At 44.0% G+C, this 284918-nt stretch overlaps 10 protein-coding genes across 19 annotated transcripts in view; 5 read left to right on the forward strand and 5 right to left on the reverse strand.

The window, feature by feature from the left end:
- Nucleotides 1-13542: 13542 nt before the first annotated feature.
- On the reverse strand, nucleotides 13543-20176 carry paqr5b (progestin and adipoQ receptor family member Vb). The gene is made up of 8 exons (XM_028956340.1): nucleotides 19368-20176; nucleotides 19124-19251; nucleotides 17561-17766; nucleotides 17324-17450; nucleotides 16964-17008; nucleotides 16294-16390; nucleotides 15859-16003; nucleotides 13543-14266 (listed from the first exon to the last, which is right to left on the reverse strand). The coding sequence occupies exons 1-8, from the start codon at nucleotides 19470-19472 to the stop codon at nucleotides 14022-14024; spliced, it is 1098 nt and encodes a 365-aa protein (XP_028812173.1). The 5' UTR covers nucleotides 19473-20176; the 3' UTR covers nucleotides 13543-14021.
- Nucleotides 20177-27738: 7562 nt separating this feature from the next.
- On the reverse strand, nucleotides 27739-61981 carry glceb (glucuronic acid epimerase b). 4 transcript variants are annotated; one of them, XM_028957196.1, is made up of 5 exons: nucleotides 61801-61981; nucleotides 41355-41468; nucleotides 34824-35323; nucleotides 30584-30823; nucleotides 27739-29111 (listed from the first exon to the last, which is right to left on the reverse strand). In XM_028957196.1, the coding sequence occupies exons 3-5, from the start codon at nucleotides 35308-35310 to the stop codon at nucleotides 28087-28089; spliced, it is 1752 nt and encodes a 583-aa protein (XP_028813029.1). In that variant the 5' UTR covers nucleotides 35311-35323; nucleotides 41355-41468; nucleotides 61801-61981; the 3' UTR covers nucleotides 27739-28086. The 4 variants fall into 4 exon arrangements, with proteins under 4 accessions (XP_028813029.1, XP_028813031.1, XP_028813032.1 ...); XM_028957198.1 differs by lacking the exon at nucleotides 61801-61981 and adding an exon at nucleotides 47375-47527; XM_028957199.1 differs by lacking the exon at nucleotides 41355-41468.
- Nucleotides 61982-75921: 13940 nt separating this feature from the next.
- coro2ba (coronin, actin binding protein, 2Ba) lies at nucleotides 75922-102732 on the reverse strand. 2 transcript variants are annotated; one of them, XM_028956645.1, is made up of 12 exons: nucleotides 102400-102732; nucleotides 86783-86983; nucleotides 80978-81094; nucleotides 80556-80705; nucleotides 80306-80470; nucleotides 78993-79109; nucleotides 78811-78915; nucleotides 78626-78722; nucleotides 78377-78489; nucleotides 77893-77983; nucleotides 77456-77595; nucleotides 75922-77201 (listed from the first exon to the last, which is right to left on the reverse strand). In XM_028956645.1, exons 1-12 carry the CDS (start codon nucleotides 102412-102414, stop codon nucleotides 77070-77072), a joined length of 1443 nt encoding a protein of 480 aa, XP_028812478.1. In that variant the 5' UTR covers nucleotides 102415-102732; the 3' UTR covers nucleotides 75922-77069. The 2 variants fall into 2 exon arrangements, with proteins under 2 accessions (XP_028812478.1, XP_028812479.1); XM_028956646.1 differs by lacking the exon at nucleotides 102400-102732 and adding an exon at nucleotides 88970-89075.
- Nucleotides 102733-117319: 14587 nt separating this feature from the next.
- itga11a (integrin, alpha 11a) lies at nucleotides 117320-153490 on the forward strand. The gene is made up of 30 exons (XM_028956280.1): nucleotides 117320-117440; nucleotides 124854-124965; nucleotides 131130-131239; nucleotides 131517-131608; nucleotides 131804-131918; nucleotides 132003-132130; nucleotides 132204-132352; nucleotides 132552-132696; nucleotides 133343-133508; nucleotides 134025-134095; nucleotides 139138-139282; nucleotides 139931-140079; nucleotides 141094-141237; nucleotides 143052-143255; nucleotides 143786-143916; nucleotides 143996-144162; nucleotides 146094-146233; nucleotides 146632-146742; nucleotides 147349-147434; nucleotides 147578-147782; nucleotides 147974-148072; nucleotides 149129-149205; nucleotides 149783-149866; nucleotides 149994-150084; nucleotides 150163-150276; nucleotides 150827-150910; nucleotides 151165-151275; nucleotides 151360-151455; nucleotides 151775-151888; nucleotides 152413-153490. The coding sequence occupies exons 1-30, from the start codon at nucleotides 117392-117394 to the stop codon at nucleotides 152488-152490; spliced, it is 3567 nt and encodes a 1188-aa protein (XP_028812113.1). The 5' UTR covers nucleotides 117320-117391; the 3' UTR covers nucleotides 152491-153490.
- Nucleotides 153491-156919: 3429 nt separating this feature from the next.
- plekho2 (pleckstrin homology domain containing, family O member 2) lies at nucleotides 156920-165291 on the reverse strand. 3 transcript variants are annotated; one of them, XM_028956601.1, is made up of 7 exons: nucleotides 165194-165283; nucleotides 164589-164739; nucleotides 161352-161501; nucleotides 161105-161227; nucleotides 159794-159898; nucleotides 159625-159723; nucleotides 156920-159538 (listed from the first exon to the last, which is right to left on the reverse strand). In XM_028956601.1, exons 2-7 carry the CDS (start codon nucleotides 164595-164597, stop codon nucleotides 158063-158065), a joined length of 1962 nt encoding a protein of 653 aa, XP_028812434.1. In that variant the 5' UTR covers nucleotides 164598-164739; nucleotides 165194-165283; the 3' UTR covers nucleotides 156920-158062. The 3 variants fall into 3 exon arrangements, with proteins under 3 accessions (XP_028812434.1, XP_028812436.1, XP_028812435.1); XM_028956603.1 differs by lacking the exon at nucleotides 164589-164739 and having other exon boundaries at nucleotides 165194-165291; XM_028956602.1 differs by lacking the exon at nucleotides 165194-165283 and having other exon boundaries at nucleotides 164589-164742.
- Nucleotides 165292-171031: 5740 nt separating this feature from the next.
- On the forward strand, nucleotides 171032-203572 carry pcsk6 (proprotein convertase subtilisin/kexin type 6). Its single transcript, XM_028955912.1, has 21 exons — nucleotides 171032-171539; nucleotides 173598-173702; nucleotides 174371-174481; nucleotides 175386-175529; nucleotides 175892-175968; nucleotides 177931-178019; nucleotides 181105-181277; nucleotides 181957-182169; nucleotides 183153-183253; nucleotides 184123-184226; nucleotides 185105-185222; nucleotides 189780-189968; nucleotides 192986-193122; nucleotides 193576-193761; nucleotides 193850-193952; nucleotides 194395-194591; nucleotides 197550-197637; nucleotides 198250-198353; nucleotides 199248-199377; nucleotides 201788-201900; nucleotides 203008-203572. Exons 1-21 carry the CDS (start codon nucleotides 171354-171356, stop codon nucleotides 203106-203108), a joined length of 2769 nt encoding a protein of 922 aa, XP_028811745.1. The 5' UTR covers nucleotides 171032-171353; the 3' UTR covers nucleotides 203109-203572.
- Nucleotides 203573-206421: 2849 nt separating this feature from the next.
- Nucleotides 206422-208911, forward strand: snrpa1 (small nuclear ribonucleoprotein polypeptide A'). Its single transcript, XM_028956774.1, has 9 exons — nucleotides 206422-206618; nucleotides 206708-206855; nucleotides 207040-207118; nucleotides 207256-207302; nucleotides 207390-207492; nucleotides 207799-207878; nucleotides 208167-208242; nucleotides 208330-208423; nucleotides 208614-208911. The coding sequence occupies exons 1-9, from the start codon at nucleotides 206537-206539 to the stop codon at nucleotides 208781-208783; spliced, it is 879 nt and encodes a 292-aa protein (XP_028812607.1). The 5' UTR covers nucleotides 206422-206536; the 3' UTR covers nucleotides 208784-208911.
- Nucleotides 208912-209203: 292 nt separating this feature from the next.
- Nucleotides 209204-212088, forward strand: selenos (selenoprotein S). The gene is made up of 5 exons (XM_028956779.1): nucleotides 209204-209508; nucleotides 210311-210549; nucleotides 210823-210912; nucleotides 211132-211201; nucleotides 211494-212088. The coding sequence occupies exons 1-5, from the start codon at nucleotides 209427-209429 to the stop codon at nucleotides 211571-211573; spliced, it is 561 nt and encodes a 186-aa protein (XP_028812612.1). The 5' UTR covers nucleotides 209204-209426; the 3' UTR covers nucleotides 211574-212088.
- Nucleotides 212089-212487: 399 nt separating this feature from the next.
- Nucleotides 212488-243383, forward strand: chsy1 (chondroitin sulfate synthase 1). The gene is made up of 3 exons (XM_028957253.1): nucleotides 212488-213134; nucleotides 213655-214150; nucleotides 240551-243383. The coding sequence occupies exons 1-3, from the start codon at nucleotides 212827-212829 to the stop codon at nucleotides 242150-242152; spliced, it is 2406 nt and encodes an 801-aa protein (XP_028813086.1). The 5' UTR covers nucleotides 212488-212826; the 3' UTR covers nucleotides 242153-243383.
- Nucleotides 243384-251197: 7814 nt separating this feature from the next.
- The window catches only part of lrrk1 (leucine-rich repeat kinase 1), a 34966-nt gene continuing 1245 nt past the window's right edge, over nucleotides 251198-284918 (reverse strand). For 2 of the 4 annotated variants that reach the window (XM_028956595.1, XM_028956594.1), the window contains exons 2-34: nucleotides 282046-282226; nucleotides 278915-279081; nucleotides 277398-277569; nucleotides 277058-277237; nucleotides 275376-275521; nucleotides 274984-275210; nucleotides 274555-274682; nucleotides 274106-274269; nucleotides 273771-273908; nucleotides 273201-273313; nucleotides 272996-273066; nucleotides 272773-272902; nucleotides 272495-272607; nucleotides 271955-272169; nucleotides 270931-271095; nucleotides 270397-270569; nucleotides 270191-270311; nucleotides 269537-269696; nucleotides 269068-269344; nucleotides 268039-268210; nucleotides 267674-267843; nucleotides 267108-267244; nucleotides 265454-265709; nucleotides 263768-263937; nucleotides 260423-260620; nucleotides 260053-260330; nucleotides 258984-259178; nucleotides 258131-258282; nucleotides 256824-256941; nucleotides 256385-256501; nucleotides 254283-255139; nucleotides 253454-253555; nucleotides 251198-252110 (exon numbers count right to left, since the gene is read on the reverse strand). In XM_028956595.1, the coding sequence (XP_028812428.1) occupies nucleotides 251933-252110; nucleotides 253454-253555; nucleotides 254283-255139; nucleotides 256385-256501; nucleotides 256824-256941; nucleotides 258131-258282; nucleotides 258984-259178; nucleotides 260053-260330; nucleotides 260423-260620; nucleotides 263768-263937; nucleotides 265454-265709; nucleotides 267108-267244; nucleotides 267674-267843; nucleotides 268039-268210; nucleotides 269068-269344; nucleotides 269537-269696; nucleotides 270191-270311; nucleotides 270397-270569; nucleotides 270931-271095; nucleotides 271955-272169; nucleotides 272495-272607; nucleotides 272773-272902; nucleotides 272996-273066; nucleotides 273201-273313; nucleotides 273771-273908; nucleotides 274106-274269; nucleotides 274555-274682; nucleotides 274984-275210; nucleotides 275376-275521; nucleotides 277058-277237; nucleotides 277398-277569; nucleotides 278915-279081; nucleotides 282046-282115 (6030 nt within the window). In that variant the 5' untranslated portion in view covers nucleotides 282116-282226 and the 3' untranslated portion in view covers nucleotides 251198-251932. Of the gene's footprint in view, nucleotides 252111-253453; nucleotides 253556-254282; nucleotides 255140-256384; nucleotides 256502-256823; nucleotides 256942-258130; nucleotides 258283-258983; nucleotides 259179-260052; nucleotides 260331-260422; nucleotides 260621-263767; nucleotides 263938-265453; nucleotides 265710-267107; nucleotides 267245-267673; nucleotides 267844-268038; nucleotides 268211-269067; nucleotides 269345-269536; nucleotides 269697-270190; nucleotides 270312-270396; nucleotides 270570-270930; nucleotides 271096-271954; nucleotides 272170-272494; nucleotides 272608-272772; nucleotides 272903-272995; nucleotides 273067-273200; nucleotides 273314-273770; nucleotides 273909-274105; nucleotides 274270-274554; nucleotides 274683-274983; nucleotides 275211-275375; nucleotides 275522-277057; nucleotides 277238-277397; nucleotides 277570-278914; nucleotides 279082-280728; nucleotides 280945-282045; nucleotides 282227-284918 lie in introns of those variants that run through there. The other 2 variants (XM_028956596.1, XM_028956597.1) reach the window with 2 other exon arrangements.

A 284918-nucleotide genomic window follows, 5' to 3' on the forward strand; every position in this document is an offset into this window, starting at 1 on the left:
GCACGGCCTTTCATCTTAACTGACCAAAGTCTCATCATAAGCCACGGCTGAGAATGTCAGACCAATCCTGTTCAAAGAGGATCTGAAGGTCTCTGTGAATGACACGCAGTAAAACTATGCCAAAAACAACGATTACATTGTTTGCTTATTTACGCTGTCTGTTGTAATGATCCCGTTTGCTTTTACTTGGCAGAATGGCAGCTCTCATTGTAGCTTTATTGAGAAACAAGCCCCTTTTTACTGCTTCCAACATGCCCAAACCAATAAAAACGTTAGATAAATATTAGTTTTGGCAGGACATGCTGAACGTATCACATCAGCAAAGTCATAGGCTCCATTGATTGGTTTATGGATTCAACCTCTAACGGAGAAAAAAAGAAGATAAAAGATTCAGGGAAAGCAAAGTCTGTTCTCTATTAGAATCAGCTAGGTGTTTCGGCAAACACAGGTAATGCTGGGCAAACAAGGTTATTGGAGAGGGTTCCTAGCCGGTGTTAGCTCAGCAAACCCAATTCTGCGCAAACATCTTCAAAGAATGTGGCTACCTCCACATAACCTTTGATGTGGGTATTGATCCTGCCGAGCCGTGTGAGACAGAGGAGTGGCGGGTGTTCAGATGGGATTACCAGGGCATAGGCCAGGAGGAGATGGAAATGCAGCCAGAGAGCTTCACCGTCCCCAGGGCCACGGCAGCTGGCTCTGCCTGTGATCAAACACGCCATGCCCTCTGCCCAGCTATTATACAATTATACAGTGACTTCGAATGGTTCATTACCTACTTTCTGACAAAATGTACACATCTACGTACACTATCTTACAAGATATTAGCATTTTTTGTGTTCTGTTAATTACGGAAATGCTTACTGAGCAAGCGTGTTAGCATGTCGCTGCACGGTCCTACACTCTACCTAGTCATTGTAGCCAACTCTACTAACTGGGCTAGTATCAGTTGGGAAAATGACAGACCTGATGCATTTTGAAAAATATTGTCCTTAAGACAATATTTACAAGTTAAAAAACACCTTAACAATTCCCTTACTGCATTGTTTCAGAGTGTTAGCATGCTAGCATGCTAATATGCAAATTAGCTCAGCGAGACACTACTTAAAATTCAAGACCTGTTTTTTAATTTTCTCCCTGAAAGTCAAGTTTTTGCTTTCATTTTCTTCAGACTGTATGCAAGACAGGGAAACATAAATCTCTCCATCTCTCTGGCCTGGGAGCTGCCTGAATTAAAGAGATGCAATATCACAATAAAAGAAGGCTGTGATTTTTTTTTTACATTTTTGTAACACGCTCCCATTTTTAACAAGTGGAAATAAAAGGATCCTACGTTTTACAGAGATAAATTAGTCACCTTTTGAGCAGCATCAGTGTTTCGACAGTGGAGATTTGGTTAACCCCCCTTTATCTACAGCAACAAGGCTCGTGACGAGGGAACCCGGAACAGAAAAGCTCCGGTGCAGAAGCCCCGGTTCTCCTGGCTGGAACAATTAGCATGGAGGCAGCCGGAGGAGGTTCAAAGCGGGCGCAGCTTGAAAATCACATTAGGCATGATTTTTTTTCTCTCTCCCTACATCAGAAAGGGCCAGTGCAGTGCTGTAAGCTTGTTTGGTCGCTCAGCCACAGCAGACTTTTCTTTATTGTTCCAGACATGCTCCTCAATCTCATTTCAAATGGCGTTCTGGATGTAGGGAGCTGGGAAAAAAAAAATGTTCTTTCTGCAACCATTTCTTTTCCCCCCGAGCGGCAGAGCAGATTATTCTCGTTGACGAAAGGTACACGACAGTAGTGAGTAATTGTTGTGTAGGACTCTGAAAGCCCGTCCAGCTGGATGCCGGTTCAGGGATTTGCTCCTCGGAGGGAGGTGTTGCTGTTTTGATGGCGTGGAGGGAACGGAAATCGGCCCTAACAGTCTGTCATCGCAGGCAGATTACTGCCAATAAAAATGCGAGTGGCCTTTGCTGGGCCTTGCAAAACCGCACAGTTTACAGCTGCACAGAGCGAAAGCCATTGGCGGAGAGAGGGCTGTGGGAGAGGGGAGGGGGACTATCCAGGCTGCTTTGGCAGTAATGATTACACCACAACAATGACTTCCAATATTTTCAGTGAAAACAACCGTCAGCTTTCATTATTTTTGGCAAGCGGCGCATCAGAAAGGCCTGGAGATGTTGAGGGGTAACCAGCCTAATGACCATCGCTGCAAATGTATTTATCTTTTACGGCCCCTGATTGCAATGGTGGCAGAGCGCTTCGTCAGGCCCGATGGCATTAGGTTAACTAACCAGAAGAGTCTAGAAGCTTCTGGCCTTCTTTACCCCAACAATTCTGGATTCTTTAAAGCATGCAAGGCATTCCTCGATGAGGCAGAGGGATGACGACAAGCAATAGGCAGCTAATTGTACAGATCTGGTATCTGTATCATAATCTATTTTCATCTGTCGGTGTTCCGAGATCTCTTTTACTGAGTTCAGCCCGGACCGTTGAATTGGTGAAATTCATGCATGCGATTAGGGGTTATTGAGTCAGCTACGAGCAGACACCCTACCGGGCGGAGCATCGCTGGGCCAACTTCACAGAAGGTCTTTTCCAGGCTGGCACCAGGAACTTCCAGAGCTGTATGTTCTGCAAACTGTTGCCAAGGGGAAATGCATTCCTAATTGATGTTAAATAGATTTGGATTATGAGAGAATCATCAAAAAAATGTGCATACAAAAACTGAAACGAAAACCTGATTGTTATGCTTTGTTGGGTTTTTATTTCTCATGTGGCATCTTCTTGTAAAACTCAAACCACCCCCCCCGCCACCCCTCGCCCAGACCTGGGTCTCCAAAGGCTCCTGAATGAAGATGTAATGATTGGCTGGAAGGAACAGGTCCCCACCAGATGCTTCCCTCCATCCAAAAAACCCTCCCCTACCCAAGCCAACTTCACTCAGGAGGCAGTGGGGTCTGGATTCTTTTGTTGCAGAGGAAAAAAAAAGGGTTTCCCTCCGCCCTCCCGCATGCCCGCCCTCACACGTAGGCGCTCATTTGCATTTGGGAAGAAAGGCTGGAGGTTAAAGAGTAGAAGGCGGCGGTATGCTGAGTGCTGTGGTGCTGAAGAGACATCTCCACGCTGAATGGCAATTGCCTAATTGAGAGAGCTCATCTGCATTTCGGCACATCTCAGTTCCGACACATTAGCTCACAGGCAGTTGTAGGCCTGACATATTAAGATGTAGTGCAAGAACCCCGCTCTGGGCATTCGGTTGTCGGTAATGCACTTTCCTAATGTATTATTTAGAAAGTGGCCCGCTAATTGAGTTTTAATGTCAGCGAATGCTCTCCTGCGTGTGTTTGACCGAGCAGTGAAAGTTAAGATCCTGATAGATGATAGCTTGCTGCTTGTGGCTGCTCCAAAGGTCATCGCTGCCGGTGGGTGAACTGGCGTGAACCCTCGACTCTTAAAGGCGGCGCAGATGCGTTTTTGCACACCGCCGTCTCCAGGGGCTTTTAGAGGCGTGGACCACACTGTGGGCACTGAGTTGCCCAGGGTACCAGGCAGACCACGAAACAACGGTCAGATGATGTGACACTACTTCCGGTTAAAGTGTTCTCCATTGCGCCCCCTGCTGGACATACAATTCAGGCACCAACTCCCATATACAACCGAAGAAAAATCCCTTTAACAATTGTGATAGGAATACAAAATGCACAAAATAAATACAATTCAATTGGACAATTAGACATACAGGTTTAATTTATACATAAATGTTTTCCCATGAATCTAATATTAAGTCATAGTTGAAGTATTAATAATGCATAAAAAATCTTATAATTATATAATACTAAATACAAATAGAGCAGTTATGAAAAATAATAACAAATGTAACCCTACCATTGATTGGCCAATGCCATAGGTTTTTCTCGAATGTAGATTTTAATATTCCCAGATTAAAAATATGGTGATTTGCATTTTAAAGACTGAGATAATATGTTGCTCTTACTCTGCGGAGCTCATTAGCTGCGCGCTTATTGAGAATTTGCATTGCAAGCCGGCACCGCCTGTACCAGCCGATATATAGCACGAAAAAAAAATGAAAAACTCAGGTCTTTATACGAGTTGCTCACCCAAATCGCAGATAAAGCATGCCAATAATTTATTTCAAGAATCCAGACTGGCTAATTAACATTGTGAATTGAAGCTGAAAGTAAGTATTCCTCCGACAAGTTTAATTGCATTGTGCACACTGCAATTTAACGGCTCAAATAGAGAGCTGCTTTAATTCCAGTGACTCCAATAGCTGTCTGAAATTCTGTGTCCCTCAAAGACTCTGAACTGATCTTTTCTTTTATTTATTAATTTTTTTTATTTGACGGGTGGGGGGGGGGGTGCATAATCAAGTTTAGTTTTACCTGAGCCTATTTAATTATTTAATAGACTTAAATTAGTTTTTCTCCCAAGGTTAATTATGCTGCACAAAATTCAATTTTCTCATGTGCTGATTGCTTTTTTTCTGAAAAAGTTTTTTTTTTTGTATAATCGTGAATGATTATTTTCAGAAGTGCTCAGCCGTTGTCGCCTAGCTTAAACTGCACTGGGTTCAGTATGAAACACCAACACTTCTGAAATGAGAGCTGTGCGGCTTTGTGACTGGATTACTTATCCAGTGCATGACCTTGCTCACGTTCCGGACTGCCGCTGTGCTTCCAGACCTGGCCTGCTGCTCCAGCATGGCACAGCTAAAGTGTGTGATTCTCTGTGCTTTGTTGGTTTAACGTCAGTGTTTTAAATGCCAGGACTCGTCCAGCCAATATAAAACCCCCTTTTTAAGACTAAGCAACCATTAAAAGCCCCCACCCACATAAATGAACGCTGTACTGGCAAAAGACCATTTTAAGTGTTGGACTCATCTCCATAGGAGACTGAAATATGGATCCATTCACAGCTTTATATGACAGCCCCTTCCAATATTAGATTTTAATCTCTCACTCCATCCTTCACTCCTCTTCCCTGACTCCTGTCTCTCGTGCCCAAATGGCATCCCATCTTTTTGCTCTTGACGGCCGTTTTTAAAGTCTGGGGTTTTATAACACCTCTAATGTTCTCATAGCATTACTGGGTCCATGGCGCTGAGAGCAAGTGATTATATTGTAGTGTGGCCCATCAAACACTACATGGTCAAAAAGCAGGGCACTCGATATCCCAGACAAGTGAGTTTAATGGCTGCTCACTGCATCGAGTCCTTGACCTTCTCCGAGGGGCTCGATGTTAGTCACTCTCCAGCAATTTCGAATTGAAACAGAACCATCGCTGGGTGGGAGTTTTTTCCCCCCTCTCCCTTTCTCTCTCTATCCACCTGTCTCCTGCAGCAAAAAAAAAACTGGTGGATGCGATGCAAACCGCAGGAGAAGCGTGCTGCGAGCTGTCCCTCACGTGCCAGCGCTGCCGCCGCTCGGGAGACACGCTCCTCTGCGCCGAGACATGACCTTCCTGCCGAGAGGTGGCCGGAGGTTCCTTCATGCGTGCAGCAGGCGGCGGCCGCAAAGCTTTTCCACATCGAGGGCCGTGGGTGTCACTGGAGATGCTGCTCCGATGCTCGGGCGCTGACAGCACATCAGACCACAAACCACACAGTAGGTAAAAAAACAATCCGTCACCGCGCTCCAGTAAAAGCTGCAGCCCTGCCAGCTCTTCACATTAGAATGTACAACAGAATAAGTCCGTTCATTTTGTTCAGTTGGAAACTCTAGCCGGTTTTTCTTCGGTAACCCTGCCCTGTTCACCCCGTTTGACGTCTACCATCCCTCATTAATGACTACATCAACAGTTGTAATCGTGGGTATTGATCTGCCTCATCGCTCAAGTTTCACATCCTGCATCTGAAACATTTCCAGGTTCTGCAAAATGGAACAATTAAGATAATTGACTCTACAAGTGCCATCAACGCAACCTACTCAGCGACACGATTAGATTAATTCTCTTAATGGAAAAGCCCTTGTTCTCCCATTGTTCTTCGTGTCCCATTTAGATGCGTCTTTCCTGCCGACTCTGTCCTGCTCGGCCATTGTGTTGGGATTAGAGGATGAAGGGCAGTTTTGCACCGCAATACAAATATTCAGAAAGGGAGCTTCGTCTCATCACTCGTCCATTTGCTGATGCAGTAAGCTCTGATTGCTTGTATGCCATAATGACATTATAATGGCAAATGCATACAGTACACAAGTTCATGAATATTTTCTACATTATTATTCGAGTCCTCATTTGATACATAATTTATAATTCCTTTAAAAGCAATACTTATTTTTTTATGCTTGCGACATGTTTATTTTATTTCTGTTACTGAATATGTCTGCAGGGTGTTTAATTCAGGAAAATGACCAGATCACCTCCCAGTCACTTTCAACACTTGCGTCAGATATAAATCAAGCCCACATGCTAAACTGAGCGGAAATAAGTGATAAATAAAGACTGCGGTACAATGAGTTGTGTTTATTACTTCATTCTGCACGTGTGAGATGACTGGTCTTGCATGAAACCAGTCTGTGGTGCTGGAGATGGTGTGTGTAGCCTGAGTGGGTGAGTCTCCGCCCTGAGTCCCATGATGGGCTCTTGCAGCCACAACCCGATATGGAATAAGCAGTTAATAATATTAATAAACGTGTGAGTGTGCTTTAAAACAATGAGAATATTTGCTGCTGAATGCCTTTTGGTGTTAATATTTGTGGTGCAGCCCAACATTGGCCTCCATGTGAAAAGAGAGGGCAGATCTGATACGTTGTGATTGTGGGATGCAACGCCACCCTCATTCAGCTCTGACCAGGTCACCTTCCTGCAGCCTCAGATACCTCTGCCCCAAAATATCACCTCCATCTCTTATCCCCATTTTCCAGTGAGTATGGTGACAGGCCTGTTGTGTGTGTGTGTGTGTGTGTGTGTGTGTGTGTGTGTGTGTGTGCATGTATGTGTGTATGTTTGTGTGTAGGGGGGTTCTCGGCTCAGTGGACAGGATAAGTGGATTGTGAGATGGGCTTATGGGGGTCTGCATTAGTGGGCATCCATGTTTTCTGCTCCACTGAGAGGCCTGTGAACAGCTCATATTTCAAATCACAGTCTTTACCTGTACACCCACACACACACACACACACACACACACACAGACACACTCCTCCGCCATGTGTTTTTTCTGCTCAAATGTAAGCACAGTAGTGGAGTTGTTCACACATTTCTCTCTATTAATACAACATCCACTCCACAGTGCTGCCTTTTTAAGTCACTTTGCACTGCAGGGTGCTGTGGGGAGGCCAGTTTGGGCTGCGTGTAATGGATGTCATGCGCCCCTCACAACCACTGTCACCAAGGGCCACAAATCCTCTTGCCGGTGCGGGGCGCACACGTTGCAACGTCAGAGTTGCTGGCACCAGAGAAACATTTTCTAATAAAACACACACAGCAACAAATTATTCTACAGGCCTCTCAGCAGGGGAAAAGCAGCCAAATTTCCCTCTCGGGGTTTTTTATGGCTGCATCCCCCCCCTACACACATACACACACACACACACACACCTCACTCGGTCCCTGTTGGCCGCGTGTGGACTTTTTCATCAGGTCCACCACAGAACGTTCCAGATGCCTTCTGTGCAAGCAGCAGCCCGCTCCTTTCTGCAATTACTAAACAAATAAATAGCAGCTCACGCTAAGCAGCGCCCGGCGAAAACCCACTCAGGAATTACGCCTCTGTTTTCCACGGGGGTCTTACAAGTAATCTTTTCAATCTGGAGGTAAATTTTGCTTGGAGGAGTAAAAACTGGGCAAATATTTTCAAGGAAGTCAGCTCCTATTTGGGGAGAAAACCATGGGATGAGGTGGGGTTGGTGAGGGGGGAAGAATGGCAGCTCTCTTTCCTCGGCGTGGAGGGCCGCGGCCGTTTTCTTTTCGGGGAGGGGTTTGGCCTGACCGACACGCTTGTTTATTTTTCCCATGCCCGCCGCAAATTCCAACATTTCCCCTCTCTGAAAGGATCCATGTGTGCCGAGGTGGGCGGGGTTGGGGGGGGGGGGGTGTAGAAGGTAGGAAAAATATCAACAAGTTGTCATTTACATCAGAACGAAAACAAACACGCCCCAGAGAAAAGAGCTGCTAAGGAGTTTGGGGCTTTTACACCCGGAATCCATCTCATGTGGCTGCAGGCAGCCCGCCAGCCAAATCTAATATGGATTTATATACAAAGAAAGTGCCTAGTTGAACATAATGAATATTTAATCATGCATGGACCCTGTAAAGCAATTTCACACAAGTAATTGAAAGCAGACTTTGTTTATAACCAAAAAAAAGAAAGGATGGCGTGGTGGGGGGCTAAACTGTTGACCCAGAGGAGCCTCAAAATCTCACGCTGGATTAAGTGTTTACGGTGTTTGGCGTACACTTCCGTAAATGAGGCTAAATTTTAGTCGCGGATCAGCAGGCTGATCCCATCAGCGAGCGCTCATGTGCCACGCCGACGTCAGAGACGTGGCGAAACCTTCCACCCAGGAAGCACAGTGCGGGCTCCGCCCGCCCTCCGCTGACCACTGCAAATTGTTGGCATGGCGTCGGGGGTCGGAGTTCAACCTGCAAATTCCCACGGAACATCACACCTGGCCGCAGTCTGCCGGCTTTAATTCCACTGACCATTAGCCACCGTGAATAGAGCATTAACAGGTCATGTGTAATGAGATGGAAATTGACTTGGCCAACCCACCCCTTGTCTATATTGTTCCGTTTGAAACAAGAACTTGCAGACAAAAGCTGACAAAAAAGGGGAAATAGAATATAAGCCGCTTTTTTAAGGGCCAGTGGGTGTTCACTTGATTTTAGAAACAGAAAAACAGGTTATCGGGTTTATTTTGTTATTCCCTGCAAACCTTAATAAATCCGCTTAAGTGCAGCCTAACGGCTTCATTCTCTGCAAATCTGTTCCCTGTAATAACATGCACCAGTGAGCACAGATTAATTTAATAACTCTTTAATATTCCCCGTTAAAAAAAGGAGGGGTCCGTAGCATACAGGCCATCCCGTGGAATAAGAATAATGCAGCCGCCACAGATTGAATATTACATAATTACACGATTTATATTCCACTCGTTGGGCAGGAGAGCATGTCCCCGCACCGACTGAGCAGGCCACGATGATGAGGAGATTTTTCTCCCCCTCTTTTGGAAATGTCAATTTAAGATGTGCTTTAACTCGCCACCATTTCCTCTTTTCTTAGATAGATTAATAGGGCGGAACAACTTTATTTCATGCTGTTTCCCTAATCGGTGAGCCTAATGACAATTAACTCTGAATGAGTGAAGGTCAAGGATAATAGAATTCAGATATAATTATATATCACATCAATCAGTTGGCGTGGTGAAATAAACTCAACACACCTCATCCAAAGGGGTGTGACCTGCAGGCCGAGCGGCCTAAAGTTTAAACTCATTTCAGCCGTTAATCAGATTATTAAAATGGATCCCGGTGTTCTGGGTGTATTAGATTATTCAACCTTATTTCTCAATAAGAAGCGTCCAGTGGAAAATGACAGCGTGTGAGGAAAACCCACAACATTCATTTATTACTTTATTTTGTACAGGCAACAACTTCCAGATAGCAGGCTGGTGTGGGTTTGAGTTGGAATAGCTGATAGTTCGCATTGTTCCAGTGACCTTCTGGTTTATCTTACAGTGGTCTAACTCAGCAGCAGGTTCCAGTATCTGAAAAAATGACAAATGATGAGAAATTAAACTAGGGTGGACTTGAACTGAGCGATTGTCAATTTTGACCCATTTCGGTACAATAAACAAGGTCAGACTGTCTGCACACTTCCTTTCTGTTTCCTATTAGCATTAAACCAAACAACGCAGCCGACCACACTGACATCTGATGGCCGCTGAGTGATGCTGGGATTACTTACATCCCTGACACGGCTTTTTATCATGGGAGAAGGGCATGCAAACAAACCAGTCTAACCACTACAGACAAAACACTCACAGTAGATGCACCTCACTGCTAATCAGTCTTCTGTTACTGCTCTGCAAATAAATCTGCTTTTATATGATTTGTGGTTGCTGCAGGTGCATGTTTCCATTTACTACTTGTACTAATAAGTCGCAACGTTCACAGTGATCATTTACGGTACGTTACATTACATTACAGTCACTTTGTAGATGCCTTTATCCAAAGTGACTTAGGAACAACACTAAATCATTTATTTATTACAGTGTTAAAATGTATTATTCATAGAGTGTGCTTAATGATTTACATAGGCACATATGATTATGCTGTTCAGATACATTTTATAACAGATGTAGTTGTTGATGTAGGTATACTGAGAGGGAAAAGTAATAGATTATTATTATTGACACTTTTTTTTCTGCATATCTTTGGTTAACTAACAAGAATAAAAAAGGATCCTGTTTCTGGTAATCTGCAGTGACTTTGCTCCACCCCTGAAAGAGTTTTACCAGCTCATACTGCAGATGCTAGTGAACCAGGTAGTAGCGTGGTGGCAGTAGCCTAGTGGGTAACACACTCGCCTATGAACCCAGGTTCAAACCCCACTTGCTGCTAAGACACTTAACCCTAAACTGCTCCAGGGGGGACTGTCCCTGTAACTACTGATTGTAAGTCGCTCTGGTAAATGCTGTAAATGTAGGTAAAATCAACGGATGCATCACTTTCCCATGTCCACACGCTGGAGCGCCGCTGAGCCTGATTTACTGTAATATTTACCCACGCTGGTCGACGCTCGAGTAAATCTCCCTTTGCCTTTTGTTTCCGTGTGTAGGCCCCCGCCGCCACCCTCCTCTGTTTGCCAGTTTGTATCAGTAAGGAACACCCTGGTGGCGCTGACAGCCGCATAAAGGCAAAATCCCATCGCCTTGTCACACGAAGATGAGTCGAGTTTAGCAGGTGAGCGCCGGCACAAAATGAGGAAACAGGACACAAGTTAACTCAACAAAGCATCAAAAAGCCGCGCCTGTGTACTTCCAACGCGCCGTGACAGCTGAGCAAACACTCTTTGTTTAATTAGGGGCAAGATAGGGGTGGAAATAGGAAGAAAGGGGGACAGGAGGCCATCGTCGTATTTTCCATTACAGCGGTGTCACAGCTTGTCAGGCGGAGAGTGAGGGTTAGGTAAATACGGCCAAATTCATCACGCAGCACAAACACTGCCAGCACGCCGCGGCTCTCGCACCATACGCCAGCCCTCCTCCATTCACCCCGCTTACATCTGCTGCAAATTGGATTCTTGCAAATTTGGATTTTCTATGTGTTATTTATTCGGTTATTTAAATGCAGCCATCACCCAGTTTACATTCGAAGGCATTCGCCTGAGTTCCATCCACGGCCTCGTGATGAAAGAGAAGTGACTTGAACAAAGAGTTAATCTTTTACATTTATGACAATGCCCCAGTACATGAAAGGTGACCAATCGTATGTTCCAACGCAAACAGCGAGAACACAGAGATAAGAGGGTATTTAAGCAACAATTAGCGAGTGTTTGAGCAAAACGGCCATTTAGAGAACGGCGGGCCCATGTGATGTTTGCACAAACAGTGCTTAAAGGCTGCCTAGGCAAACAGGACTCAGGGAAAGGTCAATATTTTCACAGGCAGCGGTGGAAACGCAGGGCCGCCGGGGCTGCGGGCCCGACCGACAGCTGTTTCCTTGTCTACTTACTTTCTAAGGAGACCGAGACATGGCAGGATTTGGGCCCTTATGTACTCTATTTATGAACAAATAGGAAAATTGCAGTTCATAAAAGCGTAACGTGCACGTCGCCCTGGCCGGAGAGTGCGGCCCTTTTTTTATTCCTTTAAACACACAGCACGTCAGCCGTGGGTTCTGGGTGGTGTAGCGTGTCCGCGCGCCGAAAACTTGGCCCAGTTAGGGGAACATCACCGGTCATGTATTTGCATGGGCTTGCATGATGAGGGTACGAATAGGCGGCATGGTCACTTCCATTCCTAGAAAGGTTCTTCTGAATTATGCAAACACAATTGTTTATTGTATTATGTATGTTCATTGCTAAAAAATTCATAAAATTATTTGAAATATCAACATTTTCAGAAGGAGCGTTGTGATATGGAACTGTGTGATTAATAATCAGGATAAAACAGCGAGTAAGAGTATGAAGAGTATGACTGAGCAGATAGGCTCACAATCCAAAGCTGCACAAACCAACCAGAATGGAAGAGAATAGCAAAGGCAGGTGCTGCCCCCTGGTGTCTGAACTGGTTTTGGTTCTGAAACCCTCCGTTTGCCCCATTTTACCTTCTTTTTCACTGAACTACTTTGCCGTTTTTGAGTTATATCTAATGTCGTAAGCATCTTCAGTCACTTCCCCAGGCTGTAGAGTCTCTAAAGCCTATTAAGGTTTCATATAGCACAGCAGTCAGCAGAGTATACATTTTCTCAGGATTAGACAGTAATGTGTTTGTACATAAATAAGGCATGCATGACTATAAATACTGTGTTTGTGGAAATGTAGTGCTGCTACATGACTGTACTTTACAGTGGGTGGGTTACTGACTGCCACATACGGTTGTCATTAAGAATTGTAAAATGCAGGTATGAAAAGTAAATTATTATGGTGTAATGGTATTTGTTTGTCATAAACGCCCCTGGTGGAACATGGGTTTATAACTTTTATAGATGCACTAATAAAAGTTTATATGTTTGCGCCCTGAAAAACCATGAGGGTGATGAATTACACTCATGGCGGTGAACATTCTTAAAATGTCATATGTTTATGACAAAGTAGATAAGAATCTGTGGAACTTCCTAAGGGGGTGTGACATGCTATCTGCATGTGCCTGAGCTCCCCATATACATCACTGATTCACAGGTTTGTCAGTTTTGCTTCCCAGGGCCACTTTTGGGATTTTACAGTTGAAACGTTACAGGTCTATGCTTTATACAATACCTTTGTTTGTTTGTTAAAGTATTTTTGTTGTTGATTGACTGATAACTCATTGATCACGGCTGTACTAGCCTGGTGGGTAACAAGACCACAAAGTCACAGGTTCAAACCCCACTTACTAGCATTGTGTCCCTGAGCAAGACACTTGAGTTGCTGAGTTGCTCCAGGGGGACTGTCTCTGTAACTAAAGTCGGTCCTAGTTATTTTTTAAATTAAACATATTGCTCCTCAGAATCAGCTGCTTGTAATTCTGTATTTAAACCACTAGAGGACAGAAGAGGATAGCATGGCGCTTTTTTTTTCTTTAAAAAGTGTCATTTTGTAACACAGTGCACACAACGAAATGTGCCCTCTTCTTTTAACCAATCGCATTTAGTGAGCTGTGGGCAGCCATGAACACTATGGGTGTTGCAGTCATGGCACCGCAGCAGGAGTAGTGTTGTGCAGAGTAAGGTTCCATAAACTTTGAGAACACACGAGTTAAACAAATCTTTAAAATACTAAAAGCATAATTAATCTGTGGCCTTTCCTTTGAAATAGCATGATGCTGAACTTCATAATACCTGGCAGTAACTTAATGTAACTTAAAGTAACATTGTCTGTCAATAATGGCATTTTATTTTAAATAGATGTTTTATTTTGATATATATTATAACATATATGACCATTCAACATGTATATTTTCCCTGTTGTATGCTCTAATCAGCAGAGCATGCATCATGAAATACTTTACTTTCATACAAAAATGAGTAAATAAACAAATACATATCTCAGTGTATAAAAACATCAGTGCTGTTCAATTTAACAATAAATAAACTGTAACACAGATGGTGTGTAACATGTCGGAGTTCAGTAGGGTGTGTGTTCATAATACAGCTTAACTGGCTAGCTCAGCTAGCTTAGACCTTTCGCAAAAAATACTGCATATGAAACCTGCTGCAGATAGCTATTATAGTTTTTGAGCATGAACAAAAAAAAAACACATGTACATGAATTACAATCTGCGTGTCTTTTGCCCACGTTGGTGGAGCTGGCATCTTCAAGCCTGTTGCATATTCGTCATAGACCCACTGGATCAGAAGGCCTCCATCAGTTACTGCTTTGCACCTTTTTCGCTTTTCTGGGTGGGTGAGCGTAACAGGGCCAGGCTGAAAATGTAGATGACACCCAGGCTGAGCACAACGCAAAAAGCTGCCGCTCCCACGGTGCCAGAGAAGGTGATGGGCACCGAGTGGGTGGAAAGCCACTGGCGTCGCAGCTTCATGTCCATCTCTATGGCCTGCATCTGGAAGTGAGTGCCAATGATGCCACAGACATGGAACAACTGGTGGCTGTGACCTGCAGAAAGTCAAAAGAAATAACAAAAAAAGAAGATTAACAAAATGATTCTCAATCCATCAGAATGCCTCGCTACTGTTAACACCCATGACGTCTGCATAAAGCCTTGGAGTTTGGATTGACGACAAACTGAGTCTGAACCATCTCCAGATCCTGCAGGTTCACTCTCTACAACATTCACAAGAATAGGCCTTTTCTCTCACAACAGGCTACGCAGCTCCTCGTCCAGGCAATGGTCATCTCCAAACTCGACTACTGTAACTCTCTCCTGGCTGGAGCCTCTGCAGTCACCATAAAACCACTCCAGATGATCCAAAATATGGCAGCCCGTCTCATCTTCAATCAGCCGAAATACACCCATGTTACACCTCTTCTCACCTCTCTCCACTGGCTCCCGGTAGCTGCTCGCATTGAGTTCAAATCCTTGATGCTGCCTACAGGGCTGTAAATGGAACTGCACCCTCCTACATCAACACAATACTACCTAGCTACACTCCTGCATGCTCTCTCAGATCGGCAAATGAAATGAGACGGAAAATTCCCTCTTCACGGGGTCTCCGATTCCAGTCAACTCTGTTCTCCGTTGTTGTCCCTGGCTGGTGGAACAACTTGCCCTGCTCCATTCGACTAGCCGAGACTACCACCACCTTTAAGATGCAGTTGAAAACCCGCTTATTCAAAAGGTATTTCAGACAAATCTAAGACTTACACACGCACATGCAGACACACTGCACAAAACAATACAAAAATATATATATATAAAATAATATTTTTTTCTTCGTCTAGCACTTAACAATCTCCGAGCATGCTCTTTGCTGACAAGGTAGGTCTTATCAGGGATCTTAGTTTTTGTAAACTCAAAATCTATAGAAATTGAACGAGAATTGCTGGTGTCTTCCTCCTGTAAGTTGCTTTGGATAAAAGCGTCGGCAAAATAAAGTAAAGTAAAGAATGAGCTGTTTAAGATAACCCCCACCATCATTGGGCTATCAGGCTGTGAGCTAGTATGGCTGGCAAATGCAGTGACATATTTAAAACCTGACATTCTAGACATATTATATGCAATATATAATAAGGCCTGGTATAAAATGTATATTATGGTATTATAATGTATATTATGTATATTATGGTATTAACAGTGCCAGTGTTTCACTCTGAATTTGATTCTCATTTGGTGGTAATTTTGACATTGTTGAAAATTTTATGTGTGCATGGTTTCAGTAAAACAAAAGTATAAATTGTACACCACATACACAAAATAATCTCTTTGCTGTATGAAAGTTCTATTTCTTTCGCCATTTTCCCTAGCAGCATTATTTGATTCTGTGCATGCTGACAGAGGTGGGGCCGTCATAAACTGGTGTGGTTACTTTTTTCTGCGTGAGAGTGAATCCACAAGCTGTTGATATATTTTGTACATATTAGTAAAAGATCTGTTTGTCAATGTAAATCAGTGATCAGAAAACCACCACAGTGATCATAATAATCATAAAAAAAAAATAGTCACTCCAGGCCCAGTTCACACCCAGTTCATTCATACCTACCACACCTAGAACCAGAGTTATCAGGGAACTGAATCTGCTGAAACATACCAAAGTAGTCAAAGCGGCCCGGTGCCAGCCGCTCGGGCAGGTGTGTAGCGAAGAGAAATGCCGTGAGAAATGCGAGGGCAGTATGGTAGTAGTGCAAGACGTTTGCATCATTAACCGTGCAGCCGTCGCCGCTACACATAAAGATCTGCGGAGGAATCAGACATGAGAGTGTTACTGTCACATAGAGCTACACGTCACAGCTTTTATCCTCACCTCAGAGAGAGAGAGAGAAACTGTGTGCACTCCATTTGGGGAAACCCGCTTCAGAATTGTCTTTATTAATGTTATTACTTTACTTTACGCTTTTTAAATTGGGTTACATGTCTGGTCGTTTCATTCGAGCAGAACAGGTTTGCTGGATAAGCACGAGCTGTCAGTTCCAACAGGTGCATGGCTGTGCAACAGTGTGCAGTTTCTGGGGAGGGACAAACCTACCCTGTAAAAGAGGGGAATGTTGTCAAACAGGTAAGGGTAGGCGAATGCTCCAATCCGGATGGTTTTGCCCAGTTTTGGGCTCTGGTATTCAGAGAATCTGAAAAAAAAAAAACAGTAGAAGTTTTGAAAAACATAAAAAAATTTAAGATAAAGTTATCTGTGATATACGTTATAAATGTGTTATACATAATTGATACACAAATTCTTTATAGAGTGCTCTGGAAATGTGGCATGGGCATTTTACCATCTTTTTGTTACATCTCTAAATGAAGTGCAAATAAGTGCAACCTGCAAATGCTGATCACCCCTTGTTGGTGCCATTTGCATTTTTGTGGCCTTAGCATTGTTGCCCAGCGCTGGTGAGATTCCACTTGGTAAAGCAAAGCAGGACTTTGCAGACCACATACATATGGACAGACAAAAACCAGGGTGGTAGTAGCCTAGTGGATAACACACTCGCCTATGAACCAGAAGACCCAGGTTCGAATCCCACTTACTACCATTGTGTCCCTGAGCAAGACACTTAACCCTAAGTTGCTCCAGGGAGACTGTCCCCTGTAACTACTGATTGTAAGTCGCTCTGGATAAGGGCGTCTGATAAATGCTGTAAATGTAAATGTAAATGCAGACGACAAATAATGCATGGGAAAACATGGATTAGCACAGTTACCTTTTTATGGTGTCATGGTTATAGTGGACAAACGGCAGGCCAAGCCTTAGCAGACAGAGAAAAATGAAAAGATGGGAGACACATATTGAGGCAAGCCATGCTCATGCTCACACACAAGACAACAAGAGACAATCAACTTTTCACTGGGACAGCCAGCTAATTAGCATGCTAGGCCACTCCCCCCGTGCATGACTTAACGCTGCGTTTGCGCTCCCTTGCAGCTTGAGAACTGTTCTACAATCAGGCCACACGTCACTGCATGCCGACACCCACATCACACTAGGACGAGCGAGCGGCTGCGGTGCATTATCAGTTATCGTTTTATCGTTTATTCATTGTTGTTCACTGCGGACGCCACACCTTGAGTAACAGGCCAGGGCGGTGCAGACCACAGTGTTGAAAACAGCCAGAGACACGTAATATCTGTGGAAGGTGGTGTTCACCCATTCATCTGGCACTACGTATGCCGAGTAGATGATAGCAGAGCCTGCGAGAACAAAAGAGAGCAGCAACACCCCAGGCGGAGCATGAACATTAATCTCCAATCAATTCAACACTCTCAACAATAAGCTGCTGGAACGTGGCGTGGTGCTTTACCCAGACTGTAGAAGCTCAGCGCGCCATAGTCAAAGAAGAAGCAGATGTGCCTGGCCCGGGTGGACATGGTGCTGAAGGTGTGGGCGCAGCTGGACGCCAGCGGGTACACGCAGCACGACAGCAGGAACACCAGCAGCGGCCAGGTGAAGGCGTCGTGCCACACGTCCCCGATCAGCACCACTGTCAGCAGCTTGTATAAAAAGTACCTGGGGGAGAGCAAGGGAACGTGGTATCAGCACCTTTTCAGACGGTATACCTGGAGAGATCCCTGGACTGGTTGTTCGAGTTACGCAAACTGAATAAAAAAAAAACGCAACTGGTTTAGCGGGATTTGCAGTTTTGCAAAAAGATTCATTTCATTTAACCCAATTTTTTATTTCCAGAGGGACCTGAAGGGCTGCAGCTACAGTGGAAGCGAGGGTCATGTTGTGAACACGGTCCAGGAAAATCTGTATTTCATCTCCTGGCTGCTAACCAGGCCGCGCTTATCAGCGCTGTTTGTTCTACAGTCTCTCTGCCTACAAGCCGCCCTGGTTACCATGCAGACATGGAGAGTTGGGGAATGACACGGCATCCGGCTGTGCAAGAGGAGATCAGGTTTTGTGGTTTGCTGGATTTGTCGTGTCACTGTTGGTGTATTGTGTGGGCATCATTGTGAGTGCTTGGCAAGCGCTTGTTAGACGTGTCAGCATTGCCTTTCTGCTCCAGATATGCAAAGTATTTCTGTGTGTGTGTGTGTTGCATCTAAAAGCTAACTTCTAAAACTTGACCAGCAAATGGATATCATATATATATATACACACACACACACACACACACACACGTTTATTTCCTTTAAATTACTCTTGAAAAAAAATGCAATTCTTGTTAATTCAGTGCAGACTAAATGCGAAGATGCCGGTGATAAATGAAGACGTTTTGACGCACTGTGTATATAATTCCCACCCTAGTCAGCATCGCATTGAATGTCAAGTTCACAGTGTAGAATTTCCAGTGTTAACTCGGGCACAGTAAATATATATTCAAGTATGAAATTAAATGTATTAAAACAATAGAAACTTTAGACACTGAATAAACATACTGTATGTATGTATGATATTATCACTGCTTTATTATATTTTAAATACAACTTTAATAACTTTAGCCTGATAAAAGTGTTCTATGAGTAGGTTTTGTTCGTTAATTATATACTATTGTTATATACTAAGGGTAAGTAACTGATCTTTCTCTCTGCTGCCGTCACCACAGCAGAGCCCAGGGGTCCCGGCGGACAGCAGAGCCCACCCACCCGGACCCCCCTCAGCAAGCAAAACCCAGCACATGGGGGCACGTCTTCTCACGCAGACACACCCCCCGTGCCGCCCTGATAAACAAACACGCTTCTGTTGCCATGGGAAACAGATATGCGCCAGTCCGGTTTCCTCCTGTGCGTTACCTGCCTGCCTCCAGAGGCAGGGGGTCGAAAAGCTCCCCGTCCAACACAGACATATATTTACCTCAATTAGAGAGCAAAAGCGCGTAAATACGATGGAGGGTAAAGCCAGGAGGGTTCCCAGTCCTTACCAGGTGGGGAGGAAGTGAGTCCAGATATTGAGCGTCTCATTGGTCAGCTGGAAGAGGCTGAGTATGCAGTCTCGGGCTGAACTGCAGGGATGCCGATACCCAGCGACGATACTGTCCTCATGGAATACCTGCGGGAGGGAAGATGACGTATCTCTACCACGTATCTTTCAATAAAAACGGCACAGGAAAGTACAGAAAAGGGTCGAAGACTACACCAGACACCGATGTCTTAAAGGACACTTACTTTAGGCACTTGTTGGACGGTGAAGAGGCGAGGTAGTTTGAGGAGGCTCAGCATGGTCAGAGATGTTGCACGGCGAAATGCGGCGAGGGGCTGGCGTAGCAGCATTTATAAAGCTGAAGTTGTCCGACTGGCCCTGCCCTGCTCCTTACACCTCTGCCACGCCTTCACACACCTCCTAACTCCCAACTCAGGCACACTCGAGGAAGGAGGGCTAACAAGCACATGCCCGAGATGTAAACAAGAGCCTGGCATGAAAGTCTATGTCTTTCTGGAGAAACTTCCAGAACCACTTCTGTCGTTCACAATACACCAGAACTACTGAGCGGAGCAACAGGTTAAACTGGTTCTGCTGCCATTTACGAGGTTCACGGGAACATGTGTGAGTGACAGCACGAGAACAGCCCGGAGAGGATCCTGTATTATTCGCTCATAAACCGCAGCGTTACGTGGTGACCTTCATCATTCTAAGGCGTGTCCAGGCAGGGCGGGGGACCCCCCATTAAACTAAAGGTGCGAGTGGCATGAGTCAGTCATAGACAAACAAATCTCTTCCAGTCTAATCCTTTACAGTTTAACACGGTGGCTTCAGCCACCACTCGTCACACCCAGAGGTTCAAAGTCAACCTTGGACCACGATACCTACTTTAGTTCAAACAGTGATTTAAAAAAAATATATTTTTATGCAGATTTTTCTCTCAATTTTGTACTAAAATCACTACTAATGTGCACATGAAATATATTCTAAAAGTACACAATACTTAGTTTTCCCATTAAGTGGAAGTGAACCACTGCTCTTGAGGCATTTCAGATATACTACCATTATTAAATTATACAAATGAACTAAACTCATACCGAACCGGAGGGGTGTACATTGCATTTCACTTTCATCTAAAAAAAATAAAATAAATACATTTTAATCAATCGGCCGAGCATGCTTTGAAGTAAGTGTCTGCTCCAGGCCCCTGAATCAGGAGGCCCGATGCTCCACCAGCCGCCTTTCACGATGCTCGCTCGGCTATGCCTTAATAAGTTAATCATCAACCCAGCCAGCGTTCGTCCACGCCGCACAAAACACGACTTTGGTGGAAAAATCTTTACTTCTCGCCAAGGTTGAGATAATAATTAATGCCTACGCGGAGTTGGGCATGAATGTGGTAGAAGGCGTTAAGTGTTCACAGAATTCTGAAGTGGTGCCTTTTAATGATGAAGCTGAGATATGAGCTGCAATGTTACAACATTATTGTATATATTATTTTAGTAAAACCGCAAAGGGCAGTGCTTTAAAAATTAAGGGGAAAAAAATGTATCAGTGCTAAATTCTAGTGCTTATTATATTAATCTAATTATTTTATTCCAGTTCACACAATAGTAAAACACTTTATAATATTTCCATATATTCTCTTGTACAAGTTTGTGTCTGCGTGTGTTCTAGGAGCTCGGCTATGTGTGTGTGTGTGTGTGTGTTTACATCATGTTTAAACTCACACCGACCCCTCACACTGGGTCATAATTATCCACTGCGGCCATACGTCACCCTAACATTAACTCCAGCGCTCGGACCCGTCTGCCCGGCATGCATCACACACACCGGGGGAGGTTAAACATACATTTTCTGCGGCGCAGCGGACCATTTTATCGCCTTCTTTGCACCAATTTACTCAGAAAAGAAGCGTCCTTTAAATGTAACGCATGATGGATTTGGTGCAGCCAGAGAACTGAAAAGCCACTGAAAGTCACCCGATCATCCAAGAGACCGGGATTCGGAAATAAAGCAGCGCACCTCGTTCCAGTCCAGACGTTCATCCACCACTGACCGTGTCCGTGTGCATGTGGAGATCCACCCGATTCCAGATGTGATCCACCCGGCACACGAGGGCGTCAGTCAATCTAACTGCAAGTTGACTTTTAACTCCGGGTTATTGTTTACATACACGTTTTATTTCCTCCGTGTGCTGTTGTACACTTTAACATTGAGAACGTTCAGAAATCATTCAAACGAACGTACTTCATAATCATTCTTTTTTGTGTAATATGACACACAAGATTTTCCGAAAGAAAATTCTGAACGAAAAGCTTAGCATTCTATGAATGTTAGAAGTGTGGGTGTTGAAATGAATCGATATCGAATCGATGCAGTGCAGAACATTCACGATCATTTCAGAATTTACGGTGCTTCGCGGTTTCCTGGCGGCGGCTTAAAAAGTAGTTCCGGTAGTGGCCGTGGCGGCCTGATCTACAGAGTGAAGCGCCGCTCCGGGGCGGAGTTTCACGCTGCGCGGTGCGGCACCCGGCGGCCGTGACGTATTTTCCGAGTCTTCTTTCTACCACTTCGAAACGCACACGCGAAGCGGGAATGGAGGAAAAGCTGATGTTTCTCTGAGTGTCCAGAGATCTACAACACGACATTATCGTCTTTTTTATCGGGAGTTTAGAAAACTTTAGCTTTCTTTAGCTTTCTTTTTTCTTGCTGAGCCCCGCTGACCTCTACCGAAGTAAAAAGAAAGTGAATTGATAAAGTGATTGTCATTGTGAAACACTGCAGCACAGCACACGGTGACACAACAAAATGTGTCCATCACCCTTGGTGAGCAGTGGGCAGCCATGACAGGCGCCCGGCGGGCAGTGTGTGGGATTCGAACCGGCAACCTTCTGATTACGGGGCCGCTTCCTTAACCGCTAGGCCACGACTGTACTTTTTACAGTGAGCAGAAAAACAGCCTGTGTTCAGTCCGCCCTCCCCTGACGCTGCGGACATGTTAACCAGGCGTTCTTCTAGCGTTGGTGGAGTCAGGGGAGCGCGGACTGAACACAGACCATTTTTCTGCTCATTGTAGCAAATCCACAAGTAGCAAGTTTCCACACAGTGTACAGTTCTGTACACAGAATAGTCCCTTTCAGGGTCATGGGAAATGGAATGTTGAGTTTAATTCAGTTTAATTTAAAAATTGTAAAGAATAGCGTTTTGAACTAACATGCCACAATAACGTCAGGGTTGGATTTTTTTATCCCCAGTATTGCTGTTCACGGTTTAAATTTGAATAAAGGCTTGGACATGCACCTGGTTACCTTCTGTCACTGCGGTGAAATTAGACATTTTGAAAAGTTACTAGAGGTTACAGGCAACCATCTTGGAAGAGAAGAATAGAATCGGATCGAATTGTGAGACCAGGTTCACTCCTCTAGTTAGACGTATGCAGTTTATGTGTACTTGTGGGAAAAGGCTCATGATAATAACTGCTAAGCGAGTTAAAAATTAATGTAAACATTTTTATTGCACCAATTGGCCTCAGACCCGTGAAGAGCTCCTGATGCTGGAGTGCTGTGTTTTATTTGTGGTTATTGCAGCACTACATTCATATTGGGTCTCATGTGTCCAGATCCTTCCTTCTCATGCTAGACTCACACACCGACGTTACAGTATCTCGAGCAGGAGATGCCTACAGAACTTGATCGTTCTGTCAGTCATCTGAGCGCCTCGGAACACCCACTCTAAACGCAAGTCACATTTCAGCGTGATGAGGAATTCTTGAAATTCAAATGCCCAGTTAGGCTTCTGAAACAATGATTTACAGCACAGGCCAAAAGTTTGGACACACCTTCTCATTCAATGTGTTTTCTTTATTTTTATGACCATTTACATTGGTAGATTTTCACTGAAGGCATCAAAACTATGAATGAACACATGTGGAGTTATGTACTTAACAAAAAAAGGTGAAATAACTGAAAACATGTTTTATATTCTAGTTTCTTTGCTCTGATTTCTGCTTTGCACACTCTTGGCATTCTCTCGATGATCTTCAAGAGGTCGTCACCTGAAATGGTTTTCCAACAGTATTGAAGGAGTTCCCAGAGGTGTTTAGCACTTGTTGGCCCCTTTGCCTTCACTCTGCGGTCCAGTTCACCCCAAACCATCACGATCTGGTTCAGGTCCGGTGACTGTGGAGTCACTTGTGGAGTCCAGGTCTCCACTTTTTGTTAAGTACATAACTCCACATGTGTTCATTCATAGTTTTGATGCCTTCAGTGAGAATCTACCAACGTGAGAATCTACCAAATGGTCATGAAAATAAAGAAAACACATTGAATGAGAAAGTGCGTCCAAACCTTTGGCCTGAATTGTAAATTTGTTATAATAAGAGGCATTCTATGTATGTTTTCACGACAACTGTGTGAAGTCATATTTATTCAGTTTTGTATTTTTTGTTAAGAAGAACTCCTGCACCTTTTCGCTGTATCCTTGGCAACAGAGCATCAGTGACTGAACAGGAATGTACAGTTGGTGGAAAGATTGGAATCAATAGGGAGTAACAAAAAAAAAAAAAAAAAAACTACAGAAAATGTTAATTAGATCTTTATTTGGTGTGATTTCTTTTGTTAAATCTAAAACATGAGCGATTAATCAGAATGTCATTTCCACTACAATGCTCTCCCATTGTTAAATTGAAGTGCTAAATAAATGTACATTATTCGTTTAACGTTCAGGATGCGTTTCCGTCCAATCCAAAACCGGCGGTTTTTATGGACCAGTAAAGAAACTCGTGAACCTTTTAAAGTAGATGCAGTTCCTGCATTTGACACAGGATGGCAGTGTTTCACCACCCTCTTCGGTCAAGAGTGAAACCCCCATCACTGTCATTGTGACAAATGGACGTTGTCCTAACACGAGGCGCACCGAGCAGTCATTCTTACTTCAGCTGCGGCGACCAGCCGGTAACGGCACGGGAAGTAGGTCGCCCCGTCCTCCGCGAGAAGCGAGTGCGGTTCCTGCGCCAGGACTGGGTGGCAGCGTTTGCTCTGGGCTGCCTGGCAGAAGCTAGTTAATGAGCGAGGCCGGGGGGCCTCGGCCCTCCAGCCGATTAAAAATTAACCGGCAGTCAGCAGCACTAGACAGGCTACAGACGGGGCTCGGCCCACGATATGCCAGCCTCTGAGACCAGCGCCAGTGTCCCAGCTATTGTTAATGCTGCATCTCACCAAACTGGCATCTACAGCAGGAAAACATATCCAGGCCGGGCCCATGGGAAGGCCTGCCCACTTTTTCCTGAGGAGGTGAAGTGTGAAAAATCCGTTCTGCACGCTACATGGTTTGTGCCATCCCTCCTGGGGAAAAAACAAAAACTCCCAATCCCCTTTGAGGTCTTACCCAGTATCCGACACCCTCCCAGTGCCCCCCCCCAGACAAACAGCTTCACGTGGGAAAGGCAATTGAATGATGCCGGGTTCACCAAGGTGGCAATCGGATCAGGCAGCCGGCAAAACGAGCAGCACGGCGCCTGTAGACCCGGGAATTTTCCAAATGTGATCAGAATCACTGCGGCCCGCCTGAGCGCTGATGCCACCCGATCCCCCGGAGCCCCGAGAGCGCATTGTGGGAGAGGGCATCAGTGCATGAAGACAATGAAGACAATTTAAAAACTCTGCTCAGATTCTGTTTCATCACAGACACCACATAACGTAAGAAAAAAATGCTTTTATTATTTCTTTCTTTTTTTTTTTTTTTTTTACAACTTTAAAAATCAATTTAAAGCACAAAGGTTTGAACTCTCATATAAACATCTTTTCTTTTCTGCATAAAAATGGTCGCATGTGCACACTGTGCTTGAATTCTGCGAAGTCTGTACAACCTTTTCTGGATGCCTGCTGCTGCTACAGCAACCCAGTAAACATTTTTTTTTCCTCTTTATTGCATACGTCACATGTGACTGGAGCCTCACATGCCACTACACAGGACAGTGAAAACTGAAATGAAAAAACGCAGCCACATGATTACCTGTTACACAGTGAACAACGATAGCAGCTTTCAAAGAAAGACTTTGCACTTTGTCCAGAAAACAAGGAGAACGGGAATAAATTAACCACGAGATACTGGTGTTGTGCTTTAGCGCTGTTTCGCTTCGACAAACAGCTCAACCCCTCCGCGGATCACCGCCTGATTCCTTCCGACTGGAGAGGAGCCGGCGTGAAATGGATCCCCCTCAACAGTGATCACTTGCCTTCGCAGCGTGGTGGAGATCCATCACTGACTAGTTCCCCCCCTGAACATTCGGTGGGAACGTCCTTGGTTCCTCGCTCCACGACGCTCCGCATCAATTTAACATTTAAAAACTCAACGGTGTAAAAGGCATTTCCCCCTCTGGGGGAGGCAGACATTAGCGTTTCAGTCTTTGTCGTCGTAGGATCTCTCACTGCTGAGATTTATGCAAACGAATGCCCCATGGCAGTCAGCATAATAATAAAAAAAAAAAAATGAAAAGAAAAACAATTGCCAAATATAATAAACACAGGCTGTATAGACTTTGGTATAACAAAAAGTAAGCTTTCAGCACAGTCCCCTGTGGTAACTGCATCGTTTCCCTTTTACAAACACGCTCAAAGTTTAGTCTCATTAAATGGCAAGAATGAGATGTGCATAGTACTATTCATGAACAAATGCTACCCTCCTAACAGCAGGAAAAAGGACCTCTCTGTATCCCTCGCTGCCGCGCGTACGGATGTCGTGTTCCATAACCTGTAGCGAAATAATAAAAAAAAAAAAATTATAATTATAAATAAGAAAAAGCTCGCTGCGCGTGGAGGAGAGCAGAGAACGGTATGGGACCAGTGGGCAGTGTGGTGGTCCAGACGCACGTCTTTAAGATGACTGGAGTGTTCGAGGGCCACTTACCGAAGCTGTTTGAGGCCTTATGCTGCCCTCTGAGCGAGTGAGTGTTTTTATCCACAGTAGGCAGCAGATGTTGGAAAATATCCTGAATATCCCTGCAGAGATGCCGCAGATCAGGACAGCGTGGCTGAGCGCGGTAATTAACGAGGAGGAGGACACATCAGAGGAGCAGTCACCAGTTAGGATGACTGACGGTGTCTGGCGCTTTCGAGTCCCTCTGACGACGCGGTCCAGCCACAGCCCATGTGCTGCAACATACGGTCCACTTTGACACCTACTCTCTCACTGAACGAGGGGAAAGTAAAAGGCAAAAACAAGGCATGTGACCATGTTCATGTGATGAAGTGGCACCTCCTCACGAACTCACAAACCAGCCAGCTTCAAATCTGGAACCTGAGAGGAAACGCAGAGGTACAGAAACACTCGCCTGAAGAGTAAAAAAAAGAAATACAAATGAACAGGCTTGTTGGCGTTTTCTGCCCAATCTGGAACAATCATCTCGGTATTACGATTCAGGAAGCGTTCCTCAGACCCTAAAGTTCAGACTGTTAACCAGCAGGATTAGAGGTGGCCGTGGGGCCGTCCCCTCGCGGGTCGATACCAAAGCCCCGAGATTAAACAGGTTAAGCCGCCACAAAACAAGGGCTCAGGAATGGCCCAGCTGCCACGGGCTCGTGGTGAACACCGGTCCCTGACACCAACGTTCACCTCAACAGCCACCACGCCACGTATTTAGATACTGATGGGATATTACCAAAGCTTAACTGCTGCCTAGTTTAGGCCTTTTTGAGCACGTCTGCCATACAGTCCTACTGTGGGAATGAGGTAATTACAGTTAATTGGCCAGACCGGCGGTAAACACAAAGTGTGGGATGAGAACATAGCTGGCGCTCAGGTTCAAGCTGCAAAAGTAGAGAAAAAAATATTTATTTATCTTTTAGATCGTAATAAGCAGGGAACCAGCAGTGCGTTCATTACCCAGCCAATCAAACGTGTGCCAGACCGAAAATTTCTCATTTTTTCTCTCCAATTCAAAGCACATCAAAAGGCAGCGGGAACCGAAATGGGGAGGAAAAAAAAAAAAAAAAAACTTCTTTAGAAGACGGAACTGAGGAGGATAATAAAAGGCAGAACCGCCACATGAGTAAAGTGCAAGGTCTTCAACGTGAAGTAAAATTGACAAGATGTTTGATGCTTTAACCTTTCATGAAAGCAATCTGCCTAATTAGAGAATAAGTCTTATCTAAAAACCAAAGTCTCTCTGATCATTTTGAAACGCTTCCGTCTGGGAACGAGCTCGCAGCATTTGGCTGGTCTGAAGATCCAATCCTTGCTTGGCCGCTACTAATGCAGTTGTGGTCAAGCCTCAGGATGCCGCTCCCTCCATTTAACACACCCCCGCACTAACCTGAGAACAACGCACGGAAACCCTAAACAGATTATAGGCCTCTGCACCATTAACACACACACACACGCACGCACACACACGCACTTAAATGGGACAAAAGGAGAATGGTGAGGGAGAACTTCAGGGCTGTGGCTAGTGCACAAGAGCATCTTTTCCTTCTGCTTCCGAAAGAAATTACATTTTCTACCAACAGATGATTTACCAAAAAAACTGCTTTAGAATGAATCATCAGAGACTTCAGATGCTCTCTGGATCTAAAATGACACGAGCCAGCAGGAAGCGGCCCAGTCAAGACCGATTTCTTTTTTTTTTTTTTTTTTTTTTTTTTTTTAAGAGTAAGGTCAGTTTGGTTTAAGCTTATTCACAAATTGTACTCGTATGATACAACCCCCCCACCCCACATTTGTACTGTAATCCTCTAAATGTAATTCAAGCCTCAGGAACAGTTCAAATTAAAGAAGAAAAACAAAAAACTAAATAAACTGCCGGAAGTCACATTCCCTTTGCTTCATCTCTACATCACAGCAAAGGTAAACACTATGGTTACAGTTTCACGTGGTAAACTGAGAACTACAACAGAGTCCCGTGGCTTTGCCGAGCTCCACACCAGCCCGCTGCTCCTCTGCTTGCTGGGTTTCGAGGCGACGCCCCTAGTTGTGCTTGGCCCGTCCCCCCTTTAGGTAGCTCTTCCAGCGCTTGATGAAGTCCCTGAAGACGGGCGAGCTGTCCATGGAGGCCAGCAGCTGCAGCTGATTGATGTGCGTGGTGTGGTAGTCCCAGCGGGCCAGGTTGGGGGCGGAGCCCAGCATAAAGTGCCGAAGGTCGTAGATGGTCCCGGAGCCGGTGTCGTACAGGGGCAGCATGGCCTTGAGCGACTCCATGCCGCGGCTGTAGAGCTGCCCGGCGTCTCTGCCCAGCACGTCCCCGGCCGTTTCGGCCACGTCGTACAGGCCAATCAGAGAGTAAATGAACCCGTTTAGCACGAAGGAGCTGGGCGTGGTGGGGTACTCCTCGTACCAGTCGTACTTGTTCATGAACGTGGCTTTGACGCCATGCTGTTCTGAGGGTAGTTTGAAGGGCCCCGTGGCGCGCATGGCGGCCTTGAGGTACGTGTTGTCCTTGGTGAGCAGGTAGGCGCGCACCAGCGTTGACATGGCCTGCCCCTGGGCCATGGCGGAGTACCAGCCTGGCTCCAGCGCCCGGAAGCCCTCGCCCAGCTTCCGGGTCACCATGATGGGCCAGCCACCCCGTTCGTCCTGGTTCCTCACCAGCCAGTTGCTGGCTGCAAAGAAGGCAGCCATGTGGGCCGTGGTGGAGATGGTGACGTTGTCTATGAAACCGCGACCCCGGAGGACTAGCTTGACCACACGCCGGGGCATGGTCTTGGTGGCCTTCACGGCCTTCGTGTTAGACAGACCCACTCCTTTGCGCAGGTCCGTCAGCAGGTCGCGGGTCACCGTGGTCCAGGAGGTGCGTTGGCCGATCCCGTAGGTGATGTCCCGATCCTTGAAGGCGATGAGTTGTGTGGTGGTAACGTAGTGGATGACAAACGGTGGCCCCTTCTCAGTCGTCTCAAGCACCACGGACACGCTGCCGTTGGACACAAACTTCAAGTCGAAGGAGATGATGAAGTCCCTTGTGTTTCCCAGGGGAAGAGAGACGCCCTCAGAGTTCTCTGTATGGTGAGAAAAGAAAAAAATTAGTGGGTGACAGAGGGGGGCGGAGAGTTTTGAAACATTCCCGGTGACTAAAGCTGCGTGCCGCCTCTCCCTCTCTCTGCAAGTCTGCAGTGCTGAAAAAACCCTCGCCCATGGGAGCCGAGTTCACCCGTGTCACCGCTCGCAGGAGTTAATTAGAGAGAAATTCTTGTCTGTGGGAGACAGACACACAACTTGGGCTGAACTAAAACCCCGCAGTCTTATTTCACGCTGGCCCAACCTGCCACGCTGTCCGCCAAAACGATTACTGCCACAGTCTAGCACTGGAACGCTCACAAGCGTGGATTCAGGACAGCTCAGTCACTCCCACGGTCCCATCATGCAAAAGCAATGAGCAAAAGTGGAGAAAACTCCTGAATCACAGCTCTATTAATCGATCTGCATGTTTGGTTCGGTAAAGGACATGGTCCCAAGATGACTTCCACTGATGGCACTGTGAACAAGTGGTATTTACCACCAAAGAAAATAAAGGGGAATGCTGGAGGAAGGGAGGAGACAAGTGCTGAGTACTTTTTATAATCAGCGGGGCAGTGGTGGCCTAGCCCCGTAATCAGAAGGTTGCCGGTTCGAATCAGGATCCACCAAGGTGCCACTGAGCAAAGTACCGTCCCCACACACTGCTGCGCCTGTCATGGCTGCTCACCAAGGGCGATGGGTTAAAAGCAGAGGACACATTTCACTGTGTGCACAGTGTGCTGTGCATCACAATGACAATCACTTCACTTTCACTTTAATGAGGTTTTTAAAACGAAGTTGTCGAGATGTCAGAAATAATGACGCTCAAACAAAAAAGAAAGTAGGTCAAACCTCCCTCAAAGATATTTAATACTATTCTTTTTTTGCAAAACTCCCGAAGACGTTGTATAGAACCAAGTGTTGTGTAGAACTTTGAGCCTTCTGAGTCAACTCACATATCTGGGGGACAACATAGGAAGAAACATGAAGAAGACCATTCCAACTGCTGTTTAATACACTCATAAATTCATTACTTAAGGCAGTCCGGAGAGTAAGTGGATTTGTAGTGTGGTCCTGTGATTACGCCGCCATCAATAATGAGCGGGATCCCAGCTCCTCTGCTCTGCGGCACCGAGGCTGGAGCTCCTCAGCAGAGATCAATGCTTTAGGTGATGACACCAATTACCGTCTCCCTCCACAGCAGTCTGGCTAATTGTAATGGGTATTGATTAGCACGGCTCAAATGTATTACTGCATTATCAACAACAAAATACATAGCGGTGGCTCCTCATCGCTGGCGGGAACCTCCCAGCTGTCCACATCCAGGAGGCGCAAATGGTTTAGCGACGATAATGCAAAAGAGGATTAGCTGATGAGCAGCCCAAGAGGCAACTCAGATCTGCTGATGGACTAAATATGCATTATCTGCAGCCAAGAGTGGTGGAGGAGGAAGAGCGATAAGACAAAGTCGCACCTGGCGAGCTGAACTGCCGGACCGAGGAGAGACGGGCGGCGTCGTAGAACCTGCTCAGGGTGCAGCCCTTGGGGACGTTCCAGGCGGTGGGCCGGCTGTCCCGCTCCTCGGCAGTGTCGTACACCTCCACGTGGGCCGCCCGCTCGGTCAGGTTCTTGCTGTAGTGGCTCAGGCCATACTGGGCGATCTGGATGGCGTAGAAGTAGCCCTGCGGTCCCCACTGCGTGGACAGAGGCACTCCTGAAAATAATAAACAGATGTGATGAGCATACAGATTATATTTATATTTACACTTACAGCATTTATCAGACGCCCTTATACAGAGTGACTCACAATCAGTAGTTACAGGGACAGTCCCCCCTGGAGACACTCAGGGTTAAGTGTCTCGCTCAAGGACACAATGGTAGTAAGTGGGATTTGAACCTGGGTGTTCTGGTTCATAGGCAAGTGTGTTACCCACTAGGCTTCTTTGTGTATGTGTGTGTGTGTGTGTGTATACACACACACACACACACACACACACACACACACACACACACACTCATCTGACTATCAGAACTGTGCCCTGGTACCCATCGAGCAACAAAATCGCATTAACTGTTATGTTATTAGCTTCATAGTATAACGCAATATTCGACATCGCCACAGGGATGTCCGGGGCTGTTTAACTCCTCCCCGCTAAACAATGTAGCTGGATCAGAAATCAGTGCTGAGCATGGAAACTCTCTCAAAAGTTAAGTCCTCTCGTGAACGGCTTGAAATTACGGTTACACGCTTCCCGAAAACGACGACTCGCGAATCCGTGTAAGCCCCTTAAAATTCCGGAAAACGGCAAGGCGATTATGTATTCCAAACGCAATTGGAGACACTTCACAAGCCTCGTTCAGAATCTGATTATGCTTATGCAGAGAGTTAACAATCAGAAGGAGATGTTTGTTTGATTCGCCTCTCTGTCAGGGTGCAACCGCTAAATTCAACGCGGTTCGTGCAGCAGTCGAGTTGTTTACTGCAGTCGCACAAAGCCGGAGCAGAAGGTCACCTTTTATTTCAATTAAACCTAGACACATCCCAACAGTGAAAACCAAAACCACCCCGCCTCAACCTGGCCACGATTAAAACACTGCTGATTTCCACAGCCCTTCCTGTACAAGCGTCTTCGGCACGGAACCGGCAGTTTAATGAGAGCCCCGGCTTCCCTCCAGGGCCCGTGGCATCATTTGTGCTGCAGCAAGCTACGCAGCAGGGGACTGTAAGTGGGCCCTGCATCAGGAGTCAAATGAAGCCTTCGGAAACGGAGTGTCTGGCCTAGATTCTGTTCGGAGATTTTATTCCTCCTCCAGCCGGCGGAGGTACGTTATTCATCCCCAGCCTCAGTTTCCCCAGCCGGAGAACCCGAATGGCTCCTTGGCCTTTTTTTTTTGGCTAATAGCAGGGTCCCCATTAGAATTTGTGGCTCTGGGGTCTCAGCGTTATTGTCTCATTACTGTCAAATAAAGCTGAATCCTATAGTCTAGATGTTTGGAGTTTATGAATAAAAATAAATAAATGAATGAAATAAATAAATATTCCCAGCATACTGGAGTGGAGCCACACAGAGAGCTGAACATTTGAACCTGAACAGATTTTAATTGGCTGATGAACAGGCTTACACCAATACTTACATTATGCTCATTTCCAAATGAACGGAATAATTAGCACATTTCCATTTGTGCAAGTCGGGGAAGAAAAAAAAAAAAAAAAAAAAAAAAAGTGCATCGGCTGCAAACCTGACATATTGAAAGGTTCGTACTGTGAGGGTACGGCGCGGCTCCTTCAATCAATCCATGCATATTGGGGGGAGAACGGGGATAAATGCCCTTTGGTGAGGGGGCTGTATCTGCAGCTCCAGCAGGGTAATTAATACAGCGCCACTGCACTTTAAAAGGTACGGAGTGAGGAGAGGTGCGAGCGATTCCATGAAGCCGCAAGTACGCCGCGTGATTAATGGACGGAGGGGATTCGGGGCGGAGGGAAGGGAAATAATCTGCAAATCACTTCTGGAGGAAGTGGGAGCACAAAGGGGGAAGGGGGGGGATTCACAGCCCATCGGCTTCATAGTGCCAATGGATTTATCTCAATTTAGAGTCGACCCAATTTCCTCATAATATAACACATAAACCAGCCCCTCAAAACAGCACCGCTGAAGATACTGCCACTTATCAGTCACCCAAAAGGCTGCTTTGTGCCGCCAACGTGGCTAAGTACACAGACAGATGGAATATTTTCACCCCTCCAAAAACATTACCATACCAATTAAACAGAAATAATTCCTGCAAAGGGTACAATGTGGTTCAAATGTGAAGGTTACACCCCCCTCACAATACCCACTTAAAACAGGCAATCACTATAACTGGAGGGCTGTGATCCCCGGGGCTATAAACTCTCTTTTACAATAATAAGCCAGAGTCAAGTGTCACCAGCGCCACAGTTTACCGGCTGACATTATGTGAGGGACGGCTCAAGGTGAGCTGAGGGGACACTGTACTGTGAGTCTGCAACCGCAAAACCCGGGAACAAGTAGCACCAACATTAAATGAATGAAATGTCCTTCAGACAAATAGAATGTCATTTATAATTCATATCTATTATAATAATCTATAATATTTTCTATTATCTATTCATTTGTGTTTTACAGAACAACGCAGACACAGAGTGATATTGGTGACCCTATTCTTACCACAATACCACAACTTGATATAAAATCCCCTCCTCCACACACACATAATGTCAATTATCAAGACGTTCAGGGATGCCTGGGTGATTAGGGTTGAAAATAAAACTATAATTCATAGAAGAACAGGACAAATCCCACATGGGATAGATCACTTATATTCAGAAAGGGGGGCCAGATTGGATTTTGATTTGTTTGCACTAATGTACATGTGTGGGCCTAAGAGGACAGTCATAAACGTCCCTTTGCTGATGACTGATCAGGCTCACACCCTCCTGCATGACCTTGAGGCCAGCGCGGTGTTGCTCCCTGCTCTAATTAGGGTTACATTAGGATGCAGTTAGCAATGCACCTAACACTTGGTGGTGCGGCCTGATAAATATTCATTGGCTTGCATCATGAGCCAATTTAAAGCTTGTGCGTATGAGCCACTTGGAAAGGCACCAACAGGAAAGGCTGCCTGATGACGTGACCTGAAAAAGAAAAGACCTTTAAAAATAACCTGCTCATTTACATAGATTACAAGAAATGGGGTCGTTTTGGACTTTCCAGTGGGGCGGGAGAGCGAGCACCTTGCTAAACCCGTCGATACTGCTACCATTTTTGGTTATGAATGGTTTATCTATTCAGGCATGATAACATCAGCAGAGCTGTGGGATGATCTTTTTGATTTCAGCCATGAGTTGTCTGTGAAAGTCACCTCTGGAAATATAACTCTGCATAATGGAACCATTTAAGGCATTAAAAGCTATTTCTGCTCAAACAAAAAGATGAAGAATTCAGTGCAAATTACATCATAAAAAGATTCATAAAAAAAAAAAAAATGAAACAGAATGATGGAACAAAGTGTAGAGAGACAGAGATGTGGGAGGGTGGAGGGAAGAGACAGAAAAATGAACACAGATGACGAACAGGGGGCTGCATTGCCCTGTCCACACTTGGCAGCCTCTCAGAGCCTTCCAGTAAGAGCAGACTGAAGACATGCGCTGCCAGGACATAAAAGTCTCATCAATACGACCGAGTTCACAAGCTCTGCGGCGACTCCTGGCTACCCTTGGGGAGAAGATATTGTTCAAACACAAAACCCTGCGATAAAGACGAATGACAGTCGACTGTCAAAACAAGGACGGCGGCAGAGCACTGAGTACAGAAAATACAGGTTATGCACAGGACTGAAAACATGGCACTTGCAGGATTGGATCCTGGTGGGGGAAAAAAAAAAAAAAAAAGAGACAACACTCACTCTCTTGGTCCAGTCTCATGAAACCAAAGACAATGCTTCTCCATTAACTATGAGGTTTGTCACAATCGAGATGGGGGATCTGCAGAATCAATCCCATTTTCATTTGCTTAATGCAAGTCAATTGACGGCGCACTAATCACAGAGGGCAGGGTGGATAACTCCACAAAAATAAACTACAGAGAGACAAGCTTGCTTTACTACAGATGGACATTAACTGCTCATCAAGCAGGGACGGGCCGTGACAAACATATAGCATGATTTTCTGAAAAACTCTGACGCATACATACCTTCCACTCCACTGATGCACTTAACACGGTCCCGGACCTCCACATTGTACCCCTCAAAGGACATGAAGACCCCGTTGGGGTGGTATGGCTCCCGCTGGGCGTACACTTTGGAGTAGCTGTGGGAAAACTCAAAGCGATCGTAGCCGTCGTACTGCACCACCTTGCCGTAAACTTCGAAATACTTCTCAAGCCAGCTGAAGGGCAGGTAGATGTCGTTGCCCTCCCGTCTGCCTTTAATAGTGGTCTCGTCGTTGATCAGGCAGTCAATCTCCTCGTACTTAACTCCCCCCACCACCGGCGGGGGCTCTGGGGGCTGAGGCTGCTGCTGGGCATCGCCCTTGGGGCTGGGAGCCGGAGGGGCCCTGGGCAGGAAACGAAGCGTCCGGTTGCTGGAGCACTTGTTCCACAGCAGGACTGTGATGAGTGTCAGGAGGGCACAGATCACTATGAGGGTCTTGTAGTGGACCCGGGCCGCCAGGCAGCGCATCTTCACGGCTCACCTGCACAGGTACATGGAACAAGCAAGGAGCGGTCAGCCAGACGCAGCGAAAAATACAGTCAGGAGAAGAAATTCGCAACAAAAAAAACTATTTATTGCGGAGCCAGGAGGCACGTCAAATAAAAAAATGCATTAGGATTTTAATACACCAAAAACACACAGCTTCCAAATAAATACAGTCTGGGAACTTTTACGGTTTCTCCAACCGGGTTTTATGAGTAAATATATTGCAACACCACAACATTAAACGTGGCTTGTATTGAAACTTGTAGAGAAGAAGAATAATTAAAAAAAAAAAGAGAAATTAAATACAAAATAGAATCATAACATGAGTAAGATACCTCATTGCAGTTTAGCATAACTTCAACAAACTAGATCATCTCTAAAGTGTAGGATATTGGTAACATTGCCTGTGTTTGGGTCCAAATAACTACAAATACATTGAGGTGTTCCTATTCCACCCATACGATACCCTTACACAGAAGGAAAGGCACAAAACAGTAGCTTAAGAAATTGTGGGTAATCAAATCTCAGACCTTAAATCCTCTGAATGAATTAAAAAGACTGCTCACAAAGCTATATACCAACATGGATGTGAACTGAATCACATGTGTGCGTTTAAATATTTTGATTTTCATACTGAAAAAAAAGGTGCATCGCAGCCCTAAAATTCCTTCACCATCCATCTCCATCTTTATGTAGGGATTGTCTCTGGAAGAATTTTGCAAACCACAAACTGCTGGGTTAACGGGCAAATTATTTTGCAATTAATCTTTAAAATGAACCACATCAATGAATTGTGTGTTAATTTTGACATCCTTAACATGAAAATGATCTATATTTAAACCCACTAAACATGACTTAAGCACAATATGTCGATCACTCTATGAAACTGTTAATGGTGCAACAGCGGTTGGAACTCTGTGGAGGAACAGTGTGTCCAGGGCAGTCCAGGGAGGCCAGAAAAAAAAAAAAAAAAAGAGCCAAACAATTATTGTTAATTTAGTAGGTCTATAATCATCTTGGTAAACCGAAATCTGCTGCAAGCTCTCTGGAAACCGGCTTGAGAAACACTTGTCTAGATGGCCCAGGGGTCACCAAATTGCTGCAGATCATTTTGCCGGCTGGAGAAAAGAAAAATGTCGTTCACGAAGGAGCCAGCGTTTCTCATAATCACGTTTCTCTGACATTTAATCCGGCCGGGGGAAAAATGTAATCAATACACATACCCAGCTACCTCTTAGCCTTGCTAATTACAACTCGGAGCTTAGTGTACAGAAATGGCAATGACAAAGATGCGCTCTCGAATATCCCGTAGAAAAAAAAAAAATCATTACCCCCAGGTTCAGCTCAATATTTGCTGCTTAAACAAGCCAAGATGGAAGTCAGCACAATGAATGTGCATTCATTTCACAATGGGCGCAATCAGTCTCGCGCACCACCGGCTGCTGACTTCAGACTCGCTTTAAAGCCCTTTCAGAGCAAATTAAAGGGTGGATAATTCACGTAGCGGGGCAGGGAAACGCTGACGGCAGAGCCCTGCGGTTCGTGTAAAAATCCAGATGAAGGCGTAAACTCGACGCTTTTTACAAATAAGTCTGCACCAGCCGTATCAGTAACTACGGTGATTCCGCAGACGGTGTTTTTTCGCCCTATCGAGCAATGCTTTATAAAATAGTGCTTTATAAAAAGGCAACTGGTGACATTTGGAGAAATGACAAAGCCAAGCAGAGCGATGAGAAATGTCGAAGGTGGGTCTCTCGACAACGCTGAAAACAGTGCGGAAGCGGGGCCAACTGCTCGGCGGAAGATAAGCAGCCCGGCTTGTTCGGACGAGCTATAAATAATTCCATCTTTTTATGGCTCCTGCAGCTGGCGGGACTGAGTCGGCGACACAATGGCGGCCCTGCGCCGCAGCCCGATCGCTGTTAAGAGCACACGAGAGCCAACAAGGCCGTGTCGCCTGGACCATTTCCATTCAAATCCACTAACATGCCGCCGATATTCATGAGCCGAGTGTAATCCACAGATCAGAAGTTCTGCACTGGTGTAATCCACCAAACAAGTTTCATCATGCACCAAAAACTAAATAAAAAGCATCTCGGTACAATCGCTTCTGCTCCCAGAGTGGCAAGCCGCGGTGCGGTGGTTGGTAAAGACGGAGATACGTTAACAGGATGGAATGAGAGTAACAGGCCACTGTAAAATTAGACCATCGATCTTGCCCGGGCGGAAGACGGAGAGCCTTGTCCGCATGTATTTACCACTCTCTCTGCGACCGGGCTCCGGCCACGCCCGCTGCATCCTCATCACCGTGATGCACGGCTTGCCCGGCACCTCGGCACTGACCAATCGAGATGCAGCCAGGGATCAATAGTAACGTGACACACTGAGCACATAGAGAGCAGTTTAAATCCGGTGACCCTGGACCAAGCTTCTGTTTACCCAGACAGTCAATGGAGCGATTGCCTGCTGCTGATTGGCCAACGTGTCTCCATGCTTTATGAGGTAAAGGAAGAATGGAAAACCGCCCTCCGAATTCAGAGTCTCTCACAGTAGAGCACGTTATTCAGTGCCACAGTCAACCTCAACCCCCCCTCTGGCACCCTGGACTATGGCAACACACTAACGTCTTGTGTTGGAACAGCAGACCTGATAATAAGCAATAGCTAGGAATAGCGGGGCTGCCACCGAGTCCTAACGCTGCTGTGAATGGGCTGTTTTCAAGCCTTAATGGTCTGTGGGACCTCACAGCTTCATTCTGGAGGCCGTACGGCTGTCCAAACCGATCAGGACTCTAATGTCTTCAATGCAAGGATGTAACAAATTGAATTAGGGTAGGTGCCGCAACAAAGCCCATGAATGTAAATGCTGCTGCTCGAGCCCATTAATCAACCGCGTGATATCAATCCGGCCGGGAGAGGTGCGCGCACTTGGATCCGGAAAGGCTTGGCATTTCTAGGGCAGGACCAGGGATGGAACGGCGCTAGTAAACACCACACATCTATTTCTGTTTTAGTAACAAAAAGAAAAACCAGACCAAGGCTAAAGAAAAACAGAAATTGTGAAAGCAAAATCCAACACCCTACCAGCAGCGGCCGGAGAGAAAGGAAAAGCATGGCATCCCTGAGAGAGAGCGGCGTCTCGGAGGCTCAATTACTCGCCGCTCTTAGTCCCGTCCCAGTCCCGGGTCGGGTGGGCAGCTCGCCTCTGCCAGTGGGACGGATGCCTGCGACAGCTGCTGTGCGTTGTTAACGTGTCAGAGATGGCTGGATGCACTGACCGCACCCTCAACAGTATCACTTCCAAACTCGGGTTTCACTTACATTTCACGTTTTGCAGTTGGGGCCATAAAACCCACACGGTCTTTATCAGGGCAGACTATCTGAGGCACAGGGAGTGGAACAAAACACCAGCCTTGCTTCTAGAAACTGACAAGGCAAACCTGCCAAAGGCTTTTATACTTCATCCGGTCTGTTCTGTTGTTGAGGAGGAGACGAGGTTAAGAAAAACTATATAATAATGTGCACTTTTACTGACTGTAGGATTCAGGCATGAAAAATGCCTAAAAACGATGAGATTTGCAGGTGTAGCATCAGTGAAAAAGATATTCATAAAAGAAAATATATATCCATTCGTCTTGACCTTGAACCTATGTGTCCAGTATAAGCAATCTGCAACTTTATTTGAGCATCAAAAGGCAAAATCAGATTTTGCAATATATTATGATGCTCCTACAGTGGTACATTATCACTATGCTGGCATGAATTAAGATGGTATAATTCTCACCAAAAATCCGGGTTTGTATGGCTGACAACACTAGGAATAAGGAAGCAAGCAGTTAACCCACTGGCCTCAAACCCAGGTCTCCAGGGTCCCACAACACCAATGAGCCAGACTCACTGATATGGCTTTCACACCCAACAGTACCGACTGCACTGCAATGGTTCCAATCCCACTGAAACTTGATTAGTTTGTTGGGACTAGTGTTTTTATTAGAAAAATCATCTTTACGTATGATTATGAAAAGATATTTATTGTCAAATGTAAGACTGGCACTAAAGAAAGTTAAGAATGTGGAGAATTGTTAGAATGCATAGACAGAACATGCAAAGTAACCCGCGTAACCTGAAACATGAGGAAACATGTCTGGCTCTTCTCTCTTTGCCCTTTAGTGCGAAGCGCGTCGACGCACGGCGGGTCGCAGAAGGTCCATCGTTTCCGTGAAACGTTCCATCATTCGCTGCCAGCCGTCTGCACTATTAGAGCCTGGTGCTCGGGAATGCATCGCGGCCCCGGGCCCCCGTGCTTGAGCGCAGGCGCTGGAGGGAGTCCTGACTACGCTCCTGACATTTTCACTCGGGCGGGAGCCGCGGCGCGAGAATGTTCCGGGCTGCAGATGAGATTTGTGCTATACGCCCAGCGAGTTATGAGCCTTCCTGCATCCACAATGGATAGTTTTTTGGTTTTTGTTTTTTTTACACTTTAGGCCGCTGAATAAAGCTGTACAGAAATACGATCGAATAAATCAAGGCCACTGCAGAAACGGTTATCGTCTGGACGCCTAGGGCGCCAGCTAACGCTACATCTGAGGGGACCGGTTGTCTCGGCGCCACAGTGAAAACAAAAGGCTATTACTGGCCGTGTATGGTGGTGCAGAAACCAGCAGCCATCAATAAGCAGCAATAACGTCTCTTTACGGGGCCGTGCGATCAAACAGTCGTTAGAAAGGCTTCCGTAATTACAGGGTAACACCGTACAGCGAAGCGAAGCTACAGACGTTTGGGGAGAGCGGCAGATTGAGATCATGTAAAAATGTTTTTGAGTCGCTGCGGATGAATTCCATCATGAGGAACAAAGAATTTGACACAACGTCCATTCCCCTGGGCTTCTCGCATTCGGAACATTTGCAGGGATGTATCGAGAAGCCCTTTCGCCACCTCGCTCTCACTCGGTTTCGATCGCGCAGCAGATGCACAATCTCAGCAGCACACCTGGTTCCTTCACGGACCAGCACACAGGCTGCTGCGTAACCTGACAGCATCCACGCGTCTCAGGCCGCAACAGGGAAATCAGGCGGCGGCGAGGCGGGGACCCAGCTGCGCAGGGAAGAGCACGCGAGACGTCTTTAGCCCCGATATTCTCACAAGAAGTACATACGACGTTCCGGTTTTTCATCCATGCAGAACAAATATGCACAGAGAAAAAAGGAAAAATGAGCAGGTATTACTAGATGATGACTGAAGACAGTGCGTACGTGAGCGAGTGTGCGTCAGGAGGGGACTGCATAATTATCCTTCCATTTAACGTCAGTGTTGCTCCGCAAACATGACATGGGATTCGCGCAATTTCCGTCCTTTAGAGTAAGAACAATACAAATAACAGCAACAATGAACAAATATGGGCCAAAAACCCACAAAAAAGGAGAGTGAAATTAGCGGCGAACAATGCAACATTGTTTATTTTGGTGGAAAGGCAAGAGGACAGAGGAAATTGCTTTGAAGTTAATGCCCTCGTCCAATTCATCAGTAGTCGGGGGATTAGGCAGGTTATTACCAAAAGCTTACAATATTAAAAGCCTACAGGGGGATTAAACACACTTCTAATCAACTGAAGAAGGGTGGGAGTATATAAATAAACACTGTCCGAACCCAACCGTACAAGCGGACAAGCCGCGCTGGCCGTAATCTGGACAGGACGGGGGCCAGCAGGGCACCGTGGCACGACATTGTCTCTAAAGCCATTGAGCATATGTGTGAAAGCAAGAAGGATGACAGGCGATCATCTATGCACAAGGCAGAGCCGCAGAGGCTCGGGGGATTACGAGCTGATCAAAGCCTACAATGCAATATTACAGAGCGAGCTCCGGCTAATGAACTGCCAGTGCGGGAGGAGCTCCACGCCCCCCTGCTGCCACACGTTGGAGCTGCTAAAGGGCCGGTGGCGTAGGGTGCGATGTCACGGCTCTGCTGGTGATTAGGCGAAGACTGGCAGAAGGTAGGCGCCACTTTGTCGGGGAGGGAAGTGCTCACCCTGATCCATTCACCAAAGAAGCTGCGTGCGTCCAGTCATCGCGGCCAAGATGTCCGCCCGCCAATCTCCGGGACTAAATCATCGGCTCGTCTCCTCCTCGAGCAAACTTCTCACTGTCAACGGAAACGAAGAGAGGTGATATATAAAACAATGATCCCACCGACCAGAACATGGCAGCTTTTACCGGTCCAGTGAGCTGGGAGAGAAAGTTCTCTCCCAGTTACGAAACAGCAGGTACATGGGCATCAGGAACAGGGATCCTTCTGTCCTTACATATCAAAACAAAAAACACTTTTCATACTAAATAAGTCGTTTACATTTTTGTCTGTCAAGTTGGGATCTGCCTTGTAACACTCCTCTTGTTACACATCTCAGTCGTTGCTATGGGACCGTCTGAAATCGTATTAAAATCTTATCGGGGTGAACGCGCAGGGTCTTATTTTCTTTTGTAGAAAAATGTATCTGACAGGCTGGTGCATCTTGTCTGTGGAAAATGATCATTATGAATTTAGCGGCTTGTGGGGGCGGCTGTGTAAAATGTACAGTGCTACAAAACAAGCTGTCACTAGTGGATACTACACAGAGCAACAGTACTACTCGGTATACTGTACATGCGATGCAGACGGCCTTTTCTTCCACTATCCTCATCCATAGGAGGCTCAGACTACAGAAGAAATATGATCAGACTTGCCCTGTATCTCAGATCCACTCTACCGGCAGCATGAGGGCAAAGGACTATGGGAACGTCCTTTTGCCAGAGCAATTAGCCAGAATTGCATTATACTGCTCCAGGCAGGTAGCAAACATTTCACCTATTACAGACACGTAATTGGCGCCAGGACTGCGTCTGCAGAGACCATACTGTACCCCCGACCTCCAAAGCTGTCTCAGATTAATCAGCTCTCACACACACGCAGATGCAGGCCTTTAGTCACCCACCATTCCTCTGTGTAGCGCGTGAGCACTACTAACCCTCCACCCACCACTATGACTGGACAGAATTACAGGACCACAGTGCTGGCTGCTTCTCTGGAGAACAGAAAATGCATTATTTTATTCTTTCTTTAAAAAAATAAAATAAAAAATGGCACAGCATCTCCTGTGGACACTGAATAAAAAAGACATTTAAAAAAAAATCCTCAAGGCACGGTGCTTTAAAAAGAGCAATTAAAAAGAAACAAAAAATCAAGAGATGACGAGGACCGTGTACAGAGAGTTGAGAGTGTGAATAAAATGCAGCGTGAAAAAGCCGCAGGAGATGTGATGTAGGAGCACACACACACACACCAAAACTCACCACGACAAGCCCAGCACCAAAAAAAAAAAGACAGGCACACCACAGTCCTCCTCTTCCAGCCATGACTATTACTTTACGACAGTTTTTACTCTATAGAAGCAGGTCAAAACAGGCTAACTTGTCTAATGATCATGACACAGGGATCGTATGGCCTGAACAGTGGTCAACACTCCCATTAAATATATAAAGTATTAAATGAGGCATCTACGAACAAATATTACCCTCTCTTTACTGCCTGGTTTCACACAGTCGTAACTCGTGACCGGCCCTCATCTCAATCGTTACATCAGCTAAATCGGAGGTTCCGGTATTTCCAGCAATATTGGCTGAATATGTTCTATTTATACCGACAACATCTGGGCTAGCGAGAGCCCAAGCGGGCTAGCTGCGAGTCCAGGGCGCCTGGCTGGCCGGCTAGTGCCAAAAGCCCTTGAGCTGCCTGCGTGCTGCAGCATCGTTAATCGTGACCGATTGCTCTGCCAGGCGGATCCCCGTTTTTTTCAGGAGGAATATTGTGAAAGCAGGGTGAAACTGATTGGCAGCACGTTCCGCTTTTAACGGCAGCCGAGGCGCGTTTTACATGAAAAGCTATCGGCGAACGGGCTGTAAATCGACCCTAAACGAGAGCAGGAAAACAAATACATATTTGTAACGCTGACCGTGATGAATTTACCGGCACCGCAAGGGCCAGGTCATTAATGTGCTGACAATTAATCAAGAGATATGTGGTGAAACTGACGGGGACACTTCACCCCACAATTAATCTATACTATATAATACCAGTGCAGCGCCAGAGCAGAGGGTCGTTAAATTAAAGACTGCGGTAAATCATGGAGTAAAGCATGAATCGATCCACTTATGAAATGGGCTTATTGACTAAGCGCTTAAATCAGGTATTAGAAGGTTTATCACATTTGGTCAAACTGGAGCTCCATTGACAGATTTGTTATTCCAATGGAACACCGTAAAAATGCTTGTCTAAGAGGAAAAACTCTTCATGTCGGCCACCTAACAGCCAAAACAAATCATGGATTTGATTTATATTCACTGTATAGGCAGAATTATTTTGTAATTAGTCTAGAAAAAAGGTGGATTAATCATATAATTGAGCCTATATACACTTTTCAGATGGACCGTGATGAAAAATGTTTGATCAGGGCTGTAGAGTGACCAATTTGGACCTGATTTCTCAATCGAAGGAGATCTGCTATTCATTGTAAAAAAAAAAAAAAAAGGTTTTAGCAGTATTATATTCCAAGAGCTTTAAAAATGTTGAATGCTGACGTCTCGTAAGAAATCCAGTTTGGGTCACTGGTCCTTTGATGCTGTTGTAGTTTTGGATAGGAATCATCTTACAACTTCACTTGTCAGAATCTCAGTGGTGTTCCACTTCTGTAAAGAACTTGTCTTCCCTCTAGTATGTACATTTTACCATTTCAAATAACTCTGAAATAACTGAAATTAATTGAGCTGACTTAGGCACATTCCACCAGACACACAAGTCAACAAGGGTGCCGAGCCACTTGGCACCTACAGGTCCCCTGGCGAAAAAGTCGGCAGCCACCAGCGCCGCTGCTTCATCACCAAAACATTATCAGGCCGGCAATGAGAGCCGAGCTCTTTAGCAATTCCTTCAGGTCACAGCCAGCTAAACCCTTCTTACAGCGAGCAAGTAGGGGGAGGGCAGTGAACCCAAGCAGCGTGACATTAAACAGGATTTTCATTCACCCCAGCTGTCTCGGGTAGATCGCAGCGGGCTTTGCGAAAGCTCGTTTCTCTGCGGCGCGGCTCTCCGGACTCAAACGAGAGGCTAGAGTCATTAGCACATAAAGCGCAGCTTACAACACACGCACAGAAACAAGAAATCAAATGCTTGCGGACAGAAGAATGTCTGCTTTTGTTATGATAAGGTAATCTAATGTCCAAAGACCCTACAGGTGAGAGGAGATTTATTTCCCAGCTTTCCATGGGCATGCATCTCTGGCAACAGTCGAATGCAAGTTCAGGGAGGGGGGAGTGAGAAAGCTGCAGCCGAGTCCGCTCGTCTTCATGCTAACGTGGCACTCCCACGAGACAAATGCTCCCTCTGGAATGCATCTGGACCAAGCCAGGGCCTTCACCCGGCCTCGCCAAAATACCAGAGAAGAGAAGGAAATATCCAGACACAAGACAGAACGAGAAAGGGAGGGAGGGGTGTAATTAAAGCCAGAGCTTGTTCCCCTCAGCAGTAATGGCCGGGACTCTCTTACTAACGTCATCTGCCAGAACCGCACTGAAGAGCAGGAGCGATGAAGGAGCTTTTCTGCAGAAACCTGGACAGAAGAATGTGCAATCTGCCTGAAAAGCTTTTGTAAGATGTCCTTTAGAGGCCCTGCAATATAGCCATCGATCAGCTTCAGACAGGAGACGAGGAGGAAGACGGGAAAAAAAAAAAAAAAAAAACCTATTAAGGTCATTCAACTGTTGAAAAGGGAAAAAGCAAAAAGCAGTCCATTTAACAGAGGATTCATGTCTACGATGCCTCCAGTATGAAGGAATTTATTCAGGCCAATGTACCATGAAGCAGTCTGCTCCCCGCATCGCTCCCGCTAAACCAGCACCATCGTGCACCAAATGAACGAAAATGATACTTAAAGAATGTTGTTAACACACGGGCACAACACAGTCGTTCTTCAGCTCGCTCAGACAATTTCCTCGTGGGCACAGATACGCCGCATTGTTCTTCTGACGGGGGGCTTCTAAAAATGGCTCTTCTTCAGAAAGAGATGGGCAATGAGGAGACCGAGCAAAGTGTACAGGGGTTAAGCTGCTGTATTTCATGGCAAAAGGACGTATGAAAGCACCGAGGCTAATTTAAAGCCATGGCAGAAGGAGAATAGGAAGAAAAAAAAAAAAAAAAAGAATAAGAAAGACACTGATCCGCTGCGGAATGTTCCATCCGGTGGCGGATGAAGAGCGCAAAAGAAAATGGCTTTTGCCCAGCTAATTTCCATTCTGCATAAAATATAACGGGTTAAATAATAGATGCACACTTAAAAGGGAAATACTGGTCGCCTCATGCCTGATTTATAGTGGCCTGTCAGAAACACCGACTGCGGAACAGACAGCTGGAGAACATCTATATACATGCGGCTGAAGGCAGGATCACGAAGTAATTCTGTCAACACGGAAGCCCTTATCAGGAAAAACGCGTGCGCTTCGGCAGCAAGGATTCATCAGCACGAGCCGGCAGATGTGTTCATTAGCTTTTTCCGGGATTTGAGGGAGACCTCAGAGTATCCAGACCTGTTCCCTCACAACTTCCCGCTTCTCTTCTAATGTACGGGACGAACAAAAAACATTTAGAGTCAGCGATGCCTTGTGAAAACCAGGACATTGCCTTTTGGAAATACATTATAGACACGCTGGCACTTTACATTTGGATTTGCGACATTTATCAGACGCCCTCATCCAGACCGACTTACAATCAGTAGTTACAGGGACAGTCCCCCCCTGGAGACACTTGATCAGGGACACGATGGTAATAAGTGGGGTTTGAACCTGGCTCTTCCACTAGGCTACTACCACCCATATCAACTATTTTGGAGCGGAAAAACTAAGTAGTTCACTTTCATCAGTCTGAGCTGATGAAAAGTTGTGATAATGCAAATTTGATTCAGAGCAAATTTTGTTTTCACTTTCTTTATGCTCCGAGCAAAGTTATGCACTAATCACAGAGCAATGTTATGATATAAACGATTATTTTTTTACACTGCATCGATGAGGAAATCGTTCACGTCTGCGTTGCGATACATCGATTATACGATTCAATTCACATATTACATTTGCTCAGTAATTGTTAGGTAAAACAGACACTACACACACATAAATAGTATGACTATTTCTTTAATGCAAAAGAGTAGGTGTTTCATTAAGCAAAAAAAAAAAAAAAGTCAAACATTTCTTACAACAATTGTTACCAAATCAATAGTACTTTATGATCACACAGCTGACAGTGTTGCGATACCCTTTTAGAAAGAAACACTGATATTTTAATGCTGATTCACATTAATTCCTACCCATACTCTAAACATTGCAGCCTTGTCCATAGTCGTTTCATGGACAGAAATTGGCACAACAGCTTCCTGTCACCAGGGCTCTGACGTGCCACGGCAGTCACAAGTGGTCAGAAAAACAAGGCCACTGAACGCTGAAGAGGCTTCAGACACGGTGAGGTGTCTCACCAATATCAGCTGCGGTCCTTCCTCACTGTAACAGTGATTCACACACCAGTTCACACTGCCTTTACATGTAGAGGTGAAGGTCACACACACACACACACACACACACACAAAACTGTGCCCTGAAACCCCAGCATCCAGATGCACCGCAGTCAACCCGAATATAAAAAAAAATAAAAATAAAAAAAAAAAAGATTAATGAGCCCAAAGTCAGAGCAGCAGAAAGACACGAAGCGCAGGAGGCAGCGGCGGCCGAGGGAAGAGCGCGTCTCCAGCTCAGCCCTGCCAGCCACACGGGGAATCAGGAACTTTTGAAAGGAGTGGAAAGCAGAAAGGTAGACACTTCCTGTCTGCCCAATGAACTGCGCCGGTGTCAGCGCTGTGGGAAAATTCCGGAATTTCATAAAGCACCTCCAGCAGCGACGTGACGCGAGTCTCCCGGATTAAAGGGTGTAAAATAAATAATGAGCCGGCGCGGCGCCGGGAGACTTGGAGCTCTCACCTGTCGGACGCAATGCCGCTCAGCTGCTTAGTCGGGAGGTTAATTGGCTCAACACAACGCGCCGTTGGGTGCGCGCAGTCTTCTACGTGGCGGAGAACGAGCAGAGCCGGAGAGCCTCCTGTTGCGCTGGCAGACACACAACACCAAAGAGAATCTACCCAGGGAGCGAGCAGACACACACACACACACACACACACACACAAGCTTTTCAAGTGCCCCAAAGCCTACACTAGGCCCATCCCAGCTGCCGCCAGATGAAGACAAACCCCCACATCTCCGGATCCTTGTAGGGTTTTTTTTTTTTTTTTCGGTACTGAAAAGAGGCTGGAGAGTTTGGAATATTAAACAGCTTCCCGTGAAATCAGAAAGATTTGAAAGAAAAGTGCTTTAAAAAAGAAACCCAATGATATCACACCATCTTTGGTGGGGTGCCGCTGCTGCGACAGTGACTGAGAGAATGAATAAATGCCGGGAAGAAAAGGCTTCGGAGTGGTGGGTTTTCTTCTGCACCCATATCGGAGCTGTGCATATGCACAAGATATTATTCAGTAATCAAAGGCTTTTTTTTTTTTGAGGGAAACTTTTGAACAGAGCAGAAACGGAGACAGACAGAGCAAAAAAGAGAGAGAGAGAGAAAAGGGATAGGGGTTTATGGGACATCAGGAGGTCTTTGAGGACATTCATCACTCCACGCAGATTTGAAATCCACTCTCTGACAAAGATGATCCGTCTCTGAGCGTGTGCCCGGAATGAAAAATTCACAGCAATCTCCTCGGCCGCAGACCTCCTTCATCTAGGAGGAGAGGCAGGATGCTGTGTGTGCACAACACGCCAAACTCCACCCTCGCCCCAGGGAAATACAACAGCACACCACCTTTCAATCACCACGCAGAAATATTAAAAAGGAAGAAATGTTTTTTAAATGATTATTTTTCAAATATTTATTTCATTTACCCAGACGTGCACCAGGGACTGTCAGTCCGTTGTGTAAAATTGGATTTTGTAAGTGTAAGGGACGTAAGCAGCTAGGACTCTTCTCTCTTTATTATTATCAACCTTGGGTAGGATGATGTCCCAAGAATCACAGCAGAAGGCGGCCACTGTGAACCAGTTCTCTCTCTCTGACCCACACACACACACACACACACACACACACAGGCTGCCAAATGTAGTGTCGTGTAAGTTCCTTTTTTGTGCATCTGTTCGAATATTGGCGGTAATTTTTTAAATATTAAAATCCATCCAATGAATGAATTAAATGTTTGTACCTTGCGAATCAGCGGCCAGTAGGGACTTGTTGGTCGCCAGGGTGTATATGCTTACGGATGGTCAATGTTACGCATGTGTGACAAAAGGACGAAAATCCCAATATTACCATGGCTACAACCCACTCCTACACGGCAACCTCTAGGTCAAATGATGCAATGACACACAAAATATAACTGTTAGTTTGGTGATATTTACAAATGGTTGTGATTTAAGTGGGACACATAATTACGGCACTTATTGCATAATGACCTGATCACAATTACTTCAGGTGGCCTATTATTTTTGTATTGCTCTCAGAATATTTTCTACTCAACTTGGTAAATAGACAAGTAATAAGAATATTTCTCTATTTCCGACTATGCAGGGTCTGTGCTTATTTAATAAAAATGACAAATAAGTGTTAACCCATCCTGGAATTGCTCATTGCTGACACTTTTCCACAGTCGACCAAATATAAGGAGCATGATCCGCCATGGTTGCGCAGACATGGCGCCTCTCCTGGAAGTTCACGGAGTCTCCTGCACATTAATAGCGGCTTTATGTACCTTGTAAATGTATCTTGTACTGTGAGCGTGCAAGAGATAGCAGCAAAACTGATGAAACAGGATAATAATCTGTTATTAATATTATTAATAACAGCAATACAATTCTCTTACATTGTCTCTCACATACATTTTCTAAATCACAATTATTGCATGGTGATTAAATCTACCTCAACAGAATTTAGGTTGAACCATAAAGGGGTCATGATCAGTCAGAGAACAGGCGATCAAGACTCCGCATGATTAAATGTTACGCGATGCAAAAGCTCCGTTGTAGTGGGAGAATTGGGGCTCATCAGATCACGCCCAAGACATTCAACACTGTCATTTATATAACCACACCTGGCCTAACAGCCCAGCTGTTCAGCGGCAGACAGCGGCGTGTGCCCCACACACACACACACACACACACGTCACTCGAGTATTTATGCTGATACACAATCGCTAATATTTAAAGCAACAGGAATGCTGTCAGTGTGCAGCATATGGCAAGTTCTCACAAGCCAAGCTTGAGTGGCAGGAAGTGTGAAATCAAAAGCACAAATGCAAAACACACACACACACACACACACACACACACACACAACATTGGGCAAAATGTCACAGGCATTTGGACACTGCAGAGGATCTCTTCCAAATCGAGATAAAACAAGCAGCATGTTTTTTAGACCACTGGATTACATGCAATTAATAATGAGAAACTCAAGGAAGGAAAATTCTACTCATGAATATTCAGACTGAAAAAAAAGAGGGGGAGAAAAGAGAGATTACATAAAATCAGCAGTAGGTCCAGTAGGCCCTTAGGGTGGAGGCAGATTCAGTTGCAGAAACTTTTTCTACCATAAAACAATTCACTTGCCTCAACCAGGGTTGACCTCGCTAACTGGAACCATCATAATCATCAGAGAGGCTCTCTGAGCAATTTGTGCCACCCAGCCTCTGTGAACACAGCAGAGTTACTGGAATATTTCACACATGGCAGTAGTGCTGCATGATTAATCTAATCGCAATCGTAATCGCGATGTCAGTCTGTGCGATTACATGAACGCAAAAAGCTGCGATTTAAATGTGACGTGTTTGGTCACATGACTTTCGATTCGGTTCAATGGAGACCTCAGATTCGTGATTCGCATAGACATATGGGTACACAACGTCGCCGCCATATTGCGACAGGCTGTGCTGTTAAGTGATGCATATACATGTCTATGGAGAGAAGTGCATAAAAATGTCTCACTCTTGTGCTGCTTGGGGCTGTACAAACCGCTGTACGCTCCAAACCAGATCCCGGGGGATTATATTTCATAGGTAAGGCTGGACAATTGTTTTGAATATATTTGGCCATTATAAAATCCCATTTTATAAGTCTTAACCTTAGCTAAGCTAGGCTAAGCTAGCGAAGCTATGCATTCCTGTGTTCAACTCAGCCTCCAAACAACGTTTTGGCTAAACGTAGGCATTAACTATTTAGACTGTTCTTAGCTGTTTAGTTCACTTTTCTCAAACTTTGAAGGTTTCCTAAAGAAATTCACCTCAGTTTACAAATATTAACCTTAGCTAAGCTAGCAAAGCTATGCATCCCTGTGTTCAAGTCAGCCTCCAAACAACGTTTTGGTTAAACGTAAGAACTATAATACGGGATTTTATAATGGCCAAATATAACCAAAATAGTTGTTTAGCCTTACCAGGGTTTGTCGTTCGACAGTAATGGTTTTTTAAAGTAAAGACTTTTTTGTGATTATTTAATTTAGTAGAATATTGTATTTTGAAAGCACTCAGCATTTCAAGTTGTTATAAGTAGTTTGTATGTTTCACTTAATTCACTTAAATGAAACATTTCACTATTAGTAATTTGTATGCGACTTTTCATTGATATACAAGCAAGTGTCCTTTATCATATCGCAATCGCATATCACAATATTGATCTCAATAATCGTGCAGCCCCAAATCGTGCAGCCCTACATGGCAGTGGAGAACTATGGCTACAGAAAGCAATAAAGGACATATGAGAATGAGAGGAAGTCAATGGATGACGTGTTACAGGGAAATTGTATATAAACGACTTACAGAATGAGCAGCAAACACTAATTTTCATCATGTTAATAGTTCCTTTGGAAAAGCATGAGTCAGTCACACATTTTTATCCATTTTAACCGATTCACAGTACGTTGTTAAGTCCCTAGTATTAATCATAACATAAGGTTTGAGAGAGAAATAACAAAAAGGGGCAGAAACATCATTATGATGGACCATTAAATCAGAAGCAAGATGACCGATGCAACGAAATCCCTCCAGAATAAAATAGTGCTGCAATCACAACAGTTAAGGCAAATTTATGCTCAATCTCACAACCGCGTCCCATCAAAATCAAATCACTGCAGCCTTTCCACATATTTGACCAATAACTAATCCATCGTGAATTTGACTTACCACTCTTGCTGATTGGAAACAGTCTGAGCTGCACATGTGCACACGTAGATCAGGTAGATATGACTTAACAGAAATCACTGCTAAAGACATTTCCATTTTATTCTCTGTGGAACAAAGTTGTTCATGAATTATCAGGCATTTTAGAGTGCTACAATCCCCGCAAAAGCCTGCAAAATTCTGCGTGTTAGCTGCCACCTCATAATCATTTTTCATTTTGTAGTTGCAACCATCAACTGCCTGATAACTGGGAGATGGCTTGAGATAGCTAATATAGATGACCATGACAGCACTAGTTAACGCACATTAAACAGAAAAATTACAACTCCAGGTCCGGACATGAAGGAGGTTTTAGGCAAATTCTTTGTAAGAAGCAAAAGATTTTTGGAACAGATCTGCCCTTAAAAAGTTAAAAGCCCGTTTGTGGAGTTTAAGCGTCACACAGCCTCATCTTAAGCCCATTTTTGGGAGGGACCTCAGTTCAAAGAGCTCCCAAAACACCTCTTTCCTTCAGGCCTGTAATTGAAAGCAAGCTCAGCCACTCGTCCTCTCTGCAGATACCACATGGCGCAACGCTAATGCTTGCCTCCAAATTAGCAGATGGCCAAGGTGTTCCACGTCTTCAAACAGAGGGGACGTCTTGAGCACACATTCAGACAGGGAGCAGACAGAAAGGCAGAGTTTTAAAAAAAACGGCCGCTTGTTGTACCAACATCGGCAAGTGCCTACAGAAAAACAGCTTGAGAGGGATCACAGCAGGGAGGCGGTATTACTCCCCTTTATGGTTTTATTTTAAACTTGTCAACATCTGACTCGCCCTCATTCAGAAGGCGGCACCCCCCCTCCTCGCGGTTTCGTCGCTCACGCAACACAAGCGTCAAAATCATGCCTCTGAAACGTTCAACTTCCAGCGGAAAAGCCCGCTTTAAATCTGCGAGCCTTGGATGTCTCAGCGCTGTTCCTTTTCCTGGAAGAAGCAGCGTGGAGCTGCAAAGGGTCCTTCAGCAAAAAAAACAAGGAAGATAAATCCGGCCTCTTACCGGTTCCTCTTTGCAGGATGCCACAGTCGGTTCTGGTGACGGAGCTAAAGTGGAGGAAAACGGCTGAGCGGCATCAAAAGGAGGACGAGCACAAACATAGATGTAGGTGGTGAGCAATGGAAGCAGCTCACAATTTTGCACTATTCTATTCCTGCGTAGTTCTACTCAGGTTTTCAAAATGTGCATAAAACTGGTAATCTTTAAATAAAATTATAATTCAAACACTGCAACACTTTGCACAATAACACTGAATAGAAAAATATTCTCCTTTCAATCCAATCAAACCATCAAAGATTTAATGGCAGTGCAGTTCGTGCGGCAACATGATGGTAAAGGAAAGACAAAGAACCAATGCTGCAATTGTCGTAAAAGAACATAACGGATCAATATATTGGTGGTCAAACCCACACTGCTTATAACCAGTGACTGTTCTATTTAGGGCATTAAAGTTCAGGCTGGATTGACAACTTTCTGCAAGGTGATGCACAAGTTATATAGCTTTGTCGCCAGTAATGGCAATAATATGGCAATTTTGGTAGTACCAAAAATATAAAACATAATTCACACATTGGTGTTACAAAGAGACTTTAAAATGCTGCTAATAGTAAATGGTTAGTCATTTTGTACACTTGAGAATTTACTGTTTTGTTTTAATATTTCAGGATTTTAGTATTTTATTATGGACTAGTAGAATACTGAATAGATTATTATTATTTTATTATTAAATAAATCAACATAATAAGAGATCTAAAGAAGAATGTGTACATGGTTTATTCCAATTGTTCAATTATTTCAAACGCCCACACGTGTGTGTGTGTGAATTGGTGTGTAATAAGGAACCACACACTCAACATGCAAAGTGAATATCTGGGAGATTCAAGCCGCCATATAAAAGGACCGAAGAAAGCAGTTGGCCATCAGAGTTCAGCTCTTCAAACCTTTGTGTGACAAGTGACAAAGCGGGGCTCTCGACCCCACTGCGCTTCATCAGTCTGCAGGCCCTGAGCGGAACAAAGGCAGCGGAGAAGAGGGCCCATTGTGAGCGGAGAGGGGGAGGCGAGGGGAGCAACCATGACTGAAAACTCGCCAAACTCAACTGGAACAGACTCCATAATGCCCTCCTACCTGCACTCACAAGGATGCCACAAAGACAAAAACATCTCCTTTGAAGAAAGAAAGAAAGACAAAAAGTACATTTAAATCCTTTGAAACATGATCATTGTTTGTCTTTCACTGAAGACATCCTTGGAGGAGAAATTTTGTGTGAAAAGTGGAAAAAGCCTGAGCAACGCCTCGTTTGTTATACCACAGGAGAACTCCAGGCACTTACTCATGACGACAGCTATAAAAACGATTAAGCAAGTCATCATTCCTGAGAAAATGGCTCCACTGACAGAGATGGGAAAAAAAAAAAAAAAACGGCCGCCTCAGGATATTTCATTACACCGTGGCTGTATTAAAGCTAGTTGTGTGAAATAGATACGAGTTCTTCTAAATTATGAGCCCGTTGCCAAGCTCTGATCCAAATACACACACAGCCTATAATGTGTTTTTATACAGCATGCGCAAAGTGGTTTTAGCTACAAACACTCCTTGCCTAACAAGTATAAAGTGGGCAAAAATATCTTTCTTTTGAAAAATAATAACTAAAAAAATACAAAAAAAAGAGCCATTGGCTGCTAAAACTAGCAAAATATCATAGGGGCAGATCATGCGCCAATGGTCAGACAGTCATGTGATTTAAAGCCCCTTTATTCCCTTGGTGCCACAGTAGTAGGGATGAATGTTTGGATAATCGCCTCTAAAAACCACAGTGCTAAGTGGAGCAAAGGTCAGTGGCAGAGTTTCCGAGCAACAGGCAGCGATACGGCCAACTGCCACAGCTGGGCAACACGGGCCCGTGGCCCTAAAATACACCGTCCATTTCATCAAACCCTGAACAGTCAGCTTTGGATTAAGTAATAAGACAGGACAGAAGGCGGTAGAGCATGAATATACTCACAGTAAGCGATTGGCCCTCAAACCCGATTTAACTGCAAAAATTAATTTCAGTTTATGAAAGTTTAATCCCAATCATTAAACATTAACTTTTATCCAGCGGAAAAAAAAAAAAAAAAAAAAAAAAAAAAAGATCTCCCCGTCTATTAATGCGCTGACCAACATGCCTTCTAATCATACAATAAGAAGTAAAAACGTTGTCTGACATGATTTCAAGACTGGAATGGGAGAATATATATAATAAAAAAAAGGGATGGGTGACGGATCATTATATAATACTATGATAACAAAGAAAGTGTCACCATTGACTATTATGATATAACAAACATGACTAACAGACATATTGAACCAATTTACACAAGTCTGGTGTGATTTATGTTTAATTCCTGCCATATGCTGCTGGTAAGATAATACATGTGCAGTGCACCATTAGTAGGACAGTTTTTCTTATTATAAGAACTGCGTAATTATAATGCATTTTCAAACAGTATTTCAAAACTGCCTTTATTCTAAAACAGATGCCATTTTAAGCTGTAAAACCATGTTATGGTAATGAATCAGTAAAAGGCCGAGTGTGTGTCTAAAATTGATATATGACACAAAACAAGAAACTATGACTGGTAGTTTTTCCTTCTAGCTCTCTGTCTCCTGTTGTCAATATCAGACCAGTGGAAGTCTGGCCAATATATATGAGTGCCCTGTATTAGTATTTTTATTTTATACTTTGCATACCAAATTTTAGACTGAATTTATACATAAAAATGTAGTAAAACGGTCAGGAAGTGCTGTGACATTTTTTTTGTCTCCCACCCGTACCCACTAATGGACCACACAGTCACCACCACCGAAAACAGCAGCACTCCTGCTCACTTACACCGATACCGGAGGCTGTCTGCTGCCATCAGTGGCACACATCACCAAAGCGCATTTGACAAATGAGGTCAGGGAGAAAATGCAGGAGGAGGGATGGAGTGTCCCTCGCAAAGTGAGAGGGACAATGACCTCAGGCAGAAGGTGGCTCACTAACAACCGCTCCTCAAGCCAGGCAGTCGAACGGACACCCTTGCAGAACGGGTCTGGTGGCCTAAGTCCCAGCTGGGAGACGGAGACTCTCCGCCTGGCAGGACAGGCGACAGCAGGGACGACAGCAAGACTACAGTAGATGCCCATTTATCCCACGACAGCCCACTCCTGTACCAAGTCTCGTGATCTCCAGTCTCCATGCAGCACAATGCTGGCACAGAGCGCCAAGACCGGCGACGCGTCTACGCTGCCAGATTATTGAAGCAAACAGCCTCTTTTCATCTCCCTTTCCCATTCAGCGCCACAGATAATGCCGTACAGTGAATGACTACAGCACAATTACATAGGCTGCGTGTTTGTGTAGTACTATGGGCAGTGGAGCCAGCGCCTTTGTCCCAGGACCGGTAGGCTTTGCGTTTAAAGACCAGGATTAGCCCATCCCACGCAGAGGGGCATTAATGCCGCTCAGGTCGGCTGTGTGAACTGGGCCATGGAGAACTGTGCCCTCGGGGAGACACAGCGAGGGGCTCAACTGCCAGGACAAACAATCCCAGAGGGAGTCTGAAGCCAATGGGCCCCTGCTGAGTCAACTTCACTTATGTGTCATCAAACCCTCAACCCAGGGACAGGACTTTAATGGGACATTCTTGGCTGTAAAATAAAAACAGGCATAAATACTCCTGCACTGATGAACCAGGATTTGACAAATAACAAACACACAAAATATTTGAATTATAAAAAATATATATACAGGTATTAAAAAAAAATGAGATCAATATAAAGACAGATTGCAAGTTCCCTACAAAAAAACAAACAAACAAATAAATAAATAAATAAAATCAAAAAGCGATGAACAGAAATATATGGCAACCTCCTGTTTCAAGTGTCAGGGCAGTGAGAGATTTTTCTTTGATATTCAAAGGATTTGTTTATAGAGCAAAGTTAAATCCAAAAACATTTCTGAAACTTCCGACCTTGGGGTTCAAGTTATTAACACACGGAACCAAAACATGGCGTGTCTGTTTTAAAAAAAAAAAAAAAAAAAAAAAGGTGTCTGTTTCTCATATCTTTGGCCAGTAATTAAACCTTTACTGAATTTTTCAGAGAGAATTGCGAAATACGATTTCTATTCTCTGGTCCATTAACAGGGCAGGATGAACCACCTGGATGGAGCATAACCTGTTTTTTTTTTTTTTTTTTTTTTTTAAAGCAATGTTACTGATCACATCAACACTAACCCAGCTACTGGGGACATATGTGTTTCTCGGTGCCGGCCCACAAAAATGATGAGGGTTGTGTCAGAACTTTTGCCAAATCATTGGTTTCACTTAGCAACAAAACCACAAAAGAGAAACGAACCACAACACTACTCTTAATATTGTGTCAAACACACACATTAAAGGCACTTTCACACCTACAGGATTTAGTGCATTTGAATCAAACTCAACTTCGTTTCCCATCTTGGTGTTGTCTTGTTATGCACCTTCGGCGACTCCAGTTCATCAGCGTATTGTTTTCAAGACGCAACATTATCAAAATTTATGTTGTCCCTGAAGTAGTAAATGCATGTAATAGCCAGCCCGTGAAAACGTACTTGCATCCATTTTCCTGCAAACACAGTCCACAAGAGCAGATCTGCGTGGCGATACATCTGACCAGTCAGCAGAGAGCACATTTTGGCGTTATATGAAGCGCTTGGATTTTTGCGAAAGGGAATCGAACCAAGAGGAAAATTCTACAATGTTGAATGTTCAAAAAGGGACTTAGAGCAAAGCAAAGGACCGAAGGTGTGAAAGAGTCCTAAAAGAGCCATGCTTTTAGTCCAGAATCTGTCTTCATAAGCAACATCTGGTCTGAAATATGCCAAAACTAGTTTATGCATTGCACTTTAAAATGAGAGCGATTGAAGCAAAGTAGAAACACAGAGAGAAAAGTCCAAATACACTTTTGCGAAATGTGTGAGAACTGCATAAAAAATAAAAAAAATAAAAACAATAAAGCGTGACATCTGACTGAACAGCCAAAAGAAAATAAGAAGCCTTTTTTGTAAAAAATGCAATAAAGTATTTACACCCCAGGCCAGACTGCAGTCTCTCTGTCTCCATCACCTCTGTCGCCCATTGTCCCGCAACACAGTCAGCATATTGATTGCAAGGGCACCATAAACCTTCACTGTCTACAGGTTTTATTGATCCCAAATGCCTCAAATCCATTAGAGTGCTTTATATTCATGGCACTTCTGTGTTCTGGAGGAGGTCTTGTTTTTTAATGGCGCTCTGTTGCCCAAGAGTGTGGCTTTGCAGAATTACCCAATGCGGTCAAGAGTCCTGACAACAGAGTTACTTAGCCAGTTATCCAGTTGTCGGGGACGTCAGAGCGATCCAAATTACAAGAGCGACTTTTGTGCTGGAGGCCTTCAGGAAGTGTCCAGCTAAGAGCCAAGAGAGGCCAACTTCCCACATTGGACTATTATTAGTCTTCGCAGGAGGCTTGGCTTCACACTCCAGTCAAAAACCCAGTAAGAGCCAACTCAATCAGCTAAAACAAGCGGGCCAGATAAAAACACTCAAATGGTCAAGCAAAAGTCACATTCATGCACAAGTTAAAAGTTGAGAGCAAGCGGCAAACAAAAAAAACACATCTTCGATGATCAGACGCTAATGGCGTCCCAATCTCTCCACCACCTTTTCTTTCCAAGAGCCCCAAACCTCATTATAGAGGAAAACGTCTGCCGTATTAAAAATAACCCTTATTAGCAGGTAGAGATGGGGAATAATTTACTTTATCCCAGCGTCTCCTTGGCTTTCTGTGAGTTCAGGGTTCTATTGCAGCCAAATTCGCAATGAAAATTCCCTGAGTCCCTAATTACTGCACAAAAATCATATCTTTTGAACAAAGCACTCGGTGCTTCCTTGGCAGGCACAGGTACTTCAACCAGAGATAATAAGAGAGAAGTAAGGGGGGTAAAAATAATCTCCCTCCTCTTAAATGTCAGAATGTTTGTGTACAATAGAGTTCTTTTAGCTTCCTGTAGCAAATATGTAAATGCTTTACAGTTTGAGACATAGATTTTTAGAACTTAAAAGTGCTACTAACAGACCATAATTCAAGGCAAGATGAAATGGCAGAAGGCTATCAGCATAATCTCTCTGATCTGGGAGAGGCTGAAGGGGGCATGGAGACAGTCATTTAAGACAGGATTTGCTGGTTTCAAGAAGAGGCTGTGCGGTGCAGAGTAGCCATATGCCTCCCATGTCAAAGGCCTAAAGGGGTGAGGGGTGATTTACCGCATGCCAAGTAGAAAATATACTTACTGACCCTCCATGACTATTACTTAATATTGGGCATCAACTCCCCTCACTATCAAGACAGAATATCTTAAATAAATGATATAATTACATAGATATATGTAAATTAATATACATATCATGTTTGTTTGAATTTGGTACACATTTGAATTGAACAGTACTCTTTTAATGGACATTATGCTGGCAAACCGGTTTGTTGCTTCATAGAAGGGGTGGGAGATCATATGATTTCGATCAATGATCGCGATAAAATTCAACTCAATCTCAGTAATCTTGATCACGAAAAAAAAAAGTCAGAAATTAGCATTTTTTGTGCATATTTACATTATTTATAAAATGGAGACACGTGGCTGCTGGGGAGATGGAATATGGAAGCAATGCACGCAGCACCACGTGAAGTGGTTCGCTGCGCAAAGCTAGAAAATAACTAAATGGCTGAAAATGGAGCCAGAGAGAGTTTGGGGGCGTCCTAGTGATACTAACACGAGCAGGCGAGAAACCAGCCTGTGTAACTTTCAATCTGGCAATATCAGAAAAAAAGTTGTGATAAAAATCAAATGGCTTAATATGGGAAGATAAATCGTGATCACTTTTTTTGCCATATCGCCCAGCCTTACATCATAGTAATATTAATCAATATTTATGACTAATTCTTCTTCTGCTGAACATCCGTCACTACAGATGTATATGAAATAGTATAATTATCTGTTAATTACAAGACTGTTTCCATTACTCTAACAATACTTAATAATTAGATAATCAGCTAATAAGTCTGAACCATTAAGATATATTTATTTTATTAATTTACTCGTAAATAGGCTACTCTGTGCTACCCAAGCAGCTCTGACACCTCGAGGCGTGGACTCGTCAAGACCTCTGAAGGTTGCTCGCACGCTGAGATCTGGGGAATTTGCAGGCCAAGCGAACACCTTGAACTCTTTGTCATGTTCTTCAAACAAATTCCTGAACACCCTTTGCAGGGAGGCAGGGTGAATCATCTTTCAAAAAAAAAAAAAAAGAGGCGAGTAGAATCAACAATGTGGTCTGCAACAATCTTCGGGAAGTTGGTGCGTCTCAAAGCAACATCCACATGAATGCAGGGCCCAAGGTTTCCCAGCAGGACTTCCGTCTCCCTCGGGATTTGAACTATTGTCTTGGTGAAAGGTACAATTCTTCAACCATACCTCCCGGGCAGGTGAAACAGGTGGGGTACCAAAATATGTTGGCATCTCTTAATCAGACTTCCTGTTCTGGACTAACATGATAGCGCCACCCTCATGGCCGACAATATGAACTCCAGGCGATAAGATTTACAGCAATGCTACTTTAAACATGACCTGGGTGTTTTCTCTCACGGTTTAAATCCTGGCACAAAACCACTCAGCATAACAGATAATAGACAGAGAAATTCTACTTCAAAAATGACACTAGTCTCCTTGAAAGGCTTCCTGCTGTCCATGTCTCGAACCCAAGACCCCTCACTTCCTGACCACATCCGAACTTATGCATCTTCAAAAGCCTTCATAAGGCCATTTAAGCCTTCAAAATTCCTTTATATTCATCCTCTGGTATTGACCTTTCGACGATGATTCTTCACCAACGTAAGCACAACATGGGGAGGTGTAATATGGCCGTGAGGCATGTACACGCTTCATATTAGCACTGCACAACAATTATTCTCATATTACACATCTATAACGTGTCAGTTTGAAGTCTGAGTATATATATATAGAATATAATCAATTCAATTTTATTAATAATTCACAATAAGTTGAGATCATGATTAAATATGACAGACTGAATGCCTGCAGTGCTGAAGCTGATTCTATCCAATCCACTAAAAAAAAAAAAAAAAGGATAGAAACCAGTGCAAGACATGAAAAAGACTGCATGGTTACTGTCTCAGCAAGTTTTTCTGAATTTGGTGGCCAATTTTTATAGCATGTCCACGAGAAACAGAACATAGCATGCATGCATGCATGCATACATACATACATACATACATACATACATCCGGCTCCTTTACATTTTAAGGCAAAAATCCAAACCGGACCATAATACTCAAACCTGGCATGCAATTAAATACTTGAATGACAGACATTGCGAGAACATCTTCATATAATAATAATGTTGCATGTAATAATGATGTAATAAGCATTTTTACCATAGCCTAACTTGCAGTAGAGTAAGAAGTATATTTTAAAAGAGATATCGTTGAGAATCACTTGTAAGCAAAATTCATAACTAACTGCACCGATTATGCATGTCATGTAAATACTTTTTGCGTCATATGCGTCCATCTTAAGATGATTTTCGCAAAAAGCGAAAACACGAAATGTGCATCAAAGCCTTTCCACGCATGCGGTGAGATATAGCAACGAATTAAAACGTTCCATCCTCCGGAACATCCCGCCGCAGCGTGCAGTTTGGTTCCGCACTGTTCGCTTTATGTTCCAAGACAAACGCCGAATGTAGAACTCATTCGGAACTTACTTTCCGCGCCGCTTCTGCTGGCTGATTAACAACTTCGAGGCTGCAGCATCCACAGCAGTTTGCAAGGACAAGCAGCAGAACTCGCTGGAACGCTCGCTAGTGCTTTTCTTTTCTTTCTCTAAAAGAGAGGCAGAGCGGAACAGGCGGCGCAACCGGACTAAATAAATGTCACTCGCTCGAGTGTAAAAATGCTTATTTATCACCAGCCTCGCACTGATTTGCTAGCAAATGTTAAACAACAATGCTAGTGAAGAGAAGGCACTGGCGACATGGCAACACGGCTAGCGAGGCAGGAAGCCCCCCCCCCCCCCAATAAAAGCTGTACTCACCTGTTCAGCCCAGAGCGAAGGGCGACTTCGGCATGTGCGCGGACGGGCGGCTCCCCCCCCCCGGAGGCCTCGGCGTAAACAAACCAGCCAGCCAGACACAGCGACAGCCGCGCCGCGCCGCTCCGCCGTGAGCACCGACACCCGAGCTCACGCCAGTGAGCCCTCGCTCGCGCTGCAAGCGGTTAACTATGCCGCCGAGATCTCGCGAGAAGACGGGAGAACGAGCGGATTGGCCAAGCGCAGCTTCATCACTGGGACAAATAGTTTTTGGTCCAAAAGCATGTATTAAATAGTTGTTGCCTTCGCATTAAAAAAAAAAGAAAAAAAGTTTGCTTCTTTATAATGAACATAAAGCAATAAAGTCAAAACACTATAGTGAACAATAGTATGCAATGTTAAAATATAATATTTTAACATTGAGCATTAACGTGAGCCCTGGTTAAATGATGAATAGCCCTGGGCGAATGTACAGTTCTTCAGGACAAGCTGCAGGGGCCTTTCCAGATATTGAGAGAAGGCTGGTGCTGCTATCAGAAAATGTGAAATAATATCATAAACGTTTTCTCGTATTATTGAGTCTTAATTCCCACAATCCCCATGTAATGTTTAAAACCGCAAATTCTGTTGCTCCAAAATCAGACTACATGGTTAATTCAACTTAATTGTGTGACAACTTCTTAAACGTCTTCATTAATAAGGTGTCGAGCACCAGGGCACTAATATGTCCTTCTTCCTATGACGGCTCCATCTATGTCACATGCTCAGCTGTCTTTGACCAGTTTGAGCCTGTCACTTTATTATATCTGGAAGAAATTATTAGTCATATGAGGCCTTCAGGTTCTCCCAGTGTTTTAAATATGTTTTTCGATGTTTACACCTTATGTGTATCAGTATTATTAATGCCTTCCTTTCCTTGGAGAAAAAACATTCTTTTAGCCGCAAATTCTGCCCACTGTGTTGTTTTGGTACTCTTCGACAAAACAGCTGCCTTCAACACACTGGACCATGAGATTCTCCTGTCTTGTTTGCACAACTGGGTGAGCATTCAGAGTGGTGTTTTAGATTGTCTTTAGATCTCTTACATATGGAGTGCCTCAAGGTTCTATTCTTGGGCCTCTTCTCTTCTCTTTGTACTTACTTTCTCTAGGTTCAATTCTACAGAAATTTGGCATTGCGTTCCATTTCTACACTGACGACAGTCAAATCTATATGTCACTAAAACAAGGAGCGTATTGTAGGAATTAAAGCATGGATGTCATTGATGTCATTAGTGAAAAATGACAGAGGTCATGTTGTTTGGAGCGAGCGATAGAAGTAAAATTGACTAAGGTTCTTTAAGTTAACACTTGACACAGACAGCAAAAATGTTGGACAGCGAATTGTCATTTGATGCACAGATCATCTAAGTGTTCAAAACTAGCTTTCTCAACTGAGATAACTGTCCAAAAAACTGGTACAAAAAAACACAGCACATTACTCCAGTTCTAGTATCATTACATTTGCTCCCAGTTTGTTATTGGATGGATTTCAAAATTCTTTTACTCATTTTTAAATGGTTTCATGGTCTCTGCAAACTGTCTGTCAGTTGTAAGCCCCTCTTTGTGCTCTCAGGTCAGCAGATCATTCATTGTTAGTTGTCCCTAAGACAAGGAGGAAACTTAGGGGTGACCGAGCTTTTTCAGTTGCTGCTCAAAAAAACTATGAAATGAAATGCCCTTGAAAATCAGGCAGCTCCCTGCTCCCTTAAAACACATTTTTCTGTCTGAGAAGTTGGTTTTACTGTTTTATCGTGGTTGTTATTATTTTATTGTTTTATTCGCTGTCTCTCTTTTTTCTCTTTGTCTGTGTACAGCTCTTTGGTCAACAGTGCTGTTTTAAAAGTGTTTTATAAACAAACTTGAACTTGATATGTATTATAGATTTTAGGCTGTCTAAAAACAGACTGTGTGAAAATATACAGTACAGGCCAAAAGTTTGGACACACATTCTTTTTCAATGTGTTTTCTTTATTTTCATGACCATTTACGTTGGCATCTCACTGAAGGCATCAAAAGAGTGAAGGCAAAGGGGCCAACAAGTGCTAAACACCTCTGGGAACTCCTTCAAGACTGTTGGAGAACCATTTCAGGTGATGACCTCTTGAAGCTCATCGAGAGAATGCCAAGAGTGTGCAAAGCAGTAATCAGAGCAAAGAAACTAGAATATAAAATATGTTTTCAGTTATTTCACCTTTTTTTGTTAGGTACATAACTCCACATGTGTTCATTCATAGTTTTGATGCCTTCAGTGAGAATCTACCAACGTAAATGGTCATGAAAATAAAGAAAACACATTGAATGAGAAGGTGTGTCCAAGCTTTTTGCCTGAACTCTAATTATTTGTGGATTGTGACTAGCATATTATGCCATGTATATCATATACTGAGCCCTGGAGCTTTATACATAACGTACATCAGTGCTGTCTAACATCATGATTTCAATGTAATTTAAATTATTATTTTGACCATGTAGTAAGTATTTTTCCAAGAATTTCCAAGAATAACTGGAACATGTGTTTGCTTTGTGCAGCGCATGTAGGTCTTATACAATCCACTTTACTTATCACACAATACAGGGACTCCAGGGGGCAAAAGGTGTCATCAGTCAACATAAAGGGGTTAAAAAAAACAGTAGCGCTTATGAGGTTACAGCTAAGGCAGAAGCCATTTATGGACATCATAGCAACCGTGGGATTGGAACACTTTCCCAGAAATCCGAGGGCAATAAGACACGCTATCAAATCCCAGAAAAGGTCTGATCAGGTGTAGAGAAAAAAAGCGAGTGAGCAGCACATTGGGAATCAGGACACAGGGAGCATGGATAAGCATGGATGAGGAAGAAGAATGTAGTCCTTGTCAAAATGATCTAGCACACATTCAGGTCTGCTAAAAGCTCTGCTGAGGGCACTATTGTTGGCACCTTGGCCACATGCTTGAGGTCATTGCTAACATTAAAGTCATATTCATCTTCACCACCACAAACACAATACATTGTTCTTTTGACAAATTAATAAAAAAAAAACCTTTGTGGAACTTTTTGCAGGATGCTAAAACATATTATTTTTCACCTCTAAAAATCATTTAATTAAATAAATAACACATTCTTGAACAACAAGTCTTGTGCATTGATGAAAAGGTACCTTTGTTTTCAGCGATTAGGGTGTTTGTGCCCTTTGATAATGTCAATTGTGAGTTTTAATCAGAGAACCCCAGACAATGCTGGCTGCTGCAATCAAACAAATTCACAAGTAATTTGGCTTTGGTTTGTTTGGCAAATTATTCATTAACTGAAAATCTCAGACCTGATTTTGATAAGCCTAAAATCTGCAAGTAATTGTGAACATATTCCAATTTTTCAGATTTAATATCTGTGCATGACACATGTTCAGGATTAAAAGCAAAAATATTTGGATCCATTGCCTTTCTTCTGCAGTTTTGAATAATTACAGAATAATTAGAATATAATTCTAGGTGATGAATTAAATATGTAGAATCATGAATCTATTCACCCTGAAAACATAATCTATTCAACACAAACAAGTTGCTCTTCAACTCCAAAATCACTATGAACACAACAGTTGGGAAACCTTTGCTGAGAGGCAGCTGATGCTATCACATGGCTCTTGCACCCACCAGAGCCACAGGGATGATGGGAGTTCATAGCACTCTCTGGGTCTTTGTAGCTCTGCTGACTGAACACTGACTGCGAGCGATAACACGGTCTGCCCGGAGTCCATTTGATCCCAGCTATTTGTATTCCAGCGCAGTATCTCATTTTCACCTTGCAAGAAAGGACTGAGGCACACCACCACTTTAATGTGCCGCTGTCGGTAGCTGATATTAACCTTATTCCAGACACACAAATGGAAGGGGATAGCCTCATTTAGGATTGAGACGTCCTTGAAGACTCTTTAACCTCTCTCTGACAGCGTCTACTTCTGCTTTTTGAATGCTCTTTGGTAAAATGTGAATTTAATCACTAAGCGAGGTTAATCGTGCATTAATGCCCTTATTACCATGTTTTCGGCAAGAGTCCAAAATTAAAGGCTGTATTCACGTCTCCTTGAAACAGCAAAGATTAAACTTTCCTGGATTTAAAAAAAGAATGAGTTCTGCTTTATCAGGGAAAATTCGAGAGGTAGAAAGGCAGCTAGTTCCCCATCTTGTAGTGACATCAAGGCTGCGCTTCCTCGCTTGGGGGTAATTACTCTGACGTTAGCAAACACGACTTTACCCCCCGAATGAGGATTAAGTCACCAAATTCATCTCTATTTAGGCTTTCTGCAGCCTATTAAATATAAGAATTTTAAAGATCTTACTGGCAGCAATATGAACACAATTTAAGACCATATGGCTTAAGTGATACAAAGAAAAATCTTAGCATGAAATTCTAAGATTTATAATCAATTGTCATTAACTGGTCATGATAACATGGTGTGTGTGTATGAATGTGTTTGTGTAGCTAGTTAAGCTTTTGACAAAAAGAATACAGCTTGCATATGTAAATATTGGTCTGTCTTGATTCAATGTTTAATATACGATGATCAACAGAATAAAAGCAGCACTTACCCTTTTAAAAATTAATAGTAGCTTTACAATCTGTCGAAGGTTTAAGGTATTAAGGTATTCACGAGTATGATAAACACAGCCCCTTTATAAGCAATGCTTATTACAGTACCGTAAATGACAATAAAATATATCCACAGAACGCTTTTATGGGTGGCCATGCGGTGGGCCTTCTTGCACAAGCTGACAGCTGATTGATTTCAGGGCTGCACTTTGCTTTTCCTGCAGACCTTTGTTGTCTTTTATCCTATCTGGCCTCTAAGCTTATAAAAGATTCATGCCGAGTGCTTACAATGTTTGTTAATGTACTTTAAGCAGAGCACATCGGCGAATAGCCTTTATAAATATTTACAATGGCTCAGCCACTCTCACCTCAGCCAAGCCTTTTTACTTCTGTCATCTTCAGCAGTGACAGAGCGAAGGACACGCCGCCGGTTAGATGAAAAACAAACAGTCGCTATATTCGCATACGGGAAATGTGTTTTGAGGGACAGTATCTCAAAGTCGACTTCATTAGAATGTCATTTGTTGGAATGGTTCCGCACATATTAGGGCCTCGGTATGTGTTCAAGTATTTGGAGACATCTCAGGCGTTGGCGAGCCTGTGACCCGTGTGTCTGTGTGGTCTGCATCCAAGGTGAAGGTGAGGAGCGTCTATGCCCGGCGCTTGTAACACAGAGCAGGGAACCTCCATTAGTCTCTGGCTGCCGGGTCGACTCAGGGATGCAGCCAGCAGCTTTGGGATCGCTCCACAGCTCATCAAAACACCGCCCGCCCCCCCCCATCCTCCTCCACAGATCAGTCATCCTTCACACAACTCAGCCTGCCAATGGGAGGAGGCATCTCACAGGAACGCTGCCATATCTGTCTCCTCTTTCATTCTGAGCTGCAGAAATAAGGAGGGAGAAACATCCACACACACACAGACACACACACACAAACTCATCTCAAGCATGCAAAAGCAGCCCTTTGTTTATTTTTCTGCACAACAGTGGGGCGAAGTTGAAGGTGTGTTTGCAGGGAATTGTCGGTGCACACAAAAGAATGCTGTGCCCCTTTCTGTGCAACAGCCTCCACACAGTGACAGCAATCAGGATATATAACTCTGACATATAATCCACAGGAGGCTTAGAGCTCGGAGGGTTATTATAAAATTTGAATACTAAGCCATCCTAGGTAGTAGGAGCCAAGACAGAAAAATCATCTTCCTCTGCGCTGTCGTTCAAATGACGAATAGACAGCGGTCAAACGATCTTCATACATGTAAAAGGAGGTATTTCATAAGACTGAAACAGAAGTAATGATAAGAACTACACACGCATGATATATAAAAACTAAATTTGGCATTTGATGAGAACAGCAGCCTGACTAAATGGAGCTCAAGTAATACAATTAACCAAACAGAATCCATTTCTTCCATGTTGTCTGTTAATTTGCTGTACTTATCTGCATATGCCAAATAAATATACAAGGTGTGGGTTCATTTGGAAAGATATCTTGTGATGTGATGTTGGGAAGGTCAGCCATTGATGCTCAGCACAAAACAACTTTTAGGCTTGATTTTCATATACTTTAGACCTGACGTAATTCCTGGATGGACATAAAAGAGCAGCCATTAACGTTAATTAGAACTATGTAAGTGCATAATGGATGATGCCAAAAATGACATCTGAATGCTGAGCATGTTCGTGATTGGTAGGGCCGATCTTTAGCAGCCTACTCACATCTAAATTAATGAATCGGTCACATTCTGCAGCAGTTTGCGGTCGAGGCGAAACCTGGTAATAATTGAAAAGTTTCGGATGAAGTTCTCAGGCTTTTATCTACTGCAGCTCCGGCACACTGTTGTCGGGTGGCTTATATTCTGCCCACACAGCCCCACCATTCAGTCACATGATTACAGCGGAACAGTCGCCTGGGCGATTGCCGGGGTGCAGATTAGCGAACGCTAACTATGTCATTATGCATACTCTGCAGTGATTAGCCAAAGGGCAGGAGAACATCCACGGGGCAGTCGGAAAACAAGACTGAACGACATGTTAGGGAGGTTAATAAATGTGATCAGTGGGACCAGGAAGGGAGAGGATGGCGTCAAGTGTTTGGTAGAGCATGGCCCATTCTCATTTATTGATCCGTGAATCTCCGAGGTTGAAAGCAGGGTCAAGAGATGTTGTGTCTGCGAATGTTCTGAGTGAGAGAGCTGGATGTATGATTATAATGAAAAAAAGTGACTCTCCCCTTCAATGCGCCATGAGTCGTTCCCTCCAATATTCTATAGCAATCATTAAGCAGTCGTCATCTGGATGACATCTGACGCGCCGCATTTCAACCAAATGCTTTTATGCAAGGCGTCAAAATAAGCAACCGTGCATCAGAGAAGCGCAAACACAGGGAGGGAGGGCGAAAGAAAGCGGCCTGGTTACCTCAAATGAGGGGGCTGGGGAGACTTCATTAATTTTTGATTGCAGATGTAGGTTGACTGCAGCTCCACATTTATCATACAGGATGCGTGCTTGCAGACGCTGCCACCCTCGCTGCTCTGGGATCTGCTTCTTCAGGTGTTAATCCCCCATTGCCCTCTCATTAAGACGAAGAGCAGAGACCAGATGAAATTTCATCTCGGTAAGATGCATTACTTCACATGAAGCTGTTTTAATTAATACATTTCACAAGAGCCTAGATAAACCCCAATAACGCTGTTGCACTTGTAGAATGGTAAAGGACCAGGGAGAGCAGAAATAAACACTGCTGCAATGCTGAGAAAAAATTGCTAAATAATAAATAATGCAAAAAAACCCCAATAATTTGCCAGGTATGGACTTTCTCCATATGCTTTTCTAAAGATTAAAGAACCTGTAATTCTTTATTTGTTCACTCATTTGGGTCACGAGCCCATCCTGAGGCACCGGGCCCACTCACACCCACAGACAAGTCACCTGTCGCCTGTGTGTCTTGGAAAGTGGGAGGAAACTTAAGAACCCAGAGTAAACCCAGGCCAAGATAGAGAGAGCATGCAAGCCCTGCAGGCACAAAGAAAGGACCTGGTTTTGAACACTCTGAGCCATAGAGGTGTCAGGTCACAGCGCCACCTGCTGTGACCCTACATTGATTCGGCATGTGTCTACAGCAGTAGTCATTACATTCACTGTCCACTTTATTAGAAACTAAAGTCCTTGTTATTTTTAATAGCTACACCTTTTTTACAGAAACATTTTAAAATGGACAGCTGTAGCCCATCTGCCAACTATCAACTATATATATGTGTGTGTGTGTGTGTGTGTGTATATATATAGAGAGAGAGAGAGAGAGAGGGAGAGAGAGAGAGAGACACACACACACACACACACACACACACACACACACACACAACCATTCTCAACCCAGCACTGATGCTGACATGGTAGTGGGATGCTGGTGCTGTGTCAGGCACCATCACTTTGATGTTTTTTTTAAACCCACGTCATTGTCAATGCTGGATTCAGAGTAGCCCACCACCCATAAATATCCAACCAGCTGCCATCCTGTGGTCAGAAAGTGACAGCTGATAAAGGTCAAAAATATGTTCAACACAAACTGTAGATTCACTGTAAAAATGAAACCATGGAATAATAAGTTAGCTGGCTGCATTTCATTGCAAGTAAGCCCAATGTTAAGACACAAAAAGCCAGTTGTGAGTACCTTGGACTTTGAGTTCAGGGAATATTTAGGCTATTCTGTGTTCTCCCAATTAAATTTGATTCTCTGTTATGCTCCAAGAACACAAAGAATCTCTCTCTTGTCAAAATGGAATGCAGGTAAGTTTTGCTTCTTCTATTTTTTTGAGGCAACAGCTAGGACACAGCCATACTCTGCACACAACTGTATACCGATGACTGCATTTTACTCACAGGGATCTGCAATATGACAATACCTTGAAACTCTTGCTACAGACTATTTGCCTCCAGCATCATCACAATGAATGTACTGTGGATGGACATAATTTCCATAAACCTGGATATTTAATGATAAAAATCCTATGGTGAGAGTGAAAAGGGAAGCTGGGGGGTAAGAAAAACTCGGAAAACACTAATCCAAAAATCCAATCACAAGTCAAAAAGGTCTTGTGGAATATGTGTAGGTAAACCAACCTTTAAAAGAGATGGAAAGCACAAACAAAATTTTGTCCTATTGTAGAAGATTTTATAATAATCTAGAATTTGCTTAAATGCACAACGTGAATATGTGTATTTCAGTGATTGATATACAAGTTGGCTGTTTTGGTCCTTTTCTGGACCAGTTTAAAACACAGTATTAAGGGATTACATGTGCAACATCTGTGTAGACAAAACATTTAGCACTAAAAGACTAAATGGGTTGTGTGCATGGCCTAAAACCCATCTGAAAAGTGGTTTCCCACTCCTCTTCCTCCAGTGGCATTAAATTACAGGGCTCTGTTCTTAAAAGTGCTAGAGTCAATTAACATGAATAATGAATAGAGAGCCTGTCCAATACGACACTCCTCTCCACCTTACTGTCTTGCAGCATTTAGATGTGCATGCAGCTGAAGGGTACGAAATATTTTGTGTCCGTGTGCCTGTGCTGACATAGTAAATACATATCTTGTCAGACTAGGGAAACTTTTTTTTCATATAAATAATATTTTATTTTCCTTGCTTGAAAATGCCTTATTTCTTTAGAGCCAATGTGCCCTGGAAAGCCCTTTAAAACCCCAGGACCTTAGTTCTTAAACTGTGGTGTGTTTACCACTGGGGATAGCAGTATGCCATGGATGTAAATGTAGTGTAGATTTTAATCCCACCAGCTTCATGTAGTACCGTTAACATCCTCACTTGCTGTTTGACTGCAGTATTGACAGTGTATGAATAATAATAATATATTTAATAAATTTAATAATTTATTAAATAATATTAATTTCAGGACTGAAATGTCTTCATCCTCCTATGTAAACAAGTTAAATATAGACACGCTACTACATTTTAAAGCCAACCATTACTGCTGAACTTGGAGAGCCAACATTTTTCTGATGTGGTACTCATTGTGAAAATACACTGTGTGAAAAACAGTAGAATGTATCCAGGTCCACATTTCTTATGAAAGATTGCCCTCTTGTGTTGAAGACACTTTAGTACAATACTTAAATGAATGTAGAATAGTCAAATGTCACATGTCAATGTCATTGTCAGTAAATGTCAATGCACACATTTAAGCAACAAGAATTTAGTGTGTGTGTCTGTGTACACCAGCCATATTTACAGTCAAATCTGACAGTAAAATCTTAAGTTTGGTTGACCCATATTCTTAATAGTCTATGCTCAGTTACCCCACTTCCAATAAATTGTCATCTGTAATTAAATATATTAAGTGAAAAGTGAAAGTAATTGTCTTTGTCATTGTGATATACAGCACAACCAAATGTGTCCTCTGCTTTTATCCCACCACACTCAATGAGCAGCAGGCAGCCATGAAAGGCACCCGGGGAGCAGTGTGTGGGTACGGTACCTTGCTCAGGGGGACCACAGTGGCAGTAACTTACCAACTAGGTCACCACTACTCCAAGATTATATTATGTTGGTGTTACTGTGTGTGACATGATATTATAGACTAAAGGCTATCCATGAAGAACACATGCTCATAGCCAAAGCTTGGCAAAGCAGTTGGTAAAAAAAAAAAAAAAAGTCTAATCACTTTAAAATTATGCAGTCTGAGTAATCTGTTATTCTGACAAATTTCCAATATGACCTGATGAGTAGAATATAAACACTTCTGCGCACTGTATTTTGAAAGATTTAATTTAATTTTGTGAAAAATTATATTGTATTAGTGAACTACTTCTCCCAAAAACTGTGTCCATAAGTTCTGCCTGTTTGTTTTGCCCGGGCATAGTGGCATTACGCCAACCCACAGGGGCCTGCAGTGATGGCAAATATGTACAGCATGTGTTTTCCTCATACAGTAGCTAATTAGGACATTCAAGCTAAGGTGAGAACACTTCAGTTCCTTTAATTAGTAATCAGGGAACTGCTGCAAACTCCTGCAGGGCGGGAGCTATCCATGGATGAGAGAATGAAATACGGCATAATGAGCAAAATCCACAAAACAGTTTAACTGGAGACGAGCACCTTTTCATTAGTGCCCTTCCATAATTATTTCTGAATGCACTGTTCGCACTAGCCAACCTTGAGAAAATGCCACACTCTCACCCGGTGGGTGGACTGGCCACACCCTCTTTTGCTACTGCTCGCGCTCTATGAACCTTTGACCCCGATTGTATGAACTTGTGCACTGATTCATCGCTACTGATTGCACTAATTGTGTTCAGTGTTTGTAACGGTGGGTGTTTGGTTTCTTTTTCTCTCTCTCTCTACATGAGAATGAGCTCAACATTGGCACTAATTCTGAATTGACCTGCATGTGATCAGTAACTGATTATTTAGCTGTTTACTTTTGTTCCCATCACACCAATAGTATATATATATTTTTTTTGCTATTTAACCATATAAAAATGCAGTTTTTGTAAGCAAGCTGTATTAAATTAGCAATATAAGCAAAAGGGTTCAAAAACAACTGCTTATTCCTGGTCTTAATGGACACTCCAAAAATCAGGATTTGTATGACTTAACCATACCGTAACTACTGAAATGACAAAATGTAAAGGTTTTTTTAATTGCTTTATTTTTTTATCCTAGAATTACATAAGGCCATTCCTTGCATGTATAGACACACTGTGAGGATGTAGACTGTATAGTGCCCAGTGACTGGTGAGGCCCACTGATTCAGAACAATGGTAAGTGAGTCAGTGTGAATCACTCCACGGTCCATTTCCATGGAGATCCAACCTTGTGCCGCTAGAGGGAAGTATGGTTCTATTCGTCCCCACAGCTCTTGTAGGGGGAAAAAGCAGCAGAAATGATCATCACAACTTTTGGAGAATGATGACGTGTAGCTAAAAGTTCGCCCATTTTTCATTTTCATTTAAACAAATATGCTCCGCTCGGAAATCTATGGTCGGTGTAGGTCTACGTTGTGTAATCTCTTTTTGAATGGGGCAGTGGATGAATGGAACAGGATTTTTTCTATATTCTAATAATGAACAGCAAAGACAATGTTTCTCTGCTCGAATGGGTACATTTTGGGGAAAGAAGCTGGTACTGCAGGTCAGTAAACTCTCCATAAAGTGCCACGCAATTCGCCCCATCACCTCACGTCACCTCTCCCGCAAGACCAAAACAAAACGGGGGCGGGGCGTGGCTACCCAGTTTGGACTGCGCATGCGCAACGGCTAGGGTCACGTTTTGGCCTTACCATGTGGCTTTCAGAGCACGCATGCGCATTGCAAATCGGGTGGCGACAGGAGGGACAAAATGCACGTGGGACACATAACCAAAGATTTAAAGCCCCCTCCCCCCCCCTTTTTTTTTACAAGCAAAACAATTATCCCCAAAGCAAAAATAACAGTCATAACATATTTACACATTTTGTGTAATTAGACATGCAGCATGATGAAACCTGTCACACATGCATAAACAGACACATAGACACCAAGTCTGTTGTGTTTTCATTATATCCATGCAATTGGATGACTTCTACATTTAATGGTTTTTTTAATTATAGAATATATCACGTTAGCAATGATAATTAGTTTATTGCTGGTGGAATTAAACCTCTCACATGCTTCATAACTACCAAACAAATTGTTTTGAAACGATTATCAAGCACTTTAGTACGGCGCGTCGTAACTTACACATTTAGCTGTTTATACATTTTAGTCATTATGGATTTGAATACTGTGCGCTTTACGAAATCAGAAATATTTTCTAGCTTTACCTCCTTGTACAATTAGATGCAACTAAGACAAATCTACCATGCATTTAAATAATAATTTAGTAATTACAGTAATTAACTATTACTGTATACTGTGAATATCATTCATTTTAGGTAAAAAAATGAGTAGTAACTAGTGTCCTGTATTTGACCAAGATTTCACCAAAATGAATAGTGTGCTGCTGGATGAAGAGCCAGGCGGGAGCACGGAGCCGTCGCCACGCCGCGCCGCTCGTCTTCTCAGCCCAACAACCGTGGATAAAGACTTGGTGTTTTTTTTTTTCTTGTTTCCTGGCAGCATTGGCAAAATGTCACGAAACGAATTAAATCGATATGCTGGTACAGAAGGACTACACGTGGCGCAAATGAAATGCATTCTCTCAGTCCAGCAAAGCGAGTCGGCGCTTGGGGTGGTAGTAGCCTAGTGGGTAACACACTCGCCTATGAACCAGAAGACCCGGGTTCGAATCCCACTTACTACCATTGTGTCCCTGAGCAAGACACTTAACCCTAAATTGCTCCAGGGAGACTGTCCCTGTAATACTGATTGTAAGTCGCTCTGGATAAGGGCGTCTGATAAATGCTGTAAATGTAAATGTTCTGCGCAGCTTGCCTTGTAGAGGTGTAGCGGAACGCGACACAGAAACGTGCTCGTTGTAGGTAACGTTTGCTGCTTTTGTTAATTTACTTCGTGTATCTTTTTTAACGTGTCGGCCAAGATGGCGCCGGACAAAAAATCAGGCGACCTCGTCGTTCCCCTCCACCCGGCTCTCTCGGAACGACGTAAGTTTACCTCAGGTCGGGGGACCGGGGTGACAGGCAAACGCATGGCGTGTGACACACGTGTGTAACATCGGCGACGGACAGTTGGGGACAGGCGCCGCGGACGCGCTGAGTCGGAGAGCATCAAAGCTGCGCCGAGGCGGCGCGCATCAAACCTGCGCCGAGTCGGCGCGCATCAAACCTGCGCTACCGAGACGCAAAGTCACCCTGCGCTCATCTATAATTTTTGTATAGAGTGCCACATGTAACACACAAATGTAGACGTTTAAGTAAATGTAAATGATTGTTTAAAAAAAAAGTTGTTTTTTAGCGTCTTCGCAAGTCGGAGCCGAACACCCGCTGCAGTCGGACCCGTGAAATGGCCCTGGGTTTGAAGGTCTTATATCAAAACTGCGGCGTGTGTCGCACCAGCATGAAGAGCTTTACTATTCGCACCGGCAACCTGCGTCTTAAATCTGCATCTGCCATATGGTTAATTTTTTTTTTGTAATAATCTCTTTATTTCGAACCCCCGCCTGTTCTCTGCTTATGCATCACGGCACTCGCTCGACGTGTTTCGGTTCGGTTCGTTGTCGTAATGAAAAGAAGAAAAAAGATAAAGAAAAACAGCGACCTTGTTATTTTGCGCGACTTATTTACATTTTCAGATATGTGAAACGTGATTTACATGTCATTTTTTGTAAGTTGCAGATTCATTTGTAGTAATATAGTAATTATTATGTCACATTTCTGATGGAATCGTTACAGTGATTATCCCATTACACTTAATAAAGGATATTTTCCACATAAACTACTTTTATCATAATACCTTGCATCAGAGGCCTAACCTATGAGAGTAAATATTAGCTGCTGAAGAAGTGCCCTTTTATGAAACATGGATATTAATGGTTAGTAATGTTAAATGCCCCGACAACTTTGGTTTATACTTTTTAATGGCAATTAATATTCAAATGAAGGGTTGCAATAAGAACCAGCAATAGCAGTGCTAGCGAAGGGAACTTTTAATCTGAAGTCAAGGTAATAGGCAACTTGTACATTATATTGCAGAAAAAAAAAAGCCCTTTGTGGGGTGTAATTCCTTAGCTGCGCTGCTCATTATTTCATCTCACTAAGCATGCTTTTGCACTCAAATCACATTTCTTTTGTTCCTTTTAGCGCTCTGTCAGTTATCTATCTGTTTATCCCACATTTGTCAGCTGCTGATATTGAAATGCTATGGCAATTACATGTTCACATATAAATACCACTTTTCCCCATTTGCCATAAAGTCAGTAAATGTACATTTTACAAAATGATAAAAACTGGACATCTGAAATATATGGGCTCTTAAGTGTCATAAGTAGCCTAATATACATGTAAATTTGTTTTCTTGTGCTTTGGCACATGGTACCAGACGCAACACTAACTAACTATCTAATTCCACTGTGTCAAGAAGTTAATCTGCACATATTGTCCGGTTGGTCCTTCTGGATTACTGGATTCTTTGATAAATGTTAATTGCTATATTGCTACCACAAGATTGCTGAAATGCCTACAAAGAACACTGTCTTAGTCAGAGAAAAATGTACCAAAATAAATAATTACAGTTGCAACAGCAAACTATGAGAATTCAGGCGGATGGTTAGATGTAGATGATCTAAGACGTTCAGAGCCATACACCTTGCAGTCAACACATTCATCAGAAACAGAAAAGAAAGCCCTGCAGTGTAACTGATTTGTGTCCCATCTTTTAAAAAGCTCACATGCACACACCCACTGGTGCAAGTTCTGGCTGCGCCGCACCGGAAGGTGGAGATGTTCAGGCCACCACATCTCAACTGGCAGTAGGCCAGGTGGAGGGTCCGACTTGGCCACCCTACCATGTTACTGATGTCTGAGCACACGTTGGATGATGGGGGCGTTGCTGGAGTGAGGAGGACTGGTGATGTTCCACGAGAGAGAGAGCAGATAGACGTTGGTGAGTGAGAGATGGTGGCATGGGCAGATGGCTTCAGCAGGGCCAAGGGGCTCAGTGTTACACTTCATGGGAGGCAAAGCTCAGCCCAGTGGTTGGACAGTCGGCTCAGATGTTAATAGGGTCGTTCCTCATATTGTTGAGCTCCAGCTCCAGCTGTCTGATTTTAACGTCCTTCTGCGTGAGCTCGTCCTTCAGTCGCCTCAGTTCGTCCTGTTGTCTGAAGAACATCCTCAGAAGCTGTCAAAACCAATAACAGCACAGGTTACAGATGAAGGCAGGTCAGCGTTCTCCCAAATTGTTAATGGGTCACATTAAGTGTTATGAGTTTAAACATCTATGCAGAATTTTGTTATATGACATTTTGTTTTCAGAGATCATAGGCTGAACTGATGGCTTCTAATAACAAGTTACCATCTCAAGAGAATAGAATAAATTATGTTAGGTGCAACACCATTTTAAGGCTTTTGATCAGTGTCATGTTTTGCACCCACCTCATTTTCTGTCCTGGGTGGCATATTTTCCAACAGGTCGAGTCCATTGACCACCACATTCTTCTTCTCCTTCAGAGGAGCTTTAAAAACAAGCTGACTGGGTTTGTTGTAGCCATCCTTTAGGGACATTAGTACTGGACCTGTGTGCAGATACAGACCCCACTCTTTAATTAATACGAAATATTATTTTAACAAATATTTCATAGTCATTTTATTTTGTGCAGACAACGCTTTTTTTAAGGGCTGAAACTAGCTATAGCTTTCCTTCCTAAGAAGACCTTATTATGCTGTAGGAGCATAATAGCTGTGAGACCTGAAAGTGGCACAGCTGCGATTCAAATCCCCAGCTGTAGAGCACGGAGAACTGCACCTATTAAACAGCCCCATGAAGAGATGAAGACATGCCAGACAAGCGTAAACTACAGTAGTTTCTCTACCTCGGTTGATCCCACTTAACCACTCATCTGCTGACAAGGCAGGTTCAGTCCCGGCGGTCATGGGGTAGATATCTTCTTGGTATGTTTCTGACTGAAACAAAAAAACAGACAGTAGAACTTTAGTATTGTCACTCAGCTGGTTGATGGATTGTTGGCAACAATCATTCCAAGAATCACCCAGGTTTGTGTGGAAAGGTTCTAAGCACATTTTTTTTACATTACAAAGAACAACATTATGAAAAGAATGACTGAATTTTATTTTATATAATGTCCACGTATACACGCTGAAACTCTGTCGACATTGTCTCTGGAAATGGTGTGTGATGAAGCGTTAATGTTTCATAAAATCTGCCATGCTTTTGGACTGTCCTCTGTAGAACATTTAATTCCAATTTCTCCACTATGAAAAGTGAAAAGTTTCCCCTGGACAAAAACAAGATTTTGTTTGATGAACATCTGCCGTTTGAAATGGATCATCACTCACCCTCCTTGGCACAATCATGGAAATCGGCTCAATCAGCCCCTTGAGTGTCACCAGCTTGTAGAACCTGAATATTTCACAAGCCGCTATATCAAGTCCATGCTTTGGCATGATACCTATAGGAGAAAATGCACCCACTGCAATTCAGTATTCATCCACATTTATATATATTACATCAATGTGTAATATCTACACAACAAGTCTGAATTATTCTGAATTTTTCCATTTGTATGATGGATAATTGTTACTTACCTAGTCCTTTCTGAGGTGCCGGAGATCTGAACTCCATGAGATACTGCAGATAGGGCTTTTCTGTGGTGATCTCATAGTATCTGATGTTCCCATCACCCTTTGGTCACATAAGAAAGTTTTTTTGTGAGTGTTTTTTCCGAATGTGAATATGAATAGTATCACAGCTGCTGGAAGTAAAGGCTCACCTTGCCAGCCAGATACAGCATGTGTGTGTCTGAGTCATAAAAAGGGAACAGGAGCCCTGATAGGCCATCAATCTCCTCTTCTATGATGGACATGGACAGATCCTCCTGAGTTAGAAAAATCACAATGAAGACTGGCACATTTTTACTCAGTTGGACGCTGTGGGCTCACTTTAGCTGCTCACCTGATCCCACAGTGCAATCTGTCTGGTATTCCAACGCGACACGCCTGTTGTAAGCAGACGCTTCATGTTGCCCAAAAACACAACACGGTTCACCTTGTGGTTCTTGCAGTTTGCTTCCTTTAAGTAAAACCAAGAGCATTAAATTAGTTACTGTATTTTTTTACTGATGTGATTAGTTGTCACATGTGACACAGCACAGCACCCAGTGCACACAGTGAAATGTGTCCTCTGCATTTAACCCGACCCCTGAGGGAGCAGTGGAGAGCCATGAAAGACACCCAGGGAGCAGTGTGTGGGGATGGTACTTTTGCTCGATGGCATCTTGGTGGTTCAGGACTCGAACCGACAACCTTCCGATTATGGGTCTGTTTCCTTACCCGCTCAGCCAACCACTGGGGCCAAACAAGTGTTTAACTAATAATCTATTTTCCTGGATTTTCACATGATCAAAGAGCTGAAAGGTTCAGACAGTTTGCATTTTGGGTACATTCAGTACTTAAGAAGGGTGAAGAGAGTACATCTAAACCACACGAGAGAGTTTTAATAATGCAAGCCTGTCCGCAGAGATTTCAGAGCTGTGCTTGAAAAGAATTGACCTATAAAAGAGAAGCCATGCTTTTACAAAACTGTGACTTTATATTTTACAGCTTTGATACCAAATGCAGAGGTGTTAAATTGATCCGACCCCCTCCCCAAACCACTCCATAATCTCGTTCCATTCACACATGAATGATTCCACTTCAAAGTGCATTAAAGTGCCTGGCCAATGCTATTTTTGCTATATTTGGAGCTATATGCTAATGCATGCATTTAACTAGGCAACAATAGTAATTGGCTAAATTCAGTTGAGATATTGATTAGACCTCAGCAGCATTATTGCGAGAGTGAATTGTATTTCCATAAGAAATTAAGCTGTTGTTTTTTTGCAGCCACTAACCAAGACTCTTCAGGTAGTCATTATATGTTGATTGTATGATATAAGAGTGTATTTTTTATAAGTGTATACTTTACATTTACATTTTACATTTACAGCATTTATCAGACGCCCTTATCCAGAGCGACTTACAATCAGTATTACAGGGACAGTCTCCCTGGAGCAATTTAGGGTTAAGTGTCTTGCTCAGGGACACAATGGTAGTAAGTGGGATTCGAACCCGGGTCTTCTTGTTCATAGACGAGTGTGTTACCCACGAGGCTACTACCACACTTTATAAAGGGCTACTGTCTAAAAGTCCAAGAAACCTACAATAATTACTTCATTTACAGTATTTACAACATAACACAAGACAGACAATGATTTTCACGTGTCCTACCTGTAGGACCTTGCCAGACCGCGGCTCAATCACCCTCAACTTCTTGTCTTTACATGTTGTAGCCAACAGGCTTCCATCCGTGTTGAAGGACATGCAGAGGACAACATCTGTGTGGCAGTCTATCATTTTCACCGGCTCCCCGATCTCCAGGTTCCAGATCAGTATCTGATACACACAATTTCCAGGATCATACACTGTAACATAAGCAAGGATCTAAACGGGAGGATCAGCCACAGGACTGAGGTGTCACCTTGTAGTCGTAACCAGCGCTGAAGAGGATTCCACTGCTGGTCGGATGCCACTCGATGAGGCCGACGCGTCTGCTGTGTCCATAAAGCTCCAGCACTGCCTCAGTCATATTCCGCCTCAGCCCACCATCTGGAATCTCCCATATCCGGACCTATAAACATGCAAAATCAATAAACTCTTTCTTTTAAAGCCATGCCAGGTTCAATTGAAAAAAAAAGAGTTGTAATAACTAAATATTACTTCAGAGATCCATTAATGGAAGGGTAAACACTGACCCATTAAATTTTAAATCCTATATTGCTTCTGTATCAATTATTAATCAGCTATCTTGGTAGGCATGATGTATTAAGTATAATCCCAAATCACCATAGTGTATTAAAGTTTGATGCGAGAACATAGCACCATGAATAGTGCTTTACTCACAGACGAATCCTCAGAGCAGGAAGCTATTATGTTGTTGATGAAGGGATTCCACTTGATGTCCAGTACATTGCCTTGGTGACCACAGACCTTTGGATAATGAGGTTCTATACGACCTGTCTATGTGATAGAAATACAAAAGACTATATGTATAAAATGCAGGATCTTTACACAGAAAATCATTAAATTCAACATGTGAGTTGAGCCTATTGAATTACTAATACAGAGAAAATCACTTCACTTTCAAATGTCTGAAGTGCACAGATTTGTCCACTGTGTGGAGCTCTAACATAATCTCTGGTTTAAATGCTCTTCACCCTGAGAATGTCGGTCATGATGCAATGATGCCCAATGGCCTGTTTCCCTTGCATTAGCAAGTTTGAAATGTGCTGCATAGTACACACTAGACAAACAACATGGCAACTTCTTCTAAATATCAGATGCACCTTACACAAACCATCTCCATATCATACATTACATTACATTCATTTTAAGAAAACTGGACTTTAATTCTGAACATTCATGCATTGTTCATGAATTAACACAATAAAGAAAACACTATTTCCATTTGGGAAAAAAAAATATAGATAGTAATTTGAACTTTTTTTGTCGTACGTTCTCATTTTGATGTCTCCACAGGCCATGTTAAAATTGTCTCTTGTACTCTGATTTCCCAACGGATCTCAAAGCCCGTAGCGTAGAATAATGAAGAATGTCTCATAGATGTCACCCCATGAAACAAAAATGTCCTTCCATAAATGTATGATAATTATAGTTTAATTAATCATGAATTTTCTATAGATTGTGAGAATATTTCCCAGTTCAATTTAATATATGTATACCATACATTAAAGAGTTCCCTCATTTGAACCCCATTGATAGTGCTAAACTGTATAAATGTGACCCAATTTCTGACTGTCATCCACTCTATGCCCATATAACATTCCTTAAGGTCAGAATGAAATTAAAAAATTAAAAAAAAAAGCAATTGTGAACAAATGCTGTGCCTGCCGAGGATATTTTCCCCCAAATTCACTCGGAAACAGATGTGGCTGGGATTGGCGTCCAGTATAAAAGACTGTCAGCCATCTTGGATGCTGCCCACTCACTGCCCAGGCCAAATGTGTCTTTGCTTCCGTCTCTGGCAATGTCTGCTTGTGCCACTAGGGCCCAGCCGTGACAGTAAGAGCGGACCAGCTACTGCTGCAGTGGACACGGCCTCTGTTCAGGACACGATCGGCCAGCTGCTGGCATCGCTGCAGCTGCTGCAGCAGCAGTCCCTGACGCCCAGTGACAACAGCAAAAGGCCATCATACAGCTGGGCTTAGCAGTAACCGGGGCCTTTGTTTTTACTGTGGGGGTAGGAACCACTGAAACCACTTCAGCGCCGACTCTCCTAACACTCAAGGGCTGTGACCCATGCCCTGTTCATTGCCGAGCATGCCATGTCACCCAAGTCCTAACCAGAAGCCATGTTACCACAACCTCACTGCCACCCTGCCACCTCACCGGCCATATGACCTTGATATTGACCTCCTCCCGGTGGTGGTCCCCCCAGGGGTCACATATTCTCCTTCTCCCTGCCCAAACGCCAAGCCATGGGGGAGTACATCCGTACGTCCCTCGCCAGCAGAATCATTCACTTCTCTAACTCACCGGTGGCAGCCCCCTTCTTCTTCGTGGGGAAAAAAAGATGGGGTTTCCGTCCATGCATTGACTATAGGCAGCTGAAAGAAGTTACGAAGATGAACAGGTACCCCCTCCTGCTTCTCAATACTGAACTGGAGGAATGCATAACATTTGGTGCACATCCGGGAGGATGACGAGTAAAAAACGGCTTCATCACTCTAACCGGCCACTATGAGTATTTAGTCATACCCTTTAGGTACACCGTCGGCTAGCTACTCGACATCTGCTGGAGGGGCTGCGGGTTGGAGTGTTTGTTGGAGAACAGTCCTGGAAGCAGATGCATCCAGGGTCTCCGTACCATATAAAAGAAGCATCGGCCATCTTGGACGCTGTCTGGTCATTGTTGATTTATCGCTTTGCTGCTAGCTTTCTTAACTTGTTTGAACATGCTCCATTCTTCTCAGATTCTCATTAACTGCTCTTTATTCGCCACGGATGTTACCGACCGACTGCCTCGCCCCCCGACTATTTTGTTTTGCTCTCTGATGTCCCTGTTCTGCCTCCAACTGACAGCCCGCCACAGTTCCAGTACACCTATGGCCACATCAGTCTCCTCTTTCACACCATATGCCAAGTCTCTGAGTTTAGAAAAGGAAGTAAGTATGGCTGGGTTTTGTGGGAAACCCTTATCTGTGGGAGTGTGCTTTCCTCTGTATGACAACTGCTCAGCAGGGGTGAAGACAAAATATGTGGAACAGGATCCTGATGTGAACTTTCAGGGGCTCCAGAGCGTCTTAAATCTGTCCGTCTATCCATTTCCCTTGCATTTGATCTAATGCAATAGATCAAACTGTTAATTTCCAGGCGGCCTCAGTTGTGAGTTCAACGTGAGTCCCATACTGCACTCTTAAATTCATTCAGCTCATGAAATAAATGCCATGACATTAAAATACACTCCAAAAAAATAAAGGGAACACTTAAACCTCACAATGTAATTACAATTCAATCACGCTTCTGTGAAATTTCACATAAGAAGAAACACTTGTTGATGATCACTTTCACATGATGTAGTGCAGATGGAATAGAAAACAGGTGGAATCATAGGCAATTAGCAAGACATCCCCAATAAAGGCGTGGTTCTGCAGGTTGTGACCACAGACCACTTCACTCAGACCACTCAGTTCCTATGCTTTCTGGCTGATGTTCTGGTCACTTTTGAATGCTGGCGGTGCTTTGGCTCTAGTGGTAGCATGAGAGACTACAACCCACACAAGTGGCTCAGGTAGTGCAGCTCATCCAGGATGGCACATCAATGCAAGCTGTGGCAAGAAGGTTTGTTGAGACAGGCCAGGAGACAGGCCAGAACATTAGTAGACATGGAGGAGGCCGTAGGAGGGCAACAAACCAGCAGCAGGGCCCGTCCATTCCCCAGAACTGGTGGATGGTGGATGTTTAAGTCCAGGTCTGAGAATAGATCCCTCAGGAGACCATCCGCCACCTCATCAGGAGCATGCCCAGGACTTGTAGGAAAATTATACTGGCACGTGGAGGCCACACATACTACTGAGCCTGATTTTAACCCTTTTTATCATGGCATCAAAGTTGAATCAGCCTGTAGTGTGTTTTAATTTTGATTTTGAGTGTGACTTTGGTGTGATTAGTCTTTAATAACAATATTTCATTCATTCAGATCAAGGATGTCTTACTTTTTTGTTCCCTTTATTTTTTTAACACAGTATATCACAGAAATTGTATCTCACAGTTCATCAACTCCTGACAACAACTTGAAGGAAGATTGTTACACTGATTTATCCGTCTGGTAGTCAGAATAGGCAAATATGTAAATACAGCCCATTGCTTCTCTTCAATATTGACTCCCATTTAAAAAAAGCGCCCAACATTCTGAAGACACCCCACCAAAACATGTTATTTTTCAGGAGTCCCCCAGTGTACAAGAAATCAACTGCTTTACCTCTACAGTTTTTTTGCATGATGCATGGAATATTTGATGAACGTTATTTGTTTAAGTGACAAATGACCACCTGAGTAGAAATGAGACTGTAGTGAAAAGGAACGTGTAAAGACTGAGTAAGCACACCCTAGGTTGTAAAACCCTTTATTAATTCATGTATTGCATTGAATGAAAGCCAGTCACATCAAAGCCCTAAAAAGGAACAGGTAGGATTTAACACTGTTGGCCTCACAACTGAAATGAAAATAGAAACTGATCAGCCTACTGGGCCCGTAAATGGGCTGTTTACCCACAGAAGGTAGATACAGGAGAATGTTTTTAATCTGTGCTGGACCATCACTGCAGCAGGAGGCTGGAAAATCTGTGTCAGAGTCTGTTCATTAACACCTCGGCTCAAGGCTAATAACCGGTCCATCTGGAGTAAGACTCTCTGTTACAGTACAAAATCTTCAGTGACACTCACCATGTTTTTGCTACACCTCAAGCAGGAGTCTAAAATCACCTGAACTGTCATTGTTTCTATTATTTCAAGAACTTCCAGAATAAAAAAATGATAGACTGTCACCCCCTCCTGAGGTGACGTCCTTCTGAAGGCACCAGATGGCCTTCTCTCTGTCTGGAAGGATAAAACCCTACACTGAAAATAAACACACAAACACACACACATTGAGACATGTGTTTGCAGCAAGTCAGATACAGGCAGTGTGTGCGCACATTTTCCAGTGGTTAAACTAATGCAGTGACATCATCACAGAGGCCTTTTTTTCTTTTCAGTAATATTGCATGCATTTTCCATCAGACCTTTTACCACACAGTGCAGCGAATAGCAGGTTATACTGCACCCTGTGAGGAATTTGAGGAAACTCTGGATCGACTGATTTACGAGTATAATAACTATCAGTTATGTAATATTAATAAACTCAGTGGACTGGGAGTCTTTTTTTGCACCTGGGCACGTCTCATCATGTAGGGTTCCATTAAATAAAAACAGGTGAACAACACTCAGCTAATGCTTGTATCTCTGAAAACCAAGAAGAGGTACTTCATACACAGATACGAAAGACATGCCAGCTAATACCCATCCAGCCTGCCTTTATCTGTCTCATTATTCTGGCCATACTGGATAAGCAAAAAGGCTGCAGTGAGCGAACGGTCTGGAGAAGAGGGAAATGCAATAATACAGTAAGAAGGGGTGGTGAAAAGAAATGGGTCTCAAACTGAAAAGGCCTGGGAACAGAGTTCCATGTCAGGCTCCCCGAAGACCAGCCCATTCAAAGCATAAAGGGCATTAGCCCTGGCCTAAAAGAAGAATATACTGCCGGCATGAATTTAAAATGACACTGACAAAAGTGCCATTGATGGTGGATCCAAGTTGTTGCGTTAGCCTCCTCAATGGAGCAGAAAGGATGGTTAACATTCCCCAAATCTGTGTAGTGTAACACCACATGGCGAGGGGATAGTTTTGGAAGTGATTTAACATGGCCAGTAAGACTCATACAGCGAATGATTCCAGCGCCCATAGCAGTGAATGTCCAATTTAGAGTATTAGAGCACAAGATTAATGCACATTACCCTGCACTAATAGCTTGTGATGCTTCGGATAAAAGGAAAAAAATTAGACTCTGGTGCCAGGGCTCTTTTACAGGGCAAGTGTGCTGCTGGCAGAATATTCACAAGACCACACCCTGATGACGGCTGGTGCCAGGAAAATGAAATGTTCCTTTGCATCATACTGTTCGCAACGCTGAATAAATCTAAATGGCAAAGAATCTTTTATCTCTGTGTTATATCATTGTTAGTTTGATTTACTTCAGAAACAGTGATGTAACAAGCTCAACAGAGCAGAGGTTGAAATGAAAAGCCCCAAAAATAGATTTGTGGTGTTTTATGTATGAAGAAAGTGTGCAGTAACGTTACCATTACCCCACCACATCCCTCTGAAAGGGGCGCAACTTGCATATTTTCCATTACAAAAGCTGGTGTTTTGCAGCAGTGGAACTCTTAAACTGGTGTCGGGTTCAGTGGTACACTCTATAAGCTGATCAATGTTTTTTTATTTGGCTGCATAAGAAACATTTAAACAATGCTGGCACTGGTGGGTATCAGAAAAATAACAATTGATTTTCTCTTTTGGACAGTCCTTACTTAATGTAATCATTTAACAAATAAGGAGAGATGAGACGGAGTGCTGGTGTTCTGGTGGTTACCTGGGTGATGGGGATGACGATAAACGATCCTCCACCGGCGCTCTCAGTGACAATGGCTAGGAACTTGGCATTTACAGCACAGAAGTGGTTGTCATGGACATTCTTTGTGATGGGAATTCCGTCGAAGCAGTGCTCCCGGTTTGCCACTTTGCCGTACACATTTCGAAACTTGGAGCTTCGGTAGGTCGGACGCCATGACATCTAGAAAACAGGGCAGGAAATGTTATACATCTACACCTATGTTAATTGGCTTTATATGAGCGCTCAAGTAAGAATTTCATTGTACCATTGTACACTGTACCCTTTAAATATGACAATAAACCAAGTGCATTTATCTGAACAAATAACATCTGAGTTTTATCCTTAAGCACAAGTATTTAATTGACTATTAAAGTTTTTGTAAGAAGATATGCAATGATATACTCTTGAATGCTGCTCTTTACTTTGAAGCAAGGATTACTTTTTTGTGATATCACCACAGAAGAAGAAAGAACAGTAAACTACAACAACATGGTCACTCATGTAACTGGTCATTTTGTGAAGAGCTCTGCCTGAGCCCATCTCAGGACACTGGGAGCAGGGCGAGGACTCACCCAGGGCAGGGTACCAGCCATCACAAAGCACGCACAATTCACAAACACACTCTTGCGGTGCAAGACAGTTTAGAGTCATGACTTTGGATAGTGGGAGAAAACCGAAGAACCTGGTGGAAACCCACACCAATATGGTGAAAGCATGCAAAGGACTGACCCAAGATTCGAACTCACAACCTTGGAGGTGTGAGGCCATGTGACTAGCCATCATCCCAGGGTGGTAGTAGTCTAGTGGCACACTCGCCTGATCTAGAAGATGCAGGTACTACCATTGTGTCCCTGAGCAAGACACTTAACCCAATGTCGCTCCATTTGGACTGATCCCATAACTGCTGATTGTAAGTTGCTCTGGATAAGACTGTCTGATATATGCCATAAATGTACATCTAAATTCCATGTTTGAAATGTCATTCATACCTTATTCTAATAATGGAATTTATTTGTCAGGTGATGGGTTTTTTTTGGATTAATTAAAATGGAATAATTGAATAGAATTTTGAGAAATCTTTAGAATTTAAGCAGGCAAATTGTCACTGGCGTACTCTACACATTGCCATGATAAGTCAAGGCAAGACTATGACTGTGCAATAGCTTCTTTCCACAGGCCATCAGACAACTGAACACTCCATACCATACAATGCTAATAGCCGCACTATTCGTTTTACTTCATTATTCATTTAACTGGTTTTGCGGTGTCTGTCTTCTTTGGTGTCTATATGTTTGGTTTGCCTTAATGTTATTCGTGCATGGTCTGTGCCCCCTGTCTGCACTTTATTTAGCCGGTTTGTCTGTGTCACACATGTGAACTTTATGTCAGAACATAACTTTGTTTAAATGTTACATGTAGCACCAGGTTCCAGAAACACTTTATTTCACTATGTACTGTATAACATGTCAGTAGCTGAAATGACAATAAAGGACAATATAGCTCACTTAAACTTGAACTTGAAATCCATGACTTTTTCCATAGACCATACTCGGTGGAGCAAGCTTCATCAAAACATATGGGATGAGTAAATTATAAAGAAACAACTTCAAAGCAGCCGGACGTGAATCATAAAATTAGCTGATTCTCAAGTCTTAAAGAATGAGAGGCTGTTCTCCCCACCACATGAAGGCCACCCTCCATAATTAGCTATAGCAAGGGGGGTAGAAGATTAGAGGAAGCGCTGTGGTGTGAAGTCTCATGGCAAATGTCCGACTGGTCACACTCTGAAGTGATGACATCACCAAGCCCTGAATTTAGCATTGTTCTCTGGACAGTCTGCGCAGTGAATCCGCCACGTGAAGCCCTTCAGCACTGGCCGCCTCTGCTGAGGAATGGCACCGCTTCAGTCGACGGAGAGACGTGTCGAGTGGCAGCTGTCATAAATACACAGCGATTTCATCTTCATTCCACACACTGCTTAGAACAAGTCAATCTCATTTAAAACCCCATGATCCAAATCAGAAAGCAACGGCATGCGGCAGCCATCATTTTATGCTCAGGCTTTATAACACAGTTTTTATTGTTAATGGCGTATCAGTTTATCAGCGGAAAATACACGTGTCAGCAGCTGACTCCCTTGTGACTCCCTGATGAGCAGCGTCTTACCTTCAGGCGGGGAAGTGGACGCGGCCCGAGTTTCTCGGGTTACAGTCGTCCCGGATGCCAGTATACTCTTTGCGTGCACCCAGCGAGCTGGCCTGTGTTTCCCTCGTCCGTCCGCTCTTCCCCTCCTTCTCGCCCTCCCTCCATCACTGGACCGGCCCAGCCCCAGCCCTGGGGCTGCGGCAGCGGCCCTTCCCATGACTACAAACTTCACCATGTCTCTGTCTGTCTCACAATCTCATGATTGGCAGCCCTTAAATTCAATCTGCAAATGGCCAGAGTGTAATAGTGTAATAAAGGCTATCGTATTACTGTACTGTATTACTGTAAGTGTGATGTTTATTTTCACATTTTTCACATTGTTACTGGTGCCAGACACAAATATGTACAGTCGTGACCAAAATTTGCACTTCATCTGAACCCGAGAGGAATGTTTGGCTCTTTCACATTCAGCTCTGTGGTTTACGCTTTGGAGTCCTTATCAGAGGTATAGGTTACTGGATGGCGGTAGGACACAGTTCTACTCTTAATGCTATTCTAAATGTCATGAGAGACATTTCCAATGGGTTGGAGTTGGGGTGGGTTAAAAACATTTTTTTTTTGGTAAAAGGTCGTCTCCGGGCATGCTCATTATTCCACCGTAGGGCGAGTGTCTATTCTGCTCGGCCCTTCGCCTCAACGGCCCTCAAAACCCATTCTACTTCCCCTTCTCACACCCCCGCGGACTCACTGGAATCATAAGACCCTGCTGGCCAAGGCCCAGAGCCCCTAGTGAGCCGTCGGCCTCGCCCTCTGCTGCTCCCAGCCTAAGAGCCCGCCGCTTTCTCAGGCTCCGTCGCCCTGGCATCTTGGTTAATTTGACAAATGCCTCCTGCTGGCTGAGAAACGTACATTTCACACGCAGCTCGCAAGCAAATTTCAGCAACTATCCAAACTCCTCCATGACAGCGGGTTCCGCAGATTTAACATCATGCATTATCGGGTGCGGAGGTCATTCCACGCCGCAGGCTGTAATGCTGTCCTATAGGTCGACCCATTATTGACAGACTCTTTCTCTGTCTGCCCACCTATACCCTTCTTCCCCCCTTTGCAGGATGGGTTGGGGTAGCTTGTGGCTGTAAACATAAAAAAAAATGGAGAACTTGCCAAGGTCTCTGAGTGTGTGTGTGTGTGTGTGTGCGCACTACAGTTTGTCTGTACTGTTTATTGACTTTTCCTCACGTAGCCTAAAGTCACTGTTGCCTGTTCTGCTTGTATTCTTTTTCTACGTTTCTTTTTTATTATCTAATTATTTTGCATGCCTTAAGCCAGAGAGTTCAGGGATCTTGAGCAACACTCTGGGAAAGATGCAAGCACTCAACTCTCTAGAGCGCAAAGAAATTGTTGTTTTTTTTCTGGGTTTCCTCTTGCACAGAGAGCAAATTTCAATGCATGTGTGACCAGTTTTGAAAGAACTTAGGGAATCTTGCTTCCTGTACATCCTGTTGGACAACAAAAAGACCATGCTGGCCAGTTATGCTGCCAGCCATTAAAAGCATTAAAAATATTGTGCGTTGGCAGGCAGCGAGAAGCCGGGTAGCTGGCTCCACAACACAAACCGCATTCGAAAAGCTGCTTATGAAAACGGTGGACTCGTCACGACCAGTGGTGCTCAGATTTGATTAGCACCCAGGGAGGAAGAGGGTCTTTCACAGACCCCGAGGATTCGAAACAAAGGGCCTGAATGGACGCCGCAGGGCGGTAGTCATGCTTGTCACCGCGCCCACCGAGCTGTCTTTGTAAGGCCGCAGCGGAGCATTAGCCGTTCCTCCCTCCGGCCCCTTGTGGGTGCAGAGTCAGTTCCGACGCGATTCGCTCGCGGCGGGGGATAAATAACACAGAGCCGCCGGCCCATGCCTGTTAGCTTGGCAGCCATTTCTCCAGCTGTGGCCCCACAGCGATTTTCTCAGGATCTGTCTTTTAACGCAGAGCCCCCAACGTCGCTCTCCATCACTGGCTGAGAGTTTGGACCTTCTCAAGGGGCCTGTGCTTCTCTGAAAAGCTGTTGGCGTAGATACGTATTTCATCCAGATGAAGATTAATTGTGCGGTGCTTTTTTAGATGTTGAGTGGACAGGCAAAACCCCTTCCCTTGCAGAAAATTGCATATCCATGTTTTTTAGACTTTTTGGAAGATGATGTAAGTACAATTTTAACTTCAACTGGAAAAATGCTCCTATTTGCATTATCTGGACTTCATCTCGGCAGACACATGCTTGTTAGTCCAGGCTAGCAGACTGCTGAAGGGGTACAAGGCTGGTTGACGCTAAATTGCATCTAACTGCCAACCCTGAGGTCAAATATGGGAAGGACGTTATAATGACAGAATCTGGGATCTGCTGAGGTCTCTGCCACAAATACGAAACAGTCCTCTGAACTCAAACATGGTGACAGTGCTTCCCAGACCACCCATCTGCGGAGCAGACCCATCTGGCACCGCTGTCCTTGAAAGACCTTGCTGCAGGGAGGCCTAGGTGTTGCGAATGTGGTCGATTGTGGACGTGCCTGCAAGGTACATTTGTGTGAAGATGTGTAACAATTGGGAAGAAAGCTTTGCTATGAAGGAGCTCTACAGGCTGGCTGATTAACCAGTTACTCTTGGTATATGGGAGTAATGAAGAGAAAGGCTCAGCTGCCAACTGAGTTCCCCCCCCTCCCCAGGGGAATACTTGACAGAACACTAAGGCACGGCCAGCGGTGCCACAATCTGGTGTCACTGCTTACTTACGACCTATTTCTCCGTAATGCTGTCTATTCAGAGAGGGAATTTCCTGCAAGTGTCATCATAATACTAGTCTTTTTGTGATGTCTTACTTTTCTCATCTGGAAAATTACAGCCATGAAAGCTGCTAAAATCGAGACTCAAGCAACCACTCAAGCTTTAACTGAGCAGACACGCCTCTAGAATGCCTGGGCACCATTTGAAGGAGCTACTGTGTATGTGCAGCTTTTCATACGGGCAGAAGCAGGACACATACATTAATCATGCACAGAGAGGATTTCATTGTCTTGCCAGTTCCTTACATGCTGCTTTCTGGAGCGTGCATGGACCGGCAGGATGTGCTGTGAGGGAGCCAGGAAGCGCTGACAGCCTGGGCGCAGGGACTCCCAGACAGGCCAGATTGATGCAGTCTGGCTTCCTGACCTTGCTGCTGTCCTGGAGACTGGCTGGGTTTTTGAAAACTGATTATTGTAGCAAGAAAAAAAATGGAACAACTTGCTTGTGATCAGAGGCAAAAACTCAGATTAAACCCTTACGTTACATAATGCAGCGAGTGCAGGACACAGACTGACTAGAAATGGCCCTGACGGGGATGGTTCTCTTCCTCAAGTGTTCCTGAGGTAACAGATGGAAGAATGGGGATTAAAGAAGCTGGATTGGAGGAGAGAGGGCCAGTGGGGGCTGGTGGAGTGACAGGCTGTGATTCAGCTTTTTGCCTCTTATCACCCTCCACTTCAACAACATGAATTAAATATTTAAAACATTCAGTAGGGAATATTCCTTTAATGCATCCAAGATGCTGGATATCTGGTCACAGATTAGTCTTAATCCTTGTTTGATAAAACCATCTGAGCATGTACATATATATCTGTGTGTGTGTGTGTGTGTGTGTAGGAGTATTCATTAATGTCTTTGTGCTCACTATTTGCAGCCACAGCTGAACACCACAGAAAACAAAACCGCACCTTAATTATAATTTATGACGGTGGGGCGACGTTTTAAGTGGGCTTCAAACAGGAAAAAGCTCCACAGCATCGCCCTCTCACATGAAAACACTCCCCCACTGATAACTGGATTTCATTCGTTATGCAACCAAAATTTAATCGATCTCACACTGAAATGTTTACAGCGTACTACATCATTGCTGATATGGTATGGCAAAAAACAGGGTAATTTAATACTCTGTTAATTTCATATGGTTCCATTTTAATCCACTGAAAGCCCATAGCTGATATATTACATTTTCAGTGTGCCACTCTCTATATGGCTTTTCAAAATAGGATTCAGTTTTGCCCTGTGCAGTGTTTACCAACCCGAATCATACCCATCTGTCTAGAGTCCACTGCCAAAAAGCCCACCAGATGCACCCAGACACCAACTCCTGAGTTTTTCCCCCAGTATTAAAAAAACTATGCATATTTTTCTTCTTCTACTTTTGGTTGCCCCCATTACAGATCACCACATCCTCTGCCTCCTCCTCTTCCGCACTAACCACCTACATGTCCTGTCTCACCACATTCATAAATCCATCCATGCCAAGCCGCTCCATCCTCAGCATTCTTCTTCCAACATGCATGTGTCCAAACCATCTCACCTCTCTGTATATCAGTTCCACAAAACTATATCAAAACAGTACAAATGCATGTTGCCTTAGAAATCACAAAATCACAATAAAATACTATTGCAACTGTGATCCTTACAAAAAAAACAGCAATTTCTTTAGAAAAAAATATTAAAAAGGAAACTTGCACAGCAACAAATGCAGGAACATGCTTCATAACAGTGACCGGCTGAGACTGGTGGCGTTCTGCTGCTGTAATGTGCTTCTCAATGTCACATTAGTCCCTAATCTCTTTAGTCATTTTCCCAGCGCAGACAAAGTCCTACTTCAGTCTGACGAACAGTCATTGCTTCTGCTGGCTCTGCTCTGCTTCCCAAAAGCATCTTCGAATGCGTCCAGGAACGAAGGTGCTGTGCAATGACGCACCGATTGTGTGCTTAACTGCCTCAAACAGAATCCACTGATTGGTGGTTTGGAGTTTTATTAGTAGCCATGGCGTTTGAACTCCAGATGTTAGTGTTTATTTGCAAAGCAAGAGGAGAGGCATTAACTCTAATTGATTTTCCTGCCTTCTGACTGCAGAAAACATTACAGCTACAGGCGTCCTGCAGCAGGCCTGCTGCGTTCACTACTGGCAAAGGTAGAGTTTTTCCCCCCAAAGCTGTTTCAGGTCTACAGTTATGGTGAGCATAGAACAAAGAAAGTTGCACTTTTTGTGGTACACTTGAAAAAAACGTAAATGTTGGAGCACTATGGATCTGACCTATTTCCAAAGGTTCTGGACAATGCATTCTTTTATATGCAATGGATTTTCAAGATACTTATATAATTGCTTCCAATATCATAATACAGTTGTTACATTCAAACTTGCATAACAAAAAAATATACAGGAAGGTTTCAACTTCATTCAAATGTGTTTGTTGCCTGCCCGTTCTGCGTCACACACTGTGAAATTGATATTTTTTTATTGACCGGCTGTCAATACTTTGCATGTCACATGCGCCCTAGTTTCACACATGCCCCAGACCACTTTGCCTGAATCTATGGGGGTGCTTTGCAGTAAATCTAATCAATTTGATACAGTACGGATTAATACGTATTTATACAGTACATATAAAAGTCTTAAATCATACCTTCCCTCAGTCAGCAGCGAACAAATTTGTTTTGCTTTATGTGTGCCTGAGTGGGACAAGATGTGATGTCTGAAAAAGAGTGTTTTCTATAGTAAGCAGAATATAAGATGGAGCAAGCTGCTGATCCAGCATCTGACTGGGTGCACTTTAGAGTGGGTGCTTACGCTCTTTTCAGCACAAAGCTGAACGCTCATCCTTCTACTGAAAGCCTGAAAACAGTCTCTTCATCTCTACGGGCAGAGGCTTGGCAGCCAGTTGTCTGGACGTGCTGCAATTATCACTGCTGCACTTTACAGCGGGGACAAAGAGACTAGCTGAAATCTGCAGTGTCCGACCACCCCTCCCAGTCTCTTTTCAAACAGCCACAGGGCCATGCAGGCTTCTCCTTGCTTTGAAGTCAAGGTATTCACCCTGACTGACCCCAGGATGCACTAAAAGCAGCATCCACCCCCTCTAATCCCACTGTCGCTCCCCATGGGAGGTGCACGATTAAAATTTAAAAGAGACCCATGACTCTCTGAGCCCAATTGATGGCTGCAACCCCTAGGAATATTTCAGGACTTTAACCCCTTAAAAGTCCCTGACGTGAAAATTTCACTTTGTGAGATTATTTAACATTAATATGAGTTCCCCTAGCTTGTCCATGGTCCTACAGTGGTTAGAAATGGCAATAGGTTGGCCTAGCGGGTGAGGAATGGGAATTTTAATCAGAATTTTACCGGTTCGAATCCCGAACTGCCAAGGTGGCAGATCTAGAATTTTTAGAAAGGTTACACAAAGTCCTGTCTGTGCACCATTCAATGCAACATTGTGTGCATTGAATGGTGTTGATGACGCAATTTTCGTGAATGCCCACTGACTTCTCTAGGCCACTCTCCCCGTCGACCCGCCCGTTCTCCTCCTCATTAGTATAAAGCTACACACCGATACAACGCATCCTGGGGAAATTTCGTTTCATTCTGCACCAAGAATGAAATAGGTTTCAGATACAGTGTTAGGGATCCAAACAAAGCAAAGAATATATAAGAATAACAATTCATGTCAGGGGACCTTTAAAAGCTCAGGAATCAGCACCATAGACAGCAACTCTTTTTTGTTTTGTTTTGAGTTCTTTTCCACATACATAACCATATTTGTATGTAGTGAAACATATAGTAATGGTGAACACTGCAAAAACAACTTTAATAAAGCTATTATAAGAACTTTAATAAACCTGAAAGAGAAAGGAAACAATGACAAGCACCAAAGTTAGTTTAGAAAATGCTGAATAATGCAGAAAGTACATGGAATGGATGTCTTGAGATGTAATTTTATTTATAATAGAATGGCAGTAATAATTCCGTCTTCCCATCATCTCCTCACTAAGTTGTTCTTTTCAGCTAATCATCTGTCACAAATATGTGCTGTAGAACTCTTTAGAATTGCAAGCCAGAAATCTTGGGAAGGAACCAAATTCCTACTCGGTTTTTAGAAGTGAAATTCTATTTCCCTTCAGAAGAGTGGGGACACTGAGGGGTCGTGTTGTGTCTTAGCCACAGCCCTCATGGTTGGTCCTGAAATGGTTTTTACTGGCAAAAAAAAAAAAGAAATATTTAAAAAAATTTTCTTTCCGTGGCTGCAGATCTCATTCTGGACAGAAATGTGTTTCTGATCAGAGCAGAGTGTGAGTGTTCCAGTAACCACAGACGTATTCACCAGTGCACACAGCACAACTGAGCTGGGAACACTTTCTCTTATTAACTTTTATCTTGTATTTTATCCTTTATATTTTATCCTTTATATCCTTTATACTAATACAAGACTATAAGAATAAAACAATAGCCATATTGTGAAATTTAGTATTGATTTCCTTTAGTATTGGCATTTCAGTTGAAAGAATAAAATTGTAGAGGTACTATTTGTTGGGGCAACATATTGAGGCAACTGTTATCATACACATTAATGTTGGATTTTATACAATATAAATATATTATCCTATTTTATTTTATTTATGTATATATAATTAATTTTTATACTGTATTATACTAATTTGTACTATTGTATTGCAGTATTGTTGCAGTAGTTTGTTACTACTGTTATACTTAAATAGGTATTTAAGGCTTACTCCAAACCAAAATTTTGAACAAAACTAAAACTTACTAAATATTGCTAAAAACATAATAAATTCCTGACTGTGTGTTCCTATAGAACAAACACTCTTTTATTGATGGTAGCCAGTGATGGCACAACTCACAGTCACTGCTATGCATTCAGCCAAAATACTAAGCTCTTTGTTCCCTGGATTTTAAAGCCAGTGAAGGACCCCACTGTGTCTCCATAGGGACTGGAATAAGGACCCAGATGCTGATGTCCGGCAGGAGATTCTGCTTTTGGCTGGACGATAAAACAGGGACTCTCAGCTTTGTCAGTGAATGGACAACAAATTTTACTTATCTGCTGGCCTAATACTATAGACCTCTTTAACAACGAGTCACAATAATAATTCTCAGTAAGCAGAAATAATCTGTTTAAAGGATTAACCTGTGTCAGTAGAGAAACAAATAACTGCTGCTTCCGTTTGGGTAAAGAAATATACTGAAATATACTGAAATAAATCCCTTTTGGAATTTAAGGGTCTCCATGTAATATTTATAGAAGAGATTATTTGCAGTTAAAACATTGTTTCTCTGAGCATTGACTTGTCTTCTTTGCGATACACGGAAAACCTCAGTGGGCTTTCTATTATATTACTCAACAGCGTACTTCAGCTGCAGTGATATGGATTGAGGAAGATGGAGATCGTGGAGAGGGGTCCCTGTTCTCCTGCTGTTCAGCTGGAGTGTGTAGGTGGTTTTATTTCTCATGCTGTCTCTGTGCTCTGCCCACGCACTACAGCAGACTTTGTCTGAAGCATCCACATCCCCATGCTGGTGCTCTCCAGATGCACAAAACATAGCATCTGCTCTTATTCTCATATCAAGGAAATGCCATCTGTAATGATATTGTTGGCAAAAATCTGCACATATATGCATATAAACAGTACACATAATATTATTGGACTTGATTGTAGCTGTATCTGGCTGTATCCAATATTGTATTTTTAAATCTAAATAATATTCAGATTTTCTATGGCTTGAGAGACCAGAACATGGCTGAAATATGCTGACACTAATCTGATACAACATATCTGATCTATTTCATCTTTAATTTATGTGTCAAATAGTTAATATAAACAAGTATGAACATGTGTAAATTCTTAAAATATGTCACTGGCAAAAGGATACCCTTTAAAATGAATTTTAAAACTGTTAAATGTTTCAGATGGAGCAGCGTTCTCTGCGTTCATTGTTTGATCACTTTCTTTGTTCTCTCTGTGATCAAAGTCTTTCTAGCTTCTGGCCATTATTGACCATGACCACATATTTGGTGATGTTCAGAAAAAAATCCACTCTGAACAACAACAATGCCTCCAACCAGCCTGGCATAAAAAACTAGGAAAATGAGGTTCTGTGAGCATCATGCACAGCTTGTAGTGTAAAGTAAATACATCCAGCACTCTGACAGATGCTTAATGGTTTTTCCATTCCTAAAAATGGTTTTGGTTCTTGAATGAAAGAGGAAGAATGTAATTTTTCATGCTTATTGCTTTGCCAGATAGAAGCACATCCCCTAAATGCTCGGCTATGAGCGGTTTGGCAAGGTCACCTAACAGTTTTGAAAGGGTGACCACAGCCCTCTTCACATCACAGAGTGGGGCTTCCTCTTCCTCTTGAGGGCTAACGATGGCGATTTGTGCAAGCGAGCCCCCCAGGGAAGTGGAGAAGAGAGAAAAATAGACATAGCGAGAGGAAGAGGAACACACAGCCATAATGCCCCACAGCTGCTGTCTGTCCCCCCACCCTGCGGCTCAATGAGCTAATTCAGCAGCCCCCCACCCCACCGACAGGAAGCGCTTCCTCATCACACCCGCCCCCGGCCTCAGGAGCAGCAGGCACCCTCTGCGTGGGGAGGCGGACGAAATGGACCCGTCTGCTGACACTGTCCACATCAGGGATATTTTTATTACTTGTCCCTTTGTTAGGACTCTCCCATTAAGCTTAAATGAAGTCCTTGTGTTACAGTTCCTCTTAACAGACAGGCCAATTAACACTGTCTGGATTTTTACAGAAATCAACATGTAATCATTTAACACATGCACACTTTCACAAATAAGAAAAAACAAGGAGGAGCAATATTTTAATTGTACTCATTGTAACAAAACCCATGCATGCTTTCACCATTGTCCCTGTACTGTAATTAGAATGACTGGAGAATAAAAGCTTCAGGATTTGAAGCATGCGAGACAGGCTGCAATTCACTGCCGCACTTTCCAACAATCGACCAAACAATCAGCCCACATCAGATTCAATTAGGATGTGATGAACGGCACAACTATTTCCTGGAGCTTTAAGATAAAATCTTATTCCATTGGTTGCCAGTTGAGGAACGTTTTTGTCAGACAGCCAATAAGACTTGTTCACTTTGCATAAGAAAAGGAAATAAAATATTTTTGGAATATTTACATTTACAGCATTTATCAGACGCCCTTATCCAGAGCGACTTACAATCAGTAGTTACAGGGACAGTCTCCCTGGAGCAATTTAGGGTTAAGTGTCTTGCTCAGGGACACAATGGTAGTAAGTGGGATTCGAACCCGGGTCTTCTGGTTCATAGGCGAGTGTGTTACCCACTAGGCTACTACCTCTACCACTAGGCTACTACCATCCTGTGCTGTTAACACGGGTTCTGAATGTGATGCAGAGAGTAGCCATCAGAGAGTAGCCAGACAGCAGAGGTAGGTCACTACAGAAATATTGTAGGAAGACCAGGCATGTGCCTGCAGACGATGCTGAAATGTTTTTCCATCCAGGAGAAGGTGATCTGCAGTCAGCAGATTTATGAGATCTTGATGCTTTGGGTTTATGCTTAATATGATGCAAAGCATTGCAATTTGAGATGCCTAATTACATATAGTGTTGTTTTCTCCTTTATTAAGACATTACCTGTTCTTTTAACATTGTACAATAATTATATTTGTACAATCTAAATGATGAACATTTATGTGGATGTGATGTGTAGATTTGATTATTTTACCTTGATTACATTGCCCAGAATGTAGATGTTTAATGATTCCAGTGGAGCACTTTTGGAGCCGGAGCAACACAAAGACACTTACTCAAGGTTAACTGAGATGAGTCCCCAAGGCATGTTAAGTGTGGGCAGATGGGCAGTTCTGGTGTCAGTTGGGAACAATAGAGAGCTCAGTCGGACCCCCCACCTCGCCCTCCCACCCTTGCTCTGGGCAACCAGCAGTGTCAAAGATGTCCAACAGACAAAAAAAAAACCCCCAAAAAACAATTAGCCGCCCAACAGAGATTTTAAATGAACGCGTAGTGATTCCAGCCAAGCGGGAGTCTCTCCAGGCAACCGTGAGGGATCCAGCGCTTATTGGCTGGCGCACGTTCTGCTGTCTAGCACTTTCACAGCCGCTCCTACTCAATTTGAAGAAGGGATGAAATGTGTACGCTGCAGCTACACACAAGCACTGTCTAGAGTTCTAGAGCAGAGCTGAGTAACATTCTTCTGCCTTTTTTTTGTATGTTTGTGGATTACTCGCATCTGGATGATGGACTTCACTCTTTTCCTCTTTTAAAGTCTTGACACCCGCACACACTAACCCATGCTGGTTTACCCCTGTGCTGTTGTGTGGTGCAAAAAAGCATCTTCTCCTGGTTGTAGAGGTCAGGGACAAAAATAGAACAAAAGGCGGTGGTCTTCAGGCTTATGGTTTCATTTGCAGCCGATGCTGACAAACACATCACTCTTAATAGTTTCCATGTAGATATCTGGACCTGAGACGGCCTTCAGACCCTCAATCTTCACCCACGAGGCCAAGATCCCTCCCTGCAGTGAATAAATAGGCAGTAATATTCTGTGATTTTTCAAACTGAAGGGCTCTTCAGCCTCACTACTTCAACCCACTTCCACTGAGACAAACCCTACAGGCTGTCTGCCAGTCACAGTGTAATACAGTAGATTCACCAAAATCCTCCCCTACACAAAGGAAACGCTCAGAAACTTTAATAAGAATTCATAGAAACTCTGCAGGTTAAAGAGCAGCAGCTCGTGTTCTGCACTCATGAGACACAGAACCATTTGTTCATTCTATTGGCATTCTGCTATGGTCCCTTTCCTCGTTATTTCAGAGAAATGCTCATCTATTGTGATTAAAATCTCTCCTAAGCACCACAACAAGGACCCGGGCATTCTGGCATGGGAATCCTCAGTTCGAACCACCATTCTTCAAACTACTCTGCAGTCTTCTGCTGAGTTGGACCGGTGTGAGATCTACAAGGGGGTCAGCCAAACAATCCATGGCTAACCATGGGAGTCTCAATAGGGTTCCAGGCCCCCACTACATGCAGGAAGACATTTCAAAATAAGCAGGCTAGCACCAAGTTTAATTTCTCTCATCATTTTTTCAGAACAACCAGAGCATAAAATGTCCAATTGAGACCAAGAAATAAGGCTATGAGTAATATGTGATATACGTAGATCTTTACGTATTGTACGTAAAGCATGTGCGCATTGGCATCTGTGTATGAATGTGTGCTGTGCATGATGGGACGTGCATCTGTCCATCCTGTCTGACTGGGACACAGATAAGTGAATAAACAACTTGCCACATGTCTAAGCAGCACAGAGGTAGGGGGATTACTTTCCTCTGGACCACATAATATGTCCTAAGCTGGTTTTATCAGCTCATGAATTAATGGATGCTAATTTTGACTTGACTACCCATTCCTCGCACTGAGCGGTCCGTTTTTTTTTTTGTGTGTGTGTGTGTCTGTGAGTGAGATGCCTGGCTTTGGAAATGGCTCCATTTTATGCTATTTCATGCACTTTCCTGGCCTTGAGTCTAATACACCAGGCGTGACGTGTACGGAATGTCACTGGGAGGGCAGGAGGCAGCCATGGCTTATGCCTCTCTCAGCCTTGGACAGCGCTCTATCCCACCTCAGGACATTCAGCCTCGTCAGCACAAGCCCGACCTCCAACCCAAGGACACACTTTGCCATTCAGCGCCTCCACCCACCTCCCATCCTCTACAGATGGGCTCCTCCCAGGTCACAGCACACCGAAAAAACTCACCTCAAATTTACCCCAGCCACCAGTCATCATAAAAATACAGTCATAGCTTATAAAAGAAATTTTAACTGTATTCCCAGACAAATAGACATTCCTGAGTACTACTCCCAGTCCATATGGAAGTAACTACCTTCTGGCTTGCAGCTGGCCAGATTTGGTGCATTGGGTGGAGTTGAGGAGGGCTGGAAATAGCTGAATAGTGATACAGTGGTCATTAGAACCACAGATAGGAGCCTGTCCAGGAACTCACAGCCCTCCTGACTGTCAGACTGGAAATATGTTTTGGACCTCAATTCCACTGTGACACTCCGAATGCTGCAGCCCAGCGCCAGGCTCTGAGCGCAGCAGAGCAACAGCATCAACACTGTCACTGCTGAGGTGACACTGCACTCACTGCAGATGCCCCCCCCCCCACACACACACACACACCACTGCACTCTAAACACCCAGTGGGAGCCCCCCTATGTCCATCGCTCTTCGCAACTCTGTACGTAACTGCAGAGACCTGTTTTTAGACTCTCGCTCATGCCGCCGGGGTGACATGCCTGCGCCCCTCCAGCAAAAGCACAACTTTGGCCGTAATGTGGGACGGGCGAGGATTAAAGGCTCCGGGACGCAATCAGAGAGTTAAATCCATGCCTGACGGCAGCGGCCGGCCCCTAATAAGCCCCTGCGGTCCCTTCGCCATCCAACTGCAGGAGCCCGGTGACGTCAACACAGATGTTCCACCTGCGCTGCACGCCACTGCGCCACGCAGGGACCCACCAGTGCTGCAGCGGCGCCCGCCGCCGGCCCCTCCCCGGTCTGCTTACCTTTGTGACAGTCATGCAGAGGCAGTTGCGTGAGGAGCTGGCTCGTGTCCCTTTAATGCAGAGAGCTGGAGGTAAACTGCGCCGGCCGCAGGTCTTGCAATGACAGAGGGACTGAGAGAGAGAAAGAGAGAGAGAGAGAGAGAGAGAGAGAGAGAGAGACTGTCTCCCAGGAGCTGAGGGAGCCAATAGCAGCTGCTCTAGCCGAGTGGTGCAGTGAAGTAATCAGCGCGCGTGGTTACTACAACAGGAAAAGCTCCACCAGGATCCCCTCCTCCTGCACACACACACACACACACACACACACAGGCTGGCTGCTCTCGTCTCACACTCCTCCCCTCGCCTTGTCAATCTGATTACTGGGCGGTGTAATGGGGGTTATTGATGCAGAGTGGAGAGCTGCGCGTAAGAGCAGGAGGATGAGCTTAAGCCTGCATGACACATAGGCGAGCACCCACACTGTGTGTCCACTGTGCGGCAGTCTACTGCCCCCTATGGGTCGAAGCTTTCAACGCTCCCAAAGACGGGTGTCAACATCAAAATATTCTTTGTCTAGCAGGGGATAAATGAACAGTCATCCACACACTCTCGCTCTCTTTTTGTCAAGTTCGCACCTCTCTCAAGTGTGCAATGCAGTAGTTTCTAATTTCATTCAATTTGCAGGCATCCGGAATATGCGGGAGCCTCCTGCTAAGATGCAAAACATCTACAAAATTCTACACAGATTCATGTCGCAAGGACAGAAATTTGCTTTTCACATCAAACTAGTATAAACCTTCTTAGACTTTCAGCGTGAGATATTTATAGCAGAGGCAATGTCCATTCTCTTGTGTCCAGTTGCTGGCACCAGCTCCCATCTGCAGCATCACAATAAGGCCACTGTAGCAGTAATGTGATGACTTTGTGCCTGTGTGTGTGTCTCTGTATTTCATGGCACATCCTTACCTTATAAGAACACTTCACATATAAGAGAGAACAGTCGGTCTTAAAGCATGTTAAAGAAACATATGTAAAATTAAATACAGTGCTGATCTTTTAAACCATTTTGTAAAAAATAGCTTACCCTGAAATGTTTCATTTGTCTGACTGACTTGCAGGTGTTGATTTATTTTGTTTGCTGCTCTGTGCTGGTGCATGTGTCCACACTGCCATGGGGAAATTAGATTTGGTTATACTGCCCTCTCGTGGTCTTGTGCTGAACAGCCGCAACGAGTCGCAAATTCAGCGTTTGCCTGTCGGCGTCATACATTTCAGATTCATCTACATATCTCTAAAGCAGACTTGGTATTTGACTGATTTGATGGAAGGATAGTCTACAGGTCCCAGTTCCGTTACACCCTTGTGGTCGTCTAGTGGGTGACACTTGCACGTTCAAACCCCACTTAGGACCATAGTTTCACTGAGCTTAACACTTAACCCTGAATGTAAATGTATACATGTGCACTGCGAATAGATTAATGTAAAAGAACCAACTTCAAGCTGGTCTCAATAAGGCCACAAAGAATGAAAGAGCAGGGATTCTGATAACAAGCCCCTTGAAGTCCAAAAGGCCCTCATTAAAGACAAAAAAGATAACAATGCAGCCTGGCCATAGATCATAGCCAAGCTTCTAATGGGTCTTTTTTCTTTATTTATTTACTTCTTACGTTTTTCAGTTCATTTGCATGCGGGAAGGCTGAAGGTATACTTTCCACAAAGGTCACATTCGGCACAATGATCTGCAGTGTGGGTATTGTGCCTGTTGTTTTAGCCCATTAGAACAAACAAAAGAACATAATGAAGCCCGAACCTCCATTGTATTCAGAATTTCATCAGTAGAAGGCAGTCTACAAGCACACACACACACACACACACTCAAGCATGATTGTCCAATCCAGTCGTGCTGTTCTAACACCAGCCGACCACAGAACGGTTCCTTCTCTAGTGGAACTTTTAATGCGCGCTGCTCTCTGGTTGTGTGTTCCCATGAACCCCGCTCAGAGCCGCAGCCGGACGATGTCTGCACACAAACCACTTCCTGCAGTGGGGCGAGACAGTCAGGGACCCAAGTGGACGAAGACAGCGAAGGAACCGGGATCAGGGAGGCAAGACTACAAAGTTGGATGAATTTGATTAGCATTTAAATGACTATTTAACAGCAAACGTTTTAATACATTTACAAATCAGTGTCATGCAGGCTTTCATAATGAAATGTCTGACAGAATGACACTGAAAGAGGATCTCTACACAAATGGACTCTGGGAGCACAGCACTTTGTCAGAGGTTTCTTTCCACTGTGGGTTTGCTTGCCACAGCGCAGGTTTCCCATAATTCCACTGCTGCAGTCCCATCCACGGTCGAGAAGCCCTTATTATTTCACCTGCTCGTCATAGAGGGCCTGATTTATGTCAGCCACTGCGGGGGAAAAAGAGCCCCTCTGGGATGCTCACCTTAGTCACGCTGGAATTCCGAATGAAACATTACTTTAACGTTCCACATGTGGCATTTTGGTCACATGCTGCTATTAACCCCTTTAACCTTGCCACTGTTCCACACCATCAGACTGAAAGCAGCCCTTTAGGGCAACAGTTGACCAAAAGCAGAGGATGGCACATCCCCGCAGCAGCGACAGCAACATCTGTTTGCCTTCAGCACCGAGTTCCAGCACTTAGCTCTTCACCTCAGCACCCCCATCCTCTCCTCAGCACATACACAAACAGAGGCAGTCTGGAAAACAACACCCGTTCAATAAATGGCAGTACAAAGGCACATGTGCAAACACTTAAGTCAGGAATACTCTTTTTAAGGCACTAGTGTAGGGGGAAAAGCAAAGGGACGTGGCTACAGCTCAGCTAAGACACATATGAGAACAAATACCTTAATAAACCCATTGTTAGCGTCATTTGATTGATTATTTAAATCATTAAATTATCCACTCATATAAACCCAGGCATCTTCAGGATTATGGCTGTAATATGCAATAAAGTGCAAAGTAAATGTAGTAAAAGTATAAAGTACTTTACTTTACTTTACTTTACTTTATTTAGCAGACGCTTTTATCCAAAGCGACTTACAAGAGGAAGACACCAGCAATTCTCGTTCGATTTCTATAGAATATTGAGTTTACAAACTAAGAGCCCTGATAAGGCTCAAACTTGTCAGTGAAGAGCATGCTCAGAGATTGTTAGGTGCTAGACGAAGAAAAATTATAATGTATTTATACATTTTTGTATTGTTTGTGCAATGTGTACGCATGTGCGTGTGTAAGTGTTAGATTTGTCTGTAATATTTTTTGAACAAGAGGGTTTTCACCTGCACAGTCAGCATATACAGTATAGTATTGTCATAAAATCAATTCTGGACTATTTACAATCGCAAATTTCATCTGAAATAAAAACGTAATCTAATCAAATTTTTTATTTGTTTTGGAAATGTAGATTTGTTTCACACTTCTGCTATTAATCATGAAAGAATAACCCACAGAAGACATTTTTTGCATATTAATCATGAGTGTAAAGTGTCCTTTTTAGATGGGTGGCCATGAATGTGTATCTGCATGTGCTGGTGTTAGTAAACAGTTCGGTTCGCCCGTCCCGCAGTGTTGGTGGGCCAGACGCTGGCCTTTTCATACACGATTCATCCCATCTGGAGCAGCCAGCTAGAAAACAGACCCCAGTGTCCCAGCGCCTGTGTGGCCGGCCTGCGTCCTCGCCTCAAAAGGGCTCGGGAGCCAGGAGCGTCGCCGCCAGTGCTTACACAGATCACAGCTCGGCCTCGGGTCCGCACGGCAAAGCTTTGCATCACCCAGACGGGGATTACGCGGAAGCCCGAGGAAATTCCACCAGAGTGGCGGCCCCTCACACCACCCGTCCAAATAAAGAAGCACCTTCACTTCAGCCAAACAAAGGCTCTCTTATAGTCTGCCGCCATGCGACTACGAATTGTCCTCGAATGACATTTGATTGGCAGTGTGTTTACATGTGTGTATAGAATAAGACCCTTGCACTAAAATGAACCAAATATTTGTAAGATGCTGGCGCGCTCCCACGAAAATGTTAATTATGCACGGTGGCACTCTTAATTGATTCTAATGTCAGGATGGTGCCAGATGTTAAGCTCAACACAGATGTGGTGTTAGTGCAGAGTGTGAGTAAGTGACAAGTTATAAAGATTATGCAACAGCCAGGCCTTCAATAATCATTCGGTAAATATTCCTTTTTTTCAATAGAATAGACATCATTTTGATTTCATACACAGTTTTATACCATTAAATTAGTGTAATCTAGTGTAGAAATGCTGTGAGAATTAAGGTTATTGTAACATTACTGCCGTTTTTACCATGTTTACTTGGCCAAAGCAGGAAATAGGTCTGTGCTGTAAAATTTCATACTTTTTAAAGGATAATACGAGCCTTTCAGTTTATATGCCAGGGAAACTGTATAATTTAATATTACAGTATTTGAAAGTATTCAAGGTATTTCCTTCATAAATAAAACTGCAGATTTAACGACCCACATGTCTACACTGAGGTCTTACATTAAGAGCATTTTGGTGATTTCCAACATTTCTTCAACACTTACTGGTGTTGTCTGTCATAGATGTTAATTCCTAGTATAGTTAATATCAGTGCATATGGAGTACAGATATGTAAAAACACAGTGACTGAAACAAAGATGATTCTGCAGTTTATAAGGCAGATTTTCCACAACCGAAAAGTATTTAAAATCACATTTAAATATCAATTTAATCCATTTAACATTTTAAGAATGCTATTGCGTGATCAGAACACTGGATTTCTGGGAAATTCAAACTACTAACACAATTACTAACACAATATGGAAATTAGGAACATTTGCTGTTAAATCACACACAGACCTTGGCATATGTTAAAAATTTCCACTTTAATCTTATAGATATTAAAGGTCTGTGGCATACAATGAACCCTGAACCTCCATGCCAGGAGTGTGGAATTGGCCCTGTCCCTAAGTCACTGTGCAGGGTGAGCATTTGACCATATCAGCTGCTTTTTCTCACTAAGCAGCCTCATTCCTGGACCCCAGCTGTTTGGCAGGAGGCAGCCAGCCTTTCAGTAAAGGTGCCTGTGAATTTTTTCCAGGCTTTTTCTTTTTTTTTTTTCTAATTGAGGAAACGAACGCCGTTTTTCAGCATCTGTGACGTGGATCATGTGTTTATTTTTACTCCCTCTCTGGCATTTTAGCCATGCCTGTGGTGTCTGTGACTTCAGTCCAGGGAAACTGATATTACGAAATTCACGTTCATCGCACATGTTTGAATTATTAGAACATTACCATTAAGGCTTCTGCAACTGGGAGATTACTGGGACGTTTTTTCAAGGATTTAGACGTTCATGTGGGTGCACCCATGTCATCTAAACCAACAATGGTTGAAGTTGGGGGAAAATTTTATCTTGGTATAATTATATAATCAGTTTGCATAACAGGGGCATAGTAGTCTTGATTTCTATATCCAGTCCTCAATGCATTTACATTTACAGCATTTATCAGACGCCCTTATCCAGAGCGACTTACAATCAGTATTTACAGGGACAGTCCCCCCCTGGAGCAACTCAGGGTTAGGTGTCTTGCTCAGGGACACAATGGTAGTAAGTGGGATTCGAACCCGGGCCTTCTGGTTCATAGGCGAGTGTGTTACCCACTAGGCTACTACCACCCTATGGCTAACAAGGGGACATTTATACATTTATTTATCTTTGTCAGGATTGGTGGCATCTGGACACACACCTGGGCCCAATCAGGACAGCTGTTAAAAGGAACTTTGGAGCCGGTTGGGGCTGCAACATTCTTTTGTGGACCCTGCAACATATGTGTAGTGTTGTTATGAGTTCTGGCCATCGACACATGCCTGCGGGTTAGTTTAAGTTCTACCCTTTGTTTCCCCTGTTTTTGGCCCTCATGCCATTTTTCTTTATTGTTTAATAAATCATTATTCCCAGTATGTCCCGGCTCTGCGCCTCCTTCCCCCGTCAGCTCACGGACGTGACAATCTTCTGTTTTGATGCTTTTCTCCAAAGTGACATTCTGTCAGTACATAGTTGGTCAGAATCAAGATTAACAATCAGAAGTGGGTAAACTGCAGAAATGTATGCCTTGTTATTAAAGATGTACTAAATATGTCATGAAATGGTTTGATTAGCACCTAAATATTCATGCATTGGGTTCATCATCTCACCAATTTAACAAAGCGAACAAGTGAAATTGATTATGCAATGAAAATTGAACATGCCTCCATGCGCTACTGAAATTAAATGGTCAAATAGTCATGTTTACTAGTGGGGAACACAGAAACACTGACCAGACATCAGCAAAAGGATAAGAGGATAATCGCATTGTACAATAAATGGCATCTAACCAAGTCCTGTTCATAAACAGAAAGTTAGACAAGTGGACATAATTGATACATCTCCATAGTAATGTAATTTCATTGTTTTCCTAAAGAAAAACTTCCCAGCTAAGCACAGCTAAGCACTTGAATGCATAGTATGTCGTAATTGAGCCACTACACATTCAAACAGAAATTCTGAGCTGGTGATTTATAACTTGAACTGGTGAACCCTTCACAAGTTTAGAACATCACATGACCAAGGGCTTCATATGGACACAGTAAACATGACCCCATTAAAATGCACATAAGTCTTATGTGCACTGCACATCACAAAAACAAGACCTTTGACCATTTTCTTTAAGTGAACGCTATCCTACACCACTGCTCAAGCCATAGAGGTCCTTGCCTTGATGATGAACGAGCAGAAACTTCACTTAGTTAAACTTGCCTACATTGCGGCCACCACATCTGCCAGAATAAACTGAGACTTTAAACCTATTAAAAAGAAAACAGTGGCTGCCAAGCTGAAAGAAGAGTAAATCACACTTTCTTCTGACTTTCTTTTCCATTATCTGCTTGATATGCCATCACATGGACAGCAAAGAGGCCTCAGCCTGGTGTTTCAGTGGTCAATTTAAAATAAATAATTACGCATTAGTCTGGCGAAACCCAACAATTACAACAAATCGGAGGCCTTTAGGTTTTCCATGAAGATGTACGAACGCAAAACCAGTGCAAAGTCATTTTCTTTCCTGCACTTTTTCCATTTTTTTTTCTGAAAGAAAAAGTGAAACCAGAGTCCGTATTCCCTTAAAAAGCACCAGGGAAACCAAGAGTTGACTTTAGACCACATTGCTTAGTGTGATGCCATGCTTCAGAAACACATATGGTGTACGGACTGTCTGTTATGTCACATTACATTTATTCATCGCACCATCAAACCATCTTACACCAGTTAATCTGTAACAGCCCCCCCTGCTGATTTTATTCATACTGCACTGCAACCTTAAAAACAAGAAAACAACTACACTTTTTCAAAATGTATTTGTGACACCCATGGGCCATTGGGGCGATCACAGCAGGTGCTCCTGCACCTGATTCTGGAGTCCTGGTCCGTTCCAGCTAAAACCAATTAAACTTGATGGACCAGGACACCATGAGAACCGTTAGGCAGCACCCAGTAGGTGCTGCCACATGTTTATTTCCTTTATTTCCTGAAGACACACGCCTTCGGGTCTTTTTTGTTCTTCCTTTGTTTTGGCCCATGTGCCTGTTATTATAATAAAACCCCTTCTTTTGAAAATGTCCGGCTTCTGCACCTTCTTCTCCTCACAAGATGTGACAGTATTGGACATGGTGATCAAATCAATCAAATGGCTGATAGTAAAACAGGGGTGCCTGTCCCACAGCTTGTATTTGTGAAACTTCACTCGTGTTTATGGGTTGTAATAGCCAGTGTTGGGAAGATTTCTTTGGAAATATAATTCTTTACAGTTTTCTTAATCCTTTTTAAAAATGTAATAATATAGTGTAACTATTACAATTACAATACGAAAGCATTGTAACTAAATACATTTGATTACATTTTGAATACTTTTGTAAATTATGAATAAATAAATGTTAATTATTTCAAAATTCAAAATGTTCACCTTAGAGCAGTACTAAACATTGACTAAACAAAGTGACTTTCTAAATTGTGTAAAGTTGTGATCAAAGCTAAGATTATGCTGATTAAATGCACATTATTTATTTAAACATGGCTATACAGACATGCATGGAAACTGTACAACATTAAAACGGACCTTCTTTGGTGATGCCATACCATACCGATGACAAAATTGAAATTGAAATTGATATTGATATGCAATTCCACCTTTTTTTTCATATGTACACATTTACAGTTGCACGCATGTGAATGAGTTTAGTGTGGTACTGGCTGCTTGTGGGTTAAAGTGTGTGGAGTTGTGTGGCGTGTACTGTGCTCAGCTTGCGGTGTGTGGTTTTCACTTTCCACATTACTCTATCTCACTGTGTTGCTACTGGCACTCTCTGCCTGTGGTATTGGGTGCCAGATATCTGGAAAAGTAAGAATGACTCATGGCGCAGACTAGACCAATTTTTCTATTTTTTAATATTTATGCGAAAGTCAATTTTTCACAAAATAATGAGGTTTTCCACTGCCGCTGCATAAAGTGATTAAACACGCCTTCGCTCTATAGTAACCTAATGTGCACATGACCTCAGTAATCGCATATTAATAGACTAACAAAAGCCAAGTCAAGTAGAGAGCACAATGTTAAATGCTATTGAGAAATAAAGCCCTGAGTCATGGCATCCTTCCCTGGAAATTGCCTTGGATTTACAGTGCTTTTGATAATTTAGTGTACCAAGACCTCCATGAGGGATATTTATGGTGTCAGTATTTCTGTCGTTCTCTGCATGCATGGTACCGTACGAGAACTGAATTAGTTCACACAGGGCCTACAGTAATACGCCAGACAAACTGCATTATTGAGGTGGTGCAGTCTCATAGCAGATTCATTTTAGGACTAGTTCTGCAATGTCTTCTAATGTTCACAATCACTGTTAAACTTTAACATAATTTCTAGTCTCATACTACATTGTCCCAACACTAATGTATTTCCATAGTTATACCTTAATATATTAACTGCAAGCTACATGTGTGTGTGTGTGTGTGTGTGTGTGTGTGTGCGTGCGTGCATGCGCATGTGTGTCTGTTATTTAATGTTGATTATTACACTTAGTTTAAGAACATTACCCAAAAACAAATCAATCAAACAAGGACTGACATTCCAGAAAGGTCCAACCTCTACAAAGTATCCCCAATTTATCCAGTCAATACTTGTGTTTGAAGGTTAAAAATGTTCACAATTTTATATATACTTTTAAAATATATAGGGACAGTACAGATGAGGTACAGTGATACAGTAATATATATCATACATAACCTGTGCATGGAGTTCTTAAAACAAAAATTTGAGAAAAAGCAGACAGGAATGAAGACAGATACATTTTGTTAGTGTATTAAGTGTTAATGGTGTAAAAAGACCACAGTACTTCATCATTGACCTCTCATCTAGTAATAATGTGATTAAAGGGTGGTCTGCAAAAGTTAATGACCAATAAACGTGTCCATGATTAAAACGTGGGTGTGAGGGCCCCTGTAACCCTCCACTGCTTGTTAAATATGGGGGTGGGGTGGGCTGTTTGACCTTAAGGCCTTGATCTCAAGACAACTCATGGGGGCTCAGTAGGTGAGTCCCGGTGCCTTAGTAGAAGAACAGAAAGCCTGTGTAATCACTGCTCACATCTCCATAACCTTGAGAATCTGGATGTGAGAATTCAATAGTTTGGCATAGAGTAATGTCATTTTCCCTGTCCCCTTTTCACAGGTTTCCAGTTTGTGACTTTGACCAACTTCTGCTACGTTATACTACCGTCATTTAGATATGTTGTTTTTCAATGATTAGAATAGAAAGAATTAGCTAGATCTACTAGTGTGAATCTGGCCCGTTTTATTGCTTCTTTAATCAGTGCAACCATTAAAAAGGTATTTCTAATGATCAGTGTAATGACAGACTTTGGTTAATGAACACAGCATTCCACTGGATCTCAAGACTAATTGTTGCTGATAAAGTTCCTCTCTACACATATGCAGATATTCCATCATTAAAGGAAATTTCCTGCTATCAGGGTGACTTGCAACATTAACAACAAGTCTGGACTGGAAGTTTGACCCATTCTATGTATTTTTACTGCACCAAGCAATTGTTTCCTATCACAAACAAGGAAAACAACTGTAGAATAACTTGAGCCAAGCTTCCAAAGCAACAATTAAATACATTGCGGTGGAGTACTTCTTCCACTAGAGCAAAGGCTGAAAATATATAAAAATACAATCTCACTTTAAACAGACAACCTTTCCTTTCATCTTCTGAAAACATTAGTTGACAAATAATGGCTTCCAGGGCAGCTAGTGGAGACTGGTCAGGGTGGTTGGGTCCCTGACACGAGCAGCTCCACGGCTCATGTGACGTGTCCTGCGAAGAACCTCTTAGTCGCAGCTTCTGGAGTGTGTGGGCTGATCCATCGTGGCATGGAGCTGCGCATGTGGTGGTGTTTCCATCTAAACGCAGCAGCTTTGTGGACAGATTTAGGACACAAATGTAAAGAGTCTGAATTACGATTCAATGTAAGTGTAAGTGAAAAGGTTGGCCATGTCCCCAAAACCGCAGCATTTTTTCAGCCCAGAGTTTAGTGAGCTACACACCTATCTTCTTCCAAATCCCATCTTTCACCACACTGTAGACTGATAGCTAAGAGTTCACCATATTCTAATTCCTGAAAGATGATTTCATATAAAGGACCGCAGTAGTCATGTAGCAGAACAATGAGCTCATCTGTTTGTAGAGTCTAAACTGTAGATACTATGAATCCCGAGGAATTCTGAGGAAGCAAATGAAAATATCAGACCAAACAGGCATACAATTTGCAAATGATTTAGAACAGAAAAGTAATGTCCACCAACAAAGACGCTGCTATTAAAGCTTGATGTGGTTGGCAGGACTCTTTCCAGGGACTCTGAAGGTCCTTAGACCCTTGGAGGGCCCTACATGAATCCAAATCAGGCCTGGCTCAGGTATATTAATGTGTGCATATTATAGCTGCTTTGACATCCCAACAACAAACTTCACATGTAAAAAAAAATTGTATTTGAAAATTTGAAAGACGGTTGGGTGCAGCTGGGTCCACAGCATGCACCGATCAGCCTGACAACAAGGCTCTAAACATGGACACGTGCCGCCGATTAGGCATTCATCGCCCAGTTAAATTGAGCGGTTTGACAGCAGACATACGCTGCTGCATTAATGTGGACGTTTTCTTTACCTGAGTTCTTTGGTTTATGTTCCTGGCTTTATGCCACTTGTTTTTGAGTTGTTTTCTTTTGTATTCCTTTTCTGCCCCCATGGTTTGTTTATTTGTTTTTATTAAACTCCTTTTATGATCCAAGAAGCCTTGCTTTTGTAATGACCAACCCTCAGTCTTTACAGATGATAATATGGGCATCTAAGACTCGGTTTTATACCACCTTGTGTCACTTATTTGAATTAATTGGCATTCATTTATACAATTCACTGCCTAAGAAACTGAATGGATAGTTCCAGTTCAATATAACATGCATGGCTTATTAAGTATAAGTACATAATCAGCCATTTTCCACTCTAGGCAATTGGTGTGGCTACTGATTGTCTGTGGATGGCCTAGCAGGTAAGGAAGTGGACCCGTAATCGTAAGATTGCCGGTTTAAATTTCAAACTGTCGAGGTAGCACTGAGCAAAGTACCGTACCCACACACTGCTCCCCGGGCGCCTGTCATGGCTGTCCACTACTCACCAAGGGTGATGGTTAAACGCAGAGGACACATTTCGTTGTGTACTGTGCTGCATTGTATCACAATGACAATCACTTAACTTTCACCTAACACCCAAAAAAGTTCCCTGTCAGAGACAATGACAGTGTTTCCACTGGCCATTTTTTAAAAAGAAATATTTTCCTTGACAAGCTGGTTGCATTACTAGCAGCAGATAGTTTTTTACGTCCTTTTATCGCAGAAAATGCTTTATTCATTCCAGTCCACTGTGATAAACTACTTCTTGATAGTGCTTAAAATATCCCAAGCGACTATTATGAATTTCTTATTAATTGTTTTCACTAAATTTTGGTCTATATTTTTGACAATATGCAGCATTTAGTAAAAGAATGAAGATATGAGACCAGGAAGTGCTGTAGAATTTGCAGGCGTGGGGCTTATAAGGAAATCCCATTAACATTGCCTGTTGGTGCTGTGATGCGAGTGTGCTATAAGGTCAACATCAGAAAGAATAGGCTACTATTTCGAAAACGCATGTGAATGACCAAACATATATCTCCTTCCTTCAGTCACTCACTGCTGTCTTGGTCTTACTTGGCAGCTGTATGTGGAAACAGCTTGGCTTCAGTACTCAAAGTCAGCATAAAAAAAAAATCCTCTGAAGTTTCATGTTGCAGTCCCCGTTTGCCATGTACTTCAGCAAGCAAAACAGCTTAAATCGCCACTGCGGACGAGAGTTCTCTGTTTGCACAAACGAGTCCGTGTGGCACCATTATAAGCGGTGGAGTTCCTGCCTCGCAGGAGTCCCATTGCTTTAACCACAGCAAGACAGGACAGAAACACTGTCGCTACATCATTTGTATCCATCTTGAGCCAAGAATCCAGGCCAATTTATGAATCTCCACAGCCTGTCTGTAGCTGAAAGAGGCCAAACCTGTGACTGTGTCATTGGGTCAACGGTCCCCCAGTGGAAAGAGTGTCATTCTCTGGATTCCATTGGGCTGTAAATCAAATGAGACCCAGGCACAAACTCCAGTTTGCCCTTCTTGCTGCCTCAGTATTCACCTTCAATAAAAATCTGATCTAATGACCACCAGATTACTCAGAAGGTACAATCCTCAGGTGACTGTTACCAGTCCCTCAGCAGGGTCAGCACTCGTGTGGCCACAAGGCAAACGTTGCTCCTGTTTTGGACAGCAGATATTGATTTCAGACCTCCTCGCTCGTGGAAGAAACAGGATAATGTTTCCAAAAGCTAACTCGTCGCTCCCCTGAGGGCTCCCCCTGTTCTCCTTGAATTGTTCAGTGAATGAAATATCCGCACGGTAATTTTGGTTTAGCGGAACATCGTTGGGGAACATTTTCCCTGCTACCCCACTGGAAACAGTGAGTGAGACGACCCAGCTCCTGCTCTTAGATCTTGGAACCCTGCCTCCATTCAGATTAAAAAAAAGAAAGAAAGAAAGACCTTAATTTTAATTGTAGGCTGCTCTCGAATATATCATTTGTCTTACTGAGTTGCCATTTCTCGGACTGACAGCGGAAGATTCTTTAGCCATGACCGAAGACCCCACAATGCAAAACTGCCTCAAGTTCTTCTGGTTACCAAACCTTCCCTTTCTCCTGCATTTTCATAGCAATTTTTGATCCTTTTGTTTCCAAGGGGCTCTTGGGAAAATGCATGCTGCTTTTATTATACTGCTTTTCTAAAATAGGATTTAGGATGATACTAGCTTATTTACATGTTTATTCATCTGACTAAGAAATCCCTTTTTCATTCTTCTTCTTCAAGTGCATGTATACACATGGCTAATAGTTAAATATGACATAAACAGATTATTGCATAATTATTAGAAAACATAACTGACTATTGGGGAATTTCAATGGAATATGTAAATGGTTTATGCCTTCTGGTATAAAGTTGCCCAGCATATTTCACCTAGCAGCTGAATTCATTATACATCGCTGGTTCTACGTTTCTCCAAAGCCACTACAGAGAATCATCTGAAAGTTGAGTCATGGCAACTGGACTTTTTTTCTTTAATGTAGAGACGTTTCGTTCTGCATCCACAGAACTTTGTCATCCTGAAGGATAAATTTGGATGAATCGAGATGTCAGAGAATCTTCATAGACCACTACAGAGAATTTTATAGTGCTGAAGGTTCACACTCCCCATCTATGGCTTTCACAGTGGGGGACCTGGCCGGTACCCTGCCACCCCTGCAGAGAGGACTTCTCTCTGGCTGGGAGGGATGAAGAAAGTCAGCTGGCAGTGAGAAGGCCTTGATGACAGACGGCAGAAGATGACTTTTTAAGCACCCACAATGAAAGCAGTTCGGCGCTGGTTTCAGGTCACCTGCTGGCCCCACTCATTGGGAGTACTTTTCTTCGGTTCCTTGTGTACCTTGGTGAAGCAGGAACCTTCTCAGTAGGAGCTGATGAGGGAACAGTGCTCAGGCACAGGGAGGTTGGCATCTCCTTTGGGACCTGGAACCATTTCAGATATTCTAGACCTTTATTTGCCCATGATGGGTTCAGCAGATGTGGGTCTTGCAGATGTGGCTAAAACAGAAATCATGAAGTTTTGCATTCTTGATGTTGATCTTGCCAGTTCCATTCCTAAAAATGCTGCTATTGAAGTGATTGGAAGCACATGCTCATTCTGCATGACCTCAGCCCAATTTAAAGGCTTTTTGATTGACAACACACAGTATGTGTGTTGCATTTGTCACTGCAAAAAAGTGAAGCTGTGGTTACAGTTGCAGGTTTTGCAATTATAAGCTTACATGGCACTGAATATAAATCATAACAGTAATGAAGTATTTTTATGGGATAGAAACTTGTACGTGAAAAAAGCCAAACATGTATTTTTCAATAAAGTGAACATATTCAGCAATATGTACAGTAGGTTATTTGTACTAAGCTCACACAAAAATGCAGGCAGCATGGTTGAAGTCTCTTTAAGGGCTTCATATGGTTCAGAGTCTGTGTTCGAAACTATTTAGACAGGAATGTCGTAGTTTGTCAAGCAAAATGTGTGGTAACAGCCCATACCGAGCTGGGAGCGTCTGTCAGACGGAGTGAGGGAGTGCAGGATGGGCCGGCTTGCCTGCTGGCCCAGGGTGCACCTCCTTTTGAATGTAGCCACAGACCCCTCCTACTTTCCCCTGATATAGCGGAGCGCCCCGGAGCAGCAGTGGAGTCAATAAGAACAGAACCTCTGGAGCTCCTCGGCCCTTGCATCTCACAGACACTGACAAATGGAGTACTACTACACTCTGCTGCTCTGGATCTGCACGCTGCTGCTAGGTGAGCATCTGTCCGTCCATCTTTGTGTGTGTGAGAGAGCATGCAGACAGCAAATATGTGTGTGTGTGTAACTGAGAGAGCAAGAGAGCATCATTATGAAATCTGCATTGGTATGCTGGGGAAAGATATGATACATGATATTGGAAAAATGAAAGAGTTGCAAAATACATACATTCAACCACAGATCATTGTGCATGGAATGTGTGTGTGAGAATATGCATGTTTGCATGATACCATCAGTATGGAAACTGTTATGATATCACATTCTTTCTTAACAACAATCGACCCGAGTAATGATAATCAGCATGCATATTCCAAGGTGTGTTTTTTGTTATTTCATTTTTTTCCATTTTGGACATAAGCCTGGTGGTTGTCTGTGGGTGCTATGGGATGTGGGATGGATCTCTCCCACCTCTTCCTGAACCTTGTGGCAGAAGCAAGGTTCCAAGAGCGGCTTCTGCATGGATCAAGAGCTTAGAGCAGCCTGACAGTCGCACCCTGCCTTTCATTTAAAGCACATGGGCACTTTATGAAACCTCAAGTTGGTTTTATCTGCTCATCATCAAGTGCACACGGTTAATGGGTCTGGGTCAATTATCAGTGTATTTACCACTCGGAGGGAGAATTCTGGCAGCATCAAGTGTCCTAGAGGCAAAGAAAAACACAAAGATTGTTTATATTGCCCCCCCATCATGCATCCAGCTGTCCGTCATAAAGATGAATAAACACAAATGCATAGCATTCATTACAGTATAGATGCTCAAGGCAGGTGCTGTTTAACGGCTTTATGGCCACATGAGGCGAGGAAAAAACTGACTTTAATTTAGGCTTAGCGTTTTTTACACTTTCATCATGGTTTGGCCCTCCCCCCCCCCCCCCACTAAAAACACATGGACTGGTGTTTGGCAGTGACACGCATTGTCTGGCTTTGTTGTGACGCAGCTGACTGGAATGAGGGGAGAATGTGGAGCTCTGGGACATTTTCCCTTCATCACCAATAGATAATTATTATAAACGTCGGGGAAGAGTGTTTCATTTTAGTGCTCTTATTCTGTGGTCAGTTTTTCCTTTTTCTCTCTCATTTTTAATGGAGCATATTTCACTTAGGATGGCCTTAGACAGCCTGTGATTTACAAACAGAGCAGCGGAAACGTCCAGTTATGTATTTGCTTTTGTTTCTGGAATGTATTTTTGGCTTTTTAGAAGTTTACTTTTGTTCTCTCACTGTAAAGAGTTCTGAGAAAATTTGTGTCTGCTGATGAAATAGAAGGTTGCTGAGAGCCAGAGCGGTGATGTGGGCTGCAAATTTGCGGCAAGAGAGGACCGTGATATCAAACCTCCATTCTTATAAATGATGTTATAAAACCAGTCTCAGATCACATTAACCCCTTTAAAGAGTGAGCTCAGTCGCCCAGTGCCAGAGGGTGCTGTTCACCAAGCAACACCTTGGTAGACATCCCACGTTCACCCAGTTCCGACTGGCCGTTCCTCTCTGTCAGTGATTTGGCGGTGATTTTCAGAACATTTCTGCAACCCCCCGGCCTGGCTGGTATCTTTCCTGAAGGCGTGAGAAAGCTCAGCACCAACAACTCTTATCTGAGTAGAACTTCTGCATCACATCAGGACATGACCTTAACTTTGACAAGTCCACTGAGCTTCTGGGAGTTTGTACATACCAAAGACCTCACCCTATTTGCAAAGAATGTTCTACCCAAACACGTAAGTTTATTTGTTTCCATCAAATGAGCATAGCTTGACTGCAAGAAGGAAAACTTTTTGTGATTCACATTTGCATTGCAGCTGTGGTCTCTTAGCGTAAGCCTACCCTGACGCTTTCGGGGCTGGATGAGCCTCAAATGTTGTTTCTCTGGTTGCTGGGAATTTTACATTTTCTGGGCATCTCTGTGGCATCCATGTGATGGAAGATGCCATGGGACTCGTTTGCATAGCTCATTTGCACACCTCATACCACCAACACCATCCATGATTACTGTAATATTATCTGTAAACTTTAAAGATTCAAGAGATTTCTTGTCAGTGTCTTGAAATACTGAAATTTCAGGTACGTATGTCAGGTTTTTTGGTATTATGAGCCAAAAGGCCAATGGGCATTAACTTTGCATGAACCAATCATACATTCTATGCATGTACTTTATAGAATATGCCTTCACCATCAGATGTACAGAGAAATGTTCACCACAATGACAGTGGAACAATATCCCAGATGTGAATGGGGTGCCTGGCTCAGGCCATCGGTGGCCTGCAGTCAATGGTGCTGTGGTGCATCTCCTGTGGCATGTTTCCAGGCCAAAAGCGGCGCAAAAACCCGTCCCGGACACACTCACAGGGCTAAGGTTTATTTATCTGGGCAGAGGAAGCCATACACAGGAAACCCAGAAAAGGCTCAGGAGCTGCTGATATTACTGGGAATATTAAATAGCTCTGCCACGTTAGGGGTTTAAATGGAAACTGGAGCCCTTCCACTCCACTCGTTTCCTTTATTTCAGCAGCAGAGCTGGGGTCTAGCGCAGTTTGCGTTCTATAACAAGCTCTAAGGATTCAAAGTGTCCACAAGTGCGTCACTTCTGTTTTTTCGCAGTCATAAGCATTAACACTGGACTAATGATGAAAACATGTGTGCAAACAATTTAATATTTTCCCGAAAACATGAAAACAAATTTGTAATTAATGAACCTCTTTATCAAGGACATTTTCCCTATTATTTCACACACTCATCGGCTTCCTTTAAAAAAAAAAAGATCAAAGAAGAGTTGAATGTTGGCCATCATGAAGCAGGAAATGAAGTGAGTGGGAACGTGTCAATATTTAGATGAATGGCACACACATAGCTGCGGGCCATAATGAATGGATTGGGAGAGTGTTTACAAGGGTGAGTGTTTCAGAACAAGTGCCAGTCGGTGCGGCAGATGCATTGTTTAATGCGATCTTTCAGCAGCGATTACTGTTCCTTACACACATCCATGTCAGGGATCAAACTCTGCATGTGTTTTAGTTGAAAGGAACCGAACCTCCAAGGTTATGAGTTTGAATCCCAGATTGGACGTGTGAGGAGTTTGCATGCTCTTTGTGATGCATCGTGCATTTTGGTGCTCCATCTGCTCCTGTTTCCTTCCTCCAAAGGCACGCACAGTAGGTTGACTGGCGATTCTCAATTGACTGTAGGTGCGAGTGTGTGCATGAATGATGTGTGTGAGTGCACCCTGTGATGCGCTGACACCCCACCCTGGAAAAGACCCCACCCTGCACCCAGTGGCCATGGATCGGCTGAGTAACAGGACTAAGGTGGTTAGAGATAGTGAGTGAATGAACTTTGAATACATAAATTAAATGTATTCAGGTTTTTGGGTGCCAAGAGTGAAAAGCAAATCTGAGTGTCTTGTTCAGTATTTGGGATATGTAGACATGCAATTATGTTAATCCAATCAGAAGATTTTCATGTGTGCTACATGAAAACCGGACTGTTGCATTTCTGATTAGAGCTCAAGTCAGTTAAGGTCAGCTGTAGCATGCGTTGTGTTGCTGCCATTTGTCAGTGTCATTTCACCAACTGAATTAGTAGCCCCAAAACAATGCACTTCACCACAGAGATCACAAGCATGGGGGGAGAATAAATAAACCCCATGACGATTCAGCGGGGACATGCTGCAGACATATCTGCAGTCCATATGCCTCTCAGCTGCCAATGATTTTGTCTCTCAGCATCGCAACCAAGATTTTTTTTCTCATTATTATCAGCATCAGAACAGAGTCTTTGTTATTTTCGCTTAATCAGGCCATCATTTCACTTGGCACAAGATTATGGTACAAATATAAATGGCCTGTAGAAATTTCTTATCACTACTACTTAACACTCTTTTCCACAAAAGGGGATGATAAAATGAGAATCGCCAAACCAACAATCTGCCACTGCAGACCATCGAACACGTGTAACAGCAGTGCTAACAGAATCTTGCAAGGTTAGTTTAGGATTCTTTTTACTTCAACATCAGAAATTAAAAAATGTCTTTCGGGCGGTTACAGAAAACACAGCCTTCGTCTGCAAATTGTCCCAAAGTGATTGTAGCCTTGACAGTCCATACTTTTCTTTGTCCAATTGGGGTGTTTCATCAATAAGAGGAATGAATTTTGGGGTTTTGTCTACATCCTTTCCATGATCCCTCATAAAAGTTTCACCAAATCTAAGAACTGATTCTTAATGCAGATTGGTAGCATTTCTGTGTTTAAATGGACTTTTTGGAAGCCACGCTGTGGCCTCATTAATCCATAAGAACAGAATACCTCGGCCATGGTGTCAAATGTGGAGCCAGAGCGATGATATTCAGTGTCAGGAAAACATTCCTGACAGGTAAGGAAACAGGCCCATGATTGAAAGGTTGCTGGTTTGAATCTTGAGCCATCAAAGTTGCCACTGAGATGCCAAGCAAAGCACCGTCCCACACACTGCTCCCCGGGCACATGTCATGGCTGCCCACTGCTCACCAAGGGTGATGGTTAAAAGCAGAGGACACATTTTGTTGTGTCACCGTGTGCTGTGCTGCAGTGTTTCAGTAGGGTGGTAGTAGCCTAGTGGGTAACACACTCTTCTGGGTAACCAGAAGACCCAGGTTCAAATCCCACTTACTACCATTGTGTCCCTGAGCAAGACACTTAACCCTAAGTTGCTCCAGAGGGGGACTTTCACTGTTACTACTGATTGTAAGTCGCTCTGGATTTCACTTTTAAGATTTAACACTACTCACAGTGTTAAATAAAGGTCCAAGGGTAATTTACATTTACATTTACATTTACAGCATTTATCAGACGGCCTTATCCAGAGCGACTTACAATCAGTAGCTACAGGGACAGTCCCCTGGAGCAACTTAGGGTTAAGTGTCTTGCTCAGTGAGTGTCTTGCACTAGGCTACTACCACCCTATGCAGAAGGGCTGGTGTTTATCTGTGACTTCAGACTGCTCTTCCTTGGTTAATTTGTGTGTAATCTCTGATCTGCCACACGGTAGCTAAACAGGTTTCATCTGCCAGCACTCAACCGCAGGTTAAGAGAGATGGATTTACAGGAAGTCAGAAGTTCAGCAGGGTTTTAGCAGCACCTAGTTTGTCTGGCAACGGGATATTTTCCTTCTAATTTGCCTCCTTACTGAATTCACTTCCTGTGCTGACAAATGTAAAACACTACATGATGTCATTGCAAGGCCCATATTATCCCTCTCTCTTTTTATCTCCTTTTCTGACAATCCTTTTAATTATAACCAGAACAAAGTCTTTCATCCATTTGGTAGTACACAGAGGTTACGTAAGAGACAAAAAATCAAACAGCTTCAAGCTTTGATCAATATGCACTTTTTTATTTTAATGAATATGTTGTCTACTAATGGGATGAGATTCTATGTGGTAACTACCACATGCTTTAATCAGGAGCACAACGCAGTGATTAACAACATCGACTCTCCCAGAAGCTCGGAAGGTGTCCAGGTCATTTTTTTTTACAGGAAATTCAGGATTATTCAGCATAATGAGACATTATTTAACACCATTATATAATTTCAAAACATTTTGAAAAATCTGCCTTTACTGGTGTCTTTAGCATGTTTCTTAAATACATAAAAAACCTGAGTGTCACGATGGCTGGACATGGCGAGGAAGAAAGACACATTTGCATGACATCACAAAACAGGGGTTTAATGGTGAACAGGACAAGGGAAACATCCCCAAACAATGGCCCGACGGCAAACAGACACGAAAAGGGCAGCTTTATACAATCAAATACAGGTGAAAACAATCAGGAAACATTAGCACAGGATGAACATGAATCTCCAGACTCAGAGTTGCCCCTGCCGGACCAGATCATGACACTGAGAGATGAAGACATCCTCTGGCAGTGTCAGTTGGACTGACAGTGTGTTAATATATTTTACACTCTCGCATTCAAGCCCCATTTATGACACAGGGTCAGGAAGTGCCCAGATTTGTTTTGTGCTCATGGGACTGTGTGGGTTGGTCATGAGATTGTTTAGACCAGTGGGGGACATCATTTCCTGCAAAAACAAACTGATTCTTGAAAATTTGTGATAGGGAATTTTAATTTTGTCTCCTAAATTACTACAAAATGTCAAGAAAAAGACAAGAAAGGCTTTCAAACCAAAGAGAGGAGGCAGTTTAAGTGAAGTGATTGTCATTGATTGTCACAGCAGGAACAGCACTCAGTGCACACAATGAAATGTGTCCTCTGCTTTTAACCATCAACCTTGGTGAGCAGTGGGCAGCCATGACAGGCGCCCGGGGAGTAATGTGTGAGGACAGTGCTTTGCTCAGTGGCACCTCAGTGGCACCTTTCCGGTTCTGAATTTGAACCGGCAACCTTTAAATTATGGGTCAGCTTCCTTACCCGCTTAGTTGATTTCCTTACCCGCTTAGTTGTGATTTAAAGTTGCAAGTGTGAGTTAAAGAGTTATTGCACGTATTAGCAAAGCAGTGTGACAAATACACAAAAGTTAGGTGCACAAAATGACAATGACAAATATATATATATATTCCAATTCTGCTATACATATTTATTTATTTGTTTGTTTGTTTGCTGGAGAAAACACAACTGAACAAAATTAAAATAAAGTCAAGATTCTCAGTATATCTCAATTTTGGGATGAATCCTTCGGTGGACACAGCCTACATTAAATGAGATGGATCTCAAGCTGTGTGGATTCAAAATTGGATCTTACAACTGACCCAGGTCCACAGCTCATCCAGGACAGAGCACCAGCCCATCACATGGTACAGTCACAAAAATTCACACACACACACACACACACACACACACACACACACTTAAAGTCGTCAATTCACCTAGTGTATATACCTTTTTACTATTGAAAATGGAGTGCCTGAAGGAGATCCACACTAATGCAGGGAGAGCGTATTAACCTTTTTTTGGTCAAAAACTGGCCTACAGGAAAAGCATGAAGCACAGATTTGGTACTATAATCCCCCAAAAGAGCACTTCTAATAGTTAAATATAACATATGTATTCCTGTGTGAAACAGAAAAATCTACAGTAAATAAAGTCAAATGGACACTTCAATCTGATATAAGGGAGTGATGTTGGATTTGAGGGCCAAAGCTGTGAAAAGTGTCCTTCATCTAATCACAGTTCTTTGCCTATTGCTCATTATAGCCAGACTTCTTCTATGTATTGTCTCCTACCAAAATCACTGCTATCACTATGTTTGTATGACCTGATAGACTTTTTCAGTATAACCACTGCAAAATCTTTCCACTGTGCTCCGGGTCATCAGCGAAGTGCTGGCTTTTGGAACCAGTCGTCATGGCCAGTAAATACAGCTCTCTGTCCAAACATGCTGCTGTTGGCCTGTGTTTGACTCACTGTCTGTGCTTCCAGGGCTCCATGAATGTTTCAACATTGACACCAAGAACCACAAGATCATAAAAGGCTCCAAGCAGGCTCAGTTCGGGTACACGGTGCAACAGCACGTCGCTGGGGGTCAGAAGTGGTAAGAGGCTCCTCTGTGAACTTTCTCTGTCATTTAGCTTAGCGTGCACATCAAAATTATAGACACATGTTCCTTTCAGCACCGTCCAAAAAAAACACACAAAAATGGCAGATTCATTTGCTCACCCTATTCAAATAATTGCCAGTTGCTACCCAGCATTTCTTTGTAGTGAGTACTTGCAGAGCATTTCCTGATATATGTACTTATAGAAGCACCAGATAGAAAGGCCCCAGATAGTGAGATATATGACATGTGGTGTACTGAGATCATCTCAAGGCTGCGCTGATCTCCTGGAAAGCCGCGTATGATGCACCAGAGTAAGTTATGAGAGCTGGAAGGCACATGGCTGAGGTCATTGCTGTCATTTTTAGCCCATACCTGACTCTCGTCGTTGGCTGCTGCTACAGCAGTGATGATAGGGATTTGTCACTGGCATCAGCACAGTGTCTGCTGGCCGACGTCTCTGAGACGAGTTTTTTCTCCAGCCACTCTGCTGCTGAAAATGCTGTGTATGTGATTGTTGGAAAGTGTTACCAACTCTCCTTTCTCATTCGTGCAGTCTTTCCAATTTTCTCATTTTAATTACTCGAAATAAGCATCACTGGCATATCCTAATAGCACATTAGCACAGACAAGACAGACTGCACTCATTAGTATGCTAATATGAAATGTACTGCCCTGCCAGAACTCTGATGAGTCGGTAGCTGATGAGGTATTTGTCTATAACTTATAAGTTAGCAAGGTTTGCACTGATGATACCCGTATAAGCAGTATAAGCCTGCTTACCAATACCTAAGTCACAATAACAATGAAAATGAACATTTTCAAGTCTACATTTTCATGTGTTATTGTAATCACCATCAATTCATTTTGGGGGGTTCAGTGTATCTTTTGGGGTACTATTCTTGAACTGGCCCATAGCGCAGCGCCCCCACAAGTGTTGGGGATTGTTTGCTAGTGTAAGGTAAGGTGGATCTTTTTGTTGGTGTTTATTTATTTCTGTCAGCCAGAACACAACTTTCAGGAGGTTTCTAGATGGCAAAAGAAATTTAACCTGCGCCCAAAAATACACTGCATGGGAACAAAGGATCCAATCCTGCTGTCACAACAACAGAAACCTTTTTTTCAGGATTGCACATAAACCTGTAAATAGTGGATTTGCATGTTCACCCTCTGACAGTAAATGTCTCACCATGTCACGGTGGAGCCCAATGAGACCTGACAATGGTTCCTGGAGCTCTGATTGCAGGGTACGTCCCTTGATCCCCTTGATCCCCTCACTCCTTTATTCCAAAGTAAAGCCCTATATGTTTGTTTGTCCATTTTAAAGTTGAAGTATTGTTGCACTAAATTCGCACCTGGGTCCTCCTTTCTGTTCCGTGGCATTGCATACACGTAACTTCATATATGTTATATATAGTTACCCGTTGTGGCAGTTTTAGGTACTGGGGTATTTGTCAGTGACAAGTAGCCGCATTTGAACTTTATAATGGTAACAGTGCATCTCAGATTATTACATAAAATGATCCAACAAATGATGAAATGTGCCTGTATTTAACTTTGGTTTTCCCAATACATCAATAAGAATGTTCTCAGTAGCAGCATTTCCAGATAGACCCCCCTCTCTGCATTTTTGTATTGCAAAAGCATCTGGAAATAATCAACAGACCACAGGAACATTTTTAAACTTCGTATATGCGTGCATGAGCGTGCATGCATGTGAGCATGTATCTGTTCCTCACTTCTTTGGGACTGTCAGATGATCCCCAGAGGTATTTGGCACCTTTCCACCAAAGCAAGTCTGATTCACTCTGACCAACACTGACAGTAAACAGTAACAAGTACTCCTAATGTTATTAATATGTGTTGTCTATTTTAATGACAACAAGAAGTCTTGCAAAAGCAGGCTGTTACTGTTTCCATGGTAGCCATGCTCTACTTACTGACCCGAGGCTTTTCTCTACCGAACTTTCTTTTACTTGGCACTTATAATATATTTGTCCTGACAATCCAGGTTATTCATCATGTAGAAAATGTCTCGTTTGAAAGCCCTACAAGGGCAGATATAAGTTGGATGGGGGGGTCACCAGAGACCAATTTCTACTCTGAGATAACATCCCTCAGACGAAACGAAAATCTGTAATGATTTAGAGTTGGTGCACTGCAGTAATATGGACTCCTGGCCAAATGAGCGCCCATTTTGCCATTGAAATTGAATTCAGTGTGGCCCAGATCTCTACTGTGGTCTTTCTTTTTTCCTGGTTCTGAATGCCTTATGGATGATCCGATCAAAGACTGTTTCAGCATCCGAGTGTTTAATTTTAGTGGAGGGATTCAGTAGATGGAGGCTGTGTGCTGTGTGAGGCCAAGGAGCCCCTGGACCTGAGGGAGTGTGTGTTGCTTGGATGGGGAAGTGTAGCTCTGTGTCAGGTCGGTGTTTCTGGCCAGAGCTGTGAGCTTATTCTTAAATTCATTCCAGCTTCAGTCATGCCTCATGTGTTTGTACAACATCAGCAAATAGTTTTAGGTGGACTTTCTTGGCCATTCAAAGGTAGTTATTCCATCAGAATGACAAGCTCTCAATGTGACAATAAAAATATTGTAACGTTTAGAAACACATTCCAGTTTTGTGCTCCCTGCAGGTGGGACAAGCAATGAACTTCTAAATCCTGGCCAGGATTAATATATGATGTATAGACTGGACTCTATATAGGGGTGCAAAGGCGAGTTCCGCATTCAAAGGCTCCCCTGAGTTGATAACGGGTCTGAGTCTGCAGTGGACATCCATGTGTAGCAGTGCAGCATCCTTATCTTGCTTTTATGGTGGCTACATGAACTGTTTCTGACCATGTTTAAATTTTATTACCACTTAGTACTTTAGTAATAACACAGTTTATATGTATCTTATTTTTTCATTTTCTCCAACTTTTGGGATTCGATCAAAGCAGTTGTCGTTTGGTAAAATGAGCTACAACCCTTTTTATGTGTCTTTTCCTGATGGTTGAATGCGATGAATGTCTTAGTTGTCCCAGGAATCCACTGGTGCAATGGGGTAGTGTTTTTTTAAGAGTCCCTTTGATGTAAAAGCTGCTCTCCTATGTGGCAGCATGTCCCCTAGTGCCCTCTAATCTTCTGCTCTTTGGCCGGAGAGAAGCCAGCAGATAAGATGCAGCATGTCTGTTTTTTATTCTTTTATGGTTTTGTTTTACTTGTAAATTTCCCGCAACACGATATGTTTTAGATGAATTAACCTGGAAGGGTTAAAAGAGTGGCAGTTATTAGCCACATTTTTGTGGTATTTATCCCTTTGCTGGCTCGTCTCTTGGAGTCTTACAGTGAGTCTATTTCAGCAAAACCTCAGCATGATATTTGGACTGAAACTGGATCTCAGTGAGTAGCAGCTTGAGACAGACTCGACAAACAGGCCTTTTGTGACTGCCGTTCTTGTACTGAAACTGAGACACAGCTGAGCCTGGTTAGTCGTGGACTAGCGTTAGAGAATGTATTAATACTTCTTCAGCGCCTTGTCTTGGTGCCATTTAACTTCAGTCAGACAACAGTCTGTCATATGCAGGGAGGAGCGTCTAAAGAAATCCTTCAGAGGACTTGTGGTCAGTGTAATGCTTTAATTTAGCCCTGCAATGACTGGGGGAAAGGTTGATGAAAATATTCAAGGAATGTATGATTGTCCTCTGCAGAACCGTAGAGTTACCCGGCTGTCAAAGCTTTTTCATTGGGTGGCCACATTTTACAGTAACAATTCATGGGAGTCAACAGGGAGGACGGTTCTGGGACACCATGGCCCTCTTTTCTCCTTGACTACATAGTGTTTTGTTTTCTAACAGTGGCACAGTGTCTGGCCAGCTGAGGCCTGACCTTTGTCTGGCCAGGAGACATGGAATACCTAAAACTGCAGGGAGCCTCTGACAGATCCCATCAGTCGTCTTAAAAACTGCAGCCCGTCGGCCCAGAGCAGACCTTCGTTTTTTAAATCCATCTCCGTCAAGGGTGGTGATGTCCAACAGCAGGGAACACTGGAAATTAACCTTAGGAAGTAGTTGTTAATCTTTTAAAATCAACAGATCTAGCTCTAGTGCTAATGTGGGTGCAACAGGAGCACATAATGACTCAACACGTGCCATTAAAGTAACTTCTGCATATGCTGAAAATTGCATAGCGGTAATGTGCTGCAATTTTGTTTTTATCCAAATGTAAAAAACATTGGCACACCAGTGGCCATTTAAAAAAAAACATTCCCATAATCCCAGCGAAAGATATTCTGTGGAGGGTTAGATTATATTATAAAGGTTATTTCATTTAAAGCTATTACTGTTGCCACAGTAATCCCATGCAGCTAATTCACAACCCTAAAGAGTCTGACATTGATTGTTTTAGCAGCTTTCTGGTAGTGGTGCATAGAACTCTTGATGGACCTCCTAAGCACAGCAACAAAATTTCCTCTTTTCATCTTCAGGTAATAGTAATCAGTCTGTTTGCTGCCAAAATGGCGCAATAAACCCAATATTAATAACAATAAAAATGATTGGCTCGGCCAGAGCTCCATAACTACTAATTATTTCCAGAGCCACTTTGGCATCACATTTTGGTCTGACTAGGATTTTTGGCAGCGAATTAAAACATAGCACCCATCCACATATATGACCAACCTGTTGATTTTAAGACACAAGGCTGATGATACAGTTAGCAGATTTTATATCTGTTGCACACACAGCTTCTGTAAAATGTACACCTTTAAACTTGTTTTTGACCATTTACAAAAACATGTTTTGGAAGCCAGAGGCCTGTGTGTCTCGGCAGTCCACCGGTGGAAGTCTGTTTCTTCTATAAATGGGTGTCAAGTATCACTTTGGTGTGCTGTGCCGGTCCCACTGAATGAGTTGTTCCTGTGTACTCCATTAACCTCCGATGTCTGGCGCAGGCCCCACGATTGCTTTGGTCTACTGTTGCCTTATGCAAGCAGCACGCAATGCCTAATCTATTCCTTATTTGGCAGCTCCCATTTCCATGGTTTTAGAGCTTGTTAGATCCTGAATAATCGTTTTTTTTTTCATACAATATAATGTTGCGCAGGATATTACTGTTGAACTAGCGACTTAAACTGTGTGTCACATAATGTTTTAATACTAAGTGCGATTAATCATAAAAGAAAAGGCAGTCTGTTGTCCTGCCACGAAGGAATGAATAAGTGATTGCGTAGTGATATATGAACATGCATACAACAGTGTAGATTTCATGCAAATTTCTGCTCTCAGATATATTGACTTGTAATACAAGATACCCTTATCTTTCATTTTTGCATGGACTCAGCACTTCATCATTTGTTTTTGAAAGTACATTCAGCACAACCTACCAACGATGATAAAAACTGGCTCCTTGCTGTTTTAAACTCTATGAAGTCATCTAAAGACATTTATGAGAGTGTGCGGGACTGGCATTGATGACATAACCTGATGTGGAGCACTTTCCAGCCTCCGTCATGCTGTCTGTCTTCATGAAGGAGTTAATCGGTGGTCAATGCACCGCATCGCTGTAACTGTCAAAAGGCTTCCAGTGAGGTTTTGGTTGAGTCGTATGACCGATGAAATGCCTCCTCCCTGGGTGTTTCATATCGGTGAGGGACCTTCTCACCTCTTTCACATCTGCTCTGCTGTGAGGTCAGGTCTTTTCCCTGTGGTCTACATAAACATCCAGGTCTGGGCACGTGTCTTACTCTCACTCACCAATATAGGATGAGGCAGGCGGGTTGTATTGGTGTCTGTGGGCATTGTGTTTATGTGCAGAGCAGTTTGGGTCAGAGAATGTGCTAACAGACCTCGTCACTCTCCTGTAGGTCACACAAAACACTAACAGACAGATCCACATAACTGCAGATCATGGACACGCATCATTAAATCCATGCCAGGACTTCAAATACCTGTACTGATTCCTGCTGCTAGCTATGAGTTTCTTGGCCAGCAGAGCAGACACCAGTCAACTAAATCTGTTTAAACATCCTCCTAATGACAGATCACGGACTCCCTCTCTTGTCTGTTTATTTCCTTTTTTCAGTTTCATCCAGATCTTTTGTCTAGTCTATATATATTTATATATATAAATTCTTTGTAAGTTGTATATTAACTTCTCAGCCTGTGTTATGTTTGCAGGTTATTGGTTGGAGCTCCATATGAAACCAATGGTCCACATCAGACTGGAGATGTTTACAAATGTCCACTGAGCAGAAGGTCCAATGGAAGCTGCTCCAAGCTCAACCTTGGTACAGCATCAAAACATCTTTATTATTTTGACTTGTTAGATATATATCAATTAACCAGTTCAAATGCAGTATTATGTTCTTATTTACAGGAGTTAATGGCACAAAGTTAAGTAATGGCTTAACTAAAAGCTTTCATAAAACTATGAAATGTATTTAAAAGAATGCAATACATTACTAATGATTACATGCTCACGAGAAGCCTTCAGAAGTGCAATTGTCGAACACAGCAGACTGGATTTAATTTCTATTAATTATTCTGTCATTGCTGTTGTTTAAGGAAGGATATCGTTGACTAACGTTTCTGAACGAAAAGACAAGATGAGGCTGGGAATGACTCTTACATCCAATCCCAAGGACAACAGTTTTGTTGTGAGTATGGAACCCTGTTAGTGTACATTTTGTTTTTTTCACTTTATGGTCACATATGAATCTTTTGAAAAATTGACTGCTAATTGTGGATTTCAAATGTACTGGAAACCAAATGTGCTGGAAACAATTATTTCAGTTTTATGAAGGACCCAGTAGCATGTGTGTCTTTAGCTCTGACAGTGTGTTGTGTGCCAGGCCTGTGGTCCTCTTTGGTCCTATGAATGTGGCAGTTCCTACTACAGCACTGGAATATGCTCACGGGTCAACTCCAGCTTTAAATTCTCCCGTACCATCGCCCCAGCATTTCAAAGTAAGATCAAGACCGCATCTCTTTTCATTTGGTACTTCAGGAGTTGAATGTATTGATCTAAGCAAAAGGAACTGTTATTCTTAGGGTGCGAGACATATATGGACATTGTGATTGTTCTGGATGGCTCCAATTCTATCTACCCCTGGTATGAGGTTCAGGATTTTCTCATCAATATCCTGCAGAAATTCTACATTGGACCTGGACAGATACAGGTACCTGCACTGATGTGAGAGAAGCCATTAAATTTGAGCGGTTTTAACTAGAGCCATTTAATTGTTTACCCAGGTTGGAGTTCTGCAGTATGGTGAGAAGGTCGTCCACGAGTTCCATCTGAGTGACTTCCGCTCAGTAGAGGATGTAGTGAAGGCTGCACGCAAGATTGACCAGCGTGGTGGGGAGGAGACCAACACTGCCTTGGGCATAAGTGTAGCACGGTATTTTTGTTTCATGTTTCATCACCTGAAAAACAACTTTTTAGAAGTTCATTCAAAAAAATCGTTTTTACTCAGTTGCGTAATTATTTACAAATTGTAATGTACATTCACATTCTGGAGATTCTTTAAAAAGCATAATGAATATCAGACCTTGTGGCCAGATGGAGCTCCATCCATGAGAGCTGTCTTGTTCCTACAGATCAGAAGCCTTTAAGCAAGGTGGAAGACGCGGGGCGAAGAAGGTGATGATCGTGATCACAGATGGGGAGTCACATGACAGCCCAGACTTGCAGCAGGTCATTGAGGACTGTGAGAAGGATGGAATCACCCGCTATGCCATTGCTGTGAGCTTCTGTTACCCATCTTCTTTTGCCTAGTGTATTTTCTTTTCTGTGTTGGCTGTATTCTGCTGGCCACTGCCATTTGTGACTGAGCCTCTATGACTTCATGGCCCAAAGGCTTTATAGCTGATCCAGGTCCTCCAGACCAGAGCTTCTGCAATGCCTTAGTTTACTTGCGGTAGGAGGTGTGGAGAGCTCTGGTACCAAGCCTAGACTGGCAGTGTCCCCCTGAGCTGGCTTTTAAGTCAGATGACATGGACATTGTCCACATCCAAACATACTGAAATGTAAGGCTTTTTAGTAGGAGTATGCAGTAGGACAAATGGGTCACTATTACCTGCAGCTTCAGGTCACTGTTGGGGCAGTGGCGGCCTAGCGGTTAAGGAAGCGGTCGTCGGTTCGAATCCCGATCTGCCAAGGTGCCACTGAGGTGCCACTGAGCAAAGCAGCGTCCCCACACACTGCTTCCCAGGCGCCTTTCATGGCTGCCCACTGCTCACTCAGGGTGATAGGTTAAATGCAGAGGACAAATTTCACTGTGTGCACCATGTGCTGTGCTGCTGTGTATCACAAGTGACAATCACTTCACTTCACCTAGACCAAGGATTGGGATTATGGTGACTAACAGGCAGGTCTTGTGTCATTCCAGGTCCTTGGCTATTACAATCGGCGTGGAATTAATCCAGAGGCCTTCCTGAACGAAATCAAGTACATTGCTAGTGACCCGGACGATAAGCACTTCTTCAATGTGACAGATGAAGCTGCACTGAAGGACATTGTAGATGCTTTAGGAGAAAGGATCTTCAGTTTGGAAGGTAGTGGACACCACCACATGCATGCTAAACTTATGGCCATGCTGCAAAACGGTACCACATGATGGAAGGAAATTTGGCTAAAAATCCTAAACAAAATGCAGTTCCCACACCAACCAAGTAAATCAGTTCTGTTGTCAATGTTGTACTCATTAATAGAGATTAGTCGTCACAATGGCTTAATTTCTCTCTAAAAGTGTATTGCGTTTGTTATGGTACCAAAATAATGCGAATACACTTTGAAGTTGCAGAGATATATTGGTTTTATTTTGTGTGTGTCATTTCAAAGGGGACTAGGGTTTAGCATGTTCACTACAAGCAAACTCACTACATTGGCTCAGACCCATAAAAACAGTATTAGTATGCTGCTGTCTGTAAATCTCACTGAAGCTTAAACTGAATCTTCACGTCTCCTCTCAAAACCAGTGCTGTAATTCACTCTTTTTGTAAGTCAGCACTGAAAGTATACCACAGGCTGAGAGGGCTTTGAGGAACCTTTCTCCCCCTCTGTGTCTGTAGGTACCAGTGAAACTGGGACCACATTTGCCCTCCAGATGTCCCAGGCAGGCTTTTCCACTCACATAGTAGAGGTAAGTCACACTGTTTAGCTCTTCACTCCTGTCCCATGGCTATGAAAGATCACGTCACCATGATTTAGGGCTCCATCTGCGGCTCGTGCTGAAGAAAAAAGGAAAAAAAACAGAAGCATTTACATTCTTTTGCCAAAAAGTGAGACAGTGTTTCCTACTGGGACAAATCTCGTAGTGAGGGATAGGGTAGGACGTCTTGTGAAAAGAGCCAATATCATTGAGGAGCTTGGCCTTCTGCTCGGTACAGCTGGATAGTCATGTGCAAGAGCCTGAGCCAAGTTCTTGTTTCCGCTGTACCTGTACTTGCTGTCTGTCTCCTTGGTCTGCTGCTTCACTGCAGTAGCGCTGATTTTCCAGTTGGACTCCACTGTCTGCGCATAGGCTCACAACCTGCTTAGGATAGTTTATGTATTTTATATTGCAGGTTACTTCTTTTAAAAAAAAACCTCATAATCACAGAAAGGAAAATTACAGATGGCGGTAAGTATGATGACTGGAAATTTCATCCATCAGTATGCTGACTGCCTGGGATAACACTTGATCAACAAAGGCAACCTAAATGTGTTGAAAGAGGGATAAGTTGCTGGAAAGAATTTGAGAGCTTTAAGAGAAAACCATCCCAGAAGCACAGATGGTTTTTCTGCAGACGAACTGCCAGCTCTGAAAAAAATACACATTCAAATGTTCCGATTTCCCCAGCAGACCTCTATTTAATTTCATTTATGTATATTTACTTGGCCTCCCGCTCACAGTAATGAGAGAATAACTGTGACCTGTGGTTTCAATGCTTGGTGATTGTGCCTACTCATACATCAGTACTCCTCACAAAATATTCACATGCAGATTGCATCACCTACAATCGTCAAATCTCTTTGACCCCTAACAGTTTGCAGTGTAATTTTGGCTAGAACTGAATAATCAACAGTCTATATCTATATCTGTTTTGTTAATAAATAATATATATGAAATATTGACTTATAATGTGTGGGTTGAACTACACAACTTCATCAACCGGAAATATGCAAAATGCCTTATTCTGATGACTTAAAAACACATTATTTTTCTCGCTCAAAGTTTTTATAAGATTTTCCAATATTATGCGGTTCAGATATATTTTAAGCTTCTAACGTCCTTGAATACTTTTTCTATGTAAAACGCTTTTTCAGGTGTTTTTTATACAATGCGGAGGTAGATTTGATTGCTTTGCATTAAGATTCATGTATTCATCAGACGTCACTAATAACACTGAATTCAACAAATGACTAATCCCGCCAGCTTTGCTAATGTCACGACTACGGACTTACGGGGGAAGGAAGCGCAGAGGTCTGACATACTGGGAAGGGTTTTATTTATAAACAAACAATAAACTCAAAGAAACAATGGCGCGGTGGCCGAAAACAGTTTAACATAAATCACGAACTGAAACCAACCCGTAGGCGTGTGGCGATTGCCAGAACTCAAAACACATAAAACAAAACTAGGTCAAGTTCGTGCAGCGAGTTCACGAAAATGCCAGCGACCCCGAATGGGCGGAAACTTCCGGCATTTATGGGGCGTCAGGATTAAAGTCAGGTGTGGAGGCCAGCTGCAGGCAATCCTGACAGAGCCCCCCCTCCAAGGGCTACGTCCTCGGAGCCCCAACAGTACCATCAGTGGAGGCGGCGGGGTGGACGGCGGCAACCACAGGGCTCCTGCCCTGCTGTATCCTCCCCTTGGAGGACCCGGTCCCTCGGGCTGGCTCCCCGGCGTGGTCAGGCGTGGCGGCCCCGGTCCCTCGGGCTGGCTCCCCGGCGTGGTCAGGCGTGGCGGCCCCGGTCCCTCGGCCTGGCTCCCCGGCGTGGTCCCGCTTGGCGGCCCCGGACCCTCGGCCTGGCTCCCCGGCGTGGTCCCGCTTGGCGGCCCCGGACCCTCGGCCTGGCTCCCCGGCGTGGTCCCGCTTGGCGGCCCCGGACCCTCGGCCTGGCTCCCCGGCGTGGTCCCACATGGCGGCCCCGGACTCCCGTACCTGCACACAATAATCAGGGCCGATCCATCTGGGTACATGTGGGCCCTGTCTCCACATGTCCCCTCTGACACTTCTTGTGTCACCCCCTGCACCGCGCAGGGAGATTGACCCAGAGCCTCCGGCGACTGTTCCAGGCACCCCAGGCTGGTGCCTTCTGGGACTATGCAGCCCCTCTCGCTGCACGGCCCTGGTGCCAAGGGGGGGGCATTGCCAGACCATCCGGCTAGCCCCTTCTGCGTCCGTTGGGACAAGCAGGCCCTCTTCCTGCCTGTCCCAGCTGGGTCCTCATGCCTACCCAGGGGCTCTATGGCGCTCCACCCCTCTGGAGGCAGACGCAGGCCCATGCCTGGCCCACCCTCCTCACTGGCTACCGGAGGACCCAGCTCCATCGCTTCCCCACCTCCCCTCCCCTCAGGAGGAGTCCCCAACCCGAACTGCACCCCCCCAAAAAATTCTTTGGGGGAGCACCCCCCCCGGCTGGACTTAGGGGTACCTTGGGGCTTGTCCACCTCGCCTTGGACCAGCACATTCGGGTCAGGAACCTCCTCCCTGGGGTTCGGCTCCGCGGCTGGGTCGCCATCTGGTGGACACAAAGAGGGGAAGTGGGGGCGACATACGGACACATATGCCACGCACACACACACAGACAGAGACAGACAGAAGAGAGGGTCGTCTGGCTCCCTCTCTGGGCTCTCCAGGACCTCCTCAGGGGGCACAGCCAGGATCTCGGGAGGTGCGACCTTCTCGTCGCCCGCCAGTGCTTGGTCTTCTTGCCCCGGATCCTGACTGGCGCTGGACGTGGTGGAGGGGCAGAGTTCGATCCCTGGCTCAGGCTCTGGCCGATCAAACTCCGCCCTCAGTCTCTGCTGGAAGTCCCGAAAACTGCTGTCTGTCTCTCCCTGCTGCCAGAGGGCTGCGCTCCAGCCCCATGCTGACCCAAGCAGACACGAGAGGATGGTGGTGGTCTTATCAGTGTCTGCTGCCCCACTGAAGGGTCCCGGGACAATTGGGCTGTCCCACATGGGGCTGGGCACGTCGCTGGAGATGGTGGTAGGTGTGTGGTGTGGAGGGGGGTGGACGTCTTCTCCAGCAGGTGTGGACGCTGGTGCTGCGCTGCCTTTTCGCTGGGGAACGTCCGGGCAGAGGGAAGGCGGGTCGGCGACTGGAGCAGGAATGGAGGATTCCCTGCGAGGCAGTCCCGGCAGCGCAGTTGCTGGCTGGCGACATCCCGTCGCCCTCTTCCACCAGCTTTCCTCACACTGCTGGGAGGGACGTGGGTCTCCACGGACCTCGTGACGATCCTGGATGGGCGCGATGGGCGGAGCCATCCCGGCACCGACTGCCCAAACGGCGTCATCCTGGTCGTCGTCCGTGTCCACCTCGTACCCCCGGAAGTCACATGGGTCATCACGGACGCCGCGATGATCTCGGACGCGCACGCTGGGCGGAGCCATCCCGGCACCGACCGCCCACCGAAAATCCACGTCATCATCGCTTTCGTCATCCGTGTCCTCCCACCGGTGACTCCACGGGTCGTCCACCCTGCGGACATCCTGGACCCATGGCGCGATAAGCTCCCATGGGCAGTACTCTGGCCATTCGGGCTGGAGGCTGCCCACCTCCTCGCTGGAGGAACGCCGCCGTTGTTGTTGCCGCTTCTCACCCCCCTGGAAGTGACGTGGGTCCCCACGGACCTTGCGACGATCGCAGACTGGCGCGATGGGGGGAGCCCAACTCTCGTCTCCCGTGCTCTCGTCGTCGTCCGTGTCGTCCCAGTCCACGGGGAGCCTTGCCAGCAGAGCGCAGAGTTCTTGGCCGACGTTGTCGCTTCCGGGTTTCGCGGAGTTTCCCGGGGGTGACGTCATCACGCGGCGCCGCGTACCACGGCTTCTCGGGGAGAAAACGCTCCACCAGAACGGGCGGCGCGTCTCTCCCCTGGTGTCCGCGTTCGCCGCGCCGGGCTGCGTCCTTCGCGGCGTTTCTTCTCCTCTGCTTTTTACCTCTGCGCTTTTGGGGGGGTCGCTGGCATTCTGTCACGACTACGGACTTACGGGGGAAGGAAGCGCAGAGGTCTGACATACTGGGAAGGGTTTTATTTATAAACAAACAATAAACTCAAAGAAACAATGGCGCGGTGGCCGAAAACAGTTTAACATAAATCACGAACTGAAACCAACCCGTAGGCGTGTGGCGATTGCCAGAACTCAAAACACATAAAACAAAACTAGGTCAAGTTCGTGCAGCGAGTTCACGAAAATGCCAGCGACCCCGAATGGGCGGAAACTTCCGGCATTTATGGGGCGTCAGGATTAAAGTCAGGTGTGGAGGCCAGCTGCAGGCAATCCTGACAGCTAAAGAGGAGTTTGATTGTGCAATGGAAACCACCCCTATTGATGATGATGCCTCTAAACTGGCAATGTCTGAAGAGCAAAGGATCCAAAAAATGTCAAATGCTTTTTTTCCTTAAATAAACTGCATGGTTTTTAGTTCACTGTTGCTCTGTTGAGATTGATGTTAGAAACCATGGTAACCCTGCACACCCAAGCAAATACATATTTATGCTGAAGAGAGTGTTCTTAAATGTATGTTTCTTTATAAATTGTGCATTTTTCAATCATTATGATGTCCTTGTCTGGCATCTGCGTGGTGACTTCTGTAACATGTGCCACTGTATGGATATAGCTGTTTCTATCACATTTTATAAAACTAATTGGATTTGGAATGCAGATACTGTATAATTAGGTATATTTGGCAAAAAAAATGCTCTTTGAGCAATTTTTTAAAATGTGTTTGGTGTCTCCAAACCTATTTAACCCAAAACCCTCGAGAAGAAAGTGATATGCAGTGGTTTTACGCATAAGTTTACCTCTTGGCAAAGTCCTTGTTGACTGAAATCTAGTCAAAAACCAATGGAAACATGGATGTGGTGCTTTTCATTTCAGTATGAAGTTAATAGATATATAATTATGATTATTGTAGATTATATAGCCATGAACAATATTTGTGTCAATTGAGAAAGTCTCTCCTGTCACTCCAGGATGGAATTCTAGTTGGAGCAGTCGGGGCTTATGACTGGAATGGGGCTGTTCTGAAGGAAACACGCCAGGGGAAAGTGATCCCACCTATGTCTTCATACTCAAAGGAGTTCCCAGAGGAGCTGAAGAATCACGCCGCATACCTGGGTGAGGTCCAGAGACCAGACAGACACTACTGTCACAGTCAGCATCATGTAGCTTACAGAGAAGACCGTACCTCATCACCAATCGCTCATTTCCCTACTCTCGCTTTCCTACACCATGTGGCAAGTGCATTGAAGCGTTGTGGTTTAGCACCGCCACTCCTGAAGCCTTGTCTTTAAAACTGCTCCACTGGCTTCCCTCAGATCCTACTCCTGGTTTCTGGTTTCCTCTTTTCCCATACTGCCTTGATGGAAGCCATTGCAGCCTCATTGTGGACAACGCAAAAAAAGTCTGGTCATGCTCAGATGGAGAGCAGAGGCATCCTGACATATTACACTTAAATTAAAGGTTTTTTGTGTGTTTTACTAAAGTGACATAAATGTCACAGTGTCAGTTTGTCCTATTCATGGAGAAAACCTAATATCTTAATATCTGCGTATGAGTTTTTAAATTGGAAATTGCTGTTGACGTATACATTTTGTGGTTTCGTGCATGTATTTGAAAATGTTTTCTCGCTGAACAGATAAAGAGGTTTTATTTCTGTGGCACCAAGACTGTCAGATGCCATTTTTGCTTAATTGATGCTAGCTCAATTTTTTTTTTTCGTCTGTGAATAATTGGACCTTAACTAGCATTTGTTATTGCCAACAGGTTATGCTGTGACTTCGATAGTGTCTTCAAGAAGAGGCCAACTGTATGTGGCTGGAGCCCCACGTTTTAATCACACTGGCAAGGTCATCATATTCTCCCTGAAAAATGATGGCAATCTCACCATCTTAAACTCACTAAAGGGGCACCAGGTAAAATACACACACACACACACACACACACACACATTGTCATTGCACACTATAATAGTAATAATAAGTTTAATTTATATAGTGCCTTTCACAAACACAAGGTTGCTTAAACATTATATACTGTATAACCAGGGTCACCAGCCTTCTTTCACCACGTTTGGATTAGTTTTACTTTTTTTGGCATTTGAAATGGCACTAGTTCTTCAAGACAGATTTACGCTGTGCATTGTCATCATCTTGGCAAAATGTTTGGTTGTCTGCTAGTATTGGTGGTTGTAGAGTCCTTAACGTGTCATGTTTTGAAGAGAAGGATGGTATAATGCGTTTGCAACCATAGACAGACTGCAACCTAAATGTGGTTGTACAATGTGACTGTGGTGGCAGCAACATATTTACACAGCTACCTAACAGATTCATTTAGTGTGATGTAGGAGACACGGAGAACATTTGCATGGCTGTCTGACATCCATCATATGTCACATTGATGATCAGATCATCAGATCCTGATTTGCACCCATTGATCGCTGAAATGTGCTCATTTGCCCGTTTTTTCTTTCTAAAAACACATTCATACACATTACAGATGTTTTTAGGAGTCGAGCTGCAGACCTCCTGCCAGGTGGTACAGTACTAATATGGTTTAAGTGGAACCTTCTCTGTTTTTTTGGTGTGTGTTTTAGCTTGTTCAACATATGCTAGACACAAACACAGTCTAGACACCACATACATTTTCACAACTCTGGGACCATGTGCTTCCCATCCCTTCGCTTAATTCAAAACACAGAGGGCATCTGTGTGTATCAGCCGGAGTTTGGAAATCCAGCTTGACACCACAGAAAAACAACAAAACAACAACAGCCCAAAGACACATTTGGAGCATTCTTTGGGGCACTCATCATGTTTTTACTTTAAAGCTGTTGGGGTGGCCTCCAGATGGAAAAAAGTAAAGCCACATCACGTCAGGCCAGGTTCTGCGTGTGTTGGGTCCTGACGGTGAGGATTTTGTTTTAACAGATTGGTTCGTACTATGGCAGCGAAATCGCCGCAGTGGACATCGATGGAGATGGAGTCACGGACAACCTGCTGGTGGCGGCACCCATGTTTTTCAGTGGCGGCTGGGAGAAGGGCAAGGTCTACATTTACCGTGTGACCGAGCAGGTGACCGATTGATCTCAGTGGAATAGTGGGTACTAAGATAGACAAGGATATATGGTTAATGACTAATTACAAGTCCACCTTCCCTGGAGAACAAAGAGTTAAGTGCCTTGTTGCATGGAATATATGTGGCAGCACATTTACAGCAAAGCACTGCCAAGCAAAGCACCGTCCCCACACACTGCTCCCCGACCACCTGTCATGGCTGTCCACTGCGTACCAAGGGTGATGGGATAGACAAGCATTTCGTTGTGTCACCGTGTGCTGTGCTGCAGTGTTTCACAATGGCAATCACTTTCACTTTCACTTATCCATGGTCACAAAGGTAGGCAATCGCCTTTGCACCTGTGACAGTGCCTGTTTCCGTCTCACTTGGTCAAATGTGGATGAAGTTCCACCTCCCAGAACTACTGCAAATTAAAAGTACTGTAACATATTTTCAGTATTTTCTATATTTCACTACTTTTTTTGCACAACAACACAGTGGTAGTAACTGCTTTAAAGTTGATCTGTCTCTGTATGAGGTATTGTTTATTGTAGATGAATAATGGTAAAGTTTGCAGCTGAACTGTTACTTTCTCCTCCTCAAAGTACAGATAATCCTCTCCATAAAGCAGGATGCAGTGCCATAACATAGTTATACTCTGATTAATTCCGTCTGCAAGTGGGACAGGCAGTGGGCACCTGCCTTCCCCCCAGCATATGAGAGTGTTTCCCATTGTGTATTAATGGCAAGTGCATGGTGAACTCAGTAGGAAAACATTTACCCCTTTAAACGTAATTACCTGCAGCCTATGGATAAAAGTTCCTAATTGGTAGAAATTACTGGAGAGAATTCAGGGTTGTTAGAAGACAGTGCATGAGACTCCATCTGATTTTAAAAGGGCCTTAACTCTCGTTATTTCGCCTCATGCCCTTGACTATATGTCAGGGAGAATCCACAAGACACCTTATGGACCTTACAGAGATTGTCTTCAGGGCGCAGCGCGGAGACATGTGTTTTAAATAAAGCTGTGGGATTCAGCTTTTCCTCCCTCCGGGCTGCATCAGCAGGACCCAGGGTTCTGCGTGTGGATGAAGTGTGTGGATGCCGCTCCACCTCCCCCTCACTACCCATTCCTTCGGGACGACAGAAAAAACGAGTGATCTCATGATTCTGCATAGCCACAGCCATATTTTTCATGATGGGGAGGGATGAATTCATGGGGGGGGTGATGTTCTTGGCAAATTAGGCTTTTAGATTCTTGGCGTTCCGACATTCAGGCTGAGAAATTGCATCTTTCCTTCAAAATTTCCTAGGATTGGACACTAATTATTTTCAACGGCATAAGCTTTTTTCCGAATTACATCATATTGCTGATGATATCTCAGCACAGATTCTCTCAAAGGAAAACCAGAAGCCATGCCGGCAAGAAATTCATATTTCATCCGTCTAGGAATTTTTACATGAATCTTCAATTCGATTTAACTCAGCGATTGATGCTTTTCATCGTTTGATTACCATTATTTTTCAATGTTTAGCTTTCATGAGGAATTTTTAGTCATTGTAATAACAAACAGAAGTCCAAAAGAGCAGAGTTAACGATAACAATTGATGTCTCCTCATGGCTAGAGTAAATAAACGCAGGACGGTCTCCCTTTTCTCCAGTTTAGTCTGTTTTTTGGAATTTTTCCTGTGTACTGAGGCCCTGCTGTTAAAGTTGTGAAATCTGTTCCCTCTTCACCCTGTCCTTTCACGTTTGATGATTAGTATGATGAGTGTAGAAAAATGGCCCACGTCGTTTTCATTCTTCCTCTTCTTCTCGGTCTTCCTTTAGAACCGCTTCATCCTGGAGGGCTCTTTGGAGAACTCAGATCAGGGGCAGAACGCTCGTTTCGGTTCTGCTCTGGCTCCTGTGCCTGACCTCAATGGTGATGGTTATAACGATGTGGTGATTGGTGCCCCACTGGAGGACAACCACAGAGGGGCGATTTATGTGTTCTGCAGCTACCGCAACAGGATACTGCGCAAATACAAACAGGTGAAGAGACAGATGAAACTGCGCTATTAACCATTAACCTATATTTGAATGACTATAAAAATGGTTCTAGAAATCATTTTATTTAAAAAAAGTGTCAATTAGAAAAGTGGATGCTCCACAGGCCTTGTTGTTGATCCTCTCCACTCTGTTTACTGTCTATGGGAAACTTAAATAAGGACAATAAACACCGGGATGAAGGTGTACCTGTCTAATGTAATCAAATGTGTAATAAGTCACACTATAATGAGAGAGCAACTGATGCTAATCGTTTGGGGTGGAGTCATGGTAATTGGTCACTCCAGCACGAAATTGAAAATAATTAATAGCACCCCCCCTCCCCCTCCCCCCTGTGATCTTTTTATTCCAAAGTGGTTGTGAATAATGTCCCATAAATAAACATTTCTTGCTTATTTGCATAGTTAAGATGTTGCAGGGTTTTTATAGCATTATTGTGTGACATTTTGTGTTGGATTAGTAGGTACCTTGTAGTGTTCCTCCCATTCACTCGCCTCCTTTTTGGGTTTTCTTAGAGAATCGGTGGAGCAGACCTGGCACCAGGCCTGCAATACTTTGGCCGCAGCATCCATGGAAAGATGGACATTAATGGGGATGGCCTGGTTGATCTGTCAGTTGGGTCTCTGGGTGCAGCAGTTCTTCTCTGGTAGGTGGGAGCACTTTCAACCACCACTGTTTCATCATGTCACAGAGTCAGATCTGAGCATCTTGGGCTTGGTTTGCAGGTCCCGAAGTGTGATCCGCATCTATGCTAATGTTAAATTTGAACCCAGCAAAGTGAACATCTTCAACAAGGACTGTCGAAGAGGAGGCAAGGACGTGACCTGCATGTCTGCAATAGTGTGTCTAAATATTACTGCAAGGACAACCATTCGATCAGTGCAGGAAGTTGGTGAGTATTTAGGCCTTTTCCAAGACCTTTCCAACAGTAAAATCATTATTTATATTTCACAATGCAGAAACAAGTTTCTATCTGATAATATAGTGACTTCAGTACAGACTGAACAAAGAAATAAAAATATCCTGGTTTTATGCAGTAGCTTCCCAATACTTCCCACACTCTGAGGACTAAAAAAGACTACTTTAAAAAAAACATTGAATCTTTGTAGAAGATTTCGTTAATATCTATAGTGCAATTTATCTTTGCACAATCAGGCATAGTCAGGTCACAGCCTGCCAAAAATTGCATAGTTGGACCTTGATATAATTTATGACTCAAGCAGATAATGATACCAACACTGATATCAGTGTCTTTTAGAACTCTAATGTCCTTCAGTAGACTGCTGTGTGCCAGAGCAGAAAACCACTGTCAATGCACTTCGGTGGCAGAGGACAAACACCGCCGCCGTTAAACCGCTGGTCCCTGTGGACAGGTCTAGATTCCAGGACCTTGGGAATGCTGAGGCCCACCCGCAATCTGAATCCGGTCCTCCCTGATCTCAATTTGTTTTAAAAGATGTGCTACAGGGCTTAGATTTACTGCTCAGCGTGTGTGCAAATGAGTCACAGACAGACAGATATCCTGAAACTGACTGCATCAACACAGGGTGGGAAAAATCAAAAGGTCAAACCAGTTGGGCTGCAAACACTGAAACCCATATTTCAACAATTGTTTCGTTAGAAACCCACATGTGGTTCAGCAAAATATTGCACTTTTATAAATGGAAGCACATTTCCAAATGTCCAAATCGTCAAAGTCCTGTGTACTTCATGCTTCTTATTAAACCTGATTAGCCCTACAGTGCATAGAGAAAGTATTCACAGCATTTCACATATTCCACATTTTGTTATGCTACAGTCTTATTCTAAAATGGACTAAATTCGTTTTTTTTCCTCTCAGAATTCTACATACAACACCCCATAATGACAACGTGAAAAAAGGTTACTTTTTAAGTTTTGGCAAATTTATTAAAAGGAGAAAGCACATGTAAATAAGTATTCACAGCCTTTGCCATGAAGCTCAAAATTGAGCTCAAGTGCATCCCATTTCCCCTGATCATCCTTTAGATATTTCATCTTAATTGGAGTCCAACTGTGGAAAAAAAACTGTTCATTCTACATGGTACATGGAAAGGCACACACCTGTTGTGAGGGTCCCACAGCTGACATTTCATTTCAGAGCATAAACCAAGCAAGAAGTCAAAGAATTGTCTGTAGACCTCCAAGACAGGATTATCTTGCGGCACAAATTTCGGAAAGGTTTTAAAAAAAGAAAAAATTCTGCTACTTTGAAGGTCTCAATGAGCACAGTGGCCTCAATCATCTGTAAGTGGAAGAAGTTCAAAACCAATACGACTCTTCCTAGAGCCGGCAGGCCAACTAAACTGAGCAATCAGAGGTGACCAAGATCTCAATAGTCATTCTGTTAGAGCTTCGGTGGTCCTCTGTGCCTCAGTCCTCAGTCCTCAGACAGTCCTCAGACAAGAACCTTCTAGAAGGACAACCATCCACTATTCAGGCCTGTATAATAAAGTGGCCATATGGAAGCCACTCCTTAGCATTAAAGGAACCTGGCAGTTTGCCAAAATGCTCCTGAAGGACTCTAAAACCAGCATCATGCAGCATCATGCTGTGGGGATGTTTTTCAGCTGCAGGAACTGGGAGACTAGTCAGGATATAGGGAAAGATGACTGCAGCGATAATTATTCCTGACAAAGGTGCATCGACAAAGTATTGAACAGCTAAAAGCCTAAAGGTCTTGATGCCACAAGCCTTTAGTATTAGAGGGCTTTTACAATTATCATGAATGATTTTCACTTTCTATCATCCACTTTTGCATCCATTACTACAATCCCATTTAATCACAAATGACTGCCATTTTAGGGTTACGCTACAGTGCCTTCATTGAGGAGAAGAGGTTCGCCCCACGTGCGGTCTTGGATGACAGTGACAGGCAGCAGCCTCGTAACCTTACCTTACTGCCTGGAGAAGAAACCTGTGAGCACATCTACTTCCACGTCATGGTAGGCCTGTTTAGCAAATTAGTACTATGATAATTTCCCAGTTGTTCATCAGAGGCTTACATTTTCATGTGATATTTTCATAAACTGTACAATTTCAAGGAACTTTTAATTTTCCAAAATAATTAAAGATGTATGTTGTAAGAATGTTAAACCACACAAGGCACAATTCACAGAAATATTTTAAAGCCCCCAATTACCATCAAATTCATGCACATTAAGAGTGCATGTAAAGTGTCGGCTCCTATCAGCATCAATATTTCCATTGCATTGGTTCTTCCTAAATATACTACTAATAAAAATCATGTACACTACTATAATCCTGTATTAGCTATCCTGTGTGCACTCTGTTTATCTAAGGATGACAGAGACTAGCTCTATCCATATTTTCCATTGTTCAGGAAACCACCGATTACGCCCGGCCCATTGTATTCACTGTAGTAGTTGGACTGCAGGACCCAGATCAGGGTCCAGCTCTGGACGACACCTGGCCCACCACTGTCAGGACTGAGGTGAGCCGGTCAGAATGCACCCACACCTGAGAGGATCAATGGATTTGTGACTAATTACATTGAGCTGAGACACCATTGAGCTTAATAAGAAGATAGTGTGCTTTAGTAATTACATTTATGAGTTTTACAAACAAACCACAATTAAGCCAAGTCTTGGAGAACCAAATGTGGTACATATTTATACCAAATTGCAAACTTTAATTATTTTTGAAACTGACCATTTTTAAGAATAATAGCTATTCATCTGAAGCTCCAACAGCCCTTCCAAAACCAGCCAGCAAACAGATTTGCTTCATTTTGTGGTTATGCCAATAGAACCAGAGTTAGCACCAGTAGCCCATTGCGTGACATGGCCTGAATTATTGTCTGTGAAAAATGTCACTTGTCATCCCTTCTGTCTGAAGAGGACACTGAATGAAGGTATTGCTTGGTCACAACATTATTAGAGCATTGATTTCAGGCAGACACATGCCATATCAGTGTTCTGGCGAGATTAGTTGCAAGTTGGTTGATGGTCTTTAGATAGAAATTTTGGGTGAAAGATTGTTTTGAGTACAGTCTGAACTCTGTGGTTGAATGTAATGCATGCTTCTATTGTATCTGCAGCTGCCTTTCTGGAATGGCTGTGATGAAGATGACCACTGTGTCCCTGACTTGGTGTTACAGAGCCACTCTGACCTTCTCAGTCGAGGGTCAGTCAGATGCTCACACTCATGTCAAATGCAAATTTTACACACTCATTTCTCTCTTGGCTCTTGCAGTAAAACAAATATACAAATAACAGTCTTGTTTCATTAACCAGAAGATGTTTGCAATTGTTCCTCTGCTCCCCCAGGCAGTTCTGTCGGCAGATGGTGCACTCGTGGGGCGCAGTGTGCCAGAATCAGGGTAAGGCTGTGGTATCAGAGCGGCTGATAGAGGCTTCACGCACGCGAATGGTGGTGGACACACGACTGGAGAACCGTGGAGAAAACGCCTACAGCGCTCGCTTCAACATCACCTACTCCTCCAACCTGCGCTTCTCCAGCCTGATAGTCAAGGTTCTACATCTGCATTAGCGTCAACTTGCACAATTCTGCCGTAAAGTCTCTATCAGATGTTAAAAGTCATTCAGATGTCCCTGCTACTTCACCTGCTTATAAATAACTTTGCTGATGCAAGTTTTTAATGACACAACTGTGTAGAGTGAACATGTTATTGTTGTTTTATTAATGAACTTCCCTAATTATAGGACAACTCAGACATCAAGATAGAATGCCAGCGTGAAGGCAAGATGAAAAATTCGAGGTTGTGCAACATCAGTCAACCATTCATGAGAGCCAAAAGCCAGGTGAGAAGTTGCTGCACATCACAAAGCGATGTTTCATATTGCTGTGGTTCTTGAATTGATTAGTGAAAAATCTATTTAATACATTGATGTAATACTTTCCTTTCCCCACCTTCTAATCCCATTTAAGACGTGTTATTATCAACAAGAAAAAGATATACAGCGTGTTGGCCTCGGTGTGTTCAGTGGAAATACATGGTAAACAACAACTAATGTCTAGTTGAGTAACGACCAACAGATTCCTGAAGATGATGACCGCAATAGAAACAAGTCGTTGATGAGCAATAGTCTTCAATCAGACTGACAACCGGGATCAAATGTGTATCATATATATGAGATGGTAGACAAAATCAGCGGTGCAAATAATAGGTGTGATATCTAAGAATGATCACAGTTTAGCCTTGAAAACATATATCGAGTGATTTCATCACAACAAAAAGAGCAAGTCGGATCCAAACCAGCAACCCTTTATTTGGAGCTGTTAAAGTGACCAGAGTTAGAAGTCACTGTGCTTTAGTGCTGCTGCCAAATAGTTAGTGCATCGCTGCAAATCACTCTAAACGAGCTGAGAAGGAGCCACACTTACAACACAAAACCTCAAAAATCTCTCCTCTTATTCGGAAAATGTAATGGTTCACCTGCTCCTTGAGGATTTTACTGTAAATGGTAACGTTGGGTGGTGGCGTCTTGGCAATCACAGACAGATCTGGGGCCTTTTTTTTTTAGATGCTGTGGTCTGGTTGCTTCCTCTGAGGGGTGGCATGAACGGTTCAGTCGCAGATCTCAGGCCAGTGGAGGAGTGCGTGGTTTTTCCATGCTTGGCAGTGCCAGCACACAAAAAAATGGAGCCATTACTCGCACAGTTCAGAGATCTTTTCCAAGCTCATTTCTTAGAGCTGGAAGAGGGTTATTACAGGCAGCCCACCCCCAAGGACCTCATATAAACACACCCAGCTATTTAATGGACATTTTGGTCAGGAATTCAGATGGGGGAGACGATATGTAAAAATATTATAGGACCACGAACACTTACAGTTCAAATTTGTGTCCCAACCACAGGTGTCATTCCGTCTGGAGTTTGATTTTAAGCCCTCAGTGCTGATGGATTATGTGAGAGTTATCCTCAATGTTAACAGGTGAGGATTTATTGTTTACATGTATTTCAAAAGCCCAATATATACACTAATATATACTACACAATATACACACTAGTATACAAAAGAGCCGTGTAAAAATGTCATTGTTTTAAAAAAAAAAAAACATTGTTTGTCATTGACTATATGAAGTTACAAACATTGATGTCGTCGAACCAACATTTTCTGATGCACCAGATCCAACCAGTTTGAATTTGACCAGTTTTGGTGTTTCTTCAAATAGTTGTTGTGTTCAGCTGTACTAAAATTTTATAATTCTAATGATCAGTGAAGTGACAGACATATATGCAAACATTCCATTAATTATCAGCCATTTTCAGTCATTGACTTGACTGGAATTTTTAACAATGTGATGGACAAAAGCAATCGTTTTGAATGAAAAATGAAGAAAGGTGATTTGAGTTGCAGCAGCTACTGAACTTTCTAACCCTTGAAAGAAGGGTCGGACAGGAAAAAGTATTGGATCGCAGCTTAAAAGTTAAGCATGCAGACATTCCTTTTGGGTTTCCGATGTTTACAGTGTTAGCTGAGACGCTCCACATTTGTTTCTGTTTTACAGCGAAGGAGAAGAAGTTGCCTTAGATGACAACACAAATGATCTTTTTTACCTTCTGAAATATGAGGCCGACGTCCTTTTCACAAGGTTAGCAGTCTGTTAAATCTCTTTGGCTCATTCTGTAAGACGTAACGATAATTTCATTAGGAAACCAGTCCATCTTTTCTGCTGTAAACTTTATGATGGGATGTGATCTTTTCTCTGTCCCCCTTAGGGATTCAGACCCCTCCCGCTATGAAATAAAAGCAGACCTGTCCTTGGAAAAACCTGGAACTATCGGCCCTCCTTTTAACTTTACCTTTCAAGTGAGTCCTGTGATACTTTTGCATTGTTTTGCAAGTTTTTTTTTTTTTTATTTTCTCTGTGCTGTTGCCACGCTGCAGATCCAGAATCTCGGCTACTTCCCAGTGAGGGACATGCAGCTGAACATTGATGTCCCTGAAGTGACAAAGAATGGAAACCAGCTTTTGCAGATTACAGACTTCCAGATAGATCAGGTGAGAATTTACATGCCACGGTAGAGGTGTGGGACTATTCATCTGTTTATTCATCTAAGAATGCCTGTTGTTTCAATAGAACACTTTGATAAAAAGATAACTACAAGAATTAAATTTTTTTCCGAAGTAAAAAAAAAGATTTCCTCACTGAATCAGTAATCCTCTTTGAATTACGTTGAGTTCAGTATCTTCAACACATCTTGGCAGGACAAGCTAGACCTCTCTATTCAGTGTAAGCTTTTTTTAATGTCTGAACCGCGCCAAGTAGAGGAAACAAAATGATGTGGACGAAGTGCTGGCAGCGGATCTGTCTGTGTGTCTTCATAACCCGAGTCAGAAGAGTATATTCTGCTTGAGCAGCACATGTGCTGAAGGAACTCCGTGGGAGTAATAATGGGTTAGCGAACTACCTACAAGCTCCGCTGAGTTGTTTTATTACAGTGGCAAGCTATCATCATATTTACAGTTTCCTCTCCTCAGGTCGGATTTCTGTGCCAGTGAGAAAGAACGCTGCTTCATCGAAACCCTCATTACTTATGTTTCCGCTTAGATCGATGGTACCAACTGCATTCCCCCTCAACATGTGGCACACAGTAGAGCGTCCCCAGAAGATCTCTCTCGTCTGTCACGTCTGGTAACTCATTTTCCTGTCCATTCACTCTCAGGCATAAAGACTGCAAAGCATTTCACATTTGAGGCTCTTCAGAAGATACATTTTTTGCCGCGATGATGCTGGGCTTCTCGCAACCACATTAGACAATATAGAATGGACTTCCATCATTCCATCATCATTAATGTTCAGGCTTCTTACATATTATAGAAAACTTTGGTCACTATTAGAGTCTGATACGAGCATCTTTATCATGAAACCCTACTTGGTGTCTGCAGAACTCTTCAAATATGCTGACCGTCCCAGTCCAGTGCCAAGTCAATCTCCCCTCCCACATGGATGTGAGCGTAAGAATCAGAGGTCTCCTGCGGGTTGATGCTTTGCATGCTGTAAGTACTGTTCACCGCTAAAGACGCCTGTGTGCTACAGAAGGGCAGAATTTGAACGAATCTCTTTCCTCTGTTCCCATGAAGCTAAAGTTCAAGACCCTGGAGCTGGTGACCACAGCCGCAATACAGCTGCCTCCTTCCAGCCCCATGTTCTTGTATGAGGAGCGGCCAGTCAGACATGTGAGTTCTGGAGTTTTTCGAACATTTTGATGAAGCAGAGCAGCTGTACAACTAACTTGAGTGGGGTGGGACTGGTGGTATGACATCTTGCATACCATCAAATGACTGAGATGAGCCTCAGCACAAAGTGTGGCTCCGTTCACCAGCACACTGAAGAACTGCGGAACCAAAGGACCGAAAGGACCATTGGCTCTTTCTTTCAAATGAGATGATTGCTGCTGCCATCTTTTGGTTAAAACAAGAAATTCAGGGCCATCAGGGTTTGATAGAATACCTTCAGATGAGTGTTTGTTACACATTGTGCTGTGTTTTTCCCTAGATAATATTGGAGATTAGAAAAGAAGGGGATTACCGAATCTCCATTTGGATTATTATAGGCAGTACTCTTGGAGGACTGCTGCTGCTGGCTCTGCTTATTCTTGCTCTGTGGAAAGTAAGTCTGATATACTGTATGCCTTGGACACTGCACTGTAAAACATCACTTGGCATAATTGGGTTTTTGTAATCTAAAATAATTCAAGTGGTGCAATTATAATTACATTTCCTGATAGTCACACATTTTTTTAACGTTCTTTAACGTTATATATTGTGTTGTATTGTTTAAGATACACCAAGAGCAGGGACCAAATTCTTTGTCTGTGCTACATATTTGGACAATTTAATCTCCTCAGTTTGTGATTTTCACTCCACTATTCTCCACCATTCCTCCACCATCGCCATGTTTGTTGGGTTTGTTTTGCTTCCCTTTAGTATACATGCTGAGTAAACGGCCAATATTAAAGGTTAAAATTGTTCAAAATTGTTCAAGGCAATATGAACTGAGAAACTATGGCATATCCAGTGTTCAGATTCAAAACGTTTTACTCCAAATGCATGGTATATCTAATGTACACTTACCACAGAAATTAGGTCTATTTTCCTATTTTCTAATATGATCATCGCCCCTCTGTGTGCTAGCTGGGTTTTTTCCAGAGGCAGAAGAGGCGAGAGGAGGGTGAGCAGGAGCCCAACGGGAAGGTGGCGGAGGAGCGGTAACACAGGCTGCTGCAGAGTGGTCACTCGACCCAACACTCAGGGACCAAACCAGACCAAAACAACAGACGTCTCCAACTCCAAGAGGAGAAACAGCAGCTCCGAGCACTGGACGACCCGCCCTTGGACCTCTGAACCCTGCTCACAAACATCTGCCCTGCACTGCTAGCTGCTTCCTGACATCTCTTCCCCCTGGTGCTACACTGCGGGGGTCCGGGTTTCTGTCAGGAAATCACCCCTCCATTCCTGCTGCCTTCTGATGACCAAGTGATTTTTTTGTCTTCATAGAAACCTCAAGAGGCAGTGTGGCATGCCAGTATGGCCACCATGCTGTATTGCCTGGTGCTTTCCCTCAGTTTGAGGAACGTTTGGAGAAGTAAGTTGGGGCAGGAATTATCCTTTGGATAAAGTGAGCATGAAGAGCGGATCTCAGTAAACCAGATACGTGACGTGCTGGTTTCTGGACATTTCCATGCAGCGCTATCCTCTAAAGAAAAACTTTACCTTTTAAGAGGAAAATACTTTTTGAAACTTTGTTTTATTTTTTGTTTCATGCACTTTTTATGGAAAAAATATAGACTTGAATATTGTAAATAGGTGATTTGTGGCCCTTTTTGTACTTCAAGTTGAACTCTTGCAAGGATCGTGGCATTGATTTGTAGTCACAGGGCAGACAAATATATCATTTAAAACTGACATTTTGCATTTGTCACACCTGCTTTGCAAATCAACAAATAGCCTTAATGAAAGGGTATGCATATTGTACAGTTCTGTCACAAAAAAAAAACCTCACAAGATCCCCTAGCGAATGGCAAACCGACCCATAAAGTTAAGATTTGATATGATTTACCTATAGCCATGTCAAGCTTGTGAGTGTTTGTAATAGTGTACAAAATTGATACTGCTGTCAAGGAATTGCAGATATGATGATTTATTAATAAATGTCATGGTCCACCTTGATGCAAATGTGTTACATTTAACATTAAAATTGTCCAAAGGTCAATATCTGTCTGTGGCTGTGCTCAAATTAACATCAAACCCCAATCCCCGAAGAGGTGATAGAATGAAAGGAAGAAAACAAATGACAGACTTACAGGTAAATGTGTTACATAGACATATAGATGTTTCTCAATACAAGTATTAATTAACTGAATCTACAAGCCTCCATGTTTTCGGCAAAGGTTAAAAAGCGTTGCAATGTTGTTGAGAACCTCGTGATATCCACCTCCACAGTGTAACATAATTTCTCACATTACACATTTGAACATTTTGTCCTTGTGTCCAGTGTCCATACGTTGGAAGTGTGGAATCTTTCCATTAGCACAGAATTAGTCTTCCAGCAACAAATGAACACAAAGCAATCATGTCTCATCGCCAAATCTTTTACAGTGTGTATTGCAATAGGATTGGAAGTAACAGTAGATGTGGACTGAGAAAGAAGAAGGTTGGCACATTGTAGCACAATAGATGCCTTTTCTATTTTTACCCATCTAGGGATATCAATAGCATCACTAATCCAATAGAAGATTGCTTTCATATTAGCTAACCAGTAGTAATCTGTAATATTTTCCCAGTTATTATGGGCTGTTTCTTGATCCAAATGAAGTTGAGATTTGATTGTTTAAATAAAAAAAAAGTATTGGGAGAGACTGAAATAAGTATAAAAATTTAGGCAAGACCATTTAATTACATTGATCCTTCCACCAAGGGATAGAGAAAGTGAGTTCTACCTGTGTCATCTGCGTAAATCATTATTTTATGTTCCAAAGATCCTTGACTAATACCTTTTATATTGCTAGATGTTCTTACAGCAATGGCAAGTGGCTCTATTGTTAATGCAAAGAGGAGAGGTGATACGGGGCAACCCTTCCTTGTTCCGCGTCGTAGCTCAAAGGTGATATATTATCATTTATTTTTCACAGCAGCAGCTTCTGGGGACAAGATATAAATTTTGAACCTAGACCAAATTTAAAAGTAAGGAAAAGAAAATCCCAGTTCACACGATTAAATGCCTTTTCAGCGTCAAGTGAAATTATTATTTCAGGGACAGTGGATGGGGAGGGGTTATATAGAATGTTCATGAGATGTCTTATATTGGAAAAAGAATACCATTTTTTTTAAATAGCATTTTTTTTGGTGAGATCTGAAGATCGTTCTCCAATTGTAAAGCTAGTATTTTTGCTAGTATTTTGGCATCAGTGCTTAACAGTGAAATTTTTTTGAAATTAATAAGGTAACGGCTTGTCGCATAGTAGGTGGTAGAGAGTGTCTTATGAAAGATTCTTTGAAAACAGACAGCAACAATGGAGAAAGAAGTTGGGAGAATTCTGAAGGGAAGGGAACAGTTCGCTCCATGACTAGAATATTATATATTTTTAACAGTCATCTAGAGCTGATATGTTAGTCACTAAATCAGGAGTACATAGTGAAATTACGAAAGCGCAAGTTGACTTCTGCATTATCTGTGTCATTTATGCCATTTTCATTTTTGATTTCAGATGTAGTCTAGTTATATTACCTATCATGTACTTGTCAAGCTAGAACTTTACCTGTTTTCTCACCATACTCATAGAAATATCATTGTAAGTTTGACATTAAATATTCTATTTGTTGAGGTATTAAAATGTTATATTCTGTTTGTAACAGTAATCTTTGAGTAATGTTTGAGCAGAGTCGGTTAGGCGTTTTGGCTGTGTAATATCTAATATCTGGTCTGTGAGCTGCTTTAGCTATCTATTTTCTATTTTCATCTAAAATAAGAGTAGGGTTGAAAGTGAAATGTTTGCCATTGTGAAACATTGCAGCACAGCACACAGTGACGGAACAAAATGTGTCCTCTGCTTTTAACCATCACCCTTGGTGAGCAGTGGGCAGCCATGACAGGTGCCTGTGGAGCAGTTTGTGGGGACGGTACTTTGCTCAGTGGCACCTCAGTGGCACCTTGACAGTTTCAAGGATTCAAACCGGCAACCTTACGTGTCCGTTTTCTCACCCGCTAGGCCACCACTGCCCCGTCTCCAAGGACGATAGCTGTGATGATTGGACAGAATAGATAGCCTCTTGGAGAAATGTTACATCCATTTTCAAAGGTTTCGGCTGGGCTGATTATTCAATGAAATTTGTAAGTGAATGAAGTACTCAATGGAACACACTGCACAGCAGAGGGCAGCAAAGTACAAAAGAAATCCTGTCTTCAAACGCTATAAAAATCTATTATGCTAATGATATGGTATTAAAATTAATTCAAATTTGATACATTTAAAATCCTTTGCAACCATTCCAATTTTACATACCACGAGGTTGTCCATCATTTATTTATTTTGCATTGATCACTATAATCATAGCACTAGTTATGATAATGGTAATAGTGACTGCTCCATGGCAACACAATGACTACACATGAACCCACAGGACACTCTCAGGGTATCTAAAAATAGATAAATGCATTTCCTGTCTATAAACCACATAATTTTGTCCTTTTTAACATCTTGAACTACTGCACTAAAGTATCCTATTCTTACTCTACTACAACATAATAAAACTTGCAATGAAATCAAATGACCTAGTGTTTTTACAAATTTAATTGTATCTAAGGTTCATTCTAAAGGAATCTTTCCGAATAGGATAAGAATGTGTGTAGTGCATATGTGTATGTGTCAATTTGTTTAACATTTTAAATGAACAAAATTAACACGATACAGAAATGAACTATTTCTGTGAAAATTATAATAAGGTCAAATTAATCCAAATAAATTCAGGGTATCACCTGACTTGGAGAATGCATATTTAGACAGGGTTGGGATGTGCATGTGGAACAGAATTCATGTAATAAATATATTTAAAACATATTAATTTGTATGCACTGTACCTTTCAGTTTACAACAACATTTATAACAACATTTATTTCTTATACAGCCCAAAATCACATACAGTATGTCTCAATGGGACTTTACTAGACAGTATATTTACAGCTTAATTTTTAAATGTAAGAGGACTATTTTAGAATGCACCTACGCACCTATGGACAAAGAAAAACAAAATTACAGATTTTGAAAGATATGCCTGTTTGTGTGTGTGTGTGTGTGTGTGTGTGGTGTGTGTTGTTTGTTGGCTCCCTCTAGTGGTACTTCAGGAAAACAGCCAACATGCAGTCATTTTCAGTGTCACTTGGGTGTTTCAGTCAAGTACAGATGTGACCACCCGTATAATCTACATAGGCCTGATCTAGTGTACTGTAAACAAAAGTGACATTCTCAAACCAGAGATTAAAATTAATATGCATAGTGGATTCTAAACATTTTCTGTATGCATTGCATTTTGGTACTATTTTGGAACACACAACTGAATACATTTATGTTAATGCATTCTCAGATATCACTGCTTTTTTCCCGGCCCTTTGTATAAATAATTAGGAAAACATTTTGCACAGGAGTTAGCAAAAACTGTATTTATTTAAAACATGTTTAGCATGCTTAACAGGAAGCCAAGAATGTATTATTCCAATTAGTATCAAAATCCTTACAAAAATATTACAAAATACTGTAGACATCATGATGCATCAGTTTAGTGCCATTCAGATGTTTATAGAAAACATTCATCAGAATTATTATGAATTATTGTTGAAGATACTCGGTTAGATTTCCAGACACATGCATCATGTTCATAAATGCAGCCAATACATGGGGAAGTGATTAATAAATTAAATATTAAAAATTCAATGTTATCTTAAGTTTTTATTTACATTTTTTCTAGATAAGAAATATTTTTTTTTAATTACATTTAAAAAAAACTTACCACTTTTTTACAGGTAGGGTTGGTCTAATGCATGTCTATATGCACGGCCAAGAACAAAGTAAAATTTAAATACCGCATTTTTTCACTTTTTTCTGTAAAAAATGTACTGTAACAGCTCAGTATTAAAGTTTCTTTTAAAAATGAAATCATATTGAGAATGTGGCTCTTTTCAGTGTCAGAGGCATGTGAAGCAAAAGCAAGAGCCGCATTCCGTCTGGGACACATATCAGCGGCGCTCTGATGACCGACTGACATGAGTGCACAAGTCCAAGACAAGCTCGCCAGCCTCGGTAGAACTGCACACTGCATGAGTAAAAGTACTCTTACATCGCCAGGAAGTGGCAGGTTTCTGTGCACTAATTATAGGCCGTGAGCAAAGTTTGGCGCTTACCACAATAAGAGAGGACGGGTGAAAGCCAGACACACAGTGTACGTTGCCTTTCACTATTCCAATGGCATCTCGTGAAAATTCATCACACGCATAATATATTTACACATATGCACAGACTGGGTGTGAGCAGGTGGAAATTCGCAGTGAATCCACTTTTCCTGGTAAGTGCAACATTGGATATACTGGAATATTTGCGAGTGGAGGAGTGAATTATTAAAACAAAACGATATCAGTATGTTACAAGTCATTAAATAGAATTATACAACATTTTATGTTCAAGCCATTATCCAAGGTATTAAGAGAGAGAGAAAGCTCATAGTATTAAGGTTACTTGCCCAATACTGCATAATTAGTCAGAAAAGCCCACAAGCCATCATCAGGAAGCTACCATCACCAGCTAATCCGCTTTTTACTCTTGCCCGGGCATTTTGACTCCTTCAAGCTCTCTGCCTCTTTCAAGAACTGGTCTGCTTTCCTGAGTTTCTCCATGGCCACAGCCAGCAGCTCCTCCGGAGGGGGAGCCTTCGCCTCGCCGTCATCTTGTTTGCTCGATATGGCATCCAAAAGCTCCCCCGTCTTCTCAAGCGCGAGGTCAACTTCGAACTGCAGGTGCTTCACGTCGCCTTCTACAGACGCGTCTGGAAGGTTTTTCACGTTGTCCTCTAAGGACTCTGTCAGGAGGTTTCCCATGGATGCCGACTTTGGCTTAGAAGAGGGTTTGAGGAGTATTGGGGGACGGGTGGACAGAACAGCAGGTTTTGGAACAGAAGAAGTATCCAGCTCAGAGCAGAGGTCTGAGGTGGAAGTGTGCATGATGGTGGTGCTGCTGAACAGATCCTGGCTATTGTCTGGTTTCTGGGCGGTAGGTGATTCTATCTCATCTTCGCTCATGTCCCCGCCCGAGACTGTGGCAGGGTCGTTGTTCTCAGACTCCTCTAAAGAGTGCTGACCACTATCTATGGACTTTCCTTCCTCCTTCTCTCGTTCCTCGGCTGGAGAAGACATTCCTACTGTGCACGGTTCCTCAGGCTGAGCTTCTAAAGTGGCTTCATTCAAGGTCTCAATGCTGTCCACTGAATCTTTCTTGGCAATCTTAGGCTGCTCATTGGCTTGTTGTGTGATGGGGAATTTAATCGGTTTCTTTTTGGGAGGAGCAGGTGGCCCAGTGTTTTTTTTGACAGGTTCCTGGACAGACTGAGTTTCAGCAGGTTCAGGGCTGGATGTTAGGGTTTCTTTGCTTTTGCATATGGGTTGGTTTTCTTCAACTTCAGGTTTGAGCATTTTTGCTTCCGAGGATCCTTCAGTTGAGTCCAACTCAACAACTGAAGGTTTTGGGTCACCTTCAGTTTCTACAACCTCTTGTTCACGGGTCACTAGAATGTTCTCCCCTTCTTTGTTCTCCTCAGCCTCTTCCTTACATCCCTCATCTGGACCTTTGTCTGGAAGCCCATGAGCCTCCTGCATCCCCACAGCCACTGGTTTCTTGTCTTTCGAAGGAGGAGTGGGAGGTTTCATTTCTTTCTCTGGTGCATTAGATGAAAGGTCATCCTGGGAACCAATAGATGTTTGTGCCATTCCTATGTCTGTTTGACTTTCAGGAGGTTCCTCCTGTTGAGTTTCTTGCTCCACGTTGACAGCTGGTTTGGTCTGCTGGGAAGGAGGCATTGGTGGCTTGAGAACCTTCTTTTCAGGGACTGGTTCTCCATTGTCAGTCTCTTCCTTATTGGAACCACCCGTTGGGGGCATAGGAGGTTTCATGGTTTCTTTTTGTGTGTTCTCAGCATTGACATGGTGAGTTCCATTAGGCCTGTTGCTATCATCTTCTAAATCAAGTCTCAATACGCCATCAGACGATATGTTTGCAATCTAAATGCAATATATAAGAATAGTTAGATAAAAATGACTAAACAGCCAACATATCGGCTGAGATGAGAACAGAAGCATCTACTAACCTCCTTCATGTGTATTCTGGTTGGTGGTCTTCTGCCACGATTTCCCTTGGGTCGGTCACGTGTTGCATGCTGTAAAGAGCAGCTTTCATCTACTTTCACCTTGTAAAAAAGACATTTAGTTGAAGACAAATCACATTGTCAAAGCAAAATAAATCAGCCTTATTGTTACCTCATCAAAGATTTTGTTTTTTGCTCTGTTGATGCCATCACTGATGGCCTTTATCCAAGCCTCCTTTTCCTCAGGATTTTGAGCCTGTAACTTCACATCATGGACCTGAAAAAATACATCCAACAATCAAAACGCTATACAACTTTACAACTTAAGCATAGACAATTAAACCCCAATAAACGAATCCATTATTCCACATGGTTAAACATAAACCTCCATAAAGACACACAAAAACAGACATAAGCTTGCAGTCATGAAAGAGTAAAATATCAAGCGTTCAAATACATGCAACTGAACAATTTTGCACAACATGGCCCAGCAGGGCCCACAATGATCATCAACAGGCTGTCCAGTGTGGTCAAATACACAAAAAGAAAAGTCAGTAGACCGAACAGAAAAGAGAAAAAAAGAAAGCTGACCGGAAAAGTCTAGCGCAAAAAATAATAAACGGGCACATCCTGTAACAGTTTACCCAAGACATTCACTGCATCCTCTCCTAGAAGTCTGCTGACAATCTTTTTTTAATACATAAAAAACTACAACTAAGCTGGTCAACAAAAGAACTGGATGTTTTTGCTGTCTTTATACATCTTGAATCCTCAATATTTAGCATGACCATAATTTGCTAGGAGATCTCAATGTGTCAATGGAGGACGATGTGATTATTTAAACTACGTTTTGCTTTAATGTTATACAGTGACGCGTGGCTGCAATATGGCGTGTCTCTGCCCCCCACGTCCTGTGCTACAGTGTGGGAGTTGCAGCGTTGAAGCACAGCCACGGGCCGTGGTGTCTGACTCATTCCATTTGGCTGGTCAGTGTGTTAAGACGAGGGGAAAAAGTTACAAGCAGGGAGGGGCTGCTGGCTTTTAACACACAGCCTGCTAGAGAAGAGCTCCAAACATCTGCCGAGTCCCAAACATCCCCTGACCCCGCCAACGATGAAGTTGCATCATGTGTTACTAATACGACATTTTATAATATCACCACTTCGGTGTCTTCCGCATTTCAGAACGCTCTTCGCCACACTAGGTGAGCTTTGCTCCATTTGTAGTTATTTAAGGATCTGCACATCACGAGATTAAGTGACTCTTATATTGTCCCCATCTGTGATTCTTAAAGTTATTGCAACCTCAGTTCCTCTAATTTTACAAATTCTCCAATAATATCTCATGTACCCAGGCCATTTTTTATCATGGACAAAATATTTTTCTAAAAAAGCGATGTCTTCTAACATTTGCAGTGCTTCATTGAGCCAAATACGAGTGTTTTCATTAGCTTTAAATAAAAAGTGTGCTTTGAAGTCCTTACTTTATTGCCGCAGTTGGGAGCTCTTATCAACACCAGCCTGTTTTTCTTCTTGAATGTACTCCGCAGCTCATGGCATTTGTCATAATTTTCCAGATCCACTCTCTCCACGCAGATCTTTAAATCCTTTTCCGAAAAAGAAAAAGATGAAATCTTGATTTTAGGCGATTCTAACACTTTGTATGCTTAATGTACAGTGATTATCCCATTTTTCAATTTGAATGAGAAAAGTAAAAGCATTTGTCCGTACCTCGTTTTCATAGACCACGACCTCTGTGCGTTCCAGCTGAATGTAGCGGTCCTTATAGGTCCCCAAAAACTTCCCCGAGGACTTCTTTATCCAGCCGGCCATCCCGGTGAATTTGACCTCTTTAGGCTTTGCTGTCTCTTCTTTCACATCCTGTCATGCATGGGAAGAACATGTAAAGAATATAGTACTGCTTAAGAACACTATAAATATGTTCTGCACTGGTTGTGGCTATGTATGGCATTTTTTTTGACAGCACAGGCTGAACTATCCTTTTGTTTGCAATCTGTAGCCGGTGGACCTGTTGTTTTTTTGTTTTTTGTTTTTTTATAAAAATATATTTCTATATATTTTTCTGGACCTGTCTTGTCAGAACCCGTCTTGTATGACGTGTAATGAATGGGTGAAGAGGCCGTGGTTTTAACAGCACTTTGACCGAACACAGAAGACAGGGGCCACCTTAACATTTACATTTACCCAGGGTGACTTACAGCGCATCTCAGGGTTACGTGTCTTGCTCAGGGACACAAGGGTAGTAAGTGGGGTTTGAACCTGTGCTCTTCTGGCTCTCTAAGCTACTACCACCACTTTAAGGTCATCTTCTACAATTTACCAAATAAATAAACTGAAACAACAATAGGCTGGTTGGCTGTAGCTGGGAGAAGAGGAACAGAGAATCCAGGAGCTTTTTGTGCTTTCAGTTCTTACAATAGAAAAAAACTCATTTGCTGCCCCAAAGTTATAGATAAACATTTAATATAGAACAAGCAGTGGATTATAAATATCTACGCGTTTTGGATATTAAGTGTCTTCTTCACATGTACCTGTGGTCAATATACTGCACAATCCCAGATATCCGCATAGCTTATGAGATGAGATAGTGTGACTGAAAAGCAAAGTGATGCTTCCTTGTTTTGTTCCAAAAGTTTTGTCTACTTATTTATGGGTATTTCTTTCGATCTGAAAACTACATATTTTATTTAATTGTTAATAAAGTCTTTGTGATGCTACACAAGTGTTGTGCCTCCTGTAAATATGTTAATTTTAAAAGAGAGGATATATAATATATAACATTCTGTTTGAAGCTTATGTATGGAAACGCGTGTCAGTCTTTTGATAGCATTTTACATTTACATTTATCAGACACCCTTATCCAGAACAACTTACAATCAGTGGTTAGAGGGACAGTCCCCCCCTGGAGCAACTCAGGGTTAAGTGTCTTGCTCAGGAACACAATGGTAGTAAGTGGGGTTTGAACCTGGGTCTTACGGTTCATAGGCGAGTGTGTTACCCACTAGGCTACTTCCACCCATGAATTTTTGTCATTCAAAAATTCATTCATTTCTTTCTTTATTAGAACTTTTTTGCGTTTTTTTCTGCGTTTACATGCTGTGATAGATGAGCTAGGCTGCGCTGCTCACATACGACTTTTCCACATGACACAGTCCAGGAAACCGTGCAGACCAGCACTCAGCACACAGGGTGAGACGGGGACACTCTGATCAGGCTTTGTTATTCTCATATTAACAGGAGGGGGGAAAATCTGGAACGCAACCCATGAAGAATGACGGAGTGCTGTGCCAGAAACATAGGGTGGAGTGGAAAAACCTATACCACAGTGTCCAGTTTTTTGGAACAGAGTCTCGGTTGACTGGCTTGATAAAATGAACACAGAAGTGGAAGTCAATTTTGTGTGAGTGCTTTGTTAGAAAAATCCTGGTTAGGCTAAAAGGAAGTACTTCGCTTTCGTAGTGACATCTGAGGAAGTGATCGCTTTTCCCAATTTTCTGCAAAAATGGATTTCACTTGCCAGTTCAACCAGTTGCTGAATATGTCCATATGAAACGTGCACATATGCTCTAGGTTATGAATACGATTCATGTATTCATATATAAGCATGATATTGTGTCCACTGTAGGTCTTAATTGTGCAGTATAGCGGGGTTTTTTTTTTGCATGCATCATGCATATTTATGGCTACAGAATCTGATTTCCGTTTACAGCTTATGACACAGGAGTTTGTGAGTGTTTATGCAGCGCTAAAGAGGTTGCTGGTATCGGCACCTCGAATAGACCTGTAGGAATAAAACTCTGAGCAGCCCGCAGCCCCATTCAGGACCTGCAGGCTTTCTGGGTGAGGCGCAGCTCACACATGTGTTCCACATAAAGGCGCTCGGCAGAACGCTGCCTCCATCTGGGACGAATTGAGGCCCGTGATGCGCTGAACTGACCTGCGCCCGCTTGAACTCACCACGCAAGCAAACTGAAATCAGCTGCAATCACATGATTCCCCGGCCTCTGCAGGTCTATCAGACGGGGGGGGGGCGGCCGAGCCCCTCCCACCGCGCAAGGCTCTCAAGCAAATGTGGAAGGAAGTCTCCTTACAAACCCCATCCTCCGCCAGCCCCGACTATTAAAAACAAACTCGCAGCGGCCGGCCGTAAAACAGACCCGGCATTTATCCAAGATGGTGACACCTTATGTCACTCAGTCTGGATGGGACGTACTGATCCCTGCCAGTTCAACCACTGACACACAGCCGAGGGCCGGGCAGCGGGAGTCCTGTACCCACCGGCGGCGGGTTCTTCACTCGCTGTGGCTAAAAAGAGGAAGCTGATGGAGTCACAGCGACCCAAGGCGCAGCACAGCAATGCAATGAGCTCCAATCATGACAACAACATGGAACTTTCCCTTCTTTAACTCCTACATTATAAACCACGACGGTGAACTGGGCCTGCAACTGCATGCAAGGTGTCGTTTTTTACTACTAAAGACATCTTAAAAACATTACATGTTGCAATAAAAAGCGCAATCCTAACTTTCGAAGTAGAGATCGGGAGGCGGAGTTCTTCCCCTGGTTGCTGAAGTGGTGGGATATTAGTAAAAAGTCGCTGTGTGTGTGTGTGTGTGTGTGTGTGTGTGTGTGTGTTGCAGGTCAGCAGGTGCTGCTCCAGCTCTACGCGCCGAGTAAATGGCGGTGGAAGCGACGCGCATCTGACAGGCGACGCGAGAAAAGAGGGCGTCAGAGCAACGAGTACGACTGCTCGGCCTCGTAAAAGCAAAAGTAACGCGCGACGAGTAACTTTAAATACACACAGACACACACACGTATATATATACACACACATATACACAGTTTCCTGGTCTGTGGCTGCATCACGTTGCAGCGCTGGTCCTTTCTACTGAAAGTAGTAAAAGCAACAAAAAAGGACTCCGAGGCGGGCGGCGGCGGAACACTCACATCTTCCATGATAACAACCCCGCGGCCCGTTATGCGCGGACGACGTCTCTCGGCTCGGGACGGCGGCGACTTCACCGCGGACCGAGCATGACGCGAAGGCGGCGAGAATGGGGAACTTCTTCTCGACTCCCCCCTTTCCTCTGTCGACTCTCTGCTTCGAATCAAGTTGCGAGAGAGAGAGAGAGAGAGTGAGAGAGAGAGAGAGAGAGAGAGAGAGGGTGGGGGGGAGAGACGGGTTTCCGGTAAGTCCCCGGTCGGGAGACAGCAGGTCTTCAGCATTAACACGACGCCTCAGCAAGGTTCCAACAACAACAAAAAAAAAAGTTTTTTTTTTTAAGAGTTCAAAATGCAGACCCTGTTTTTACAAAAGGGCGACAACCCACCCACCCCCCTCCATCACCCTCATCATCATCATCATCATCAACGGAGTTATTACTGAGGGAAAAAACACTCGAAAAGAAATAATAAAAAAAAAAATCTCCACACCTTTCATCCCTCGAGCACATTTCCCCTTTTCTAAAGCCACCCTGACTTCTCAACTTCAACCAAAAAAGTACACTTTCACTTCTACTTCTACTTTAACACACACATACATACATACATACATATGGTGGTGGGTGTTGGGTGGCGGTGGTGGAGGTTTCTTTTTGTGGATGAGCAGTTCATCTTGTCAGAAGTGAGAGGAGAGACAGGCCATTTCCTCTCAGAAAAAAAAACGGGCCCTGTATATAAATGATGGCCACAGCGTCGCAACGTCACTTCCTCGTGCTCATCGCGCTTACGGGGTTTGCCCGTAAGCAGAACAGAGACCTTGCTGGACGTCTGCACGGTCAACTTATTCATGCCATGTGACATTTGGCATCTGTGTGGTGACAGAATGGGCCCAGTCATTGCGTATTTTCTCTGGAATATTTTCAGATGTGCGCCATTTGATAATGGCTTTTCTTTGGTGGAGCTCAGTGAAAGAGCGATTCATGATATCAAGTGGCCTCAAACATCTCAATGGTGCTTTGAGGGCCTCCAGCAAAACTTTTCAGTTGTTCAGCTTGATCCTTCACATCCACATGGTCACAACATGAGCATTTTCTGCTCTTCAGCCAATCTTCAGTTGGATAATCAGCAAGCGTTTAAAAACGGCCATTATGAAATAATGAATTTATTTGTTTGTTTTTGTATATTTTACCTTCTGTGGATTTGGTTAAAGTCTGACTGCATGTGCACACTGCAGAGCTGCATGGCGATGTTGGGTTATTTGGGGAATATATAAATAGATGCAGACAGCAGCCTGGGTCCTGGCTGTTTTATTCTGCCGCTCAGAAACTGTTGGTTCGGTGCATCATGTCTGAACAGGAACTGAGAGGCATGCTCCCCACTGCAGATATTGTACTTGTTGTTGATGGAAAACTCACATGAAATTGATGAGAAATCCTGTCCATGCACCAGCAAATACTTTGCTGGTGCTTTGCATAAAATAAAAAAACTTTTCAATGGCAGTGTATAGGATTTATGCTTATTATGAAACCGCCAGTAATATTGCCTGTTGCATGTCGCACTTAACAATACAAAAATAGAAATAAAAGTCCCTGGAGCTTGTGGGGAGAAGGAAACTGTGGGTGTGATGCGCCACCCATGGGTGACCTTAGGTCGTGAATTGATAACATCTGTTACCATGACGCATACGTGATCATATAAACACAAACATGATGCTCAGTCTTGCATTTCGTTGGGTGAAATGACAACGAATGACTAAAGCCTACTTTCTTACTTCTGCCTGCAGTGAAACCTTTTTTGTCACATACACGCACACTTACACATGATGTGCATTATCTGAGGAAGTAAAGTTGAGCTGCGTTAAAGGAAGCCATGTTCGGTCATCATAATTATTTACATCACAGGTTGCCAATCAGCAGATATCCAACTGGACACCTAGATTCAATATGTTGACATGTTCTGATCACGGTGTAGCATGTGATGATAAAAATGACAAACAACATTTAGTAAATGACAAATGTTTCTCACAGATTTCGAATTGTAAGCCTTAAATTGTCAGCATTTTACCTCACCTCACTTTACGTCAAGTAAATGAGTGTTAAAGTGCCACGATGCGCCGCAAGATTTGAATGTTTGTAATGCCAAAGGGGAAGGAAGAGGCACAGCACACAACATAGTGAGAAATGTGCCGTTTTTAATTTGAAACAAAGAACATGGCTTGTGGGCCAAAAACAACCAAACACTAGTAGCTCAAGCACACAGCATCACACTGGCCAATGACCGAGCCAGAGGTAGGGGGTGGGCACAACTTACAATTACCACATGGGGGTAAATAGGAAATTAAACCACGGCCTCACAAGGTTGGATTCACTTGTTAATCAAACCTTCGACTTTCATTCAGAGTTGAACAGGAAAGCCAATTCAGACTGATCGTCCCTGAACAGTGTGCTGTCATTTACATTTATGGCATTTATCAGACGCCCTCATCCAGAGCAACTTACAATCAGTATTTACAGGGACAGTCCCCCCCTGGAGCAACTTAGGCATAAGTGTCTTGCTCAGGGGAGTAAGTGGAATTTGAACCTGGGTCTTCTGGTTCATAGGCAGGTGTGTTACCCACTAGGCTACTACCACCCTGTCATGGAGCTGCTGTGATATGAGAACCACCTCTTCAAACACAAGCTGTTAAACTGTGTTGGGCCCTGCTATGTGTTATCTCTCCTGAACGTGTGCATCACAATATAAAAAATATATATATAAAAAAATATATAGCAGTATGAAAGTTATCATTTCTGTAGTGATGCTGTAATTTCAAAGCACAGCAGCTGAAAACTCTTGAGTACATGTAATGGGACGTGATGTAAACCCATGAGGGCGTTCATCATTGCATATAGAAACCTCGGGTCTTTGGAAAATTTCTGCAAGGCCATTGCAAATTCAGGACATTCCTCCCTCCTGTTGTTCAACCTCAGCAACTGTTAAAAGAGTAAAAAAAAGATACATCAATCACTGCAATGATGCATCCCGAGCATTAACAATGGGGGATGTGCTGCATACCAAAAAGGTGCTAAAACATGGGCAACTTCGCAAACACAGAAACACGTATTAGTCCCAATCCTAGTCTGAATTTCCCTCAGAAACATGTAATGGCATTATGCATTTTTGCCTAATACAAGTGGATATTGGTGGATTTGAGGCAGGTGTAGAGAACATTGGACCTTGATCTCAGAAATCTTCTGAAATGAGAGTAGTTTCTAATGTAATGTTCTAATGGGGTAAAATCCATATCAATTTTTAAGCAGTCTATATGAGTTTAAACTTTAGATGATGTTCATAAAATTCAGATATTCAATTGTCATTTGTCGGTTTTAACAACTCCACAATGTTTTTTTTTTCTTTTCTCATACAAAACATGTAAAATACAAAACATGGAGCTACTTTTAATCTATACCAGTACACATGGATGTAAAAAACTGGAGACTGGTTGATGTGGCACACCTCTGTGGGTAGTTACAGCTAAGCCAGCTTGACCAAAACTGACCGTCAGCAGAACTGTCCCGCAGCAGCCAATCTGGATTTCATTACGACCGTTTGCAATGCACCATGCTTGAATCTCATGGCTGCATGAATTTAAAAAAACTGATACAGAAGAAGGTTCAGAGGATCGTGCTGAGCCTGAGAGTCCAGCTCTAAACTAACACGACACCAGACCTTGCAAGTTCTTTGTCAGTTGACCGTGTTCCTATGGCAACCCTCTGGGCCGCCCTTCTCCGTCTCACCAGCCAGCAGATTTTGTCCACATTTAGGTTTTTCAAAAGGCCCTCTGTTCCACAGCCTGGCCAAGCAACAGCCAATTAATGGATCTTGAACGGCCTCAAGGGTTACACAAACCCAAGACTGTTCTGAGATCTGGTTCCAAAACCGTCCCAATCCTGGTCCACCAACCATCATAAAATCTCACCGTTTTACTGTATCAGAGAGCAGAAAGGGGAGTTTGTGACAAGGTCGTTTGAGCTGACAGAAAAGATGGCTTAATTTGTCCGAGCTCCAAGTACCGTAGTTGATTAACCTTGTGAATGGCTTCCTATTGATTTGCTCCCATGTAGGAGAGTAAATTAACTCGTGGAAACCGCTCCTGAATAATGATTGGCTGGACAGCTTCATTAAGAGTTGATCTTTGTGGAATGAAATAGTTGTCGGGTTAAAGGGGCTCGGTGTTCATTCGAGATCACTATCAGCGTAAGTCATGGCAAGCAAATAATCTCCCCCAGAGAGACTGTGTAAGTCTCCGTCTTATTTTTACCGCTTCCAAAGACACACATTGTCTCACTGTAGCTACTTCATTCATTTATCTTATTGTAGACATTTGAAGTACTTCAATAAAGACACATGGACACTTTTCCAGTCACGACTGGTTACAGCATTTACAGCATTTACAGCATGGTTATTATATCTTCGCAACAGGCCGCTTTTTCAAAATGATATTGCAAAGAAAGAAATACTTAAAAGTGACAACGGTTTTCAGGATTTATAGACTGTAGTAACACATTAATTAGCGACATTTGTTGCTGAACAAGACATCGGGTGTGTGTTTAGTACACTGATATTCACTTTGCTGCTTGAAAAAGTAAAAGGGTTCGGACACAAACTGGAAAGGATGCTGGGAATCTGTGAGAGTCGTGACAGCTGCGAGGGCTGGTGATTTTAATAAACTTTCATCTCCACGTACAGTGTGCGTAAGCAGTCATTTTGAGGGGTGGGAACCATGTGCATGTGAGTGCCATTATGGGCGAAGCTGAGGTAGGCACATCAGACTGGACATAAACACATTATTAATAGTTTTATATAATATATAAAAAAAAGACACACACAAGCAGTTTTGTGCCCAAAGTGCGCAAGTGACTATCCATGTGAAATGTAATCAACACAAATTTTCCTCTCCTGTAAAGTTGGCTCATTGTCACGTGACCATATGTTTCATTTCTAATGCACACATTAGTAAGTAATAAGACTTTGAAAGAACCGTTTGTTATCTATATAAATACATGATGGCAATAATAAAACGATAAGCCGAGCTGCTGCAGAATCTCGTTCAGCAGCTTGAACACCAGGGGGAGGCACAGGCCTCTGAATGTAAAATTGCCCTGTAGATCCTCCCAGTCTGCATTTTGGACATGACTTTTATGAAAAGCGTCATGATGTCATTCATGCGTTTGTAAACAAGTCCATAAATGCGTTTGTTCCAGGAAGATGTGGGAAAATATTGGTGTGAGCGATCTGCCTCTTTTTACGCCCAAATGTGAATGCATTTGACCTGCATCGAAATTGTCTGGAATTTGGGTGAAAGGTCATTTTGTTGACCAAAATTCATCTAAATTTGTGGTGGCCCAGCAGTTAAGGAAGCGCCCCCGTCAATCAGAAGGTTGCCGGTTCGAATCCCGATCTGCCTCTGAGCAAAGCTCCGTCCCCACACACCGCTCCCCGGGCGCCTGTCATGGCTGCCCACTACTCACCAAGGGTGATGGTTAAAAGCAGAGGACACATTTTGTTGTTTCGTCTGTGCTGCAGTGTTTCACAATGACAATCACTTCGCTTTCTCTCAGGTTCTCTATAGACCGATGACCTTCACCTGTCACATTCACGGCGGTGTTTCCAACACCTTGCTTCCAAAAAGCCCCGAACCATGAGCCATGAACCATGAGAATGGGTGATTAGTGATTGTGGCATGATATAGAAGCCTGCAGATTCAGAGTAAAGAACGCGGGTGGCACTGAAGAGCCTCTTATCAGTCGGACCACTTTCGCAGAATACTCTCAAGAAGAGTGCAGTTGTTCTCCCTCTGTCGGGCTCTGTTACAACATGACTCAAGGGTGAATAGTTCTCTGTTCAACAGATGCTGCGGAGCAATTATGGCTGGTCCGTTCTTGTTCTTATGGCTCCAAGTTTTCCGTGTATTGGGGGCTGGCGGCGATCTTACTTTCGCTGTTAAAACCGAGCTGTGAGTAGAACTGTAGGCTTTACTTTTATTTGATGTCTGCTTTACTCGGACCTCAGATCTTAACCCCAATTTCAGTTATTTTGGTCATCTTATTTGCTTGGTGAAGGCCAATCATTTTGCCATTTTGAAACACAGGAACATCTTTCTCCAGGATCATGGGTCTAAATAGCATGTTGCCAGCCGAAATATCACAAATCTGGTAATTAACCAGTTCTACATGTATTAATTAAATCTCCATTTATTTGAAATGGCGGTTGATGGTGACGAGGTGTTTTAAAGGGGGTCGTGGTGATAGGTCTGGCCTCCTGTTAACCCGCTGTGCCACCGCTTCATCTCTCCGAATACACTTCACTTTCGTCAAATATTTGAATCGCACGAAACTTCATCGACCCAAATCATCTGTTCATCAGCAGCAGGCTGAAGGCAGCTCAGCTCGAGGCGCCATCTGGGGGGAAATTCTTTGGCAGAAGGTCCCGCGGAAGACCTCGCAAGACCCCCCGGCTGCTCCCGGATGGGGAGGAAGGTGACGGTGGGGGTGGCGCGCTTTACGCGCACCGCGTAAAACGCGCGAACGCCCGCTCGGATGTCCAGACCCGCCACAATTTCCCAGCTGGCGGCTCTGTCGAGAGCCACTTTGCCTCCACCCTCCCTTCCCGTCCCGAGGACCCCGCGTCGCTCGGCCGCGCCGAAGGTCTCGGGGACGGAGGAGAAGATGAGCGCGTCGGACTGAAAGACGGGCGACCGCGTCTCCTCCTCGCACCAGCCGGACCTTCACCATGTCCGCCTCGGCCCCGGCGCCCACGACGCCTCTCGGGTTCGTTTTGGCGCTGTCAACTTTTGCCCTGTGCCAGCCGTCGCCGGCGCGGAGCGTCTTCACCAACCACTGGGCGGTGCGGATCCCCGGCGGGCGCGGGGACGCGGACCGAGTGGCGCTGAGATACGGGTACAGGAATTTGGGACAGGTAAGGACAGTCGTAACTCTCACCGTCCGCGGCGTGGTGTGGTGGGAGTTTCACTGGAAGTTGGGCTACTTCACCTCCGTGGACGTCTCACGGGCACCCCCATACTGTCATTATTGCAAGTCGATTTGCAACACAGCTCCGTTCCACGACTGAAGCCAAATCCATTTGTGCCATTTCATTAGCCATTTCAACAATATACATATATATATTTATTTTTTTCTCTTGAGTAATTTGAAATTAATAATCCCCAAGGGACAGTCACCTTTTGCTGCACCCGCAAGAATGTGCCTCTGTGTATGTGAACCGGTTTTGATTGGCGTAGTTCGTTTTGGCTGTTCATTTTTTTTCCAGAACTATTCCATCGTCTGTCTGGCATCGAACTTGAGGTGTTGGGATCGTGTCACCTTCAGCCCTCCACTCCATGCAGAATGGAAGGCGTGGTGTCCTCTCACACCTGTCAATCAGTTCAAGCTGCCATTGCTGGTTTTTACCTGTACCCCTCAATGCATAAAATGATTGGCGCCACACTGTGTCTTTCAGTCAATTATGTGCAACAGTTCATGTTCACTCATTTGATCTCTGTATTGTCATTAATACTGTCAGACACAGAGGGCGTTTGTTTGAAATATTTCCCATTGGAACCAGCAGAATAGCCATACTAATTGGCTTCCTAATGAAATGCAATCTTGTTAATTATTCATTTTAGTCCTCATGTGTCATGACACGGTCCGGAAGGGGTTACTCCGGTCCAGGATTCACATGTTATCGGATGTCTCCCCTGTCCTGTTCTTCACTCATTAACCCCCGGTTTCGTGACGTCGTGGGAATGTGTCCTTCCTCGTCATCTCGTCATCATCTCCGTTCACCTGCTTCGTCATGCCACCATGGTTGTGACATCATGCAGGACTAGTGACAATCACTTCACTTATTACTGTTCTTATTACAGCAATGACGATGATGATGATGAAAATAATAATAATACCACATCCACATTCCAGGTTGTATTGGGCTCTGTTGAAGTAAGATGACATGATAAACTCAACATAAAATGCGCTCAACGAAAAGGTCACTTTATACACTAGTAGTCAAAAGTTTGGATGCACCTACCTCTGTGGTGGTTGTGAAGACTATGATGGAGCCATTTTGAAGAATCCTATGCAAGAAACATACTTAGAATGTCTGTAGCAGGAGAAAGTGAAATCCTTTATAACTGCTCTGTTAACGTTTGTCATTATCAAAAGCCGCTTTATGACATTATGCTCATCAACACTTGTGAATGAAAAAAACAGAGTTCAGCATAAACCTACAGGACTGTTGGAAAGCATCTCCGTTGTCCCTATGCTCAGCTTAGGTAGTAGAGAGAAGCCAAGAGTGTGAAATGCTGCCATCACAGTAAAAGCTCCCTGCTTTGGAGAGACTGAAATGTTCACGTGTGTTATTTCATAGCCCTGTGTCTTCAGTTTTGTTCCATAAAAAATAGAAGAGTAGCTGCATCCAGACGTTTGACTGGTAATGTACCTGACATATACATAACACTTTGAGGGGTATCCCGAGAAGATGTGTGGTGTTTGTGTGTAACATCTGGTTAATTTTGCAGAACGATGTTTGGAAAGGTCCTCTGAATTCTTCTGCACATAAATTAAATAAGCTTTTGCTGCATGGGCAAGGTTTCACAGTCATTACAAATCTTGGTTTCTCCCTCTGAATTTGAACCAACCATTTACTGGTCATTAAGGTTAAGCACCCCTTCTTTATAGCACGTGAGGTATCTTCTATCTTCCAGTCCTCCCATTTCCCATGGTTGGAGCTGTTCTCAGTGGTCTCGGTATGAAGCGGCTGTCTGCCAGAGACGCACATGTGCTGAGATATTCCAGAGATTTCATATTAATCACATCACATGCTTTCCATTTGGACACATTTTCTGAGTTACATATGCTTTAAACCTGCTGCATAAATTTACAATATGTCTCGTCTGATATGTTGAGCATATTTGTGAGCTGGGGATGAGTTCCACCAGAGTAAGCAAAATCAAAGATTCCCTATGTTTTTGTGGTTCAGATTGGAGGCCTGGAAAATCATTATCACTTCCATCACAGCCGAGTCGTGCGAAGATCGGCGTTCGCCATCAAAGGATCCCACAGTTTCATTCACATGGACCCAAAGGTGAGTGCTCTGCTTTAGAGCCCTGAGGAACAATGCTTAACACATCATCCACATCTAGATCATCGTAGGACGCTCAAACCCTAATGAAAAATTAAACTGTGATTTATTATTCTGGAAGGGTCTGGGAATATTTGACGGAGCATCCAAGCATTCAAAATCAGGCTGTTTTCCTTGGACCTTGGCCCTCAGACCAAGATCAGCTTGCCCTGACAGGGCCGGACCCCTAGAGCAATAAAGCCGGCAGCCCAGGTCTATTGGCCGACACGCGATCATATCTCGCCCCCCCCAGCCATGTGTACAAATGGGCTGCTGCAGCAAATGTCCAATAACCTCTTTTATCAGCGTCAAGACAGCGCCGAAGCGCTGCACTGCGCCAAGAGCACAGCTTTCACACTTCTAACGCGCACAGGTTCTATAAAACCGCTCAGGATTTAACAGGCAGATCTTATAAAAATCATATAAAAATCTGCTGTATCTGCTGTGGCCGGTTATGTGTGCATGTGTGAGAATAGCTGCGCTGTCCAAGACGTCTACTGTAGGCTGTCTACCAGGCGCCACATGGATTATTTCGCTCTGTGGAGAACGCCGACAGTGGGTGGCGTTCACAAGAAGAAAGCTGCGTCACAGCGGCTGGGAGGTTCTGATGACGCCGGTTGGTATTCTTCCAGGTTGAATGGGTCCAGCAGCAGGTGGTGAAGTCGCGAGTGAAAAGGCACGCGAGGAACGACCCCAACTTTATTCATTTCAACGACCCCAAGTGGTCAAACATGTGGTATATTGTAAGTAGTCCCCCCCTCCATCACATCTGCCTGATTTTATCTAATGGAAACATATTCTGCCTGTATGAATGATGAATAATCATGCACACTTTTTCATAATTACTTTATGATAAATGATTTCCCCACACAGCAATACTGAAAAATGGCTGCCTTGCAAATGAACGTTGGTTTTGGCGACAGATTATTATGTGTTTTGTATTTATTATGTATGAGGATGAGATAAAAGTTTTTTATAAGGAACCATGGGCGAAATGGTCCCATGATTATTAAGAGTGTGCGGAGGACAAATTAAACTCCCTAGCAGTAGAATACACTGTGAATCGAAATGGATGGATGAGAATATAAATGCCTGACTTATCCCTTCATTTGTTCATCAGTAACATATTTTTTTAACAGCATTAAGTTAACCATAGAATATTTATATGGGTTGGGAAGCATTTCAAATGTAGAATATTGTATTGATTTTCACTTATGTGATGAAAGAGTCAATTTACTAATTAAAAGGACTTTCTTATGTCACCATTTTACATTTAAATATTTAACCTTGAGATCAGTTGACTTCAGTTGAAATGCATGCTGGTTGCTGTTTCCATCAGTCTGGAGAAAATGAAAATCTCTCCTGCAAGATACAAATAGGGTACAGTATTCTGAGATGGGGTGAGTTTTGATGAATGTCTTGCTGCTCAGCATCATCATGTCACCAATGACAGAAAGCTCAAGGACACTCCAAGCATTTGTGCTGAGTGGGGAGATTTTTCTTGTTTGTAAATCAGAGGATTATGCATCCGCGGTTGATATTCCTCAAAAGGATAATTATGTTAAAAGGTCATGGAGCAATAAAACCAGAACCTGAATGAGGGCACCCGCGAGATCTCACGCTGTCACTGTCCTTGTCATCTGTCAGCACTGTGGTGACAAAAACAATCGCTGTCGCTCTGAGATGAACATCCTCTCCGCCTGGCAGAGGGGCTACAGCGGCAGAAATGTTGTGATCACCATCCTGGATGACGGCATAGAGAGAAACCATCCAGACCTGGCCCAGAACTTTGTGAGACTCCTGTTACTTTTTTCATTGCAACACATGGCAGTATTGATGATAAAATGCAGTGAAGTTCTGAGCGCCACAACACCCCCCTCCTCCACACACACAACAAATATATTCACTTCATGTAAATGAGGAAGGAATTTGGTACTAACCAAATATTCCACCCCAAAAAATCAAAGGGGGGATCATTAAAATTTTATTCACTATAGCCGTAATTAATTCAGACAGCAAATCAAATATTTAGCTTTAAAACCCAGATGAAAAAAAATAAATGATTGCTCATTATTTCATTTGATTTTAGAACCCCACAGGAAATTTAATACAGCTCTGCGTGTGCCTGCCTTGTTTTCCGATCTTGCTTATAGGATCAACTGGCAAGCTATGATGTGAATGGGAATGACCACGACCCGACCCCACGCTATGATTCCAGCAATGAAAACAAGTGAGTAGAAGCTGAGGCAATAAACGATACTGAAGCTGAATGATTCATGCTGGTCCACATCACAAGAATTGGATGTCAGGCAAGGCAAAGAAACAAAGGAAATGGAGACGAAAACGCGGAAAATAGAAAATGTTTTTGCAGGGTTTTAAATTGAAAACGACCCAAGAAATGTGGTGAAATGCATCTTGCTCAGCACAATATTAAACAAGACAAAAGAGTCTTCGGTATGCTGAAAAGAATTGCCGTATTCATGCAATTATGCAATTAATCGCACAAGCTAATCACCTGGATATTTGATGATTGAAATATTTTAAATCTGCATGACCGCTCTGGATTAGTTTGTTATTGTGTTAAAATAATTGGATTATATTTTATTGGCCTCCATAATTACTCCAGAGCACTTGCGCTCAGTGTATTAAGTTGTAAAACCTGCCCTTCACATTATCATCTCTCCACATTAACATACATCCCCATGGCTAAGCTGCAAAATCCAAACTGATCTTGACCGCTATAGCTAACGTGACTTCTTTGAATTTCTCAGATTTAACGTCACTCGTGTGAATTCTGCGTGTGACAGTGGCTCTGCGTCTGGCAGATAACTTCAAAGCTGTGACTTTTAATCCCCTGTCTTGATTGTTCGTGCCAAACAACAACCGAAAGCAACACCCAATTAATTTTGCTCTGCAGTGTACCCGTCGGCACAGACGGGCCTGTGGATGTCAGGTTTGAAAAAGAAAAGACATCAGTTGGAATACTTTACTACATAAACGCGAGGACTCAGCATGCTGTTGACATGCTTGCTGAGTCTCAGATCATGTGACATCCGCTCTCAGTGCTCTACCTGGCCTGAGGTTGGAATTAGAAACGTTAATATTCATCTCTACCCCTCATCCCCGGCCCTTCGTTAGCTCGTTCCTAATGGAAACCAGTGGGATGCTCCGCTTTGTATGCTGGTGCGCGGGGACTGCGTTTGACCACATATCCATTTTAAAATGGACCAGCCAGGAACTTGGTGGGGGGCTTTATACCATCAGGGACTCCAAAGAGACGCTTTGTAGCAACCTTCACCACCTGACGCTTTTATTCTAATGATTTCTTTCTGCGGATGAAAAATTAAACTATTCCTTGTGCCTCGTTATCATTTATGGATACAGCAGTTAACCTTCTGTGGAGAGACATTGTCCAGCCATGCGCCATGACTGCTTTTTTATCGGGTGCTCAGCTCGGCACAATAAGATGTCTTGAGGAGAGACGCCCGCCCTCCGTCTGACACTCTCTCCAACGTCGCCATTATCAATAAATGCTCTGTTCCAAGATCCTCCTTTCACCGCAGTTTGCCAGCAGCTGGAGTCAAACCAATATCTGTCAAAGTGTTCTATTCAATATTAATCTGTATAGTCCAGTTAGTACACTGTCAGGATCTGGTCTGGATCTGTGTTATTGTGTTTCCTGAATGTTTTCACCTGTGTCTGCCTGTATAAAGCTGCCCTGTTCATTTCTCTTCGCTGTCGGGTCGCTGTTTGGTGAAGTTAAATCCCCTGTCTTGTGCGTATGTGTCCTCATTTCTCGCCATCGTGACATCCACTTACATGGAGTTTTTATTAAAAAGCGTGGAGCTCAGAGATATTATCAAGATTTACATAAAGAAACATGATCTATAATGATGATTGAGTATGAGGAGGTTTCTTTTGTGAGAGCTATCAATCATTGGACTCCTCCCATTTTAAACTCATTAAAGACTGATGATTAGGACACCTTTGATCTTAAACTTAGTGCTGTGCTTAGCACCAGTTTGAAAATAGGACCCTAAATGTTCAGTGTATTTTGCATGATATTTATCATGGTCTCCTGAAATCTACATGTCTGCATGCTTGACCTCCTGTACAGTACGCTATTACAGCAAATGAAGTTCTTCATTTTCCTCTCTTCCTCACCTTCCCATCTCTCCTCGTTTCCCTGCAGACACGGAACCCGGTGTGCTGGTGAAGTCGCAGCTGTGGCCAATAACTCCCATTGCATCGTTGGCATAGCATTCAATGCTCGCATAGGAGGTGGGCTCCTCGCACGGAACCATTCCGCACGTGTGCACAGGATTAAATCTGGAGACGCCGGGTGCCAGGATATCTGTTCTGATTAATCTGAACGGGTCAACATTCATGGCTTCATAAGCAATTTAACCACCCCATCCACCCACCAAACTCTGCAGTTTAGAGCGGTGGACCATTTCAGTTGGAGAGATTAGAACTCAGATGCATTGTTCTTGTTTGCAGCTGTTGGCGGAGATGCGTATTTATGAGGACAGATGCAGAGAGAGATTGACATCAGCTGACCGAGTTTCAGCAGTTTCAGGTGTCATTTAATTTACTCACAAGTTGAAATGCACAATTCAGTTTACAGATCTGCGGGGAACCATATGTTTCTTAAAAAGGTCTTCAAATCAGAGTAAATACAATTAAAGTAAATACAATTAAAGTATTTTTAAAGTGCAAGAATGACAGGATAGGAGAATCCTGGAAAATCCCAAACCAACACAAACTAACAGGGATGCCAAATCCCATGTCTGAATTCAGCAATCCAGGTCTATAAATATCTGTGCGTTAAAAAATAACAAATGTTTTGAGCTGGTAAAGCCTATTGAAACTCCATTTGATTATGAATAAACTATTGGTTGCATTCACTTGGCAGGAGGTTTTATTCAATGTAATTTGCAGTTGAAGTTGTGAAATTTAAAGTTTTGAAGAATTTGTCATTGAAAGAATTGAATATGTCATTAATAAAATAGTAGCGTCTGAAGATCTTCTCCTCAGTAGTTCCAGGTGATTCAGTAAAAGCACAGAGCTCTGAAACTCAAGCCCAATTATTTTTCACCTACCTTTCCAAATGAATAGTGAGTAATTGACCACCGGACCCTGCTGGAAGTGCTATATTCCAAGTAATGTTCCACGCTTCATAGAACCCATTGCAAGTTGTTTTGTACCTCCCCAGGTATTCATTTCTGGGTGAAATGTGGTGCTGTTTATTCTGTTGCTATCACAGTTCTGTAATGCGAACAACGAGAAACATCTTTAAAGCCCTGAAAATATAAAGAAGTCTTTTGATCTCACAGGCACAAACACGTATGACAAGGAAGATCATTATCTTAATGCTAAAAGATGGAGGATTGCCTGGCATTGTCTCACAGCTAATGCATGTGGAATGCTGACGGCAAGCAGAAATAAATGTTATCAAGTGCGATCAGGCATTTTCGTGATTCTCACATCACCGTTGCATGGTTACAAACAGAGTTTTTGTACATGTGCTGTACACAGTTGTGCTGTAGGCTCATTAGGACCATGACAGATGTTCTGCTGGCTTGCGGGTTTGAAGTTTATGGAGTTTATGACTGAGAGGTATTTGAGATGAAGCCAGTATAGGGAAGATTAAGGAAGCAGACTTGTTTGGTGAGAAACTCACTCTGGTCCAGCTCACGTTTGTCTTGATTTAAGTAGCATTGAACATACCATCACACATTATAATCCACTCATCCATCCATCCATTCCTCCATCCATTAATTCCTCCATCTTCTTCACTTATCCTTGTCTTGGGAATGGGGTCAAACACAAGGAGCCCTCTTTTCAATTTATTGGGGCATGTTCACTAATGTCAGCTCAAGTACATACACGGGATTTGCAGAAATTTTGCTTTGTTTACTTTCAATTTCGGAAATCACAACCTGGCATAGTCATCTCAGCACCATGTCTGCCACCAAACCAAACATGCAGACAGACTATCACAACCTTTAGTAAGGAGATCTGATTTGGGGGAGCTGATGAATCTAACCTTCTTGAACTCACCCTTACATTATAAATGACACCTCCAAAATACACCCCAAATTAGCTGCAACCACTGGACAAGGTGTCAGTCAGTCCAAGTTGAGAACTTTTAACATCAAGAACCTGTGAGCAAACCTCTTGAACCACAGGGTCAATAAACAAATTGTTCTCACAGAAAATCTCGACCAGGAACCTGACCCATGTATAAGGTGAATTTTATTTCAAAGCAAGAGGTTTGAGGCTTGTTTTTTGTGTGTTGTACTCGGTGTTTCATTCCATCCGTGAGATCAGTGACACTGAGCAACATGCACGTTTCAATATCTACTTCAGGGGGGCTGCTATGCAGACATAAAAGAAAAAACAAACTCTATTCGGTTACTATATTTTGGAGCCTGCAGAATCAATTTTGCCGTATAAACCCAGTGAATAGGCCTGACAGGGAGCCATTGATTCAGTTTGCGCTTGAAGAAATATAAGGGTGAAAAAGCAAATTCACCAACTCGCACTCATGGCTCCCAGAAAGCTGCCAACACAAACCCAAACACATGGATGAATACGCAAGTGCGTGAGAAGTTCACCGGCGGTGAGAAATGGGGCCCGGCGCTCCCTCGGTGGAACTGGCGCTCTCTCCGACCGGCGAGCCGCGTTGCTGCAGGTGTGCGTTTCAGTCGCTCGCTCTTATCTCTCATTAGCACGCTCGCTCTCCTGCTTTAGGAGATTAAATAAAATACTAACGACTGCTGCCAAAAAACGGATGACGGAAGGGCTATGCACCTGCGGGGCCCGCGAGTAACTAATCCAATTCATTCTCCACCATTTGCAAGTTCGTAATTGACAGAATTTGTTTCGCCAAACACACAGCCGACCTTTGTGTGCGCCGCGAGTTGTAATTAGTTTTGTGTTGGGAACGTTTCAGACTTTTTTTTTTTTTCCGGGAACATGCTCGTTAATTTGGAACTGAGAAGGGCAGTAGGTAAAGGGGGGGTGGAGGGTCGGCGCAGGGCAGTGCGCCGCTCAGACTAAACAAAACCACTCTGCCCGCAGCATTCCGTCTGGGCACTGCAGGACAAGCGGCACGTCTATGTCAATTACTATGGCCATTTTCCCACCTAAAATTCCAAAAGAGCGGCGAAGAAAAGCTCACTGCGGCTCGTTAAAAATGTTCAGCATGCCTGCTTTTGTTTTCAAGGTTTCATAGCATTGGATGTTCTCAGCAGTAGCTGAAAAACAAAGGCCTTTGATTGTAATTATGCAGTGTTTATGAGTGTGCGTGTGTGTGTGTGTGTGCCTAGAACCCCCTCTTGTGATATGTCTGTGCTCTCAGGCATTCGGATGCTGGATGGAGATGTAACAGATGTTGTAGAGGCGAAGTCCCTTGGCATCAGACCCGACTACATTGACATTTACAGTGCCAGCTGGGGGCCCGATGATGATGGGAAGACAGTGGATGGCCCAGGTCCTCTGGCCAAGCAAGCCTTTGAAGTTGGCATTAAAAAGGTTTGGCAAAATCCTCACCTTACATAGGTTACTGAAGTCACTGGCATTCACACTGGGCCGCCTCAGGCATTTGAACTCCGGCGGCTTGTTTAATGGCCATTAAAAGTTTCTGGATTGAAAAAGTTGTAGTGGGCACAACCCAGTGTGTATTAGTGTATAATAAGTCTTAATTTAGCATGAACAACTGTAGCGTAGAACAGCATGTAAGATCACAGTTCATTAGGGGCGGTTTTGGGATGCAACCACAAATGTAGTTAAATGCCTCTACAGTGCTGTAGTGAGAGACGAACAGCACAAACCATGGACTTAATTATTTATTTGTGTATTTATTTGTGTACACCTATGAGTAAAAAGGAACGACAGCATTTGCATAATGTGCATTTTAAATGTTGAGAAAATTAATTATAGCATAATATTTGTTCAGCATTATATTACTGTTATTTTACTTTAAATTAATACATTATATTACCATATTCAACTATAATATAGTTTTACATTATACATTTGCTTAGGAATCTACACTATTACATTACACTATTACACACTAATAAATATAATATTGCATTACATAATTCCATTGGATTTCAGTATTTTGTATATAGTTGTTCTCCGGTATATTTCCAAGGAATCTACCCAACGGGTTATGGGTCACTCTGTTTCCTCTGCATTTTTCCTGCAGGGCCGGAAAGGTTTGGGCTCCATATTTGTGTGGGCCTCAGGAAATGGTGGGAGACAGGGGGACCACTGCTCCTGTGACGGCTACACCAACAGCATCTACACTATCTCCGTTAGCAGCACCACCGAAAATGGCAACAAGCCCTGGTACCTGGAGGTGTGCTCCTCCACCCTGGCCACCACGTACAGCAGTGGCGAGTTCTACGATCGCAAAATAGTTACGTTCCGGTTCGGCCTCCTCACAAACAATCGTAGATATACTCGACTCTACTGCTCTAACACTTATACAGTGAGCATGGAACATGCATGGAATTTAGAAGATCTCTACACTCTTTAGTTCCTATTCACTCACATCGTCACAGGCACATGCATGTCAGCACACTTTTTTTTTTTTTTACCTTTTCCCCCCTATTATTTAGGTTTTAATGACTTCTGGAACAGGGAATAAGCCACTGCTGACAGTGCTCAGACACTGAACCCCACCGCAGCCTCTTTATATTGCAAAAAAAGAGATAATCTTTCCTGACTGGAATTATGACAACATCAATATCTGTGAAACATTCAGATGTTTGGTTTTGTTCCATTCACTTTTACGAATATCCACTGGTGAACCTCACTGTTCAACATCAATATTTTGAGTGTCACGTATTAAAACTCCTGGGGAGTGTAACAGGAAATGAAGTCCAAGATTTGTAGAAACCTGCATCGTGAGAAGCATGATAACGTTGTCATGTTCAAATCCTTCTCTAATCTGCCCCCTTTTTCACCTTGGCGCTGGCACAGACAGTAAAATGAGGTAATTGGTTGCCTGACTCGTCGAGGCATTGCTGGATGCGGGGTTTTGGGTGAGAGTAGAGTTTTTATGATCTCGCTGTAGGCCTGATGGGGTGTGCAGCACCTGCGACGGGTCAGAGTGAGTCCCACTCTCTCCACCTGTAACCGTCTGCCCGGCCTAATTACTCACCGGTTGGGCCGCCTGTGGCTCTGTTTCTCTGGATCTCCTTGTTTGTCAGGAGAGGTCGAAAATATCTCGGTTCAGAGAATCACAGAGGTGGATTTGTGTGCGTCTCTCTCTCTCTCTCTCTCTCTCTCTCTCTGTCCTCGTCTCAAAGTGTTACATTCCTACACAGAAGCTACAGGTCTCACGCTGCAGGGAGTTTTTCATTAATGGTGTGTTGATGTTGCCCCCCCCGTGCCCAGGTGACCACCGACCTTCACCAGCGCTGCACCGACGGACACACCGGCACCTCCGTTTCTGCACCCATGGTGGCTGGAGTCATCGCACTCACCCTGGAGGCCAAGTCAGTGAACCTTCTTCAACTTGTGTATTTAGTATGAATGGGCCACTGACGTGTTCCAGAGCCGCTCTGTAATCCGCGCTGTTTGACACTGCGCGCCTTCAGGAAGTTGGGCAAGCTGCGGCGCTCATATATTTGAAGGATTCCGTAATGAAGGCTTTTAGCAGCTTTATCATACATCAATAGGATCTTTCAATCAATCATTTTTTAGTGTACCACTACAAAGGAACTGAAATTAGTTCCTTTTTAGGAATTAGTGCCCTTTTATACCAAAAAAAATTGTGTGGATAAGGATCAAACATGGTGAGCGCTGTTAATAACTTGCTTTTTCTGTGGAAAAGTAAACTTTCCTTTTGACTCTTTTTGACTTTCTCCTTCTGATTGGGGCTTTATTTGCATTGTCACTTTCAATACCTTCTTCCATTTGTAATGGAAAATCTACCTGAGGCCGTTAATAAGGAGCTGCCAAACAGCAGCGTGAGAACAATGGCAGGAATGAAAGCAGCGTGCTTTGTAAGCAATCCCCACTCACTCCGCAGTGAATCTGGGGTAGCGGGAGAGACGCAACAAAGAGTAATTACAATTGTTGTTCACATCAGCTCAACAAATGGCAGCCAAACATCAATGTAAACATAAGACAGTTTTTTTCCATGCTGCAAAATTATTGCATGATGGACTCTTTCATTTGCAGGATTCTCTAAAATTCATTTGTACACATGCAAACTGTTGGGTTTGTACCCCAAACACATACTGTACCATTCAAAATATTAGGGACATTTAAAAATGACCACATTTTTAGAGTAATGTGTGTGCACATGAAAACACAGTAATGTCCTGTGAGGCTGAGATGTAGCTTATTTTATGCCCTTCAGCCCTTTGATAACCTGGAGAGATGTTCAGCACCTGCTGGTGAAGACCTCCAGACCTGTCCATCTGAAAGCCAGTGACTGGAAGACCAACGCAGCTGGCCACAGAGGTAGAGCTTCCCAAGTGTGGGAGAACTCAGACTCTGCCAATTAAATATAGTCTGTGTGCCAGACATACTTGTGTTTTTTTCCCTCAGATAAAGCCAGTGAACAAGTTTCAGTTGTCTGCTGTGCCTTTAGTTCTGTTCCCTTTTATGTCAGTGTGTGTGCATGCATTTGTGTTTGTGACTGTGTAGTTAGAACAGCCTCATTTCGCAGAACTCAAAAGCCCTTGTGTCAGTCTGAGCAGAGGATAGATAAGAAAATCTTGTTATAGTCACATGGATGTCAGAATGAAAGAGACAAGCCCTGCAACTGGGGGACTTTGAAACTGATTGCTGTTTGCATTGAGAGTTATTCTCTTATTATAACATATTTAGGCTGAATTGACATTGCCGGGCCACAAAGCTCGAATCAGAAATTGTGAATCTTTTGTTGGTGCTTTACAATACACTGCACTGCAGAGAAATGGCCTTAAGGTTTTTATACACACACACACACACACACACACACACACACACACACACACACATATAGTGATGTTCATGCATTTTATGCATCTAAAACTGCTTTAGAATTGTTTAGCGTGAGTGGCATCATAAATGTGGCTTTAGGTTTGTTATGTCATGTGATCTGGCACTGTGGTTTTCTAGGAGTGCTGATGTATGATTGCATCTCTACTGATCTCATTCTTCTGTATTTAATTTGTGTATTTTGACTGTTGACAGTTAGATTGAATTATGAATGATATGAAATATGAATGTATGATTCTTTTTCCTTCATTGGTGTTATTGGTAAAGTATTTGAGTTTCTGATTGTTATTTGTGTTGGATGTAATGTTTTGTGCCCCCGATTTTTGGTTTGCATATTTGTCAATATCTCACCGCAGTCAGTCACTTGTACGGCTTCGGCATGGTGGACGCTGAGGCAATGGTGGTGGAGGCCAAGAAATGGAGAAGCGTCCCTGCCCAGCACACATGTACCAAGATCTCAGATCGCAGGACCAGGTGAGGAGGATTTCTCCCTTTCTCCCCCTCGTCCCCTTTTTCTGATTGGCCCACCGGTCAAGACGTCACACTGCATTGTTTTCGGAAAGACTGTTCTGTTCCAGGATCCCATGTGGTGCAGATTAGCCTTTTTTCTGCTCCAGGCATCGCTTCATCCCAAATCCTCTGTGACAGCGATTTAAATGAAATAATGTGTGCTACAGTATATCTAAGTCATTCCGAGAGTTAATAGAACCCACCTGCAGACCCCTGGGTTTATTTTCTGCGCAGCATTAATGAGCCAGTGAACGTATGCTAATGAATTCAAATTTATTGGTAAATCCTTCTATAAAATGTGCTTAATATAATATAATTAGATCCATTTATTTTCATTGTGAGGCCATTGTTAGTAATTGGAGCATGTCTAAGCTTGATGCGCTCTGCTCCGGAGGATGCGGTTGTCTTTAATGAGCATATACTGAAGGTAAATGTAACAAAATGAAAAACGCTGCTGCAGCAACGCAAACCCTCAATAAAAAAAAAAAAACTAAAATGACATGCGAAAGGTCTGCTCCAATCAGCGAGTAGAGATCAGTCAATTTGCCCCGCCACAAATTGAGCACTGGTCTTATAAACCATGTCTCAATCTCACAAAAGAGTGGTTTTCTGTGCGTTTTGCCCAAACCAGTCTCTTAAGAGTTATGGCTTTATTGGTGCTGAAATATGAGCTGTGATTGGTGCGGGGGGTGGAAGGGTACATGAGTTCATGCAAGTTCTCTTCCCCTAGGCTTCCTGTTGGGTCTCCACGTTCTTCGTTCTCAGCACGTTATGTGCAGAGCGGCGTAGCGGATGCCTCAGCAGGACTGGATGTTTATGCGATTCTATTGCGCCGTCGTCACAGGCCTCCCAGAAAGCTTTGCTGTAAACAAGAGCCCGAATGTGTTGACCGTGGACAAACACGGAAACCGAGCTGCATTTGATGTCTGGCTTACTTTCATGCGCCGCTGCTTTTCATGTCCGGAATTTCGCAGAGATGCCAGGACTTGTTCCACGCTGGGGTTTGCACAAGACTTTCCAGAACGTTCTGCAGTGTGCCACTGATTTGGTCCGTTGTGTCTGGCTTTCGGCGGACTGGTCGACTGAGCCTGGGTTGAGCCTTGTGAACTTGCCCCTGCACCCCCAAGTGCGTGTTGCCACTCATTTGTGGAATGAGCAGCAATGCTCAGTGGTTTAATGAGGGCAGGGAGGAAGTGGGCTGCAGAGGCCATTATCTGTGTGGTCTTGACTTCATTCTCACTCATGGGTGCATTGAGTCGGGCTTCTTTCTTGGCTCACAACAGGCAACAAAAAGGACTGTCGCCGCTCCAGTCTTTTTAGAAATGAGTTTAACCTTGTTTGCATGCTCGGGTGAAACAGAAATAGAAATGACCAGATGACCAGAGCCTGGCTTCCTATTTTTTTTGCCTGTACCAGTGCTGTGGCTTTAATGCCCACCTGATTTGTTAACGCCTCTCTGACTGGTCCCCGTTTATGCAGTTTGCAGTTGCGCTGTTATAGTTCATTTACATTTACATCTGACGCAGTGAACTCTCAGAAAGGCCATTCATGCGTCCTTTTAACAATCGATTGATGATGCACATTAGGCGACAAGCTTAACATGGCAGCTGCACTGAACACTGGCTAAAGTTGAAAAAAATGGAAGTAATTGGTTTATTTGCATTAGGTCAATGCTAGAATATAAGATGTGACAGATGACTTCATTTTTTAAGTTTAACCAGTGTTCACTTTTTACTGTGTATGGATGCACTATAAAAGTAAACCGTAGCTGTTGTTTGTTCACTTTTGCATTGTGTCTCGTCCTGTTTTCATCTCTCCCTCTCTAGATTCGAGCTCTGTGAGGCATGGAGAGTTCCATGTTTGTGGTCAAGCTCAGTGATCAGTGACTTCCGTTTGTGAAACAACTCGTTGAGTAGCGAGATGAGAGAGATGTATTGCGATAATGCACTGCGCTGGACACGTCGTCATGCGGCCACGCATCCCATGGCTTCGTTTATTAGCCGCTGATTGACTTTTATTTATCTCTGCTCTGTAGAGCCGCTGTTTGACCGGAGTCACTAGGGTGAGTTGGCAACAGACGGGCTGCAGTTTGAATCTCATTAGTCCGTATCGAGTACCCATTGATTTTCGGTGTCCCATGCCTGCAGCAGTGGAAAATGTCAAGTCTGAATGTCAAGACGAATGAGACAGGAGGGGGGCAACTGTGCATGTTTACTTCATAAACTTTGGCCCAAATGTACTGACGCCTTTTATGGGGGCAAAAAAATTGGTTGACAGTAAAACATTCAACATTAATTTGTTAAGAATGGCTTCATTCACAGGCAAGCAAAATCTAAAAAAAAAAAAGACAGCGTGCTTCCTTTAAGCCATTCATACCTCCGTATCAGCAGGCAGGAATAAATGTGTCCACTCAGTGAGCCCGCCCACTTTGCTTTGGATGGTGCACCAAGTGCGTCACGACTGCTGCTTTTGGCCTTTTGCACTTTGAGTCATTCGCCGACCATCTGTAGGCCTTTGTTTCTTGGCACCACTTTGAACAGTGACACCACATTGCTGTTCATGCACAACCTTGTGCAAACCTTGCTCGGGTGTGTAACATGATAATACATGCAAGGACTGAATTCTGGTTTAAATAAAACAACGCAGTGCCATTTCCTAGTTTGGGGTCTTGTATTTTTTACATTATAGAACAAAACTAAAGACGCAGGACTATGAAATGACACACATGAGGTTTTGTAATAAACAATTAATATAGCAAACAAGACAAAAAGTTGAACATTTGAGTCCCTCCAAAGCAGGGAGCTTTTTCTGTGATGGCAGCATTTCACGCTCTTGGCTTCTCTCCACCACCTTAAATTAGACAACAGGGATGTTTTCCAACAGTCTCGAAGGTTTATGCTGAACACTTTCTTATTATTCATTCATGTTAATGAGTATCTCATGAAGAGGCATTTGACTCTGAAGATTTGACTCAGATTCATCAAACATTCTTCTTCTATATACTTCTTCTGCTACAAAACTTAAAAACTACACTTAATAGGTTAGACAGTACATAGTGAAACAAAACAACGTTTCTCGGGAACCTGGTGCTATATGTAACATTTAAACAAAGTTACATGTAGCCCTGGGCATTTTTAATGCTGTTGTTAGTTCAGAATTGAATGTAATTCATTGTTCAGAAAAGAATGCAATTGTGTTTAATTTCTCTAATGCATTTTTTTTTTTTTTTTTCATTTTATTGTATTGTTTGATTGGTTAATGTGGTTGTCATCACTGGGACTGCGCCTGGGAGAAAGGGGACAAAGAGGATTTTGGGAAGAAGAAGAGTGAAGGAGAAGAGAGAGTGCGAAGGGCCACTCTGATCATTTGCTCTGTTTTCTTTTAGCCCGAGACGGACAGTTTCCCACCACGATTAGTTAACATAATGTGTGAGCCGCTTACAGCAAGCAGTTTTAACATAAAAAGAGTCCACACTCCTATCTGTAATTAATTTTAGATATAGTTATAATAGTATATTTACTGGTCAAAACTATCTTCTCAGTAGTCAACATTGTAATTAAAGATAGACAAACCTTCATTATAACCAGAACAAATTGTATTTCCAGATACCTGGAATTCTATTCTTCCTAGTCGGAAATAATTTTTAGATATCTTTAAACCCTTTAAGATAGCAAGTGGCTTTTTTTAACATTTAACAGCTAGAATGGATATGTATTGCAGATGTCCATAATTTAATTCTTCCTATCCAAAAGTTTCCCTTTTAGACACCCACTACATTATTTTTCCTGGGAGATATGACATCACATTTCCGTTCATGTCTGTCCAAAATTACATTTAAGATATTCTACCTATCTGCTGCAACATTCTTACTATGAGAAATGCACATGAGCCTTAAAATGAAATTATAGGTATCTATAGCTCCAGTTTTACTAGTTCTGGATGTAATTAAGATGTTAAAATAGTTCACTCTTCGATGCATTATGAGTGCTGACAGTTGGATTGTAGATATATAAAATGTGCATTTCTCTTAATAAGAATGTTACTGCACAGTCTGGCAGTGAGGGCCCGAATACCTTTTTTCAGATGGTAGGAGGGTGAAGAGTGCTTGTGAGTGGTGTGCTGGTGCCTTTCCTGATGCAGCATGTGTGGTAAATGTCTGTTATGGAGGGAACAGAGACTCAGACGATCTTCTCAGCTGTCCTCACTACCCGCTGTAGGATCTTACGGTCCAATGCAGTGCAATTCCCGAACCAGACAGTGATGCAGCTGGTCAGAATGCTCTCAATAGTCCCTCTATAGAAGGTGGTGAGGATGGGTGGTGGGAGACTTTCCTCAGCCTCTGCCGGAAGTAGAGGTGCTTCTGGGCTTTCTTGGCAGTTGAGCTGGTGTTGAGAGCCCAGGAAAGGTTCTCCTCTAGATCAACACCAAGGATCTTTGTGTTCTTCCACACGAGATCTGTGCATAAATAGTCTTCCTTCCGAACCGATGAAGTAGTGTTAATAAATAATGTTTGTTTTGCAGGTACATTCGCGCAGAACAAAGCCTGAACACAACCATCACCAGCACAGGTTGCAGGGACAATCCAGAGCAGCAGGTGGCATACCTGGAGCACGTTGTGGTGAGGGTGCTGGTCGTGCACCCACGCCGGGGTGACCTAGAGATCAGCCTCATCTCCCCCTCGGGCACGCGGTCTCAGCTACTCGCTAAGAGGTACACCCAGACGAAATTGCTCACACACACACACACACACACACACACACACACACACACGTTCAGCACCTGTTCTGGGTACTGACCCAATTCAGTAAACCCATTCATGTCCTATATTTCCTTAATAGTGGAAATTACAACCTTTATTTTAAAATGCAGTTATTACCTCCTTACATTGCTCACTGATCTCTAAAAAGACCAAACTAACTCACATTGTCTAACATTGGGCTTGAACCAGCCACATTGATTTGCCAGTATGGCTTTTTTTGAAAGCCTTACTGGTTATTTTATGTTGTCACGTCCGTCCCTACTTCTGTGCCATCCTCAGTCTTTATTACTATCACAAGTGGGACAGAGGTCCCAAGCACGATTCAAGAGACAAACGAAAAGGGATCAATGTCCCAAAATAGGTTACACATCAGACGTTGACATGAACACAACACACAGCAAGTCCTTAAATATACTGTGTGGGCACAGGGTAACAGATAATATGGGAGAAGTGAACTGAGACAGGACGCAGGTGCAGACAGACAGTACAGATAAGCTGAGAATGTGAACAAAGGTGAGGGCAGAACTGACCGGGGAACTGGTTCTTTTTAGCTGTAGACTACTAAATACACAATGAATATTTATTTTGATTACATTTGTGATTACATCATAAAAAAATACTTTTTATCTGTTGTTATCTATGATTTATGGTTTATATGGTTTATTGTCTTTCATTTGGCACAGCTGCATAGGTTTAAGTAGTTTACACACAATGTCTGCATTAGATGATTCCAGCAACAGAATCTGCAAATCAGTTCCGATTCTGAAAGGTCTAATTGAAACATAAACTGTGAGCACTAATAAATTCTTTCAGATAGACACAATTGCAATATATATGTAAATAAATGCATTTGCATAGAGCTGATGTATGCAATCAGGAAAATTATTGAACAGAGGTGACACAAACAGGCTCCGGATGAGATACACTTCTAGGTCTCTCACACTCTCTCTCTCTCTCTCTCTCTCTCGCTCTCTGTATTCAGTAGGCTCTCCAAAGTGGGCACTCACATCTTGATGCGCAAAATCCAGTCAAGCATGAAGCACACTTCCCCACACTTCACTCACAAAAAAAAAAAAAAGATGGCTTTTGGTCTCTTGATGCCTGCTGCTCTTGCATGCGCACCGTCAAATTCTTCTTGACTTGGTTTGGTATTCTCCACACACTGCTTACACTGCGCTTATGGCCATTGCGGCCCACTGATTGTTATTTTGTTATTTTCGTAACCTCATGAATAAAACAGAAAGTGTTTTGTTGCAGACTTTTTTCCCCCTTTCTTTCATTTTTATCAACTGGTAAAAACTGCTACTGACCAATGCAAGTGCTGCCAAAAAAATTAAGTGCATTTCTTTTTTTTTCTATTTAAGGCTCGTCTTAATGCCGGTGGGCAGCTTTAAATAGCTCTTTAAATGTTTGTAGCACCTTCTTTATCCTTGGTGAGATTTCTCCTAGTACTTTATAATAATACTAGTATTCGCCATATCAGCTCCCTTGCAATGACTTAGGTAAAATGACTTTGTGTAGAGTTTTCAAACTGGTTCGACACATTAAATGTGAGGCTTTTTTTAAGGATGGTGTCCTCTGGATTTACATAAATAAGCAAAACAATAAAGAACCACTTTCTAGTTGGTGTGTAGTTATTTCTGTCATCCAGAACATGATCTTTTTTTATAAATGTGAGGAGTCTGATTTTGGATGAAAGTGAAGTGATTGTCATTTTGAAACACTGCAGCACAGCACACAGTGTACACAACGAAATGTGTCCTTTGCATTTAACCCATCACCTTAGTTAGCAGTGTGTGGGGACAGTTCTGACCTTTATGATAAAATCAGCAAAGCCAGATTCTTATACTAAGAAGCAGCATGTGGTTCACAATCTGCTAGCTGTCTTTTCGTAAAACACAAATCCTGCGATCCAGACATGAGCTGGGATCGTGTCTTCCGGATACCCCCCCAAAAAATTTCCTCGAATTATTGGAGCCAGAAGGAAGTCAAGGACCTAGCAGTGACATTTAGTGCTGTTACAAAGGCCTGCTGGTATTTCTTTAAAATTCAAACATTTTTCCCCACCAAGAAAACCTTGTTATATATGATTGTGCACACTTTGGGGTATTTCTGTGTTTTGCTGCTTATTTGCCTTGTTTGTGACCATTTTCTGTTTTTGGCTTCATTGCTGATTATCACCCCGGACAGCAGGGGAGAGGAGTTATTTTTCCTCGAGCCTAATTGAAAAGGTTCAAAGGAAGACCTTGTACCACAGCAACTCAAAGAGGGCACTCTGATCATCTGCATTCTCACAGCATGGCGCTCGAAAAATAAATGAACATAAAGCCATTGGAAGTCCTGGCCAGTTCATCAGCTGCACAGGTTGTGGAAATGAAACAGCCTTAATGTCCTCAACAATCAGACGGAACGCCAGCGAACCACATCCCATTACCAGATGCAAAAAGCTTCTCCCTTTTATTTGCATTTCTTTACTTTCAGGATGTTTATCATGTCGAGGGTCGTCTTGTTTAATTTGCCCCATTCCAGAGTGGTTCCACTTTGATTTGAGACAGATGTAGGGAACTTTCTGGGGTTGACGAAACGCTTAAAAGGAACAGACAAATTACATTCTCCTCCTCCTTTCTTCTCGATCGGTTTTGTGCTTTTGTTGTTTTTGATGCCACACAAAATATAGCAGAAGCACCCAGAATGCCCATGATTAACAAATCCTGATCTCAAAGATTATTGTCATAAGAACCCAAAATAAGGGTGCCTTGTTTTGCATGCGTTTAATGAGATTTTGCCTGAAGAATATGAACTTGCTCTTCCATTTGGATCCCGTGGTGAAAGATACCATGCAGAATCGAGTAAATGGCTCAGGTTTAGGGGTGTGCCTGACGGGAGATGGAATCATTCCCAGTAAAAGAAGCATTAAGCATAATAAAATCCTTTTTGTGCCTCATCTGGACCATCTGCCATTTCACAGGCTGTTTGATTACTCCAACGAGGGCTTCAGGAACTGGGAGTTCATGACGGTGCACTGCTGGGGCGAGAGAGCCGAAGGCCAGTGGACCCTGGAGATCTCCGACTCACCGTCCCAGCTACGCAACCCAGAGGTGCTGGGTGAGGCCTGATTTAATTCCTCAAGCCAGTGCCTTCCCATGAAAGTGTTCTTAGTTAGAAAGGTGGGGAAGGAAAGTCATGCAGGTATATTATTGGCAAACTGCTTTGCACTCTACAGGTCTGGGTATGAGAAATGTTAAGTCTCCCGCATCCAGTTCACACGTTGTGATGCAGGGAGAGTATTGGTGTGGCTTTGTAATGGATTGTCTAGTCATGCATCAGTAGATAAATCACAGGCTTAAGAGTTCCTTACGATGACAGGTGATTTGGAAGAAACTGGCAAATTACAAATTGGCAAATTACAAATTGTGAATAGAAACTAGAGCTTAATAGTTTAAAAGAAATTGAGCAAACTTCCGTTAAGTTAAATTTATTTCAAATGGTCCAGTGTGTGGTTTGTGAACCTTGTTGGGGATAAAGAGGTTTTTACGTCCCATTGGGTTTATATCCCAGGTAAACTGAAAGAGTGGACTCTGATCCTGTATGGCACATCTGAGCATCCATACCATTCCCACGGGTCCCAACATTCCCGTACCAGGATGCTAGAAATTCCCAGTCCTGGAAAAGAGCTAAGAAACCCTGCACCATCACCGTCAGCCCCAGAGCTGGAAGAGGAGGAGGAAGAGGAAGAGTATAATGGTGTGCGACTACAGATTCATGTCTTCAAGTCCTGACACTGTCTGGCATGTGAGCCCTAATAGCCTGTCCACATTATTAACCCATTCAGGGCCATGTCACCATGAGTGTGGAGACCAGGGGTGTGACGGGCCAGATGCTGACCACTGTCTAAACTGCATTCACTTCAGTCTGGGCAACCTCAAGACAGGAAGGTAATGGAGCAGTTTACTGGACTAATCTGACAGTCAGGGGATGTATTACATACATAAATATGTGTAATATAGTCTTATACAGTAGTGCTATATAAGACATAACATGTGCAATTTTAGATTCACTAGTTTGCCAATCAGAATTCTGTGCAAAAATGAACAAAGGAAGATTGGACAATGTCTTGTTGAGAGTCAAGCGGCCCCCGTAATCAGAAGGTTGCCTGTTCGAATCCCAAAGTATATACTTATCACCAAAGTATAACAAAAATACAGTTGTGATGCCCTGGTGCTGCTTGGCCCTTTTGGGTGTGTGCGGACTGTGCTCAGTGGCACCTTGGCGGTTCAGGATTTGCACCTGCAGCATTTCCGATTGCAGGTCCGCTTCCATGTCCCTTTCCACACTACTGATTTCCTTTTTGTTTATATGTTTTTTTTTGCCCTGTAGGACGTGTGTAAGCCACTGCCCATTGGGGTACTTTGAGGACAGTGGTGCTCGACGGTGCCGCCGTTGTCACCGTGGCTGTGAGAAATGTGTGGGCCAGGGGGTCAGCGAGTGCCGGTCTTGCCGCAGAGGACTCTACTTCTACGCCGGTGAAAACACCTGTCTGGAGTCCTGCCCGGGGGGATTTTATGCTGACGAGAGTAGGTCCCAGCAGGTTAAGGCCCCATGGGGGGTCAAGTTTCAGGTCTTGCCAGAGATTTTATGTTGCCAGTTGTTCTCAAACTCATGGCCAAAGCCAGGATAGCATGTGGAAATTGAGAGGTGTTGAATCATTCCCAAATGCAATGAAATTTACAATTGAGCAAGTCTGTTTTGCACTATTTCAAGTCGCTGTATGAAAAGAAGATTAGGTGACGTTTCTAATGCAAACATATATTTTGGTCATCGTTTTAATAGTTATGTTGAAAACGGAATCCGTCACAAAGTGGATTTTGACTAAGAACCGCCATTTTATTTTCACTGATATGTCAGTAAATTTAAAATAATGCTGTGGGGGGTTGTCTGATCTGTTTTAAACATACATGCATACACAGACACACATACACAGGGGGTGTGGGGGGGTAAGTTTGTGAACCTCAGCACTTATTGTTTAAACACTAAACTTTCAAGCCTGGACCATCTCATAATCAAATCTAATGGTGCAAAGGAACATAATTTGTCACATCTGGCTGTCTTGTAGCTGAACAGTGGAGGTTTGCATATAAATGTGTGAAATGACAAGAGTTGGGGGAGGAGACTAGTTCAACGTGTTTTTTCTGGGCAAGCAGACAGATGTTTGTTGAAGAGAAGCTTTGTGGTTGCTATAAATCATCTTGTTTATTCAGTCTGTCAAGAAAGACACTAGAGGATAAATATACAAATATATATAAATTTAGGAATATTTCATGTGTAACAATAATTAAGATTTCATTCTTATGCTGTGTCTGACCTATGACATGGATGTGAAATTCATCAGGCTAGTAGAGACAGACAGTGAAGACGTTTTGTGCTTGCAGTGTCTGAACTAAAGATTTTAATTAGAACAAAATGGATTTCCGGTCAATCTGTAAGGGCGTTTATTAAAAAAAAAAAAAGAAAGACCAGGCGTCTCATTTATAAAACTTTGCGTAAGACGAAAAGATGAAAATGATTTATGAAAATGTAGACACGCACACTTGCATGCAATATATGCTTTATAATTTGCACTCTACCTGGGATTGTAAATACATCAATTTACATTTCAACTATTGTAAGATTAAAGTGTAGATTAAGGTCAAATTTCATTCAAATGTCATTCAAATGTAGTGTTTGCAGCCAATAGGGCTAAGGGTAACAAGGTGAGGTTCCACTCATCATTAGGGTGAGTGGTGGCCGAGTTAGTGGGCTGATGCCTGGAAATGGGGTGTACAGTTGTGGAGAAAGAGGAGTTGTGGAGTTTTGACACAAATACTGGTTTTCACAAAGTTTGCTGCTTCCATTTTTATTATGGAAATTTGCATATACTCCAGAATGTTATGAAGAGTGATCAGATGAATTGCAGAGTCCGATTTTGCCATGAAAATGAACCTAATCCCCAAAAACCCATTCCCACTCCATTTCAGCCCTGCTGCAAAAGGACCTGCTGAGATTATTTCAGTGAACCTCTCATTCACTGAACCTCTCAACACCGGTGAGAGTTTTGAGTACGAGTGTTGTGAAGAAGGCCCAAGAAAGTCCAGCAAGCGCCAGGGCCATCTCCTAAAGATGATTCAGCTCTGGGATCGGGGTGCCACCAGTGCAGATCTTGCTCAGGAAATGCAGCAGGCAGGTGTGAGTTCATGTGCACACACAGTGCGAAGACTTTTGGAGGATCTCCTGGTGTCAAGAAGGGCAGCAAAGAAGCCATTTCTCTCCAAGAAAAACATCAAGGACTGGAAAGAGTACAGGGACGGGACTGCTGAGGACTGGGATAAAGTCATTTTATTTGATGAAGCCCCGTTCCCATTGTTTGGGGCATCTGGTAAAATGATTGTCCAGAGATGAAAAGTTGAGCTTCGTGCGTGGGGCTGCTTCTCATCCAAGGGACTGGGCTCACTCACAATTTTGCCCAGGAACACAGCCGTTGAATAAAGAATAGTACTAAAACAACCTCCGACAGCATCCTCTGAACAATACCTGTTCCAGCATGACCGGGCACCGTGCCATAAGGCCAAAGTGATAACTAAGTGGCTCAGGGAACAAAACATTGAAATGTTGGGTCCATGGGCAGGAAACTCCCCGGACCGTAATGCAATTGAGAATTTGAGGTCAATCCTCAAGAGGCAGGTGGACAAACAAAAACCCACAAATTCTGACAAACTCCAAGCACTGATTATGAAGGAACGGGTCACCATCAGTCAGGATTTTGTCCAGAAATTGATTGACAGCAGTTCAGGGTGAATTGCAAACGTCTTGAAAAAAAAAAAGGGCCAACACTGCAAATATTGATCTGTTTGTGATCTGAGGTGATTGCCTCCCCTGTTGCTCTATGTGTTCCGTTCAATAAAAAGGCACCATGTATGCAGCAAGATCAGCCTCCCTTTCCTATCCCTCACCAACCTTTGCCACATTGGCATCATATGTGGGATGGGGCTCTCCAAGCAAGAGCGGACAAGGTGTAAATGAATGACAGAAAGCATAGCTCCAAACCTGGTGGGCGGCATTGTTTGATGGATGACTGAATAATTAAGAATTTGCTCTTGAAGACATGATTTGTCTGGGCTTGTCATGTTGAGGACTTGTTGTTTAAGAATGTTTAAGATTGGGGACAGCGAAGGTGCTATGTTTTGGGGAGGGGGGGGGGGTGTGTAGCGTTTGCAGACAATAAGGCTGGAGTCATTTACATAAACCCGCCTCTAGGGGTAGCGAAGCGAGGTTCCACTGAGTGTTGGCCAAGTTAGCGGTCTGATGCCTGGAAATGGGGTTTAGGTGGAGCAGTGCATGGAGTGTGTTGTGGTCTGAGGTAAATTGCTACAGTACTTTTTACTTAAGCTTTTGTATTATGCACTAGCACAAGGAATTATTATTATAAATGTACTTACATTTTGGCTCACCCTGTTCAAAACCATGTTTTCCTTCTCCTTGCTTTGCTTTTCCTCCAGTCCAGAGGAAGTGTGTGAAGTGCCATGAGAACTGTATGAAGTGTGTGCGTGATGCTGATCGGTGCACGGCCTGCAGTGATGGCTTCAGGTAACAGAACGTTCAGTCGCACACACACTGTCAGCCTGGCGCCAGTACAGATAACTCACCAGCTGGTCTTAAAACCAGGGAAAACACAGCATGTACAGTCATCACTTATTAGGTACTTAGTAATCTTATCTTGTCTCCTGTAGTTGTCTCCTCAGAGCCTGGGTATATATATATATTATAGCATCATTTAGAAAAGCATGTATTCTGTCATTTTTAAGATTTGTTCACTACTGCAAGTCATAATGAGCCAGCAGAACTGGTGGTCAGACAGCACACATCTGGTCATCTTTATGCATGGTTTGCTTTGTGGGGTTCGTTCTGATGAAATCCAAAAGCTGTTTGAAATTAAAAGTTTTGGAGTAAGATGGAAAAGCATCTGATGTCAGAAAACAGTGAGATAGAGTAGAAATATGAAACTGACATGACCTCATGTGGTCTGCTTTTCTACTCCTTGGCCAGATTCTGTTGTAGGTATCAGATTGTTTTTTTTGCCTTTAGTACCAATACCCCAGTGAACTTCTCCATTCTACTGACTTCATTCCTGCGTCTCTCTGCCAGATTATGTTTTCATGGGACTGATTTTCTGCATTTGACATTTGCCTCGTTCCTTAGCTTGGCAGGAATGACTTGCGTTCCAGAATGTGCAAACGGAACGTTCTTTCACCTGGAGGAAATGAAGTGCAGCCCATGCCACCATTCCTGCTCCTCGTGTACTGGTCAGTGTTGCAGTGTTGCACAACTGTTACGTTTCCTGCCGTGTTCCCATTGACAGAACTCTTTTTTTTTCCAGTTTCAGCAAATTCACTTTTTAATCTTTCTTCTTGAGAATTGTTGGCAGTATTTGTAGCTTTGAAAGGCCCCTAAAAATATGTTGGTAGATCCTAAGACCCCAGCATGACAATGGATGAATCATCTAGCGGATCAGCATCTCATCCTCCTCCTATTGAGATGTTTTTAGCTTCATTGTCATTGTTGGCTTTGTCACCATTGACTGTGTACTGGTATTTAATCATTATTTTGCCGCCCCCAGCTGGAGAGCTTCGCTGGCTTATGTAACAGTGACTGTCTGTCCCAGGACTCTTGTAAAAATTGGTTGATTTTAGTTGATTGTGTTGTCGTTATTACAGTGGCATTGTCCATTTTTAACATGCAGCTAATTTATATTCAGTCACAGTGTAACAATTTAGATTTGAGATCCTTAATCATGTGAAAGTTATTAAACAGAGCTAAGCAGACAGGGACACTGATGTCTTTCCTTTTTACTTCCACAATAATTCCAATTCCATCTCAGTTGCATTACCAAAATTATTTGAAGGATGTTCCCCAAAGGACCTTTCCCCAAATGGCAGCACAGCATTTAATTAAAATGTAATTGGGTTTATGTTGACAATTTGTGCTCCTGCAACCTGAGTTCACCAAGAGAAGAGCACTAACTATGTGCAGGTGTGAGTGGGTGTGAAGGAGGGAAAAGCCTGTAGATGGATGTTGATGTGATGGCTACAACATCTAATTAGTGGTGGGTGAATTCAACACTAATAAGGGCAGGGAGAGGTGAGAATTGGCTTTACGGACAGCGGGGGGTGCTGGGTAAAGCCGTTCTGTCATCTCAGGGCCCGGGAAAGAGGAGTGCATCCAGTGTGCCAGAGACTTCCTGCAGCAGGAGTGGAGATGCGTCCCAGAGTGCAGTCTGGGCTACTATGCCGGCGAGGTGGCTGGATTTATACAGAGGATGTGCCGCAAGTGAGTACCCTTCACCTCATATTAGACAACATTCCCGCAGGACTTCCTGATCTCACCTCAACTTCTCTTAAAACGTATAATTCACATTTTCATTAACTTTTCATCCATATATTTCATAAAAGACTAAGGCAGCTTGTTCCAGTGAGAATTTAAAGATTCTGAGTGATTTCAGTTTGTCATATGTTAACACTAACAGTATGATGGTGTCTATTTAGAAGAACATGACTTGATATTGTCATAAAATCTAAGTAAATTTTGATGTGCTCATCCATGACTAGAACCTTTCCCGTGGTTCACCTTTATGTCTCCTGTATTCATACACAACATTTTGTCATAGACCAGTGGGAAGTCTTATTGACTGAATTTAACATGGACAGTTCCCTGTGGACACAAGTAGGACGAAATAGTGTACTGTTTTTTTATATTGTGACAACACAATGGGAAGAAAGGGTAGAAAACTTTTTTGGTCAGGTTAACGCCAGCAACAGCTTTATTGCTTAGCATTGTACAAGACTGCGTATGACATACTCCGACACAGGACCATGTCACCATGAGAGTGGAGGCCAGGCATGTGACGGGCCAGATGCTGATCACTGTAAACTTCATTCACTTTAGGGGTTTAGAGTGCGCGCACGAAAGAGGGAGAGAAGCGGGCTGCAGCACTACAAAGATTTGGCATCTTCACAACCAAAAACAAGGAAGTGAGCACAGCTCATTATTGGTGCAACTCAAGAAAGACTTTGCTGATTGGTCAACTTAGCAGAAATGTTATGGAGATTGGATGAAATTGCAAGACTTCGCGGATTCACATGTTAGATTGACAGTTACGATCACACAATAGGATAAAGGGATAGAATAGCAAACCTTGGACTGTTCACAATGTTTTCAAACTCCACAAAGACAGACGTGAACTGTGTATTAGATCTGTCTGGAGGCAAAGAATACTGTGCATTTGAGAAAAGTAGCATATCTCGCACTAACTGCCTATATCCTCCTTAAACTGCAGAAAAGATAGCGAATGCATTAAAGATGGATTTAATAATAGATTAATCGCACTGCTGCATTTTCTCACGGCTTCCTGTCTCAGCTCAATTTTTTTATGTGTGTGTGTGTGTTTTTTTTTTTTTTGTCCAACTTTAGTTTTCTGCAGGAGGGTAGTGACTGAGCAGCTGCCACTTCACAGTAGTGTCTCTGAGGTGTGGGCTGTCCAATGTAGGTGACCTATTTGGGTGGTAGAAATATTGCTGCCCAAGCTAGAAATCTTAATAAAGAGCCTGCAGCTGATTAATATTGATTGATTGACATACAATTGTTTCTGCATTCAGGTACAGAGTCATAATAATAATTTTTTTTTTGCATCAAATTTAGTGAGGTGCTATTTCAGACTGTGCCATATTTTAGTTTGTTTGTGTTCGTCTGTTTCATTCATTTCCATAATTGCCCATAAATCAGCCCTTCAGAGCAACCACGAAACCACAAAGACCTGACAAGCAGTATAAATCGCTCACCTGAGCTGGCCCTGAAAATGTATCAGACCATTAGATCACCTTAATAGGTCAGAATATGACCAGTGGAAAATGGAAATGTTTTTGACACACTCCCATTTGCGAGGCCTAACACTTCCTCTATGAAATCTGTCAAAAGACACATTAAAGATCTCAGAGACGGTCTGTTATTTTTCTCTACACCCTGATAGAGAAATGGATGTGGGGAGAAAGTAGAGGTCGCACAGCAGTGCTCAGAAGGACATCCACTGAATACCAGCGAGGGCATTAACCCTGGGGCATTCTGCTGTGACGTACCAAAGGATTTGAGAATTCACAGAGGTCCCTCAGAAAGAACATCTGCAGAGTCTGGAGGTTCATTGTTTTCGCAGACTCAGTAAAAGATTTTTCCTGCACTGGCTAGTGCTGATTATCACTTCATCTACAGCTACTCAATCCACTTCAATGTGTTGTCCCGCATTGTGCCAAACCATGCTTTCTACAAAGGTCTTCTGTAAAAAAAAAAAAAATGTTGTGTGTGTGTGTGAATGAAAGCCGGCGTTACCGTCTCCTTGTCTCTTTTCGCTCGTCCTCGGAGGGGAAATTAGCATAGATGCTCTGGGAACGCCGTGATTATCGGCTCATCTTCTCCTCTCCACGTTTTCCCCTTTTGCTTCTAAAGTAGGAGAGAGGGATGTCTCTCTCCATGCAGAGATCCGTCACTCTTCCGAATGACCTGCCTCCCCTCGCCGTCCTCCCTCTGCTGGGGATCACCATTAATATTAATGTCATGATGCTCTTGTTTTTGTTCGAATCGCTGTTTATCATTTCAGAAACAGGGGGAACTTTTGTGACTTATTTCACGCTGGGAAAGCGTGCATGACCCCCGCAGCTTACGTTTCAGCTCTTGTTCCTGTGGGTTTCAGATGCGAAGAGAACTGTCTAAACTGTGAAGGCCCTGGTACAACATGCACCAAATGCAAAGAGGGATATAACCTGGTGAGCAGGACCTGCATTCTGAATGCAACTTGTAACAATGGTAAGTTAAGTTAGATTAGTACAGCACAACCCCGGCCATTAAAATATCACATTCACATATATAGAAGTCAAGCTTGTGTCTGTGTAAAATCTAACTTTATATTCAGAATCATTTATATTATCAATCAAGCAATGGCAGCCATCTATTTTTAATAATAAAAAAAAAACAAAACTTAAATATATGATCTTTACACAAACCTAAAATCCCCATCTTGAAAGTATTTTTCTGAAATGCATGTTGACTTGCAAAAGTTATGTTACCTGTCAGAGACTAAATGCCAAATAGCTTTCTGCCACTGGCGGGCGCTCATTACACTCATGACGTTTGGACACATTACCCTGTTTGTATTGATAGTTTCTCATCTATCAATCAAAATTGCTTGTTTCTCTGTGTCATTATTATTGTCATCATTGTACATCAGAGCCTAAATGGCAGGCAAACTCTATTATTGGTGCTTCATTTTCACAAAATAAAATGACTTGACATACACATGCACAAAAGTTCAGTTTTTGGGCCACAAGAGTTTAGGCCTTTTGGTTCTGTGAGATGGTAAGAGGGAGGGAATGTTAGCGACTCTAAAAAGAGTGCATTTTGCGATGGGGAGGAGGGTGTGGCTTCCCCTGCACTCCCTGCAGATACATAGTGGGCCGTTACATCTCAACACACTGCTCCCCGGGCACCTTTCATGGCTGGACACTGCTCACTAAGGGTGAAAGTTTCACAATGACAATTACTTCACTTTCACCCTCGATGACAAGTGGGCAGACATGACAGCAGTGTGTGGGGACGGTGCTTTGCTCAGTGGCACCTCAGTGGCGCCTGAGCGGTTAGGGATTCAAACTTTCTAATTACGGGTCATTTTACCCGCTAGACCCCTACTGCCCTCAATATTAAATGCCGAGGACACATTTTGTGTGTGTGCTGTGCTTGTGGTGCATCACAATGACAAAAACAATCACTTTAATGGCCGCCCAGGCCAAGTTAGTAGATGCCCCTTTGTCAGCCAAGAGCCCACTGTTGCTTCTTTCTGTAGGGGGTAGCACAGGGGGGAAAGGGTCGGGGTGACAGGAGAGATAATTCATCACACTTCTTGCATTTTCCTCACAGCCGATGAGGTTTTCTGCGAGATGGTGAAATCGAATCGCCTGTGTGAGAAGAAGCTGTTCCGGCAGTTCTGCTGCAGGACCTGTCTGATGGCAGGATTATGAGGAACGACAGAAAGCGGGGGAGAGAGAGTTGGAGAAAGATGGGCGCGAACAGCCTGCCCTCCACATGCCCCTGTGACCTGATGTACATTTTAAACTTTGATTGATGTCTGTGATTTATTTTCTTCATTTTAATTAAGCAGCTGAGATTTTAAAGTCGCCGCCCTGACAACTATGTAACATGTAAAAACTGTTTTTTACTAAACAAAAATGTGTCTGTATAAAAAAAGTGATTTATACAACTGTATATGAAAGTAAAAATCTTAACCAGTTTCCAAAATTTAATTAGATGAAGTGGAAAATAAGTTTCTTAAGGACAAAAAAAATGTTTTTAAGTGTATTTGATTCTGAGCTATTAGGGTAAGAGTCTGGACACTTAGTACCACTGTACATTTTGGGAAATGTATTTGGTGCTTTACACATGCTTTAAGCTCTTATGATGGACAAATAAATACAAGTGGATAGGACCTGTCTGGTATGTAAATATCACTGCTGAAGTTGAAGTTGAGCTTTATTGTTTATTGTCAGTGGGGTGGTAAATTGTGGGGGAAGAGAGACTTTCATGATCTTCTCAACTGTTCTCACTTTCCGCTGTAGGTTCTTGTGGTCCAATATGGTGCAATTCCCAAACCAGACAGTGATGCAGCTGGTCAGAATGCTCTCAATGCTCCCTCTATAGAAGGTGTTGAGGATGGGTGGTGAGAGATGGACTTTCCTCAACCTCCACAGGAAGTAGAGATGCTGCTGGGCTTTCTTGGCTATTGAGCTGGTGTTAAGATTCCAGGAGAGGTTCTCCTCTAGATCAACACCAAGAAACTTTGTGTTCCTGACAATCTCTACACAAGAACCGTCAATGTTCAGCAGCGAGTGGTCCCTCTGTTGTTTTCTGAAGTTCATCATCAATCATCTCCTTTGTTTTGTTCATGTTCAGAAACAGATTGTTGACCTTACACCAGTCTATCAGTCTTACACCTCTCTGTACACTGACTCATCTTTCTTGCTGATAAGACCCACCACCGTCGTGTCATCAGAGAACTTGATGACTGTGCATCGCTGCACAGTAACGGGTCAGCAGGGTGGACAGCATTAGACTGAGGACACAGCCCGGAGGAGCTCCAGTGATCAGTTTGGTGGTGCTGGAGATGCTGTTCCCGATCCGGACAGACTGAGGTCTCTCAGTCAGGAAGTCCAAGATCCAGTTGCAGAGGGAGGTGTTTAGGCCCAGCAGGCTCAGCTTCTCCACCAGGTGCTGAGGAATTTTGGTGCTGAATGCTGAACTGAAGTCTATGAACAGCATGCATGTGTATGTGTCCGTAACGTCCAGGTGGGTGAGGGTCAGATGTATGGTGTTGACGATGGCATCGTCCGTGGAATGGTTTGGACAGTAAGTGAATTGCAGTGGGTCCAGGGTGGAGGGGCAGTAGGGTCTTCATGTGTTTCATGACCAGCCTCTCAAAGCACTTCATCATGATGGGTGTAAGTGCAACGGGGCATTGAGACACGACACTGAAGACTTCTTCAGCACGGGCACGATTGTGGTGGACTTGAGACATGTAGAAAAAACGGTGGTGCTCAGTGAGATGTTGAAGATGTCTGTGTGAACATCTGCCAGATTGTCTGCACATTCTCTGAGCATCTTCCAGGGACTCTTTAGAAGAGTTTTCCTCACATCCGCCATGGTTAGACACAACACCCGATCACTGGAAGGAGGGTTGTAATTTCCTCGCAGTCACGTCGTTCTGTGTGTTGAATCGTGTGTAGAAGTCATTCATCACATCTGGTAGGGAGGGGTCACTGTCACAGGTCGAGGTTTTAGTCCTGTTGTCTGTGACGGCCTGGATGCCCTGCCACATGCGTGTCACCGCTGTCCTGGAAGTGGCTGTGGATTTTCTGCCCGTGTGCACGTTTCGCGCCAGTTTGACCCTCACTGATCTTGTCACGTACCTCTGCAGTCATCCACAGCTTCTGTTGATGGACTTGAAGACTATGACGTCATCGGTGCATTTGCTGATGTAGCTGTTCACTGATGTTGGGTACTCCTCCAAGTTGATGGCGTTGTCTCCGTTGGTTGCAGCCCCCCTAAACAGTCTTGAAGAGCAGAAATGGCTACATATATATACATATATACACATATATATACATATATATACACACACACACACACACACAAAATATGATACAAATATGACAGTTTAAATTAAAGGGTGAAGTAGAAACCTTACTGCACAAGGTGAACTTTACTGGAACGTTGCTCTTGAGGACAAACCGAGTAATGTTCCCACATCACTGTGGTCTGCGTAAATGCTTATGGGGTCAAACTGTTTATGGGCTGGAATATTAAAACTGTCAACTCAATTTCTACAGGGATTTATTTACTGAAATATAATGGTAGGACATTTATCCCACAGGCCACAAATGGGCTGTTTTGTGTTTGTTGTGGTACCTTAAATGCTTGTGCTTGTCTGAGGAGGGATGTTTTCAAGATGCTTCTTTCCTCGCTGCTTTTTAAGACAGGACCACGTGTCCCGTGTTCAAATGTACTTTTTTTTCACCTCATAAAAACCTTTTTAGTCCAGTCTCTTCTGTCACATAACTTTGTTTAAGAGTGCAAGGACTTTTTTTGTTTTTACCTTTAATGCAATACTGACATAAATAAGGAATTTGGATGTGTTTTAGCTGAACGTGTGCTTGCTCGACTAATTGAAACTAGATAAGTTTTTGTCCCACAAGTCTGCCACCTGCTGGACTTGGTCGCAACTACACCCCGTGCAGGGTGGAGGAGTAACGCGTCGCAGCACAATCTAACCTGTTAGTAACATTTTAAAGTTCCATAAGCGGTGGTTGTAAAAGCCTCTCGCTCATTGTAAAACGAATAACCATGATTAGAGATTTAATTACTGATTCGTTTTCTAACGTGGCTTAGCTGCACGTCTTTATCGCAGTGCCAACCCAACAGAAAGCGCGGCAAGAAAGGAGAATTTTAGATTTATTATTATTGGTCATTCGAAAAAAGAAAGAAAGAAAGACTGACTGAAATTTAACCAGCCTGGGACTTCTACAACGCAATGTAATTTAATTAACAAAATTAATTAAATTAAGTAATTCAATTAACTGATATTACTTTCATCAGAGAAGACATTCACTCGCCGCCGTGTGAGTTTTATTCTACATTTGAGACACAACCCCCAACTGTTACTATTTCGAAACGATTTTGTAACAGGGACGCTTAATACCGAGCTGGTAACAGCCGTTCACATCAGGCGGATTTAATTTAAATGTCCCGGTCCTCGCCCGGCCTCTAGGGGGCGACGCCTTCTTCAAATGGGACGCCGAGGCGTCACTTCCGGGCGGCAGCGTGTTGCAGAGGCGTGTTGTTGGGCTCTAGCTGCGCTAATTTGTCGCGTCGCGTATCTGTCTGGGCGCCCGTCGGTATGGTGAAGCTGTCGGCGGAGTTGATCGAGCAGGCCGCTCAGTACACGAACCCGCTGCGGGACCGGGAGCTGGACCTGCGAGGTATGGGCCGCGCACCGACACGCCGGCGCGCTAGCCGGTTAGCCGATTGTGGCGGCGTTCGCTCGACTTTCCTTGTTCAACTTCGGCAGGCTACAAAATCCCGGTCCTCGAGAATCTCGGGGCGACGCTGGACCAGTTCGACACGATTGATTTTTCCGACAATGAAATCCGGAAGCTGGACGGGTTCCCTCTGCTCAGGAGGCTGAAAACGCTGATCATGAACAACAACAGGATCTGGTAGGTGGCGGCCGCGGGCGTTCCTCTACCCGCCAACGCGGCGTGGGTTTGGGACTGAGCTGGCGTACTACCTCCGTACTTTTTAATTTGCGCGACGTGTGTGTAAATAAGACCGTACGTGCGAGTTCGCATCATTTATTTATTCGTTGTTATTTGCTGAGTCCTGATTCTGATCCATGTGCAGCCGAATCGGCGAGTCTCTCGAACTGTCCTTGCCGAGCGTGAAGGAGCTGATCCTCACCAGCAACAACATCCAAGACCTGGTAATTTTGCGTGGATGCATGCATGGGATTTATTTTCAGTCGCCGCCGCATTTTACTTTATTTTAATGATGCATGTTTTTTTTTTTTCCCCACCAATGTTATACGTTAGTAATTTTACCAACTTGTTTCACTCTCAGGGAGACTTGGACCCGCTTGCCTCAATTAAAACGTTGACCCTACTCAGGTAATCTACTGCTACTTGCCGTTTTTTTTTTCGATGTTGGTTTAATGTGAAGAATCCATGTCAGTTTTCTTTCTTTGATGTTTTTAGCCTTCTGAGGAATCCAGTGACCAACAAGAAACATTACAGGCTTTACGTCATCAATAAAATTCCACAGATCAGAGTTCTTGATTTCCAGAAGGTGAAGCTAAAGGTACGGCAAGTTAGAAGTGTCCTCTGATAGCTTTTTTTTTTTATTTTTTATAGATGACATATAATTAAAAAAAAAAATACATTAAATGAGTGTATTGCCTCAATTTTCCAAATTGGTCATATCTGTTGTGCGGATATGAATCAGCTGCTTGTCAGGATTCTTAACTTTCACCAGCGGCATTGGGAGATCGCTTTTCTGTGCATCCAGGCAATGTTTTGCATTAACTTCTGCTTAAGACTAAATTCAGGTTGGATCCATTGATTCACTTTTCACATTTCATTGTAACTGTGTGATGTATCGCCATAGGAACGGCAAGAGGCGGAGAAAATGTTCAAAGGCAAACGAGGTGCACAGCTTGCAAAGGATATTGCCAAGCGTTCGAAAACGTAAGATGAAAATCCTTGAATATGTACAGCTCTGCAGATCCACTGGATATGGGTTATGGGTCATGCCCTCCATGTCTGCTGCGGCAGAGGGAAAATAAATTTGATTTGCTGATTAACAATATTTATAAATCCATAACCCTACAGTGAATTTGAAGAGAGCTGTATCAAGGAATTCTCTTGTATCAGTTTATTGACAAAGATAAGATACTACACTGGTCGAAGCGCTGGTTGAAAGGTTTGAGAAGTTGGAGTGGTGTTTGATGCTAAAAATGAATATGTATGTTTTAGGTTCACCCCAGGAGCTACTCTTCAGGCTGATAAGAAGAGGTCTGGTCCCTCTGCAGCAGAAGTGGAGGCCATCAAGGCAATTACATACGCAGCATTAGTTGCCTGGTGTATTAAAATTTTTCGATAATGAGCTGCTTTCTAATACTGTCTCCCCTCTCATCAGAATGCAATTGCTAATGCCACGTCCCTTGCTGAGGTTGAGCGATTAAAAGGAATGCTTCAGTCCGGTCAAATTCCAGGAAGGGACCTGCGACAAGGTAGCACAAAATGCTGGGAAGCCCCACCTCACACTAAAGTAGCGGTGTAATTAATCAGTTTAATGCCACACAAAATATTTACTATGTTTTTTTTTTTAGTTTTGTGATTTTTGTCAGCCTACACTTCCTTTGTTTCTATGGTTAATGGATTGTAGTGCTCATCTTTGTTTTCATGTGGTTCATACATCAGGGGCTGAGGGCATGGTGGAGGAGGAGGAAGAAGAGGATGATGATACTGGCATGCAAACAGACATGCAGATGAATGTGGGTGGTGAGATGGAGGATAATGGAGAGGAAGAAGGAAGAGGGGGCAACGACGAGGATGAAATGGAAGACATGCATGTTAATGGCTCTGCCTAAATTTTTGTATTTTTTTTTATTTTTTAAATATGCTGTAGATTATCTATGTGGGTGAGAAGTATTATGTATTAATTACTTGCGTTGCTACATTAAACTTTTTTTTTTTACAATAAAAAAATTATAATGAATTTGCATATTTTTTCTAGGTCCACGCATGGTAATGGTTTTTAGATCCTTATTAACACTTTTGATATGCTCTAAAGTTGTTAATCATAGCACAATATGGCAAGAGGTGTTACACCAGCGAACGCTGGCAGCTGGATGATGATAACGCTGCCTGAATATGTCGTGTTCAAATTATTGGTTTTAAAACCTTATTGCGATACAAACACTGATGAAGGTAAAGTGGATGCTGCCGGTCGAGGTTCGCGGCGCTAATAAAAACTGAGTCCGTGCTGTGCGGGCGCCCCCTGGCGGTTCGGCGGTTTCCGAAGGAACCAGAAGCGAGCGTCCACGTCAGCGAACGCGTACGAGGAAATTAGCCCGATAGCAAAGTTAGCGAGTTTGTTCCTCAGCGGGACTCGAGTCGGTCTCAGCAAATGGCCGCGTGAAATGTGATTGCAACAGGGCTCCGAGGGCGATCAGCGATGGTGATTTAATCTTTCACAAACGACTTCGAGTGGTGGTGGGAAAAACAAAAAAAATGGAGGCAGACGAAGACACGGCTAAAATACAAACAGGGTCACCGCTGGAGAACCAGGACCTCGGTTTTCTGCTGCCCTCCGGTAATGTTGTCTTTTTTTTCTTTTTTTTTGCCTCCCAGGAATACAGAGCATTTCCGTACTAGCCGGCTAATTTAGTTAGCTCGCCTACAAACAGTAGGTGGGGGTGGGAGGTGTGTAGTAGCCTAGTGGGTAACACACTCGCCTATGACCCAGGTTCAAATCCCACTTACTACTATTGTGTCCCTGAGCAAGACACTTAACACGTAAGTCGCTCTGGATAAGGGCGTCTGATAAATGCAATTAATTACATTTGCATTTACAGCATTTATCACACTGTCTTATCCAAATCAAATTCAAATTTTATTTGTCACATACACAGTCATACACGGTATGATGTGCAGTGAAATGCTTTCTGCAACTGCTACAGACCACAGTATTGCAAATGTTGCAAGTAAACAATGAACCAATATGCAAATATTGCAAACATAACCAAGTATTACACTTTTACGTCTTTAACATAAAATATGTGTAACTGGTAGGGTGAAGGTGTGCAAATGAGTTACAGTTTTTACAATGTTTAAAGAAATAAGAAAGAGCCATAAAAGAAAGAGCAGTAAGGACCTAAAAAGCGCAGTCATTTTGTGCAAAGTGATTTATCCAGAGCGACTTACAAATAGTAGTTATAGGGACAGTCCCCCCGGAGACACTCAGGGTTAACTGTCTTGCTCAGGGACACAATGGTAGTAAGGGTGATTTGAACCTGGGTCTTCTGGTTCATAGGCGAGTGTGTTACCCACCAGCCTACTACCACACAATTAAAGGAGTTCAGTAATATTTAAGTTTCACCACTTCGTGTCCGCAGTTTCTTCCTTCCTGGCAGAATATGGGTGGTATCTGCTGTTCCTCTCGGCTGGGATGTATCTGCTCGTTGAGCGCTTGGCCAAGAGAAGGCCGACGGCGCAGCACCAGGAGGCGGCTGCTGGGCCGAGTCGCGACGCCGCACATGTGGTGAGGCAACAGGAAGGCCTGGAGGCTGCGCGGAGGCGGATGCAGGAGGAGCTGGATGCGAAAGCAGCTCTTTTCAGGAGGAAGCAGCAGGAGGTGCGCGTCCTGTTCGCCAATTAGGCCATTATGTCGAATCCCTCTCGACGTGACTATGTTTAGGGCAGAGGTGCTGCCTAGGGGGTCAGGAAGCCGACCCGTAATCGGAAGGTTGCCGGTCCGAGTCCCGAGCCGCTGAGCAAGGCACCATCCCCGCACACTGTTACCCGGGCGCCTGGCACGGCTGCCCACTGCTCACCAGGGGTGACGGTTAAAAGCAGATTTAATTTAACAATGACAATCACTTCACTCTCCCTTTACCCCACGTTTCAGCTTGAGGAAGAGAAGAGAAGGGAGAAGATTGAGAAGTGGGAAAGTTTGAAAGAAGGGAAGAGTTTCAAGGGAAATCCGAAGCTTCCTCAGGTGAGATTGTGGCTTGGTGATTTAGCCTCCGTGATAAAATAGTTCCGTCTCTGTTCATAAACAACAGTATGTCATGTAAGCACTGTTAAAAATAGACAATATTAAATATGATTTTTACTGTATTAAGATGTATAGTCTAGCTCTATTCAGTCCTAAATATCCAGTTGTGGCAATTTAATGTATGTGTGTCGTGCTGTTTTATGTTTTTCCTGCTCTCAGAACACAGATGAAGCCAGCACGTCATCAGTGTTGAAGTCAAAGAGCGATAAAAAGACCCTTCGCAACAGTGGTAGGTGCAATTAATTAATGTGTGTTATAATACTCAAGCAGCTATGTATTGTGTGCCTGAACTTTTAAAGCCGGCATATTCATAGTCACATTCATACATTTACGGCATTTGTCCAACGCCCTTGTCCAGAGCAACTTAAAATCAGGAGTTCCTCTGGAGACAGTGTCTTTCTCAGGGACACAATGTTAGCAACTGGGGTTTGAACCTGGAAGTTCTGGTTCATAGGCAAGTTTGTTACCCATTAGACTACTACCAACCTATAAAGCTATATTGCTGTTTCTTTTTATTCCAGGATACAGCCCTTTATCGGGTGATGGCGGTGGCACCTGTACATGGCGACCTGGGAGAAGAGGGCCATCGGCTGGCGGATGAGGTTAAAGGAGGTGACAGTCGCTTTGACCTCAGACTTGACTATGGGAGCTCAGGCATTTTAACTGAATGAAGCTGTCAACACTCAACGATCTATATTTTGCTCTCACTGGAAATCGCATCATTAGAATCATCTTTATGTTGTTATGATTTGCTGCACAGACTTTAAAAATCTGATTTGACCGCATTAAATAGGCCATAAATGTGGTGACTTTGTGATGAAGACAGCTTCGAATGATGCCTTCTCTGTAAACAGCAGCCTTGCAGGTGGGGTTGGCTGATAACCAGTTAATGCCGCTTCCGCAATTTTATTTATTTTTTTTGCTATGCTGCACCCACTTCCTGTGAGACCTAGATGGCTTCTACAGTACGATACTGGCATTTTCCGAAACACATCTTGCTGGTATCTATAGTGGATGTGTAGTTTAAATGATATATATCTTATTTTTGTGAATATGTAATTTGGGTTTTGTTCTAGTTGCACTCAAGTTCACAATAAAGTTTTGGTCACATGACAACGTTGCCTCGTCCTTGTTGTGTTTTGTCCACTAGATGGCAGGCATGTCCCTCAAACCTTGTTTCCAGGCGGCATGCCTTTACAGGATGGTATGTAGAGACTGCTAGCCAATAACTTGTCTTTTAAAAATGTAATGTTACCACGTGCAATAAATTCATGTTGACAAACGATTGTGAGTTATTATTTTTTTTTTGTATAAACATTAAAAACCACTTAAGTAATTTGATTGAATTCCTGCGACTATTTGGTGTGTTAATATGAATTGGGTTTAGCAGACATTGCCTGGTTAATTTTCACAGTGCTGGTTTTGCCCATCCCACCTCCAACCGCGCTCCTGCGTCACGGCGCGCAGCAGCCAATCAGAGGCGCCCTACGGCGACTCCGTTCGGCCAAACCGTGCGGTTAAGTCGCGTCGTCGCCTCGGCTCGAATCACACCCGAGTCGCGTCTCACAATGGCGAGGTAGTGGGGGTAAAAATGGGGGCGCTTCTCAGGACCAAAAAAAGGAAAAAAGACGCCGTCGGTTCGGGCTGAGGGTTTTTCTGCAGGGCGGCGACAGCGCCGGAATGCCCGGCGACAGAGGACGGATTTAGGCGGGGGGTGTACATGGAGACGAGCGGCTTTCTGAACACGCGACAGTAGCCGCGGTCACGTTACGCGGAGAAGACGCCGCGCTCTTCCTGCTCCGCGACACTCGGCGGCGAAACCTCGCGTCGTTCCTGTTCCGAGCGCTGGTGGGGATGGCGGGCAGAAGCCGGAGAGCCTGCTTCAGCGCTCTCCTGGGGCTGGTGGTCGGCTTCACGCTGGCGTCCAGGCTCGTCCTGCCCCGGGCTGCCGAGCTGAAGAAAGCCGGCCAGAGGCGGGCGGCCAGCACCGGCGGCTGCGGGGCGAAGAAGGACTACGGGGCCGGCGGGCTCGCCTGGCCGCCGCAGGATAGCGGTCCTCCGCCGGCGACGGGGACGCCCGTCCCGCGGCCGGACAGGTTTCTGTACGTGGGGGTCATGACCGCGCAGAAGTACCTGAACAGCCGGGCCGTGGCGGCGCACAGGTTCGTAGACCTCCGTCCTGCCGTCCCCTCTGCGTTTTTATCCCGTTCAAATGCAAACTCTCCAGGTTCAAAATGGCCTGAGGGGGGTTTTCCAGCCCCGTTAACTCCGTGTTATAACGCTGTACTAAACCTGTAATAGCCCGAACATTACAATATACATTACAGTATATTACATTACAAGTTCCGGTTTTGGTGCCTCTATGACCCTTTCTTCCATGTACATGGTGCTGTTGAAAGAGTTTTAATTGGTTTATTTGACCCGACACTAACCGGTTTAAAATGCCTCGCGCGGTTAATGTGAGGGCTCGGCCTTGATGACATTAAGTGAAGTCTGGATTTCATACGTGCCGTCGTGTGGGTGCCTTAATGTCCAAAGAAGGTCACCGTGCCGAGGACGTTTCTGTAAATGCGCCCGGGGAGGTGCGGTAGAAGTGGGGCTTGAGGAGGCCGAGGTCCGTTCATAATATATGTGCATCACGTGAACGTCTGCAACATCTTTGTTGTTCTCGGTGTCCCACAGGACCTGGGCTCAGTCTGTTCCCGGCAAGGTAGAGTTTTTCTCCAGCGAAGGCTCGGACACCAGCATCCCGATTCCCATAGTAGCTCTGAAGAATGTGGACGACTCCTACCCGCCGCAGAAGAAGTCCTTCATGATGCTGAAGTACATGCACGACCACTACCTCGACCAGTTCGAGTGGTTCATGCGCGCCGACGACGACGTCTACATTAAGAGCGACAAGTTGGAGGCCTTCCTGCGCAGCCTCAACAGCAGCCAGCCCATCTTCCTCGGCCAGACGGGCATGGGCGCCCGAGACGAGCTGGGCAAGCTGGCGCTGGAGCCCGGGGAGAACTTCTGCATGGGTGGCCCGGGGGTCATCATGAGCCGCGAGGTGCTGCGCAGGATGGTGCCACACATCCGCCAGTGCCTGCAGGAGATGTACACCACCCACGAGGACGTGGAAGTTGGCCGGTGTGTGCGCCGCTTCGCCGGCGTTCAGTGCGTTTGGTCGTATGAGGTAAAGTCCGTACTTGATTCTCTGCGTTGTTCAGGAACGTAGGAGCAAATGTTAATGCTTTTGCTTTCCTATTTTTCATTTTTGACTTTCTAATGTGCGCTGTTCTGAAATGAGCCGCACTCTTTAAGTTTTCAGAATCCATCATGGCAGGTTGACGCTTGGGAGAAGAGATGCTTTATTCTGCCTTGTGTTCTTCGAAAAGTCCACGAGCTTTTTATGTTCCCCTTGCAAGAATTAGCTGCCGCGTAATTCCAACGCTCCAACGTGTAATTAATGGCTTTATTCACAAGAAACACATTCTGTCTGACGGCCACATAAAGGAATCAGGGTTTTTTTTTTTTTTTTTGCAGTGTGTGTGTGTGTGTGTGTGTATAATTAAAACCACCAAATAATCAGTCCAAAACACATTCATTGATGTCCACCACAGAACCTCCGCTGCGTTTCGTTTATGCCTGCAAACCCTCATGAGCTCCTCCACAAGACCCGCTCTTGTGGAATTTGGCCAACGTCAGCCATCTCTCGCTTGTTCCCTCCCATAAATATGGATTTGAATTGAGGTGTATCTTAAGAGTGTTGAACAGTGCACGAAGCGTCTAGTTGGCCCGCCATTACTTCTAGTACGAGGAACTCTATCCCCATTAAAGCCACCATCGCTAGGGAAGCCAGAAGGAGCTTTAACGTGCATTTGAAGTCGGCTTTAATTACAGCTGTAGTTGGCTAGTTACAGGGCGGGCAGATGAGGAGCCTTCCATTAATGTCAGCAGGCTCTGCCATAAGGGCATTTATGGACCTGAAGCGTGCCTCAACTAGGACTGTGTGTGACTTCCTGTATTGACCGAGGACACCACTTTGGTGGTGGTGCTTAAGTCCTGAATATTAACTATGAATGGCCGAGGAACCTCATGTCGTGGAACTGTTTCTGTTCGTGTAGGAAAAAATCTGCGGGCGCGTAGCATTTGATGGTGACGCATGAAGTCTCTGAATTGATGGGGCCGCCTCGGCCAAGAAATTCCCGGGGATCCAGATCTCCTGGGCTGTGTGTTCCTTAAACGTCTGAAATAATCCTGGATTCAGGGGGATCCTGAAGGACACTGGCCGCCAGGAGATGCCAATCTTCTCCTCCTTGGGCTATGACCATAAGCCCCTCCAACTTAAGCTCATCTTCCCGGAATCCTCTCTGGAGCTGGCGAGGTGTCCTCGCTGCTGTGTAGCCGTTAGATGTTCTGATGGCATCTGCCTCAATCCAGTTTCATAAATCATCGGCAGCCTCACGCTGAGACTCTTCTTGGAATTGGAAGCTCGTGTTTAATTGCACAATTTTAGACGTCCGACTGTTTTTGGCTCGGTTGTCCAGCAACGTCTCCAGATCGCTGCTCCTGACTCGTCTTCTTTCTCGGATTCTTCAGAACATCACCCGCAGTGAGAGGAGGAGAACTAGAGCCTGCATCTGCTCACCTCTGCCGCCCTTGTGTGGTGGGCTGGGTGTTAATATGTGGGCCGCTGTGAGATGTTTGCTGTGACCCAGCGTGAAGAAGTCCCTCGAGCGATATTGATTTATTCTCGCCTGGGGGCGGGACCTGGAGGACCCGTTTTTAGGCCAGGCCGGAGGGACCTGCTGTATATTTACCCTTTAATGACATTGGCCCTCTGTTCCGTGGTTATAGAAGCCGCTTCTTCTCCCGTCGGGTAGGGCTCGGCTTTCTTCCAGCGCGACGTCCCTTGGCGGGCGGGCGTCTCCACCCCCCTCCGCCCACGTCTCAGGTGGACGTGCGTTCCCTCTGTTGGCGTCTTCTTTATGGTCGCCCATGCAGCATGGTGGACAGACCTGCCCTAACAGGCCCCGACGCAGGTCGTCTCCACCCGGTCCCCTGTCCTCGCGGTCTGTCACTGCGACTGTGGGGCAGACGAGAGTCCACAGGAAGTGTGCCGCCCACGCATGTCCTCCACTCTTCAGTGCCGTACGGCCTCTTGCAAGCGCAGGGACCTCGACTCTGTCCCTTCAGTAAGAGGAATGAGAGTTATGCTGCAGCGCCAGTCCTATATTTTGTGGCTCTTGCACACAAAGTCTTTTTTAGGAGATTTATGTGAGATTGGCCGTTATTATATGCATTTTTCGTCCAAAGCACTTAACATTTCTGCGCTTTATTTTGGCGTGCAGACGTCGAGAGGTTCATTCTGCGGAGCAGTGAAATTTCTCCATATGTGACTTTACAGATGATGGGGGTTTCGATGGAAACGGGGCTCACTTGGGAACTCGGACTTGATTTAATATCGATTTCAGACAAGTAATTGGGGTACAACAGAGACCTCCTCATTTCTGTAGCTCTAACGCAATTAATTTCCCGCGCTGCTGCTGCACGAATTAATTAGCCCCTCTGATCGGAGTGCACGTCTCCAGGGTCGCCAGGAGTTTCACTACGTCCTTTTTTACCTGGTTTTTACATTTTAAAATTCACTCCTCCAAAAGAGCCTGAGGCTAAATGCCCTCATTGCCCTATCTGTGTTTATAATGAGCGGGCTGAGCCGTCCCGCTGTCTGACTTCTCCGGGGCTCAGACGGCCGTATATGTGGCCAACCTCGTGTATTTTCAGATTTCCTGTGGCCACTAGAGCCATGTGTGTGTTTATTCTGCCGCGTTTCAGCACTCCCTCGGATGGAGCTAAAATTAGGCTCGGCGAAATGAGCAAATAAATGTTTACAAGGCCTGTTCGAAAAATACATGCAAACAGGGGCCTGAAGAGCTCGCGCTGTCTTTAAAGAGGAAAAAAGAAGCGCACCAGGTCGCGTAGGGAAAGCGCAGCGAAATTTCTCGCGTGTTTAGCATGGCCAGGACCGAGCCTCGCGGGGCTGGAGCTGGCTGACTAAGCACTTTATGAGTTTCTGCCTTGTTATTCCTGCCTTTCCTGTAAACCCTGAACGGCAGATTTGTGGTCTAACATTCTGACAAAATGAAAGAGGGTGAAGTGATTGTCCTTGTGATGCACAGCACATGGTGTCCTCTGCATTTATCCCATCACCCTTGGTGAGCAGTAGGCAGCCATGAAAGGCGCCCTGGGGTGCAATGCAGTACCTTGCTCAAGGGGACCTCAGTGACCGCTCGGGACTTGAACCTGTAACCCGCTTGGCCACAACTGCCCCGTTTGAAAAATATTACAAGTTCCGAATAAGAGAAAATGTATCTGCATAAAAGCAGGTACATTTTTCAACAACTCCTCCATGAAGCATGTGTAAAAGCATGTAAAACCAGGTATGACCAACTGTCACATGATTATTTTCTCACTTACTTACTGGCATGGCATTGCTGGGTTGCTAATGCAGAACTCTGTGCTTGTAAATTGAAGTGCACAAGTAGTAAATGTTACTTCCCTCACGCCCTTTCATCTATTTTCCATAGTTTTTTGTTTTTGCTATTAATGTAGAGTTACCTAAAGCAGTAAAACAAATTATTAATCAGTTATTACAGTTTTCTGTAATAGAAATGTACAATGGCTGTTCTCAATCCAGCATGCTGTAATGAAATATCTTTTTTTTTTTTTTTTTTTTCGTCTCTGATGATTAACATTGCTTACAATACCAGTATGACGGGATCTTGCACCACAAGATCTCACAATATTTAAAAAAGATTACTATTCTCAGCCATGAGCAGGAAGGATGGACTGCTGTGCTCCCCGTCACACAGTCACAACAGAAATGGTGCTAATTGGCAGTTCTTCAGCAAAATTCTGCCTCGTAATATGATCAAACTCACTTGACCATCGTAATTGACCTGATCGGGATTGCACAATCGTCACACTCCTATCTTACAATCCAAAAATGGTCAAGTCAATTGTCTGGTCATTTTTTCACACAAAATTACTTTGGACTTGCCAAACATTTTCTCAGAATCACAGATTGTGACTCTTATCTTACTATGCGTAAGATAAACCAGAAAACCACAGTTTTTTTTTGTTTAATATGTTTACAGAGAAACAGTAAAAATTTGTAGAAAGGGCCTGAAGAAGCACGTCACTTTCATGCTTGTCTGACGGTTATGATTGTTCTACCTCAGGCATGTGAAATGTTCCTCATTTTTTTGTCTTATTGAAGAATTCCTTGAAAACCGGTTTTATGTTTCAAAGCCATATGTGAATATGGCCCTGAGATCTTGAGATGTATGGAAGATGACCATGATCTACTCCACCGGTGCGGGCATTTGCGTCCCCGGTGCTCGTAAACAAATAAAAATCCGAGCGCGCGTCTAATCATATTCAGAAGCCTTGGCTCTTTTCCTGTCCTGACCAGCTGCTCCAGGGTCACCGTTGCCAGAATCTCCAGCCCGATTTTAATTTCAAAAGCAAGTTGGCCTAAGTATGTATATGTGCTCCTTCCTAAGAACAATCAGAGCTTTGTGCGTTTGGCAACAGTGAAGCTTTCTTTCAGTCACTTCACTCTGCCGTTTTTTTTTTTTTTTTTTAAACCTCAATTTCAATTTGTTCTAATCCCGTTCCCTTCTCTCAGTGAAGTTCACGTGTTTTGGTTTAGATGTAATAAAAAAAGAGAAATCACCAGGCTGTTTGTCTGTAGGATGGAGCAGAATTGGCCACACAGAGCAGATGTTTGTAATGACAAAAGCTCGTGTTACAAAAGTGACTTTTTTTTTTTGCTTAATTGAACAACAAATGCTCTGGACGAACAGAACGGGACTCGCGTTTGCCCGGCGTTGGCGCCCGGAGCGCGTGTCCGAACTCCCGGCATGTAGTGCCGGCGGTGGCTAGTCCTACAGAAGGCAGCGGCACTGGCACGCCCCTCAAAGCTATGCTGGAATGTCTCCTCGTTCGAGGCCGGTCACGTGCACGCCATTGTGCCGCTGGAGACCGACCTGCCGCCACAAGGCGAACCGGTTCTGTGCCGCTGAGTCATGTTCCGACGCGAGCGCGCGGGCCGCGCGGCCTTCGTCAAACTCGCTTTCAGCCGCATGCAGGTCTGGTTCGGTCGCGGTCTTATCTCCAGTGACATCAGTGTGGCTCCTCAACACGAACGCTGCCGACTTCCCGGCTGAAAAGCATCGTGTCATCACGCCACCAACAGACTGAGACCTCTGATGCTCAGATTTTAGGGGCAGTGGTGGCCTAGCGGTTAAGGAAGCGGCCCCGTAATCAGAAGGTTGCCGGTTCGAATCCCGATCCGCCAAGGTGCCACTGAGGTGCCACTGAGCAAAGCACCGTCCCCACACACTGCTCCCCGGGCGCCTGTCATGGCTGCCCACTGCTCACTCAGGGTGATGGGTTAAATGCAGAGGACAAATTTCACTGTTTGCACTGTGTGCTGTGCTGCTGTGTATCACATGTGACAATCACTTCACTTAAACAAAGATACCAGCGTTTTGTAAAGCATGCGGCCGCCGTGGGTCTTTCCTCTGACCGCTTGACACGGTTTCTCTCACAGGAAGTCGATTAGTGTGCCTTTTAAACTCCTCACTTCCACCGGCTGTTATATTGAGTGTCTCGCGTCTCTCTCTAGAAACGCATTCAGGAAAAAATCCTCTTCCTGTTTGGGTGCTCCGCTCGCCCGTCATTGTGTTGGCCGGAGGGCGAGACGGCAGGTCTCGTACGTAATTAGGCTTACAATGCCTCTATTCAGGCCAGAGTAGAATCACGAAATGAGATCATCTTCCAGCTATCTCCAGCTATCCCTGAGTCGCCGGCTCCTGTGATCCCGAGCTGAGAAGGACTGGGCAGGCCAGCACTGTGCTGAAGTCGGCACTTCCCTCGGCCCCGGCTCCCGTTCCTGCTCCAGTTCCAGGAGCCCGCCCGAAATCCGCCCCGCGGCCGCTGCTGTGGGTCTCATGTAACGGAAATTGTCGCTTATAAATCGGTCAGCCGATTGAAGGTGATGGTGATTAATTGTTGGTTTATTGCTTTCTCCAGGGTTAGATGCGGTGTTTAGCTGCTTAAAGAGTGTTGAGGAGACCAGGGATTAGAACTGGTTGTCAGAATACAGAATGAAGGAATGTGTCAAAGCGCCTTTATTTTGTTCGCATTTTGTTCGTGTGGATAGCAGATTGAGTTACCTTGGTGGGCAACAAGTTACTGACTGAGACCGCACCGCTTTAGTTGGGAATAATCGGTTCTGGCCGGTGAGCGCGTTCCATCGTCCCATCAGGATCTTTATCGTTTGCTCAGAGCTGTAGGCGTAGTGCAGTATAGTGCACGAGACAGTAAATCGCCACGTTGGCAAGACATTTAACCCTGAGTGTCTCCAGGGGGACTGTCCCTGTAACTACTGAGTGTAAGTCGCTCTGGATAAGGGCGTCTCATAAATGCTGTAAATGTAAATGACCAGTCAACAAGCCCCATGCTGTGCTGGGATTGGCTAATGGGTTTTCATCTCTGCACGTTGTCTGGTGGAATAACTGAACCCACGGCCATTTATTGGTGGCGCAGTCCCTTTACTCCTCCCATGAAGGGGGTTATTGGATCAGCGTCCCGTTTCACACGGCCTGGCTACTGATTGGTGCGTGTCGGTCCTCGCAGAGAGAGGCACGTGGGGCATGTTCACCGTCTTCTGGACGTGCAGGAATCAACAGATGTTATCTAGAACCTGGACAACTAGCCGCCCACTGCATTTTGACTGCTTTACAAAGTGACGAGTGGGAGGAGCCTATGGTGACGACTGTCAGTTGTCCAACGCGTGTATGTGACAAAAAAAAGTTGGCAAGTTTTGGTTTAGTTTAGCTTCAGGATAATAAGAATCTGTGTAGAATCCGAACTAGCGCTTGCCCCGCCCCTTTAAAGCTTATCGGTGCCGCTGGGCGCACGCACAGTAGTTTTATGGCTTATTTTTCCAGTCCGCCTCCGACTGTCTGGCCTCAGCGTCTCGCAGTCACGCTGTCCTGAGGACTCCGTCCACACAGTCCCCTTTTCTTCTCGCTGTAAAGTCAGCCAAGTCGTTTGTCTTCAGATTTTCTTTTTTCTCCCCCTCTCTAATTGTGTCCTCTCGTCCCAGACCATTCCTGCCAGAGACCATTTAGTCGACGCCGAAAAAAGGCCCCGGAGCTTTTTGCTCACCGCTACCAGCCCACATATTGCCTGGGCCCAGTCCGCCGGGTGGAGCTGCCATTGGTTGGCAACTCCTGCCGTCCATCCGTGGCCCTGAGATGGTCGTGTTCCTGGCTTTTGTCCATGGCCTCTTTTCGGCTTTTTTCCTTCTTCCTTCCACTGAATATAAAAGTTCTTGCTCTGCTGCTGCTGGCTTTCGGGCTACTGCTACGCTCACTGATGGCTTCAATTAGTTCTGCATAGAAACTTAATTTAAGGACAAATTGAAGCGAATTAAAAGCCTTTAACCTACAATGTGACGGTATTTTTTACTAATTGAGATTCTGCGCCTGCAGCAGGACAACCAGTATGGACGTAGTGCCACCGTTTGATAGTTCTGAGAAAGTTACGACCTGCAGTAATGAATAATGAATACAGACTAACATGAATCCACTGGAGTAATGAACATCAAAAACAAAAAATATTCTAAGAGTCTTTGGAAGTTGGGTAGATGCGGCAAGCTAAATAAATATTTTAGTAGATGTGGAATTTGGCCAAAGACTCTTTATTTTCCTTTTTTTTATGTTTTGATGTTGATATTGCATTTTTAGGCAGCTGAAAAATTGCCGACCAAGCATTTTTACACACAAAAGGAAAAACCTCATTCAATTTCATCTCTGTGACAAATTTAGGATATTTAATATTTGCCATGGGGACACAAATGACACAGAATGGTCAGTTCTGCGATGGTCAAGCATGCAGCATTTGAGGTGGAGGTGAACACTGGAAAAGAACTGCGTTAAACTCCAAGGAGGTGGTCTTAATCTTGGAAATGGTATAAAGGTCACGGGAAACAGTCGCTTGGGTCACGTCGGGGTCTGTTACGCTGCGTCTGGTGAGCTGATCTGCTAAATGGACCTGTTATCACTCTGGCTGGTGGCCCGCTGGTGGTTCCCGCGACCATCTGCTCGTGCGAGAAAGGGGCTGGATGACTGGTGACCTCCATACGTTTGTTGTGTGAACCCCTGTCCATCCGGCTGCCCACGGTGCTCAAACAGCTGAAGCGTGTCGTTTTTTTTTTTTTTTTTTTTTTGGTATGGTTTGTTCGCATTCCTGCCGTCCTGTCCGACATTTGACCATCCCGGGAAACTTGCAGACGCCAGGGGTCCCGATCTTCCACCTCTGATTGGCTGTATTAGTGGTTTTGTGTCACCGGTGCACTCTGCCACCCTGCTGGTCGTGTGGTCAGTGTGAGCATCGGTCAGCCGACGTGGCCCTTCATCAACATGTGGCGGCCCAGCGGCAGCAGGGACAGGTGGTGGCGAGTGTCGCATTGTGTGCGATGTGATGCGCGGGTGTGTGTGTCGTTGGGTTCTACACCCCTGTGTGTTTGCACAAGTGTGGTGGGTGGGCTAATTGTGCCACGTTACATGTGACTTGGGTGGTATTGTTGGTGATTAGTCCTTGTGATGCTCCATCACCTCTGGTGTGTGTGTGTGTGTGTGTGTGTGTGTGTGTGTGCGCGCGCTCGTCTGGGCAGCCGTCTGGGAATCGGCACACATGCTTCGCCAGCAAAACCCTGAGAGCCTTTGTTCTCTCCCTCTTCCTGCCTTTCGCTTCTGCCGCTCTGCTGGAACTACAAGAAAGAGATCTTGTCCCTGGATATGGGGACATCGGTTGGCCCCCCAAAAAATAATAAACTCATGGTTTTTTTTTTTTTTTTTTGGTTTTTTTTTTTGTCGATTTTATATGAATGCCAGTTATGGACCCAGATTTCCGTGGGAGATCCTATGCAAATTGGGTTTGTGTTCCCAACCTTTGTGCTTTAGATGTTGCATATTTTGACAGTTAAAGGGCAATTCCCGCTGCAGTGTGAAACCCACAAAACGTGACATTTGTCGGGTGAGCTGATCGCAAAATCACACAGAATCCACGGGGCTTTTGGTTGAATTAATCGCTGTAATTGCGTAGATCTCTGGCACTTTTCCTCTTTTGATTGGTTCACCTGGAAACAAGATGGTTTTCCGTTTCCGCCCCCCTGTTTATTTACCTGCGGGGTGCCGTGCTGCAGGAGCAGGTAAAGCTCATTTGCGCGGCGCCCCTTCTGACGTCACGCTGGCCGGCGGTAATCCGCAGCAATGCGGAGATCAGACGCTGGGCCAGCCTGAACCCTGCGTGTTGCCGCCGGGGTGTTAAGTGCATCGCGGAGGCAGGCGGCGGGCACCGGGCCAGGCTCACATTGTTCCACCTGGACGCTGAATGTCCCACGTACTGCTTTTGTTTGTCCAAGCTTTTTGTTTTGTCCTCTACATTTCTGCTCCGATGAATTCATTTTCCCGAAAGCCCTAAAAGAAATGCGGGGAAAATGTACTACTCTGTACAAATGTAAGAATGTTGGGGTTTTTTTTGTTCTTCAGAGGCTGCAATAAAGTTTTGGGTGATGGTGACCTTATCTAAGGACCTCTGGAGACCCCCGGCTGACTTATCCATGATCTCTTGACCATGGCGTGCCCTGGGCAGCTCAGTAGCTCAGTCTGCGATTAGTCCGCCTTGTGTGTCCGTCAACCCGGACTCTCCTCCGCGATCCGCCGAGTCGGTGTAGGAAGAGCCTAGTCCCTGCTGAGTTTTGAGTTGTGCTTTTTTCAGTTTTGTTCCATCATGACAATTCCTCTCCCTCGCTGCCAATCGCATAGTATTAAGCCCCTCCATCCAATTAAAAGAGATTAGGGTTTAAGAGTCTTACTTGCAGCAGCATGCACCAGGTGTTCCTCGGCCTGTACTGTATCGAGCAGAATAAAAAAGAAAAAATCACCCTGAACAGCTTTGGCCGGAGGTTTAGTGAGAGGTTGTACTACGATGTTCAGTGCGCGGCTGTAATTTAGGGCTTTAGGTGCAGTTCTAATGACAGGACTGGGCTTGAGGGGGTAAAGATAGTCTGTCTGTTCCTGTCATCTCCATCTTCATTCTGTGAATGTACAGAAGGTTTGGAGGTGGGGTGCTTGTGGTCTAGTGGGCAACAAATTTGCCCAGATGACCGCAAAGTGACAGGTTCAAACCCCACCTACTACCAATAGGGCTGCATATGGGGAGGAATCTGATTTTACCATAACCTCAGATCATTTATTGTGACTATATGATCCCCCCCCTCCCTATACCATGCAGTACAGGTTTTTAATATGTATTTTATTACAGTGACACCACCATGTGCATACAGGTTTTAAGCAAAAAATAATGCCTAGTCCCATGCACACGTGAAACAGTCACTATATATGGCTACATTTTTCGGGATTTAAGCCCGTAAACAATACTGTGCTATAAAATATCACACTTCTCAGCCATATCCCTGTGTCCCTGAGCAAGACACTTAATCCATGGAGAAGCTCCCTGTAACTACTAATATTAAGTCGGTCTGGATAATCGCATCACCTAAATGCCACATACTGTGAAATGTAATGTAATTTAGAGCCGAGCCCTCCGGTCGTCGCGGCCGTTTTTTTTTTTAAATGCTTTTGAGTGAGTGATGCCGGCTGCAGACCAGGCGTCGTGGGAGGTATGGAGGGGATGCGAGTTGCCTGCTGTCCTCTTTATTTTTGTAACCTCTGACCTCCTGGTGTAAGCAACAGCACATTTCCAGTGACCGGGCAAACGTAAACAGAGCTGATTTCAGCCAAACTGTCTACGGTGAGAACTTCAACCGATGACCCACTTTAATTTCCTAAATGCTTATCTGAAGAACCCAAACGGCCACTTTGAAAAGCTGCTAATGGTTGGCATTTAATAAAGGTCACGTGTTTGAGAAATCTCGTTTTTATTTGTTTGTCCTGTGCTTGTGACCACAGTGGATTTCAGCCTCTGTCGATCACCTTCCTGGAGTCCCTGCCAAGTTCTTCCTGCGGATTAGCTGATCCGATAGGAGGATAACCTTGTCTGGCGTGAGCGGAGGGATGCACTGACTCCCTGTTGGGGGGGGCGTCGGGCTCGAGGAGATGAAACATGGATGTGGTCAGGTGATATTTTTTTTTTTTTGGGAGCAGGTTTTAATGCAGCCGTTCGTAAGCTGAACAGAGTTCTCCTTCAGAACGGCAAAGCCAGGCAGGCTGGGTGGGAAGAAGAGTTTTTTTTTTTTTTAAATGCTCTCTCCAGAGGGGTGGAGTTGCATCTCGGAGGAGCCGTTCAGAAAGATCTCTTTGTTCGGCATCAGAGCAGGTGAAGGCCAGCTCAGGTTGCCTGTATTTGCGGCCCCATGGGTGATCTGGAAGGATTTTGCGCCACTGTACGACCCCAACCGGCGTTCTCCGGGCTAATAGCGGAGGAACGGGTAACCTCTGACGCCGCACAGCCACAGACATTCTTATTCTCTATCTGCCCTCTGGAGCCGCGGCATGGTCGCAGCAGACCTGCCAGTCACGCTCCCAATGAGCGGATTAGCGTATGATCTAATTAAAATGTTTCTCCGTTAGGAGGATGAGGAAGATTATAGAGGCCGCTATGAATGCGCCTGGCCGTTTCAGCTTCATACCGCCACCCGAGACCCGATGTTTATTCTGAGGTACATCAAAGTAAAACCCGCCTTTTATATCCGCCAGACCAGGGCGCAGCTGCGTGTCGGCAGCTTGCTGAGACGCGCCTGAACTGCATTAGAGCTTTCGGACGGTGCCAGCCTGTGCCCAAATAAAGGCCCCGCGCTCAGGCCCGTGTTCCTCCTCACATCCGTTGTAAGCTTTAACTGAGCTGAGTGGTCTGTTAGGCTGGGACGTGTATAAGGTTTGCGGTTTGCATGCAATCCCATGCTGCTGTACGGTGATGCAGAGGCATGAAAAGAAAAAGAGCGAAGCCAGCCACGCGTCCATGGCACTCCGACAGATGCAATTATGCATCGGCAGCATTTTGATGCCCTCTAATTCTCCACCGCGGGTTTATTGAGGTGTCCTTGTTTCTGTGCCATGAAGGCGGCTGCCAACATGGCACCTGCAAATTTAACAGGGGGGGGCTTTATATATTGTAAGGCTGCAGCACTGCTGTGCTGCGGCTTTCCAGTAGGGAAAGCCTAGTGGGAGCAGCTCAGTTTTTCCATCTCGTCACTGCTCTCCCAGTTGGAAAGGAGCCGTCTCACCAAATCCTGCGGGATGTGACTAAATATCACCTGACATCTGAAACCATCTAAGAACTTTTTGGTAGCCTGCAATTTCCGTAAAGACGGAAAACCTGTGGCCCTCTGGTAGGAAAAGAGGGATGCCAGAACATCACCCGTACAGACCCTGGGAGGATTCTTTACATTTTTCCCAGTTGTTGAATGGGCACCATGAATTTTCATGGTATGGGATAAAATAATGTGCAACAAAGGTCCATTCTTGTCTCTCTTGTTTTTTTTTTTTATTAGTGGGAAAAGTAAGTATTTGATACACAAAGCATGGAGAGATTTTCATTGTAGATACAATCTCTTTTTTTTTTTTAATCAAGAAAATAAGTATTTGATACAATATAAAAAAAAAAGACTTTGTCAGATGTTTCCTGTAATTCTTGCACACACTGCAGCCGGGGTTTTTGGGTCACTTCTCCATACAGATCTTCTCCAGATCGTTCAGGTTCCTGGGCTGCCCCTGGAGTTTCCGCGCCCTTCATAGATTTTCTATTGGGTTTGGGTCTGGAGACTTTCTAGGCCACTCCAGGACCTTGAAGACGGAGCCCCTTGGCAGAAAAGCCCTCCAAAGCATGATGCTTCCTCCCCCATGCTTCACGGTTGGGCATTTTTATATTGTACTCATCTTCACACTGCAATTGGAGTTCACACCAATAAAATAAAATCAAATTTCAGTCTCATCTGACCAGCTGACCACCCCTCATGCCTCCTCTGTACCATCCAGATGGTCTTTGTCAAACATCAGACAGACCTGGACATGTACGGGCTTGATATTATTGACCAGATCTTCCTGTGTAGTTTTGGGCTGATCCCTCACCGTTCTTACGATCATTGACATTCCACAAGTCGAGATCTTACATGGAGCCCAGTCGTGAGGGAGTTTCTTCCATTTTCCAATCATTTCCTGTATTGTCCTGTAGCCCACACCAGCCTTTTGGGGTTTGGTTTTGCCCATAGTGGAGAGGTTGGCGCCTGATTGAGGACATGTGGACGGGTGTCTTTTTAAACAGGTAACTAGTTCCAACAGGTGCAATTAAACAAGTAACGAGTGGAGCATAGCAGAGCTTCTTAAAGAAGAAGTAACAGGTCTGTGAGGGACAGAAATGTTGCTGGGTGCTGGGTGTTGTGCTCCGTTGTCATGCAATGAAATGCTAAATAATTATTTAAAAACCAAACCGTTTTTTATTTGTCCTGTTTCAGTGGTTGTGTTTGGTGCTGCCGTGTTTCACAATGAAAATCACTTCTCACAGTGCAGTGTACCTACCATGAAACTTACAGAAAAATTTCCCCACTGTAAATGAATTTTTTTTTTACCCACGATGCGGTTACTGTGCCGAATCCAGCCGGGCTCTTCATTTAGAGATGACGACAGGGTATAATTATCTGTATTTCTGTTGCCACAGATGTTTTATCCTGAGATTTGTATTATTTTTTTAAAGATTTTTTTTTCCACATCAGACGTCAGTTCTGTGAGGTGTATTTCATGTTGTGACATGGGGCTGAATGGTGCTGCCGTCAGAAATGGGGGCAATGATTAGAGTTCACAGCTAAACGCTTGCCGGTGATGACCTCAGCTTTATTTGAGGCACTTATTTCCCTTTTTTAATTCCAGTCTGTGGCTTCGTTTCTGACTCACTCGCGAGTCTCTCAATCATCCTGAATCATCAGCAGGACCAGCTGAATGGAAGTAAATGGTCATGGAAGGAGTTCCACGGAGCTTCCTTTTGTCGACTACAGAGCCCCTCGGAACCCATCGGGGTGCTAAACGTTTTCACACCTGTGTTTTTAATGTGAATGCGAGGTGAAAAATGTAAATATTCCCTCATGTCTTAGCGCTTTTTCATCTGCGTTTGAATAAAACGTGCCGCTTTGTGTGAATGGAATTTTTACGGGCTGCTCTATTATTAGTCGGATTTGCCCAGGCTGGTGTGGTTATGTGCCCAAAGATGGTCTGCCCCACAGCCACCCCCACCCTTTTGTGTGAGACGTGTATTGTAGAGGGGGGTGGTGGCTGGAATGTTTGGAGACTGGAGGCTGGGAATTTTGGGAAGCAAATTGATGTTATTTGATAAGGGAAATGGGTGGAGGTGGACTGCTTTTGTTGGAATAGGTGTAGGATGGAGTGATGGAGAGATGCTGGGTGATACATCCAGTATGCATCAGGCATGAATTGCTACTACTTAAGACCGTCGCTGCAAAATTTTGTATTTTTCAATACAAAAACAGTCAAAAAGGTCATCACAGTTCTAGCAGGATATATTTTGGACTTGGTCTGAATCTGAATACTGTTTTTGTAGTTATTGAGATCAGTATAAACTGGCCACATTTATAGCATGGAGACATTTATAAAATAAACTGGCGACATTTATTACATTTGGAAAAGACAAAGTGTATTTATTTGTAATTTTCTTTTAAAAGATTTTTTGTTGGTTTTCCTTTAAATACTGCTTGATGTCATTGCACTATACACAATAAATAAATAATATTTTTTCCCAACTCTACTACCTACCGCAGGTTTGTCTTTATAAGAAGTACTAAAATTCCCCTATTCTTTTGTTGTTGTTTTTTTGATGGACATTTTTTGTTCACGCAGCAATTTTTGGAAAGTAAAGGAATGAAAATTGCTTGGAAACTTTGATCTGAATGTTCTCCCACCCTGCAGGTAAAACTGCAAAAAGCCCCGTGGCTCTTGCGGTAAAGTGCCGCTTTTACTTCAAGTGGGAACTTCTGGAGATGCGCCGTCTGCGGCGGGACAGAGACGGATGGGACGTCTGCTGCCATATCTCTTGGGCTGGATTCAGATGGGCCTTGCGTCGCGCGGAGGGGGGGGGGGGGGGGGGGGGAGGAGAATGCCTGACACCGGCTAGACGGGTTTAGTCGAGGCCGCCGTGTCTTGTATAAACTAGGTGTCTGAAGTCAATGTGCAACAAGAACTCTGACGGTAAAACCTGGAAAACATGTTTTACACTCACTGCTCACTCACGTCATTTTTATTGTTTTTTTTTCATCTCCGTTTTGCCACGAAGCTTAATCTGTTCTGTCACTGAGACTCTCGTTGCTCCATCTTCAGTTCAATAGCTTTTTTTGCTGAATTTATCTGTCAAAATATCTGCACCATATTTACTTGAAGCTCTAATGAGCCGTGTGAGCCCCATCCTGCCTCCTCCGGTTTCGCGTCCATGCAGCAGGGCCCTGGTCCATTCCTCAAATACCACCGATTTTCCTCATTTCTCGCGACCCCCCCCTTCCCTGCTGGTCTTCTGCCCATCTTTTTGGGATGTGTGTGTGGGATGTGTGTGTGGAGATGGATGTCTGCACGGTCTGATCACTACTGCGGAGGGTGCTGACTGAGTCTGGCCTCTGACTTTCCGGATCATTTGTTTTTCCTGAATTTACTGTCCTGTGCTACATTGAATTAAATGTGCAATTAACCTTTTCTGGAGGGGTCAAAGGTCGGGGTGAGAAAGTAAAAGAGCTTATCTTTGCGTGCCGGCAACATTGCTGCCGGTTCATTAGGCGCAGCGCGAGGCGGATTCTCCGGCCATGTTCATCTCCGGCTCCACTGAGGGATGATGGACAGAATTAATAAGCTTTGACATCATTAATAGGCAATGACATCAGACGACTTACTACACTTATACACACATAGATAACCGTTCCTGTTTGGCGTGTGTCAGTCGCTCGCTGTCGTGAGAGGGAATTGCTGTAAATCCGGTGTTGGCAGCCTGTCTGCACTGTTCAAACCACGCAGCCATCACGGCTTTAGCAGCTGCCACCATCTGCATTGTGGCAAGCAGTCTCCTCTCTCGCTCTCTCTCTCTCTCTCTCTCTCTCTCACTCACATACACTCCTTTAACCCTCCTCTTTCCGTCATCACCGGGGTGACACGTCAGCAGGCCTGTGAAAGGAGGCCTGTTTCCCAGAGTGGACCTGTTGAGTGGTGACATCTGGACTGTGTTTGTGCTCTCCAGCTGTTCTGCTACCTGCGTTGTGTGTGTGTGTGTGTGTGTGTGTGTGTGTGTGTGCTGTTGGCAGGCAGTAATTACGTCCTCTTGGCTCCTGTTCGTCCCACTGCGGCCACAGTTTCTTATCAGGTCTGACCCCTATGGCCCCTGTACTATTGGTGACCTTTCACCCTGGGACTTATGTGAGTGTTTCTTGATTCAAGGAATCCTGCCATCAGAAGTGACTGAATCATTTCAGCTTTGTTTAGTGTTATTGCTACAGCAGTCATTGTCACAAAGAAGATTTTACAGACATTACAGAAAAATCTGAGAGAACCCAATGACCCCGCCCTCTTAAGAGCAGGGTCAGTTTGTTCACTCAAGTATGTCTTCAGCTTTTAAAGACATGACATTTTATATTGGTCCCCTAATACTGCATCTGAAGTCTCTTTCCGAAATTGTGCAGAATTACAGCCACTTTGATCCAGTCAGACAATGAGACGCGCCGTTTCTGTGTCTGTTTCTTTAAATGCTAATGAGAAGGAGAGAGGGGGGACGAGGAGGAGAGCGGCCTATAGAAGTTGAGCGGGCATTCACTTTAATGACATCATCAACACGCAAAACAGGAAGTCATGTTGCTGTTTTTTCCAGAAAAACATTTACATTTACGCCATTTATCAGAGCAACTTACAATCAGTAGTTACAGGGACAGTCCCCCTGGAGCCCCTTTAGGGTTAGGTGTCTTGCTCAGGAACACAATGGTAGGAAGTGGGATGTGAGAAGTGACTGAACTAAATAAATACATTTGTGATCATTTTATCATCCAATCAACCAGCAACTGCTATGCTTTGCACGTTTGGCACCATGATGGTCGGTGGAGAAGGAAGCATGAGAATGGGGAGGTAACCTTGACAAAGGGGACAAATTCCAGATTCGACCATCTGAGCTGCTGCTATCTGAACGGCGAAGCAGTGTGAACAAAGCACTCTTTACACCCATCATCTAGCCACTGCAGGACCGTAGACAGGCTAGGGGAACTCGTATTAATGTTAACTTCTCTTTGTGACATTATTTTTCATGATAGATGGCCTTTAAAGCAAAGTAAAAAGATACAAACAAGATCAATAGGGTAGATCAATACCCTCGTACACGGGGACATCAGCAGACATGTGTCTGCTGGAGTGTCTACACCTCAGGACCATTCCGAGTCACGTTTTATGCAGTGCTGTGAGAATATCCAGTTTGGCGTAATATGCTTTATCAAAACCGCCCACAACAGCAAGCATTTCCTGCTTCACGCTGCAGCTGATTTATTGTTCTTTTGCTTCCTTACGGTGGCGCGTGTGTTCAGTTCTCTGACAGCCTGTAAAGCTGAAGACGCGTCCCTGCACTATTTCAGAGCTGTCTCAAGACTTGCTTGCGCTCTGGCCCTCTGGACACGAGTGGAGAAAACGCAGGGCGGATGAGCGGTCGGAGCAGATGGTTGTTTAGGGCCGGGATTCAGAATTATATGTACGCTGAGCGTTTAAAAGAGGGAGAAAAAATCCTCTGCTCCCTTTTGTCTTGCGTTTAATCTTTTGGTTGTATATAAACTCAGTTCCTCTTCCTCGTGCCACGGGATCGGGAACGGGATCGCCGCAAACGCGCCGCCAGCCCCACGCCAGGCTGCAATAAAGGACCATATCTCCTGCGGTCCCTTTTCTTCAGGAATATATATATATATTTTTTATTCCTCTGTAATTTGTTGAAATTGTGGGTGTGTTTTATTTACTGGCTCCAGTAATCATTCAGACCTTCATTCAGACCTCCCCCCTTCTTTTTGATATTGTGGTTGATGTGCACCAGATTGCAGGAGTTTTTGAACCAGGTGGATGAACTGAAATTGTTCTCTGGTGACGACCAGGGAGGAAGCGAGACAGAGCGTCCCCTCCGTCCCGCCAGGTATTTTTAGGCAGGGGTGGGGCACCGGGCCTGCGGGACACATCTCTGTTCCACTGCCAGAGGCCAGCCTCATGCTGGAAACGTTGACATGCAATTGGCTGCGTTCGGTTAAAGGAAACCGCCTCTGGAGATGGTTTTATAAACCTTCCTGTCCGACTCGGCAGGCTCCTGAAAGATCCAGAGCCAAGCATGAGGCACCAAAACGTTCCCTGGCCCCACACCAAAACCAGAACATGACTACACCAACTTCATAGCTGGTTATTATAGGCATGTCTCACACTTGGTCCCTTTCAGGCCATTTAACAATCTCGTACTGCTCAGAATTAGACTCCGGAGTTAGTTCCCTTAATCTGTTCACTATTTAGGCAACCCGCATCCGGTTTTCTTTCACTTCTTTCACCCTCAAGCCTGTAGACTGGCCGTATGATATTAACCCCAGAGTGTCAGAACCAAGACACCAAAGCACCAGCCAAGCATGGAACTTTAGTGTTATAGTCACTTCGGCTACTCTGCATGCCCACAGTGCACTACTTTTTCTCGAATTGGTACATGTTGCCACGCTGTTGCACTTTATACGATGGCCGAGTGAACAGGATGAATACTAAAAGAAGTCCACTCTCTGGACCACTTGGGCTTGGTTTCTTGCGAAAAAGAACTATACATGAAACGTCTCTCAGCCTCACACTCTGGAGTTTGCTGATCTCGTTTCCCATCCCTTGTTTTATCCTACAGCGAATGTGGGTTTAATTACACAGAGGAGATTGGAAGCGGCGTCCCTCCCAGGCGTGTGTGGGTCGGCCGATGTTTGTTGTTGTTTTCTGCTGTATTCTGCAGTGGGCGTGGGCGCTCCCCACCCCGGCACATGCCACTACTCATCGCTGTCTGTCAGCTCTCCGGCGACAGTGTCCTCAGACTGCAGCGATGTTTCAACATGGCCGTGATGTGGGCCGCGTGGTTCTGAGATCGTGGCAGAACAGCACCTACAACTGAGCAGCAGGGTACTTCCTGGTAACGATGCACAGTCCAGACTGCCAACCTGGGAATTCCTACAGAAAGTTTTTTTTTTTTAAATTTTCCAAAGCTTTTTTTTTTTTAACCTTTATTGCTTTTACTGTCGTCTCTCTGGCCGGTATGGTGCTGGGACTGTAGCTTTGGTGCCAGAGCTAGAAATTCAACACCAGGCTTTCAGACCATCGGCCTTCTCCGCACCTGACGTCCTGCGACTTCTTAATTCGCTCTCGTTCCGCCCAACTACTCCTCCAGAGTACTTGCACCAGGGCCCTACGATGGGATAAGGATTAGTTTGAAATACCATGTGACCTAAAGGCTTCACCTGACACGTGGAAAATATAAAGCATTCTTCACATTAAAGTACAGCAGAGATGAAAGGGTGTAAAATGTTCATTCACATTTACGCCATTTATCATACGCCCTCGTCCAGAGCAACTTACAATCAGTAGTTACAAAGACAGTCCCCCTGGAGACACTCAGGCTTAAGTGTCTTACTCAGGGACACAATGGTAGTACGTGGGATTTGAACCTATGACTTTGCCCACTAGGCTGCTACCACCCTGCACATACAAACCTCTTCATGTAAAACATCACAGGCTTTATTAATATTTGTATACTGTACATGGTCATATTCAAATATCTGTATGTTTATTCCAACATATAAAGTTTATTCACTATGTTTAGTTAGTGTAGACTGTTGTCTGCAGTAGAGTTGTGTTAAAGAATAGTTTTCAGATTTCACTAGACGCGCCGACCCTGCCAGTCGTTTTCTGCGACAAGCTCGGTTTGTTTAGACAGCTTGTCAGAATGGGAAGTGCCACCGTTATCAGACATTATCTGGCATGTCCAATCTAAACTTTGTGTGTGTGTGTGTGTGTGGCCAGGTCAACCCCAGGACTCCAGTGACTCGGTAGTGAGGATGAGGTCACAGTGTGTGTGCCAGGACCCTTGAGTCTGGCCAGGGGGCTGTGTGACAGGGCCTGATATCTGCAGTGATAGCTTGTCACCGTATTTATTTTTAATTCTGCAGTAAGGGGCTGGGATAAGGCTTTTGTGTTTTCTTCCCATGAGTTATACTTGTGCTGTTTTCAGTGTGACAGGGACAGTGGTAAAAGTACAATTTTTATTTATTTTTTTAAGATGACCATTTTAGGTCATCTCTGTTATATTGGATGGAGACAGTGGCAAAGATGGGACACCGAGTTATACGTGGCAGAGTTAAAGATGCGGAGGTTTGGGTTGGGAGTGACAAGGATGGACAGGAGTAGGAATGAGCGCATTAGAGTGACAGTTTGGGTTGGCCGTCTTGCCGACAAGGTGAGAGAGGTGAGATTTAGGAGGAGGATGCTGTGGATGGAGCTGCCAGGCATGAGTAAAAGAGGAAGGCCAGTAGGAGGTTTATGGCTGGGGAAGGTGGAAACTGCCATGAAGTAGAAGGTCTACGGTAATCTCTCACCGCAGCCGACTGTTTCCAGGTAAAACGGGACACGCGGTGTGCGTCAGGACTCATATCACCATATCCTGATGGAAAGTGAGACGTGGTGGAAGTAGGTCGGACGTCTGGCGTCCTGCAGGCATGACTTGCAGGTTCTGGTGTAAGGGTGTGGTCAGAGCTCAGGATCCGTGTGGAGTTTGTGTGCGTGAGTGTCGTGGCCAACTAAGCGTCCAGACAAATATTTGCGACGTTCGTTTCAGATGTGAAGCAACCCTACCTGCAAGACCCCAGCAGTTTATTCCATCAACCTTAACTCACATAACGGCTTGAAGTTGCAAGTAATCAGGACCCATCATCATCTAGAAGGTCCAAGACGTCATGCGGGAGCCTTGCGAACACCCGAGCGAGCGAAGTAAAGACGGCCGGGGGAAAGTGGTAGAATATCCGTGTTTAATTATTGATCTTTGTCTGAGGCTTGGGTGGGATTAGGTCTCTTTAGAAGTTTAAATATTTATCTGGCCACACAAGCGCAGGTCACACCGTGCTGCACAGCATCCACTGCACAGCATCGTGAAGCAGAAAAGAAAGACGCGTGTCCCCGCAGTCTGCAGGGAACTTGTATTCACTCCCTGGGAAGAGGGTGTCGACGGACGCCTCCGTTAAAAACGTGCCAGCTCTCTTCCGATTCACTTTCAGTCAGATATAATGTTCTGCTCAGTGGAGTATAGCCTTATTTATTAATGTAGGCAAACCCGGAACACTCGATACACTCGCGATAGCCAAGTTTCTTTTCCGTCGCCAGTGCCTGTTTTCCTCCCCCTCGCTGCAGAGAATTTTCAATAAAAGCACGCGGGCCGCAGGCACTGACGGACAAATTGCCATTTCAAGGTAATCTCCGTCTTGGAGTCACCGTCGTGATGAGGCTGCCCTGCGGCAGGACAAAAGGTCAATCAGCTGGAGAGCTCGGTCCGATCACAGACACACACACACACACACAAAAAGGGATTTTGCTGTAATCCTCTCCACTCTGTAAACTCTGCATTTTTCTGGTGGCCCTGTCTACACAGCCGTCCTCCGGGGTGGCATCGTCACGTACTGTCACCCTAAGTACGTTACAGGTTGGTACCACCCTTTGGTCTTTAACTGAGACAAGTATTCGTGTTCATACTTGTGCTCATCCACGTTTGATGATGCACGAGTCTGATGGGAGCTGTCAAGTCACTATTATTTACTTCCTCTGGCAATCAGCTGGAACGGCCCCCTTGAACAGCCCCACAGGAGGAGCTCCAGAAGAAACAGGAGCTGGACTGACGAGGAGTGCGAGAGGCCGTGCCAGTTCCAAAAAGAGGGGAAAAAACGAGATGTCAGTGGCCAGACGCAGCGTGGACGAGGGTGTTGTCCCCGTCGCTGTCTGATTCATCCTCAGGAACAGTATCCTGCAGTCGGCTCCTTTCATATCCTGACTCGGAAACCTCAGCCATGGGCCGGTCGCCTCGCTTGCGAATGCTATTTTAAAGGAGTGTTTGTCTTCTCCATGCCGTAACTAGTCCTCTCGTCATCCTGACTGTCCCCGCCACTCCCACAGTCACTTTCATTTACTGCCGTTTAATAAAAGGCATTTTTTAATATGCTCCTACAGGCAGAGAATGTTCCGGCTTTAATATTGAACAATTTTTAATTGATAGTTGGTGGAACAGGGGGTGGCAGAGCTGGCATTTTCCAAGCAGCGCTTTGTGCAACAATCGACCGCAGATCGTAGTGCAGCGTGTGTTGCGTTTGAGAAATGCCCCCCCGCGCTTCCCAATAAAAACAGGCCGTAAATTCGTTTCAGCTGCGGCTGCTCGCGTACGGATACCCTCGTCAGTCTGACACGAGGAATGCGACGGGGAAACATGTACGGTAGCCTTATAAAAGCTCTTGGAAGGAAGCTGCTCGTCTTGTAACTCGTCAAGCAATTTCCAGCTCTTCCGTTTGTAGGCTGCTGGGCTCCATTCACCTGATCCGATCGGCCACTTTAACTCACGGACGGGGGCCCGGTTCTGGGAAACAGAACAAATTGTTTTTGACCCGTAGAAGTTCCTTCACAGTCAACCGATCAACTTTCTGACAGACATCACCGATAAGTGGCTGTGGTATTTCTCCTGTTACACAATGGTTTTGACATACAAGTACAATGCAGACGGTCCTGAAATACTAGTTGTCCAAACCCTTTATTCAAACACGTTTCCTTCTCAGTTTTGTTCTGCGAGCAGTTTTGCAGTGTTAGATGGAGGGATGGTTTCCACTCCGTGTATTCATTCTTTTTTTGTGATTTGTAACCAGCCAGACTCCTGTTCAACATGCTAAAAGCAGCATGGATTAGTCTGAGCCTTTTCTCTTTTCTACAGCTGATGTTGTCTTGCCTTGGTGTAATTTAATTGTTCAGGCTCAGGAACTTAAATGGACGACACATAATCATTTACGAGCTTTCAAACTTCCCTGCTGATTGAATCCTTAAACCCACGGATGTGCGGCAGCAGTGAAATTCCTTCTTTGATCTTTACACCAAGAAGTTTCAGTTTGTCATTGCACAATCATACTTAGTACAACAGTACAGAGAAATTGGGGTCCTGCCCACCACCCCCCTGTTCAAAATGACATATAAGAATAAAATATTAAAAGGTAGTAACATCAAAGAATAGACAAATAAAGCAAAATAAATTCATAATAAATACAGGGTAACACACTCGCCTATGAACCAGAAGACCCAGGTTCAAATCCCACTTACTACCATTGTGTCCCTGAGCAAGACACTTAACCCTAAGTTGCTCCAGGGGGGAACTATCCCTGTAAATACTGGTTGTAAGTCACTCTGGATAAGTGCGTCTGATAAATGCTGTAAATGTAAAATACAAGTCTGTACAAGAGTGAGCAGAACAAGTTGAATGAGTGAGGTAGCGTGCTGGTGTGAATTGTAGTAAATGTCATGTAGTCGCAGCAGAGCAGATGCAGTTTATGTGTTTGAGTTAATGAGCGCTTGTTGCCTGGTTGTAATAAATGTCCTTCTTTCTTTTTGTTCTTGTCCTCTGCGCCCTGAATCTCCTGCCAGAGGGCAGCATCTGAAACACCCCACGTCCAGGGTGTGTGCAGTCTCTAGCCAGGCTTCTTCAGAGAGCAGGTGTTGTAGAGGTTCTTCAGGGAAGGTGGAGTGTGGCCAATGATTTTCCCTGCGGTGTTGATGACCTTCTGTAGTGACATCTTGCCTGCTGTCGTGCAGCGCGAGCACCACACAGAGATGCAATACGTCAGCCCACTCTCAATGGAGCAGCAGTAGAAGACTGGTTAACTCTCCTGAGGGCCCTCAGAAAATGGAGTTGCTGTTGGGCCTTCTTTACGTCCATTTCCGATCTGGTCACCTTTTCCACACCTTTTCCACACCCTCCCTGTTGATGTCGATGGGTTGCAGGTTGGCATTTTTCCTCTTGAGGTTGAGGATGAGTTCCTTGGTTTTTGAGGTGTTGAGGACCAAGTTGTTTTCCACACACCATCCCACCAGTCTCTGGACCTCCTCCCTGTACGCTGTCTCATCGTCATTGGAGATGAGCCCCACGAACTTGATGATAGCGTTATTTAGCGTACGTGTACAGCGTGTACAGTAAAGGACTTAGTACGCACCACAGTGGAGATCCAGTGTGGAAAGCTGTGAAGCCATTCTGACTCTGCGAAAATGTCTAATCCAGCAGCAGATGGAAAGGGGAAGGCCAATGTCCAGTAACTTTTCTGTCAGTCTGTTCGGAAGTATTGTATCTAAAGCCGAGCTAAAGTCGGCAAAGAGCAGCCTAGCAGAGCGCCTATGCAGTTCCAGGTGGGAGATGGTAGTGTAGAGCGCTGTGTTGATGGCAGCTTCAGTTGATCTGTTTGTAAACTGATGGGGGGGTGAAGTGTGGGTGAGGATGTGATGTGGTGACTGACCAGTCCTGGTTAACTGCCCTGAAGCTGGGACTGCTGCGGACGTCTCGTGTCCAGCCACCTCGAAGAAGGGGTTTAGTGGCGTTGTCCTCAGCTGCGATGGTGTTCTTTTTCTTGCAGTGGGTTAGATCTGACGCACCTTGTTGAAGTGACCCTCAATCTTCCTCTTATATGCTGCCTTGTCTTTCATGCCTCTTTTCAGATTGTGTCTCTGAATGCGGTCCATCTGAAAGCAGCATTGCGTTGTCTCAGCAGGTCCTGGACGTCTTTAGTAATCCAGGATTTCCGGTTTGAGTACACACGGATACGTTTGTCCACCGTGACACTGTCTACACAAGAGTTAATGTAGGAGCGCACAGATGTGGTATGTTCCTATAAGTCTTGGTGTTCAAACACTCTCCAGTCTGTGCTCTCAAAACGGTCCTGCAGCTAATGTGTTGCTTCCTCCGGACATACTTGTACCATCTTAAATGTTTGGGGATCTCTCTTCCTTACTGTGGTGTATGCTGGGATCAGCAGCAGGGTCATGTGATAAGACAGGCCCAGATGCGGTAAAGGGGGTTTAGCTCTGTAACCATCCTGGATGTTGCTATAGGCTTTATCCAAAGTGTTCCTACCCCGTTGCAAATGTAATATGCTCTACAAATAGGTAGCACTGTCTTTATTGAATTGATTGAAGTCTCCAGTCATCTGTCTTGTTTGTAATTGACCGGTCATTGGTCAGGAAAACACTGGGAAGTGGCGAGTTCCTTGGTCTCTTTAGCTGGGCTAGCGGGCCGGCCCTGCAGCCACGCTTTTGTGTCCTTTGTTTTTCACTTCCTCTTGAGCTCAAAGCCTCGGAGAACCATCCATGGAGACCCTGTAATCCTGGCAATGTCTTCGGGGAACTTACATTTACAGCATTTATGCGGTGCCCTTATCCAGAGCGACTTACAATCAGTAGTTACAGGGACAGTCCCCCCCTGGAGCACTGTCTTGCTCAGGGACACAATGGTAGTAAGTGGGATTTGAATCTGGGTGTTTTGTGTGTTTCCCACAAGGCTACTACCACCCTGCCAACTCACTACCACCCATCTAGTGAGTTGGTGAAAGTTCGACGCAACACTCCCACCATGGCATAGTCCCAAGCTCAGGAGATCCTGACGGCTGTGTGTTCACAGTGCCAAGCAGACAAAACCGACACAGACAAACGTGTAAAGACATAATACGAAGCACCTGGAGTGGGGGGCAGTAAGCCGCTGCGTCTGTGCACACCGCCATCTTGCCTCATGTGACTCATCACTCGGAGAATGCAGAGTCAAATGTTTGAGGTCGGGGTAATTGGCATAGTTTAAATGAATCAGCTATTCGCTCATTCATGCCATTTAGAAGCATTTATGAAAATATTTTGGGCTTGAGGTGGTTCTGGATGACCGCAAAGACTTCATTTTCTTAAATATCCGTCACAGAAGCTGTCTGATTTGAAAAACGTGAAAAAGATCCCGGGGGGGGGGGGGGGGGGGGTCTTATGTAACTGGCAGGTCAAGAACCAAGGCTGTTGTAAACAGATTTATTATCTTTAAATCAAATTTTGGGATTTCATTAAAACCAAAAACACTTGTGATCTGACGGGGTATCAGCAAGTCACGAGATGAAAGCAACTCTTCTCACGGCTCAGAGGCCGTGAAAAATCGTTGTAATTGAATAGCAGGTCATTAACGCCGAGGTAATGATGGCATAGCTGCTGGAATAGCACTGTAAACCTCCTGACTGCTGGTTCTTCACAGCTGGACCGAGTGACCTCACTTGAGGGTGGTGTCAGAACTACACAGGGTATTCATTCCTCTCAGTCGGGGCAACTGATTGAGGGGTAACTACGTTGGAATTTTAATGGCTTTCTTTTTTTTATTAATTAAAAATTATGGTTTTGACAATTAAAATTAATGATCTCACTTTAATGAGCTTTATCTTTTTTTTTCGCCTTAGATGCAACAGTTGTTCTATGAAAACTACGAGCCAAACAAGAAGGGTTACATCCGTGACCTTCACAACAGTAAAATCCACCGTGCCATCACCCTGCACCCCAACAAGAACCCTCCATACCAGTACCGGCTGCACAGCTACATGTTGAGCCGCAAGATCGCCGAGCTACGGCACCGCACTATCCAGCTGCACCGCGAGATCGTGCAGATGAGCCGCTACAGCAACACCGAGGTCCACAAGGAGGACCTGCAGCTGGGCGTGGCCCCCTCCTTCATGCGCTTCCACCCGCACCAGCGCGAGGACGTTCTCGAGTGGGAGTTCCTCACGGGCAAGTACATCTTCTCGGCCTCAGAAGGCCAGCCCCCTCGCCGCAGTATGGAATCGTCACAGAAGATGGCACTCGACGACATCATCATGCAGGTCATGGAAATGATCAATGCCAATGCCAAGACCAGAGGCAGAGTGATCGACTTCAAGGAGATCCAGTATGGCTACCGGCGAGTGAACCCCATGTACGGTGCCGAGTACGTTCTGGACCTGCTGCTGCTTTACAAGAAGCACAAGGGCAAGACCATGACCGTGCCAGTCAGGAGACATGCCTACTTGCAGCAGACCTTCAGCAAGATCCAGTTCCAGGAAGAAGAGGAGATGGATGCCAGTGAACTGGCCAGAAGGATAAACCAAGAGTCCGACTCCCTCTCTTTCCTCTCGAACTCCCTCAAAATGCTCGTGCCCTTTCGGCTGGGTGGGTCCAGCTCTGACCAGAAGGAGCCCAAAGAGAAGAAGGTGAACATCCTGGTCCCTCTCTCCGGACGCTACGAGATCTTCAGCCGATTCATGGCCAACTTCGAGAAGGTCTGCCTCGTTCCCAACCAGAACGTGAAGTTGCTGGTCTTGCTTTTCCGCACAGATAACGACACCGACCGGACACGGCAGATTGATCTGATGGAGCAGTACCACATGAAGTACCCCCGGGCTGACATGGACATAAAGTACGTGTCCGGCGCCTTCTCCCGTGCGCTGGCCTTGGAGGTCGGCTCAGCCCACTTCACCAACGACTCTTTACTCTTCTACTGTGACGTAGACCTGCTGTTCACCACCGACTTCCTCCAGCGGTGTCGAGGCAACACCAAACTTGGAGCACAGACGTACTTCCCAATCATCTTCAGCCAGTACGACCCCAGGGTTGTCTACGCGGGGAAGGTCCCCAGTGACAACCACTACGTCTTCACGTCCAAAACGGGTTTGTGGAGACACTACGGATACGGCATCGTCTGCGTGTACAAAGGAGACCTGGTGAAAGCCGGAGGATTTGACGTCTCCATCCAAGGTTGGGGCTTGGAGGACGTGGATCTTTTTAACAAATTTCTCCAGTCAGGGATTAAACCGTTTCGAAGCACAGACACTGGCATCGTGCACGTCCACCACCCTGTCATATGTGACCCCAACCTGGACCCAAAGCAGTATAAGATGTGCTTGGGATCCAAAGCATCTTCATACGGATCGACACAGCAGCTGGCTGAACTGTGGCTAGAAAAGAATGATCAGGACTTCCGTAAAAACGGCAGCAGCAGCACGAACAGTGCATCATCCAGGACGCTGTGAGCCCGCAAGCTCGGGTCTTCTCAGCACCTCCATGGTGTTTAACTACCTAATTTATTTTTACAAAGACAGTGTGGATATACTTTGAAAACCTTTTTTTAAACGCAAGGACATTTCACCAAAATAATTAAACTTTTTTTTTTTTTAATGATACTGCTAATGATTTTAAAATTGCCTACACAGTGGGAGCAGCAACCAAGTCTTTGTTTAATCGCCCGTTAATGAGCTTTTTTTATTTTATTTAAGAGACACAAAAGAACTGTTTGGAAATGTGGTGAACCTCTGTGGAGAGCACTCATGACATTGTTAATTAAAGCGAGTGACAGTGCGGAGGATCCGCTGTACGTGTTAGTAGAGTTGTGGTATTGGGTTAAACGTATTTCTCATTTGAATGTTGTTTACAGAGAGCTATATGGATAAGTTGGAAAATGGGGAACTTTACGGTTCTTAAAATGTTATTAGGGAGCCATTCATCACTTTTTTTTTTTTTTTTCTAGCTTTTTGGTTCTGGAATAACACTGTTTTTCATGGACTACATTGACTTCTGTGAACAAAACTGCTGGATTTAATATCACCAATTCATGTCCTCATGTCTAATTTATTTAATAGGCAGTCTTGTTTCATCATCATGACTGAGATTTTTGTATATTAGAAAGATTGTACGGTCTCAGTCAAGAATAGTGGTTTCTTTTTTTTTCTCCTCAAAACTAATTTGATTACCAAAGATTATTTTTTTTTTTTGCACAGTTGCTAGAGGTGTTTTAAGTGTGTGTGTGTGTGTGTGTGTGTGTGGCCAGCGTGTATGTTTTGTATGTGTGTTTGTGTGTAATTGGAGGTGCAGACAGAGGTGTGAAAAATACTGTAGGTGGAGAACCGACCGGCCATAATAGCATAATTCCGGCCTTCCCTGGCTGTGGAAATAACTAGCGCTCCAGTAATAGGAACCAATGAAATCTGCTAGATTTCTTTTTTTGTTCTCTAAGGAACAGCACAAACGTGGGTGTGGATGAACTCTCCCCTCAGTCACAGAATCCCTGCCCTCTGGTGAGCTGCCCGTGTTTGCTCGCCCGACATTTTGCTGCGGGACAAGAAGGCCGCTCTCTCCCCCACAGCAGCAGGCTCCTCGTCTTTTCTTCCGGGGCTTCTGTTTTTGTATTTCTTCTCTCTTTGAGCCCTTCCGCAAGAGGGAAAAGTTTTATATTTAAGTAATAAATTTGAGAAAATGTTTATCTAACTTTTGTGTTCTGGTGTCGTCCTTTTATTTACTCAGCACATACAAAAAAAAAAAAAAAAACCTCCTCCACTCCTCCTCCCACACCAGCCTTTATACAGTTTCTTATTTCGGCAGAGTTCCGTTCCGTTCACCACAAACTGCTTGCATTTCACAGCGGCCAGCCAGTCTGCTGTCTGTATACCAAACTGGTGTGTGTTCAGATCTCAGGTCGGCCTGTGGGAGTGAAGTGTACTGTAGTGTCTCACACAATGAGATGAATGTTAGCTCGGAAAATAAAGGGTAAAGGGGGGCTGGGGAGGAGTTCAGAGTGAAACGGTGCTTTTAATGAAATGGTTCAAAACGGCTCGTGGTGCTATAGCAACTTCGGCTAGGAGGAGACACACCGGTGTGGGAAGCGCAACGTTGGTCTACAGAAGGGGCAGTGTTAACCAAGAAGCATTCCATGCAATTACTGGAGGCCCATGCGCTGCCCTGAAAAAGCCAGCGCAAGACACTCGAGTCCCACTTTACACATTCACTCCTGTAATGGCAGCAGTGTGTGGGAGGTTCACACCCCCCCATTTTTAATGAGCATTTAAAATTCATTTCAACTCCCATTTACTTCAGTAATATATTAAAGTCCTGGTAAAAGGATACATATGTGTTAAACATTGCAGCATTGCTAATTCCACTAATTGCGATAGGGTTTTAAAAATGTGCTTTTTGGGTGCAAACCAACTGTCCACGTGAGGGGAGAGCAGCAGCATGAAATCATCACACACACACACACACACAGAATCAGATTTCTGTTCAGCTGACTTTATGAATAGGTGTTAACAGTCACTCGGCTTGAATTTGCAATGACGCTTTTCTGCTTATTTACTTAATAAATTCAGCCCTGAGTTGAGGTCTTTCCCTTCAATCTAACGCGCTGCTGCTTTCCAAATGCATGGACTACATTATTGTTTTTTTCACTGGCTTGTGAACGGAATAACCCAATTAAAGTACTCTACTATAATTGTCTCTAATGTTCCGTAAGTACATTACCCATGCAGAATAGAGAATATGTGAACCTTCAAATATCCCAAAATAATGAGTCTATAAAAAACCACCATAAATCGATCTAAATGTTTCACAAGAGAAGCCTCATTTTAGCACTGAAAGGCATCACATATATTTCTTTTACACAAATTAAAGTGAAAATAAAGATAATAAAACGAGTGGCTGATTGTCCTGGAAAACCTGCTTTTGTTCTACAAGTGGCGTCATTCAATTGTGGGGGTTTTATTGGATATTCTCACCCTGCGGCTTGACTGTTGCCTTGCGCACGTCTCTTCTTTCAGAAAGGCCGAGGACAATGTGGCGGAGGGACAGTGTTTGTGTTCAGTACTGGCTGGCTGTTGCCAGAACAGGGCCAGATTATTAATCACGGCTGTGAAGTGTGGGTTTTAATAGAGAAACCGTCCAGTGCCATCATCTGACCAAGCATCCACAACCATTCTGCTCTTGTCCTTTTCAGCTACAGCATGTTAGTGCAGGAGCTTGTGTCTCTCTGCAACGTCATTTCTGACTCAACATCTCAAACCCCATCTGAGAGGAAGCCACAAATTCTCAGCATCTGTAATCCATTTTGCATCTTCCGTGGCCATTTCCTGTCGTGCGTCCCCCGTTACTGTTCCACAGAATGGTGACGTGACCTTTCATTTGAGAGACGCCAACGTCCACACATGCCTTTGAGATGGGAAAAAATGCCACCCCCACAGTAAACATGTAAAGCCCTGCTACCACCTGCCCCCTTTATCCTGGGGCTGGGTAAGTGTGGTTCGTCATCATGGCGACCCAATTAAAACTCCCTCCTGATTCTACAAAGTTTGATTCCCCAAGGCCTTCAAAGGCATCAGATTGCTGCACTGCTCCGGCTCGCTACACATTTTTCCACGATGCCTGGGCCGTCTCGTCTCCAAATACATTTTTAGGTCTTAAAAAGTTGGGTGAGAAGTGACTTTGGCTAAAATGGCGTGTGTTGGCCAGCAGGACTTGCCTCTTCTACATTGAGGGTTGGACTGTGCCTGCCACTTTTTATCACCGTGTCCTGATCTCACTGTCTTTAGCACCTTCTGAGACTTGATCAGATCTTCAGCATATCTGACAGCACTCACAGTAGCACATTAGCCCATCATCCGCTGATTTGCTGCTCCACAATTGAACCTCTGAAGTTGTGCTGTGGTACCTGGCACCAAGATGTTAGCAGCAGATCCTTTAAGCCCTGAACAGTGCATGCTGGGGCCTCCGAGGATCAGACTCGCTTTCTCGCACATCCCAAAAACACTCAGTCAGATCGGGATCTGGGGAATTTGGAGGCCAAGTCAACATCTTGATCTTCCTTGAAACATGACTGGTTAGCCTTCACTCCTCTCGAGCAGGACCGTTTCTTTTTTTTTTTTTTTTTGTAGGTGCTGACCACTGCATACCAGGAATACCTCATAAGACCTGATGTTTTGAAGATTGCAAGTTGCTCAAATCCTGTCCATTCCTGGAAACTTCAAGCACTGACTTCATTTTCTTATCAATGTTGTTCATGCCACCTGTCAGTGTCACATTTGACTGGAGTGAGTGTGTATTTATACATCAGTTCCTCAAGAGCAGTTTGCTCGTCTGTCTAAAATAATAATATTAGTAAAGATTTAAATTAGAAAAAGGGATTATGTTTACATAGATGAGGTTTATTGCACATGTTCATAAACAAATTACTGTGTGTGTGTGTTAGTGTGTGTGAGAGAAGGCTTACATTACATGTCCATGCATGTTCCTGTCATTTCTTCCAATATCCCTGAGCTGAGTGACTATAAATCACGGTCCACCGTCTATTTTGTTGGGAGGAGTCATATCTATTCGTGCTGTACGTGCCGGACGCAGAGGGAAGGCAGCAGGAATTCATTCTGGGGAGGAGGAGATATTACGCGTGCAGGCCCTTCACTTTCGCCACGAGGGTGCAGGTCTCTGCAGAACGGCGAGGGCGAGTCACCTTTCGGTAGAAGGGGAGGGGCCAAAATGTGCACATATCCTTGCAGGAAGGCAGATGGATGGTTTCCAGTTTACCCTCGGGGGAGCGGAGCTCCCATTATTTCCTAATCGAAACAGCATGAGACCAGCAGGAGGCATGGAACGTGCTGAATTTTTATTTCTTGGGGTCGCCAGATCTCACCGTTTCATGTTCCAAGAGGACCAATATTTTGTTCAACTGAGTTTGCTAAACAACTCAAAAACAAACACACACACATCAGTGCAGCTGATGTCATGATGTCATCGACATGATGTCCATGTTCTACTCCTGGAACAGCAGCTTCCCCTTGACCATGACCTGGGTAAGTGGGTGGAGGAATTTGGATTACTCCGGGTTGGCCTTACATTCAGAATTCCGTGCATCTCTGAGGCTCCCGTGTCGCAATCTATTTTCCCCTAAAATGCTGGCGAATCCTCACCCCAAAACAACAGCATTAAAAAAACTGCATAATCTGTCTCATAATTCTTTGAAAAATAAAAGCTTTGGTCACATGTAAAGGGAACAACAACAGGGAAAAAAGGGAGTACGAGGACTGACGCACATGTGCGATTTCCCAGACTGCAGTGGTGACATCAGAGCCTGCAGAGAATTGCCAGAAGCAGCCGATTTACAAACAAGACAAGCCTCGGCCGCACTATTTTCCCTGCTCCACGAACAGCGAGGCCATTGTCCGTGTGGTCGGAAACGTGGAGGTGTTGCATTTATTTATTTGAAGTGGTGCGATTTGGGCTTCTTGTGGCCCTCCAAAGTGATGAAAAACCAGGAAGCAGCAGCTCCACGCCAGGAACCCCAAAGTTGTTGTTTTTTTTTTAAACTAAATGTTTGATGTTGAATGACATTGATTTCAATCTGGCAACGTGATCTCTGCTCACAAGTAAAACCAGATCCAGAAACCAGACCCCCAAAAAAAGTGGCGCCTGAGGACCAGGCCAAGCCCAACGCCAATCATTACACCCTGTTAAATGAACACTGCACTGAATTTACACAGATCCCCAAAGAATACCAAACCAGACTTGATAGATAATGTGTATTAGTGTACAATAGTTAAATCTGGATTTTTAAAGAGCCTGATAAAAGTTGCGTTGCTGAAAGAAGAAGACAGAAGATAATTGTTTGACTGCGCGGTGCAGGACTGGAAGGCCAAATGCGCCTTTGTTACGTGGACGATTTTTGAAGCTGTTAAGTATTTCTCTGACTCTCTGTCTGTACGCTTCTCATCTTTCCACTGTTTTTCTTTTTTTGCTCCAGTCCTTTCCACTATCTGCCTTGGCGCAGGGATGGAAGATAAAAGTTTAAATATTTGTGCCAAGTCTGCAACAGGCCTCAGCTGAAGGGCTTGAATTGCATTGTGGGTATTCGGGGCAGTGGTGGCATAGCGGTTAAGGAAGCGGCCCCGTAATCAGAAGGTTGCCAGTTCAAATCCTGAGCCGTCAAGGTGCCACTGAGCAAAGCAGCGTCCCCACACACTGCTCCCCGGGTGCCTGTCATGGCTGCCCACTGCTCACCAAGGGTGATGGTTAAAAGCAGAGGACACATTTCGTTGTGTCACAGTGACGATCACTTCACTTTCACTTATATACTCTTCCCTTCCCTGCACCCTCACATACTCTTCGTTAAAAAAATAAATAAATAAAGGGTGGGTCACTTATCTGCACTCTGAATGGCCGCTGAAGTGAGCTGAACCGACTCTTTCCCACCGCTCTCAGATAATGGGGGGTGGGGATGCAGTAGTCAGCTGTCAAGTACATCTATGCCCTTGTGTGGGTCGCTCTGGTGCTCTAGGACTGTTGCTTTGCCCTCCTGCCTGCTCACACTTTGGCTGCCTCCTGTTCCTGGGGGTCCGTCCCAAAGGGCTGGCAGCCACCTGGAAGTGATCAGCCGAGGCCTGCACAGCCCTTCCATCCCCACGCCCCAGCTGCTACCAACACCAGGCACCCTACACCAGGAGGACTTCCTGCAAATCTGTCTATGCTGCAATAGAATCCGCCACTTTAAACATGCTGACTGGCTCCATGAAGCAGTAATGACTTCCACACAAAGGCTGGAGGATTCGGACTGAGCCGCCGGCCGGCCCGGCTCACACACCCGACATTTGAATGGAAACGACCGAGCAGTTTCTTCTTAAAAGCGTTAGATGTGATGGGAGTTGTGGCAGTGCTTGTCCTCAGGTATTGTGACTGTTGTCCCCAGTCCCTGCTGCCCTCTTCTGTTTACTGCACAGTTGAGGCCGTTGCGGGAGGGGGAATTTATTCTTGGTTTAAAACATGGCAAAAAACCCCCCCCCCAAAAAACCTCCCTTCATTTCATTTTCTGAACCTGCTTAAACATCTCAAAGTCACGGGGGAGCTGGAGTCGATCCCAGCAGTCTTTGGGGGAAAGACAGCACGACCCCTGGACAGGGTGAAATCACACACGCCACAACTAATTTACAGTTGCCGTTAGCGTTCCAGTCTTGGAGACGTTTTCACCTCGTAAGCGAATGCATTGTGACTTCCAACTCTAATTGTCTCAGACTCTTACATCACGCACTTTTAACGAGGGACCTAAAAGGCCAGAACACAGAAATTAAATGCGACAAATAGCCTATCATGAGTTTCAGGAAACGTTCTGCTCCTCAGTTGGGGCAGTGGTGGCGTAGCGGTTAAGGAAGTGGCCCCGTAATCGAAAATTTGTGGGTTTAAATCCCAAACTGAAAATGTGCCACTGAGTAAAGCACCGTCCCCACACGCTGCTCCCCGGACGCCTGTCATGGCTGCCCACCGATGGTCATAAGCAGAGGACACATTTCGCTGTGTTACCGTGTGCTGTGCTGCAGTGTCTCACAATGACAATCGCTTCACTTGCAGTTGCTAAAAGAACCACTGCAGGAAACTGCGGGCTGCTGTACAGGAAACAAAACTTAGGCAGCTTGAAATTATTTTCAGAAATGGCTTAATATTTACCAGAGGAAGAATATGAGTAAAAATAAATAAATATAAATACACCAAAACCAAGCACCGAGACATCACAATTCCACAGTTGGAATTTCAGAGCTATAGTGGACAAGTTTTGATGAGCTAAGAATATATTTCCCATTTAAATATGTTTGAATTTTGTGGTAGTCACACACTGCAAGCTTCAAATCTCAAATTGAAATTCTTATTAAATACATAACAATAAATTGTTAAGAGGTCATTTGTCCTTCCAACAACAACCCATATACACACTGCAGCCAGGGTGCAGGGCGCCAGTGAGGGTGCAACTCCATTCCCGCCGCGTTACGTGACTCTGTGACACTCTCGCCCAGACACTCGGCGTCCCGAGGACGCGGGCTGAACGCAGATTACACTGGTGCCGGGCTGTTTGTCTTTGAGGGACTTCATGGTGTGCTGTGGATATTTCGTGTTATTTCTTCATATCTTTGCCCCTGCAGTGTTTTCCGAGAACATTATCCAGGATGTGTTTCATTTGGAATTTGTGATGTAGCTTTAGTTTAGACGTGCATTGCTTGACGGTGAGAGTTTAACAGGAAGAGGGAGACAGGCAATGAGTTGAACTTGTTGATTCCTAAAAGGAATCTACCTGAAAGATTACTGCACACCCCCTGGAACATGATGTCTATCAATAACAGCCAGCATCATGTTTAGAGTTCCACAACCATATCGTCCATGCAAATCACCTGCTTCTCTTGCTTCAGCAGTTGGTATTTCACATCGTTTGTCTATATTCAGAGCCTCCCTGAGCTGAGTGGGCCGCAGCACGGCCAGCGTAGGAAGCAAAGCGCCTCCAGCGTAGGAAGCAAAGCGCCTCCAGCGTCTCAATTAAATCTTTGTCCACCTTAAATTCCAGGGGAAGCAGGAGAGGCTGAACGCAGGGCTCAGAAATCAATCTTAGCCTGGTGGAAGTGCGCCAATTTTATGACATTGTGGACGTCATTTTCAAACTGGGGTCAAAGGCACCAAAAAAAAAAAAAAAAAACCTTTTTGTTTGTGCGCAATAACATCTGTCACTCAGAACACAATCTTTATTCATGTTTTTATAAAATGGAGGAGCCGTGATGATTGATGACTGACAGCTCGCATTAACGCTACTTCCTCATTCTAAATTATTACAATTATTGTGCACAGACAGGTCACATGCAAACATCATTAAAGATCTTGTTTCTTTCCTGTTTTAGCTGCGACCTTTGTTCGAACAGTAGTGAACACCAGCAGCATGTTTCTTCTGGATCTAACAATGCAAATTATGGTCATAACACCACAGTTCATGCCTGACTTTAGGTGGCCATTTGTTTTATTCCTTCAGGAGGTGACCTTCAGGAGAGCACTGTTTCTATAAGCACATTCCCCATTTATTCACATTCTCTTCTGGAATTTGACTGTATCAGCAGGTAGTCAAGAAGCTCAAAAGATGAAGGTTTTAAAGCGACGGTGTCTATTTTTGAAACAGTGTGAACCAACATCAACTTTTACTGTTCCATATCTTAACCCACTGCTGTTAAATGATCTCAGGCTTATGCAGTTTCAGGCTTGAGTCTTGGCAATAATTAAAATGTAGGGTTTCTGGTGTTCTCCAGTCTTAAAAACACATGCATTGTTTTCCTTTGCTGAAAGCTGCTGGTAGTTACGGGTTTATTAGAGTTCTTTGGCAGACGACCACAGGAAGAGCTGAAATAGAAGCCTTTTCTCATTCACAAAGGGTATTATTTCACTTGCTGTGTAGCTGTGTTGATTTAACGCAGTCGGGGTTCATCATGTGATCCATACTCAGTGTTCCGACTCCCACACAATCACCCTTTGTCTTTTTGTACTTTATTTCAGTTTTTACTCCTTTATATACAGTTCTTTTACAATCTATGTACACATGCAAAGTTTGCAAAAATCAAACAATAAATAAGATGCAACAGCCGTAGTGTATGGCCTGTGAGACACAATCATGTCGGGCTGTTAAAAATCATAATAAGGCATACAACATTCTGTTTTGAACCATTTTTATAGACCATCCCTTCATTATTATGAACCAGGTCCCAGACTCCGCCCCTATGAAGTCTGATATTGTTGTGGGGCATGAACAGTACCTCAATCATTTGGTCAACCTTATTCATACAGTATCAGACAAACACACACACACACACACACACACACACACACACACACACACACACACACAAGCTGTAGTGCTGGGCTGCCGTACACAGGTTCAGTGTGAGCCCCCACCCCCCAGCGTCACGTCCCCCTCACAGATCTCTTCTTCATGCCTCTTAAGGAGCTGTCAGTAGCAGCCAGGTGCATTGGGCGGCTACACATGCGCCTTTGACAAGGGAGGGCCCAGGATCCTCAGTCCAGCTGAGGCGGAGCAGGGAAAAAGAAAAAGGGAAGAAAAAACGTCCCTGCCAGGTCTGAAGCCTGTGAGCGTGGCACTGATGTCAGAGCAGCCAGGCCCCCGGCCGCTGAACACTGAGGCCTGTGAGAGTGTATTCCCCCAAGCGTGGGGGCTCACAGAGCTCTGATTTTGTGCCACACAAGAGCTACCTTCTTTTTCTCATGCTGGTCTCGAGCCGTCCCAGCTCTTCGTACGACTGGTAGAAGACTTCCAGCTCCTGCGCTCCCCAGCCCCTCCAGACAGCCAGGCACCACTCCATGTTTTCATTGCAAAAGCCACACACAACAGTGTCCTTTGCAACCAGCGCTGCTTCTACCAGCATTCTGGAGAGAGAGAGAGAGAGAGAGAGAGAGAGAGAGTGCAACCAGGGCATTTCTTTAAACTCAGAAGTTACCTGTAGACACTTCCTAGAAATTGTGGGCCTTTTCCTGGGAAGATTTTCCCTCGAAGGGCGGCAAGTCTAATGTGCTGCCTGATTCCACAGCTGAATTTCCACAATGTCCTGATGCAGCGAATGTTCTACATTATGTAACTTTCCATTTTAATTGCTTAGAGGGTGATACAATCATTTAAAGTGGCCCACAATGACAAGAACACATTCTCCTTACATACTGCAGCATAATGCTTCTATTACAAACATTCTATGCTATTACTTATTCCAGTGCATTTTTAAACACTGACAACACTACAACAATGATAAGAAAGATGGCTGAACTACAAGAGTTAAATGTACATATACCATCATTTATTTATCATTCAAAAGTGCCAACATTCCATGGAAAAATGATATCGAGTTCCAGTAAATTGCAATATTCTGCCATATTGCTTTGTTTAAGCTCCTAGCCTAGGTGCTGCTGCTTGTGTGTTGCCAGGCAACCACAGCCTGTTAATGAACTTTATTACCCGGGGGGGAAAATGGTTCGATAATAATGATTAATATCTGAATTTTATAGAGCATTTAATTATAACAGCAGCCAGTTACAGCAACCTTCTCATGGTTCTCAGATTACCCACACTGTTGGGTCCTTAATTAATATTGCTGAAAGATGGGACGCGCTTGGTGCGCTTATTGAATGTTCACTAAGACATGACGGCCAGTCTGGTCATGACCTATAAAGTGACCTGTTGGGGTTTGACTGGGACAGGTGTGCGGTAAAATACTGCTTTGTGACGGCCGCTGCCCCGCGCGGCCCCTGCCGGGGAGGCGGCAGGGCCCCCGCAACCTGCCTCTCAGGAGCAGCAGCTTTTATAGAAATAATTATAGTGCAGAGAAAGCCGTTAACTGCACGATGACTGATCCCTGCGAGCTCTGCTGAGGCTGACTCAGCAGATTTACAGCCACTTCCCCCTCCCCACACCAGGAGCTTTCACAGAGCTGGGAAATTAAGATGCAGATCTGAGGTAATCGGGGCCATTACCAAATTTAGGGGTTGGATGTTTAACCCCAGGCTGGGATGACCTCTCCTACCCTGTGTTTTGTGTAATTGCCACTGAATCAGTTTGTCTGTAAAACCCTGAGAGCGAGAGGCCACACACAACCCACTGAGGCAGAGGGCATTCGCTGATGTACGGATTTAATAGCCCGTAGGTCCTTGACGCAGGAGCCGTCAGGGTTAAATAAAATTGAGACGGGGTGAAGAGACGAGTGGGATGGGAATATTCTCACCCGGGCTGAGATGTCCCTGGAGCTGAGAGCACGGCTATCACACGGCCCCTTAGCAGCCCCCCGTACTCCTGTATCTCAATCACCATGATATCACCGCCACGTCTGCAAAAACACACACACACACACACACACACACACACACACACACACACACACACAAAACGCTGCATTAACCTTCAGTCAATATTCCCTATGTCAGCAGTCGCGAACCACCAAGGCCTCTACTGCTACCGTATGTGTGTGTGTGGCACTAGGCTTGTCTCACACTTGTCTTGGCCATAATTTTGATAAATTCAAACCCAATTTGAAGCAAGTAAAAAAAAAAAAAAAAACAGAATTCAGGGATCCAACTAAATTCTGATGAGTTGTGTTTAATAAGCTCTTTACTATTCTCTATCATGCTTTATAATGCCAGTCTGTGGAAAACACGAAACTGGCCCGTAGTACATGGCTCATTGTACAAAATGACTGGAAACTGGGGCTGTACTTCTTTGTCGTTAATATTGCGAAGGAAGAAGTGAGGGAATAAGACGACAACATGACAAGCTGCTGAGAAGTACAGTAATCCACCATGGCTGAACACCAGAGTTATTCTTCTGTTTTTCTCAACCTCATCATGCTGGAGACGTAACTGTGTCTACCGTATTACGTTGACACTTCCTGTTATTGTAGTCACATTAGGCTCAACTTCCAAAAATATATGCAGTAAACAATCAGCGTAAAACTTATTTTAATGTTGTCCAGATGTGTGATTTTATAAACGGTGGCCCTTACAAATATTAATCTGCCACTTTGTGTATGTGCCACGTCTCTGAGACAATATGGGTACCTGGGGACCCAGAGGGTCTCTTTGACGGGCAAGATGGTGAAAGCCTGTAGGTGACGGGGACTCCGGCTCTGGGCCTGTGGCTCCGGGATCTCTGTGGGGGACGGCAGGGCTGAGGCTTCGTCCCCCAACCTCTCCGCATCCTCGCAGTCTGTGAGGAACGGCATGCTGGCCAAGCTGGTCATAGAGCTCAGGGCCCCGGAGCTGGAGCGCTCCAAGTCCCCCAGCATCTCAAAGGACACGCCCGAGGTAGACATAGAGCAGTAATCTGGGACGGACTCCTGCCACTGGAGGATCTGCGTCCCGGCGTCCTCGATGTGCATGACCGTTACTTCATCTGGAGGACACTCGTCCTTCGTGCTGTCCCTGTCTGAAGTCTGTGTGACCTCGGCTCCCGGGGGCCTCTGGACTGGGAAAACATCTCTCAGAGGGTGGGCGTCACCACAGCTGTAACTGGCGAATAGCTGGTAACTGGCAGAGTGGTACATGCACAGGGTGTTGGTACAGTCGTCCAGGCACCAGACAGCCTCGTCCACCCATCGGCTGGGACTGGACACCAGGCTGACCACGCAGGAGGGGGGCAGGTACGGGTCCAGGCGGCGGACTGCGCTCAGGTTGGCACATCTGATGATCATGATACCGGGTCCGTTGGAATACCAGAGCTCAGTGCCGCCTTTTGTCAGCGTCATGCAACACACCGGGTAGGGTTTCTGCCGTGGGTCCGAATCCTCCAGCCCAAACTGGGTCTTGTTCAGGGAGTGAGAGCAGATGTAGGTCTCTCCATCTTCAGGCATGTCGTCCACTAACGTATACACGGCAACCAGGCCATCTGCCATACCCACAAACACCAGGGGAAGGGCCTGCCAAGAACCAAAACCAGGTACAAACATCAGGACAAAATACACGAGTTCACGCACTGGATCTCCTTCATGTCTGTCCATTATTAGCTGCTTTTCATCCTCTCCTGTTAATGGCCTAATCACATAAACCTGGTTATGATGCCAAAAGCAGCCATGAAGGTAAAGACAGGTGACTAATAATCCAAATATGTTTCCTGAAATAAATGCTTCAAAAATAGCCGGTCAGTCTCCATAAAGTAGGTGTGAAAAAATGTCTGACTGGTAGTGTACATATGGGGGTTATGGAGTTTATGGACTTACTGAAGCACAGTTTTAGAATATAAGCATCATAACCACTGTGTAAATATGTATAATGACCCATGTAATCCACCATGTAAAGTATGAAATTAGATCCCATCTCTGTGTCTCAAGTTACACCCCAGATACATCTTACAATAGCTATCTGTGAATACTTGAAAGAGAGAAACATGACTTTCATTGTATTTAAACTGATTTGTTTGCATGGTTTTGGAGCTGAATGCTCATGTGCCACATTGAGACCAGGCAAACATCAAAGAGCATTCAGCAAATGTGTATTTACAGAACAGGTTGTGGGAACTCCATTGTGCTGCAGAAGACACCATGATTGGAGGCAGAAGGGAGAAGAACACCTGGACTCATGAAAAGATGAAGGGCTGAAGTAGAATTGGCCTTCAGGCTAATTTCCTTCAGGTCATAAACGGACTTTCCCACAGTGATTAAAGCTACGATTGTTTGACCACAGATAATTCATACAGCATAGCGTAGGGTTGACAGAGGACAATAAAGCTCTAAACTGTAAGACAAGGGCGGCATCACCAAACCATCCTAAAGAAAATGGTACTAGTTTCAGCCCCGCCCCGCTTTATTTCAAACCCAAAGAATGTCATTAGGTCAATCAAAACCTGGTTTCACAGATAATAACAGGACATGTTGTTAAGGAGAGCCAGTCATTCCTGAAACTTACTGACAGTTGTGGGCCCAGCAAGGGTCACTGACCCTTGCCACGACCGGCCAATCAGAATCAAGTACTTCTAATGACCATGATGTAATGAAAAAATATTCTTTCTCTCTGGTTTTACTATTACAAAAGGTGTTTTTATTTTATTCTTTACTACTTTTTAATAACAATTCTATGTGCTTTGTGACATATTGAATGTGAAAAGTGAAAAGCTTTATATGAAGTCAATTTGTGTACAAAAAATTATAAAAGTTAAATAAAAATACCTCTTTTCCAGCCGGCACTGGGAAGATGCAGGTGACGACTGCGGGGAAGGAAAGGTGTTTTTGTGGGTTGCTGAGGGGACACATTTCTTTCAGACTGTAGATGGCAACCTCTTGCTCCTGCAATAAGTCCATACCACTACTAGTCACTTCCCTGACGTTACAAAAGCTTTACCACCCTAGATACGGCTATTAAAACACAAAAACCTGCCAGCAATCAACGTTAACACTTCAAACAGATCACATGATGGAAACATTTGTGCTGACATAATCTTGTGACCCCCATTAATTTTGCTGGAGAAAGCCAAAAAAGTCCACAGTATTTGTCCTTCAATCAGGTTTCCACAGTAACATCCCTACTGGGCAAAAATGTAAACCCAGACCACTTTAGAAATAAGCAATAAAAAAAGAAATTAAAAAAACGTGTTTCTCAGAGGCCCACCTCGGTCGCCGTCCACAGCGTGGTCTCCATCTTCATCTGGTAGCTCAGCTTCTTGCCTGGGCATGGCATCCTTTTAACTTCCACTTGACCTTTGTCCAGATTCACCACTGTGTAATTCCTGCAGGGCAGGATGCAGATAGACAAATTAGTCACTTTTCATAATCACTTGATCTAATTAATGTCACTTTACAATGCCTGCCATAGTTATTTATCACTTTGTTAGGGTTATAGATTCAAAGGTTAAAAACATACCAATTAGCAACATTGGTCAAAAACATACATGTTTAAAAAATAAACTCATCTACATAAAAGGACAACCGAACAACAGAACATATGCAGGTATGTGACAGCGCAGAGCTAAATACAGAGCTAAACTGTGCTGCATTTCTGAATTGAAAAAGCAGCCCATCGAACCCCTCAGGGCCCAACTGGCTGATATGTAGGATATTAGTCTGGTAAAGGTGTGGACAGCTGTTAAAAAGGGTGTCGGCTGCCGGGAGTCCACCGCCTGTAGCGGCTAATAAACTGCTGGCAGGCGGTTATCCTCTCTTCTACGTCTCAGTTGATAGGCGGACATCGTGATTCAAAGAGAGGGTGTATCTGTCTGTGTTGTCTTTGCGTCTGAGTGGAAACAACGCTGCCAAAGAGTGACCATTACAGCTGGTCAGCTGGGCCTTTGGTGTCCGGATTTGGCAGGAAGGGCGGCAGTGGCAGTAATTGCCACCACCTGCAACATGAGATAAAAACATAATTTTATGCATTTATGTGTCCAAATTATCTTTGAGCGTTCTTGTGCTATGCAGCACAGCAAGAACAAAACAGCAATTACTCATGCCGCCTGGGAGTAATCTTCAGATGTCGGCGGTGGAGCACCTCTATTCATCTTGCCGGAGACTCCTGCACATAAGCAGCTTAAAACACTAGTTGAAGTATTTTGCATGAATATTCATGGCCCAGCTTGTGTCATTAATTAATTAGACATGTAAGGGGATGCTGAGTTATACTGGTGCTTCTGAAATTCATATTCAAACTGCTCCGGTTTCAAAAAGAGTCTTCTTCCCAGGAATGAATGAACAGGAAAGGTACATCTGTAAGGGGCGGGACCGCGGTAACAAAGAGCTCTGCTCTTCATTAAAACAGGCAATGGAACATGATCAGTGGGTGTACAGAACAGCTCTCGAGGGAATTTATAACGTGCTAATGATATTTTCATTTATGAGAGCTCGTCAGAAACACACCGACATTCAAGTGTAAATTTAAAATGAACTGTGTGAAATAGAAACTTCAGACGATGCGCTAATGCAGACCTGTCATCCTTCTCCCCGTCCCAGAAGACCGCGCTGTGGCCTTGCGCCGTGGACAGGAATAGCTGTGTCTGGCGCTCACAGGGCAGCAGGTATCTGAGGCAGGGGAAACTGGGCTCCTGCATCTGACGCAGCAGCAGCATGGCCAGCGGGCGCTGCAACGGAACATCGCGTGCAACCTCAGCACCAACATTACTTTACATTACACTATATCACTTCACAACTTTTGACGACCCACAACCCATAACTGGACCATAATACTCAAACAGGTACAGAAGCAGCAGGTATGAACAATTCTAAATGTATTGTAAATGTAAATGTAAATAAATTCTCTGATAAACGCTTTGATGGTGCTTCACTGCTGACAAATTTTTGAAAACAATGCTTTTCATCTTTCACTGAGACAACTTTGTTCCCCTCTCAGTCACTTTTGAGCAATTTAGGACAGTATTCAATGGATTAGTTACTGTAATATAATACTGCTTTAGATATTATAAAACCTATCCACTAGTTGTAAATAGAATGTGTTGTAACTCTTTTTCATCTGGCTGAGAGTTAATGTTTCGATAGAATTTTTCTGTCTCTTTGTGCACTGCTAGAACTGGCGCCGCATTGTCTTATCTCCCTGCATCCTCCATAAAAGTTCACTACGGCTGACTACTGCCCAACACGGACATTAAGCAGTAGGTAAAGTGACAGGGTGACGTCTATATTTCAGAAAGTACACAGTGTGTAAGACGGTGTGCAGATAACATGAACTGAGGAGCCCTGGTTGCAGGATTTATGCATATTTGTATGGATCCGCTGGTGATGGGGGGAAAAGACACGACAGGGACAGGTGCCCCCAAATCCCCACCTTTTCAGGTTTGGTGTCCCAGCACTCTGTCATGAGGTACTGCAGGCAGTAGAACTGCACCTCCTCAGGGCTGCCCAGCACAGGCCTGATGCCTTTAGACAGCTTCTTAGCAATCTGCAGCTGGTGGTGCCCTAGAGCAGGCCTCCGGCCAGAGAGCAGCTCGTACAGCACCATTCCGTAGGAGAACATATCCACCTGGAAAACACAGAGAGTGAGAGGAAGGGGAAGCATGTCTGTCTTCTGTAGTGGTTAAAAGTTTATGTGATGGAAAACAAAGAAAGTAAAAGGCCAAATATTTTTTACTGCACTGACAGTAATGTGAGACGTGCAGGAAAGTCCACGTTCCAGCCGTTTCTCGGCATTCTCATTTGGCCAACTTCTTCCTCATTCTCCATCTCTACTGAGCTTAAACCACGTTAGCTTTTTAAAAAAAAAGTTTTAAAAGCCGCCGCCATGGTTGAGGAGCTTAAACGCTTTGTACCTATAATTCAACCCATAACCGAGACCCTTGAGTTGATAAAGATTTAAAAGCCAATAAAAGTGGAGGTCAAAAGACCCCCGCGGAGCACAGGAATCGGATTACGCATTGAACGGGGCTCTTTAACTGGTCCAACACAGCGGACGTGGGCTGGTGGGACGGATGCCAAGGACCCATTTATCACTTGCTGGAGGAATGAAACAGGTTTGTTCTGTTTGCTGTGTCAAGCTGTCACATGGTGCAAAAAGAAAGGGTCGCTTATTGAACTTGAGAAAATACTCTAAGAACGGGAACTTGCAGACAATTGCAGCTACATGTGGAAAAAAGCTTTAAATACCTGTCATCCATAGGATGACGAGGACTCATGCTTAGTATCACGGAGTTGCGTAACAGGGTACTGACACACCAAGTTGCCTAAACCAAAAAAAAAGTCCCTACGCGGCAGCACGTTTCCCACAGGCACCTGGGCTTTCCGCTAGTTGCGCTGTGGTACGATCACACATTTCCGCTGAAATGGCAAATATGACAGGTTTTTTTCCAGGAAAAGGTAGAGCCCTGGGTTCCACCAAATGAGGACACACAACCACTCACCTTTTCATCATAGACAATGCCTGGTTTGATTTCAGGAGCCTGATAACCGGGTGTGCCCTCCACCCCAAGGGCACCCTCGTGAAAGGACTGGCGTGATATTCCATAATCGGAAAGCTTGAAGTTGACGGGGTCACAGACTTTACGGGACCAGACCAGGATGTTGTCCGACTTGAGGTCACAGAAAATTACGTTTTTCCTGTGCAGGTAAGCCAGTCCAGCTGCAATCTGATAGGCTGCTTTAAAGGTCAACATGTGGCCGAGCGGCATGAACGGAGTGCCTATTCAGAGAAACACAAAACAGTAACATCTATCTTACAACAGCATTAGGAAAATTGCGAAACATTATGGTTCTCTTCATCACATGTTCTACCTCTCGCCTGGCCAGTCAGGACAGTGTTGAGACTCCCCAGCGGTGCGAGCTCCAGGGCGAAGCACAGAGGGTGGATACTGATGCCCACCAGAGCCACGACGCAGGGGTGCTGCAGGGAGTGGAGCATGCTGGCCTCCTGCCTGAACTCCGAGAAGCATTTCAGAGCATCCATGGCCTGCAGATGCTTAATCATTGTGTCTGAAAGAGAATGCGAAAGAGAAAATTGAACGTGGCATAGGGCAACCGTAATTAAACGACAGTGCAGCGATTGTCAAGGTGAAACACTGCAGCAAAGCACACGGGGACACAACGAAACGTGTCCTCTCCATTTAACCCATCCCTGTAGTGAGCAGTGGGCTGCCATGAAAAGCACCCGGGGAGCAATGTGTGGGGACAGTACTTTGCTCAGTGGCACTTTGGCGGTTCGGAATTCGGCAACCTTCCAATTACGGGTCCGTTTCATTAACTGCTAGGCCAACCACTGCCCATGCTGGTTAAATAAGGGAAATTTCTTCAGCTTTGTCTGCATTACTACCATATCCCTGGCCTTAAACTTTTGTCTCAGCAGTAGCAGGTATAATAAAATCTAGGACATCCTGGCAAATAACTCGGTAAATGGGAGACGCTCGGCACGGTAATAAACTCTAATGAGCACCGTTCGGTTTCTTCCCTGCTGAGTGAATGCCGCATACCATCAGGGAACCACCTTTTACACAAACAGCGGCTTGGAACAATTACACCCTTTAAACAGAGTCCCCCCCCGTCTGTTCAGCCAGGCTGCTTTATTTTGCCCTGACCTTGATCCTCGACCTGAGACATGAAAGATGGAGACAGACCAGCCTGGCATAGAAGATATACAGGTTCCGGCAACAGCCTTTTATTAATATCAATTTAACAACGCAGACATTTATCAACACTGATCTGATTACAGAAATGTGTTATTATTACGCCTGGGGAATAAAGCAATGAACAATAAACAAAAAGGAATCAAATCAGATTTTTACCTCTGCAAAAATATTCTGGAGGTCTGCGACGTCTGCTTCCTTACCTGCTAGGCCACTACGGCCATGAGCCTGGCATTCAAGACATACAGGGTTTTTGAGTGCCCTGGGTCTCAATTAAATGCTATTAATTTAGATTATTTAACATTAATACGGGTTCCCCTTGCCTGCCTATGGTCCTGCAGTGGCTAGGAATAGCGATAGGTGTAAAGAGTGCTTTGGCTATTCTATTTTGCCATTCAAAGAGTGGCAGCTCAGACTGGATTTTGCTACCTCCCCTTTCTCATCCTTTTTACACCTAGAGAATTTTTCACCCCTCCCCTAAAACATGATCTCCACTGACCCTCATGGCTTCCAAACATGCAAAACAATGCAGTTGCTCAGTGATCGGGTGTAAAAATTTGCACAAATGTATTTTTTTAGTTCTGTCACGCAAGACTCAAGACAATTAATATTTTTTCTGGAAAAATGCAGACACAACGTCCTGTCTAAACATTGTGGTTGGTTAATGGTGCAGATGATATCATTTCCAATTGTTTCCTCCTTGTTTTATCTATGTTTATCTATATTTTACAGTTGTGAATCAGCCTCACAATTAGTGCCATCTTAAAACTAGTGCCCTAATTGTCGCTGCATTAGTCATTTGAAACCTCTGGGCTGACAGACGATAAGTAGCATATTAACTCATATTAACTGTCTATTACTGCAAAAACCCGAGGGCTGTTGGTTATACCATAAATTGAAAAAGGGAAAATGAAATAGGCAGATGTTCGATTTGACCCACCCATGAATGTTAAGGGACATAGCTTACCAAACACAAACCTAGAAATCTCACCACTGTTTTCAATTATTCCTGTATAGTAGTATACACCCATGTCATTTTGTAAATAAAAAGTAAATAGTTAGATAAAAGCAAGCATTACTTTATATTAACAAGTACTAAGACCACCCAGTTAGTGAAGAAAAGGTATCATCTGACGTTTAAACTAAATACTTGTGTTTGTCATCCTATTAAAATATAAGGCTTTGAGCCAGAAAAATTCATCATGTTTAGAAATAACACTAAACTAACATTAAACTCACTGAAGGACATTCAATTCCTGGGTCTCTGCTACGTTCTCCTTGCATTAACTCAAGCTGATGAGGTGCACATTCGAGGCATCCCAGGAACAGTCAGAAGATATAAATTCAGGGATTAGGACAGGCCTATGGGAATTGCATAGCAGGGTCAGTAGGTGGCCGGGACCCACAGAGCATGAAACTGGACGGAGAACAGCATCAGGCCATCTGTAATTGCCTTGCTCCCTAAATCCTTAGTTACCCAAGGGATTATATGACTCCACACTCAAGCTGGTGCTATGAAGACCAGAGATCAATACTTACACTCCCTGGAACCTGAAAGGGTTTATACAATTATAGAAAAAAACCCTATGATCAATATGTATGAGCTTTTTCAAAATGGTGAGATTTGGAATAGTGGAGTTCTAACACATGATATAGTTTTCTTATCCTTCAGGTTTGCACAAATGACCGAAATTCCAGCAACAGCCTTTTATTCATTTTTAACAATGCAGATATTCATCAACACTGATCTGATTACAGAAATTTGTTATGAATATACCCGGGAAATAAAGCAATGAACACAACAGAATCGTTGAAGAAGAAAACGAATCAAATATAATTTTCTCTGCAAAAATATTCTGGAGTCCTGCAACGTGGCTACTGCTAAAGGTGTGGTCTAAAACAGTTTATTAGGTAAGTCACATCATGCCATAGTCTTTAATTTACTGATCCTTGTTACAAACCTCTCTGGGATATGAATTTTGACTGATAAACACTGCAGCAAATGCTGCTAAACTGTCTGTTAAAAGCTTTACAGCTAAACGATGGGTGACTGTTAATTTGTCTACTTATTATGACATAATATGTAATCTAACCAAGGCATGAACCCTCTTCACAGCTAACAAATCACGCCTGACTTCTGTAAGCCTCATATAGAGGAACATAAAAAAGATGGATGAAAAACAAACCTGGTTTAAATGCCGTTTTACTGTATTAACATGAGACTAATCCATATATATTCCTATTTTTTGTATTTTTAAAGTCAACTGTCATTGCTTAATACCCTGAACCCACCAAAGCAACTAAAGTGACATCTGGACAGACGAAAGAACTGGCAGATGTTCAGAGACTGCAGAGAACACAGAGTTAATCTAAGGGGGATTAAGAGCAGCCCATCGATACCAGCATCAGTGTCCTTTACAGGGACCCGGGCCCCTGCCAGCAGACTCCATCTTGGCTCTCTGTTGGAATCAGAGTAACCTTTGGCTTCGGTGACGCGTACCTGTACCACTGCCGAAGGACTTCTGTCTGCATTTCTTAAAGTGGAAGCGCTTCACGGCGACCGGGTGGCCTCGGTACTTGGCTTTGTAGATGACCGTCCCACTGCCACCCTGGCCCAGGATGTCGGCCTCCCCCTCGCTGTAATCCAGATCATTCTTCTCCAAAAAAAGTCTGCCAAAAAAGAAGCTTTCTTTATTTCCAAGAAAATAAATTTACACTCTTAGAATACACATGAATCTGAGTGCTTGGACATGTCTATACAGATATCCTTGGGGTTCGTGAAACGCAAGCTTCAAGTCCACAACACATACAAATCACCATCTCCGCATATCCACTCAAATGGCACTGTATGATTAATGATGGGCAGGAGAAATTGTTCAAAAGTGACCAGTCACACAGGTTAGGAAAAATAAAGAACATTATATGAGGCTGACCCAAATTTCATATGAAGCAACTTCCTAAAGCTTGTGAAGGTCATAACATACACATAGTAATATGCCCAGAGAATTAATGGTGTATTAAATGCAGTATGCTTCAGAAAGTACTTTTGTTAGAAACACCACGGTTATTAACATTATTGTTTACACTTGTTTAGGCAGTCATAAATTCATTGCTTTTCTTTGGTGTTATTTGGAAAAACCTTGCACTATTCTCATGGTTCCCTTGTACAATTTGTTCGTTTAATTTCTTATACAAACATCAGACCAGAAAACCTTGGTGCTTCGGTAGACAACTTCTTTTATGGTTTGTTTAATGATGAATAATATACTCCTGCCCTCGGTGTATTCACATGAAATTTGGATTGAGGCCAGAACAAACTATACTGAATTTATTAAGAATACTGAATTATGCACAAGGGTGTGCTATTGTTTTATGTTGTGTGGAGAGCATATATGAGTACGCAAAAAAATTCACACCAACATAATTAAGCACTGAAGCCAAATGATAATGCAGCTTCTGCTGTCAAGGCTCCCCTGCAACAGAGTCTCACCAGTGTGGTTGCAATACAAATAAAAAACTTGATGGTGTGCAACATTTGCCTGAGCAAGTAAATATTTGGATCCCCCCAGGGAAGGGTGATCTGGATTACAGTGGCGAACATCCTGGGTCAGTGTGGCCTCTACAAAGCCATCTAGTCACCGTGAAACATAGGTCACCTACCTATTCACAGCAACAATAACCAGTTATGCCAACAATTTTTAAAAAAGTGGTAAAAAAAAATTCAGCCTAGAGCATCTGAAACATAAAATCTGGTATTTTCTTTGGTAAATAGAATCTTCATGTGAAAAGTGTGAGTCACTGGGGAAGTCTGCCGTACATGTAGAGGTGGTAACTAGAAGTCAGTGGCAAAGAATCTGCAGTGGAATTCATGGGACAGACACAACTAAACTTCCAAAACACGCAAATATGAAAAGGGAAGAGCAGAAGTAATGAAAATATTGCTACTGTTAAAGGTGAATTGTGCACAAAAAGAACGGGGTTAAATCACTGAACTGTGCGGATTTGAACTACAGGCCTTTGTTTTCATTTAAGGATGTGACCCAAGCAGTATTTTAGAGGGTTATAGAGAATATTAAGTTACTGCATTTGAAAGTGATAATGGTCCATTACATCAACACAAGACTAATGTACTCATAACACAGCCCCAAGTAAAAGACGAGAAGACCAGAGAGAAGGCAGTCGGTACCGTGCAGGAAAGTCAGTCATGAAGAGTTCGGGGACCAGCTCCTGCAGCGGCACCGGCTGCCTGGGGTGGTTGGGGCAGACAATGTGCTCCTTCTCCGCGGCGGCAAGAACGCAGTCCTCCATGTTGAAGTAGTGCATGATCCTGCTGGTTGGTTTGGTGTGGTGGAAGTCATGCAGCCTGGCTGTGGCTGCGCAGTTAGGGCAGGGAGCGTACTGCTCTATAAGGAGAGAGCCGTCGTTCTCGCTCGCTGTCAGGGCTAAAGGAGAGGAAACACACAAGGGAACTGTGATTTTCTGTATATGTGTGTCAAAAATCTACAGATATTATGCAGATCACACAGGACATGATAAGGCTAGAAGCACAAAGACAATGAATGTCTGATAATGTGCTTACAGCGTTACCTACAGCCCAACTAAAAATAAAAACACCAGGATTTACAAAATGACATAAAGAGATTAACCTTGAGTTAAACTCAGTCATTAAACTTGAATAAACTTCATACTTAGGAGGGGGTCAGAAATAAAGAAATCTTTTTCAGTGACTCCCTATAGATCATTCTTTTGTAAAAACAACCTTTAGTAAGTTTTTAAAGCTTCCAGGGTAACGTGTGTGTTTAAAAGGGTTTAAAAGTGAAATCCACCTTCACGTTCAGCGTGGTTTACCCTTTACCCCTATAATAAGGTAAACTGATTCATTCGAATGGCTTCATATCAACCAAAATACATCAGTTTGCTTCCTGCCCACCACATTCACCCCAAGAACTGACAGATAATTAGCAAATTAGGTGTTCAGTGATGGAGGAGATTAAATGTTCCAGGTCAATCAACCTGGCCATCAACCTTGTAACTCAAAACGTCCTTGAGTCAGAACACATGTTGCTCCCGAAGGACTGAACCTGTAATTAGTGATGGATTATCAGCTAAATGAATATGATAGAACTGAGACAAGAGAGGGCCCTAAATACATCAAGTCCTTTTTACAAAATTAAGGCCTGATAAATTCTTCCCTGAACAGCATCATTGTTTACACCATGTAGGTCAAAGGGTAATATTTTCAAACCGCTGCTGAGCATAATGTAAGGCATCCTCAGGATTTACATGACAAGATAAAGCAGGAATTCAAAAGATTCAAAAATAGTGCCCTCAATATCTTCCCCTGTCCAGACACTCTCAGCATGGCCTCTTAGGATTGGTAAAGAGACACTTTACCTTACCAAGAGATCCTTTCCGTATCTGTCCTGGATCTCATGTGTTGCCCTGACTGTTGCCTGATTCCCGACGGTGAACTCCACATCCACCTTGTTCCTACAGACCTCCTTGAGATCTGTCTGCAGTCAGCTATCAGTCACAATACCTCAGTACTGTAGCCATTTTACTACAGTTTACAAGAGTAACAAGAGTCCAATCAAAATGCCAGGCTCTAAACAAATTTGGTATAATATGGTCATAATTAATTTTTTTATTTGGAATTCCGTTGCTATATAAGAAACACGTTTGCACATCACAAAAACTGTACCACTATAGTATCATGTTTCATTCAATAAATGTGATGTTAACAGTATCATTATGATGTACATGGTGCCATTATCAAAGCCATTCTAAATAATCACCAAGAATTTGAATTTGATTTGAATTTGGGAGGAGATAGGACCTACCAGGAAACCACTGCTCTATGAGGGAGTTGACGTGGTCCGTGATGAAGGCCATGGCAGAGAAGTCCCTCATCTCCGACTGACAAATGATCTTAATGCCGCCCTCCTTTTTCTTCCAGTTCAGGTCAGATGATTCCACACTGGAGAGTGAGAGATGACAGTGAGACATTTGCGTCTGTGTGTGTGTGTGTGTGAGCGAGTGGTTATAATTTCCCAACGGCTCATTTCCCTCTGAGCACCAGAGCTCTGTTCACAGTCGGCTAGGGCTGACACTTTATCAACACTCACATAGCTCGCGGCATCAACAGTTTCGGGTGCTGCATTACTCACTAGCTGTAGCAGAAAATCAGACGAAGAAAAATAGGAATACTGTTAATTCTGTAAATAATGATAGGCCTTCGGTGGGTAATTAGACGTTAAACAGAATGCTCAGTGGGCATAGAGCCAGAGTAAAATGTCGCTAATTAGATTTTTGAGGACAGCAGATTTTTTTCTGATGACAATTTACATTGTTTCTGCTCAGTGTCATGACATGGCTACATTTGATTGTTTTGTTCGTGAAATGTTACCTTAAATAGCCCCCGTCGAATGTCACCAGGAGTCCCTCTTTCCAGTAGATGGTCTGGCTGCGTCTGACGCGAAAGGTGCTACAGCGGTTCCTCTGCTGGCTCCCAGCAAAGCTGTAAATAACGGTGCTTCTGTTCCTGTGGCTCTTTGGGTTTTTCTTTGTCTCAAGGGCCTGCAGGGATACAAGTAAAGTAAAAAATGAAGAAAAGACCTTGTGGCTTTGAATGTGTGATAATCTGCAGAGAGGGTGTTATGAAATTAATGTGAAAAATGAAACGTGTGGGGTGTTTTTTCCTGGGTTATTCATATGGAGTCAAAACTAGAAGGTGTAAATAATGCTTCCTCTGGTCCCTTGTGAAGTCTGTACCTGCACGTCCATTTCAGTCAGGCTGATCAGCATCCGGGCGATGAAGCGCTCCCAGAAGCCCGCTGGCACAAAGCTCATTTTGAAGTGCCGCTGGATGGTGTTGTTGGTCTGCTGTCGGAATCCATGGATGTCCAATGCAGGTTTAGGAGGCAGGAGATGGGGCAGAAGATAACTACAACAGACAGGGGCATTAATCATTTGTATATGCGCTGGACATACGAGAAAGTTTAATATGTGACCAGTTCTTATTGTAACAAATCACAGAGTTGGACAATCTAGATTTCTTGACGATTTTGTGTGGATCACTGCTTGATGCCAGTGTGGATATCCTTCACATTTTATGCCTTTTGCATGCCTCTGCATCCAAACCCACATACAGTGGGCCAAAAAAAGAAAAAAGAATAGCAGCCACCAATTGGGCAAGTTGTCCCACTTAAAAAGATGAAAGAGTTCTGTAATTTTCATCATAGGTACACTTTGTTAGAGACTGTGAGAGACAGAATGTAAAGAAATGTATGATCTTTAACAAATCTAGAGACCTTGCTCATCTTTTTAAGTGTCACAACTTGCTTAATACTTTTTTGCCACACTGTAAGCAGGGTTGATACTCACTGAGAGTGGATTCATATTCTAATAGATATAGACCTTTGGCCAGTCCAGTTTTACAGTGTTGTTACTGATGGCCCTTTATTGCACATTTTTCTCCATTTGGTCTGGATGAACTGAAAAGGCCTGTACTTTTCTCAAACTTCAGATCTAAATATATAACCAAAGTATTCTTGGATTCATTCGGCCTGTCATAAGATGCCAGTCACCTGATGTTAATTAAACCAGGGCTGAAATGAACTCGTTCTGACAGGCAGGCCTCCTGGAACGGGGTGTAAACATCCCAAATGACTGTAGGGCTTCTGAGGTCAGTCATTCACTATCTATTATTTTTCTCCTGTGAACGAGCCAGAGCTAAGCTGGCTGCGCACCAAGGTCTGCATCAACAAGTTAGTAGCAGAGGGGCCGAGAGACTCTCCTCACCTGTTGTTGGCCAGGGGCAGCGCGATCTCGAACTTGGCCAAAAACTGGAAATACTGTTCCTCGTTCTGCTCTGTGAATCCCGTCCCCACCAGCAACATCCGCAGGTCCTCGGCCCGAATGACGCCATTCCTGGCCACTGAGCGCGAGCTCTTCAGGTGGATGATGCGCTCCAGGCACTCCGACAGCCACACGGCATCCAGGAAATAGAGCTTACACAAACCGTGACTGGTGTCAGGGAAGTGGAGCATTGTGCCCGTTTCAATCAGGAAGTTGATAGCTGACGAACATCACAAAGGTTTGGATATGAGGAAGTATCCAACTAATCCAAATGTACAGGCAATTATCTCTGAAATTAAAAGGACCTCTCAACATCTGCATGGTACACATGCGCTCTACATCCAAAAATGTACACATTGCTGAGGCAGCTTTCCGATGGGAGACTGTCTAATGAAGGCTTGGGGTTGTGTACCAGTGTGTAGATCCTCGTAGTCTTTAATGTCGCTGGTGGAGTTCTGCTCGATGATCTGCTCTAGCTCTAGATCAGTCAGGTACTGCACCTCATCGTCCATGTCTCTCCGGTGTCGCTCGGCAACCACGGCTTCCTGCAGCGTCAGGTAGCTCTTGGGGATCTGTGTGTTTGACATACATGGTTGTCAGTCCAGTTTTTTAAATGTGTTCAGGAATGTCAGGTTAATGTTTGGTTTGGTAGCTGATGTTTTCCCAAGATGATTTTGAACAAATTTAAAACAAATTCTATCATAAGGACAGACACTGGAGGTAAATAGAAAAGGAGACAGGATATGGGACATTATGCTCATTATGCCAGATTGGATATTGGTTTTATATTTGGTATTCTGGGAAAAAGAATAGAAAATATACTGATGAACCCAAATCTCAGTTACATGTGTCAAGTTGTGGCAGTTAAGTAATTAATCAGATAGATTTGTGTGTGTGTGTGTGTGTGTGTGTGTGTGTGTTTGGAGCATTATTTACTTCGTAATTTAATTCAAACCTAAGGATGCATTTGACCTTATTCAAGTGAACAAGCCCAACACGGCATGTCTATTACAGTGATTTGAGTACATAGTCTTATAATACTTTCAAGAGAGTCTATTGCACTCACCAGCCTCCCAACCAGTCTGTGACAGCTGGCTGCATTGCTGATGTCCTTCATACTGCAGGCCACCTGGTACAGCAGCCTCTTCAGCCCATCCAGACCCTCCATAGTTTTACATGACACCTCACTGTAACATGCACACAGATTAGAGGATTACAATATGGCACAGGCATTCAAATGAAAGGTGAACTCGACAGAAATATGCTACTGACTGGAGATGCTTTGAGGTGATATCAGGGTATCCACTGGCCCTGGCTCCAGATGGCGTTCGGCAGACTGCAAGAATGTATGCCCGCAGGGTGGCAATCCTTTCTATTCGAAACTTGGTATCAATGAGGTCTAGGTGTGTGCCAACCACCACCACAGCACAGTTGGGGGCCCGGGCCTATCAGAGCGAGACAAAAGTCAGCGTCCACACAGCTCCAGACACACAAAACTTCGATATGGGTGTTTAAACATGACGTCTATAGCAGTGATATGTGCACCATTCAAGAGTAGCTGCTCTACAATCAGTTGCATTGTCTAAGCATATCAATTACCCATAACATAATCACACTGCAAATTTCTATCAATCAATGTAATCAGGAAAAATTCCACCGGGGAAAAAAAATTGTTCTTTAACCCCATAGCAGACCTTCAGAGAGTGAGGTGCATGAGTTTTAAAAGGTCTTCCGGTCTATCGTAAGATGCACGGGTTCATTTTGAATGTTGGGGCGACAGAGGCAGGCACTGTCCTCGCTCCTCACCTCTATATTTAACAGCCAGGACTGCAAGTTAGCCACAGCCTCTTCCCCCAGAGCCAGGTTCCAGATGACCACATATAGGGCCTTGTCTGTGAAGAAGCACTGATTGACCGTCGACATGCTGGCCGGGCCTCCGATGTCCCACACGGTGAAAGCCACTGAATCTATCTATAGACACGAGATAAGAACAAGCCACGTCTTTATGCCACTCTCGAGGAATACTCATGATACATGATACTATACATGATACTATTCAGTTCACAATATAAACATAATGTGGTACTACAAGCAATGTGATATCTGAGGTATTTACCTTGCTTAAAGACAGTAATTCAAGCCACTGTAAGAATGTAGGTGCAACATAAATGAAGTTTTCACAGTCAATATTCATTGGGATGTATTTATGCTAGTTGACACTAAAATAAACAGGATGAAAAAGTGCATAAATGGGACAGCCAAAGATTTAACAGCTGGCCTGGTGAGTCTGAGTCGTCTCAAGGGTTTTAAAAGTCTCCCTCTGACTCAGTACGAACAGGAAGTTGAGTCAGGCATTGCCTGGAAACGAGCGCACCTCTTTCATAAGGGTCAAATGTCATTTACAATGCTTGGTCTCTTCAGGTCTCAATTCTGTTTTAACAAGTAATGCTTTTGAGCCGCTGCTTACACTTAATTATAGCTTCTTGTGTGAAGATGAATGAAAAAATTCATTGCTGGAATGTTTTGAAGTCACTGCATGTCTATGAGGTTTTGGTGAAAAGGCTGATATGAAGGACAGGAGAGGCATATTTGGCACAGGAAGGAAAAGCATATTTATGATGCATAGTCTTGGAAAGAATTCCACAGCATTCCAAAAACCTCCAAGTCACCCCTAACCTTCGGCTCAGCAGTATAAAGTTGCCCACGCTTACTCAGTGGGTGTGTGTGTCAGGGCAAGTGGGTGCTTGTGTCCCGTGGTGTGAGTTAGTGAGAGCGAGACATCGTGGGAAAGTGCTTGCGTGTATTTCTGAGTCATGGAAGGTTTCCTCACACCAGGTTTGACCCCGCTGGGCCGCTCCAGCTCCCAGGCGGAGGTGCGGATGCTGCGCTCTGCGGGCAGGAACTGAGGGGTCCGACCCATCTGCAGCACCTCCAGCAAGGTGCTCTTGCCGTGTCGTGGAGACCCCACCACCACCATCTTCAGCTGTTTGCAGGGCTCTGCCCGCCTCAGGTGAGCTCGAAGGTATGCCAGCACTGCAGCCGGACCTGTGGCACAAAATAATGAAGTTACTGTGACCCAGTGACCAGTTAAGCAAATATGAGACTTCATGTATAAACATGTTCAATAACAAGTATATTTTAAATCTGAGCAAACACATCACTCAAAATCAATAAGATGAACAGATATTTTTAACAATGTACATGAGCTCTCAAGATCACTAATGTCATTTTAATAAAAAAAAGTCGGCAACTGTAAGAGCCTTGTCTCCTCCACAGCGATTTACAAACAGACAGTTGTGATGACATCTACCCCCTCATCCAGACCCAACCCCTGTCTGAATAGATGGTTAAAACTAGTGCACAGCCATACCTTCCTTCCTGACATCGACTGGGACATTGCTGATATTCAGATCTTCTATGTCAAGCTGCCAGAGATTGGGAAGCTGGCCCAGTTCTGGTGGGAGCTCCTGGATTCCGCCATTACTGCAGAAATCAGGATGAGCAGGGATTTCATACAACATACAGCGCGTGGCTCAGTATTAATTGTTCAAAAAGCGTTAACTGAGCTGGAAAAATTGGTTCTACTCTACGTTTCAAATTATGGTCATGCTGTGGTGAAATATATCCCATGGGATCTGTTGGACTCACGTGGACAGATAGAGCTCAGATAGGTTTTTTAGGCTGCACACAGACGAGGGGACACAGTCCAACTGGTTGTCATTCAGGAAAAGCACTTCCAGCGAATCTCGCAGTATTAAAGGAAACTCGATGGAACACACTGGCAAAACAGACAACAAGGAACAACAAACTCACAATATAAACATACACTAAAGACACTAAATCAGTACGGTAACACAATCCCAAAACTTACCTGTGTCAGGGTCTCTTCTTTGCCACGTGGTGAAAAATGCCAACTTCCTTGTCTTGGTACCTTCTTCACTCCTGAAATATCATATTAACCTTAACCTGATGATTCAAAGTAAACTGCTTAAAAGACAAGCAACATTTGTACAAAGAGGAGAAGATGCAGAAACTAGAACAGAAAATAAGGAATCACGATGAACAACATGACCTACTTCCCCAGCTGGTTCTTGGACAGATCGAGTGTCCTCAGCTGAGAACATTTCCACTTGCTGGGTGGTGGCAGAGAAGAGATTTGATTGTCACACAACCTGAGGGACACCATAGCCTGCAACACACACAAAAAACTCCACTGACACACAGCATTTTAGCCACTTTGTCTCAGCATGGTCATATTTAAAAAAACATCATAATACTTAGTGTTGTAATGCAGTTTGCATGCTTGGATCATTTACTTTTTATCACAATTAAGGTAAATGAATTCTAATCTGCCCCATGAGGTTCTCATATCTGAAAAAGAGCATGCAAATTGAAGCATAGCTGAACATAACATTAATCAACCATAATGGTATAATATGGCTCTGCATCCAATGAAGCATTGATTCTGTGAGTCTATACATAAAAACTGAATTTAATATGATTAATTGTTTTAATGTGTTCTGTGGGTTCATAACAAAGAGAACACTGCCACCAAGAGGCAATAAAATGTAATGCAAGCCAGCTCAGTATACAGCTTGTCCCAGAGGAAATAATGTCAATCTCCTCTTTGCATATTCTGCACATACCTCTAGCTCAAAAACATACGAGGGCACATATTTCAGGGAATTGTCAGAGAAGTCCACGTCTTGAAGATGGCTCTTCCAGAACACAGACATCAGCTCAGGAATACTTTCGATTTTATTGGAGGATGCCTTGTAGAATTTCTAAAAATTGTAGATGTTATTTAGTTGTTTATTTCATTGTAACACAACACAAACAAAACCAAAGGAGGAAACTCTCAATTCACCCATAATAAAAATCTTCTTATTACATATTGAAGGAGGCTTCATGTGCATCATTAATGACATGGTGATCAGTGACCTGTCAAAGGAGCTCAGGGAGATCTGAGTGGGTTACTCACTAGGGGACATGCCCAGGGCTCGGGGAGGGAGGTCAGCTGGTTCCTGCAGATGTTGAGGCTGGACAGAGCTTTACAGCAGTGTAGCACTGTGGATGGTAGACTGCTCAGAGAATTATCAGAAGCATCCAGCTCCTGCAGTTTACGCAGTCCGATCCAGTTCATCCCTGCAAGAGGACACACAGAAAAAAAGAAACCCTACTTCCAATCCAATCCATCTTTATTTATAGAGCACTTTACAACAACAATTAACCTTCAGTGTAGCATTATGTGTATGTGTAACATTAAAAGTTGTAAATGCATAGCTACCTCAATATAACAAAATTTTACCATACTATTATTTTAGAACAAAATAATAATGTGTCTTATTGAATCCCAATAAGACACATTCAGGAAGCATAAGCATAAGCATGTCCAAGCTACAGTCTTGCAGCATGTAGCAGGTTCTGTACCATCAGGGACTTCAAACAGGGAGGTGAGTTTGTTCTTAGCGGCATTCAGCTTGCAGATCTGGCCCAGGTGCAGGATGCCAAGAGGGAGGCAGGCCAGCTCATTCTCAGACAGATTGACATCACGTAATCTTCATGTCGACAGAAAGGCAGAAACAGGCAGAGATTATGCTGATTGACCTCTCAGGATTTAGTGCATGTAAAAAGGAATCATATTTATAATGTGAACCTCAGGATACATTTTAAATTACATCAGCAGAATATAAATAAAGCACTTCACAACACACACATATGAGACTCATATTATACTCATGTTATTTCAGCTTGCAGGAAGTAATATCGCATTATACGTTTGTTAGATATGGTAAGTTTAATGTACTATAAAGTGGAGCAGGAGGATTTGTGTTGGAGGTGGTTATTTTAAAGTCTCACTGAGAGCAGATGATCTCCTGGGAAGATTGGATGTGAGGCAAAACTTTGAGCTGGTTGTGGGAGAGGTTGAGGATCTCCAGCTGAATTAGGCCCCAGGGCACCACAGAGGGCAAAGTTTTCAAGCTGTTATTGGACAGATCCAGATGGGTGATGTGACAAGACAGGTCCATCAGCCAGTCCAGCTCCAGCCATGGCAGCTTCAGCCCTGACCACTGCACAGAGACAGCCTGAAGAGACCCAGCCATACACACACAAAGCAGTGTTTCAGGCTGGTACACACATGTAAAAAAAAACCTTGATCACGCAGTAATAAATAAATGTACAAAACATGAACTCATTATATGGACTACAGACATCCTTCTGTATCTCTACACCAGGTCTACCAGACTGACCTCCTCTGCCCCCTCTCCACCCCCTCCACGTTCATCCAACACCCGCTCCCTCAGCAGCTCCTTGGTAAATTCCCTGTGGTCCATCAGCGTGTAGGAGGTGAATCCAGCGCCATTCTCTAGCAGAAAGCAGGCGATCTCCTTATTCCCTGCAGAGCGGGATGTAGAACATGGCTGAGCTCGACACTCTGACTCCCGAGTAACAGGAAATGCAACCAACAGAATTGAGGAGAGAAAGAGGAACTGAGTTTGACCGGTTTAAAACCTGGCTGGTGAAAAAATTTCCCACCCCCATCCCCCCAATGCTGCTACTTCACTATCACTAATCCTCCTACTGCCATTCTACACACTTACCGCACACATTCGTTTGGTGAGTATTGACTGCAGTAATTATGTATTCATTTTTTGATTCTTGTTTAATGTTTTTTTTTCCCCACATACTTAAAATAAATTATAAATAAAATGTAGAATAAAAAATGGCAGGTATACAAACTGAACTCCACCAAAGTTACATACAGTGGAGGCCAAAATTTTGAGAATGACACAAATACATATTTTCACAAGGTTTGCTGCATCAATGTTTTTAGATCTTTTTGTCAGTTGATTCTGATGTGTATTGAAGTATAATTACAAGCATGTGTCAAGACCTCTGCAATTCACCCTGATCTGCTGTCAGTCAACGTCTGGGCCAAATCGTCTGGCCGTGGACCCAAAATGTCAATGTTTGTTCCCCTAGCCAATCAGTTATCACTTTGGCCTTATGGCACATTGTTCCAAATTGTTCTTGGTTGGTTGGGAGAAGTCTGAGATGTTTTTTTGCTAACATTCTTTATTCATGGCTGTGTTCTTAGGCAAGAGTGAGCGGCCTCCCTTGGATGAGAAACACATGAATGGTCTCAGGATGCTTTACTGTTGGCACAAGACAAGACTGATTGTAGCGCTCACCTTTTCTCCAGACATTCATTTTTCCAGATGCCCCAAACAATCGGAAACAGGCTTCAACTTGAAATGGCTTCTTTGCTGCCCTTCTTGACGCCAGTCTTCATCTCACTGTGCATACAGATGCACTCAAACCTGCCTACTGCCATTCCTGAGCAAGCTCTGCACTGGTGGCACCCCGATCCTACAGCTGAATCATCTTTAGGAGATGGTCCTGGCGCTTGCTGGACTTTATTGGGCCCCCTGAATCCTTCTTCGCAACACCTGAACCTCTCTCCTTGAAGTTTTTGATGATCCAATAAATGCTTGATTTAAATGCAATCTTAGTAGCAGCAATATCCTTGCCTGCGGAGCCCTTTTTTGCCACGTAATGATGACTGCACGTGTTTCCTTGCAGGTAACCATGGTGAACAGAGGAGCAACAATGATTTCAAGCATCCAGTCCACTATTCTAACTCAATCAGCATGACAGAATGTATGCGATAACACTCTCATTTGTGTCAACGAGAGGGTTTTTGAGATTAAGTTCATTTTAATAGCAAAGAAGGAATTTGCAATTCATCTGATCATTCCTCATAACATTCTGGAGTATAGTCAAATTGCCATAATAAAAACGGAAGCAACAAACTTTGTGAAAACCACAAAAGTGTAATGTTTATGGTGCTCATAACAGAAATTTCTCAGGTGACTAAGTATTCCTTTCGGTGACGAAACATCCTTGTCCGTTCCTCTGAGGCAAGTTGTACCTGTGCTGGCGGCCGCATACAGAGGAAGGCCGTTGATGATGGCAAACTCTTGGCTGTGGATGGCACAGTCCTCTGCGTCAGCCTGGTAACTCAGAATCAGCAGCTTCACCACTTCCAGATGCCCCTGCTGGCACGCAGTCGCCAGCATCCAGTTCAGCAGTTCCCTGCGAAGGGAGGGCCCTGCGGTACCAGAAGTTGACAGGAAGAACGTAAAAAGACAGAAGCGGAGTTGCGTTCCAGCATTATCATATCAGTACCTCACCGCTCTTCTCACTGCAGTACACCAGCATGTACAGTATATGCCTTGCTCACATCTAACTTAAATATCACCAATGCTGACCAGGTATCGAGTCCAATAGCTCTCTGATCACAGCTTCATGGCCGAACTGGGCAGCCAGGATGGCGGGGTTGTCATCGCTGGGATCCTGAGGAAATGTCACCCGAGCCTCTTTCAGAAGGTACCTCACACTCTCCACGTCACCATTCCGAGTTGCCGTGCACAGCAGCCCCTTCTGAGCGGACCAATCAGACAAAATCACTTTATAAATCACTTAAAAAAATCTAACTACTAACTAACAAAGCAAGCATACAACATATTTAACATAGAGTTGTTTTAAGTTTTAATGTTTTTAAGTTTTAATGTTTTAGGTTAAATCATCCTTTAGTAAATAGTCAGGCTGTAAAAGGACAATTTAACCTAAGATTAAGTCATTTAAACACTGAATAATAAATCACCAATAAATCACTTTATCTGAAAATACAGCGATTTCACTGTAGATGGCAGCAACACCCTGTTATTAGATTCTACAGTATCTCGTGAAGGATATTGCATGCAGAAACTGTTTTTAAAAAAAGCAGCACACACATTATTGTATAACAAACCCCAATGGACTAAAGAGAAGAAATATCAATAAAGGCTTTAGTGGATGAATAACATACAGTGTTAAGGTCACACGAATGCACAAACTTCCTGTTTTCATTATGGGAATTCACCCTTTCTTTCATTCAAATTTACGGTCGTCAAAAAAATCCCCCAAATAAAAAAGATACTGCGAGCCAGTTCCTTGAAAGAATTTTCTCTCTGACATTTTGAGTACAAATAATCACATCAGAAAAATCTATATCACATGATCATGTTTGTACATGCCGTAAGAATGACAGTGTTTATCACCATATTCCCAGAAGGCACCCTGTGAAGAGGACCTGAGTCAGGTCCGCAGGTGCACCAATCGTGTGAGAGGGCTTTTAGAGGGGTCATTACCCACCCATTAGTGCCCACATTAGAGTAACATTACGGCAGTTACAGGCAGATTGCTGCCAGACTCGTTTACTACTAGCTGACAACTTGCGTTTCAGAAATAGCTCTTCACCCGCCGATTGCTCCCCCATCCACCAATCATCATACAGTTTATAAAGCCAAGAAAATAGAAGCCGTCGTATTTAAGACGGGACTCTGTTTATTTTCAGAAGTGAAAGCAACCCAAGTCATCATGACCCATAACCCAACTACCACAATTCATCATGACCCACAAAAGTAATTTGGAAATCCAAAAGAGATTTTCTTCTGGAAGTCCTATTCACAAGACCATTGATTCAACCATCATTTTGACATCCCAGTCTCAGAGGCAGTGATTCCTCTTCAGGTAAGACTGCACCACTCAACCCCACTCCTGTACACCCAATACCAAAATAAAACACCATGCTGCTGTTCACGGGGCCTGTTGGATAGTCATGAAACATAAGACCGCTTTTATTATACTGTAGAGGGGTTGCAGCACTGCATAGCTAACCTCCTGGGATATAAACACACACACAAAATACAAGCTTGCCGAGTAGAAGAGTTAAAAGTGGCCTCACCGTTTCTTGCCTGGATCCGTTGCTCTCCTGGCAGGCTACCCTGATCAGCTCGTGAGCCCTGCTGCTGTCTCCATCACTGTACGCGGCCTGGATGTTCTCCAGCGTCGGCGACTGGCTCAGGGGGAGGCTTCCTGGGAGAGACTGCCTGACTCCCATATCTGCGATGCCTGTGAGGGGGCATAGTCCGACAGAAACAGCTTCTCAGTGCTGCGTGACACAGTGCAGGGAACAGACTTGCACCAAGGCAGCATCAAAAAATAGGTCACGCTTATAAAGTATGCACACCAGCCCCTCAGCTCGGATTCGCCGGTGATGGAAGATGCAGAATCGGGGAAAACCTAAACCCATTTTTCCTCAGCCCTCGCTGGAGCACACGTTCTGCTGCAGGGATCGCAGAGATTCAATAAACCATAGACGGGGATTACACAGGTTTACACTGCAATGTAAATAACGTGGTGGCAAGTACACACACACACACACACACACACACACACACACACACTCACACACACAACTGACTTGAAGAAAACAAAGGATCATCTCCTGTCAGCGTAATCAGAAGCGACATATTTGGTGTTAAATATCTGATGATGTCAGCAAAAGAAACTGACACCCACTCAAAATTTAGGGAAAAAATCTGAATTACTCAGTAGGGTTCTGCAAAAGGTCTGGAAGAAAACAGGTAGTGTTCCATTTATTAGTAGACGTCTGCAGTCTGAAAAGCCTCACCCCTAATACAAGGACTCAAATGAATAATTAAGCACTTGGCTTCTGACGAGCTATCTGAGAAAGCCTGCGAGACAGTAACCATTAGACCAGCGCGCCAGAGCCGCGTCAATACACACACGCCAGGCTGAGAGCATTAAAGGACAGTGTGCCATCTGAGCCCGGCCTGATATCATCGAATAAGGGAGAGATGGGATCTGATATTAAAACATACGTTCCTCAAAATCTGAACATGCTCGAACGATTTGATGATTTAACGTATGTACTGACAGAAATGTTCACTACAGTTCACACCGACACCGCTCTGATCACAATCCTACACATCACAGTCCGTCAGTGTTCACCGGAACAATCAATCTCTGTCCCAGTGATGCAAGGAGAAGAACGTTTCATCAGCACTGTACATGGGATGCAGAAGTTGCATTTTAGACTACTGAATTTCTAGACTGATTCCAAAAAAATCACTTAACCACCACAATACCAACAAAAATCTGTAATGTTGGTCAGAATACCATTACTTTATTTTTTTATCAATGCTTTACTTTTGCACACTGTTTGGACTCCCTAGTCATGTCAAAAACCAACGAGCTCCAAAAGACACTTCAACTCCCGATCCTTTGTTCTGTTGAGGCACACAGGTGAGTTCATTCCAAAATCCCAAACATTATATATAGATCTTATATATGTATGTTTGCTACGTCCAGAAGATAAATGTTTATATTGGGATATGGATATGGATTGGATATTGGGATTACATTATTTTACATGATGGCAAAGGTGATGTGCACAAATCCAGAATTATAATAAACGCCCATGACGTTCTGGAAATGAAATGAAGAGCATATTTCTGTTTTTCTAAAGCAGAAGCTCTTAATTATTCTTGTGTGTTGGCGTAAGCGGATTTAACGATGGAACATTTCTATGCATCCTTGTGCTAAAAAAGAACACGTGAAGAACACGTTACCATTTATCATAAAGGAGGAAGGGTACAGGGATTTTTTTTTGGATTTGCCAGCCTGAAGCTCTTAATAAATATTACACACAAAATCACAAAATAACCTAGCAGTTTAGCATCCGTCTCACAGTACCTTGTCATATTGTGCATGTAAATCCCACTTCTATTTCTTCATCCACGGCAGGATGCCCGTCCCGCTACTGCTTGCACTTCATAACGCTGAAAATCGCAACCCCACCGCCCCACCACCCATAGCATCCTTTGGAAGCCTCGTCTCCAGCCAGCAGAAGCCAGCTTTGGTCGAAGCGATGGAGAGACTATGCCTCAGTGTTATTCAGGGCTGTCTCCACCTCTCTCGTCCTGTCCCGTCCTTAATGGCAAGGCCAGCGCTGCCCCTCCACCCCTCTTGCACACTGAAACCCAAGCCTCCCACCCCGCACCCCCCTGGACTGGTACAGGCAGGGAGAGACCTACAGAATGACCTCAGAGGCTGATATCACTGCAGATGCAGCAGATGGCTTAAGGAGTATTCCAGACGATAAACACAGTAGCCTCATTATGCGGCGCTTGGAGGTGGCTGTCCTGTTCCCAGAATCCCCTCTGTTTCACAGCTGATCCATACATGTTGTCCTCAGCTGGCCACTGACTAAGTGTATGACATCTACACACAGTATTGAGTTATATGTCTTATATCTATGCAAACGTTTAAGTCAATACTGAAACTAATTGAAGGGTTTTCATCTTTCCAACAAAAGAAATTGTTCAGGAATGGACTCTCTGAAAGTGTTAAACACACGTAAGTGGCAATGATTTAATTTGCTCTGAGAAAAACTGTTGATACTGGGGGTTGCTCTCTTCTAACTCTGTTAACTAATGGATGATCTCCTCAAACAGAAGTCCACAGATGGGAAAACAATACAGTATCGCTCCTCAGAGAACACAGAGTCTCTTTCGCTATACACATAATGTCATTGTTGAATGAATATCAGGGAATTGTACATTCAATTGTTTAGGTAAATCAATATTTGATAAATGTTTGACATAGGGGTTTTTGTTGCAGCTTAAATAAACAATTGTTTTGTTTTCACTTTTTTTAACAGTACTCTGTGTGAAGTATATGTATATGTGTGTATGCACACACACACAAAACATTATTTTATATATATTTTTTTCTCTTTAATCTTTTACAGTGACATATGTTAGAACGCCTCATGGAGTTTCGGTTCTCGCTTCTATTTTTACATATCAGACAGTCGGGTTTCCTGAGAGACCACATTCTATTTGCACTTACATCTGAATCCATGAAAACTGAACTTAAGACACCAGCACTTTGTCTTTACAATGAAGCTTCTGGTGTGATTTTTTTTGGCCATGTTTATGCCTCAATAATAGGCAATATATGTCAAAATTAAATACAGACATCATAACAGCAGTAGTTGTATGTGCTCACCATCTTGTTCTCCCATGGTGCTCTTGGGGTCCCCTGTGACCTCAGCATCACCCACGTACCAGTATGACATGTTTCAGATTATTTGCATAGCCTCTTCCAAGGCTTGGTGTCAGTCTTAAAAATCATCTTCACCAATCACAGCTAGGATCAGAACGAACAGAAGGTAGAAGCAGTCATTATTCTGCAAAAAAAAAAAAAAACAGACTGGTGACAAATAACCCAAAATATAAGTGTCATTCATAATACATTTTTAGTAATACTGTTTTAGTAATAATACTGTTTTAGTGTCAAGTGATGACCAGCAGCTAAAATGACAATGTGCACTGGTCGATTTGTGACACTAAAGCACATTTAATAAACCAGTAACTATGGAATAAACTGTTTAGTAAGAAGGTACAGTAGAAGCTACAAAATACATACCATCTAAATACAAGGGGTACGGCGGGTTTGTTTTCGGTACGTTTTGCACGTAAAGGGAACAATGTGTGGGTTATTCTCTTCTGTTCTTGTTTCACTTGAAGGTCTTTTCAAAAGACCATAGACAGTTGACATTTTGCTGCGGTTGGTAGCAGATGTGAAATGCACCTTTAAGACAAGCTGTGTTATTTGGTGGGGCGGAGCTATGAGCCTGCGCTTGTGTGATTTACTTTATTTGAGTTATAGGCCCTGCAGTTACTGGGCAGCTTGTAATGTGCTTTACTTTAAATTTACTTTCACTTTTGAACAGAACAGTAAGGACCGTGTGACCTCTATATTGTTTCATTCAACTGGGCATAGTAAGGTTGAATACCAGATGTTAAAATAGTGAATAAAATGGAAATCCCAGTTTAACAAACTCTGGTTCTATTTTGTACAGGCTCCGCCCTCCAATGAGCTTCCCTGTTGGACATAGTCCCCACTCACACGATGTACTCCCTGCCCACCTACGGAAGCCTTCCCTATATAAAGGGCACGCCGCTCTGCTCCCACTAAGCGAAAAACAAATTCCGAACTAGTTCTTTGAAGTTCCTCGCGGACCCAAGCATGTCCTTCTGCAATGGACACAATCTGCGGTCTCATTTTCTAACAGAAATAATCTTTCGGTGACTTCATGGTGACTGGTCCCTGCCCACTGCAACATCCGGTTCTCAGCTTCGCCCGACTTCGTCGCTGTGACTGGGACCGCCCGTTGAGCGGAGAGGAACCTCGGGCTTGACCCGTCAGCGCTGGAGTGCCAGGATAAGAGACCTCTGCTGAACGCGTCGCTGTTGCGGCCGCCCGACAGAGAAGCTGCAGCACGGCTGGCATCAGCGCTACAGGCGAGGAGACCACAGCCACCACCTCCCAGAACATTGCAGGCCTCCACAAGCTGGAGGAGAAGCACATGGCTCAGCCACCCACACGCACTCCGCCATTACTTCTTCACAAAAAGAGGTTTTCTGTATTACGCTTCAACCACTCACACACTCGCTGGAAGGAAGGGTGCAGGAAGGGTGCCTTCAACCAGGTCCACTACCCCTGCAAAGGGGGGCGGTACTGGAGGCGCATCGGAAATTTACATTTACATCTACGGCATTTATCAGACGCGCTTATCCAGAGCGACTTACAATCAATAGTTACAAGGACAGTCTCCCTGGAGCAACTTAGGCTTAAGTGTCTTGCTCAGGGACACAATGGTAGTAAGCGGGATTCGAACCCGGGTCTTCTGGTTCATAGGCGAGTGTGTTACCCACTAGGCAATTCGGTTTTACTCCCCATACTTCCTGGTTCCTAAAAAGAAAGGAGGCCTGAGACTGATCGTGGATTTAACGCGGCTGAACGAGTACATTGTAAAAGTCAGCGAGCTGCTGGAGTGCGTGAGGGAGGGAGATTGCTGCACCTCTACTGAAGACTAATTTCACATGCCAATTGCGACCTGACACAGGAAGTATCTCAGGTTTGCCTTTCAGGGGTGGGCCTACAAGTACACGAGGCTCCTATTTAGCTATGCGCTGTCCCCACAAACTTTCACAAAACCCGAGCGGTTGTGAGGCATGCAAACACATTGGGGTTTGGCATATGGAGAAGAGCACCTTGACCCCTCAGCAGGACAGTTTTTCTGGACATTCACCTCGACTTGTGGAGGATGGTGGTCTCCCACTCACAGGAACAGAGTGCTTTGTCCTGAATGTGAGAAGGGTCACTGCAGGCAAAGCAATGCCGATGTTGGGTTGCATGGCAGCTGCACACTCATTGGTGATGGCAGGAGTCTGCTTGGGCGATCTGGCAGTGGGCAGTGCTGCCTGTGAGATCCCTCAGAGCTCAGCACACTCCTGGTCACCTCAACAAGGGTGCAGATCTAATGTCAAAAGGTGGTCCTTGACATCCCGTGGATGTAGTGGTCTGGGATCACTTCGGCGGACCTGTTGGCGTCCAAGACGAATGCACAGCTGCCACTGTGCTTTTCTCTCAGGAGCAGCAAGCACCTACCGTTGGGGGTGAACGCCTCCTGTATGCGTTTCCGCCAGCAGAGCTCGTGATGCAGCTCATGAAATGGATAAGAGAAGACTGTCTGGAGGTGACTGTACTCGCCCCAGACCAGCAGACCTTGTTTTCTTTTTTTTTCCCGGGGGCAGAGGTCGCTGTATGTGTCGGCTGCTGCTTCCCTTTATCTCCCCTGTCCACTATAGGGCTTATCTAGTTTTATCAGGCCTAGCTGGGAGTACATTGATCGTCACTGACAGTTTTAGGCCCAGCTGGCACCGTATTCAGTTCGCTGAGAACGGTCAGCAGAGCAGGGTGCGGTGTGGCTGGATGTAGGGCTGGAATATCCAATAGGGAAGCCCGTTGGAGGGTCACGCCTGTTCTCATAGAACTGGAGTTACACACCCAGTTCTATGCCGTCCGGTCGTGGC

This window comes from Denticeps clupeoides, chromosome 16, assembly GCF_900700375.1.
Source record: "Denticeps clupeoides chromosome 16, fDenClu1.1, whole genome shotgun sequence".
In the NCBI taxonomy this organism is placed as follows: Eukaryota; Metazoa; Chordata; class Actinopteri; order Clupeiformes; family Denticipitidae; genus Denticeps; species Denticeps clupeoides.

Coding starts and splice junctions, on each gene's coding strand:
- chsy1 (XM_028957253.1), top strand. CDS start 212,827: ATGGCGGGCAGAAGCCGGAGAGCCTGCTTCAGCGCTCTCCTGGGGCTG. Junction 213,135..213,654: donor CGGGCCGTGGCGGCGCACAG/GTTCGTAGACCT, acceptor GGTGTCCCACAG/GACCTGGGCTCAGTCTGTTC. Junction 214,151..240,550: donor AGTGCGTTTGGTCGTATGAG/GTAAAGTCCGTA, acceptor TTTTCGCCTTAG/ATGCAACAGTTGTTCTATGA.
- selenos (XM_028956779.1), top strand. CDS start 209,427: ATGGAGGCAGACGAAGACACGGCTAAAATACAAACAGGGTCACCGCTG. Junction 209,509..210,310: donor CGGTTTTCTGCTGCCCTCCG/GTAATGTTGTCT, acceptor TCGTGTCCGCAG/TTTCTTCCTTCCTGGCAGAA. Junction 211,202..211,493: donor AAAGACCCTTCGCAACAGTG/GTAGGTGCAATT, acceptor TTTTTATTCCAG/GATACAGCCCTTTATCGGGT.
- coro2ba (XM_028956645.1), bottom strand. Junction 80,471..80,555: donor GCGCTGGTTACGACTACAAG/GTGACACCTCAG, acceptor TGTGTGTATCAG/ATACTGATCTGGAACCTGGA. Junction 79,110..80,305: donor GGTCTGGCAAGGTCCTACAG/GTAGGACACGTG, acceptor TTTTACTTAAAG/GAAGCAAACTGCAAGAACCA.
- paqr5b (XM_028956340.1), bottom strand. CDS start 19,472: ATGCTGCTACGCCAGCCCCTCGCCGCATTTCGCCGTGCAACATCTCTG. Junction 17,451..17,560: donor GCTGAGCTTCTACAGTCTGG/GTAAAGCACCAC, acceptor TTGTTCTCGCAG/GCTCTGCTATCATCTACTCG. Junction 16,391..16,963: donor AACCATGACACCATAAAAAG/GTAACTGTGCTA, acceptor TTTTTTTTTCAG/ATTCTCTGAATACCAGAGCC.
- pcsk6 (XM_028955912.1), top strand. CDS start 171,354: ATGTCCGCCTCGGCCCCGGCGCCCACGACGCCTCTCGGGTTCGTTTTG. Junction 182,170..183,152: donor AGTTCTACGATCGCAAAATA/GTTACGTTCCGG, acceptor CCCCGTGCCCAG/GTGACCACCGACCTTCACCA. Junction 197,638..198,249: donor GCCTGCAGTGATGGCTTCAG/GTAACAGAACGT, acceptor CTCGTTCCTTAG/CTTGGCAGGAATGACTTGCG.
- glceb (XM_028957199.1), bottom strand. CDS start 35,310: ATGCGCTGCCTGGCGGCCCGGGTCCACTACAAGACCCTCATAGTGATC. Junction 30,824..34,823: donor GTGCATCAGTGGAGTGGAAG/GTATGTATGCGT, acceptor TATTATTTTCAG/GAGTGCCTCTGTCCACGCAG. Junction 29,112..30,583: donor CCGGCAGTTCAGCTCGCCAG/GTGCGACTTTGT, acceptor CTCACCATACAG/AGAACTCTGAGGGCGTCTCT.
- snrpa1 (XM_028956774.1), top strand. CDS start 206,537: ATGGTGAAGCTGTCGGCGGAGTTGATCGAGCAGGCCGCTCAGTACACG. Junction 207,303..207,389: donor AAAACGTTGACCCTACTCAG/GTAATCTACTGC, acceptor TGATGTTTTTAG/CCTTCTGAGGAATCCAGTGA. Junction 208,424..208,613: donor AGGAAGGGACCTGCGACAAG/GTAGCACAAAAT, acceptor TTCATACATCAG/GGGCTGAGGGCATGGTGGAG.
- itga11a (XM_028956280.1), top strand. CDS start 117,392: ATGGAGTACTACTACACTCTGCTGCTCTGGATCTGCACGCTGCTGCTA. Junction 146,234..146,631: donor ACATCTACTTCCACGTCATG/GTAGGCCTGTTT, acceptor TCCATTGTTCAG/GAAACCACCGATTACGCCCG. Junction 147,435..147,577: donor TCTGACCTTCTCAGTCGAGG/GTCAGTCAGATG, acceptor CTGCTCCCCCAG/GCAGTTCTGTCGGCAGATGG.
- plekho2 (XM_028956601.1), bottom strand. Junction 159,724..159,793: donor AAAACAAAATCTTTGATGAG/GTAACAATAAGG, acceptor CTTTTTTACAAG/GTGAAAGTAGATGAAAGCTG. Junction 159,539..159,624: donor CCAGAATACACATGAAGGAG/GTTAGTAGATGC, acceptor TATTGCATTTAG/ATTGCAAACATATCGTCTGA.